Source organism: Leptinotarsa decemlineata, unplaced genomic scaffold (genome assembly GCF_025532065.1).
Source record: "Leptinotarsa decemlineata unplaced genomic scaffold, Ldec_3_MD MMD2_tig00003736_RagTag_RagTag, whole genome shotgun sequence".
In the NCBI taxonomy this organism is placed as follows: domain Eukaryota; kingdom Metazoa; phylum Arthropoda; class Insecta; order Coleoptera; family Chrysomelidae; genus Leptinotarsa; species Leptinotarsa decemlineata.
The window spans coordinates 2,747,802-3,036,159 of record NW_027412593.1 but is presented as its reverse complement, the minus strand read 5'-3'; the positions used below and the strand labels follow the sequence as shown (position 1 = coordinate 3,036,159).

The 288,358-nt window shown below is 35.2% G+C and overlaps 8 protein-coding genes across 11 annotated transcripts in view; 4 read left to right on the top strand and 4 right to left on the bottom strand.

The window, feature by feature from the left end:
- Nucleotides 1-43,154: 43,154 nt before the first annotated feature.
- Nucleotides 43,155-45,005, top strand: LOC141483566 (uncharacterized). Its single transcript, XM_074178282.1, is given in 3 exon segments — nt 43,155-43,605; nt 43,862-44,113; nt 44,116-45,005. Coding segments are annotated over 3 exon segments (1,026 nt in total). The 5' UTR covers nt 43,155-43,460; the 3' UTR covers nt 44,745-45,005.
- Nucleotides 45,006-73,538: 28,533 nt separating this feature from the next.
- LOC111507542 (activating signal cointegrator 1) lies at nt 73,539-93,624 on the bottom strand. The gene is made up of 9 exons (XM_023162868.2): nt 93,468-93,624; nt 93,143-93,411; nt 91,610-91,728; nt 91,494-91,555; nt 86,717-86,978; nt 85,047-85,261; nt 82,651-82,772; nt 78,148-78,342; nt 73,539-73,689 (listed from the first exon to the last, which is right to left on the bottom strand). Exons 1-9 carry the CDS (start codon nt 93,536-93,538, stop codon nt 73,622-73,624), a joined length of 1,383 nt encoding a protein of 460 aa, XP_023018636.2. The 5' UTR covers nt 93,539-93,624; the 3' UTR covers nt 73,539-73,621.
- Nucleotides 88,463-88,969, bottom strand: LOC111507543 (protein PET100 homolog, mitochondrial). Its single transcript, XM_023162869.2, has one exon. It carries the CDS (start codon nt 88,803-88,805, stop codon nt 88,575-88,577), a length of 231 nt encoding a protein of 76 aa, XP_023018637.2. The 5' UTR covers nt 88,806-88,969; the 3' UTR covers nt 88,463-88,574.
- A 5,739-nt stretch (nt 93,625-99,363) lies between the features above and the next one.
- On the top strand, nt 99,364-106,308 carry LOC141483565 (uncharacterized). Its single transcript, XM_074178281.1, has 2 exons — nt 99,364-99,498; nt 104,480-106,308. The coding sequence occupies exons 1-2, from the start codon at nt 99,473-99,475 to the stop codon at nt 106,032-106,034; spliced, it is 1,581 nt and encodes a 526-aa protein (XP_074034382.1). The 5' UTR covers nt 99,364-99,472; the 3' UTR covers nt 106,035-106,308.
- Nucleotides 106,309-111,158: 4,850 nt separating this feature from the next.
- Nucleotides 111,159-239,367, bottom strand: LOC111507967 (putative phosphatidate phosphatase). 2 transcript variants are annotated; one of them, XM_074178278.1, is made up of 6 exons: nt 239,059-239,367; nt 232,859-233,010; nt 140,892-141,199; nt 134,787-134,844; nt 127,045-127,221; nt 111,159-117,427 (listed from the first exon to the last, which is right to left on the bottom strand). In XM_074178278.1, exons 1-6 carry the CDS (start codon nt 239,168-239,170, stop codon nt 117,329-117,331), a joined length of 906 nt encoding a protein of 301 aa, XP_074034379.1. In that variant the 5' UTR covers nt 239,171-239,367; the 3' UTR covers nt 111,159-117,328. The 2 variants fall into 2 exon arrangements, with proteins under 2 accessions (XP_074034379.1, XP_074034380.1); XM_074178279.1 differs by lacking the exon at nt 239,059-239,367 and adding an exon at nt 238,907-239,048.
- On the top strand, nt 205,975-210,002 carry LOC141483564 (uncharacterized). The gene is made up of 2 exons (XM_074178280.1): nt 205,975-206,168; nt 206,809-210,002. Exon 2 carries the CDS (start codon nt 206,816-206,818, stop codon nt 207,413-207,415), a length of 600 nt encoding a protein of 199 aa, XP_074034381.1. The 5' UTR covers nt 205,975-206,168; nt 206,809-206,815; the 3' UTR covers nt 207,416-210,002.
- Nucleotides 239,368-264,399: 25,032 nt separating the features above from the next.
- LOC141483563 (uncharacterized) lies at nt 264,400-265,928 on the bottom strand. The gene is made up of 2 exons (XM_074178276.1): nt 265,123-265,928; nt 264,400-265,065 (listed from the first exon to the last, which is right to left on the bottom strand). Exons 1-2 carry the CDS (start codon nt 265,387-265,389, stop codon nt 264,418-264,420), a joined length of 915 nt encoding a protein of 304 aa, XP_074034377.1. The 5' UTR covers nt 265,390-265,928; the 3' UTR covers nt 264,400-264,417.
- Nucleotides 265,929-278,982: 13,054 nt separating this feature from the next.
- Nucleotides 278,983-288,358, top strand: part of LOC111510535 (uncharacterized) — a 15,666-nt gene continuing 6,290 nt past the window's right edge. Inside the window, exons 1-3 of one of the 3 annotated variants that reach the window (XM_023166455.2) lie at nt 278,983-279,126; nt 282,339-282,391; nt 285,329-285,850. In XM_023166455.2, the coding sequence (XP_023022223.2) occupies nt 282,355-282,391; nt 285,329-285,850 (559 nt within the window). In that variant the 5' untranslated portion in view covers nt 278,983-279,126; nt 282,339-282,354. Of the gene's footprint in view, nt 279,127-281,933; nt 282,089-282,338; nt 282,392-282,698; nt 283,516-285,328; nt 285,851-288,358 lie in introns of those variants that run through there. The other 2 variants (XM_023166454.2, XM_023166456.2) reach the window with 2 other exon arrangements.

Genomic DNA, 288,358 nt, shown 5'->3' with positions numbered 1-288,358 from the left:
TATATAAAAAAGTGCCATAAAACATTTTTTATTTATTGTAATACTTTCTAATATCAATCAATCAATAATTTTTATGGCACCTTTTTATATATAGCTGTTTGCATAATTTTTTTCTGTTTCAGAAAAAAAATATAACGTTTGTCAATGTTTGTTCATAACAAACTGTTAAACTAGTAAACAATTAAATAATAGATAAAAATTTTTTGACAAACTATTCAAAAGTGTAAATTATGGTTTTCAAAAGCAAAATTATTCCTCAAGTAATCATTTAAACAATCGAAATAATAAAAAATCGATTTTAAAAAATCAAAAATTGAAATAAGGAAGGAATTTTTTTTAACATAATTATCTCTAGACAACAGAATATCAAAAAAAAATTTTCAAAAATACTGAATTTCCCAATTTGTTTCAAACAATTTCATAAACAAATTACGTGAAAAATTCATATCCTATGTTAATAGCTGCCATTGTTCAATGTGAAAACAGACATAGTTGAATATCAATTGAAACAAAAATTTTCATCAGCAATTTTTAGATATTTCATTTTGCAATAGTTTAAAAAATTATAATTAGCAAATTAATAAATTTGTATGAACTTTTTTTCGCAGGATCGTATGAAGTATGTATATCAAAATTTATGGGCCAATTATTTATACCTTTTATCCCATTATTTATGCCAACGGAGATTGAAAAAAAATTTGTAAGTTAACAATTGAATAACTTTTTTCAAAATGGTGATAAAACGTTTTTTTCTACGATTCTTTCAAGTGTTAAGAAGATACTAGATTTTTTTCAATTTTTAAAATGACATTTTATGTTATGAAAAAATTATTTCTTTTGATAAACCCTCTTTAGCGGCAGCGTGCGCATGCCGTAACAGCCGCGCGGAATCCTATTTTCAACGTCAAATCAAAATTATAAATAATGGAGATAGAGTTTCGAGATTCGAGAATTTTTCTCGGAAATTTCAACGAACTCTCTTCAAAATTGCCTGAATATTGATATATTTGAGTTATTAACGAAAAACTAAGTACCCTTTTTTTTAATTTATTTTGTTAATAACAATTGCAATTTCTACCCTGCATCAAAATCCTTCAAAAACAATTCCGAATCGAATGAGCTATCGCTCATATTATGTAGACCTTTATTTCTATTTTTCATGTTTTTGGACTTGTTGGTTAGACTATTTCTCAACATTTTGATCGGCTGTTTTTGTACTGTGGTGTCAAGGGCGAGCGTCATCCTTCACATCTTCTTAACCTTCTGTGAGAATCTTGTACCACTTGTAAAAAGAAATTATAACTCAGAGCACAATCATAGTATGCCACTGTCAAAAATTTCAAGTATTTTTTATCACTTTTTCGATAGCAAAAAGTCGCCGAACACGCAAAACACTGTTTACGCCTGTTACCAACAAACTGAACATGCTAAGCAGCTGAAACTATCAACAAATGTTTGAGAAAAATTAAATATCGCTGATAGATGAATGTTTCCAAACCGAATATAATAATGTCAAAACAGAAATTCCACTTTCTATTTCGATAAATTTGTTGCGGGTTGAAATGGATACCAATATGTATTGGTTAAAGAGACTTGCTGAAATCGGTGTGAATGAGTTTTTATTGAGTTGTAACGGTCCTATTTGAATAACAGGTCACAAATGGTGGCCATTAATGGATTTACGTCACTCCCCTTCACGGTATCCTCCGGAGTTTCTCAAGACAGCCATTTGGGTCCTTTATTCTTCATTATATACACCAACGAAATCTCTAGTTGCTTCAATAAGCGTGAATTTTTACTATATGCCGATGACTTGAAAATCTATCACACAATAAAGGATTCATATGAGAGCGGAGAAATTCAGGAGGACTTGAAGCGTTTCAAAAAATTCTGTGATGATAATGATTTGTTTCTCAATCCACAAAAATACGTGTCAATATCATTATCCAGGAACAAAAATATAATCAGAAATGATTATCACTTTGAAAATCACGAACTGAAATCAGTTTCAGAAGTTAAAGACTTGGGAATAATTATGGAGTCGCAGTTGTCATTCAATTCACATATATAAAAAACCGTCAATAAATGTGATAAAACTGTCAAAATTTCAGAACGGTAAAACCTCTCCTCAATTTATATTATGTATATGTACATAGTAAGCTCTGCTTCGCATCGGTTGTTTGGAATCATCAGTACCACATAAACATATATCGTATTGAAAGAGTCCAAAAGAAATTTCTTCACTACATTAGTTACAAATTAAATTTTCCAATCACGAATAGCGATTACAATCCCATTATGCGCTAATACTTGCCACTGATGCAAATAGTCCTGAGGAACTCCAGGACAAACTCAACAAATTATCTGTAAAATTCACAAGCTGGTGTCGCAGGAATTCTTTAATTGTAAATTCGAAGAAAACTCTTTTGTTGCAGTTCCATTACAGAAACCAGAGGTAAATAAAAAATTTACAGGTCAAAGTCAATAATGATCTCATCAACTCATCAGAAAAACTAAATTTCTTGGCATATGCATAGATAGTGATATGTCATTTCAATCTAGCATTAATCAAGTGAATGATAAACTTAACAGCGCATACTATGCCCTAAGACAGTTAACTTCAATTTTTAATAAATCTCAGCTGTTAAATGTTTATTATGCCATATTCTATCCTCATATTTCCAACAATATAGCAGTGTGGGGATGTTCTTCTGATATAAACAGAATTTTTGTCTCCCAAAAAAAGTTATTCGTTTGATACTCAATCTTGCCTATAGAGATTCGTGCAAACAAATTTTTATTGAAAATAGAATCATGTGTTTACCTTGTATATATATTTATAAATGCGTTTGTTTGTTTATGAAGAAATATGACACGCACCTTCAAAACTCAGATTTTCATACCTATCCTACTAGACAAAAGAATAAAATCAGATTAAAAAAGCACTCGACTGCATTTTTCGAAAATTGCCCTTCCGATGCAGGGACAAAATTTTATAACAAACTTCCGGTTGAGGTACGGACGGAAGAAACCCCAGGTACCTATTTTCAAAGCAAAACTGAAAGAGTTTTTGATTTCCAGATGTTTCTACAGTGTCGTCGAATATGTGAACAGAAGTGATTGAAATGCTCATATGTGTATTGCTTATGTGTATTGTTTAAGCATTTTAAAAGTTTTAAAAGTTTGTTCAAAATTTTAAATAAAAAATTTCTATGTTTATTGTTTCGTCATATCTGTATTTTAAAGTTTATTTATCTATATTTCTCACTGACTTGTCCTATATCACATTGTGATGCTAAAAGAATTAATAAAGTTATTATTATTATTATTATTTTTTCACCGTAGTGTGCGCTGGTCAGGCCCTATCCCCCGAAGCCCCGATACATTCGGGAGGGCGTGCCTGCATAATCAACCAATGACCACTCCCCACACCGTGGGGTAAGTGATCATTGGGTCCGAGAATAATGTGCCCTGAGCAAACGCAGTGAGCCAAGAATGACAGCCTTCTACATCTGTGCGGCTAAGGTTTCTGCCTTAGTGCGGCAAGCCGGTATGATTTTAAGATTCGAAAGTAGAGAAGACATCATTCCACCAAGGACTCCAACAATCAGAACGACCATCTTGACAGAGTGATCTGGATAGAGTCTGCGGAATTCGAAGAAAAAATCTCGATATTTTATCCGTTTTTCCTTCTCTTTTCTGACGATATTCATCTCGCCAGGAGCTGAAAACTCCACGACAAATATCGTTTTGGTCTGGTGGTCGAGAAGGACTACATCAGGCTTATTAGCTTGTATGAGCCTGAGGGTGGGGAACGAATAGTTCCAATAAATTTGGCACTTCTCGTTTCCCACAACGGATTCAATATCCCCCGGAGCGTAGGGCAACACCGGTGTCTCGTCAATACCGTAAGAGTGCCGTAGATGGTAATATAGCACTCTTAGGGCTGCGTTATGTCGATGGATATAGGCCGAGACCGCATATGCTGGACATGCTGATAGCAAGTGCATTAGGGTCTCGGGCGCATCGCGGCAGGCCCTGCACATTGTGTCAGGAACCTCTATACCCATCACGCGACTGCGGTAGACTAAGATGTTGAAGACACCATCCTGGCAAGCCATGATGAACCCTTCAGTTTCCGACTTCAGCCCACTCGACCTGAGAAAAGCGAACGTCAGGCGCTTTGATAAGCCAAGGTCTTCAATATTATTGAAGAAGACCCCATGCATTGGCTTATCCCTGTGTCTCCGCAGAAGTAAGGTGATCTCTGCGGCTTTTATCTGAGCTTTTGCTGAACGGGTTCCAACTCGGTGACAGAGTTGTAGTCACCTCGTTCAGAGTCGAAAACTATACCGAGTTCATCAGCTGCTCGAGCAGCTGCCCTAAGGAGAAATGCTCCAATTCCTGCTCTCTCATGGTCACGGACCATGCAGAGAAGGGGATCCGAACTCCTGACGACTTTACAGGCTGTATTTAGCACCATTCTGTCATGTAGACACTCCAAACTCAAAAATCCACGACCTCCCTGTTGTCGGGGGAAGTACAACCGTGGAACGGACGATTTGGGATGCAAACTCCTATAGAGATGTATCATTTTTCGGGTCCTTACGTCGAGTTGATACAGCTCCTCCCGAGTCCACTTCACTACTCCAAACGAGTAGAGTAAGAGCTGCACATCCTCTCCGTAGTCCCCGCATCGTCCTCTTTTGTGATGAACCATTGCACATTTGTCTATCCCGAATTTCATACCGATAGCATGCGTGTACACTTCCACCACCCTCAAGGACTGATGGAGATCCTTCTCTCCAGAGGCATAAAGTTTAAGATCATCCATATAAAACACATGGGTGACCTTGTGCCTTCGGTTTCCGGGGGTGCCACTGTTATACCCTCGAGTATTTCTGAGCACAACGGATAATGGCAATAATGAGATGTAGAAGAGAAGGGGACTGAGGGAATCACCCTGAAATACACCCCTTCTGAAAGTGACCCACCCTGTTTGGACTCTTGCTTGACCAGATGTTATGGTGAAGCGAGTTCGCCAAAGTGGTATCAGTTGTTCAATGCATCTCACTATGTTGTCGGGTACCGCAAGGCATCTGAGCAAATGCAAGATGAGCTCATGCGAAATTGTATCAAATGCCTTACGGTAATCGATCCAGGCCATAGAGATGTTACGCTTATATTGTATCGAGTCCTGCGTTACACATCTATCGATGAGCAGGTTCTCTTTACATCCAGCGACTCCTCTCTTCGACCCTCTCTGCTCATATATCCGTTCGAACACTCGGTCAACTGCGGTGAGTATTCGTGTGTATAAGATGCTTGTAAACAACTTATAACACGAATTCAAGCATGTTATCGGTCTGTAATTCTTAGGAATCGACAAATCTCCGCTTTTGGGGATGAGAACGGTCCGCCCCTCGACAAACCAATCCGGAATCGGCTGCTCTCCGTCCAGCCATAAGTTGAAAACTCTGGCCAGATGGCGGTGGGTACTTGGTAGTTTTTTCCACCAATAAGTGTTCAGCCCATCTGGGCCTGGAGCAGCAAAGTTCTTGGAACCAACAAGGGCTCTTCGAACGTCATTCGGGGTTATCGGGTTGCGCAGTTCATTGAGCTCAGGCTGTCGAAGCTCTCTGTTGAAAGCTTTGAACTGCGCTAGGGCTGGAGTGTCTAAGTTGAGTGGCTGCGGGTGTTCATAGATATCCTTCCAGAAGGATTCCACCTGATCAGCAGTCGGCGGATTATCCACAACACGTGGAGGCTCTTGGAATAAGCGAGAAGGTTTCTCCCGGAACCTAAGATTTTCCGCGATACTTCTCGCTCGCCTCACTAGGGACTTCTTAGCAGCCACTAGCATTCGTATCCTATCAAGGCAATGCTGTTTGGTGGTCAACAGCACGCCTTGGCTTAGAGTGTGATGGATACGTCGTAAATTGGCGGCTATTCGCCGCACTGCGGGCGTGAAAGGCCTATTGGCCGCCCTGTAGTCCATCACACATTGGATACGAGACACGTGTTGTCTCGCCGACGTGATCTTAGCCTCCATTTTGTGTACACGCCGTTCAATCTTCCGAACCGCAAGGCCGGGATTTCGTCCTTCCGATTCGGAAAGCGATTGGACGACGTTATACACGGCGGTGTTGATTTGCCAGATGTTAGCCTCTTCTGTTAGAACACTATGAACCTCCGCATCCAAACAAGCCAGTTCTTGTGGCTTCAGGGGCCTAATTCTGTGGAGAGCCCTGCGTGTTCTGATTGTCGTCTCCATTGGTGGTATGGTGCGAGTCTCCTCTCCAGCCGTGCCAACGGGTGGTAGAACTGTCACTTCTACCACTTCGTTAGTAGACTGGGGAGGAGCTATATAGCCCTGCCGCCGAAGATAGGATACGTAATCCCTAAGATTTTGGGCGGAAAAGGCGGCATGCTCCGGATGTGTTTCACACCACAGAGCATGCAATCTCGCCATGTACCCTCTTCGCGCGGGCTCACTACTCTCGTAGCAATGCATAAGGCTATCTCTCAGCTCATGCGTCCACTCAAAGCGTCCGTTATCATCGGTAGGCAAATCATCGTTATGGGCCCCACCACCTTGCCTCTGAGCCCTCCGAGCGGGTCGATTGTGGGGGCCTTTTCCTTGATTGTTGGGAACCAAGTGTTGAGTCCACCGGGTGGTTAGCCCTGTGGACCCACGGCCGACACCGGAGGGAGAATAGAGTTCTCCTTCCCGGGTGCGCCTGGGCTGCCGGTGGGTTTTGCACCAGTTGCTCGGGTAAGTGGTGTCGCAACTCACTAAAGGCCAAGGGTGTTAGTGGCCATCCCTGCTTATTTATTATTATTATTATTATTATTATTATAATTATTATTATGTCTATGAAGGATAGAAGAACTGTTACGGATCTTATCATAATTTTCAGGTTGATGAAAGGATTAGTCCACTGTCCAGAGCTTTATTTCAAAATGTTCAGGGTAGAACGTTGAGGCGTACAGTTTTCTTTAAGTAAACTTGCACAAGGACAAATGCTGCTCAAAATTCACCACTTAAAACCTTCAACGAAATTTGCATTGATATTCAATATTTTGAAATCTCTTCAGACTATTTCAAACGCAAGATGAAAAAAAATTCATTGATAAGTTGTGATCATTTCTGTAGTCTCTGTCACTCTTATAAGAATTATGTTATTCTTCGATTGTCCAATGTAATTCACAAAAAATTAAAATTTACAATCTTTTTTCTCAAAGGCCACTTGAACTAAAATTATAAAGTGGGTTCTCTATTGGATTTGTTAGTCTGTTTGTAACCTCCATATTGGTAAATAAATAAATCATGTCGCTGGAAATGCAGAGGCTGCTTCTCACTGAACCAGAAAACTGTGCAAACCCCAGCAACTTTTTATGCTTCATAAAACTCAAATCAGACCTTCTTTGAATCACTATCCACATGTATAGAACTCCGCCCATAATCATACCGTGAAACTGCTGGATTCCATTCAGAAAAGAGCTACTCACCTGATTGGAAACACGAATATCACTGCGACCTTGACAGTCTGGAACATCGAAGAAAGTTTGAAGATTTGTTTATTTTCTATAGATAGTTTCGTTTCACGGGAGGTGTTCAAGTGACTTGGCACATTTTTTTCCACCAAGAGCGGTACATATCAGTAATACGCGACTGTGACTGCTTATCGTTTTGAGCTTCAACTCAGTACACCTCGATCATCATTGTTCATTTGAAAAACTGCATTTTCGTGAAATAAACTTCCTAAGAACGTTTTACCAAATCAATTTAATCTCCAGACTTGAGGATGTTCCTGTAGTGCTTGTGTTTTGTCCTTTAAAACAACGTAGCGCGCGAAATTTGAACATTCATCATAATTTTTTCAACATTTAGTTTCCATTTCATCCAAAACCCCAAAATGACAAATTAATTTACTACTTCACCACCGAAAGGATTCTTTCCCAAGATTGTAGTGGTATAAAAAGGTCAATATTCCTCACTTCATAACAAAACTGTTCAGTATTTGTACATGAAACAGTATGCAATTTTTCGTCAAATGAACTTTAAATCATTTTTAGATGACAATCTTCGATCGCTAATTCAATGGATTATAGTAATAATGGAAAACGAGTATCACTTCATCATGTTGAAATTTGCATTTTACATTCTTTCAATTAATCACGTCGCTTTTCTATCATACATTTTATGCGGACAAATTGGATATCATGAGTTTATTGCAATGCTACCTTCCCAGGTAATGATGTCTCAAGTAAGTATTCCGCATTCTTATATTGTAACAACAAAATATATATTTGTATTTAAAAACAACTTCAATCAAAATTGTACACAGGATTACATTTGATGTTGATAACAATGTAGATTCGTCGAAATTATGCCTCCAAGCCATCAGCCAGTCAAATACATGGTAAATGAAAGGAAAACGATGAAACAAATGTTCTAGAAAGAACGCAAAATATATAGGTAATCAGAATGCATACCACGGTATCATTTTTCAACAGAATATTTCACTATTGTAGGAAAAGAATGATACTGAAAACGATTATATTTTTCATATACATACATTAATACGTAATTATATTTGTAATATAAGGACTAGCTATGCACCTTTTACAAAACCCTTTTTATCTTATCATTTTTCCAAATTATTTTCAGACTTGCCCGAAAAAAATCAAGTTTCATACACTTTTGTAACAGAAAAACTTATTCAATTCTCCCCTAGAAGCCTGTTATATTGTTAGGTTAGGTCCAAAGTAGGTGGGTCTATTCGACCATCCACCGCAACCCGGCTCAATAGGCTCACACCTATTCACACTGGGCCAAGTAAACCCAGCTTCTTAACGAAGCCGATTAGTTCGTATGGTTAGTGGTCTTTCGGAACAGATGGTGAGAGTACGGCTCTGTCGAACTCTAAAGACCTGATTCGGTCCCCAGCGAAGCAGGTACAAAGTATATGCTCTGCTGTTTCATCGTTAGTGAGGTAGTCGGATAGCCAAGTTGCAAGATTCCCACCTTGATACCCACGACAAGCTTCTCATATAAGGGTTTTTGCACGTCAGCTACACCTGACGATGCCCTAGATTCAGCCGTGCAGTGCTTTTTCGCCTCTGGTTTTGGTGAATCATCACTTGGGCGCAAGCGTTTGCTGACTTGCTCATGGAGGGATTGTTCCCCTACCTTAGACAGATTCTGCGTACGCTGCTCAAAAATTTGGTGCAAGACGGTTTTATAAGGAACTCCGCTCTTGAAGAGATGACTCAGTCGTTTTCTGGCTGCACCACTAAACCTTTTTCAAAGTTTCAGTTATTGGATCAGGAGTTGTGGAGTTGAGAAGCTCCAGAACTGAATTTACAGGAAGGTCAGTTGGAGTCGTAAACTCGACATCCATCTCCTCTGCAGACTAGCTCCTGAATTAAATTTACAGGGAGGTCAGTTGGAGTCGTTAGCTCGACATCCATCTCCTCTATAGACTCAGCGTCAGAAAGAATTTTTATGTTTAGTCTGTCCATAAAAGTCTCACGAGTAGCTAGAAAAAGAAGGTCAATCACAGCAGAGCCCCTTATCACCGTGATAAGGCGATGCTACGACGAGAGGGCGCCCGGTATCTCGAAGGTTCCGTAGAGACTCAATGTTATTCATCCTCTCGGCACGGATACACCCACTTTAGGATTGACCATTGTTGGGATGCCTTCAGTTAGAGAATAACAGAACCCCAAGTGATTACGTCATTCCCATATCCAGCGGGGCTATGTGGAAGCAGGCATCCGATGGCCGGTTTGCTCAACCCCCACATCCCAAGCCAATTCACTCGCCAAAAACAGCATGCACAGTAGTTCAGGCAGTGAAAGATGAACAAGGACAGGCAACCCACGGTCAACGAAGTCTATTAACTAAAACCACAATTGTGTAAATGTTCCCAATTGTACCCATACTTCTATGCATAAAACGGACACAAAAAATGCATCGGGGTATAAAGTAGACCCATCTCGTCGGTGGAATGAACACATTGATTGCATAGTAACCAAACTACGTAAATTAATCTATACATTTTATCAGCCCAAGAATATAATAAACAGGGTAGTGATACTAATGGTGTATGATGCCTTGGCTAACTCCATAATGCGTTACTGTATAATAGTATGGGGTGGCACCTTGAACACATCCCTAGTTAATTTGGAAGTGATTCAAAATTCATTAATGATAATTATGATGAAAAAAGATCGGAGGTTTGTACTCAGTCATTATATAATGGAACTGGATTATTCGGAGTTCATTATGGACTGCTAATTCTTCAATTGAATTTGTAAAGCATGCTTTCAATACTGGTAACAATACAGTAAAGACCATGAATGTTCCACGATACAGACTCACGCGTAATCAAAAATGTATAACGCATTTTGAATTTAAACTGTACAACACTCTACCTGAATCATTGAAAAGCATGAGAAACAAACTCAAATTCAAAAGGGGGTATAAAAATTTGTTGCCATTAGTTATAATATGCTTCTACTGTTTGAAGGTGATTGAATGTTTCGTGATGAATTTCACTAGTTCGGACTTCCATTGTCTATTATATAAAATGATTTGAAATCCCTGAAACAAGTAAAAAAGAATAATTAAAAAAGAATATTTGAAAATAACACTTATATTAAGCAACAATAAACCTGAAATGCTTCTACTGATACTTGAATGAGAAATACCTAAACATTATTAGATATGCATTCCAGAGCGCTTCACTTCCTTCTTCATTCCATCTCTTCCATACTCCACACTGCAAAATTAGTACAGCAAGATCCAATCTTGATGGCGAACCACCCCTATACGCATAACCTCATTTTTAATATAACTCCCACTACAGCTCTTGCAAAACATACTAATGCTCTGTATAGAGACGTATCATTACTTGTCCTCTAATGCATAATTTATGTTGTTTCTGAAAGAATGGCATCGCCTGACAAAAAACCAGTCATCAAGAGTCAGGCACGTGAAATAATTTTTATAGTGTTCAATTATTTTCAAAATGTGAGTCGGATACGTTATCAAATGTGAAAAATAAAACATCTCTGGCTACAGGTAACATTAAATAAATTTTAAAAATTTCTATTTCAACACAAAAAATCTTTAATTTTGTATTAAATATTCAAGTATTCAAGTGTAAGTATTCAAGTAATTCAATAAGAACCATTGAAAGCGTGGTTGAAGAAGGGAAGCAATTAATTTCTGCAAATAACAGAGAAGTAAAATGTTCCACCCCCAAGGAAGAAACGGCCTAGAATAGCACCAGTAACTGATATTCCCGAGTATGGGTATTCAAATATCAAACGAATTATTTACGACTCTCTTAAGATGGAAGGGTACAGTGTTATGGTAAAATCGTTCCAACATAAAGTTAATGCTATTTTGGGAATTGTGGCTTCCGAAACGTATCTTCGTGGAATTTAAAAAAAAAATAAGTTTCATATGGATAAGGACTGAGAATAATAGAAAAATTGCAATAGAGAAAATTGATATTAAAGCCTTTGGGATCAAGTTAATTATTTTCGTAGCATACAGCGACCAAGTGTATTTCTTGTTGGAACATTCCTCCATAGTGGACATATATCTTCCAAAAGCTGGGCGGATGAATCAACCAAAGGATTATTTGAAAATATTGCGAAGGGACCAAGACTCATTATTGTCCATGCAGAAGGTGACATGGGCTTTATACCTAATTATTGGCTTATATTTAAATCAGACAGAACATCAGGGGATTATCATTCAGAAATTAATTCTGAAAATTATAGTGGCTACACGAAAAAAGTACCTATTATGTTCACCCCTAACATGCTCAAATCCGAATTATATGAGTTGATCAAGGTAAATAAAAAACATCATATCAAATACAAATTTGATGAGGTTCTGCTTCAAAATGGACATAATGTTTTGCGACTTTCACCTTACCATCCGAATTTAAATCCCATTGAGCTTATTGGAGCTACTGTCAAAACAACGTGTCCCAAGAGAATGTAAGTTTCGAATTATAAGATGTGAGGAAACTGGCGGAGCACGAGTTTGATAAAATCACTTCCTAGGGGTGGCAAAGCGTTGCCGACATGTAATAGATATATTGCGGAAATATTGGGAAAATGAAACATTTACAGACGTTCAAACAGAGGAAAATCTAGTGATTATAAATATAAATGATAATAGCAGCACAAGCAGCAGTAAAAATGAAGAAAATTTGTATTCAGCTAGTGACTGATTAAAGTTTATTTCTGAATAAGTGTATCATGTATATACCATTTTAATTAACTGTACTACTACCTATATTTAAAAAAATATCAAAAGAAGCCATTTGCTACCCTAATTGAAACTAATTATAGGTAGGACACTGGCCGGCAAGGAGCTTATCGTTATCCAATAGTAATTTATTTGGTAGAGTTTATACCTGCGCGATCGCTCGCCATCAGCCGTGACGTGTACTGTATGTCTGGTTATAGAGAATTAGCGTTACTATTTTGTTTTCTGGCTACAATACAAGCGTGCTGAGGTAGCCGTAACTTTCATTATTTCTCCTACGTGTATGTACCCTCTAGGATTGTGAAGTCTCTAAATTTCATCTATCTATCTTTTTCTTCTGTCATAGATGAATATGTATCTGTCTTATACCTGAATTTAAATAATTTACTTACTCACTAACCTATTTTCCTGTTCCTATTATCTTCCTTCTTGTTTCAAAATCCTTCAATTTTTCAACAACTTGCATAGACTTATTCTAACTACGTCTGCAATTTTTTTATCATTTACCTACCATCAAGAAGACTGTTGTCTACGCTAACGTGTTGTTTATATTTCCCTCTCGAAAACGAGACTTCGAATTCTGATTTAGAACTTTGTCCGGCCCTTGTCGGGTTTTGATTTACTTTTTCCAGTAACTTCACATATTCGCTGGTATCAAAATAGTCGAAAATATTCCAAATTTTTCCATAGGTGACATTTTGGCATATTGAATAAACAACAAACAAAATTTGTACTTCAAAAATAAACAAAAGGTTTTGTGTTTTTATCATTGAAGTATAAATTTATAACTGAAGATGTCTATAACTTTCAATAGTTATTTCGAAATCTTCTGTTAAATGAGTCCAGTTTGCAAAAATATATTTCTTAATTCATCATTTTCTTTGAGCTGATGAAAGTTATCCAAAATAATGGTATTTCAAGGCCATATTGAAGACACCATTCCAAAAATGTAAAACATATCAATTAATTCAGATGAAAGAAGAATATGGGCTCTCTTACTGCCGGAGTCACGATTAAAGGATACAAAATCCAGGCTGATGGATGGGCCTTGGTCAAATGGAACGTGTAGTGTAACTAATGTTTTATCTGCTACTGCGACATTTGTGGTACATGCGTTGAATGCGAAGATGAAGGTTATATCTCGAAGTTTAAGCAACGACTTTCTGTCGAGCTCAGTGTTCACTCACATTTATAATTTTGTAGGGTGGTAGGGGTGATTGTGGAGATGGCGGTGTGAATGGTGAGAGTGGGTTGGTCTGCACTCTTGGTGGATTGCTCTGATTGGTCCACGAAACGATTTCACATATTTTATTCATATTTTATCTTCTGTTTTCAGGTTTATTCTTCCGTTTTGGTCTTAGTCAATCTAAAATCGTCATATCTGGAAATAATGAAACAATTAGATATGCTTGTCATTAATAACCAGGAATGTAGCAGAACATTGAAGGATCGCATCAAGTACGAGAGTATTCTCAGGATATGGGTGAAAAATTTCAGTATCATCTCTATTACGTTCGACTGTAGTCTACTTGTATGGAAAGAAGCTGACAGTAAACATATATTTCTGTTACTAGTCGTGGAAAATTTAGGAAATTGGACTGTGCTCAAAGTTTTCCTTTCTGCATCATTATTTTATTTTTCCTTTTTGACCCTAGCCCTATTTTTCATGAGTACATATGGAACTTCTCATATATATTTCCAGTTGTTGATTCTCAAGGAGAACTTGGAAAAGATCAGCTGTAAATACTCACAAAATGAAAATTTTCAGTTGCACAACGTTCTGTTCCAGAAAACGATCAAGAAAAAAATGAGTAGTTGCTGGGCCCATTTTCTAGAGATAAAAAGGTCAGTATAACAGCTCCTTTTCATCTTCTGTACACTGAAATAAAACTATAGAATTATGTACTCTATACTTACATTTTGTGAATAAAAATACAAAGTGTTCATATTTCAACAGCAGTTCATTAACATCTATCAGACCTATTCTAATCAAATTGAACCAATTGATTCGAATATTATTTTCATGATTTTTCACATATGATAACGTTCAAGTTATAGCTTCGCTTAATTATTCTCTGCAGAGTTTTTTTGTAGAACTCTAGCTGTTTTTCGTTTTATTGGCCAAGAAGTTCATTGAATTTCTGGTATTTTTGATACTGTTGATACTGTTGTAATATCGAGTACAATTACACAGCATTCCAAAGGGAGATTCAACAACTGATGCCACTAAAACCAAGGTTGACATCTGTTTGATCACAATTTTCATGCAACATCATCACACGGTTGAATACCATTGACCTTTTTGGGAAGACGAATAGCGTTATAAAAACGGAGTTGTTGAGTCCTTCGAAAACAGTATCAGGGCTGATAAATGTTTTGTATATGATAATTGTATATTTGTGTATCGTTAAGTTAACTTCTTAACTCTCAGAACTAATTACCGGTGTCAAAATTTCCGTTCTTATTCGATAACGTATTGTCTCAAAAACAAATGAAGATTATCATTATTGTCATTATCATCATTATTCCGAAGTTTCAGCTGATCGGGTCCTGTCCCCAAAGCACCGATATAATCGGGTAGGTGAGCCAAAATCATCAACCAATGACTACTCCCCACACCGTGGGGCAAGTGATCATTGAATCCGTGAATCATGTGCGCTAAGTAGGCACAGTGAGCTGAAAATGACAGCCTTATACATTCGTTCGACCAAGGTTTAGTCTGAGAATAGTTTGCAAAAATGGAAGAGTAAATTCCTTTACGTCATTCGTTTTTCCTTCTCTTTTCGGGCGATAGTCGCCTCAACTAGAGCTGAAAACTCCATGACGACTATCGTCTTACCTTCCATAAAAGAAGCACTTTTTCCAATCACCAGAACTTCGAAACCCTTCTCGACGCGCATTTCACTAAACAAGTTGGCGTCTCCAGGGGATTCCAACTTGTTTAGTGAAACCTCTACAACGGATTCAGTATCCCCCGGAGCATAAGGTAACACTGGTGTCTCGTCAATGCTGCAGGAGTAGTGATAAAGCACTCTTAGGGTGGATGTCGGTGGATATACTTCATGGGCTGGAAAGTCACGGGCATAACATATAGATGGCGCTAGTCGTATTGCATTCACTGCATTTTCAGTTAGTACTAACCTTTAAAAGAAAGCTGTTGAAAGTTCATGATATTCTACTCATGAGTTTGTGAGTGATTGTGCTGAATGTAACACTACTTTTGTTATTTTCAAAACAATGGATCAACAACAATTTCGTGTTTTAATTTTACACTGCTTCTTGATGGGAAAAAATACCGTTCAAGCGAAGCAAGTGTTATAAGGATTCTGCTCCATGAAAAACAACCATTGAACGTTGTTTTGCTGACTTCAAAAGTGGTCGTAGATACACCGATGATGCAGAACGCAGTGGACGTCCAAATGAGGCAGTAACACCAAAAAACATAAAATAAATTTGTAAAATTGTTTTGAATGATTGACAAGTGAAGTTGCCTGAGTCAGCTGACATTGTAAAGATATCAAAAGGCCGTTGGCTTTATGTCGCATGAGTATTTCACCATGAGAAAGCTCTGTTCAAAGTGGGTGTCGCGCGAGCTGACTATTGAACAAAAACAAGAGCAATATTTGGCCATGTTTTAACATAACAAACCGAAATGTTTGCGTTGATATGTGACAATGGATGAAACATGGATCCATCGCTTCACTCCGGAATAAATGTGGAGAGCAACTGGTGAACCTTGTCCAAAGCGCTCGAAAGCACACCAATCGGCTGGAAAGGTTATGGCCTCGGTATTTTGGGATGTACGTGGTGTAATATTCATCGACTATCTTGAGAAGGGAAATATCATCAACAGTGAATATTATATAGCGTTATTAGGGCGTTTGAAGGCCGAAATTGCGAAAAAAACGACCCCATTTGAAGAAAAAGTGCTGCTTCATCAAAACAATGAATAGTGTCACGAATCAATGAAAACAATGGCAAAATTGTATGAAATGAGCTTCAAATTGCTCCCACATATACTATATTCGCCAGATCTGGCTACCAGAATTCAAAAAATGCTCACTGCTAAGGAATTTTGCTCGTATGAAGAGGTTATTGTTGAAACTGAGGCCTATTTTGGGGCAGAAGATGAATCGTTCTACAAAAGTGGCACTGAAATGTTAGAGTGAAGCTAAAATCATTGTATGACTCTTGATGGAGCTTACGTTGATAAATGAAACCAATTTTGGTAGAAAAAACGCGTTTTTTTTCTTGGGTCCTGGACTTTTCTGCCTAGGTTAGGCCCAGACATCAACGATGACTGTCCAAAAAATGAGGTAAATCTTCATTTATTTCAAAAAAGTATGTATTTATCAATCATTTCACATTGTGTCCTTCCAACTATTCCCTCTCAGATATAATACACTTGTGCCGACGTTTTTTTCCCATCCTTGAAGCATTTCCGATATACACTTTCTGGTATGTACTTGAGTTGTTCAAAAATCTGTTTGAAATCGGTTTAACTTCTGTTTTTCCACTAAGCAGTGTCACCCCCATACGAACGACAACTCTCAGAAGTTAAGAACTTGTGCGAGCTAAGGACTAACGAGGTCTTACCTTTCAACGTGTGATTCCTAACACGGCTCTCTCAGCAATTCGGTTTTCATCTCAATCGTCGCAAAATGCCCTCATTTTCATAGGTTTCCTCAATCTTGGGAACAGGAAAGAGTCGCAAGGCATTATCGTGATGAGAAAGCCATGACTTGGTTTTTCAACGGACGTTTTCTTCGTATTGCTTCGTATTGCTATGCATAACTTCAAAATAATACTCCGTTTCGACCGTAGTACCATGTGGCAAGACCTCCTGATGCAATACGCCACTGTGATCGAAAGAAACGGTGGACTTTGGTTTCGACGTCATAACCATATACCCATAATTAGTCACTATTTATAACTCTGAGCGATGCTTATGTGACGATTTTTTTTGGGAAAGCAATTTTGAAACTTACTTTGCTGCTACACGCTTCATGTTCAAAATTTCCTAAAACATTGCATGGCATAAGCCAACCGATCTGCCGATATTATCAGCAATTTCATTAATAGTGATTCCACGATTTTCTTCACAATTTTCTTCACTTTCTCAACATTTTCATCGGTCTTACGTGAAGAGCTTGTACCACTCATAAACATTTTTCTGATTCAGATGACAATCACCATATGCTACATTCGAGTGTTCATGAGGACCTAATTTCATTTTCTTCACAAAATTAGATGCAAATTCTCTTTTCGATAGCAAAAAATCGTCGAACACGCAAATCATTTTCAACTTTTGTGCATCTCACCAGCAAACTAAACATTCTAAACAGCTGAAACTGTGAAGATACGTTCGAGGTGAGTGTACCAACATAGGGAAATTTAAAAAATCGCTAATCGAATATATGTACCCCCACGAAATCTGAACATTCACCTTATTTTTTGAACAGTCCACGTATGCTGGGCACACCGACAGCAAATACACAACGAACTCAGCAGTTTCGTGACAGGCACTCATTTTGGTATCAGGGTGATGACTACGGTATGTAATGGTAAGGTTTTAAAAACACTATCCTTGCAGCCCATGACAAATCACTCAAATTTTGACTCGAGCCCACCTGACCTGGAGAAAGCAAAGGTCAGTTGCTTACATAAGCCTAAGTATTCAACAAAGAAGACTCTATGCACTCGTTTGTTCCCATTATGTCGAAGGGGTGGAGTGAACTCTGCGGATTTATACGGACCTTTTGCTGAAAGGGATCCAACTCGATGATAGAGTTGTGATCAACTCCTTCAGTATCGACATCCAAATCGTGTTCATCCGCAGTTCGGGCAGCTGTCTCAGAGAGAAATAATCCAATTTCCCTTCTCTCATGGTCGCGGATCATGCAGAGAAGAATATCAGAATTCCTGATGACTTCACATTCTGCCTTGTGGATACTCCAAACTCAAAAATCCACGTCTTCACTGTTCTCGGGGGAAGTACAACAGTGGAACGAACGATTTGGTATGCAAACTGCTATACAGATGCATCATTTTTTGAGTCTCAATTAATTCAACAGTATTTTGGTCCACGAGATGATATAGCAAACGAGTGAAGTGAGATCAAAAATGCAAGCATATACAAAAGAGCAAGTTTGTTAACTCCTGACAGTCCCGATGCACAGATCTGTTGAAGTTTGTGCTGGTACTTGCCGTGGAGAGGATTCCTCACTGCTGTTACTACTTGTTAGAGGTGTTTTTCCATCCTGAGGTATGTATACATCTTACCGGCATCCCGATGGTGATTATTATTATTGCTATTAGCATTTTGTTTGCATTTATATTTGTATAATTCGGTTCAATTATCTTCTGTTCATTTATGATTTTGTATTTCATATTTCCAATATTAAACCAAACCCTGCCAACCAAGAACAATTTGAGTTTATTTCACATAATTATACCGTATTTATTCAATAAAGTTGATGAGTTACGTGTATTTTCAGATGAATATAATAACGATATTTTATATTTATCGGAGCATTGGCTTACAGAAGAAAAACTGAAAAATGTAAGTTTATGTATTCACTTTCTAGCTGCTTACTTCTGCAGGAAAAATATCAAGCATGGTGGGGTTGCCTTCTATTGTGAAAATACCCTAAATCCACAAATTGTAAGCCTAAGTACTTATAATGTTGAACTCGACTCTGAATTATGTGTTGAATATATGGATTATTTGTTTCTACAGATCATGTACAGGGGACGTCAATGCCTTTTTGTCAAACCTGGATGCTCTCATTTATCGAAAAGCCACATAAAACTATTTTCATACTTCCAACTTCATATTTCCAACTTAAATGCTTGCTAAATTCCTTGGCTTTAAAATAACCATCAATAGCTCCAATCGAGTAACTGCTCAATCATCTACATGTAGAGATAATATAATATCGAACGTATCAGAAAATTCATATCACACTGATGTTCATGACCTCTGTCTCTCTGATCATAAAGAGCAGTTTGCAACCACCAATGGGCCTTCGGACATTTGCACAAAGAAAAATAACATATTTTGTGTTACCAAAAAAGGTCCAAATTTAAAAAATCACTCACTTGGGGTGAATTGGGATTATCTGAATACCAAACAGTTTCAGGTGAGTCGTTCTTCAGAAATATTTTTGTGGAATCCATCAAATTATCTTTTCCACTAAAGGAACGTATACCCACGAAAAATAACTTTAAATTAACATGGTTTAAAGATACACTTTAAGAAATGAGAATTAATGTCAAGGCTGCAAAAAACGCAGCAATTATGTCTCGAAATCCATACTCAATAGCGACATTCAGGGAACTGAAAAAAAATTATAAGCTCCAGTAACAAAAACGAAAAAAAAAGGAGAATGATCTGTATATTTTAAGTTCCAGTAATATTTCCAAAGCCTGCTGGACTATAATCAATAGCGAAAGGAAGCCCATAAATGTAAATAAACCAGTAGATATATCAGGACAATGCATGAATGAATTTTTCAGTGGTATAGCTAAAAATATTATTACAGCTCTTCCTGGTCTCTCAATAAATGACTTAAATAAATAAAAAAGCTTTCTTTCACCCTGCAATTTTTTTGTCTGGAGCCTGTCTGTCTTCAGGAAGTAGTTTATACGATAAAACCTCTCAAGAACAGTAGTTCTCGCGGCATATACGACTCAAATAGCTGGATGATAAAATCAGTGGCCGAAATAATTGCAATCCCACCAACACCATCAATCAACAATATTTTTTTAAAGGGAATTTTTCCAGATGTTTTTCAAACATCTATATTTAAAAAACGTTCTGAAGCTTCACCGGGTAATTACCGCCCAATTAGCATAATATCTATAATTGGGAAATAAATTGAGATAATTTTGAAAAACTGTTTTTATTCTTATTTTGAAAAACGTTTCTACTTCAACAATTCACAATATGGCTTTCGAAGAAATAGGTCTACTATTCACGCAGCTTACAATCTAATTTTCAACATAGTCGAAGGATTTGATCAGGGAAAGCACTCTTCTTTGACGCGATGCGACCTGACAAAGGCTTCTGACTGTGTATCGCAAACTATTTTAATTGAAAAAATGAGTTTCTGTGGTGTCCGGGGCGTAGCTCTCAAGCTCGTCAAGTCTTATCTCACAGACAGGTACCACAGAAATGAAACATGGCATCCCTCAAGGCTCCATTTCAGGTCCACTACTGTTTTTTATCTATAACAATGATTTATGCAGTATTATAAAATCAGCAATACAGTGTGTCTCACTTCTCATGGAAACACCCCCGTATCTGCCGTAATATTGGAGGTAGAACGATGAAACTCTCTTGACTGATGGAAATGCTCAAAATGCACCTACCACCTAAATGGGGTTGGCCACTGTCCGCAACTCGCAATGGAACACCCCATTTTTACGGTAAAACATATTAGAGGGCAAAATAGGCTCAAAATTCCTTCAGATTCGTGATCAGGACTACCAACTTACTACGATTACACTTTTTTCCTGAAAAATTTCAGTCCTGAAAAATCCAAATTTGTCTCACTTCTTATGGAAACACCCCCGTATTTTCCTTAATAATTGAAGTAGGTTTATTTTTTGGTTTTGACATCAAAACATGAACGAAATTGTTTAAGAGCAACTCGACTTTTGTTACCACATAAATAATTTATTTTTTATTTTGTTTTCAGGAAAGTTATTCCTTCTCAATAAGAGAGAAAATGGTAATTTTGTAAGAGGAACCGAAACATGTAATCAGTGAGGTTTTAGGATGGTTGATGTTAGTTCATATTCTCATTTTCCCATTATTTATAAAAAAACAAGGATATTTTGTGGCGAAAAATGTTATGTAGTTCAAAATTCTTTCGAAGTACTACTTTCAAAATCACATTTTCGATTAAAAAACAAAACAATCAATATCAAATTATTTAACTGTTGACAATTTTATATTTTCGTGCCTTCTATGAAACTTCCCTCCAATCGAACACATTTTTCTATGCGCCTTCTATTATTTCCTCCAACTCTTCTTAGTTCTCTAGGTGTGATTTCTCTACACGATTGTATAATTCTTGCACGGAGATCTTCCTTATTTGTTGGCCTATCCTTATAAACTTTATTTTACAAGACACATTCTGTGTCTCACATCCAAAGGTAGTTCTTCCAACACATCGGAAAATACATTTTCGAGAAAATCAACGGATAGTCGTCCTTTTAAATTTTGATAAAAAAAAATGGTCCGATAATATTTTCGTTCAGGATACCACACCACACATTAACTTTCTGAGATATTTGGTCTCTACAATTCACCACCCAATTTGGATTTTGTTCAGCCCTAAACCTCATGTTCTGGGAAGATACAACACCATTCGTGGTAAAGGTAGCCTCATTATTGTATAAGATATACTTCAAAAAATTTCTGTCATTGAGATAATTTCTCTGCATCCATAAACAATACTCCATAAGGCGGATTTCATCTCCTTCGTGCAAAGTATGTAAAAATTTGGGTTTGAACGCATGCATTTCATGTCTCTTCAAACACCTCCATATTTTACTGCGGCTCATATTGAGTTGAAGCGATAAGTTTCTCAAATTAATTCTAGGGTCAGCTTGATGAGCCGCCAATATCGTATCATCATCAATATGATGTTTAACAATTTTTCTGTTCTTTGTTACTTGGCCGGTGCTCACGAATAGATTATATATTTTATGTATACCTAGTTCCAGGGTATACAGCTACCTCTAGCGGGTGTCTTCTATTAAATTCAGCGGCCGCTTCACGATAAGACCTTGCCCCTTCACCAACAATTAAAACAATGTTGAACTTTGTCAATCAAAATGAGCTGATATCAGTTGAAATGTGAACTTGAGAAATATTAAAATATGAACAGGAACTCATGAACAGGGACTCACGAACAGAAAACAACTGGAACACAGGAACAATATCCAACACAAATACAGGAACAATAAACGGGAACAAAAACACGGCAGAAACAACAGAAACAACGGTGATTGAAAGAACAACAATACTAGAAACGACAAATGCAATGAAAACTGGTCTGGAGGTTAATACAACAAGATCTTTCAACAATATTGTCAGGTTGACAGTAAATATCAATGAGCAACTGTTTTCCATGGTGATTTCAGGTCACTGCATGATTCAATGAAACTGATGTAATTCAATCCCTTCAAATGATTTCAGACAACAATTCAGCAAGTAGGTAAAATAATCTAAATTCTACCTGTTCACCGAGTGCGGTTTTTTCTTTAAAAATTAACAGTTGTTTCGGTGTTGCAATGAGTATGAAGATTAATTTTGTTTCGGATGGTAAAATGTTTCCTCAATATTTTGATAAAGAATCCCGCACATTTCTTATGAGAAATCGCTTGCCTTGAATTTGGCCGAAATTTTGATATGTTGTAGTTCTTGATGTGCTGATTGAAAGTGTCCACAGCCAAAGCTCAGAATTGTACAGTTTTCGAGATGTGAACCTTTGAATATTGATTTTTTCCATTTTTTGCAGTTTTTGCTCATCAATCGAGAGCTCTCACTTCTGGTTGGGATAGAATCTGGATGTTCTCCAACCAGAATTAGTTTTACGAATAATCTTCTTCAGTTATAACAGATGCCGCCATCGATAATTTTTCATACACTGCTTCACACTATCTCGAAAATCTGAGAATGTGGTGCTGTGACATTTTCCTCAGATAGGCTCAAAATGGATGATAGCATCTCACAGCATTTGTTTCTTTCATACCTGAGAGTACTCTCCAGATAGAATGAAGGGGTTCAGGTATTGGAAGCGAACTATTTTGCGCCGTAATATGTTTTACCTAAAAATGGGTTGTTCCATCGCGAGTGGCGGACAGTGTATATCACTTTGGCCAACCCCATTCAGGTGGTAGGTGCATTTTGAGCATTTCCATCAGTCTTGAGAGTTTCATCGTTCCACCTCGAATTTTACGGAAGATACGGGGGTGTTTCCATAAGAAGTGAGATAAATTCGGATTTTTCAGGACTGAAATTTTTTCAGAAAAAAAGGTATTCGTAGTAAGTTGGTAGTCCTGATCACGAATCTGAAGGAATTTTGAGCCTATTTTGCCCCCTAATATGTTTTACCGTAAAAATGGGGTGTTCCATCGCGAGTGGCGGACAGTATATATCAATTTGGCCAACCCCATTCAGGGTGTAGGTGTATTTTGAGCAGTTCCATCAGTCCTGAGAGTTTCATCGTTCCACCTCGAATATTACGGAAGATACGGGAGTGTTTCCATAAGAAGTGAGACAAATTCGGATTTTTCAGGACTGAAATTTTTTCAGGAAAAAAGTGTATCCGTAGTAGATTGGTAGTCTTGATCACGAATCTGAAGGAATTTTGAGCCTATTTTGCCCCCTAGCATTTTGAGCATTTCCATCAGTTCTGAGAGTTTTATCGTTCCACCTCAAATATTACGGAAGATACGGGGGTATTTCCATAAGAAGTGAGATAAATTCGGATTTTTCAGGACTGACATTTTTCCAGGAAAAAAGTGTATTCGTAGTGAGTTGGTAGTCCTGATCACGAATCTGAAAGAATTTTGAGCCTATTTTGCCCCCTAATATGTTTTACCGTAAAAATGGGATGTTCCATCGCAGTGGCGGACAGTGTATATCACTTTGGCCAACCCCATTCAGATGGTAGGTGCATTTTGAGCATTACCATCAAACCTAAGAGTTTTATCATTCTACCTCGAATATTACGGAAGATACGGGGGTGTTTCCATGAGAAGTGAGACACACTGTATGTACCTTGTTTGCAGATGATACGACTATTATTTTCTAGCAAATACTTCACCAGCTTACAACTAATGACGCAAGAAACCAAAACATTAGTTTGGTTTGCTGCTAATAAGCTGACTGAATAAAATTAAAACTCAAAATTGAATTGTATCTCCCAATCAAAATATGCATCCATCAAAGAGTATAAATTTCTTAGGATTCATTATTGAGAATAGATTGAGCTGTCTTGTTTGTGCTGAGACGATTAAATAATGTGGTCAGCTTGATGAGACTCAAAAGAGCCTATTATGGAATATTTCACTCAGTTATGTCATATGGTATCCTGATTTGGGGAAATTCAGGTAACTCTATTAGTGTTTTTAGATGTCAGAAAAAGACCATGAGAATGATAGCAAAGCAGGTTACAAAGATCACTGTCGTCCTCTTTTTATTCAACTTGGAATTATGCCACTTTCAATATTATATATCTATAAAGTTCCAATAGAGCGTTAATAAATTTGAGAAACACTGTGAAACAATGAAACAAGTTCATTGAATCTGGCCAGACATAACCTAACAATTAGTAAGAGAAATTCACTAATTTCAAAAACTACACCTGACAATTTGATCTCCACAAACTTTATTTGAAAAATATATCACAAGTTTCGCTAAAACATTAGCTTTTTCAAGTGATCTACACTTCAAGTTGTCCTTAACATTAATATTCATATAAGTACTAACTAACCATAATTGAAACTATCTCCAAAAAATTACCTGAACTTAACGTACCGGTTCAATTATTTTTTACTGCAATTTGGTTGATGATATTAAGTTCTTTATCGAAATTATCTATTGAAAGAGGAACATTGACTAATCTATGAATCATGCTATTATAAGCTGCTACTTTGTGTTGATAAGGATGGGTAGAATCGTAATGTATAGTAATATGCGTATAGGACGGTTTGTAATAAATTGAAAAATCATGTTTTTTATTCATTCTACTAATTGTTAGGTCCAAGAAATTGATTGAGTTGTCTACTTCTATTTCAATAGTTATGTTTCCATGAATTTTGTTAATATCCCTATGAAAAGTATCCAATTACCTCTAAGTACCTGTAAAACATACCAAAACGTCATCCACATATCTATGCCAATACAAGAAAATTTTAATCAAAGGATGTTTGAATTTTGACTTCTCTAGATTATATATTAAAGATTATCCATCCATTGATTAAGAATTTCTTGTATTGGCATAGTTATGTGAATGACGTTTTGGTATGTTTTACAGGCACTGTTCGGACTAGTCAGTCCTACTGTGATTTTGTCTGATTTAAAGTCAAATAAACCAGGAATCAAACTTTAACTATTTTTAATCATCAACTTCAAAATTATATTAACAAGTCAATGTCATAACAAGATTTTTCTTTTTTTTATAAACATAAAAACAAGTGATAAATACTAATTGACTCAATTGAAATACATGGTGATTCTAACAGCAACAGGTACTAAGAGGCAATTAGATACTTTTCATAGGGATATTAACAAAATTCATGAAAACATAAGATTCACTATTGAAATAAAAGCAGACAACTCAATCAATTTCTTGGACATAACAATTAGTAGAATGAACAACAAACATAATTTTTCAATTCATCACAAACCGTCATATACGGTAATTACTATACATTACGATTCTACCCATTCTTATCAACACAAAGTAGCAGCTTATAATAGCATGATTCACAGATTAGTCAATGTTCCTCTTTCAATAGATAATTTCGATAAAGAACTTAATATCATCAGGCAAATTGCGGTAAACAATGGGTTTAAAGCCGAATTAATAAACAAAATACTGGCCTAGAAAGTCTACACAAAAGCGATTCGAGACGTTTTTCCCATTGATAAGGTAGAAAATCAAAATTATATCTGGAGCTTTAACGTATTTTGGACAACCAACGGAAAAGATGGCTTCGTTTTTGAGGAAACGAGATATTAAAATTGCATATAGAACAAGTAATACGTTGGGAAAGTTAGTTAAAAATAATAAAGACAAAACATCCAAATTTGAGAAATCAGGAGTATATAAATTAGTGTGTGGAACGTGCCCTAAAGTGTATATTGGTTAAACTGGCAGGACATTTAGGAATCGATTCCAGGAACATCATACGAGCTATGTAAATAACAAAACAAATCCAACATATTCAAATAATCTTCTAGAAGAAAGTCATATCTTCAACAAAGAGTTCGAAATTTTGCACATAGAAAATAGAGGTTTGAAATTGAATCATTTGGAAGCAATGGAAATTAATAAACATGAAAATTCTACTCCGCTTTATTAATTTTCATTGATAATATAATTGTCAAATAATAAGAGTTTTGCTTGTAGACTCATTATTGATTGAATAATAATGAATTCAAGACTTTGTTTGTAAAAGTCAATAGTCTGCAGATAAAAAGGAATACAGGCTTCCTTCGTTACGCCCATAATTTTCCTAAAAAATAAAAAATTATGAATATGATATTTCTTCAGAAAAAAATATCGGTTCTTCACGCAGCAACTTATCAGAGTGAGTTAGAGATAAAATGCAATGATAAATTTCATTAGTTCGGACTTCCATTGTCTAGACAATGAAAGTCCGAACTAATGAAATTCATCATGAAACATTGTCAATCACCTTCATGCAATAATAAACTTGCATATTCCGAGAGTTAAAAGTCGATTCGCAGATTCATATGTTGCTGACAGATAATTTATTTTTCAGGATGGCATCCCTAGTACAAAAAATGTCATTCTGGCCTTTATATACAGGATACATTCATGCCATAATATTTCTAGGAACGAACTTATATTTTTTCGTAAGCATATTCATCAACAGAAGTTGCTGCACTTTCCATGTTGAAAATAAATTTATCAAAAGTGTTTATGAATGCTGTACGCGTTTTAGAATTTGAGGCGCCAAAGTGATAAAAAGATGTTTTATCGGGTGTTGAGTTATGATACGACTATTGTGTCAAAATAATTATTTTTCAATTACAGGGTGTTCATCAAACATGCGAAAAGAATGTATGGACTATTCTTTGGACTATTCTGAAGATATTTTGTCGTTTGTTAATTTTTGATAGGGCGCTTTGTTTCGGAGATACGGGGCGAAAAAAAAATCGACAATAACAATTTTGGTAATTTTAAAATTATTAACGTTGCCAAAATAAAAGTATAGCGTACTACACTGGACCTATCAAGTTATAAAAATTCTAACAATGTCGTTGGTACCTATCAAAAATATTCCGATTACTACAAACGGCTGCAGACATTCAATTTACTAGGTGTAACGCAATCAGAAACAATCCTGGTGTTTTTGAAGAGTTCAGGAGTCGATTAGGAGATTGGATTCTTGCTTCTGAGCGGGGTGTAGTCATTTTCAACAGTTCTTGTAGATTGAGAAACATCACATGTATCTTCTAAACAAAGCGACCTATCAAAAATCATTAAAGGACAAAACATCCTTAGAATAGTCCAAGGAATAGTCCCGTGACTTTTTGCTGCATGTTTAATAAACACGCTGTATGAATAATGTCTTCTGAATGTTATTCAAACGCGTCTGATTCTAGAAAAATTTAAATATTTGACCCATTTCGAATAATTTTTTCAAGGGTTTGGCCACCAAAATAGATATTTAGTCATTTTTTGTTAGCAGGGATTTGATTTTTGGTTCAAGCGTAGACCTTCATGGTCCGCACTTTTTGCAATACCTGCGTATCCCGAGTGACAGCCACAAACCCAACCTACCGCGATCTCGCGAAGAGCAAATTTTTGATATTTTGCTTCGCTTTGGCGATACTGAAATGGGTTATACCGAATTTCGACCCAAAATTTTAAATTTGATTTATTTTTTTGGAATGTTCATATTACGATTTTCAATTAATGGTTCCGAATAAGCTACAGAAATAAAATAATCAAATAGTGAACGAATTCAGTCTTCTTTACTAGCCTGCCACCAATTTTGAGATTTTTTTAGTTCCCTGTTGAGTATGATTGGTTGGGAATTTGCCTAGCAGACAAGTGGCACAAGAATTCAACAGAAGACATTCGCAACCGAATCGTATTTGACATGGAACGGCAGCCTCCGTGAATTAACTTTTTACTAAAACCGGAAATGTATTGAAGAATCGTCCAGCTATTGACAATGAAGATGATAATGTCTTAGCTTCAATTCGTGCTAATTTCCAAATTAGTTTGCCTGAAAGGTCTGAGCAATTGAATTTGATTAGAGTAGAGAGAATAACAGAAGACATCTCGTTCGTCATATAATTGTAACTTTAAAACCAAACTGCAAAATACATACAAGAAGGTGACAAATATAAACGATTAGATTTGGAAGGCTTCAACATCTTGAGCGATCCCCAATATGGCTTTCGGAAACAAAGATCAACAGGCGACCTTCTATCTTATGTCACCCATATTTGGAATAACGCAATCGAGAAACATGAAGAATCAAGAGCTGCTGCGCTTGATATTTCTAAGGCCTTTGACCGTGTGTGGCATGAGGGTTTGCTGGCCAAACTTCGATGCTATGGCTTGTCGGATTTGTATGGGTCTTCAGCTTCCTGAAAGAAAGTTCCTTGCAAGTGGCCGTCGATGGATATCTCTCGAATGCTTTCACGATCAACGCTGGTGTTTCCCAGGGAACCTTTTTTTTATTATATATCAACGACTTATTGGAAAAAACCAAGGATACAATTTATTGCTTTGCTGACACACTTGCTGACACACTTGTCTCGTCATTCCATTTGGATTCCAGGACATCTGCTACGGAGGCACATCTTCACCGGCAGCAGGAGGCCATTGGGAGTTCGCATTGCCGAGCACAAGAAAAACACACAGCGAGGGGAACCCAGAAAATCATAAATAGCAAAGCGTGTTTGGACCCATCAACATAACATCGATTGGTCCCAAGCTGGGATCATACACAAAAAGAAACACTGGTTCAGAAGGAAATTCAAAGAAGCCGCATACATGTTGTCCAACAATGTATTCAGCCAAGCTAGCGTAGAGATGTACAACATATAGAAACCCATAATCAAGCGAAATATGGCCAACTTCCGCCAAACGTTCATCTCCCACTAAACCTTTGAAGCGGAAAGAGGAAGGAGAAGATAAGTGGAAGTACTCGAATGACCCATAAATAGTCATCTCTCGGAAGAGTTAGTCGAGTCATCACCAGAAGATGATTGTGGATGCCAACAATCGAAACGTCCTGAAGTAACTTGGCGTGAAATCTCTTAATTTTTTTGGTTTTTTATTTTTTGTTTAATTAATCTATTTTTTTACTTCATTTCATTCCATTGTTTTTTTTTGTTATATTCAGCTATTCCTGTAATTTGCATTGTTTTTTTTTCAAATCATTTTATATAATATTAGGCGATGGAAGTCTGAACTAATGAAATTCATCATGAAACATTATCAATCACCTTCAAATAATCGGTTTTTACATTAACTACAACCAATAATATAAACGAAACTTTTTTGTAAAAAAAGTACGGAAACTATTCAGGACACATATTTTAGAAGTCGGAAACAGAAAATCAAATAGAGAGATTGTTCTCCTCTGACTGGTTTTAGCGAAATTTGACAAAAAGGTGCGATTTTTTGCAAAAAAAAGTATATCAACCATTGAACTGGTTTCAACGAATGGTTGTGGTACCTTCAATCAGGGTAAAAAATTCCCTTATGCGATTAAATAATGAAAACGCAGATAACTTTTATCTTTTCCAACTACTTGTTGTGAATGAAGTGTTAGAAGTGAAGAAGACTGTGAAAATAATTTTACAGTATAAGAGAAAACTCAGTGGTTATAATTTTTGAGTTCACCTGGACTCAAATAAATATGTATAATACAATCCACCAAATTCAAATCACATCATTTTGGAATACAAATTGGAGAAACTTTGATTAAAATTCATCGACACTTTTGATGAATATTTTAGATTTTGAAACGTCACAAATAATGAAAAATATACATGATAAAAAATATACTTTGTTCAGTATTTGGAAATCAGTATCATCTCGCCTGATTGAATAACTGTGTTCTTTCTATAGAATGGTGACAATCGTTCAGAAAATCTTGGAATGATATTTGCTTCATTTACAATATTAGTATCTCTTGCATTGACGACAGAAAGTGGACAATTCATCAAAACTGAGGTAAGTTTTATTGATTTTTTATTTCTCATGAGTATTTTGATTATAAATTTCATACAGAGTCAGCAATCAAGTACAGAACCGGAGTGTTCATCTTTCATGAATTACTTTGTTATGCTTTTCACACCAGGGTGGTTTATCTCGATTTCCGGCAAAACTACAAGTCCAACGGAAAAAAGTTAAATGGCAAAATTGTAGGTAATAAAAAAGTCTACAACTATTGTATTTCTACATAACCTCAAAATGTATGGGAAAAATTCAAATAACCAAGTATTTGTTTTTTTTATTTTTATCTTAAAAAAATTCTACGAAATCTGGTGAAAACTCACCTTTTTATGTCTGAATACACTGTGATTTATTCGATTCAAAATATTAATTTTTTCACCCTATTTTGACTTGATATCAAAAAAGCACCCTAATTTTCAATCGAAAATTCTCGCGTCAAAATATCAGCTTTTTCCAAAAAGTTGGTGTGCTTTTTGTTCGTTAAAATCTCCACTTTCTGATGGTGTGAAAAAATATACATTACTATAGTAAATGTTTTCAGAAAATGCAAAAAATTGAAAAACACTTGAATTCGAAAGTTTTGTTTCAATCATTATATACAGTGTCATAAAAAAAAGTAATTGCTGCTGTGGTATGTGGCTTACCCATTCATCCAGAAATGGGCCTCACCGCTGAAGACGCAAAATTGTAGTCTATGAAAGGCCAAGTTCTTGTGAGTAACGCGAAATCGACTGCCTCGGATTCTCCTGCACACTCTCACAGACAGTGGCAATGTTTTTGGTAGATCTTGCATTTCCTTGACATACGGGTTGTTTTTCTATTGTTCACTGGACCAATGGACTTAAATTTATCCAACACATTGCGAATAGTCCTCTCGGTAGGACCATTATAGCGACCGTAAAATGGGCGATTGAACAATTTTATTATTTCTATGCTATACCCGTCCATTGTAATTTGGCAAAACAAACTGAATAAATAACTAATTTACCAGATGTAGGAATTGGCCGCGATGGTAGTACGCCCGACTCATTATCGGAAGGCCATGGTTTCGATTCCCGCCTCGACCAGATATTTTTCTGGAGAGAATTTATCTGGTTGTAGCTGGGATGATTCTGCAATCGGTAGTCCTAAGCTCGCACAAGTTTCTCAACTTCTGAGAGTTGTCGTTCGTATGGGGGCGACAGCTGATTAACGGAAAAACAGATTTTTTTAAAACAAGATGGCCGTTATCTATTGTCGAAGTTCGAAAGTCCCCGTTAGAAAAAAATCTGTTTGCATATAGGGAAGACCCTATATAATGTAGAGGTAATTTTTTGAGGGTGACGATTGAATGGTAGGCTATATTTGAAATAGAGCTATTGATGCACTTAGAGAATCTGAGATGACCGCTGCTTCTTTGAAACTTTGAGAATTCATGAGATAGAGTGCCTTCCGGGTATCATAAAGCTATTCTGTACTGTAACGACAGGAGAGATCATGAATGTTTGATGTATTCTGTAATTCAATGCCATGAACCAATTTCATTAAAGGCTTTTTTAAGTCATGTGAAAGAACAATTCGTTCAGGCCAGTCTGTCATCAACATGAAGTCGATGATTTCCGTTAATTGAAAATCGAGTAGTTGTTTTATGATAGGTGTCAGTGCATTAACAAACAGTGTAGGGGGTTGAGTCTGGCATTACGAATTGTTCTTTTAGATGATTTGATTTATAGCCAGTCTTCAAGTATGCCCACTGACTATATGTGAACATTTTTCTTTCCTTATACGATTGGGCAAATTACGGATATGTGGTTGGTTACCTTGTTCACAGGCAGATGGGGCGATGACAAACCTGTTTTTGTTGTCCGCTTCAGTTTAGTTCGAGGAATGATACTCTATAGAGAATTCGATTTTCAATTATCGGAAATCATCGACTTTATGTTGATGACAGACACTATCTTGCACTGACGAGTGGCCAAACAGCCGGAACCAGTCTGCAAGTGTGTTCCAATAATTGAAAATATATTGCGGCAGTTTTATCTCTAACAGCATATGCAGAGATAACTTCAGTGAAGAAACCTGCAATCCAACGCCCTTCGTGGTATTAGCTAGGGAAGTAGTTGTTTTCTGATAGGTGTCAGTCCCTTAACCTACAATGTAGGAAGTTGAGAGTGGCCTGAACAAATTGTTCTTTTAGATGATTTGATTTATAGCCAGTCTGCAAGTATATGCCTACTGACTATATGTGGAAAGAATTTTTTTTCTAAATACCTATCTTTTCACACATCAATTGTTCTATTCAATACAATCCAGAATATGATTTTGATAAAATCTCTCATATGGACTTTTGATTTAAATTTTTTCAGATCGTTTTTTTAAGCTGATGTAATTTTCAGCTGAACATCAATGAGCACTTTGGAACTGTCAGCATTTTCAGAGTGCCTTGAAGCCATTGATCTTGTTTGGACTGAAATAGTGAGCTTTGGCTTAAACTGTATTTTGAATCATGTTTTTTTTTGAGAGAAAATGAAAATTCGTACTTGACGAAAAGATATTATAAAACTGACTCGCTAAGCCGTATATACGAAAAGAGAGTTATCTTCTACTCCCCAAATTTGAGGAAAGAATTTTAGTTGATATGCATTTGATATATGATGGAATTGACCGATACTTGATGAAAATCCATAACTAACGTATTCAAGAAACAACAGTTTTACAAAAACGCAACACGTGTTTCGCCATACAATGACTTCTTCGGGCATGTCTTTATTTACTGTATTCTACATATTCAATGCTTTATATACCTAATTTTACAATTTGAAGTACATACATTCCAAGTACCTGTTTTTTACCTAAGTTTGTAATGAATAGAATTACCTGAGCTTATGTCCAATTTCCAGATCGTCATAGTTACGCTATCAATAAAGAGGGTCATAACTCCCTTGGGACATTATAGATTTTATAATTCCCTCTACCTTTCACAAGTAAAAATAAATAGAAATGAAAACTGAACCATATTTTATTTATTCACGTCATTACAAATAATAAATGTACAATTTTGAAATGTTCCCTGAAAATTACTTCCGCCACTGGAAACAATTTCTTCTTTTGTATGGCTGGAGCTTCTGTTCACTACAGTCGAGGTACCTGCCTCTTCTGATGACAAAGTAGACAACATACGCGCCGTTTTATTTCTCAATTCGATGCTATCCTCCAAATACCCCTCCGCCACCGTGGAACTTTTCCAACCTCCGTGTCTTTTTAAGTTAGTCATAGTTGCTCCTGCATTGGCTAGAGCAGAAGTGCGACGAAGGCAATGTCCCTTATAGGAAGATGAGTTTGGCAATCCTAAATACATTGCGATTTTGCTGGGGATTTTCCCAAACATGTTTTTTCCAATTGGCTGAGATGTACATTTATTTTGTCGGAAGCTCAAAAAAAATCGTTCAATACCTTTAGGATGCAAAGACATATAAAGTCTTAAGGCAAAGCGGAGAACTCTTTTTCATCCACAACTGTAAATTTCTTCGATACACCAGTTTTACTTTCCGGTACGTTCACTACCATAACGGAATCCCGGTCCTCTATATCCGATATCTTCATATTCAAAAGTTCCTGACTTCTGCATCCTCCAAAATAACCCATAATCAAAACAACCTATAACAAAAAAAAGGAAATAAATACACACAAAAAGGAAAATAAGAAAAAAATTACCTTATGCAATAAATGAATATCATTAGGAATCTGATAACATCTTTAGGAGATAAAACAGCAGACTTTTTCGGCTTATAACTCTTACTCTTCCGTTTCAAAAAAGCCTGTAGTTCATTGAACTTGGTGATATCTCGTTTCTCATGTATATTCACCATCGATTTTAGCATTGACCATTTAGTCCATAAAGAATTCGGACTATACGTTTCTGACTGAAACGAATAAACACAATTACTACCAAATCTACCGAAAAACATAGAAAATTCCTTACCAGTTCTTGAAAATATGCCAGAAATACAGTTTCAGTGACATCTTTTGGCATAACATTTTTCCGTGTCAGCCAGTCCAGATATATCTTGTATTCTTTTTGGTATACGGCTTCACTTTTCGATGGAATTAATGATTCTTTGCTTGTTCAGCTTTTTTCAAAATATCCTCCATTATATTTGGGGTAGAAAACACGTTTTCACCGCAAACACAGCTTGATAACAAAGTTCTGTTTATAAACAAGTAACATAGCAACAACCTAGCAACAAGAAAACTCTACTATAATCAACGGTACCTGATTCAAATATACCGGGAAGGTAATGAATTGGTACATTTTTCTGTTTCAAAAATGAACAAAATTTTATTGAAATCGGTCAGAAATAAAATTATCTATGTACCACGGGAATTAATGAGCCTTAATAACCTCAGGCAATTGCTGTCCCTCGGGCCAGAGGCCCTCGGGACGCAAACTTTGCCATCGGTAATTAAGGCCCTCCTAATTCCCTTGATACATAAATAACTATTAGTAAAAGGGAATTATTTAATGTTAGTTGATCATTCAGTGAATTACCCAAATTATTTGATCCACTGATTTCTAAACATTCTAGAAGATTGAGTTTCAAGATTTTCTCTTCTAAATGTAACACGTCATATTCATAACTGAAGTCATGTCCTTCTGCTAAAAGGTGGTTTGCAAATGTGAAAGTGGTCTTTCTGTTTACAAAACTACTTCTATAGTCTTTAATTCTTTGGGAAAATGTTCTCCCTATTTGACCAATAAACAGTTTTGGACAAGAGCCAGTTTTGGGCAAGAGACGATCTATCTGACACCGAAGTTTTGCCTTTTTTTTATTAAATAAATTTACTATCGTGTCGGATAGATTTACAAATCTGTCGAAAAACTTATGATTAGAATAGTTATCCAAACTTTGGGCCCGTTTTTTGGGCCGACACAAAGTTTTCACTGAATGAAACGAGATTGTTAGAAAAATGCCTCAGTCATTACATAAAACCATATAATAATTCTACAAGCATAGAATATTGAGGTATAGAAACGGAGCTGGCTCTGAGAGGAACTGGTAATTTTAATAAACATGTCAAGGCAAATCTTTTGAAATCAGAACCTGTTGTTCAAATTCAGTCTAACGGGGAAATTAAAGTTGCAAAATCAATCTAGCAAATAGCTTAGAATAATGAAGTGATTTTTACGAGAGCATATAGAAGTCGAATGGTTATTGTGTTACATAAAAATTACTACGTAGGGATAACTCTAAATTTCCTTGATTCAGGGAACTACGAGATTCTGAGGAATGGCCCTACAACTATGTACTAGAAAAAGGTAAAGGAAAACCTTGAGACAATAGAATTGGTTGTGAATGGACGGGATAAATGTAGAGCATTGATCATGAATCCACAACCACCCAAACTGTATTCTCTTATTAAATCACACAAAACCAATTTCCCAGTGGTGTCCTAAACATCTCAGAAATCCTTACAAAATGTGTTCAAACCTTTACCAATTTTGAGCCGATATTCAGTATAAATAATTCGAATCAAATAATGAATAATATGAAAAACGTAATTCGTCCTGATGAGGCAAAATTAATATATGATGTTCAAAATTTGTTTCCCAGTATTCCACCAATTGAAACAATTGGACTGGTTGAGCGTCTCTTAGACAAAAACCACGTAAATCAAAAAAAAAAAACAGGAGATTTTAGATTAACTTACTATTTGTGTATCTCAAAATTATTTCCAATTTGACGAAAAACATTATTCATGCAGTGAAGGTAATGATAAGGAACCCTTTGAGTCCTTTGCTAGCTGAAATTTTCAAATAGCATAAAGTACGAAATCCATAATAATCAGTTAACTAACAGTTTCTTGTACTGATTCAGATAGATAGATGATATATATCTTAGTATGTTTTACTGATACAGTAGGCAATTAGGCAAGTTCATTGAATGTCAGTTCAATCCACCCGTCAATAAAATTTACCACTGAAAGGAAGGTAAATGATTCAATAGATTACCTCGACTTATCTATTAGGAAAAATAACAATAAACATGATTTTGCAATTTTCCACAAATCATCTTACACGGATATTATCATACATAATTCCTCCACACACTGTTAAAAGCATAAAGTTTCTGCATTCAATAGTATGATTTAGAGACTATCGAATATTCCACTGTCTCGGAGTAATTTCCAGAGAGAGCTGAGTTTGATCAACCAAATCGCGGTCAACAACGGTTATAAGGTAGATATTATAGACTCCATTTTTTTCAAAAAATGACAAAAGCAAGCCATGAACCAGGTCTACCCAAATTCAAGATGCGATAACGTCAATTATAGGACATTGTCATATTTGGGTGAACTCACCAATAATATTCCCCTTTTTTTTTAAAGGAGAATGCGTAAACGTAGCTCAGAGAACGAATAATAGCCTGAGTAAATTCATTACCAACAATAAAGACAAAACATTTTCCCAAAGATTTAAAGCATAGAAGTAGTTTTCTAAATAGAAAAACCAATTCCACATTTGCAAACCACCTTTTAGCAGAAGGACATGACTTCAATCATGAATACGACATGATACATTTAGAAGAAGAAAGTTTGAAACTTAATCTTCTAGAATGTTCTAAAATCAATAAAGTCAAGAATTCGAGTTATTTACTGAATGGTCAATTATAATTGAATAATTCCCCGTTACTAAAAATTTTTTCAAATGTGGAAACTGGTACATAAGCTGTGATTTAATTCATTACAAACTCAGGTTCACATAAAACATTAAATAACCAAGGAAAACTTATGTACTTGAAATATAGGTACTTTAAATTATAAAATTGGGTATTTATATAATGGAATTATGTTGAATATAGTAACCGGAACGATTTTCTTAGACATCTCCTAGGCGTTCGTCAGAGTTTGGCACGACGGACTTCTGGCGAAAATGAGCAACTTTGGCTACACGAAACCAATGGTAAGATTATTCGAGTCTTTTCTAGCTGACAGGAGATGTCGCTACAGAGTAGGTCAAGAACTGTCAACGATGCGATTACTGGAAGCAGGGGTCCCACAAGGTGAAGTTCTTTTGCAACATCTCTTCTTGGTATACATAGCAGACCTTCCCAAGCCGGAGAACAACTTCAACAAGCTGGCGCTCTACGTGGATGACACAGCTCTGCTGACGAGATCAACAAGCCAAGCGCACGTCACCAGATACTTGCAGCAACAGGCAGATATATTAGAGGAATGGGCAACCTTTGGAAGATCAGCATAAACCCTGACAAGAGTCAGGCAATACTGTTCACCCGGAGGATGGTACACCCGGAAGGAAACGTCATCTTCAACGGACAAGAGATTCCAAGGACCAACGGAACTAGATATCTGGGAGTCAACCTAGTCAAAAGATTAACGTTCAGGTCTCACATACGATAGAGAATACGAATGGCGAGATCTGCCCGACAAAACCTATCACCAATAATAGGTCGAAGAAGCTGCTGATGATAAAGACCGTAATATCACCGATAATCCTGTATGCCTGCAGTGCCTGGAGCCAGTGTGCAGTCACATACAGAAGACAGATCCAGTCGTTAATGAACGCGTGCGTAAGGGCCGCCGTGAATGCTCCAAGATATGTACCGAATAAGTACATATTCCGGGATCTAGACCTAAACATACACTACGTAGACGCATATATGAGAAAACATGCAGAGCACGACAATCTATCAGCGCTAAGCGATCTACACAACGCCCTGAACAGAGATGACCCCAGATTCCGAGAAAGGAACAAACACAGGAGTCCTACAAGCAGAACCAGAGACCACTCCCGAGAGTCGTTGTCAGGCGGCTCCGGTAAGCAAGAAAATTTTTCTAACAGATAACTTACACTTACTTTCAGGCTCAATGAGAAGCACTCGACCGCGATCTCTTTTTAAAAACAATAGTCTCCGGTTAATTTTTGGCGACCCCATGCAAAAATTCAGTTAGGAAAGTCAAGATAAACAATACAATAGATCAGACAGAAAAAGCACCTAGAGGCTGACTTTCGACCGCAGTAGGTCAGATGTCAATCTTGCTGAAGTGTCCATCAGTAAGTTCAGTACAGCTCCGGAGAAGCGGGGGTGGATGGACGAGATGGGAAGTTCTGCACACATTAACCGTGTGGAGAAGGTTTCAACTCAGGGTACTCAACCCGGGAGGGGGCATGGAGGGGAGAATATAACAAGTAAAGACACGTCCGAAGAACCCACTGTATGGCGAAACACAGTTTGCGTTTTTGTAAAACTGTTTAGTGAAAATCTCACAATGAAGTGTTTTTGAATACTTTTGATATGCATAAGAAAATCAGTGAAAAATTGTATGTTCTAATGAAAGATTTTTCTTTTTAATATTATTTCCTGTATCCTCATTCTTCGACAAATAACGCTATTTCACAAATACACGATCTCTTTTACTTTTATAAATACAGACTGTTGTTTTCCTTCAAGTATTTCAATACCAGAATTGTGAATTCCATCATTATTATATTTTACAAATAAGGCACAAAGCGTCCTCTCAACTATTTTAACAATGCTTTTTTTGTTCATTCACTGTCTTCTCAAATATTTTCCAGGCTGAAAGTATATACGATCTGTTGAGTTGTACTCAGTGGTATCAATGGAATGCGGAAAACCGAAAATTTCTATTGATGTTTATGATTGCTACGAAAGATCCTCTGGCTATCAAGAGTTATTGCTTCGATCAAAGTCGTTATCTATACTTGAAGGTTGGTATAACTGATCATACGTTCAAAATATGGTGAGATTTGCGTATTATTCAATAAATTATCTTATGATGGGTGGATTGCCAGTAATGAGACGTACCTTTGGCTAGCACGTTCCTCCGATCTGTCTCCTATAGACTATTATGTATGAGGACATATTAAAAATGTTGTATATGCAGATTTCGCAACAAGAAATGTTTTACAGGCATTCAACGCCCTAGATGCCGATGAAATCAGTCGTGCTGTAAATAACAATTTGATGAAGAGAGTTGATAAATGCCTGGAAGTTAACGGAAATGTGTTCGAACATATAATAGTTTCTATAATTTGTGTGAAAAATACTGCAACATTTTTGAATCTCCTTTCTTTTATGAAACATTCATGAAGAACATTTTTAATTCATTTCCTGTTAATTTCATACGTTTCAGATATTCAAAGGACTCTATAGCGTAATAACATGTTTCAGTAGTATCAGAACCTGAAGAACGGATGCTGATTTTTTTCCATAATGTTGCTTGGGATTTTTTCAACTGTTGAAAAACTATGAAAGTTTCATATTTTTCTGTCCGAAACTTAATTCACTGATGATATATTCAATAAAATCTTCAACATTCAATTTGTTTCTATTCATCATCTTGAACGAAATGAAGTTGAGTGAATGAATTTTCTGTGAGAGAAAATCCTAATTTATTGTCATATTCGCAGTATTCTTATTCAGAAAATTATTATATAGAACATCCTTCAAATAGTACCAGGAAGATTGCACTCTAGCTGGAAGTCAGTCAAAAACCATGTGGACAGTTCTAAAAAGAAACCTCCTATACCCATATCACATACAGCGGGTCCAAGTTTAACTGCCTCGAATTTTCACCCAAGATTAATGTTTTGCAGGTGATTAATTCATAAGACGGCACACAATAATAATGTTTTGGGAAAGAAAGTTTTTGGCTTTCTACTACTCCATCTGATACAAAAAAAAGAGGATGAGAGAATCTTCCAAAGAAAGGAAGGAAGTAATCAATTTGAAACTCTATACATGAATGTGTAGATCATACAAAGAAGTAACTTTCAGTCACAAACTGAAAGAAAGTCCTCCTGAAACAGCTACTTTCATATAAACATTGAATTACACGAAAGAAAATAATTCTTTCGAAACAAATACTTCTATATGAACACTGAATTATACAGAAGATACTTTTCTCTACTCAGTTTGTATTCCAAACATTTTTTGTGGAATAAGGATCAGATATCATTCACATGAGTTCTACTTTGAATGAATGGTAATAAATTGTACTCACATAGAACACTGTCACCCTCACTGGTATACACCGATGTTTCGCCTTGAGGCACTTGTCCTAAGGCTCTTCAGTACCAAATTGGATAACATTATAGAAAATACACATACTTCATTCATGAATTACGATTTTGAATGTCACGGAATAAGCTTGATCTGCTTATGTCATCGATGACATCGTAATGACATTCATTCACCTATTTGATTTAATCCCAGCCAAGAGGAATCTTATTTGAATTGAAGGGGTTATATTTTTAGGAGTGATTAATTTTTTGGCAAAGAAAGTAGTAGAAAGCCAAAAACTTTCTTTCCCAAAAAATTAATCACTCCTAAAAATATAACCCCTTCAATTCACAATAATAATGTTTTACCAATTGTTTTATTTACAGACGAAGCAAATTTTTCACGAGATGCTATTATGAACTTTCACAGGATACTATTACGAACTCTCACAATGACCGTTTTTGGGCAGAAATTCATTTTCAGCTACAATTTTCGCTGAACATTTGTGTAGAAATGATTGGTGACTACCTAATTGGCCCATTTTTTCTACCAGCAAGATTAACAGGTAAATCCCACACGGTATTTTTGCGAGCTCATTTGCCCATTTTGTAAGAAGTCTCGGTTCTTGTAAGAGGCAACATGTGGTTTATGCACGACGGGGGTCTAGCTCATTTCAGTGTTCTTGCTCGTCAGCATCGCGATCCCACCTACCCTAATCGCTGGATTGGACGTGCTGGCCAGCTGGCAGAGTTGGGTAGTATCCGAATACTTTTGTATTCGGATACAGTATCCGGATACTTTATATGTATTCGAAAGCAGTATTCGGATATTTTTCAAATTTTGTATTCAGTATCCGTATCCGTGGCCAAATTTGTGAGTATCCGAATACCGGATACTTACAAATCTTCTACGGATACTAAATTATCTTGTCGCATTTTGTCGGACATCTTCGAAAACGGTGAAATACAATTTTAGCACTTTGCCACCTCGAAAAATGAGTTATTAGAGTGCCTCATATATAAAAAATGTACAGTAGACCACACTCGGGGCTTGTTTTCTTCCGTTTACGGGGTTGGGACACCCAAACTCAAAGTTCAGCATCCTCGAAAACGGGGTGAGGTGAGGCGCCTTACCTCACTAAAAGATGCCAAGTAACACTCAATCTCGTTGAATCAGAATCTATGTCGTATGTGCGTGGCCATTTCATAATTCCCATATCAATTATCCATTCCTTGTAAAGAACTCTGTATAATTGAAAATAAAATATTCATTTTAATTTTAGTTGTTTTTCAGTTTTCCAATATTACTGTATTTATGACTCAATTGCAATAGGTAATTTGTTCAATAATTACCTTAAAGTCTTCTATCTTTCTGCATTTTTTCAACAAAGAAATTTAATATTGCTATGTGTGAACTTGAACTACATATCGAACGATGAATGCGATGATTCATCCAACCCAGTTTACGGTCGGGATTCAGCATCTATCTAGCGTCTAGCAGCACGTTTTTCACAGGAAAAATCCTGCAAAATCTTGTCTGCTGCAAGGATCACGAACTTGTGGTACTTCCATTTAGATGATTGAGTTGTAATAGATGAGAGTCGTTTAGGTTGTTGCTGTGAGTTTTATAATTATTATCGTCTATCGTGCAATATATCTGTTCATAAACATTCTGTGTGTTAAGTTGTGTACATTACATTCGAATAAACCTACATTTTTCAAAGGTAAGTCAAGTACTTCGTTGGTTATCAAAATGTAGTCGAGAAACTCAAATTATTGAATAAATATTTGTTAAAACATTTTCTAAATTTTAGATGATGGCCATTTTTAGTTAAATTGGAAACTAATTAAAGTAATTTAATTTAATTGATATTGATAGATATAGGATAACTTTCATACTTAATTCGGTTTCACATTACAACAATCAATGTAAAAATTATGAAAGAGATACTAAATCTATTTTGTTGTACACATATAGTACGTAGTATGTCCCCCATAAGGAAATATGTCACTTCCTTTTTTTTGGACACACTGTTCTCACTGTCTAACTTTTTTCACTTCCAGATTGAACAATATGAGTATGGATCATACTCCGGATGATCCATTTGCTTCAAGTTCAGATGATCCTGAATATCACCTAGAAGAATTGTCAGATTCAGATTCTGGCCGAATTATACCTCCAAAATCTAAGGCTAATTCTCTTATGAATTTCTTAAAACCAAAAGAGAAAAATGAAAACCGTGTTCATGGTTTATCAGAAACTTCAACACCCACACTATTCGTTAAACAAATGGAAGAACAAGCTGACGATCCAGTGTTTGGCTATAGTTCCATACTGGATGGAAAATATTTTAAAGTACATGATGGTGAAAACATTACAGCTGATTGTCAACTGTGCCTTCCACAGAAAAAAACAATAAAAGAACTGAAAAATTCTTCTTCAAATTTTTTATAAACACTTAAAAAGAATCCATCCTAACAAAATTGAAGGCTGTAATAAATACAAAAGTTCAAAGAAATCTGGTAAAAGAAAGAGACTTACAAATGGAACTCAAGATTCCGAAAATCAAAAATCCAAAGAAGTTAAGTTGATTCAACCTTCCATTTTGGGAATGACCAAAGAGAGTGGCAAACCAATTCCAAGCCAATCTGTATTCGAAAACAGAATAAAAAATTTTGTTGTGAACACAATGAGTGCAATATATTTGATAGAACATCAAAGTTTCAAGAATATCTTTCAAGGATTAAACTTGAAAATACCAAGAAGAAAGACAATAATGAAACAAATCGTGGAGTCACATGAAGAAAATTTGCAATCAATTAAAAATAAAATTAGGAGTATTAATTATATGCAGCACAGCAGATATTTGGTCGAACGAAAAAAGAAGCTTCCTAGGAGTTACCATTCACTGGTTGGATGAAAACTTTGTTCGTGAATCAGCTGCAATGTTTCTTCGCTGGTCTTCCTCAATAATTACACACCCTGTAGTAGTCGTTAATCCACACCTATCGGTACATGTAAAAAGGAATAATCGAAATGAATCACCATCTCCGCTGTTGCCTCGATTTATCACTTCGTAATTTGTACCTATCGGAACAAGTTCGCTGCGGACCAAGTGCTATACGGAAATTTCCGCATAAGTGATTCAGCTAGTGTGTTGTGCGCGAAATGAAAACCAAACGACATGCAAATCCTAGTTCCTCTAATAGGAGACATAAGAAGAGAAAATATGATGAGCTATTGGAGGAAATTCGACGTTTAAAGGACAAATTTTCCTTAAGCAGTTCCGATGAATCGGATAATTCTTTATCGGGTGAGTACTAGAATAATTTGATTTCTTTCATGTCATCACTTCGAAGAGTTGTTGCTCTACCAACAAAGAACAACGAGATAAACTAAGGTTAGGTGGGATGTACCATGTTATATCGATCACCTTTAGATCGGTTCGAACTAGAAAACAAAACTAGCATAATCTTTCATTTTTGATCTCTCCATAGATCAGTACTGAATAACTATCGATCTCTCTATAGTTCGAAATTCTGTTGCGACAATGGAATTTTCCATTGCAGATGCTAGTGTGGAAGAACAGGCATACCCAACCGAAGAGGCGGACCGAACTGAAGAAGGGGCGGATGCCCTTTGTGAAGATAACATGGTTTCACAGGACATTTCGGACAATACCGGCATTCAGGATTTTTTCTCTTTTCTCGGGTCAAATCCGAAAGAAAATGAGAAGGAACGAGAATCGCTCCATGAGGAAATAAAAAAACGTTGGGATATTTTTTTGAAGGATGATCTATCAAAAGAACAAAGAGAGGAACTCGTGAAAAATATCCCATCTTTGGAAACTGCCCACTTCTAAAACCACCACAACTGAACCCAGAAATTCAATCATGCCTGGATAGCAAAGCTCTGAGACACGACCAATTTCTAGAAAATCTGCAACTACAAGCGGGACATGCTCTTTCGGCCTTAGGAGGACAACTGAACAAGATATTAGCAGAACAAAATAGAGACTCAATGAAAGAGACTCTGTCAATACTAGCAGATGTGGGCCAGTTAGTATGTAATATGCATAGTGCACTGTCTAAGAGCAGAAAATACCAGATTTTACTCTACCTCAACTACACCACACGTAAGGTTGTAGAAAATGCCGAAAGGGATGAATTTCTTGTTGGACGAAATTTTGTCGAAAACATGAAATCCAACAAGGCGGTGAAAAAAGTGGCAAAGGATCTTAGGATTACCAAACCACTGACGCGGCAGGAAACCCCGAGCTCTTCTAGGCAATCTTGGCAAACTACACAACGAAATCCACGACAACCGTTACGTCAACATCCTTTAAACTGCCAGCGCCCTCCTCTCATGACAAGGAAGAAGTGGATCGCCAACCAAGGGAAAACGTCGAGGAAACAAGAATATTACAAACCTCACCGCCACAGGAAATTTTGAGGGTAAGCTCATTGGCATGCCGTCTGAAATATTTTACACATAAATGGAAAACAATTACGGAAAATGAAACTATTCCGGATTGGACACGGGGTGTAAAAATTCCATTCAATTCGCAACCTTGTCAAAAGTCCCTTCCGAAGGTCTCTAAACCTTATTCACAAAACGAAGAATACGAAAGGGCTATAGCTGAGCTTGTAGAAAAAGGTGCTATATCACAATGTCAATCAGAAAGTGGCCAGTTTGTGTCTAATTATTTTTTGAATTTGAAACATAACGGAAAATATAGATTCATCCTGAATCTAAAACATCTTAACGAGTTTATAACTGCTCGTCATTTCAAGCTTGAGGACTACAGAACAGCAACAAAGCTTATAACAAAAGCTTGCTTTTTTGCTAAGATTGACATGAAGGATGCGTACTACCTGGTGCCAATACACCCTAATTACAAAAAAATACTTACGATTTAATTACAACAAAAAAATGTATCGGTTCAACTGTTTACCCTTTGGACTGAACGTAGCCCCTTTAATTTTTACTAAGCTCTTAAAACCAGTCGTACAAAGATTGAGGGAGAATGGTATTATTTCAGTTATATACCTAGACGACCTACTTATAATAAGTAAAAATGAATATACATGCTCAAAACATGTATATTTTACTGTCAATCTATTGTCTGAACTGGGTTTCATAATCAACCACGAAAAGAGTAACCTCATTCCTACTCAAAAAATCACTTTCTTGGGTTTTTTATACAATTCAATTGATATGACTTTGAGATTACCGGATGAAAAAAAATCAAAGATAGTTGAGTTGTTACAAAATTTGAAAGGGAATACCACCCGCTGTACGATCCGACAATTCTCTACAGTAATCGGTAAACTAGTAGCTGCATGCCCTACAGTAAAATATAGCTGGGTTCACATAAAAACATTAGAGCGAGCAAAATACGAAGCTCTTAAGGGGAAATCATTACGCCATCACAATAAACGCATGCGAATCCCCCCTTATATTGGGGACGACGTACAGTGGTGGTTGGACAACTTGGTAAAATATTATCAAGCGATGAAGTCTCCCACTAATTTCATATTTGAAATTTTTACAGATGCTTCCAAGACGGGGTGGGGGGCGTATGCTAATGGGTGCAAAACAAATGGATTTTGGTCGAAAATGGAACAAAAACTACATATAAATCAGTTAGAACTGCTCGCAGCCTTCTATGGACTGAAATCATTTGCAAAACATCTTGAAATTTGCGAAATTCTTCTGAGAATAAATAACAAGACCGCTATAGCTTGCATAAATAAGAAAGGGAGTGCACAATTTGCAAATTTGAATAATATTACCAGACAAATATGGTTATAATGCCAAAAAAAAACATTGAAATATTTGCTTCATACATCCCCACTAAAGAAAATACTTTTGCCGATGAAGAATCCAGATCTCAATCCATAGAAACGGAGTATGCCCTGAATGATGGAATATTCAGTTCCATTTGTTCAGTTTTCGGCACTCCAACAATAGATTTGTTTGCATCAAAAGCCAACAAAAATTGTAAGAGATATGTATCCTGGGGTCCAGATCCGGACTCAGAATACATAGACGCTTTTACTATTACTTGGAAGCACGAATTTTTTTATGCTTTCCCGCCATTCAGCTTAATTACTAAAGTTTTAGATAAAATTGTAAGAGACAAAGCAATGGGGATATTAGTGGTACCGAAGTGGCCCTCCCAACCGTGGTTTCCCCTGTTCAATAAACTTTTACTCTCTAAACGCTAACGTTATAGGGAATTTATCAGGCGAGTATGGTTAAAGAACGGCACACCCCGAAAAGCCATTCCGGTCATGATGGAATCAATAACAGATAGTACATTAAAACAGTATGGTAATGTTTACAGAAAGTGGTGGGAGTTTTCATCGAATCGTAGGGAAGATATTCTGGCTGCAAATTTAGAAAAAATAATCGATTATTTGTCAGAGCTACTTGATACTGCCGTGTCATACTCGACTATTAACATCCATAAATCCGCTTTAGTTTTGATCTTTCAGTTGAAATTGGAGGACGAAAAAATTTTAAAAAGATTTCTGAAAGGTGTATACAATAGAAAACCTCCTACACCAAAATACCAAACCACATGGAATCCAGAGCCAGTTTTGGATTATCTACGGACATTATTCTCTCTTGAAACATTATCGCTAGATCAACTCACAATCAAATTAACGATGCTTCTAGCTTTAACCACTGGACATAAAATTCAGACTCTATCAATGATTCAAATTGGAAATATACATGTATCGAATCATAAAATAGAAATAAAAATTTCTGAGAAAATCAAAACTTCGGGGAAGAATAAACCACAACCAATATTAGTTCTTCCTTTCTTTCAAGAATGTCCAGAATTGTGTGCTGCTTCAACTGTTCAATTTTACTTGAATAAAACAAAATCTGTACGTAACCAAAACGAAAAATACTTAATTTTGACTCATAAAATACCACATCATAGAGCTTCAGCTCAAACGATCAGTAGGTGGTTAAAATTGGTATTGGAAAGAAGCGGAGTGGATGTTAGTATTTTTTCAGGGTATAGCACAAGGCATGCATCCACATCAGCCGCCTTCAGGAATGGTATCAACATTGAAATTATTCGAAAGGCCGCTGGGTGGACGCAGGCCTCAGAAATTTTTTACAAGTTTTACAATAGGCCCATAAATCGCAACTCTGAGGAGTTTGCAAGAGGTGTATTGAATATTTAAAAAACAAAAAAAAATATTAGAAGATACAACCCACCCCACCCACAAACCAATTGTGATCTGAAGTGTACAAATAACGAAGTGATAAATCGAGGCAACAGCGGAGATGGGATTCATTTCGATTATTCCTTTTTACATGTACCGATAGGTGGGGATTAACGACTACTACAGGGTGTGTAATTATTTTCGGAAGACAAGCTCGAAAAATCTCGATTGATCTTCCTTACCAGGTAAGTCAATCAATCTTACTATTGCTTGTAGAAGGTGAGTAACTTTAAATATTTTTAGATCAGCCACCCAATAAGTTTTTTAGATGTAGTTAATTTAGTTATTAGGGTGGTTTTTTATGTTCCTATTATATTTCTCGGTCTCATTATTGGACAGTTTTTCTTCAATATTTGAGAATTAAATTAACTACAAAAAGATCTTCACAAAAAACCGTAAATTCGTTACGATAATGCTTATTTGAAGCGCTTCTCTAAAAATAATGAAATGATGACTTCATTCTGATGACATGACAATAAATTGAGTAAACAGTGTAAACACTAATAAAAAATTTAACTAATATTTTTGTTTTAGGTTTGAAGGAACTCACTCGTACAGAAACATAGCTGAAATGTTAGAAGATATAAATTTAAAATTTGGTTTAACAGAAAATAAACTGGTGGGAACAATAACAGACAACGGTAGTAACTTCGTTGAAGCTTTCAAAGTATTCGACGAAAAAAATGAGGATGAAGACGATGAAGAAATTGACAAAGAAGAAGATGAATTTCAAATTTCACATTTAGATATTAATGAAGTAAAAAACAACGAAGAGTCGGAAGACGATATAGAACTACCGAAACACTTGCCATGTGCCACACATACTCTGAATTTAATAGCCACCACTGATTATGAAAATACTGTTAGATCAATTCTAGCCATACGTACAAGAGAAAAGAATGCATTCAGTAAATCTGTGCACATTTACTGAATGCATTCCAGTTATGGAAAAATCCAATAAACCAAAAAGCAATGAAATTTTAATTAAAAATTTAGGGCATACACTGAGTTATCCAGGGGCAACCAGATGGAACTCCGTTTATGATGCAGTTGCGCAGATTTTGCAAGTAAAAGAGAAACTTCCAATTCAGCTACAAAGTTTATCCTTAGAACCTTTTAAGGAAACTGAACTATTTATTGTATCTGGAAGAATACTGCTTAGTCATGAAACCTTTGGCTTCAACGTTAGATTTGTTATGTGGTGAAGACCAATATATCTTTTGGATACTTGTTGCCCAGTCTAATTTCTTTAATTAACAAGTATGGAAAACTCATTGCCCAAACCCAAAATAAATTGAAATATGAAGGATAACATTTATCAAAAATGTGCATAAAAAGTTTAAATACTCGTTTTGATAAAATTTTAAATTTGGAATGGGAAGATCCAATTATAGCATAGCATTCTGCTTCCCAAATTTAAACTAAAGTTGTATAACATTGTGAAAAATCCCAAAAATTCTTTGGAAGATATTAAAAAATGTATAATAAATGTTGCAAAAAACAGATGGAATATGAATCTTACAACGAATCAGATGAAAGCGGGGATCAAAATATGGACGACTTTTTTGATTTCACGGATTCCCAAGATAACCAAGAAGTAGGCACTGTAGGCAGTAGTATTACTGTTAACGAACAGAGCACGAGGGTACCAGTGAAAGTAGCAATAAAACTACAAAAATTCAGCTGGAATTATTAAGATATCTGGAAGACAAAAGAACGAATTTACAAGTATTACGTGAATCCTCAATATTAAAAAAAGTGTCACTCAAGTATAATACATACTTACCTTCATTAGCACCAGTAGAAAGACTTTTCTCTTTTGCAACTATGATTGATACGTCAAAGAGAAAAAGTTTAAGTGATGAATACTTTGAGGTATCGGTACTGACGAAGGCAAATTCAAACTCAAAGGTACTATTATAGATATAAATGTCACATCTAGTGAACAATGTGTAAAAGCTAAAAATATTTTTTTTACTGAAATGTTCTTTGTTTACAAAATAAATATAAACGGTTTTTTGAGTTTCTTTTATTTTCTATCTTTTTTTAGCACTTTTTGTTTTTGATATTCATCCCTATTATTTTTACTTGTATACATCAAAACACTATTTTAACTAACTCTAAAAGTATCCGTGAAAGTTTTCAAAAAATTTATCCCATGACTTGTATCCGAATACATTTTTAGGTGAAAGTATCCGTATCCGGTATTCGGATCCCTTTTTCCTGTATCCGACCCAACTCTGCCAACTGGCAGTCCTGATATGAATTCACTAGATTTTTATTTATGGAGTCATATGAAGGCTCTTCTTTATAAAACTCCTGTACTAGATGTGAACGACTTGGGGAATCGAATAATTGACAATTGCAATGTCATATAAGGAATACTATGAGTATTTTTGAACGTGTCAGACAATCAATGACGAATCGATTGCAGTCGTGTATTTAATCGGAAAGTGGACATTTTGATCATTTACTTTAAGATCGAAATTATTTATTATTTACTTGTGGTTTTTATTTTATGTTGCCCATGGGTAGTTTAGTCTCGCCAACGAAGCTTGGTATGAAGAAAACACAAGCAACGAAAACTTTGTATTTTCAGTTGCTCAATCTCAAACAATAAAAAATTACAAAAAGGTCAGTGGCGCTATTTTTTTCTCAATATTGTTGGCTGTGGTGCCCACTGAGACGGCACTGGACCTAATATAATGTCAACCCAGTTCGGGCTAAATGAGCGCCTTATTACTTCAAATAACTGTAATAAATTTCAACCAAACCGGTGTAAGGATATTCATGATATTTTATAAATACCGTATTTTTTCAACTTCAACGCCCTGTATGTCAGAAACAAAGCAACTGCGGACATATGTTCATAGTGTTTTTTTAAACGACCTAACGAATCACCCTCTGAAGTTTCGTACCGTGGTTAGGAAACACCCTGTATACTACAGAGAGAGAAAAGCGATGATAACTTCCCTTGCAAAGATGCTATCTATAGGATCGACAGAAAACAACATAAACTACGGATATAAAATATATCCGAAGATCACCGAATGGGAATGAGCCTTTTTCCTAAGAATAGTATAGCAAACGTGTCACGAGAGGCAGCACTAGTAGTAGGGACGAACAATAAACTATTCACATGTAAAACAGTGTTATTTACGTAATATTAATTTATTATTTAAAAATATAAATCTGATATAAAAAACTATTTTGTGCTAGTATAATGCCAACAAAGCATCGGTGTTTTGTGAATTGTACGTCGGATAATCGATATCCGGAAAAAAACGTGTTTTTTATACCATTTATAAAACCTCATAATAATGAGGTTAGCTGTAAGAAATGGATACATGCTTCGAGGAGAGTGGATTTAACAGTGCAAAAAATAAATAAATATTCATAATGTGCTGTAAACATGAAATGAATAGTAAATTTTTCATAGTTGATTAAATTGATTGATTGAATTATATTCATTGTATTTAATTAAATTTATTTCATTACCATCTATATTTGATTCATATTTCACTCGGAAATAAGTCTGAAATTCATAATTATTTTAAATTTATTTTATTACAGTTTGAATCTACCGCTACACTTTTACTAGAGTCTGATGTATACTAACCTGCCTATTGATTTACTTTTTTTTCAGTTACTTTTAAATTATGGCATACAAGCCAACGTTTCAATTTTACAACATTGTTATCCTTTACAGTTGCAAATTTTAGTTTTACTCCAGGAACATTTTTTTCTGTTAAAAACATTCTTTTTTATTGTACTTTACCATATGTTTATATGAGGATTAGGCAGTGTTTGTCCCTATCGAACTACTAGCGCCGCTAGTGAGTGATTTTTCGTACTTCAGGAAAAAGGTTAATTGAAAAAAATGTTCGATTCAACTGGGAAAATCCATTTCAAAAATTTAAGCTCTCCCTCTGAAGGTATAATTACTTAATGTAATCAACCATCAAAGCGGAACAATTCACAGCAACTATGGGAAATATTCAGTTAATTAGGCAACATACTCGCTTGAATTATTTCAATCCGTATTATTTCTGACTCAAATTGGGGTGGAATGTTACTCACTTGGGAGGAGTTGTATTACCTTCGATAATAATTATCGTTTAATTATAAAACAATCCAGATTTGTATAGAATTCAGCGAGCTGATTTCTGATGTGAAGTAAATATGCAACAATTGAGTTTCGCTTCTGTTATTTATTGATTTATTTTGAAAACACAACGTTCAATGTGATATAAAAATGTGAAATCGAAAACATAATGATTTGACTTCATGTAAAAATGTCCACTTCCACATTTCAACATTTTTCACATACTTTACTGAAAATTCTTTCGAAGAATTTTTTTTCAAAGGGAAATTGCTAATGAATACAATAACTTTTTCTCAATTGTCGGATTGAACTTGGCAGCTGGCACAAAAAACAAAATATAACGTCAAATAAACTATTGCAACCCATCGTCAACAATCGATTTTTCTAATTGAAAGATAAAACACGATAAAAAAATCCTCAAATTAAAAATTAAAAGTGCTCCAGATGAAAACAATTTTACGGCCAAGATGCTCAAAAATACTATTATTGAAATAGCTGCTCCCCTATATATACAGTGTGGTCCACTAAGTCTGCAACAAATGGGAAACTTTTTTATTATCGATTTCTCAGAAAATTTTATTCCTGACAAAAGTTGGTGCATGTTCCAAAACTATACCAAGTGTACCTGAAATGGCTTTATGACAAACACCATACAGGATAGGCGAAAAAATATAAAGTTCGTTCAGGAGTAAAGTACCCTTATTTCAAAAAATATAGAAATATGTTGGAGAGAAAAGTTGCTTGGAATTGAAACTTTTGTTCAGATACGAAGTCATGGCATGCTATTCGATTTTTTCTTTTGGAAAACTTTGAATTACCCCCGTATGATACATATTTTTACTATTTTGATTTATTATGTATTTGAAGTAGCCACAATGACATCAGTTTGGAATATGTTTCATCAAATTGAAGTGTATTTGTAAAATTTACTTGGATTTGTATTTTTTTAGGTGACCGTCAACTTCATGTTTGTTGCAACGATATTTAACAGAACTCTAGAATAAAACAAATACTCTTTTCAACAAGGCAAATACTTTACTAACTCAATGTTCATATGAATAAACTGTCAATAAAAGTAAAAAATTTCTTTTATTCTGACCACAATGCCTCAATTAGAATAGATATTAAAAAACAATCCAAAATCTATCGCGGATAGTCATGAACAAAGAACACATACGCCCTAAAACAATACTGTAGTTTGATAGTGTGGCTTCTTAAAACTTGCCTGTAAAACGTTTTCATATCCCTAATTAAAAATGCCTCGCCCAGTATTATTAACGTAAACTGAAAAGGCAGACTTAGTTTCAATCTGTGGTGATGGTTATAAAACAATGCGCGAAGCTGCAAATATTTTCAACGAGCGGGATCCAGACAAACAAATTCGCTATTCAAGTGTAAGTAGAATTTTAAAGAATTTCAAACAAACCGGCTCACTAGAATATAACATAATACGAAACCTGTATGCACAGAAGAAAACCAGCTTGACGTACTTCAAGCAGTAGTAGAAAATCCTAGAAGGTCCACCCAAGAAATTAGTGATTATATCGGCATAAAAAAACCTCTGTGAAGAGTATTCTCAAGAAACATAAGTACCATGCTTACAAACCTACATTCATTTGTACATTTCAAGAAAGAGACTATGATTTGAGATATGCTTTTTCATAGAGTGAAATAGAAGAACAACGTATAAAGTAGTATAAAGCCAAAAACTTTCTTTCCCAAAAAATTAATCACTCCTAAAAATATAACCCCTCCAATTCAAACAAGAACAACGAGATTTTCATCGATGTATTCTGTTTGGAGATTAATCTACTTTAACATCAAATGGAGTTCTATCATCACAAAATTGCAGATGTTGGTCAGATGTTAACCCAAATTTCATTATTGACAACAAAAATTAATACTATCAGAAAACAAACGTTTGGTGTGGTATATTAAATGATAAATTACTAGATCCGTTTTTTTTTTCTCGAGAATTTGAATGGTGACAGGTACTTGAACTTTTTGGAAACTGAAATAGGAGAGTTTTTGGATGATATGGTATTAGAAGAACGGCAAAAGTTATGGTTCCAACATGACGGATGTCCTGCCCATTCTACTAGAAATGTTTGTCAGTGGCTGAATAGGACATTTCGTAATAAATGGTTAGGACGAAATACCGATCCTCGATGGCCTTCTCGTTTTCCAGACCTTACACCTCTAAATTATTTATTATGGGGATACTTAAAACAGAAAGTATACAGAGATCGCCCCTTTAATGATGTTGTTGAGCTTGAAACTTCACTACGAGTTCATTGCAGAAAAATTCCCGCTAATGTGTTGCGATCTACATTAAACGAATTTTATGAGCGAACAATTAGATGCATCGAAAGAGAAGGTGGACATACAGAGACGCTTCGATAATTTTTATGTTAGCACCTGTTGAGTTGTTAAGTTACCTACTGTATTTTTCTGTATTATCGCTTATTGGTTCTTTTTTGTTCATGGCTATCCGCGATAGATTTTGACAGTTTATTCATATGAACATTATGCTTAGTAGAGTATTTGCCTAGTTGAAGAGAGTATTTGTTTTATTCTAGAGTTCTGTTAAATATCGTTGCAACCAACAAACATGAAGTTGACGGTCACCTAAAAAAATACAAATCCAAGTAAATTTTACAAATACACTTTAATTTGATAATAAATACTCCAAATTGATTTGATTGTGGCTACTTCAAATACATATCAAATCAAAATAGTAAAAATATGTATCATACGGGGGTAATTCAAATTTTTCCAAAAGAAAAAAATCGAATAGCATGCCACAACTTCGTATCTGAACACATCTTTCAATTCTAAGCAACTTTTCTCTTCAACATATTTCTATATTTTTTAAAATAAGGGTACTTTACTCTTGAACGAACTTTATATTTTTTGGCCTATCCTGTATGGTGTTCGTCATAAAGCCATTTCAGGTACACTTGGTATAGGACATGCACCAACTTTTGTCAAGAATAAAATTTTCTGAAAAATCGATAATAAAAAAGTTTCCCATTTGTTGCAAACTTAGTGGATGGACCACACTGTATACGCTGTCTGTTAAAAAGATGAGGTGAATTTTCAGTTTTCTCAATTCCTCGAAGCAGTTCAGTTCCAGTCCTCGAAGCAGTTCAGTTGTTGATTTCCCAAAAAAAATTACGCCCACTTGTCCGGCACAGCACAGCACTGCGCTGTCCGTCGCCTGATGGCGACGGATAGTAGCATCGCCCACTTGTCCACCTTTAACCAGCATACTGAAGGTGCTGTTTGTTCTATTTCTTCTGACAAAGAAGTCGTCATTATAGTGAGTGCATTGTCGAATGTAGAAGAAAATAGTCACAAAAAAGAAGGATGTCGTCCATCCCATCAATCAAAAGAGGGCAAATCTAGAGAGTTTCATTATATTTTCAACGACCCGAAAAAAGACGAGGAGAAATTTTTCCCGTATTTCATAATGACTCCAGGCAAATTTTCAGAACTTCTGGATATTCTAGAGTCTGCCTTAACAAACAACTCAATTTTTCCTTGTCCATTTTCATAGGTACCATCTGACACTGTGCTGTCAACTGATGGAATATCAAAACAGAGAGACAGAAACTTCATCGGCACGTTTGGACAAGCTGATGCTGGCAAGCGCTGACCGGCGACGCGCTCACTTGGCCAGTCCGTCACAGCACGTACCGTTAAGCTTGTCGCTCACTTGTCCGGCGCTGTTCGTCGCCTGATGGCGACGGGTGGTAGCATCGCCCACTTGTCCAGCGACAACCAGCATACTGAAGGTGCTCTTTTTTCGATTTCAAGGGAAATAGTCACAAAAAAGAATGTCGGTCCATCCCATTTATTAAAAAAGGGCGAATCTGGAAGAGTTTCATCATCTTTTCAACGATTTGAAGGAAGACGAGGAGAAATTTTTCCAGTATTTCCGATCAGAGAGCTGGAATCCTATCTGACGGCGGATGGTCTTGGCTGTGCCATGCCGGGCTAGTGGGCGCCGGTCTATTCATTTTCATTATTCCAATACTATCCGTATTTTGACGGGTCCGTGCTGTGCTGTGCCGGACAAGTGGGCGATAAGCTTTATTTGCCGGACAGGATCGGAGAGCTGGAATGCTTCCCGGCAGCGGACGCTCTTGGCTGTGCCGTGCCGGGCTAGTGGTCAGTTGTCTATTAATTTTCATTGTTCCTATCCTATCCGTATTTTGACAAGACGGGCCGTGCTGTGCTGTGCCGGACAAATGGGAGATAAGCTTTGATTGCCGGACAGGATCGGAGAGCTGGACTCCTTTCCGGCAGCGGACGCTCTTGGCTGTGCCGTGCCGGGCTAGTGGTCGGTTGTCCATTCATTTCCATTGTTCCTATTCTATCCGTATTTTTGACGAGACGGGCCGTGCTGTGCCGGACCGTGCTGTGCTGTGCCGGACAAGTGGGCGATAAGCTTTATTTGCCCGACAGGATCGGAGAGCTGGACTCCTTTCCGGCAGCGGACGCTCTTGGCTGTGCCGAGCCGGGCTAGTGGCCAGTTGTCCATTAATTTTTATTGTTCCTATCCTATCCGTATTTTGACGAGACGGGCCGTGCTGTGCTGTGCCGGACGAGTGGGCGACAAGTTTAAGCAGGTGCATTATCGTGATGCAGGAGCCATAATTTTTTATCCACAATACCGGACGTTTTCTTTGTATTGTTTCCCGGTAATCGAAAAAAACAATGAAAAAACCTTGACATTTGATCTTACTTGGCGTGTTTTTTTTGTCTTGGCTCTCCTGGGCTCTTTCATTGGGACGATTGGACTTTGGTTTCGATGTCATGACCATATACTCTTGATTCGTCGCCACTTATGACCCTTTTAAATAAATCTGGATCTCATTCAACAATCCCTGAGCGATGGTCATGCGACGGTTTTTTGGTCAACAATTTTGAAACGAACTTCGCTGCCACACGATTCATGCCCAAAATTTTCAAAAAAATTACATGGCATTAACCAATCGATATGCCAATATCCTCAGAAACTTCTCCATAACAATTTACTTCGCTTTCGCAACATTTTTATCGGTTGTTGATGTGCTAGGGCGTCCACGGCAAGCGTCGTCATTCACATCTTCTCGACCTTCTGTGGAAAACTTGTATCACTTAACATTTTTCTGACTCAGAGTACAATCACCGTATGCCACTTTCAATATTTCAAGTGTTTTGTGCACTAAATTACATTCTTTACACAAAATTTTGATGCAAACTCTGTTTCATTTTTTTATAACAAAAACATCTAACGCTGAACATCTAACTTTTATGCCTCTCACCAATAAAATAAACATACTAAACAGCTGAAATTGTGAACATATGTTCGAGACGAGTGTACCAATATAAAAAATCGATAATAGAATATACGTAGCCCGCGAAATTTAACAGTCCACTACAGTTTTTCCACTACAGCTTTTCTGTTCGCAGACGACATCTCAGTTATTGTGTCAGAGAGGGATATTTATACTCTAAATGAAACATCCAGTTATATACATTTCAGAAACAGTACGGAAGCCCACTACATATCGATATAGACAATTCCGAAATGGATGAAATATTTTCCTCCAAATTTTAAGGGATTATGATAGATAAAGAGTTGCGTTGGACTGATCAGGGTAAAGCAGTAATGGATAAATTCACATCAGCTTGTTCTGTCATTAGATACCTCAGGGATCACATAAGTATTAACAATATTAAAATGTTTTATTTCGCTTATGTCCATTGGGTGATAGATTATAGCGTAATATATTGGTGTCATGCACCAATATCCAGGGATATATTCATCTATCAGAAAAAAATCATAAGAACTATGCTTAACCTGAAAAATGATAAGTATTTTGTAACTTAGGAATTATGACTGTTGACTGTGCCTACATATATAATATTGCAATATTCGCTGAAAAATACCTAAAAGAAATTTCCTGCAAATAATGAATACATTTGCAATATGGTAACACTATATAGAACAAGTATATTCGAGAAAGGTCGTGCTATAACTGTATAAAAATATATTATGCACTGCCTCCACATTTCAAAGAAGTCAATAACGTGGGTATCTTCAAACGAACTCTGAAGGCATATCTGATTGAAAATCCCCTATATTCACTTGACGAATATTACAATGTCTGTAAAGTGTAACGTATGAGTTATATATGCATACTTTTTTTATTTTTTGTAACAGCCACAAACGAACGTACTCTAAGTGATGATATATATTTTTACATTTCACTTGTAATTTTTATGTGATTTCAAGTATTTACTTATATATTCATATGTGTGTTTGTAAATTGAAATTTTGTATTTGACGTTGCTGATGTATCATTGGAAACCCATGGCAATAAAATATTATTATCATTATTATTACTTACAGTCGGAATCTCTGAACGTGTAGATAGTCAAACCATTTTACAAGAAAGGTATAAGTCTGAATGTCTTTTATTATCGAACAATTTCATTGATATCGAATCTGGGCAAGGTATACGGAATGACTGTCAAATCAGACTCCTGGATTATTTGAAAAATTTCAGAATATTTCCGGAGAACCAGTGCGGTTCCAGAGAAAATAAGACAACTGACGATGTCAGAGCTCACCTAACTAATAAAATCAGCAAATATACGCGGTCCGGCTATTAAATAACGAGATTGGTTACAAAAAAGGGTTTCATTATAAAAAATATTCTACATTCACATACTCCCCTTCAATATACTTCCCTCCCTTCGCCACACACCTTTCCATACGTTTTTTCCATTGATCAAAGCAGTGCTGGAAGTCTTCTTTGGTGAGAGCCTTTAGGAGCTCTGCCGTTTTTTGCTTTACCGCTTCCATCGACTCAAATCGGGTCCCTTGCAAAGCAGATTTTATCTTCGGAAAAAAAGTCGCACGGTGCCAAATCTGGCGAGTACGGCTCGTGTTCGAGCACTGGAGTGCGTTTATCGGCCAAATACCGCTTCACAGATAGCGCGTTATGGGCAATTGCGTTGTCCTGATGCAAAACTCCGGCCGTTTCTTACGAACTCGTTCTCGCAGTGTTGCCAAAACTGACAAATAGTAAGTCTGGTTTACAGTTGACCATCTGGAACCCATTCAGTCATCACAATACCGTTAATGTGAAAAAAAAATTATCAACATTGCCTTGAATTTTGATTTGGACATCCTTACACTCACTGAAGCGCTTACACCACTCAAAAACACGCGCATAAGATAGAGGATTGTCCCCATACGCCTCTGTAACAATTTATATCACTCAGTAGGAGTTTTTTTAAATTTAATTTAACGAGAAATTTGTTTTTCGTCACACATGATTTTCAGCATGTTTCAAACCGCTACCGCACAAATACTATAATAGTGGCCAAAGTCTGTTTTGGTAAGTTAATAGATTTCCAGATACCCAACACAATACTAATTTTTTCCCCACCCCTCTAAGGCACCCTCTAAGCGCGCAGTCTCGTTATTCAATAGCCGGACCTCGTATGGACAGTAACATTCCTACTTTATGCATTTTTGTCGATCTAAGGCATTTAGCATGATCAGTCATGCTATATTACTGTAAATGTTGGAATAAGAGGAACAGCTTCAGACTCTATGAACTCAAATATAGAGAACGGCAAATTAGAATATGCGGTATTCTCAGTGATATCAAAACCGTGGAGTATAATGTCCCTCACGGTACTATCCTGGGGCCAATACTTTCCAATATATATAATAAAGATCTATCCAAAATAGCTGTAAATGGAGAAATCGCTAGTTTTACTGACGACACGGCAATCCTGTTTTTAAATCTAAATGACTGGCAAACTTTGAAACAAACGACTGGCAAAATATTCTCATTTTTCAACAACCGTTTAAATTCAAAGAAGTGTATCTATCTGGTGAAATGTCGCTTCTGTTAGTGAACGTGTGTAGAACTTGTCGATTCCACGACATTCTCAGCAATTGGGCCTGTCTTACGGCTCATTGTGACGTATTTTTCATTTGGATTTGCACCTCCCTCCATCCATATAAATTCCAACTCACACAATAATTGAAGCCGGCTGACCACTCACAACGCCGTAGATATGCTAATTCGATGCTAGAGCAACACGTTTTCAATGCTGATTTTTCAAAAAAAAAATTCTTCAGCGATAAAGCTCATTTCTCACTCGGTGGTTACGTCAACAAGCAAAAGTGTCGCATATAGGGCTCGGAGAACCCAAAAGTGATTGTGAAAAGCCAGCGCATTCGAAAAAAGTGACTGTTTGGTGCGCATTATAATCTGGAGGTGTCATTGAGCCACATTTTTTCGAAAATGACGCTGGAAGAGCCGTTGCCGTCAATTCACAGCGCACGGCCGTATGATAATCGACTTTTTGACCTGCAATTGAAGAATCTGAACTTAGCGATTCTGGCTTTATGACATGAACGAACCTGTGCTATTATCATATATTCCACCAACAAGTGCAGTAGCTAACCATCATTTCAATTGTGTTTTTATTATCAAGTTCAAACTTGGTTAGGGCATAATTTGGAACCCCAGGAATGGGGTTGGACAATGCGTAACGAATTCCTGGAACCTTTCACGACACTTTAGCACCTGCTCCAGAGGAACTGCTCAACAAGATATTCTGCAACTGAAAGAGATGCTGTCATTTGCGATGTGGATGCAGGAAATCGAAATGTCAAATTCCGTTTCAATACCAACCACACACTAGTTTTGAATCACGATGAATACGTTTCAAATTATAATTGATGTGACGTCATCGTTTCAACGCCAGAATGAATGTATTTGAATCACAGACGAATACGCTTTGAATACATGAGCGTCAGAAAACGCCTTTCTTCTCTAATTATCATCACCAAAACGTCATTCAGTATCATGATTTCGTAAAACATCATACGAACAATCCGTATATAATTATATCTCAGGTTATTTCCTTTGCTGGGTTCATTTAATCGCTGGCACAAGTAATATGAGAATAATTTTCGCCAAAATGCTAAACACCTCTGGTAACGTGAACAGAAAACAAGGAACGCGACTCTTTGAAACGTTCCTAATCGACTTAAACGTCCATTAATCGTTTCAAAGCGCTTTGTTTCGCATTTTCGGCATAATTCCATCACCTAATTGAATTGAGAAGTTTCCAGAAATCTTCTGGCGTCTGCATTCCGCTAACTTCTTTTATGCTTTATTTTTTTCGTCGCCGTCGTCGAAGAAAGTGATCATAGGAAAGTTTTATTTTGCTCTGATTTCCAATTCTCTTTCTAGATCGAGTCTGTCTTAAGGTGATTATTATCAAATCCATTTACATTGAGATCATTAAATATGTTTTGTCTAACGCTGTGGAGTTACTATAGAATTCTACTTATTCATATCGACTGATTTTCAAAATCAGTGAATGGGCGAATACGGCCCTAGAAATCAACAAAGTACGAACAATCTAGTGATGTCTGCTGAAAAACAACTACTTCTCTGACTAATACTACGATAGACAATAAATTATTTATGTGCGACAGAACAGTGTACCGATATAATTATCGATAAAGTATAGGGGAGACCGGGGATGGTTGACTATAGGGGCAGGTAGACCCAAAAACGCGAGCTATGCAAACGTCTGGCGTTGATCAACTAGGTAAGAGTATCCGTTATCCCCTCAGGCTCAGTCACCGAGAATACAGTCTAGAATACAGCGTCGTTTGACAGTGAGCGTATTGTTGAAAAACAAGGCAGGCAAGTAACTATTTTTGTCGTAATTTCATTTGTTATAATGTCTATTTATTTTGTTGCCATTGCTTGTCAAACTGTTCAAAATGAAAGTGTGATTCCTGATCTTTATATGCTGCCTTATTATTTTTGATTAAGACAATAATTTGAGGTTATGTCACGTGGTGAAACATTGCAAGGTGGTTTAGGGTTGGTTGACTATTTTATAAAGGGGCTGGTTGACTACCTAGTCAACCTGCCCCATACAATATTGGATACGCTAAATATAAAATGGAATTAGTATAATATATTGTTTTTACCTAAAATTTTTTTTTGACCATGCGGGTGTATAAACGAAAATCAAATCGCGGGAGCATACCTATGTATTGGATAGAGCATGTCAACAAGTTGTCTTCGATGAGGAGAGTATTAATTCCACAGCAAAAGAATTTGCTATACCATATAATACACTTGAAAAAAATTTGAAAGCAATCCTGAACTTTCGAGATCTCAATTGACTTTGAAGAGCGTTGGCTACATGAAAAATAGACAAATATTCAGTGACGAGGAAGAGCTTGCCTTGGAAAATTACCTGAAGAGAGCTGCTGATATTTATTATGGGTTCACGCCTTATGAGTCACGAAAATTTGCATTTGAATTCACAAAACAAACAATAAATCTATCACTGCATTATGGAATAGAAAAAAAATTGCTGGTGAAGATTGGTTGGGGAATTTCCTTAAACGTAATTCAGCTCTCTCCTTACGATCTCCTCAAGCTACAAGTTTATCTCGAGCCACATCTTTCAACAAAAACAACGTTCAGTTGTTCTTTGACAACCTAAAAACTGTTTATCTACGTTTACATCTAAGCCCTGGTGATATTTGGAACGTTCCTAATAGAGTGATAGCTCGTCGTGGTATTAAAAACTTGGGAAAAATGACGTCTGCTGAGCAAGCTATGATAGTGACAGTCGCAGTTGCTATCTCGATACTCGGTAATATGTACCCTCCATTCTTTGTTTTCCCACGTGTCCACTACAAAGAACACTTTATAAGAAGTGGAACGATAGGTTCTGATGGCGATGCTAATCCTTCTAGATGGACGAAGAAAGATACTTTTCGAAAATTTGCGAAACACTTCCTAAAATACGTTAAACCTAGTAAGGAAAAGCCTATTCTGTAACTGCTGGACAACCATGACTCGCACTTGTCCATTGATGTACTCGAATATTTCAAGGAAAATGGGGTTACAGTTCTATCATTTCCTCCCCACTGCAGTCATAAGCTGCAGCCGTTAGACAGGACAGTGTATGGGCCACTAGAGAAATATTTCAACCAAGCAATCGACAATTGGTTAGCGAGTCACCCAGGAAAGCCTATAACAGTCTATGACATACCTGAGTTGGTGAAAACATCATTGCCACTGGCAGCTACAATTGATAATATCCAATCCGGATTCCGAGTAACTGGGATATCACCACTCAACGAAAATATATTTCCGGACTAAGAGTTTAGTGGATTATGTATGTGACTGACAGACCCGCACCGGATGTGCCTACTATTGCAGTACCTGCAGCATCAATTTCTGACAATGCTGCACAATCAACAGATCAACCAACACCACCACATGATAACGAAACTGCTCCTTATAGTTCAGCTACCCAGGATGTCATAGCATGAACTTCATATACTTCAATTGAGCCCCTTTCTATTTCAGAAGGCCTGAAAAAATCCAGTGACTGAAATAAGAGATATGGGCATGCCCAGAACTTCGTTCATTCTACCTGAAGATATTAGACCATTTCCATTTGAAAAATAAAAGAAATGTTAGAAAACGAAAAAGTATTATCTATACTGATACAAATCGGAAGGAATGAACTTTAAACGTTCAAACCAGTCTCGAATATACCTACACAGTAGGTTGAATAGACTGACGCCTATCAGAAAACAACTACTCCCCTGGCTAATATCCGACAGGCGTCAGTGCAGGAATCTTCACAGAAAATTTCCTTCATATGCAATTTGCAATACAACTGAAAAAGTTGACCTTCAATTCTGGAACGGGCACACTTGCAGACCGGTTTTAGGGCTCATTAGCCACTCATCAGTGGAAGATAGTGGCCACCATCGACCAATGATATTTCTTAATTGAAAATCGTAATTCTTTCAGAGTATTTCATTCCTCTTCATAAGTTGGAGCGAACAACAATATGTCACTCCATCTAGTGGACGAGGTACTAACCAATTGCATATCCGAAATTTGCCCGGTTCCTCTGAATTAGGAAGAAAAACTTTCTTATTAGTCAGTGGGCTATGCTTGAAGACTGGCGGTAAACAAATCTAAAAAAATGAACTTTAAACGTTCAAGCCAGTCTTGAATATACATACACAGTAGGTTGAATGGATTGACGCCTATCAGAAAACAACTACTCCCCTGGCGAATACCACGAAGGGCGTTGGATTATATCCGACAGATACACCCGAAAAATAAAATCCAATGCAAGTTGAAACAAAAAAACAATCTAATAAGACGCTAACCAAGAAAACTAAGAAACCAAAGAAAACTGATAAAAGCTTTAAAGGCACTGGCATAGGTAAGGGTAAAAGGAAAACGACTCTTCTAGTAGCAAATAGGAAAATTGACGAAGATGAAAGTGACGACGATGAAACATTTTGTATAGAGTGCACTGAATCCTATAGTTCGAATATTCCTGAAGAGGAATGGGTTCAGTGCATTGCGTGCAAGCTATGGGCCCATACAAACTGTGTCAATGGAAACATACTATTTTATGAATGTAGAAATTGCACCTCCGATTCAGAAAACTGATTTAATATCATTATAATTTGATTTGTAAATGACATTAAAGATTAGGTAGCGTCTAATGGTTGTTTCATTCCTATTTCTTCATAAAGTTGGTACTCATTACTACTTAGGTCAACTTAACCCTAGTATTTTCCCCATTCTATAAAATCGAGCTTGTACACTACATTGTAATTGGTAGCGAGCTAATTGTCATTTTGTTCCAAAGCTTAATGGTGTCACTATCAATGAAATTGCTCTTCAGAAAAATGAACACTAAAACAATGAAAATACAAACATTTGAACTGAAAATTAGTCAATCATCCCCGGTCTCCCCTACAGGTCGTTTCTTTTATCATGTGGTAACATTGCTATATTCTAAACCTAACAGATACGAAGACGATTAAATGGGAAGTAACTGTAATCGGGAACAATACAATGGTCGAAGAAAATTTAAGGGTCTCGCCCTTCTCGAGTTATACGGGAAAAACCAGAAATGCTGTTTTTCGTTTTTTTTTTCGAATGGAATTGTTGTTTCGGAGAATATCAAAAAAATGGAAAAAAAAATGTTATTGTATTCGAAGTAATAACAAATTTTCGATAAAACGTTTCGTATCAACATGGCACCATCAACTTTTTTTTAAATACGAACCTGTCTTTTTTATTACAGGTATTGTAATACATTCACAATTCAAGGGTGTATTACATTTGATATTTTTATAACGTTTCATTTGAAATAACTACCGTCATCAGTGACAACAATTTTAAATTATGGTTATGTCGTTACTTCGTCTGTGAATTGTTTCGATTTCGTCAAAATATAATTGAGACAACCCAATAAATTTGATAGGTAGGTACCCTAACACAATAAAACTTCGTACTTTTTCGTTTTGGAAATTTTTGTATTGCCGTTATCCTTCTTTCAAGGCTTATATCTCCCTAATCAATTATAATTCGCAATATTGTTATAATTCGTAATCCTGGAATAAGTAACGAAAATATCAGTTTTTGGTCAAAATTCTATTGTTGTATGATTTAGTATGATCAAATAGCATCTCAATTCATTTATCACCTCAAACGCGTAGGCTTTGTCATCTGTCATCTGGGTGTTATGCTATCAGAGTTATTAGAAATGACATCGGTTATCTTATTGCTAGAAAAGCCTACTTTGCTCTCCTGGAATCTCACATCAGATATGGGATAGCATTTTGGGGAGCCTGCTCGCAAGCGTTGTTCTCAATGATCTTTAAGCTACAAAAGAGAGCACTGAGATACTTATGCCATGTTAATCACCAAACTTCATGTAAACCCTTATTTACATCTCAGAGGATACTCACGTTAACATCAATTTTCGTGTTAGAATCAACTAGTTTAGTTCATAAGCATAAACTACATTTATTAAAATCTGACACTGCACGTAATACTAGGGCAAATGGCCAATATATACCTTTATCAGTCCCCAGAACCACCCAATACCAAAATTCAATTGTTTACAATGGTACGAAAATGTTCAACCATCTACCGAAGCAAATTAAAAATATTCATAGCACTCCGAAATTCAGAAGGGCTGTAAAAAAATTTTTAATAACAAGACCGTTTTATGATTTGAGGGAATTTTTTGAACAAAATTTTGAATAGTTGTGACAGCAGTACAAAATATGTCGTATCTATGTCTCTCACTAAATAGTTTTAAAGGTAGGTGTGTATGTATGACTATATATGTATGTACATATTAACTGTAATAAGAAATCAAACATTTTATAAAATTATTATATGTGTGTACATGGGTCTATGTATGTGTATATGTGTGTATATGTATATATGTCTGTGTGTGTGTATATGTGTGTATATATGTGTATGTGTATGTATATATGTATATATATGTATATGTGTATATATGTATATATATTATTTTAATGTTTTTATCATCTGACAATTCTTTCCTGTTTTGTATTTATAACCAATTAATATAGAATAATTTAGGGAAAACTGTTTTTATTTCTATTCTACTGTATTGTTGTGAAAATATTTTATAGAAACATGACTATATATATATACATTAAGTACATCCACTTTTAACATCCGACAATCCATATTGGTTTGCATAATTTTAATTTCATTTAATTATCATGACTTCCTGCTCATTTTGAGCAGTTAGGATTTATGTACTATTATATTTAGGAGCTTTGTCAATAAGAATTCTATTCTTCAGATAATAATGCATGCTTTGATTTGATTTGGTTTCTATGGCAGGAAAATGAAAGAGTTGTTGATGTCTTTTGAGAACTGTCAGATGTTTATGAATATATCAAAGATGTATTCAAATGATGAAAGGACTGATATGCTATTTAGTTATGCAAAATCAAATGGAAATCCTCTTTTGGCAAGGACTATGTATGTTGAGCAATACCCGAATCGTCGTATTCCGAACCTCCAAATGAGCCTCCAAATTTGAGGAGCTAGGGTGCATTTACCAGAAGAAAACAAAAAGTGTGAGGAATCAAATAAATGTTATGGGTAAGCAAACATTACCAAATAAAAATTTACACAGAGAAAACATATTTTTTTTAATTGAGAATTGCCAGTTACAAAAATTATGCTAATCAAGATTGTTCTTTACGAGAAATTGTCAAACGAAATGGGGATTTCTGTGAAATCCACCAAAACTATTTTGAAAAAGAACAAATATAAATGCTACGGTATGTGCAAAATTCATCATTTCTATGAAAGGGATTAAGGAAGAAGAGTACGATTTGCGAAGTGGTTTAAGACGTAGAAATAGGGAAGTTGAAAATATTTGTAAGAAGACAATATGGACGGACGAGTTAAAATTCACCAGTAATGGTTGGCTCCCCAAACTTAAACTCAAACAAAAAATGAGAGATGCGTGTATTAGTATTACACCTATTATGCTAGAAAATTGCCACATGAATTGTCTGGACCGACAACTTATGTACGTTCAACAAGAGTTCGTCAATTCGAGCATTTAATGTAGATTGCCATGTAGCTTTGATTTTCCGTATTGGTTTCATTTTTCCTAAAAGTTCATGATAAAATAAATTGTTTTTCTATTTGATTGTTGTCACTATTGATGGTAGTTAATTCAAATGAAACGCTATAAAAATATCAAATGTGATATACCCTTGGATTGTGAATTTATCGCTTTATCAATATCTGTAATTAAAAACACAGGTCCATATATAAAAAAAAGTTGATAGTGGCCACGTTGACACGAAACGTTATATCGAATATTTAGTATTACATCGTCATAGTAGATACTATACTTCGATTACAATAACATTTTCCTTTTCTTTTTTTTTTATATTCTTCGAAATAACAATTCCATTTCAAATAAACCAAAAACGGTATTTTTTGTTTTCCTCGTATAATTCGAGAAGGGCGAGAGTCCCCGTAAATTTGCTTCGACCATTGTACTGTTCCCGATGACCGTTATATTTTTCCCATTCAATTGTCTTCATATCTGTTACGGTTTAAAATATAGCAATGTTACCACTTGATAAAAAATCGACCTATATATACCGGTAAAATTATACCGGTACATTATAAAAAATAATTGAGCGTCGAAGTTCTGCCTCACCCACCATACTCCCCAGATTTCGCGCCAACAAACTACCATCTTTTCAAGAACTTCGGTAACTATCTCATCGATAGACCCATCGCCAATTAGGACCAGGCAAAAACAGCTTTCGTCGACTTCGTCGATTCTCGAGCACACAATTTTTATGCTGACGATATTAACGGGTTTGTGTTACGTTGGCAAATGTGCACTGATTCGACTTGCACTTATTTTTATTTAATTGAATGAGTATTCACTGAGATATTACAGTTTGAAGTAGACTCATAAAAACGGACTGAACTTTTGAAACAACCTAATCAATGGTTATAGGTACCTACTATTATAGTGATGGTATTGGATGAAGTTGACATGCAACTTTTTTTACTCATCTTACATCCACTCATACTCATTACTAATTACAATAAAGCAAATGACTTCGATAAATTAATACTCATGAAAACGCAAACTTCAAAACCCTTATGACGGAAACGTTTTCAGTTACTCCCTTCTGGAAAATTAGTCGTCCCTCACTATCTTTAATTAAAAGTTTGGTTTATTGCTTCTCTAATTGCCAATATTGTTCTTATTCTTTTATCAACAACTCATGGTTTGCTATCGAATTTCTAATTCAAAGACTGACTGCAGTCCACCACTGTTCTTTCTGGAATTCTCTAGTAAGTACGCGAACACGATCCAGGTTTTCCTAAAGTCGTCCCACTTTCAAAGTGCCAATGCGGTCGGATTCCTGCGAAACTTGTTTTTTTACGTACCAGTGGCGTATGCCAAGGTCGGGGGGCATAATAATATCACATCCACAAATGATTTTTTCTGGTAAACATTTCATTAGAGTCCATCTGACAAAGGATTCTGTTTTCCTAGCTATATACCACACGAACAGAACTCCTCCGACATCGAAACATGTACCTACAAGCCAAAGATCAACGAGGCTTTACCTTTTAACGTCCGATTCCTAGCACAGGTCGGATGGTACACAGTGAACTTTCCCACAATTTGAACACCAAAAATTCATTAACAGACAAGGAAACGAAACGTTGATTGAAATATTCAAAGTGACGGTTATAAGTGGAATTTCCTATGGATGATATCTGTACAGTACAGTACAGTATGAGCTCACTTATAATTTCCTCTAAGGGGTTATTGGAATTCAGCGGCGGCTCGTCAAAGGAGGCAAGATAGGCTTAGCCTCCCCATAAAATTTGAGGCTTTCATCGCAATAAATTAAAAGATATTGACAAATAATTATGATTTTTTTTCTGAAAATGTTTGGGTATCATTACTTTTCCATTAATTTTTGATATAAATACATAATATGTCCGAAAAAACACTATCACTCACTACCTAGTACATACTACACTGTATCCTGCATCAACAAACGTCAAACGCACCGCCCATGAACGAATAACGAATAAACCATCAACCCGAAATAATAAATGCCATACGTTGCAAGGGAGCCAAGCCTTCGACCGATTTAAAAAACACAAGCTCCGCGAGACCGAACCAACCAGCGACATACGTCCCGATTTGTAATTTTAGTTGCTGAAATTATAGCTTTAGAGGAGGCTAGCCTCCTGTTGGTCTCCGTTAGTGTATGACTGCGTTTATTTTTTATTTAATTATTCGGACGGGATGCCGTGACGGACCGGGACTAAAAAATATTTCGGTAAACCGTTTTAGTGTTTCTTGATAATATTAGTTATTTGTGTATAAAACAGGCAGTATTGTATTATAGCACTGCTTTTTGGTAATATTTTTTAATGTGTTTTCAAAGTGTTTTCTTTCAATTTCAAGGTGTTTTCAGGTTTTTACTTCTTGGTAGGTTTTTTTTTTCCATTTATTATGGATAAGTTGGACGAAATTAAAAAATCTGACAATATAGCCGATAGACTATAGAGGTTTCAAATATGTTTTAAATGATCACAAGTTTTGTTTCTTGTTAGAAACATACCGATGTTGTTTTTTCTATTTTTCAAAAAAAATCAATAGTTATTAATTACTCAAAACAACGATTAAATAATTCTACAGAAATTTTGATGAGTTTTAGGAATAACGATACATTTTTTAATATTATTTTCGAATCAATTGATTTAACTCTGGAACCGCCGGCGCCGAAAAAAAGAAAAACTAATTTAGACTTAACCGATTTAAGACAAAATTATAAACAGATTCATAATGAAATATTGGACACCTTTTCAATGCAAATCAAAGTTAGATTTGATAATTTATTTAAATGAAACTACTTTGATTTGTTGTTTGAAAAATTTTCGTCCTATACCAAAGATTTTACCCAAAAACTTTATAACGACTTAATAGCTCAGTATCCATTTTTCGATGTTATTCAACTGAAAAATTAATTAATCATAATGTACAGCGACCCTCAAATGTTTCAGAATTGCAAGTCTCTTTCAGATTTAATGAATTTTATGTTTGGAAATGAAAAATTAAAAATGATATATATTAAATAACTCAAAGACAACTCTTTTTCCTTGTTTTTTTTTTAATGGTCAGTTTTATACGTATAATTTTCGGCAATACACAATTTTTGTTTGCATTTATGCAAATATTACGTATTTTGCTTCAAATAGGTGCGGTACCCCAAAAAATTTTCTGTCTGTATATAGTCTTTATAACTTTAGCCTCCCCTGTTCTCCAATGCACGAGCCGTTACTGTTGGAATTGCATAAGGGTACCTGTGCTATCTTCAAGTAGATGGTGGTGAAGAGCCTTCGTTGAATTGTAGTCTAAGGATTTAGACAATGGTGGGGTGTGAATGAACTAACAGCAATAATTCAAGGGGCCGTCAGATGGCGCTATCGAATCCATTCTCTAAATCAACTAAAACCATTGTCTATAGACAATGCTAAAACTATGGGAACTTGACTTTTCAATAATATAACCTAGATGACGCTTACTTTGTGGTCCTACTACAGAAGTCTCAAAGGCAGAAAATAAAATAGGACATATCTGCAGTTATTGAATTGAATAGTCCACTTGAATCATTTGAAATGTGTAATATAAAAAGTATTTGTCGATATTCCAAGTCAATCTGTTGACTTGAAGCTAAAATGAGTCAGAGTAGAGTTAGAGGAGGCATTTTTATTTTCATTGTAGAGATACCCTCCAAATTTCTGGTAAAATAAATTCAGATCTTCAGAATATACAGGCCACTTTTTAGCTAATCCCATTATTACTATTTCGGAAATGCTAAGACTTACAAGGTCAGTCATTGGACAAAAGTTTCCTATATAGGGATGTAGGCTTTCACGGCTGGCGTCAATGTTTTGATTGGTTTCCGTGTTTTGCCGTGGTCTTCTTCAGTTATAACTGTCAACTTTTGACACGTCAAGAAGTGTACTTCGACCACGTCACTAAAAATGACTAGCAGTTGCAGTTGAAACGATTGGATATTAAGACCAAAAAAGACCACAGCAAAACCCGGAAGCCAATAAAAAAAGTTTCCTATTTTGGGGAACTAGAATAATCTCTTTTCAGATCAAGAATATTAGGGTTTTTTTTAAATATCCGCCAAAAACTATAATTATCGAATTTCGTTTTTTGACTCTACCGCCTCCATTTCGAATTATTCATATTCTATAACTTTATAAGCAGCAGTTGATTTGAATACAGGATTCTGAAGATTTTCAGCAAAAAAAATATTGTTTAAACTGAGACTCGAAAAAAAATCTGTCTGTTTAAAATCGGTTTTTCCGTTAATCAGCTGTCGCACCCCTACGAACGACAAACCTCAAAAGTCAAAAATTGTGCGAGCTAAGGATTAACGAGGTCTTACCTTTCAACGTGTGATTCGTAACCTAAAAACTCCTCATTTTGAAATAGGATAGAACGATGTTATAAATTCTGCAAAATTGACAATTATGAGATCTCCTGAAGTATTCGCTTTTGAAAGAGGGCGGAGACAGTTTTCTCCTAAATCTTACATTTACATCATGCACATCTATACAAAAAGTTATTTTTCGATGTGAATAGGAAGGAGTTGATGTGCTAATTACTTTGTGAAAAAGACATCCACAATGTAAAATTCTCCTATTTTCCATGTTCAGCTAACCAACTTTGTGCAATTTATGGGAAATTCTTCTGCGTCTTCCTGTTTAATTGGCTACATGTAGACATGAATTTTGCACTTTTCTTGTTTATATTGATTATTTATATTAGGTACCTAAACAGTGTCTGCTTAATTAATTTTGGACAACACTCAAACTTTATCAGAATGTAACTTTGAGTTTTGGCGGTAGAAAATGCCGCATTCCATATATTACACATATGGAGGAAAACCTGTTTGTAACAATTTATTGACATGTCTCTCAAATCTCATATTGAATTCCAACAATACACCTAAAACATTGACATCATCAATAATGTCTATGGTTTCATCACTAAGAACTATATTCATAATGTTAAGGTCATATCGGAGTTAATTTTTTTGAACCGAAAATTATTGATTCAGAAGAATTCATAATCAAGCAGTGATCAGAAGCATTCTTGATGAATATATCCAGTTCTCTATTAATTTCACTACAAGCATTATCAGTTTCTGAAGGGGGAAAAGAGAAAGAAATCTGAGTATCATCTTCGGTTACATTGTTGAAAACTTGTAATGAAATTGAAGATATTCGTACATACCGCAAACAGCAGTGGTCCAAGAATTGATCCTTGAGGAACTCCAGATTTTGAAAATAAATAATCAAATTGCGTTTCACAACATCCGGTAGGAGCCTTGAAAAGTTCAAAATGAGCAATAATAAATGGTAATTGAGAGTATGAATGGCTCAACTGATATCTAATAAAATGGGTTTAGTGCAAAGTCCTTGATTCGTTGCTCTAATGAGTCTAATGATATCATGGACGACAATGAGCAGAACAGTCGTACAGATGTAGCCTTATCAAAATCCTCATTGAATGAGAGGGAGCAAACTTAACTGAACTGAATCAAAATGTTAAATACTCTACCAGTTGATATTGCATAGGTCGTTCTAATATTTTGGATTCCACAAATCTTTATATTCTACAGGATTCAACTTCTTGGGAAGTATTTTTACCACTGCCCTACCCCATGACAATGGAAAAATGCCTTCAGAAATACAAGTATTCATGATGTGGGTAATATATTCGTGTATCTGTTTAAAAAATCAGTTTAAAAATTTGTTTTTCCGTTAACCAACTGTAGCACTCCTACCAACGATAACCCTCAGAAGTTGAAACTTGTGCGAGCTGAGGATTAACGAGGTCTTACCTTTTAACGTGTGATTCCTAAAACGGGTTGGACGATAGCAAGTGAAAATCGATCGTTAAGACTAAGGCTTGAACCACCGACCAACACGGCAGTCAATTCGAGTAAGTGAAAAAAGCACCCACGTCGAACCACCTGGCTACCGACCAACAATAGAGTCTTATGAGTTTGATATTCAGCTCATCCCAACCAGCTGCGTTAGTTTTAATATTCGCAACAAACAAGTCATTTATCTCCCTGGAAAAAAACAGGTACCGTCTGTGTTTTTACAGAAATTTAGTAGTTTCCGGTGGATCCGAGTACGGAATCAAATAAATCAGAAAATTGTAAATTTCATTGGGGTTCTTCAAACATTCCAGATTATCATTATTATTACTGAGATATTTTCGTCTGAAATATTCCTGTTCTAGATAAACAGAGGAGTCCCTCAAGCTGCTGGAGTTTCCAATGGCCTTGGTTTGATTATCAACAAGTCGGATGACACTAGGATTCTGGAGATGGAAAAAAGGCTACACAAGAATTCATCAAAATACATGAGATCTTTGGCACCTGCCGGCAGCAGTGATTTTATTCGAATTACATGTAAAATAAAATAATTCTTCTTGTCCTCAAACTCACACATTCACATTACATATTTAGCATGCTGGAGTGCCATTTTTGCACATTTGTGAATATCCTTGTCCAAAGAATCTGAAACATAAAGTTATCCTGTACATAAATATAGATATATACCAGCTGATCTGAATTGAGTTTGCACCAATGGTAACTTTGCTTTTATTGGAGATACAAAACTGGCAGCATGTTTTATGCTCATTGAGATTGAGATGCAAGAACGAAAAAATAATTGATAACACATTATTTGATCTTTTGAGTGATAGAAAGTGATATTTCGATTATAAAAGCAAGTAACAGAAGCATTCGTCTCTCGATGGTCCTATACAGTAGGATCGAGTACATGCCTAGTGATAAACAACTACTTCCCCGGTTATTACCACAATGGGCATTGAATTTTATCTAACAGAAATGTATGCATGGAACAACCAAAGTATGCTACATTATTGATGATTAGTATAAATTTACCTGCATGTTTTTTATTGCTCCTTCCTCATAGAAATATTCTATGTTTCATTTACTCTATTGTCAGAATTGTTCATTATGTTTTTGTAAAACATATTACTGCTACTCTGTTTGAAAAATGAGGTTAATTTTCATTTTACTCATAAAATATTTATTTATTCATCAATTTCTATTTTTCCCCTTCCAAGTAGTCTCCCTCCTTGTGCCAGTGTTTTTTCGAATTCTCGAAGCAGTTCTGATATGCACTATTTGATATGTCCCTGAGCTCCCTCAGCGATTAGATTTTTATCTCTTCAATCGTTGCAGAACGCCGTCCTTTCATGGGTCTCTTCAATCTTGGGAAGAGTAAAAAGTCTCCGGAGTCAAATCTGGAGAATACGATGGCTGAGGCATGATTATGGTGTTGTTTATGGCCAGAAAATTATAAACAAACAATGTCGAGTTAGCAGGTGCATTATCATGATGCAAAAGCCATCACAATCCGAACATTTCCTTCTTATTGGTTCCGGCAAGCGGCGCATAACTTCAAGATAATATTCCTTATTGACCGTACGACCAAGTGGCAGAAACTCCTGATGGACTACGCCACGGTTATCGTAAAAAGTGAGCAAAACCTTGGAATTTAAGTAAACTTGGCGTACTTTTTTGGTCTTGACTCTTCCATTGGGACGATTGGACTTTGGTTTCGAAGTCATATCCATATACGGATGGTTCGTTAAAAGTTATGACCTTTTAAACAAAATCTGGATTACCGTCTGACCGATGCTCATACGAGCTGCTCATACCGCGCTCATACCACGCTGGTATTTTTTCCCATTCCCCATCCTGAGGCTTAATGACCTGGAGTCAAGGCCGTCGCCATGGGGGGGATGGGGGGGATGGGGGGAGCCTCCCCCCTGCTTTTTCGACTTGGGAAATTTTGGGCCGTGAAGATAGAAAAAAATAATAGTAAAAAAATGAATGAAAATTAAAAAAATAAAAATGAGAGAAAAGAAAGGGAGTGGTAATAAGAAAAGGAAAAGAACCGGGAGAAGGTTGGGATTTCCCAACATGCATAACTTGGAGATTCCGTACTTTGAAATTCCCAAGTTAGAGAACAGTCCTGAACAGTCCACAAATTTTGAATTGAAATTTTACAAAATTCCCAAGTTTCGCTATTTTTTCGAAAGTTGGGAAATTTCGGACCGTGAAGGTAGAAAAAATAATAGTAGAAAACAATAAGCACAATATTATTCAAGTGTCGTTTCCTTTCATTTGTATTGAATATTCCTATACATGGTGGATATGGTGGAAGACCAAGGACCGTAATTTTCATAATAACCAAAATTCATTTTTGTTTGTGCATACCCTAACGGGCATAAGCATTCAGCCAATCTTTGGATACCCAAGTAAGAAAATTAATACATTATAGTAGTAACTTATCCCTCGCTTTCATTTTTTCGAAAGTTGGGAAATTTAGCTGGTGGGGTTGGGAAAATTTGGATTCCCTTCCCTGGTATTTCTTTTCGCTACGGCCCTGCCTGCAGTATACTCCACATCGTGAGCCTTCTTTGGTTTTTGAGCCATGTGTATATATGCATATTGCATTTGTAGCATCTGACTATGTATTCTATTTTATTTGTATTTTGTAGGGTTTATCAAACACAAACCTTGGTTCAATTGCATCACTGGCTGCCTGCAACAGAGGTTGCGCAGTAAGCGCTTCTCGCCGTAGGCTCAGCCTCAATTGACACATTCCTACTTCGAGGTTTACACCAGCCGTGCGCAATCATACCATGTCCAATAATGCAACCTCCTTAACGTACAGGTTCAGAGGGGTCAGACCAGTAATTGATTTCATTGCCGTGGTTGGTGTTGTTCTCATGGCTCCAGTGATGTTTAAACAAGGCAATCTCTGTATTTGAGACAATTTTTGGATGGCCGTTGTTTGTAGAACTTTCGGTCCCCATGCAATGGCTCCATATGTTAACATAGGTCTTATTAATGCAGTATAGATCCAGGTGACCACACGGGGTGAAAGACCCCATGCGCATTCCACTGTCCTCTGACATTGCTCATAAGCCAAACATGCTCTTTTTGCTCTACTCTGTAGGTGAGAGTTTCATGTTACCTTTCAGTCGAGGGTAGTAGCAAAGTATTTCACCTCTTCAGAGAAGTTTAGTTTGCTTTTGAAGATTTCCTGAGGTTTTAAGCACGATAAACTTCTTTTCCTGGTGAAAAGGTTCATCTCAGTCTTCTTGGGATTGATCGACAGTGAGTGTTCCTTACACCGAGTTTCTATTAATTTGAGGCCATCCTCCGCTCTATCACACAGTGTGTTCACAAATTTGCCGGTCTGCAAGATAACTATGTCGTCTGCGTATGCAATTGTGTAGAATCCATTATTGTTAACGTACACCGTATGCCACTAAACAGCTAAAACTGTGTACATAGCCCGCGAAATTTCAACATTCACCTTATTTTTTGAACATCCCACGTATATCTATTGCCTTTTGGATTAATTATCAATATATTTTTGTCACTATTACAGTGTTTTTACTCTTGAAGAAATATATTACGTGATTTTTCATACGAACCAAATATATAACTTTATTGAAACAATATAGATTCAACTCATCAGATACACAAATAAAATTCATATTTGCATATTAATATCAAATATATTGGTAAGGAGCATGTAGAAACATTTTCACACGTGTCACCAATTTTGGTGAAATTGGTGACACGTGTGAATCGTTGTATTTGTACCACGTGCCAGTAGTCTGCAGTATGCTGTATAATGCCCTCTGTAAGTAGTCACAGTGATTTAAAAGTGCATATAGATTATAACAACAAGTAGCCACATTTTCTGCTGCAAAACTCTCCATATCCAATCCTTCTAAAGGAAATTCGATCACAACATTCAATTTGCCTCTAATTCTTTCCGTTGAAGAGAATCTTTTGAAATGAATTACTGAAATATGGGAAAACTTGTAGATTGATAGGGACTAGGTGCATTTTCTCCTTTTCTTGCATTTCGAACACGTCGGTATTTCATTTCCATCCAAAGTTTCTTCTCTTGTGAACGAATCCAAGCATTGCCACAAACTCAATTGGTCAGTTCTTTGTGGTATAGAGAGAGAGACAAATTCCAGAAAGGATCGAAGGTTACTGATGAGTGTCCACAGTGTGTGCATTTCATCTTGGATTTCAATTGACCAACGAAATCATCTACAATCTTAGAGTTCTGCATCCTCAAATATGTAAGCCATCTTTTTTTTGCATTTTCACTGTCGCTGAATTTTTCGTCAATCTCCGTTAAGATTTGTTTAGGTTTCTCATCAATTATATTAATGTCTTCATGTAAACCTTCTAAAAGATAACAAAGGAACTCCTGGGCATCTTGATAGTCATTACCTATGAATCGAGGAGCAAAACTTTGAATCAGATTTTTTTAAGGAGACTGTATTTACTACTCTATCGAATGAATCTTCTGATCACAACTCCTTGATGACTTCTGCAAACGTTTTGATTAAAGCACCCTCCATAAAAAAATACTAGTATTGATATCTTTCATTAATTCCTTTTTCAGATATTCCATTAACCATCTTGTGTTTGATAAACATTGGATTATGCTGTTCATGAAACAGGTGTTACCGATATTTTTCAACCCATTTAGCCCAAGGGTTTTGACTGAAATATATTTCAAACGCAGTATAATTCAAGTATATCCTCATAAAATGGAAGTATATCATATTTTTGCCATTGTTCCAAATATATCCATATTTTTGGGAAAGAAAGGTTTTAGCTTTCTACTTCTCCATCTTTATACAAAAAAATATTGGAATCTTACAAAGAAAGGAATAAAGCAATTAATTTCAATTTGTAAAGAGCTAATTTTGAAGTTAATTGCTTTCTTCCTTTCTTTGGTAGATTCCCACATTTTTGTGTAAAGCTAGAGAAGTAGAAAGCCAATACCTATATTTACCAAAAATTAAACTCTCCTGATAATATGCCCCTTTCAATTCATCCAAATGTTGTTATAAACATTCACTGTTATAACGCGTTCACTTTACCATGAGTTTCACTTACATATTTTATGTTTTCCAACAATAGGATAGAATATTGGTAGTATTATAGGAGACGAACAAATCAAAACGTAGGGACTGTTACTTTCCCCATTGGGATACTTTTTCCTGTAAGCTTCTTGCTCCATACAGTCTTCAACAAAAACACAACCAAGAAGACAACTAGTTGGATAGTCTTTGGGAAACTTGAGGGATGTATCTGAAAAATAAAATGATAAACTAAAACCCAGTAATGCATTTATATGATAAATATACAGTAGAATCTCAATTATCCGAACTCCAACAGATCACTTTTAGGAAAAAAAAGTTTTTCAGGCGAAGTTAAGTTGTAAACAATATACTGAAATAATTAGGCAGACATTTTTGTTTTGTATGTATGTTCCGTTTCCATTGTACCTTGGTCCTCCTTCTGAAGTTTGCAGTAACAGATTGTTTTTAATACTGCCTAAGAGTCAGTTTATTTTTTCAAACACTTGAATCATTTTTGGGTGTTTTTTCTTCAAAATAATTATCCGGATATTTGATTCTCCTGGCTAAGGTTAGTTCCAATTAATTTGGATAATCCAACTTCTACTGTACATAAATTATTAAGTCGTGGTGAATATTCTCTATTTGTAAAAAAGTAACGAATGGTATTCTGTTGATTTTGTAACTCTTCTAGAATCCTTTATTTTGACTATATAGGATTGGTAGCTACGAGTACATAGGATTTGTTTATTATACTATGCTTGTTGACACAACTTTCATAACTTTTTATTTCAATAATCCTGAATCCATTTTCGTCTTTAAAAAACATTATTGGATGCACAAACATTTCATTTTCAAACAGAAAATACAAATGTGAAATAACTAATGTTTTTCCAGTTGTTTTGGAAGATTTAAATAGATTCATTCTGAAAATGCTATGTTTAGTATTAAGATGATTTCCAACAATATCCAACAAATCAACTGAATAAATTGATCGATATTATTCTTTTTATTTAAATAAATGAAATACATATATCATTAAAAATTGAACAATTTCTATCAATAATGAAAGAATAAAATAATTCATTAAAACCGAAAAAAAATATCAAATTCAATAAAAACTAAAAAGATAAATTCCGTAAGATTCCAGACGCTGAACTCTACGTAAAAGTAGCAACCTTATTTAGATAGCATCATATCGCTTTTCCTGTAGAACAGCAAATAAGGAACTCGCGTTCCCTGGGGTTTCAATACGTCTTCATTTTGCACGGTCTTGACCGAAGAATCGTCGTACCTAATCCAGCAATTGTAGCCAACGTGGAAGGCATCGGTCACGTAGTGTCCACTGTTGGCATTTTTGCCTTCATGGTAAACGACGGCGAATAGCTTGTATTGTCTCTCTGTTGGAGATTGTGTTTCCGACGATATCAAAGTCGAATCAAACTTCAAGTCGAATTCAAAATCAAAAGCCTTGATAATCTTCGTGCAACGGTAGTTGCTGTATTTGAAAAACTTCAGATGCAAAATAAGGATAACGGGAAGTTTGCAGAGCGTAATTTCCTCCCAAGCTTCGACCTTCTCGTTTGTTTTTGACGAAGTCACTCCCTCTAAAATGTTCTTGGAGACAAGTACCTTAAGCGCTTCTTTGACGGTCTTCACTTTCTCAATGTTGAGTGGCAGGGTGAGGAAAGGCTGGGTATTCTCAGTAATGTGGTCCACGTTGCGATGAATGCTCGACTTTAGCTGCCCCCCGAAGATGTCACTTATCGGTGTATTGCTGAAGTCGATCCTTCTGGTTGAATGTCTTTAATTTTGCGATTCTATTATGTTCCATAAATTATTTGAATCATTGCTCAAAGCAGAGTTGACGAGAGGTTTTTCATCTTTAATATAATATTTAACCAACTCATTTAGCTCAAACATTTCATCATTGAGTCCATTCAAAAGAAAACCTAGAAACTGTTCTACATCTTGTTGTCTACCATCGATCCAGTCAGTCCGCATGTTATGCAACATTTTATAAATCCACGTCGGACCGAATGGGATGCCAGTGTTGATTGAAACGTTTTGGTCATTCTTGGAATTTTTATTTACTCTCCCGTCTTTCGTCAAAAAGTAGGAAGGTAGGAGAACAAATTGTTCACCAACTATGTTATCCATGATAATAATTGAAGAATTTTCATGATAAATTTCATTCAGGACGTGTTCTGCTATACAGTAGCTTCATCTATTGGATGGTACATCAAACTATTCCACTTTTTTTATATAACAGTAGGAGATTAAAAAGCCAATTAGAATTCTGGTAAAACAGGTGGACTTTGAAAATACAATTACAATACAATATTACAACTAGGAAAAAAAAAATAGGAAAACAGGTTATTTAAAAATATGTTAATTATGGACATTTAATGAAAACAAGTTCATTAATGGTGAATGAATAACTTTTTGTTGGTCGTTCAAAAGAAAATCTGAATATTTGAGTTTATCAGTTTCCAGAGATTTCTGCGAGTTTTATTTTTGTCCTTTATTTTCCGTATGTAATATGTCCTAGCCCATGTTGAAATCGTGGTTGCTCTCTAAAAGGTGGCAAGCATAGATGGACTTAGTTTTCTTTAGTTTGAAACTTCTTTTATGTTCAAAGATTCTCTTTTTGAAATTTCTTAAAGGCTGTAACGGATCCATAGTTCATTTCGCTTAATTTAACGTCACCACGCCATCTCTTAACGAATTCCTGCCGCACAAAATGGTAGTAAGATACGTAGGGTACTGCTGAAATCTTTTTCCATTAGATTATAAGTTCATGGTTAGGCAGGAGGGAAATGGAGGGCGCAGCGCGTTTCACTTTTTTAACATTCGTTCTCGTTGTGAGGTTAGTTTTTGCATGTGTTGAAGAAAATGAGCCGTATTTTTTCGAGGAGTATGGTACGGAAATCTGAGAGTATCGAATGATAGAAGATTGCTTTGGTTTTTCAAAGAACTGTGCATTACACGGGATCTTGCACCAGCATATTTTATTTTAGGTATGTAATTGTGATTGAAAGTGTTACTTGCTTAGTGAATAATGTTTTTAGGCCATGTGGCTGTGAGAGATATCATAACTCATTGTAAAAAAATGTCCGTACTGAAATGCATATTTTATTTTAGATACTCAAAATTAGAAGCCATATAACTGTCATCCAGCATTACTTGTGAAATACAAATTGTCGCTAACTGGTGTTTCCAATTCCTTTTCTTGTCACCCTACCAACTGACGTACCCAAGCCCTGCATCCTAAGAGGCTCTTGTGCAAGGCCTTCCTTTATAAACATTCAGGCATAATCCACATGTTAGTTTTTGGACCCCAAATTTATTATCTTTGTCCCTTTTCGACGATGTTTCGCACTTGAAAGTAGTTGTTTCGAAAGAGGTTTTTTCCTGTTTGTTTCTGAAAGTTAAAACTTACATTTTTACCCGTGGGTTTTCCAATAATTGACTACTCTGAGCAATAATCAATCTCAACTTTAGTTCACTATTAATGTAACAAACACTTTAACTAAAACTTCAACTATTATTCAAATTTCTATCGCTTCAATATGTATCGCCTTAGAAGATCGATTCGCAGCGCACCGTCCGCGAAACTTGACTATCTCCACACGCTCATGGATAGCGTTCATATGCGGCAACGAATTATCCTGAAACCACTGGATAATTCCTCAAAAATTCATTGAAGCCCGTGGAATATTCGCCGGGATCCATCGGAGCCGTTGCGAAGACTAGAATAATTGAAGTTGCGCGCGGTCTTGATCAAGTGACAGGTGATTTATGGCTACCAGCGGCGGCCTGCGTTATTTTCTTAAGGGCATGATTTCCAACAATATATTTTTGTAGAATTTTCTTTTTGAAATGTATTGCTTCCTTCCTTTCCCACATTTTTCTGTATAAAGATGGAGAAGTAGAAAGCCAAAACCCCATTTCCCAAAAAAAAAGATAACAAATCATGGGTCTACAAACTGACGTATGGATCGTGACTACAGCTTTATGTAGAAACGACTTCAAGAAACTTCAAAACGAGAATCTCCGAACATCAAAGGAGTTTTTAACTATACATTCGTTGATTTCAATTTATTTGTTTTTAATGTACAATATATATTGTCATATTCTTGATTTTTCAACTCATTGAGTTGAACACAAGTGTTTATACTTTGCAAACTGTATTATTCATGTACTCAACAACTTTTCAATATTTATCATATTCATATGTACACTCATATTATTAAATATGAATTTGAATTCTTACAGGTGCATTTTATAGATTTTGTACTTCATTCTGTAAACACATATTATTCAAAAATGCTTTATTTCACCATAAACATGGGAAAGTTCATAAAAACCTTTTTTTTTTCAAATATAAAAAAAAATTATTGAGAGTGGAAAACAATATTCAATATGGACATGCATGATTGACTAAAAATTCAATATAGACGTGCATGATTGAATAAAAATTCAATATAGACGTGCATGATTGACTAAAAATGAGATAAGTAACAGCAATGTATTTCACCTTGATAATAGTCTTTGTAAAACGATTCCAAAGCATCAATTTCCTCATCTTCCGGTACTTTCGCTGCAGCAGCAATCCACAAGCGACCTCTATGATCTGTTGGCCAAGTTCTTCCTTCATGCCTATAAAATTAGGTAGAGATAATTAGTGATCCAACTCGGGGTGTGAAAATTGCTTAGATATTCGAAGCTTCATACTCACTACATTTGACAACTTACGTAGAAAGAAATCAGTTGATTCTTCATATCAAAAATTGTTTTTGCAAAAATACACCTATCAACACTGCCATCTATGAACGCATTGAATATATGTATGACTAAAGATATCGAGGATATGAATATAAATCTAAACTAATACTGAAAATAGAAAAAAAAATGTTTGTAATGGATGAACCCACAAAGTATTCAACTAATTTTAAATATTCTTTCACCCATAAAAAGCTGCTTTGTCAGCAAGTAACATAGGCTACAATTAATTTTCAAAAGAGATTGCTACAAATTTTTTTTTCTGATTAATAAATCAATGAACAAAATACTTCCTAAAAAAGTCTATGCAAAAGCGATTCGAGATATTTTTCCTATTGATAAGTTAGATAATCAAATTCAAAAGTATAGAGCTTCAACGTATTTTGGACAAACAACGGAAAAAGTGGCTTCATTTTTGAGGAAACGAGATATTAAAATTGCATATAGAACAAGTAATGTGTTGGGAAAGTTAGTTAAAAACTGAAAGACAAAACATCCAAGTTCGTGAAATCACGAGTATATACATTGAAGCGTGGAACGTGTCCTAAGGTATATATTGGTCAAACTGGCTGAACATTTAGGAATCGAATCCAGGAACATCATATGAGCTATGTGAATAAGAAAACAAGTTCAACATATTCAAATCATCTTTTAGAAGAAAATTATATATTTAACGAAGAGTTCGAAATTTTACACATAGAAAATAAAGGTTTGAAACTGAATTATTTGGAAGCAATGGAAATAAATAAACTTAAAAATTCAAACATTCTAATGAATGACCAACTGGATTTGAATAGATCATCATTATTGAACTTGTTTTCTTAAAAAACCCAGGAAGTATTATTTATGATGTAGAAGTGAGATAATATGCTTCAGGTAATCATAATTGAAGAGGTACCTCAGGTATATAAAAATTGTAGAACTTTAGGTTATTTGATGGAGGTAGTCCCAATTCTAGTTACCTGTGGTATATAAATATTAGCATAAGAAGCAACTTGCAGTATTCAAATCACTGTTGAAGAAGCTACTGTGTTAGCGAAACATGTGACATATTTTTCAAATAAAGTTTGTAGAGAATCGTAGTTTATGAGATTGCAAGAAAGATTACAATGACTTATCGCAAGGTAATTGGGTAACAAATCAATTACTTGGAGTATGCACAGGGAAGAGTCACTATTAATAAAACTGTAACCTTTGGAAATATGTGGTGTGCCACATGAGCAAAATCTTACTGAGAGAATCATTAATCGACTGTCATGATTGGGTTCACAAAATCTGATAATTGACGTAATGCTGACAAATGTATTCCTCATGGCTCATTTCGTGGCCCGTTTCATCACCTTGTTGGACTACAATTTACTGAATCATTTTATAGGAATATACAAATAATTTATTGTTCTTCAATACAGTTGAATAACCGATCAAAAAAAGTACTGCTTTTTCCAAAAAATTGTAAATCACAGCATCAACAATGGCCCTTCTTCAAACATGTTCAAAGCATACCACACTGAGAAATATCAGGACAGGTTTTGGTCTATACCTACCTCTCAACTGAAAAACTTGGGAAATTCATATGAACTCTGTCTTCTCATAACTCAGCAAAATTGCTTTCATGACCAGAAATCTGAATAGTTTAAAATACTCAGTATACTACATTTCTGAGGGTTTTCATGCTACCTTTACCAAGCGTTTCCATAAAAATAATAATAATAATAATGATCAATGTTCATCCTTCAACATCATGTAAAAATATTCTATTCAGAGAATCAAAAATAATATAATTTCTGTGTGCTCATAAATGCTAATGAGTGCTCATAAATGATAATGAGCATACATTTCTTACAATTTTTATATGACAGGAGTCTGCAACAGTGTGAAAAATTCACTTATTTGTGTCTCCACCTTGAAAGTTTGATTTTATGCAACTATGAATGTATTTAATTAGCATTCAAATGTTATTAATGTTTGTGTTTCATATATATTCAACTTTCCTCGCTATTATATAATTATACTATATTGTATTATATATTACATTATATTATAGTATATTATAATATATAAGTATTGTTTTTCATTAGTTTATAGCTATTCACTCGACACTCCAATAATTACCATTTCGTTAAAGTACTCAATACCGATTAAACAACTCACTTTTTCACTCCGGCTACCAAAAGACTAGCATAAGGCTGATGCATACTCAAACAAAGCCCGTGATCCATTGTAACCATAAGGTCCTCATCAAAGACATTTGTTCCGTAATTTATAATAGGCATTGCGGAATCTTCTTTTGATAAATCTTCTTCCACCCCTATGGGTTTCTTATGGCGCATCTGGATGAGTAAGTTCACTAAATCCTCGTTAACATTCTGAAATTGAAACTAACAGTAGTTTGTCTTTCCAATGAAAAGTCGTTACAGAAATAATAAACTTGAGATGTATAAATTCAAGTAAAAAATAAGAGTAACGTCATGTATACAACTATTTTATAGCTCATTTGTATATATTGGATGGATTAATTAAAACAAAACAAGACTGATTTGTCATAGTTGGTGCAACTTGAGGATATGAGGCTTTTGCTCATGTTGCGATAAAATATGTGGATCAATATCCTAAATACACAAGAGTATAATTAAAAACAATTACAGAATCGATTCATAATCCTTCCTTTTCCCAGTCAATGTTGCGAAATAAAAAGTTATCTCAATTATAGAAACATTTCAATTCCATTTTAGAGAGGAGTACAACAGTACGACGAAAAGAATCATTAGGACCAGAGCACTATTCTTTGGCAGTCAAAACAGCCGAGAGATCTATGAAATGTGTATTTAGTTGCTGATAGGAGCACTGCAAATTGAATTTTTCAATTTTCAACCCAAAATCTATTGGTTTGATATTAAAATTATAAAAATTTGAAATATTCCTTCTTAGTAATGCAAACATGCATGCATTGAAAGAATTAAGATCATTGCTGGGGACATAAAAATAAAAACCAATCAAATTGGACCCTTCTCGGAGCGTCATTAGCTATTGAATTAAAAATATAAAGTAGTGGACATCTTAACCATTCATAACAGCCCTTCAATATGTAAGGAGGGATGCCATTTATTCCCGCAGCTATTTTGGGTTTGTTTTTTGACAGCTTCATTATAGTCAGATTAAGTTATTGAATGTCTTTAGAAAGAGTCGTTTGTCATACTAGAATTATCAAAGTTTAGATTGTATGAGGCTTTGCTTCACAGTAAACAGATGAGAAAAAATTTCCAAACGATTCTACGGTAACCTCATCTGCCACCATTTCGCCATTATAAGTGAAGCTTCCCAAGCAAGTTTTATTCGTTCTTTTACTATTCACAATATACATTATTAGCGTAAACACAATTAAAACAATAACAAAGGTATTTAGCGACTTGCCAGTACTTTGCTCCACATAATTGTGACATTTTCGTAAAAATGGTCATTTGAGTGTTACGTAACGTTAAGAGTGAGGAAGGGGATGTACTGGAATACGTTACGACGCGCTACATGGGGGGAGGAAGGGTCCAAAATCTTCAAAAATTTCGTTACGTAATACTTGAACAACCCCATACAACGTAGGCCAATCAAGTCAAATAAGCAGGATTGGGAATACGCTTATCTTCATCTTTAGCTCTTCCATCCTTCTTATCATCAGTGCATGGTATGAACAATTCAAATTAGACACAATAAATATCTAAGGTAAGTGTATACTCTGTCATCAAGATGTTTTTATCAGATAGGTGACAAGTATGTACCCCATTCAAACTTTGTTTTAAATTGTCAACTACAAGAAACTAATGACTCACTGTATTTCTGTTCCGTTCATAAGTATACTGGGAGTTTTTCTGAATATTCTTATAAATTTCTTCCACTTTTTTCAAATGTTCCACAGAATCCTGGAGAAGCCTCTCTCTGATCTTAGCGTCCTCTTGGGTACTTTGAATGACCCTCCGGGTAGCAAAATCCAAAGCAATAACCATCTTTTTCTTGCTTTCCGTTCCACTTGTCTTCTTGGAATTTATTTTGAAGTAATCATTATCATCATCGAACACTTTGTTCTCCTTTGGTCTGGAATATATAATTATATATTTCAAATTAAATTTATGAGATAAGAAAACTAGATTTATTTAATGGAGATGAAAATTCGAAGAGAAACTCTATTCCAACTTGTAGCCAGGTGTTAGCACGCATTCATATGACTATCATTACTAGAAGAACTACTAGGAATACAGTTTCTATTATCTCAGGCTGAACAACAATTTCACAGAAAACTTTACTTACTGTAGCCCAAAAATTCTCAACTTGTTACCGACGGGTCAGAAATATAAATATCAACATAAAAATGCTAGAAATTTTATAAAAATACAATATTCAGGCATAATGAGTTCATATTTCAAATGCATGCAATGAATTTATTCAGAACATGAGGATTTCTTCAATTTTCATTCTTCTTTCTAACAGAAAATTTATTTTGAAAATGAGATGGAAAAAACCTCCCATATAACATAAGTTATGTATAAAAGTACAATGCATTTCAGTTAGAACGAGGAACCCAAATGAGTCATTTGATATTGAGGCTATAAAAAATTTGTGAAACCTGTTAGTTTTGGTTACCAGGGGGACACATTTCTGAAATCTAACCCTTGTCATCAACTCTATTCCCAAAAACCCTCATTACAAAAATTTTAGTCAAGTGAGTTGAATGTTCTTTCTAACTCTAACATCATAATGATATGTCAGAGGAAAACTAAATACTCTTTCAAGTATTTATTCAATTCCAAACTAGATCCACCACAACACCCAACTTCACGATTTGAAATGTTTGAGCTGAGCATTATTAGATAGACAGAAAGATAGAGTAATTCATTTCCAATGGACATAAACACTTTTTTGAACAGAAAAATATGCCATGACCTTAGCATGTTTTATTTGAAGTTTTGACACATGACTAGGAAAGGCGATCTTCGTAGGACATTTGTTCTATAGTTTCCACAATAAAAGGTTATGTGGTATCTTGAATTGAACTGGGGAATAGAAAAATCAATTCGAGAGAATATTATAGAGGAATGTCAAAAGTTTCATTATCTTTACAAAAACTACACCTCACGACTTGATCTTCACCAACTTTATTTGAAAAATATATCACAACTTGTTTCGCTAGCACAGTAGCTTTTTCAAGTGAGGTGAGGTGAAATTAGTATAGATCTTCATCAAGTAACGGCCGAATCAATCAGAAAAGATTCATTATCATTACCAATTTGTATTAGTTGTGATTGTGCTATATAAAGACTGAAATTTTAATAATTTTTTGTTTTTTCACTCATAAAATTATATATACAGCATACAATGATACATAATGACATAATGAAAATTCACTTGCACCTTTTTCCTGTTTCCAACGTAAAAACATAATTGACTTAAACCTACTGGTTTCATCATTCAGATTTGAATTTTCAATTCAGTATATCTCTGAAAACACTTTAGGCATTCCACTGTCAAACTCAAAAAACACTTCGCACATATATTACTCATAAGAAAGAATTCTTAATAAGAATTTTTCAACACATTTATTTTTCATTTCATACAACAGGTAATCAACACATGTAACATAATAATTAAACATATATACAAATTAGGTTCAACTAGACAATGAACTGGCCAAATTCACTCCCTTTCTAAGGACGCAACATATTCGTTACGTTGCTTTTCCTGTACTGCTCTTATAGCATTAAAGAATTTTTCTTTTTGAACCGGATCTTCAGGTGGGTACATTTCTCTCTTGGTATTCACAACCCATTCCTCAAAATATTGGGGCTGATTGAAGTAATGGAACAGAGCTACTGGAAAAGTTACATACAAAGCCATTTTGGCAATTTCTAATGTCCAATGTCCCATATTGATGTTTCAACTACGGCAAATCCTTTATTTCTCTATTTTACAAAAACAAATTCCAAAAACCCTCAATATTCATGTGAAACGAGAAAATAAGTTAGGTTATTTGTTATTTACCCCTGCGGAAAACACAATTTTGTTCGTGACTATAATCCCGGCGGTCCGGTATCAGTGACGAGTCGGTATTTTAATTCCACGATTTGAAAAAATTATTTCATAGGACTGATACGTCGTGACTCGAATATTATAGAACACAATTAACAAAACTTTTTTCATATTCAGAGGAGTTATTTGGTACACATTCCAGAATTATCCATAAAACATTAATTCGAAGAATCCGGCTTCAAAGGCCAGAAATCGTGTTTCAAGAGATGGTACATTTCAATTTACATCAAAATGATGTGATTATGGTGAGAACAGTGTCACCAAAGTATAAGGAATTCCTCACATTGTAAAGATTCAATACTCATGGGGAGTAATTTGTGATTCAAATGTTAGCATGAAGATATGAAATTCTACTTCAAAATCTGTATTCTGTTTCTACATTTTGAAAACTGTCATGTTTCTAACGTTTTATGAATTTATGAAATTTCCTTTTATTTCTGTGTTATCTATCAGGAATAAAAAAAACACTTATATTCTCCTTTTAAAAATGCCGAAAAATAATATTCTTCGAAAAAATTACCATGTGAAGATTTTATGAGGAATTTTATATGAAGGCTGGTAAAATATGAGGATATTTCTCTGGCCTGCTGGGGATTCTGAAAATTACGTATTGGCAACTCTGTCAAATGTCATTCACTAGAATCCTTCATGTTTCAACCAAAATTGAAAGAACGATTTGGTATAATTTTAATGATTACATCAAGAATATTTTGAAATGTTTTTCGATATTGTGTTAATAACACAATTACCTACTTCTAGCCTTTCAACTTCATGAAGTTCAACCAGGTGTTAAATAAATCCTTGTTATTTTCCCATTAACTAATAACTGGTTACAGTTAACTAGATCTTATTCTAAATTATTAGCTGCAAGTTTGCATTATTTATGAATCAATAAAAATATCTATTGAAAACACATTCTTATTTGAAAATTTGAGTCAATTGATATTATGAACATTTGTGTTTTTGTGCACAATTCTTTCAATCTATATCTATACTAATCTTATAAATGTGTGAGTTTGTGAGGATGGATAAAGATAAATGTATGTATGCATTGATGTATTTTTGTGGAGTTACATGCAGATAATGTACAATAAGTTTGTTAATCTTGAATAGTTCCAAATATAAGTCCGCCATAGCATATATCTACCTTTTATGTGGTGGCCACTATATGCAAAATACTGAGCCATGAATACAATCAAATTGGATACTTTTTTACCATGCACATTCAAGAATATGTGTCAGATTCTTATTGAAATTGATACAATTGTCGTTTCAAGTATTTGATATAGATAAACTTTTGTCTTTCACACTTAATAATTTGGACGAATCGATAAGATTAACTTGTCACAACGCAGTTAGCCATTACACGTTGCGTCTACTGTAAGGCGACGGGGGACGATGCGCGGGGGTAGAGCAATGAAGCGCCATCGCCGAGAACGCGGGCAGACGTCGTTGACGAATGTGTTAGTTTTGCGAATGTCTATGAGTAACTGATTCCATTCTCAAAGCTATTCATTACTTAGTGTAGTTTGCATATTTTTTTAGTTACTGTATTTTTGAAGTAAAAATATAAATTACAAGCTGTTGTAATATATACATTACAAATCTAAAGCAAATGAAATTTAAACGTTCAAGCCAGCCCACTAACTAATAAGAAAATATACATTACATTCATCCATCCTCACAAACTTTCCACATTTATATTAGTAGGAGTAGGATTAGTAGGATTACTAATGTATTTCATTCTGAACCTTTCAATCATTTTTTGTTGATGCTGTTCAATATTATATATGTGGGTGCCTATTGATTGACTGAAATTCTTATATTAACGAACAGACGAAGCTAATGAACCTAGAATCTTGAAATATGCAGGTAAGTTCTTTGTATAGCGTAAATAAGGATCAAGAAAGGGAATCAAGAATTTCCACCCCCAAGGGGTTAAATTAAGGGTTTAAAGATTGTATTGAATTTAGTCAGTTTTGAAGTTGGAAACATGCAGTTTTGGGTTAATAAACAAATATTGTAACTATTTGTTCAAAATGGTCTGTGACAAACCAAATTCTACACGGGCGAAACCGTCGGCAACAACTAGTTGAATCAATAATAGTCAAGTTCCTGCCTCTGACTGCTTATTTGTGAATCTTGTAATGAAGTCACTTGTGAACTAGATGTGCAATGGAATTCTGATGAGATTACAAGATTTAAATAGTTGTAACCATATGTTTATTTATCTAGAAAGCATATCTCACGTTTTCAATATTTTTTAAGAAATATAGTTTAACTGTGAGTGAGTATTACTGTATCTTCGGATGTAATGTATCTTCGAAATACTATATCTTCAAAGATAGGTTATTTTGAAATATTCGGAATATTTTCACATATAGACTTTTATATATTCAAGTCGAAAGTAAGGAAACACTTAAAAAGGTGTAAGTTTTTGGATCCACTGTTGTTTCATACCCCCGAGCTGTCAATAACGAATATGATTATTCTCAATGCTCACGTGGAAATGAACAAAATAATTACCTCATAATAGATTTTTGATTTCGACTATTAGCATCATACAGCTCATCTCCTCTTACAGAAATCTAAAAATTGCAAAACAGGTAACACTTTAGTCCAAATTTACAGTAATGTCTTACCATATTTCCACAAAACAAACAGGGACCAGGCCCTTCCTCCATACAATGAATCCTCCCACATACCAAACAGTTGTTCATAAATTCATGTTCCTGACCCAAACAGTCGCAAATGGATCTACCTGAAGATAAACTACTTCTGAAAACTTGATATTGAGGCGGTCAAAGAGTCTAGCAAATTATTTGTTTGATCAAGTTACAATACCAGGCGGAAATAAAATTATGGTAATAATGAAAACTAACAGTTATTAAGTCATCAAGCTAAACAAGTTGAGAAATAGTGAAGGTTTTACCTAACTCTATAAAAAAAATATTGATAAGTACTGGTTTGCATAAAGATTCTATTGAGAATTATGAAAAAACACCTAAATGAATCAATCAAGTTTGAATGACTTCAAAATTATCATATCTTTGTAAAAAAAAAATTGCAAGTTTCAATACCTCCAAAGTAGAACAACCCGTCAAAGAAACCAATTCAGATTGGAAATTTTTAACTACCCGATTTATGAAAAATCCCTAAATTATGCTACGGCAAACTTTTTCAACATGCTACATGATGACTTGAAGAATCAGCCAAACCTGTTCAGATTCGAAACAAAACTAAAATGTTATCTGTTATCTATGGCATTTTATAGTTTTCAGAATTCATTTCAGACTGTCAATGAACAGTGTACGGTGTACTACCTACTTTCAGTGTTGCTTGGTTTGAGAATGTTTTAAAGTGTTTTTATTGTTTCATTATTTTACAATTGTTCTATTTTTGACATATCAATCCAATGTAAATTGGTGTATGATCAATAAATGTCTATATATCTATCTATCACATAAGATCAACTTTGTAGGCACAGACAAGGATCTATTTGCTAAACCTCCTACCTCACACAATATCAATAATTGAACCTAAAAACGACTTCACCCTCAACGTATCAATAATACTGACGAAACTGACAAAATAATATTTTGTCATTGAAGTAAGTTTTAGAGTTGAAAATTGATTTTCAGTTGAGCTGGAATGTTCAAGATAATTTCATTTTGAGTAAAGTGTCTGAACACTATTCAGGTATTTAGAATATCCATTATCTCACCAATTAGCGACTACTTGCTTATATTTAGTCTACTTTCAACTATTATATTCTATGTTATGGTAAATGCTACAAGATACATGAGTGTCTAATCAGACATAAAACATTTATAAGAACAATATGTTACAAAAAAATCTATGGGCTCAATACGACAGTTATTTGCTAACTAGAAAATATCGACTAATTTATCTCTATGATTTCAATTTTCAATTGCTTTACACATACAGAGGCAATTATGTTTTAATTTCAGTTACTTTAAATGGAAAACCATATATTTTGAATGTTACCTGCAAGAAAGATTAAAAAAAAAAATTGGAACAACATGAAGATTCCACTTGAAACACTTATAAATTTATGCTAGTTTCAAGGCTAAATGAATCATTCAAATCTTACATTCCACTTGAATTGCAGGTGTGAAACATAATCGTATCATCGTAACTGAAATTCATCCTACCTTCCTTTTCCTTCTTCTTAGCCTGGTATGTATTAATATCTTTAAATTTGGGTTTTGTTTTCTTAGAACCTGATGTTGCCTGTTTACGGTTATTACTACTGGAAGCTGCATTTCTTGCAGAGTTGACCTCCTTATTGGAAGAGTTTCTTTTTCCAAATATAATGTTCCTAATACCTTCATAAGACGTTCTATGACCACTATTATTTTTATCTAAAATATTCTCCATGAATTCAGCATAGTCTTCCTCATGTTCTATACTTTTTATATAACTGAAAATGGTTTTTATCTGTGATTGGTAGGTATCATTATGACTATTTTCACTAACCTGACAATATCACTGGATACATCATTTCCCAGGATAACTTTCAGATGATTAACCAAAGAAGTATCAGACATAATGGACTGTTCTTCAAATCCACATTCAAAATATTGAAAATATTATTGTTGAAACTACTTATACTTCACTAAAATAAACATGTCATATGTCATGTCATATACTGTCAAAAGTGTCAAAGCGTTTATACCTGTGAATAATATTCCGGCACCGGCACCTCAAGGTTTTCACTTATCTATTTTACAAATAAATTCAACACTTCTCGGTTTGTTTTTGTATGTGGCATTATTTAGGACATTTACAAATACACAATCGTTAATAGAATAGTCTTAGAGATAAGTCAATGTGGGTGCTATTCCACGATATATTTCTTTGGGAATTTCGGATCATATGTCAACTATAGTATATTTCGTTGATGAACGAATTAATGAACCACTTTGAAGTGGCTGTTCCGTAGGCATACATAAATGAGTCTGTTGAAAAGACAAAATGTTGTATTCGTTTCAAACACTCCATTTTGTCATATGATTTGTTAAAACAAATCTAAAAAGACTTTTTACAGCTGAGTAACAAAAATCTAGCACACTCGCATTGATAAATGAAATATTTTTTTAATTAAACAACCAAATCATTTTCACTTTCGAATTCCGACTAAAATTTTTACCTAATACTTTCTAGGAAGCACTTTTCAATGTATCACATACCTGCATAGCTTACCTGATTGAATCAGACATACCTGAGACATTTTCAATATTTGCTGGAAAAGGGGGATGTAGTCATGATTCGATTCGATCTAATAGTACCTTGATGAGGTACTTTATTATCTGAATAATATCAATTAATGATGAAACCCTTGCATCTCAATTAGTGTTATTATAGTAAATCATACTTAGTTTATGAAATAAAGTGGCTACTTCAGTTTTCACTCCAATAAAAGGAATAAGCAAATGTGCTGTTTCTGTAAATAAAAATTATTATTTTTAATGTAGATGACGCTCTCATACACCAAAATGATTCGTATACCGTTGATACTCTGGTGGAAATGTGATTGCAAATGACGGGATGAGTTTCAACATCATCGATACGTATATAAATTCAAGAATGAGAGAGACACTGAAGCTGTGAAATGACCAACAAGAAAACTATTCCTTTTGATGATAAAAAAACAGTAGGTACACTGATTTTATTTTTAGAAAGAAATAACGGCCCTCGACAGAATATTATAAAAGTAGAATGGATAAAGCTACGAATAAATCAAAAGAAACTTGGTGTATCAATAATGAACGTACTGGCAAAAGACAAACAATTTTTAGACATTCCGTTTTCTCCTACTGAACTTAATGACTTCTATTGCTCTATTGCGGAGGACTTGATGAAAAATATAAAAGCAGCCAGTGACCCCTTAAACTATGTGAATATTCAAGTTATGAACACCTTTATATTATATGATATAAATATTACCGAACTGCATGAAACATTATTTTCCATTAAAAATAAAAACTCTACAGGCTCAGATGAATTCTCTATAAAAATCCTAGAAAATATTCAGATAAGAATACTCGATATATCAGTTGGTCTAATACATAATTCATTTAGAGAAGGAATCTTTCTAGTTTTTTTGAAAAAGTCGATTGTGTTAGCACTGCCAAAGGGAGAAGTCATCAATGGTCCATCAAGTTTTCGTCCAATTTCTCTAATCTCTGCAATGGCTAAATTGATAGAAAAATTAGTCAAAACAAAACTCCTTTGCTTTCTGAATGAAAACAAAATAATAAGTGATTGCCAGTTTGGTTTTCAAAAGCAAAAAAACACTTCCGATGCCCTATTTTCATTTCTTTACAATGTTTATTCCAATATAAATGACAAAGAACCAGTAGCTGCGGTCTTCTGTGATATAGCCAAAGCATTTGATTGCGTGAATCATAAAATTCTTTTACGGAAACTCAGTAGATACGGTATAACTGGAATTAGTCTTAAGTGGTTTGAGTCATACTTAGCAGATCGCACCCAGATGGTCAAAACCACTTCATACTCAAATGAAGGTAAAATTACTTGCGGCGTTCCACAGGATTCGGTACTGGGCCCACTTTTATTCTTAATTTACATTAATGACCTATCGTCTATAAACATCCAAGGAAAATTTACTTCATTTGCTGATGATACTTCAATTTTATGGCATGCTCCTAACAACCATAGGTTGTATAAAGTTATTGAGAATGACATCACGAAAGTGAAGGAATGGTTTGACTCAAATCTCTTGAGCTTGAATTTATCAAAAACAGATTCCAGCCGTACACCTAAATCAGTGGTCGCCAACTTCTTCAATGTGTTGAGCTACTTTGTTAATTTTGGAATAAACAGCGAGCTATCCACACGGAAGCCACGTAACGCAACGTACCTAAATGAAATAATTCACAGTTAATTTATCATTATATGTATTTATTTTACTATTTAACTGGTAATACATAATACATAGGTACTAACAATAAACTAATAACAAAACAACTAATATTACTAGTACGTACTTGTTCATAGCTACATTCCTACCTATCAAACGAAGGTGTTTGAAAAATAAACACAAACTTTCATCCAGCCACAACGGCATGTCACGTATGATTTAAAAATAGTTTTTAATAACAACAAAAAAGTAACGCACTATCATGAACATAAACATTGAAAAATAAAAAAGCACGTTCAATGAGAAGGCTGACACTCAGACTCATCGATAATTTTTTTAATGTTTGCAGTATAATTTGATGCAGCCATTCGAATAAAATTATCCAAATGTTCATCTGTAAGTCGATTGCGATATTTGTTCTTAATAAACTTCATTTTGGAAAAAGAAGATTCACACAAATAGGTTGAACTGAATAATGCCTTCACTTTCAAGGCAACACGGCATAGAACTGAATATTTGTCTTTACTTACAATAGGCCAGACACATTCAGTACTTGAGACTAACGATTTCAAGGCTAAATCATTTTGAAACTCAATGACTTCCATTTCTGTTGCAGCGATGTCTTCGCCAAAGTTATGCATAACACAATTTGCAAACTGTTGGATATCAATTTCCAAAACGGGTGAAACAACAAACTGCGCTACTAAAGCCATTTCATTGAAATCCTTAAAACGATTTTTGAAGTTATTCTTCAGGGTAGAAATTATTTCTACATGATACTTATTGTCATAGGGTTCTAATGGATTTTGAGATATTTTTTCTGAAAGAATAGGAAAATGCTTGGCATCGCTGGTAATTAGGTTTTGTTCCCAAAACTCCAGCTTTTTGATAAATGCTTTTATATCAGAAATAATTTCCGCTAGTTCTTTGTCTCTCCCCTGAAGCTGCAAATTAAGTTCGTTTAATTTCTCTGTAATGTCCACGAGAAAACCAAAATCTCTAAGCCAGATTGAATTTTCTAGTTCCGGAGTCGGTTCATCGCGGTGTTTGAAAAATTGAACTATGCCAGATAGGACATCATTAAAACGTTCTCTACTTAACCATCGGACTTCAGAGTGAAGGAGTAGGTCCCCGTATTGACAGTCAACTTCATCGGCCAAGGTTCTGAATAATCTTCTTTGTAACGCTTGAGCTCTAATCTTGTTCACAATTTTTACCACCAGTTTCATAACGTTGTTTAGTTTCAGGAAATTTCCACATAATGCTTGCTGATGGATAATGCAGTGGTAACAGAGAAATTGCGGAAAAGTTTCATCTTTACGACATAACGCCACCAGACCCTTATCACAACCCACCATAGCTGGAGCGCCATCGGTTGTCAAGCCTACCATTTCCGATATTGGAATTTTCTCGGAAGAAATAATATTTTTCAAATGAGAAAACAACTCATGTCCAGTAGTGTGTCCTTTCAGTGGAATGAACTTCAAAAGATCTTCTTCAATCGTAAAATCACTAAAAACCAGTGTCAACGACATCTGTTGATTCATCCAGTTGAAGTGAAAAATAAACACAGTTATCTAAGTCAGTTCTTAACTGTAAAAAAATATCATTGCTCATTACTTCTACACGTCTCATTACTGTATTAGCAGAAAGTTGCATAGATTTTATAGCTGAAACTATCTAGTCTTTATTTCTAAAGTTGGCAAATAACGAATCAGCAGCTTCTAATAACGCCTGTTTTATCATTTCCCCGTCTTCATAAGGTTTCTTTTTTTGTGCAATTATCTGGGACACACGGTACGATGCTTCAGTTGCAGCCTTATTTTTGTCGACTGTTCTTAAAAATATTGATTGTTGTCCAATTAACTGCTTTTTTAACTGTTTCAGTTTCTCCTTTCTGGCGGCAGAATGTAGTGGGAATGATTTTTCAAAATTAGAATGTACAGTTTTATGATGTCTCTCAATATTTCTTTTTTTATAAACGGACACCGAAGTATTACATAACAAACACACATTTTCATCTTAACTTCTGTAAAGAAGTATTGTTCTTCCCATTCCGAATGAAAGTGGTATGTCTTTACCTTCTTACAACTGCTTGCCATAATATTATTTTTGTTGTTCTCTACTAACCCAACCGCTGAACGTTGGTTACGCGTTCAGTTTTAAACTAAGCGCAATGTCGCCTCGCCGTGCGTATTTATTCCGTTCAAAGCAATCCAGAACGTTTTCGAACACTAACGCGCTGGTCCGACTGGTCGGTTCTAGCCGATTCTAGCTTGATGGCGTCAGCGGCAGATCGCTCACCGCAACGTTGCCGCTGTTTATGTTTAATATTATGACAATTAGATTTTTTTGTGAAAATTTCGGAAGCTTCTCTGATTTTTGCAGTTTGTATTTTTTAAATTAAAATCGTTGTGAGAGCTACCAGAATTGCCTCCGCAAGCTACCGTAGCTCGCGATCGACAGGTTGGCGACCACTGATCTAAATAATATTCAAATTGACAACGTACCAACTTCTAAATTCCTTGGCTAGTTTATTGACAGTAATTTAAAATTCAACAAACATGTATAGTCTGTCCATTCCCAATTGGAACGGCAATAAAAATAAGAGTACCGTCATAAACATTTCTTGCCTGTGGCCCCTAGTCGCCCAGATAGCTAGTGAACGTGCTATCAAATGTAGTTGAGGAATAAAGGCTCGGCTAGCTGTACTGGCTGAATACTAATTTTTTGTCCGTTTCACAATATTTCTTTATCAGTGCCGTGTGTTCGGGGGTTTAGGTGAGGTAGTAAGTGGTTTTGCAAACCGATTTTTGAAAACTTTTTCTAGAGATCAATTACCCTAACACCAAACTGATATTTTTGCACTCGACGCGCGTTTCGCTAACAAGATTAGCATCTTCAGGAGAAGCAAATTGATACTGAATCTAAAGACAAGGGTTAGCTGTTTATATACCTAAAGTTTTTTGGTCCGATGTGGACTTTGTTTGTTAAATGATGATTATCCTAATTGATTTTTCGGTAATTAACTAGTGGAACCACTACCATCATTTAACCATCATTTAACAAACAAAGTCCACATCGGACCAAAAAACTTCAGGTATATAAACAGCTAACCCTTGTCTTTAGATTCAGTATCAATTTGCTTCTCCTGAAGATGCTAATCTTGTTAGCGAAACGCGAGTTACAGTTCGATAACCTCTTACATCAGCAGGATATTGTTCGATGACCCGAAGACGACATCAATTATTTTGCTGATATCTGCAAAGTCGGCAATAATTTATGTATAAATAGGTTCAATTGATTTGTTATAGCCAGTACTTATATTTCATAGTTATTAGTTGTTACTCTGTTCAAATAAAAAGTTTTTAAAAACCCTTTTGTGTGAACGAGAAATATAATTGGCGCAGTCGGTAGGATAGTGGAAGAGTCCTTAGAAGATCCTCGTCGTTCTCAAACGTTTATCCACTATTCTCCCGAACCAAGTTCCACCGAGAAGCAAGTACTCCAGGAAGAATTCCGGCCGTAGACAAGAATACCTCTTCACTATCGTCCGTCAAGGAATATCTACATAGAAATAAGTTTTTGGTGACAGAATATGCAACGAGCCATCATCGTCATCCTGTAAGCATAAATGAACTCAACTTCATCAATTGCAAATACTATTTTACGTCCCCCTACCTTAGTTTTACCAAATTCACCTTCAAGTATCAATTCTCGCCCATCCATTATTCCTCAAACAATTGACCAACCTTTAAATCCCATCAACATGGCAAAACAATTCGACCTGAAGAATTTTTGGATTGTACCCGAATACGATGGAAGCCCAAATGAATTATACCAGTTCATCAACGTATCAACGATGATTCTGAACGAATATTGGAATACTGAAGACCCCGGTTGTTTTCAGAACCGTATATTGATACAAGGACTACTCAACAAGCTACGAGGCAGAGCCAAAGACGTCATCTCAGTTTATGGATGTAGTGACTGGAACAGCATCAAAGGAACTCTAATCCAAAACTTCGCCGACCAACGGAATGAAAATTCCTTAACAAGAGATTTGGTAAACCTGCGACAAGACCAGAACGAAACACCACAACGTTTCTACGAAAAAGTCATGGGACTTTTAAACACAATATCAAACTATATCGAATTACACACCGACGATGATACGATAAAGATCAGCAAGAAAAGCTTTTTCCAACAACAAGCTCTAACAACATTCCTAGCCGGACTACGAGAGCCCATGGGATCCACCATAAGAGCAATGAAACCAATAGACTTGGCAACGGCAATGCAGTACATCCAAGAAGAAAACAATATCCGTTATCTACAAAGGACGTTTGGACCCCCACAAGTCCCCAAGAAACCACTCCAGACCCAGCAAAAAACTGCAGATCACCAATATGCCCAACAATCAATACCACAGCGGATGTACCAACCCATGCAACACTTTCAACGACCCGGACAACAACAACCTCATCAGGCAATGGGACTCCATCCACAATTTCAACAACCGACCTTCAGACCACATTGGCAACCGAATACTCAACAGAAACAGATGTGGCCTTCAGTCCAACCACCACGTTTTGGACAGAATCAACCAAACAGGCAGAACGGACAAGAACCAACACCAATGAGCATCAGTACCAGAATACTTATGGAGCACCTACGAGGAGCATGAGAACCCAATCTCAGGCAAGACCAAATTTCAATCCAGCTCCCATGTTCAACATTGAGCAACATGACGAAGACTTTGTATATGAAGCGAACCCCTATTATATTGAAGAAACCTGCTCTTATCCCAATCAAGAACCAACTAAAGAATTCCAGGTTCAAGAAGACCAACAGGAACCAGATGTAAATTTTCCATTGGATCCAGGACAAAACCAAGAAACATAGTGGAACTGCATACATTCGACGATAAGAGAGAACTTCCTTATATAACCATTGCAAATCCTCCCCTCAAACTTCTCATTGACACCGGATCAACAAAATCCTTTCTCAATCCTGAATTAGCTTTCCAATATTACAAGGATTGCATCAAAAAAGATCCCTTCGTCGTCACTTCCATTTTCCAAAACTATTCTCAAGATTACAGTGCAGAAATTCCCATATTTCCTGAGTTTAACTCAAACGGCATTCTGAAATTCTACCTCTTCAAATTCCACAAAACTTTTGATGGCCTCATTGGACTCGACAACCTGAAATTTCTCAAAGCTGAACTGAATTTTCCTGAATCCTCCCTTTTAACCGAATACTCCTCTCTCCCAATCCAGTACTACGAAACCAATAAGACCCAGTTTTACTCTATTCAATTGGAGCCAGACAGCGTGACCCAAGTACGACTACCGGTGAAGGAGAAGAATGGAACTATCATGATACCAAGACAGAAACTGCAAGGCGCTTACATCCGTGAAGCTCTCCAAGATAAACTCCAAATCGTTCTAGCCGAACCAGTACGCAGCAGCCCAATAAATCTTCAAGAGCATCATATCTATTCTGCTGACATAATCCCATCAGGAAACAGAGACCCAATCAACAACATGGATGATCTCATCAGAACAGACCACCTGAATCCAGAAGAGGAGATGCATATCAGAAAATTATGCGGAAGATATGCTGATATTTTTCACCATCTAGATTCCTCACTCACGTTCACCAATCAGGTCAAACACCATATAAAAACCAGAGACGAAATCCCAGTCTACACAAAATCATACCGATATCCGTATGTACACAAGGAAGAAGTCAAGAAGCAAATAACTTCGTTATTGGACCAAGGAATCATCAGACCTAGCCAATCTCCCTGGTCCTCACCAATTTGGGTCGTTCCAAAAAAACTGGACGCCTCTGGAAAAGCAAAATGGCGTATCGTTGTGGATTTCCGCAAAGTCAACGAGAAGACAATCGACGACCGCTACCCTATTCCGAACATTTCTGACATCCTCGACAAACTAGGAAGGTGTCAATATTTCACTACCCTGGATTTGGCAAGCGGATTTCACCAAATAGAGATGGCAGAGGAGGACATCCCTAAGACCGCATTCAACGTCGAAAACGGACACTACGAGTACCTGCGTATGCCGTTTGGACTGAAAAATGCTCCAGCGACCTTTCAAAGGGTTATGGACAATGTCCTAAAGGGTCTACAAGGGACTATCTGCTTGGTTTATATGGATGACATAATCATCTTCTCTACATCTCTGCAGGAGCATATGGTCAACCTCACAAAAGTTTTCCAACGTTTACGAGAAACTGGTTTCAAAATACAAGTAGACAAGTGCGAATTCCTGAAAAAAGAAGTCAGCTTTCTAGGACACATCGTCACTCCAAATGGGATAAAACCAAACCCAGCAAAAGTCAAAGCAATCATGGATTATCCTGTACCTCGAACTGTCAAAGAAATCAGAGGATTCCTAGGACTTCTAGGGTACTACAGGAAGTTCATCAAGGACTTCGCCAAGACTACCAAACCGTTAACCTCCTGTCTCAAGAAAGATGCCCATATAGAGCATACGCCAGAATTCCTAAAATGTGTTCAAACCTGTAAAAACCTGCTTACCAATGAACCACTACTACAGTATCCGGACTTCACAAAGCCCTTTAATCTGACCACAGATGCCAGCAATTTCGCCATAGGAGCCGTTCTGTCCCAAGGACCCATAGGAAAAGACAAGCCTATGCATCCAGGACCCTGAACGAAACTGAAATGAAGTACTCCACCATCGAAAAGGAAATGCTAGCAATAGTTTGGGCCACCAAATATTTCCGACCGTATCTTTTCGGCAGAAAATTCAAAATTCTGTCAGATCACCGTCCTCTCCAGTGGCTCTTCTCCTTGAAGGATCCAAACTCAAAACTGGTCCGATGGCGCCTGAAGCTAGAAGAGTATGACTACGAAGTGGTCTACAAAAAAGGCACAAGCAATACCAACGCCGATGCGCTCTCCAGAATAGAGATACATACAAAGGAGCTCCATGAAGCAAACTACGACGACGACAAGGCATCTCTATTCAACCATCCTCCATCAGAAGTTCCTGAGTCTGCAGATGACATCATCAACGATCTGTTTAAAGATTGTTTTCATCACCATTTTCCTGAAGATAAGGACCCCATACCGCAAGAACAAGAAATTCAGAATGAACCCCCAACCGAAGGAGACAAGGAATGCGTGAACCTGAACCCGGAAATTACCCCAGACGAAGATACTAGTGGCATCACCAACCATACAGCCAGAGAAAGTCCAATATTAGAAATACCAATATCAGAGAAACCTCTCAATGTCTTCAATAACCAAGTCATCTTCAAACAAGTAAGCTATAACCCAGCAAGAACGGTGATAGAAGAAATATTCCCGAATAAAAGAAGATACCATGCTCAATTGGGAAACGACAATATGGACGAAAATGTTTTTAACTTTTTCAAAGAATATATCAGCCCGGGAAAGAAATACGCTTTGATGTTCGAAGATGAAGAACTCTACCCTAGCATGTGCAGAATCTTGAGAGAGACATTCAAGAATTCCTCTTTCGATCTCATAAAATGCAACCGCCTTTTGGAAGATGTCAGTTGCTCAGCTAGACAAAAAGAAATAATCAAGCAGCATCATGAAGGAAAAACAAACCATAGAGGAATCACCGAAACGGAAACTCGGATCAAAAGATTGTATTATTGGCCCAATATAAAAAAGGATATCGAAGAAGCTATCAACTTATGCGAAACTAGTCAAATCAACAAGTATGATCGAAGACCAGAGAAGCCAAAGTTCATGCTGACACCTACCCCAACGAAGCCTCTTGAAATAATACACATGGATACCTTTCAGGCTAGTGGACAAAAATTCCTGACGATTGTGGATGCATTTTCAAAATATGGCCAGGCATATCCAATAGAGGGATGTAATGCTATCAACACTCTCAATGCTCTCTTAGTATTCATCAACCATCATGGAATACCACATATGATCGTCACTGATAATGGAACGGAATTCAAAAATGGACTGATCCAAGAATTTGTTGACACACATAAAGTCAACATTCACTATACCACTCCAGAAAACCCTCAGTCAAACGGGATAGTCGAAAGATTCCATTCCACATTGATCGAGCACTTGAGAATATTGAGAGATACGCATAAGAAAAGAGACATCAAAGAACAGATGCTCTATGCCATCTTAGGATACAACAACTCTATCCATTCAGCAACAAGACAGAAACCTATGGATATTCTGAACGGACATCTCAATAGTCAAGACCCATTCGATATCGACATAAGACGAGCCTTGATTAACAACTACGTCCAACAACACAGGGAAAAAACGAAGGAAATATATAGGAAAATCAACGAAGATTTACAGAAACAGAAAACAAATATCATAGAGAAGAGAAACAAGAAAAGAGAAACTCCTATTACCTACAAACCCTGCACCAAGGTGTACACAAGAAAAACAGTGAAAAGAAACAAACTGCTACCACCCTTCCTCCCAAAATCCATCCAAAAAGACCAAACAGTAACTGTCGAGACAGAAAATGCAAACGTCCATAAGAAAAATATAAGACATTTGCCTAATAAGATAACTAAATTCTTCGTCCCTTTACAGTCTTCATCTGACGAGAGGACAGGAGATCGAAATCCAGAACCTCAAGACAAATCCAGGACTACTTCCCCTCAAGATGGGACAAGCAAAGATCAAGACTAGTACCCACGACTTCATCCACTACTACGATCTTCAACCCATCCACGAAGAGATATTCGCTATAGAATCCCAATATGATGCCGTCTCCACAGCAATTCGTAACGGACTAAGTGATCCTTATTTCTTCAACTTGCAAAATTTCGATCAAGGACTGAAGTACCAACTGAAAACTGCCAAGGAAAAGCTACAGACTCTTTATCCTCTCAGTAGATCCAAAAGAGGACTCATAGATGGCTTAGGAAGTGTGATCAAAGCAATTTCTGGAAACTTGGACCAAGAAGATGCAAGGAAATATGAGAATGCTATTGCCTCCCTAGAAAACAACCAAAGGAACATAATAAGTCATGTGAACCAACACATCAGTTTAAACACAAGAAGAATGAAAAGCTACAATGAAACCATCTCTCTATTAACACATAATCAAGATACCATCTCAATAGAAGTCAAGAGAATTGAAACCGATCTCAATAGACTCGTTTTTGACTTCAATCACTATCTGGAAACCAGAAACGTATTGGATCAAATCAACCTGATACTTCAAGTTATTTTACAAACACTGAATGACTTAGAAATGGCAGTATCCCTGGCAAGGATCAATACAGTCCATAACAGCGTCCTCAAAAGCGAAGATTTGAGTTGGATCGTAAGGACACTGCTCACCTACCACTCAGAAAACCAGTTACTCTATAACCAGGAAGACGACATTCATAAATACTACGACGTCACCAAAATAGACGCCTACTACACGGATCATAAAATCGTATTCATTCTTCATGTTCCCTTGATATTCCCTGATACATTCACCTACTTCCACTTATTTCCCATTCCTACACAAAATTCGACAATAATCATTCCACCAACTCCTTACCTAACAGTCAGTCCCTACCTCTACCAGTACCTAAATTTACCTTGTGAACGAATCGGCCTGGATTACCTTTGCGAAGAAAATTTCCTCCAAGATACTGGCAGATCCCCTGACTGTGTTACCCAGATGTTGGAAATAACAGATGAAGAAGCAAGATGTGAACACGTTCCAGTTTCGATGAATGCAACACTGATTCTGGAAATGTCAGAAGCCCATTACATAGGAATATTTCCACAGGCCACGAAGATATCTACACATTGTTCCAGTACGAAAGTTATGGTTCTGGAAGGAGTGCATCTGATAAAACTTCCACCAGGTTGTGAATTCAAAACCAACAACGAAGCCTTCATAAACTCCAAAAGTGTCATATCAGACGAACCCCTCACTTTACCAAATATCAAGACAGCTCACATCAATTCCTCGCTGAAATTCAAACCATTGAAATTAGACAAGATTCCCCTGGATAAACTACAACATCTGACCCTAGAAGAAGAGAGGTTACAACTCATCCCAGAAGAAACTAGACAATCTGATAATAGCCATTTCTGGATGACTCCGTTTACATTTCAATCACCATCTTCATTCTATACGTAATTTACAGATTGAAAAGGCAAACGAAGAAAGAACCATCCAATGATGATCCACCAGTTCCCGAACACGAAGCATCATCTTCAGTCTTGTTCGTCCCTTACAAGACTTCCCCAGGGGATGGAGAAGTTACAGTTCGATAACCTCTTACATCAGCAGGATATTGTTCGATGACCCGAAGACGACATCAATTATTTTGCTGATATCTGCAAAGTCGGCAATAATTTATGTATAAATAGGTTCAATTGATTTGTTATAGCCAGTACTTATATTTCATAGTTATTAGTTGTTACTCTGTTCAAATAAAAAGTTTTTAAAAACCCTTTTGTGTGAACGAGAAATATAATTCGCGCGTCGAGTGCAAAAATATCAGTTTGGTGTTAGGGTAATCGATCTCTAGAAAAAGTTTTCAACTTTTATACCAAAGGTTCCAATCTATTCGTTTAAACCGATTTTTGTGAAAATGTTAGTGTATTTGGGTACTTTCATCAATATGGCTTTCTGGAGACCTTTTGAAACAAATGATAACATTGCGTGTGAGGAATCTGTGTCAATCGACAGGGATACGGAATTTGAAAATAAGGACTTACATGTTCAAGTTCAGCGAGTAATTTTAAATATTCATGAACGTTTGAAGAAGGAAAACTGTCACACTTCACAGAATGCTATTGTGAATAGAATATGTGAGTTAACGAAACTATCTCGTTCGACAGTTCATCGAGTCATTAAAATAGGGGATGTCATTGACTATGCAATGAAACGAAAACCAAGGAATAAAAAAATCGCAAACGTTGATGGTGCTACAAAAGATGTGAATCGGCGAACAATTTATGGTATATACCATCTCCAACCTTGGAGATGATTTGGTATAAATTACTCAACTATCCCCATTACAATTACAAATCTTTAGAAACTCTACGAGGTGTCTTATTGTCTTGTGGTTTCAAATATAAAAAATTGAACAATCGGATGGTCATAATGGAATCGACACGCATTGTTCAACTCCGACAAGAATATTTGAGGCGAATGAAAAGCTACCGAGAATCCAGCAGACATATAATTTACCTCGACGAAACTTGGTTTGACACCCATGATGTTGTCAAATATGGCTGGGTAGACGAAACCAAGTATTGTGCTCTGAACACACTTTCTTCAAGGAGAAAACGTGTTATAATTTTGCATGCCGGGAATGAAAGTGGTTTCGTACCTAACGCATTGCTTCTGTCGGCCAAAAATATAAAAGATTCGTCTGCTGATTACGACGAAGATATGACTGTGGCTTTATTCGAAACCTGGTTCAGTGAGCAGCTTCTCCCAAATATTCCTCCAAACTCGGTTATTGTTATGGATAACGCTTCGTATCATTCTCGGTTATTGACAACAATACCAAACAATAACACAAAAAAAGCAGATACCCGAATAGATTCCAACGAAAAAGGTATTACTGGCGACCATAAAACAACGTAATTTCAAAAAAGAGTATATTATTGATTCGATGTGTGAAACACTTGGTCATATTCTCTTACGTTTGCCTCCATACTATAGTGTGTTCAATCCAATTGAAATGGTTTGGGCCACAATGAAAGAAAGCTTGCGGAAATGTTATCAGTCACACACTTTGAATGCTGTGGTGCTTGACAATATACGGCGAGTGGTTAATGAAGTAGGTAATAGTGGTGTGTGGAAGAACTGTGTGACCCACGTTATAAAAGAAGAGAACAAATATTATGTGCAAAGTTCCATAAATTCGATCGTTATTCAACCCGATGATGATTCCACCTCATCCGAATATAGCGAAGAAGAATTTTGATTTTTCTACCAATTTTGTTGGCTTCTATTATTTTGTAAATATATGATTGACGAGAATTCGGTGTGATTATTTGTGATTTCATTGTATTTTAGAGTTTTCGACTCGGAAATCAACTACCTTAAATTTCGAAGTTTTTTATAATTACCCATGGTGGAAAAATTCAGTTGAGATAACTTTTTCATGAGGTGATCAATTGCTATGATTGCAAGAATAAGTAACTGAAAAACTACCACTGAAAAATAATATGCCGACGCCCATGTCGAGGCGGAAATTCCTTCTCTGTGGTGTTCCAATTGGTATTGGAAATACTATGGATACTCTGAAATCGAAGCTCTCCTCTGGATGTTATGCAATACGAGTAACCGCATTTGAGCTCGGATCTGCAGAAGCTAGAATGGTTTATCATTCCATTTTTGAATCCCATCTTGGTTATGGTGTTATGGTATTTGCTTTTGGGGTGTGTGTTCTACCACATGCCTTCAATCAGTATTATTGATACAAAAACGTGCAATACGATGCATATGCAAAGCCAAGCTTATCGGCCTCTTTTTGCCTCTAACAGAATCAATCCTGACTGGTATCCTTATTTATATATGAGACAATCTGCCTTCTTTTCAAATATAAGGTATTGTTTAACAACTTGGATGCGCCAATGTATCAAACCAGGCAAAGATTCAGCTTTAAATTACCGCTGCCTTCTTCGACCCTAGTTAAAGATTCCATTATTTACAATGGTCTCAAAATGTTCAATCACCTTCCTCAAGCTATAAGAACCATAAATGACCTTAGAGCTCTCAAGAAAGAGTTGAAAGACTTGCTTTCTGTGAGACTTTATTATAGCTTAGCAGAATTCTACGATGATAATTTTAATTGAGAAGACTAATTGTAATATCTACGGTATTTTATTGATTTGATTCAATTTAGTGTAAATTGATTTATTTAATTTTATTGACCATGTTCTTATATCCTAAACGTTTGTTATTATTTACATGTCTCTTTTCAGTTCATGTTATCACTTACTTTTAGTGATTTTACTTTTGTGATTTCATGTATACGTTATTTATATTTCGCACAAGGCTTTGTCAATAAGAATTTATTCTTAAGTATATTTGAACATAGGGAAACTTGAAAAAAGACCAAAGTATCTATCTAATGATTGGCAAAAAATGATCTTGGAAAACTTCATAGGAACTGAATTTCAACTGTGAAAAACGAAACAAAAAATCGTTCTTGATCGAAAATGATAAATTATCTGAGGTGCATAAGAGATTTTCGACGACAGAATAGAATTATTTTTCAGCTCGCAAAACTTGGCAAAGCAAATGAGAGATTTGACAAAACACAAACATTACAAGTTCACGTATCATTTTTAGAGTCTACCGGACTGAAGTCGCCTTCTAGATAAGAAAAGCAACTGATTCTTACCCGCATTGCTATGATGTTGTATAAACTATTCTCTGTTCACGTTACTATCACAAAATCAAAACTGTTGTCTACCTCATTTGATATAATTTTCAACTTCCCAAGTTTTCATCAATACTTCTGATATTCATATAAAAAACGGACAATTTGGCAATTGTACTTAATATATTCATGATCATATTATTTGTCAGAATTTGGTGCATTTTTAAATATCTTGAGTAATTGCCAAATTTTTTTGTATGTTACAATTCTGATGAAAATTAAGAAAAAAGGTCAAATTAAGAGCAAAGTGTTGAACAGATAAGTGCAATTATTATTGATATCCTAATTCATTTGAAAATGTTTCTATTATTGAAGAACGTATATCTATATAACTGTTTTCATTCATTGATGATTCCAGGTAATTTTTTGGTTCGGCTTTTCTTGTTTTTTGTTACTCTTCCTTCAGCGGCAGTTTCGTTGTTGGGTGAATTTCAATTTGTTGCAGTTTTTATTATCATGTCTTTCATGCTTCTCGAATCATTTATTTGTCAGTTTCAATTTCGGAAAAGACGGGATTATCAAAATGTACTATCTTTCAAGCTGCATAGAAAATTGCCACTAGCGTCAGCGAAACATTAGGAAGAAATTCCAAAATAATCGACGGCCTTCGAACCCGAAAAACAGTGATGCTGAAAACATCGCCCGCGAAAGCCTTAACAATTTTGTACTTATGATGCACTGTTTGGAACTTTGGTGTAGTAATGAATATTACTGGAGTTTTTTCCTAACACCATTTTTTTTATATAGCTGAAAATTGTTTTATATACAGCTATAACAGTTAAACATATATTGTAAAATAATAGATAAGGCAAAATTGTAAAATTAATTCAGGTTGGTATACCTATATGGGTGGTACACCTGGATGGTTTACTTGTATGGGATATCTATACAGCATAAATAGCGTTAGCTTCGCGTTAGTTACTAGTTTAATCTTCCTCTTTGAAGATGATCACTTGGTGATCGAAACACATGTCGAGGTGTTAAAAATAACTATTTGGTGTTGGGAAAAAACTACAGGAATGTTCTCAACCATTTTGTCAGGTTGAGGCTTGTTCTTAAAATCAACAGAAAATATCTAATGAAATGATACAATCGATGGGATTGCGCTAACGTTTCAAAAGTACCTAATCATCAGTGAATTTAAAAACTCTTCTTAGATGTGGATTGTGATGACCCTAATAGAATATATTATTTTAGACTATGTACCTAAGCATTAATGTCAACTCCGATTAATTTGAATTACTCCTCTGAATCTCTACGTATCTAGAAATATCAACAGTATATTCATCGTCAAGACTGTCAGTTAGTGTGTAATTGTGCCAAAGAACTTCAACACAATAACTTCACTTATTCCTTTTTTACAAAAAAATAATAGCATTGGCACCATCTCGCGGCAACGTCAGAACTACTGTAGTTTGTCCACAAGAATATTCCAAAGGAAAGCGCATCCCAACACTAACATCTTAGTGCTTAGCAAACCATAAATAAGCAGGTCATGAAAAATAAATAAAAATTAGTTCGGGTCTGGATACTAAAGTATTATCCTGATATATGAAAATAGTAATCACTAACGTATCAAGGATGGACTTACTTGAATTTTGTATAGTGTTGATGATCAGTGAGTTTTGTTAGGAAATTTCATCAGTTTCATTCATTTTACTTTTAGATGGTTAGTGAAGAAACTATCTGTGTTGAAATTGTGTTAAGTAGATTTCAATTTCTGGACCATTCAATTTGAAGTACTTGATCCAAAATGAATGTTTTCTCTTTTTGGACGAAGCAAACTTTTTCATAGTTTAGTTCAGAAAAAGTTTCATTGGAAAAAAAATGCATTAGTGGAAAATGAAACAAGAAAGAATCTGAGAGGTATATATATTCAAAAATCTAAAAAATATTAATGACTACATTTACAAAAGGGATTCTTCAAGAAATCATCTTACATATTGAAAAACATCTACTATTTCAACCACACTTACAGTGACAAAGTCCAGATTAATATAGAATTCTTCTCTATGTAAATATAGTCTATAAGGGAAAACTGAAAAAAAATTTGTAACCTACATATATATCACAAGATTAAGAAGAAATCCAAGCTCATAGGTATTTAATACACACACACTTTGGAAAAATCAATTCCTATCAACACGGAACAACAACACATTACATTTTATTTAAAATACATGTTATGAAAATTTGTTGACCCTGTGTGCGAAAAGCTTGAAATCTACTAGACGAGAAAACATACATAAGTACGATATGAACCACAGCTATATTTAATAAATTATACTCCACTATTCAATATACAAGTAATACTATAATAGTGATGACTGAGTTACATTTTGCTGGAACATCGTAAAAAGCAAACATTTCTTTTTTGTGCATGTTATCATAACATATATTTCGATAACGTTTATTAAGTAAGTAGGTTTTTAAGGGACGGAAAAAGGCTGTCTTCAAAAATAATAGAGAAACAAAGTAAATTCCATATGAATTAATTAACAGGCTCTGAGATTTGAATAATAAGACATTCCTTTTTTATAAAATCAACAATTCTTACAATGTTCCAACATGAAAATAAGGTTTGAGAAACTTTTATTGCTGCCTATATATTATTGTACTAAACATTATAGCCGCCATACAAAAGAATGGATTACATACAGTTATTGTAAAACTAAACATACTTCAAACATTGAAATACATCAAATGAAAGCGATATCCAACCTATTGTGAATTGATTTTCAACATCAAGTTATTAATGTCTTGGTAGTATCATTATTATAATCATGAATCTTTGTCGATATGTGAAATATTTTGTAGAATAGTTTGTTTTTGCCATAAATATAACAATCTATTTCTTACTGGTTTTTGGGTATAAAACCTTCCCAGATTTGTTGATAAAGTCAAAATTGAAACTTTTCCAAATATGTTGTTTAGGTCTACATGTATAAGTTTAGGTCTACAATATTTGCTTTTTGGTAGAACTGAAAAATCATATTCTTCTGAAAATTTCGAAAAACTATCGAGTCAAATTGAATCTGCATTTTGCAAAAAAAATAATTGACACACATTAATTATTCTATCAGTTAATTTTCTCTACATCTGAAATGTTTCACATTTCAAAATAGATACCAAGATAAATCCCAACATTTGTTTCTTATCGTTATTGCTATAAAAGTGAATTACACTGACCTTTAGAAGTCAAGTAGTATATATCAAAATTTAGAGCCATTGGATTCAAGTAATTAGGTCCCGGATGCTGCAACAACGTATAGGCTTTTCTATATATTGACTACAATCCCCATTGAATGGAAATATACCGGAAAGATATGGAAAAGATAATAAAATGTAACTGGGTCGCCTGAATGTCCCCAGGTGTAAAAGCAAAGTAACGTTACAGATGAAAGATATATATGATTATATCTCCCATTGCATAAAAATGATGAAAACGTTGAAGGCTAGCCAGCTTTTATAGTTTTGAAGAAATCAAATCTGCAGGAACGATTTCTGGTAAATATTTGGATGATCATTTGACCAATTTTATCTAAGAAATGATATTTGTTATCAATCAAGTTATCAATAGGACACCTTATATTAAAAAATATTGAAAAATATTGAAAATCTGCAGTGTTATGAATAACACCTTTAATGTTTGACTGATAAAATTTGTGTGAATTTCTGTTCGCTGGTTACAATATTCATAATATTTGCAATGAATTAGGAATATATCAATATGAATTGATAACATGCACTGTACAACTGCAATTTTTATTAAAACAAAATTTTAGTTGGTAATAGGCCATTCATATGATGGGCAACTCCAAGAACGACGCAGAGAGTAAAAACAAAACAAAAACTGAAAAGGACCAACTTGCAATATTTATTTAGCCCTCAATATACTTTTTTACATATTACCCTTATCGCAAAATTTTATAATGAATGAGTATACTGAGTTTTCATTTCACTATGGACACAAAACAATTCCTCTCACTGAAAGCAATGTGTCATTCGCAATATGTTTGAGTTTAGAACTGTAGCGACATCGAAAAACACTTAAAAATATCTCGGAGTTTAAAGAGACCCCATGACTAATGGACGAGCATTAATCCCTACCCTCCACCTACCTCTAGTTAATTTAACATGACAGTCTTCTATTTTTCGGATACACTTTCATTTGTATCCATTCAAAACATTTTCTTTCCATTCAACAATATGTCAGCGCTCTGAACTTTAAACTTTTGTGATAAAAATGTTAATTTCCATTGCATAGTTCTTTTGAACGTCTTCAAAAACATCACGCTTTTGAAAATAATAAGAAGTCCATCCATTTTTTGAAGGTGGTTGACAATGTTATGTGGTGTATTTCATCAGTTCGGACTTCCATTGTCTAATATAATATAAATTGATTTGAAATCCCTGAAAAAAAAAGGTTAACCGAAAATAACAATTTTATTAAAACAAAAGACTGAAATCACAAAGAAATAACCAAACCAAAAAAATAAAATATTGAAATATTAATAAAAGCTGAAAATTAAAAAATATTATTAAGAAAAAAATGAAAAATTAAAATTAAAAGATTCCAAACCAAGTTACCCCCCAAGTTACCCAATTATCACCCGAAGCCGATTGTGGATATTAACAATCGAAACGTCGTGACGTAACATGGTTTGGAATATTTTAATTTTTATTTTTCATTTTTTGTTGATAATATTTTTTAATTTTTTCAATTTTCAGCTTTTATTAATATTTCAATTTTCTATTTTTTTTTTGTTGTTGCTTGTATGTTATTTCTTTGTAATTTCAGTCTTTTGTTTTAATAAAATTGTTATTTTCCGTTAATCTTTTTAATTATTTTTTCAGGGATTTCAAATCAATTTATATTATATTAGACAATAGAAGTCCGAACTCATGAAATAGTCCATTAATTACTCCAGCTGTCAAAACATTGTTTCTGTCAATATTTTTGTAACTCCGGAAATGATTTAGAGTACTTCAGAATGTAGGTACTGAATTGTGTTACAGAATTAGTCGTCAATAAGGAAAAGGAAAAGTGAATATAAACAAAAGTTGATGAGATAGTAGCACCAAGTTTCATTAATCTACTGGAATAATTATTACTTATTAGATGCCAATTCATCAAGAAACTGAAACGTTGATTTTGAGTAGAACTGTAATAATACAAAATGGACCGTGTTGGAGTGACAAAAATATTAACATTTTTGAAAAATGTCAAGAGTTCATTATCAAAAAAATATAACGTGTTCAAATGTTAGAGATGATAATGGAATCACACATAATGACTTAATTTCATTTTATTTTTTCTGTCGACTATTTCAAATCCCATACATCTCAGTCGAAATATCTCAAAATAGCCAGCAACGCAAACATTTTTACTGGAAATTTTTTTCGGAATTCTTTGGGGAGAGTCACTGGCAGTCTAAATTTAAGTTCCCTGGGAACCAGGCACGCTATCTTGAATTTAAGGGTGGACTTTTGTTTATTTGAATAACTCCTTTAGTTTCAATTCAACACAAAAAATAGGGATTACGAAAGTTGTTTTCAATTGAATTTTTTACAACTGAGTTCGCATCAATTTTTTCTAGGATCTATTATTTTTCGATTTATATCGGAAAAGATGGGGCAAATTTATTTTATTGAACAACTCGTTTATTTTCAATTTTACAAGAAAAATTGAGTTGAACAATGTTGCTTGAAATCAAGTTTCTTGCAATTTTAGTTCCAATCAATTTTTTCGAAGGATCGTTATTTTTCGATTTATTCACGACAAAAAAAGGGGTAAAATCTTATCATTGTATTATCACGTTTATTTTCAACTTCACGAGAAAAATTAAGATGAGAAAGTTGTATAAAAATAAATAGGATTGTTGATTTTCGATTTACATTCGAAATTGAAGGGGACAATTTTCGTTTATTGAATAGCTCTTTGAATCTACATTTGACACGAAAAATTGTTATTACTAGGGTTGTTTGGAATTTCCTATAATTAAAGTTCTCTTCAATTCATAATCACTGCACTAATTGCTGAAGTGGAGTTACTTATAGAATACATTCATAGAAATTTGCGAACACGTCGGTCCAATTCGAGAGCTGCTAGATAAAGACGACCTTGATTTGATAGTGACGAAAACCGCTCAGAACAAGTTACTCCCGACCCTTCCGAGCTTTCGGATGTATTCGTCAACAGTCGGAAAAATCCAACGACGAAAACTTGGCCGAACCATCAGCTGAACGTTGCAAACAGACATTTTGAAATTTCGATATACTTATTTTCAAAAGTCTACTAAAACAAAAAGAAAGTTCATTTTTTCAATTTAAAAAGCTATAGTGTTCGAGGAATTTACCCCCCTCTTTTCCTTTACATGCGTCCCAAAAATATGAACCTTAAAAAAATCGGAAGCATAATTTTTGCAAATTACATCATCAAATTTTCAAAGACAATCAACAAAAAACCAAAAATAATAGAAAACATCAATAATGAACGCGATAATAGAATTCTTGTGGTTCACCCCTACTTCTTCTTAGGTATAAATCGAAAAATAACGATCCTACGAAAAAAATGATAGGAACCAAAATTGTAGAAAATATATTTCAATTAACTTTGTTCATTACAGTTTTTCACGTGAAATAGAAAATAAACGAGCTGATCAATAAAAAAAACGCCCTCTCTTTCCGGATATAAATAGAAAAATATCAATTTTAAGAAAAAAATGATGGGAAAAAAAAATTGCATGAGATTTTATTCGTGTGAAATCGAAAATAAATGAGTTCATTTATAAAAAAAACCCACCCATAAATTCAAGATGGTGGATGACGCAACGGATCTGGTACCCCGGGCTTAAATTTAGACTGCTGGAGGGGAGGGGGGGGTCACAAAGGATCCCCAAAGGAAATTTGCCAGTAAGAATTTTTGTGTTTTCAAATCCTTTTTCGACTGGGCTAACATATTTTAAGCAAGCTGTCAAATGGTGTATCACAATTGAGGTTTGTCGTGAGAAGAAGGTGGGTTTGATTCTGTTACATTAATTCTATTCTCTCAATCAGCCAAACTATTTTAAGAGTTCTTTGATACTATATCCAGTCCCAAAGTTGAACCCGAATAGAAGCTTTAAAATTGTCCTCAGATATGGAGTGAATATTTGAAATGTAACAAAAAAAATTCTGAAAATCAATGAAAGACTGTCAATTTCGAAAAAACGATATTACGAATGTTAGTTTTCAGAGCTACTTCACGGGCACTTAGATTTGAAGTACGGAAATATCGTACCGTAGTTTTCGTTCACAAAAACCTATACGCCACTAAAACATCAAAGAAATCACAATTAGCATATAACGTAACATAAATATATTACTCTAAAGTTATTCCTTCGCCCCTATTTGATTCATAACGGTTCCGAATGCCATGAGTTTCAATTCACTGATTTCATTACCTACAAAAGGAAAATTTATTAGCAGTTCAAAACTTCTTCCAAATTACATCTACAAATTTTGTGTCTGTCAAAAATATCAAGACAACATAGCATTTTACAAATAACATTTTTGGCACTCACTTTATTTTATAATGAAAAAAGTATGGAAATAAATAGAAATACTAAAATATATGTGATGTTACTTGATATGAACTGGATCGACTACAAAAAACTAGGAAGAAGTAAATATTCTAATCCCACTTTATGTGTATAATGATAGAAGTATAATGAATAAATTATTATTTAATCAACAATCTCAATATTTTGAGCTGTTGAGACTTTATTGCTATTGAAATTGATGGCATTCGTAACCAAATTGTCAGTTTACTTCTACTGTCTTTGTTGGAAAGAATTCGGCGTAAATATCGTCATTCTCCACATTCCTCAATCAACTGCTGACAATGATTGTGATGTAGTTCAGATTTATCAGTTGGATTCTCTCAAATTGAGACAGTAGAAGTATAGAATACATCGAAAAACCATTGTCTACTACCTTTAAATACTCATTTGGAACATCGACCCGATGGGTTCTAGATATAAATTCATACATTATGAGTTATATTGTTTCCATTCTTATTAATAGGTACTGATTCTTCTAATTTGACTTCAGGTTGGCTGAATAATGTTGAGAAGTAGCGTGCCTGAAAGAAATGCATTGTGTAGTAGCATAGACATTGTTTGCAGAAATTCACAACATATGGAAAATAATTGAAAAGAACTGGCCGATACTTTATGAAAACCCATATTGGAACTGATTATTACAGTTTATTGTATGATTTTCACTATAAAGGGTTTTACAAAAACCGCGACACGTGTTTCTCTATACAATAGCTTCCTCAAGCGTAAACATTTCGTTGTGACATTAAATAAATGTACTGTATATACGCTTGAAGAAGATATTGTATAACGAAACAAGTGTCGCTGTTTTTGTTAAACCCTTTATAGTGAAAGTCATACAATAAACTGTATTAGTTTTAATATGAAAAATAGTCAAAAATAAGGACATTGATGGACACTTGAAGGAAATGAGAAAACTGAAAAACCATAGACAAAATAATATAGTTAGTTAACACTCAACACAAAATGGAAAGCCTCAATAATAATATAAATTCATTCAGGATAATTTATAATATATACATAGGAAATAACAAACAAACGAAATAAACTGGTAATAACCTTGAAAAGTGAAACTTTTGCCAAGGTAAGTCATAAAAAAGGATACATATTTATGAATACAGTCTCACATATATTCAAATACAAAGTATTTACTAGGGTAAATCAAAAAGTAAATATTTGTAATGAAGACAAAAAAACTAACAAATGAATAGATACATTTACAATATATGCTTAGATAACAATATATGAATTAAATAAAATAATTCAGAAATGTAGTGGATGATAATGATTTATTGAAATTCATTTCATACATATAATTTTTTTGAGATATCTTTTTCTTCACTCTATTTTTTAAAGAACATGTTAATTCATTTCTTGTATCATACTCATGATTATTATATTGGATGTTTGATTTATTTTTATACATATAAATAAAAAAATTATAAAAATATGATTAACATATAATTTTTTTACTAATTTTGGAAAAGATATTTAGTTGAAAAATCACATTTTTTTATTGTACATTATTTTTAGAAATATTAAATGCAAAAACTCGAAATTCCTCGATTGCATTCATCCAAAGATTTTTGACATAAAATGCGATCTATTTAGATTGACAACACTCCTGTAAAATTTTGATTTCATAATTTATTTCAACTAATTTTTTAAACAAGAAGAAATACAAATTGAAAATAATCATAATGTTTCTTTTATAAATTAGAGAACAAACCAACTGGAATAATTGGAAATTTATTTTATCGATGCTTTATTTATGTTTCATTAATAAATGGAAAATTTAATTTTTCCGATTTTTCTAGTGGAAGTGTTTTATCGAGTCTTCTATAAATAGCTCTATAAAAAATCCACGTTTGAATTTTTTGTGTGAACCTTCAACTCAAAAAAATTGTTGATCTACTAAAGCATAATTGGTTGGTCGGTCGGTAGCCGGTTGGTTCGACGTGGGTGCTTTGTTCACCCACCCAAATCGACCGCCGTATTGGTCGGTGGTTCAAGCCTTATGTTGAACGATCGATTTTCACTTGCTTTCGTCCAACTCGTGTTAGGAATCACACGTTAAAAGGTAAGACCTCGTTAGTCCTTAGCTCACATAAGTTTTGAATTCTGAGGGTTGCCGTTCGAAGGGGTGCGACAGCTGGTTAACAGAAAAACAGATTTCAAACAGATTTTTTCTTAAACAGATAATTGAGAGAAAAACCGAGATGATTTTTTGCCTGATTTCTATTGTTTATTCAACTATCCTACAAGTATTTGATTTTTTAATCTTTCACGTTCATATTTAATGGCTTAATTTTACATGTTTTCACAAGTATTTCCACCCTCAACTATGAATATTAGCGCTATTTATTTTCAGTAAATTTTCTGATCTTCAAGTTTCTTTTTTCAAGTTGTCAATATCTGCAATAGTTCTCGAGATAATTGTATAAAAACGAACACATTTCTTGAAAAGAACATACAACTCTCAAGTATTTAATAGCGCAAGTTGACTCAAATCGTAGAAAACTCCATGTAGAATCACGAATCGTATTACATAGCAATCATTACTTTAGATAAAGGCGAATTGAAATAATGTGAATAAACTCAGTTCTCCAGATGACAGAGTTCTTGAACAGTGAAGTTCGAGGTGTACTGAGATGAACCTCAAAAGGATGAGCAGCCACAGTTCGTCGCGTATATCTGATGTGTACCGCTTTTGGTGGAATCAAATGAGCCAAGTCACTTGAACACTTTCCGTGAAAGTATCTATAGAAGAAAGATAAATCTCCAACCTTTCTTCGATGTTCCAGTTTTCTGGTTCGGAAAAGTGAAGCAGCCTCTGAAGTCCAGCGACATGATTGTGCCAAGATATATTGGTGTCCATTTTAACCCCCAACAAACTTGTCGAAGCAGAAAGCGGAATTGTCTGACCTGACATTATCATATCCGGTTCGGAGACATTTATCTTCTTGGAGAAAACTGATGCCTGGGTTTTTGTGGCACTGAATTGAACCTGGTTACCCCAATTCGAAATCACTACTAGATACTCATTAATATATCTTGCTGCCGGTGAAGATGTGCCTCCGTAGCCGATGTTCTGGAATCCAAATAGAATGCGGAGAAAAATGTGCTGTCGTCAGCAAAACAATATATTGGATTCTTGTTTTTTTTCAATAAATCGTTGATATACAATAAAAAGAGGGTTGGAGACAATATGGATCCCTGGGGAACACCAGCGTTGAAGATGAAAGTATTCGAGAAATATATATCGACGGCCACTTGCAGGGAATGTTCTTTCAAGAATCTGGAGAGCCATACACATAAATGATCCTACAAGCCATAGCATCGAAGTTTGGCCAGCGAACCCTCATGTCACACACGGTCAAAAGCCTTAGAAATATCAAGGGCAAAAATGACGCTTGGGATCTAGCATCAACCATTTATGAAGGATTTCGTCAAAGACATTGTGTAACAATACCCAAGATTTAAATCAGCATGCTCCTTATCATCATTGAAAAATGGTACTTACCTCACTTTTCTGAAATAAATGCCAAAGAAATTTCAATTCTGATAAATGGCGAATGAGCCAGTTATAAACGTCTGAACAGATTTGAAAATATTGGGTTGTGTCAAAAGTTTTGTCCGTTTTAATGTCGAGTGTTTTTGTACCTCTATATCTCAATGAATGACAATTCTATTGTCTCGTCGTATATACTGATGGATACAAAATTTTGTACTCTATACATTAATGCTGACCCATCACAAACGGTGCCTGGGATGGCGGAAGAACTGAACGTCAGCTCCCATGCGGTATACAATGCTTTAAAACGTATTAGAAAGGTCAAAAACTGCGAAAAGTGTGTGCCCCACGATTTGAACGATCGGAAAAATCTGTCACGTTTCGATGTCTGTTTTTATTTATTTATTTTTATTTACTGCTTTGGCAACTCAACAGAACAAAAGTTCCAATTATAGAGTCGCTCAGAAATTACAAGATTCATCATTACATTCAAAGAGTTGAGCTTGATCAAACTAAAGATAATTATTTACAAATAGAAATAAAAATACAGTTACCCTACCTTACTTTTGTGAGGGGTAAGTGAAATAGGTCAACAGAGGAAAAAGTGGAATTGTATATTTGTTGCATACGTGATATTGGAGCGTTTAAGAAATAAATACTACTTGCTGGAGAAAACTTGAATAAATCACCATTGCGCATGGAATAAACATTTGCTTTGAACGATATATTTGCCAAACAATATTCTGAATCGATTTTATTGTTCAACAATTTACTAAGAAAAAGGACGTAGGCAATTTTCCGTCTGGTTTCTAGTTCGTCAATTTTATATATTTTCAGGCTAGAAGTATATGGAGGAAAACTTTGATTCAATCTGAATTTGAAGTTTAAGAAGCGTATGAACCTCTTTTGAACCTGTTCAATTCTATTTATATATTTTTGATAAAAAGGATTCCACACCACTGTTGCATACTCAAAATGGCTGCGAACAATGGAATTATATAAGATTATGCAGGTTTCGGGGTTTTTAAAATCTTTACAGTTTCTGACTAAGAAGCCAAGATTTTTCAGTGCTTTTTTAACTACATAGTCAATATAGTTTTCAAAAGACAATTTTTGATGAAGAATAATGCCTAGATCATTTATTTGTTGAACTTTCTTTAGAGGTGAACCGTCTATCTCGTAAATGTAATCAAGATTCCGCTTTTTTCGAGAAAACGTTATAGAAGAGCATTCATTAGGATTGAGATGTAACTTATTGGAATGACAATAATCAGATATACGAGCGATGTCTTGTTGGAGAAGTACTTGTTGTAATTTTGCTCTATCGGAGAATAAATTTTCAAATCATCGGCGTATAATAGATAATGACTATGTTGAAAGCACGATCCAATGTCATTAATGAAAATTGAGAACATCAGCGGTCCCAGGTGAGATCCCTGTGGGACACCGGAAGTTACTCGAAAAATTTCAGATATATTGTCATAAAGTTTCACAATACGATACCTATTACGTACTGCCTGCACACCGAAATTCTCCAACTTGATGAGCAAGGTAGTGTGATGGACCTTGTCAAAAGCCTTAGAAAAATCTGTGTACACGGCAACCACCTGAACGTTGTCCTCCATATATTCCAACGTTCCTTTTACTAACGGCAGGAGCCCAGTCACACAGGAGCGCTGACGATAAAACCCGTGTTGAAAATTTGTTTGGCGATTTTTTGCCATGAAATAAAGTTCGTCTGTTATTATTTCCTCGAGTAGTTTCCCAAATATACATAGAAGCGATATCCCTCTATAATTTTCAATCACACTCTGGTTTCCACTTTTATATACTGGAACCATATTGGCTAATTTACAATTTTTGGGAAATATTTCCGTTTTCAGTGAGTGATTGAAAATTATATAAAATGGCTGTTTTTTGCTTTTTTGGATCGGATAGTCACGTGTGATGAAGAGTGAATCCTCTACAACTGGAGACGTTCAGGACTGTGGTTAGACACCGATGAGCTAACCAGGCACTTTACAAAAGCGAAAACCTACCAAACCTACGAAAAAAAGAACACCCTCCGAAAATTAAATGAATTTGGCGTCGAAGTTATGCCTCACCCACCATATTTCCGGTCAAACACCACAGTAGAGAATTGTTGTGACGAAATGTACCGGAAATTTCGTTAGCAGCAGCCAGCACTGGTCAACAGAAGAGGTCCGATAACATGTACGAGTACGTTATTGGTCCAGAATTAAAAAATAAGAAATATTCAACCAATAACAATGTATGAAAACTGATTGACGAAGATAGTAATGAAAAAGAATAAGTTATGAAGGATAGAAAAGGTGAGGACGTCGCTGACAAACAAATGTAAAGAATAGATGTATAGGAAAAGTCTATTACAGTATCTGAAAGGGATTGGAGTCATAAGGAGATCCTGAAAAATTAACTGGTTATATTACAGTACTAAATTCATAATCAGCATGATCGGTGAAGGAATTCTATACAAAATTTGTTTTCCCAATAAATAAATACACAATTGAAAACTTTGAAGAAACTTCAAAATAATTCTCTGAGACTGATAACGGGAAGTTTCAGAACGAGTCCTGTAATATCACTCTGCTGTGAGACTGATTTCCCTCCACTTGAACTTCGAAGAACGAGACGAGATGTCTTGCAAACTATGCTGTGAAAATATACTATCAACCTTACCACCCGAATTATGATACCTTTTTTAATGACAAAATCCATGATTTATTCCTACAAAAACCAACGACAATCCGACCAACAGGTACACGCATAAGAGAGCAACGTATTATCCCAGATTCGAAAGTTTTCACGCTCGCTTTCCCAGAGTTCCCTCCATGGAAACTAGCTGATATACATTGCAATGTTTCGGGAAGTGAAATGAAAAAGTCATAATTGAACTCACAATAACACAAACTGAACTATTACAATAACATCAGTAAATTTCCGAACTACTGCAAAATATATACTGATGGATCAAAGACCGAGTATGGGGTGGGCTGTGCATTCCTTGTAGATGGACACCTCCATAGCTGGTCGATGCACTCAATGACCAGCGTATACACAGCAGAATTATACGATATATACCAATTTTCATTATTCTGCGAATTCGCACCAAACGAAACTCATTTTCTAATTTGTACCGACTCGCTGAGTTCCATAAAATCATTTCAAAATAAATTTACTCTTGACCCCCTTGTGAGGTTTATACTTGAAAAATGTAGTAGCACGTAGGGTTATGGATCATTTGGAATCAAATAGGCTGTTATGTATGTCTCAGCATGGTTTCAGGAAAAATAAATCTATAGAAACAGCTTCCTATCATCTTCTGAATTATATTTACACAGAGATTGATAAAAAAAATTATGTGATCTCACTATTTTTCGATCTATCAAAAGCGTTTGATACAGTATGCGCGGAATTTCTCATAAAAAACTGTCATTGTTCGGGTTTCCACGAAATATAATAAATTGGATACAATCCTATATGACAAACAGAGAAATGGTTGTGATCTGCAATGGAGTTACATCTGAGTCAAAGACGGTAAAACTCGGGGTCCCACACGGCTCTGTTCTAGGACCTCTACTGTTTCTTCTCTATGTTAATGATCTTCCTCAACATATAAAGGGAGGCTACGTCACAATGTTTGCTGATGATACAACGGTAACCATAGCAGGCAATAATGCTGAGCAACTCATCAGCAAATCTGAACATATTATTGATCAGTTCAGTACCTGGTGCCAAAGAAATAAGCTCATTCTAAATACTTCTAAATCGATCAGTGTTAACTTTCACTTCAGAAGAAATATTCCAATTGGCCGACACTCTAGTTATGACATTAAAACTTCTGAAGAAATGAAATTTTTAGGAACGTTCCTAGACGCCAATCTAAATTGGGAAAGGCAGGTGGACTATATATGTGCTAAGTTAAATAGAGCATATTATGCCATAAAACAGCTGAAATCCTGTTTGGATGAAACTGCCTTACTCAGCATATATTATGCCATGGCCTACCCTCATATAAGTCTTAATATTATGGCTTGGGGCAGAGCAAAGGATTTTTCCAGAGTTTTCATAGCACAAAAACGCCTCATAAGGCTAATCTTCAATATGGATTTCCGGGATAGCTGCCGGCCAGTCTTTATAGACAAAAAAATATTTTATAAATTATATGATAAGACTGCTTCAGATCACAGTCATAATACAAGAAACGGTGATCTTCTAAAAATCCCACAGCATCTCATGACAAGCTATAAAAAATCCCCTCAGTATAATGCCATTACGTGCTTCAATAAGCTGCCAAATGAAGTTAAAAAAATCACAAGTGACAAGGTATTCCATGATTATGTTAAAACTATGCTTTTAGAAAGAGGCTATTACAGTTACCAAGATTTTTTAATTGACAATCTCACAAACAATCAAATTCACAGTGGACGAAATTTTATTTAGATTAAATTATGTGAATGATGTAAAATGTTTAGTTAATTTGAGGGCATCTATGCTTACTTGTATATGTGTGTATACATGCATGTGTATTTATGTGTATATGTGTATATTTAGAGGTGATTCTGTGTTCAATCTCCAACTATTTTTATCTTTACTAGCCTGTAGTACAACTGACTTACCATATATACCGAAGTGTATCAAAAATGGTGAATAAATATTATTATTATTATTATTATTATTATTATTATTCATATTACGAAGGAAAGCGGTGGAACTGTCAGCTTCATGTGGGCGAGGAGGTGGATAAGGCAGCTAGAATGATTGCTAACTCCGTCGAACATGTAGATGTACCACTCTACTTAGAAGATCTGAAGAAATATAATAAAACCAAAGAAGAATCTGACTGGCAGACTTTTTGGAATGAAACTGACGCGAAACTGAAATGCTCAAAACCAAGTGTGAAAAAAGCGAATCTCACCATTGAAATTGACTAGAAAAGAACAAGTTGTTCTCACACGTCTGCGAATCGGCCATACAAAAATGACACACCTTCACTTGCTCCTAGGAGAACAACAACCTCTATATATTACATGCCTAACAGTACTAACAGTAGAACACATACTTGAAGAATGTCCAGAATATGAGGAAACCAGGAGACAACATGACATAACTTGGGCAATGAAACAAATTCTATGTGATGATAGACAGAGGTTGAGCAACCTGATGGCATTTTTGAAAGCCGTAAGTATAACACATGAAATTTGAAGAACAAATAACAAGTACGCGGCTAATAACCAGATGAATAATTTTGGTATTTCCCATTTGAAAAACACTAACTGTTGTCTTCATATTATTTGGTTGAGTTAGTTGAAACGTTTCAAAAATAAATGAACCAAACAGAATATTGTGACATGAATTTTTCATGAACTCACAAATGAAGAATCGAATAGAAAAACGACAAGGTTTCTTATTTCGTAAAAATTTTGATTTCAACAGCACCTTTTTGATACTTACATGAAGTAGCCACATAATACCCATGGCTCAAAGAGAAATGCTAGAGTATTCTGCAGTATTCGCTTTGGTAAACAAAGATTGCTGCGACTTGAGTCCGCGTTTCAAAGCTTCAAATTTTTCCTTCCGCAAACTTCCTGTATACTTGGAGTAACTTTGAAGATGTTACGATTCATAGTGTCGTTTAATGTTATAGTCTTTGAGAACAGCTATGGTTTCATTACAAATTAAACATAGCGCCTTATTACTGGACTCAATCACAAAATACTGAAAGTTCCATTTTTCTTGGAACGTTCTGCATTCACTGTCGATTTTTCGCTTCTTTTCCATACTAACAAATCACACATAAAAACAATAAGTCAAATCAAAATACTTTTATTGACGGGTGTTACTTCATTTCACAATAGACAGTGTCGCTTCCTTCGCCTTTCCTACGCAGACTAACTCGCAGTCGCGCCGCTAGCCTTTTTATATGCAATTATTACTGCCATCTCGAGGTGATCGGAATACACTAGCTAGAACCAGAACTTTCTCGATCCAACGCGGTAATTCCAAATATTTAATTACGCCTAACACCACCTAGCGGGTAGCTGAAAAAGATAGTACATAGTACCACTACTCGCCACTAGATGTCGTTAAGTGTAACAATATACAATAATTGAAATGCAAAAAAGCGTAAGTTTGCTTAGTTCACGCACTTTGCGACTATCCTAGTCTAGAAATATAGTTAAGAGCAGAAATTGGCCCTTGGAATAAACTGAAAAAATCATTATGGCCGAAGGCTTCAAAGTTTGGAGGCCCTGTTCTAGATGAACCTAACTTTTCGTTGTCTTATGATGCATTAAAATTTAGGTATAAACGATACTTATTCAGTCAACAATAGTTTGTTGCCAGTACCATTCGACTATGATTATGAAATCTTACTTATCAACCATGTGTGGAGAACAAAATATTTATTTAGATTTCGAAAATGTATATGTATTCATTGGCTTTTCAAGGGAACTATACCTACTATGGAAGAATTGGCTGCAGGTTCTTCTTTTGTTTACCTTCATTAGATGTTTTTGCTATTGAAAAATTACTCTGTATTACTTTATATATTGGTGAATGATAAATGCATTATTATTATTACTTTCGAAAAAAAGTCGAACTTACTGTTATTATAGCTACAAGAGCCCCTAGGCCCAGTCCACAGAGCACGTCACTCCAGTGATGTTTATAGTCAGAAACTCTGGTCATTGCTGTGAAAACTGCCCAAAGCACAGCCAGGAACTGAAGAGTATGCTTCAACAATTTTGAGGCATCCCATGTCATCCTCTTTTGCAAATATATCTGAAATTGAAAAAAAAACTTGTCACATTTTTGTTTCGCAGACTCAGATCGTAATTTTCAGAGGCCAATGGATGGAAAAGCACTTTTCCCAAATAATAAGTTTGTCGAGAGCGTCGAGAAGAGTGATTTTTTGGATTTATTCTACGCCGGAGATTCCAGTTTTACTCTTTATCAATGAAGAGGCTACATGAAGCTCACTTAGTGGTGTCTATTTGACAGTTTTAGACTTGGAGACAACTTTTCTAACTTCTTTGAATCCTTCATCCAAAATTCGTTAAATTCTTTCAAAAAGGGATATACCTTCACCTCCCAATCTTTAGCAATAAAAATAAATACTTTTTGCTTTTTTCTATTAGTAACTCATGACGATTGTTTGAATATCACAATGCATTCTGTGTCATATTTATTAAAAACTTGAAATTTATATACAGTACGATGCAAATGTATGGAATAAATTCGATATTCACAAAAGGAGCGTCTTTCGGAAGAAATTCAAAAACAGGTCAACTTTAATTTTTGACGGCCCATCTCATGATATTCATATGAAAGACGTTTCGTCACCAGTGTTGGCGTGATGACGTAATCGACAATTTTTCTGAATGCAAACAGGGGTCATGTGGCACCCCATTCAAAAGGTCCACTAGTCGTCTATTCAACGGTATAATGGTTTCAATATGTATTAATACAGGGTCAACCGAAATTATGTATTCAAAAGACTGGAATTACAAATAATGGTAATTCGTATGCACCGCCACTGAGAATAAAGTATCGTACTGTCTTCTATTGTTTTTGTTGATTAGAAAAGAGAAATGGTGATAAAAGTCCTACACTCTACTTGAGATTAGTCAATGTCATTGAAGTGAAGTATCATTGAAGCGGTTGACATTATTTCTAGAAAAATATTTAAATCACTTATAATCTGGCAATGAAAGTAACAGAAACCCAAAGAATCGAAATTTTAATTATGATTGGCTGTGGAGATAAAGTAAGGACTCAGGCAGAAGTTCGTGATTTATTCAATGCGAAATACCCCAACCGAGAACCCGTTTCTCAATCAACAATAAGTAAAATTGAGAAAAAGTTTCGAGAAACGGGCCATGTTAAAGATCTCCCTAAAAGTGGTAGAAAATCAATTTCAGAAGTCCAAAAACTTGATGTGGTACTTGCGTTCCAAGAAAACCCCCATACCAGCACGAGGCAAGTCGCACTGGATAATAATTTACACCAATCGACTGTTGTTAGAGTGTTGAAAAAAGAAAAGTGGCATTCGTATAAAGTTCAGCTGGTCCAAGAACTGTTAGAAGATGACTTTGACAGAAGAGTCGAATTTTGCGAAATCATGATGGAGCGCTCGCACAGAGATCGGAGTTTCATACAAAATATAATATTTTCAGATGAAGCTACTTTTATGCTCAACGGTCACGTAAACCGTCAGACTTATCGATACTGGGCAAGAGAAAATCCACATTGGATGGAGGAGCATAGCACACAATATCCACAAAAAGTGAATGTTTGGGCCGGAATTTTGAACAACCAGATAATAGGACCATACTTTTTTGAGGAAAGCGTAACTGGTGCTCGGTATCTACACTTTATTCAAGATTATCTGATGCCACAACTGAATCAGCTATTTCCAAATAGAAATGATTTGTGGTTCCAGCAGGATGGGGCGCCCCCATACTAGGCCGTTGATGTATGAACCTACCTGGATACTGTTTTCCGAGGAAAGTGGATAGGAAGAAGAGGGCCGATCGAATGGCCACCAAGGTCTCCGGATTTGACCCCGTTAGACTTTTTTTTATGGGGATACTTGAAGAGTAAAGTTTACCAAAATCGACCAAATGATTTAGAAGAGTTGAAGGAACGCATCAGAGCGGAGATTGCACAAATAACCCCCGAAGTTCTCGGAAACGTTAGAAATGAATTCAGTGCCCGGCTTTCACATTGCATCATAGCTGAAGGTCATCAATTTGAACATTTATTATAATTTTATTGTACTTCAATAAATAACATGTTTTGGTTCATCTTGTATAAATGAATATTGGCATGGTTATGCCGTTGAATAGATGATTAGTAGACCTTTTGAATGAGGTGCCACATGACCCCTGTTTGCATTTAAAAAAATTGTCGATTACGTCATCACGCCAACACCGGTGACGAAACGTCTTTCATATGAATATCATGAGATGGGCCGTCAAAAATTAAAGTTGACCTGTTTTTGGATTTCTTCCGAAAGACGCTCATTTTGTAAATATCGAATTTGTTCCATACATTTGCATCGTACTGTATGATAGAATTGGACGATACTTGAGAAAAATTTGTTGATAGTATTTGATAATACTTCTTTTGTGACTAGGAGCAAATGATTATTATACAATTGGGTTGGAAATTTTTTTCAAAATAATTTTCAGACGTCCTACGTAATCATTGGTATGATTGGTCGACTTAAAAACTATAGTTTCTGATGAGGAACAACAAAAAATAGGAATTTGGAATCCAAAGAAAACATTTTTCCCATATCAGTACAAAACATTGTCTCACCTATACTGATGTTGCCAACTTGTTAGCGAAACACGCGTCAAGGGACTGTGTTTTGTTCTGGTGGGTGAAAAGTGTTTTTTTCAGCTATAATATCCCAAGGACATTGATAACTAACGAAATAATTTTATCACAGTTTTCGAAAGCACGTTATTTGGTAACATCCCGACGCCGAAGGCGGAGGGATGTTACCTAAAATAACGTGCTTGAGGAAGTTGTGATAAAATTATGAGTTATTTATCAATGTTCGAGGGATATTCGGTGAGAAAATTTTTTGCAATTCGAACAAAATTATTTATTGAACACACAGTTATTAAAAGAACAATTCGTATAATGATATAACTCCATAAATATTTTCCAAGTGTATTTTTTACTATTGACAGTATTTTTTGGTGTATTTTCTTCAATGATTTTGTCAATTGCCGCATCATTTTGAACACCAAAGCGAGGAAGTGACATTTTCGAAATAAATTGAATTACTGAAATGTCAAACAACTTTATTGTGTTGGTTGCTTAGCAATGGCATGACATAAGTGATAACTACCCGTGAAAACTATCCATGGGTAGTTATCAGTGTAATGATGATTTCATTGGTTATTTCGACACACATGACTAGAAATAGACAAATTTGATAGGATAATTTTTTTGGCAAAAAAATTTCAGATTAATTTTACGTTAGAGGTTCCACTTCCAATACTCAATGTAAGTCATAGAAAAAAATACAGTATTCTTAATTTCTTGAATGATTTTGACGTTGACTTTTAACAAATGACATTTTTGGTTCGTTGAATATTACTCTGAGATTTTCCAATAATCAATTTTTTGAATCTCACAGTAAAATATTACATATGTTCGTTATTCATTTTTCGAAATATGATTTTCATAGTTTATTTCATTAGTTTGGACTTTCATTGTCTAATCATATATATAAAAATGGATATTTGTTGGTTGGTTGGTTGGTAAGTGATAAACTTCTACATCGCTCAACCGATCGTGATGAAACTTGACATGTATAGGTAATTTTTCATAGAGAAGGTTTTTAGGCTATACATTTTTCTGTAAATCACCACTAGATGGCGCTGTAAAACAATTTTTTTTTTAAAGCAATGTTCTATAACGCTGCGCACACCTAAGTTCGTTGATTCTGATTCTGTCAAAACATTGGAACAGCAGCGATACAGCAACATAGTACTAGTATGATATAAATTGATTTGAAATCCCTGAAAAAAATCTTAAAATAAAGAAAAGTTATGTTGAGTAAAAACAAATAAATTACAATGAAATAAAATAGAAACAACAATTAAAAAATAAAAAAATTGAACTATTAGCACGAGATAAAAAGTAAAAAATTATTAACAAGGAATGAAAATAAAAATAAAAAGATTTCAAGCCAAGTTACTTCACGACGTTTCGATTGTATTCACAATCGTGAATACACAATCGATTGTGGATACTAACAATCGAAACGTCGTGAAGTAACTTGGCTTGGAATCATAGTTGTTACAATCAGATTTTGTGAATTCTAAATTCTTTGTTAGTATTTAATGATTTTCTCAATAGAAATTATTTCTGTCATAAATTCATCAACAAAAAATTCTACTACCTGCAATTTCAACCTCACAGAGGATGTTCATGTTTCAAGAAGAACCATTTTCCGTAATAGTTGTACTACAACAGTCTCTCCCACCATTTTGTGTTAAAAAAATTGAAAAATTCATCCCTCATGAAGATATATGAATAGTTCAGAACGAAAAACGAATATTTTGGATAAGGCAGACTTTTTCGTCCAAAAATTTAAATTTTTCTTTCTTGCGAATACTGTGACATTGTATATTTCCTATTGATTGACTGGGAAAGTTTTGATCATATAATTTTTTAAATTTGTTGAACGTCAGAGCTTATTCAAGTGACACTTTACTAACACGTGTTTCGCTATACAATAACTTCATCAAGCTGGATTTCATTAGTTCAGACTTCCATCGTTTAATGATATAAAATGATTCGAAATCCCTGAAAGAATCAATAAAATTGGAATGAATAGCTGAAAAAAACAATTATGTTGAGCAAAAAAAACCTGAAATGAAATTACAATAAAATAAAATACAAGCAACAATTGAAAATTGAACAAGATAGTCATCTCTCGGAGGAATGAGTCCAGTATCACCTGAAGGCGATTGTGAATACTAACAATCGAAACTTCGTTAAGTAACTTGACTTGAAATATTTTAATTTCTATTCCTCTTTCATTTTTCAATTGTTGCTTGTATTTCATTTTATTGTAATTCCATTTCATGGTTTTTTGCTTTATATAATTGTTATTTTCAGCTATTCATTTCAATATTATTGATTCTTCCAGGGATTTCAAATAATTTTATCATATTAGACAATGGAAGTTCGAACTAATGGAATTCATCATGAAACATTGTGAACCACCGTCAAACAAACTTCATCAAGCGTTTATACCAAATTTGTGCATCAAATAATGACAATTTGAATCATTTCACATTCTACTTAATAAATGACTAATAATTTCACTTGAGTTTAGGCAAAAACTAATTGAAAATTCAAACTTCACGTGGTCATTTTTCAATGGACATTACACGTCCATTAAATGGACATGTAATGTTCATCACTACACCAAACAGTGCATCATAAGTGAAAACATAGACTTCACAATTTGAAAAGTTTATTGTAGGAAAAAAAGAATTGAATTCTTTCGCTCATCTGAATCTGATTTCGAGTGTGGAAATTGGTAATTAGTTTATTACATGTAAATTTGATGAGGTGGCGAGATTTTCTTTCATTTTCAATGAGTTTGTACCCAAAGTCAAGTAGAATTCAAGTCGTCAATCAGGTAGAATTCACAATAAACTGTTACTTTACTGCGTTATGGATTTTCATCAAGTATCGGCCGATGCCAATAGCCAGTTTCTATCTATTGCCGCATCTAGAAGATTATACAACATCAAGATGCAGGCACTATATTTAGCTTATTTTTACTAGTTCAGACATAAAACTGAAATGAATAGCTAAAAATAACAATTACATTAAGCAATAAACCGCGAAATGAAATTACCATGAAATAAAAATAAGCAATAAATTAAAAACAATCAAAAATGAAATAAAAATTGAGAAGATTTCATTTTTAATTGTTCAGCATTTTATTAGAAATAATGAAATTATAAAACAACAACAAAAATTAATTGGAACGCCCGGGGCGACTTCATTGATTCCAGTGGCGCATTTGCTTTCTTAGCTGCAGGTAAACCCGGAAAAACCTATAGCACCACATCATCTGAAGATCTTGATCTGCCAATGTCCCCTCTTTTATAAAACAAAATGTAGGATGTCTCCAGAGGCTTCAATAAATTCAATACATCGCCAGAACACTTAAGTGACACTACTATCGTCAAACTTAAACCAGCCCGTTTCGCCTATTAACCAAGGCGTAATAATGACCAGATTCAACGCCAGAACCACAGTGATTGAAGTAATCATCTATTTCGAATCTTCGTAAAAGTTTGGTGGTTTCGTCAGAGGTTGAGTCATGTTTGAAGATCATCAGTATTATTATTAGATTGACTGGTGCCTGAGCTATACTTGTTTTCTTATAACAGTCAGTTAGTTTGGGGTATGTTTGACAATACAGTCGATCATATCCTGTTAAAATTTCCATTTTCAGATGATATAACAATAAGCTTTGCATGGACTGGTTATTAGTTATATTGGGAAATGCTAGTTGAAGTTCCAGAAATTCACATACGTTTTTGCTACCTCTTGAACATTTTCCAGCAAAAGATTTACAAACACAAGACGAGATAAACTGTACGGAATCATTCAATCTTGAGCGGTCAGGAGTACTGATTCTGCTATTTTTTGCTCACGAAGAGTATTCAACAAGAACTCCAAGAATTCGGAACAATCCTCTTGTTGTCCTAACGAGTATCTAATGGACTTCAAAGACTCCAGGAAATCGATTGTTGGGAAATATGATACATTCTTAAGAAACTGCAGCTGCATGAACAGATGTTTAAGTTTGGTGAATAAGTAGGAAACATTCTCATTCATCGTTAAAATCTCGTTCTTGAAATTCTTTGTCATGAACAACACTTGTAAAATACTATTCATGTAGCAAGTGTTTCCTTAATTATCTCATCCAATTTTCTTATCAAGATTTTCAGGACAACTCTCTACTGATTCGTAAGAAAAAACATGTTTCACAGAATCTGCATAAGAACCATTTCTCAAACTGCAATTAATCCTTTCAAGTGATGAAGAGTTTCGTAGAGGGATCGGTTCGGCTCTTGCTGATGCTCGACTGATGAATATCCACATATCTTGGCTTGTTTCGAAGAGATTTTAGTCCTGAAATGAGGGCAATGCATGATCTCATCAAAAATTATGCGAAGGTGGAATAGTTCCAAGAACCGAAGCAGCATTACCACGTTGAATAGCAATACTAATTCTTTCTATCAAAAAAGAGATAGAATGGAAATCTTTCGTTACTTGGCCTATTTTCCTTTCAAGTTCATGAACGAATAACAGAGACTCCGGGCCATACATATCAGAAGTTTCAACCGCTACTGGATGGAACAGATAGTTGTTACGAAGATTTTGGTATTTTTTTCGTTTCAATTTTCCGCCAGACAATGATGCGGTTCTAGCAGACTTCGAACTTTCGGCTAGATGGGAAGCCGCGACCGTATCAACGCAAGTGAGGTCCCATACCATAGGTTTACGGTATTTCCATGGCATGAGAGACATACCATTTGGTCGTTTACCATCATCTGGACTGGTACCTAAGAGTTCCATAATTGCAGGAACATCGGCTGACACCATAGCTCTTTTCAACCCAGTTTTAAATGTTTGCTTGTTATTTCATTTTACGGTTTATTGCTTAATATAATTGCCAACCAACTAACCAACAAACATCCATTTTTATATATTAGATTAGACAATGGAGGTCCACTTTCAAACAAACTATATTTGGCTGATAACATAAATAAAAACTGTGAAAAAGTTCTTACCGCCAAGTACGTCATGCAGTACATGGAGAATGAAGAATGCCCAGAAGGAAAGGATAACCTGAAAAAAAAACAACTTTGATAATGGAACTGATGTCAAACGCATGTACGAGTAAGTACTTATACACTTTTTCAAATGTTTTTGTCCGTAAAACTTCAAGTAGTTGGTTTTTGGTATAGTAATCTACAAAATACAAATTGTTATCCATTAAAAAACTTTGCATTTCATCTTCTTTCCGCCGTATTGAGAATATATTTCCATTGTTAATTTTTCAGATAACCTGGAGATAAGATTGACTTTACTATTACTGTCATTTGGGTTGCCTATCTCTCCGGTCCTACGCTTTGATAGATTGAAAGTAGTTTTTTGGATAGTTGAGATTAAAAAAGATACGAGAAGTTTTCGTTTCGTGACCAGAATAGAGCAGACTAACAGTGAAAAACTTCTTACGTTATTTAATTATAATAATTGTTAGATTTATCATGGAATCAGTGCTGTGTGTAATTACACTCTTCACTCCTATTTTCATTCCCAAGCCAAATTTCTCGTTTACTTGGAGTGTAAAACCAGAGGATTTTGGAGAATTCGTCTGTATGAAAACAGGTGAGTGACAAAATCGTTACAGAACTGATTTTCCATACAGTCCATTTTATTCACACCACATCTTTCCTCAAATTTTTATTCGGTACTATGATGAGCTGTCGCTAAAGATAGGAAGCGTTGTTAAGAACTATTACACTATTCGCATCCAAATTGAAAAACCGATTAAAATATAAATTGTCCTTTTCAAAATGAAATATTAAAACAAAATTAGTTTTTACGACATTTCAACTACCTTCGCATCATACAGAAAATTGGAAAATTTATATTAATACCACCAGTCCGACGCCTATTAATACTATCTTCAACGCAATATGGCAAAATCCGTCGGCCGCCTCTTATGATGTTGTTTGTCGCAAGTCACCATTTTAATGGCTCGTTAGCGGCGTCCTCAAGGGGCATAGCAGGTAGAAATATCTCAGTGTCTTTGTGGATGAATTGCAGTGCCATTTGCTTGAGACGACTATGTTGCTTTCTTCGATGAACAATACCGAATATACTATAGTATTTCATCGTTTGTTCTTTTATTACCACAAACAATATGGCTCATTGTTAATTAATCTCCCAACTATTCATTATATAATTTGAATAGTTGGATTATAGAAGCTAAGTGTTTACAAATTAGACCACAATGGTACTACCGATAGATGAATAGAAAAAATGATTTCAAATCATGAGATAATTTTGTAGATCGTGTACGAAGTCAATTCGAATGGCATACAAACTAAATAGTTACCGAATGACATTTTGTAAAAAAAAATATGAAATGTGAAGTAATTAAGCAAAAGTTACAGATGATGTATCGATAAGTATAGTCGAAGTAAACGGTATGGTGCATACTTCAAATTGGCGGCAATCTCAATGGCGAAAAAAACCAATACATAAAAATGAACCGGATGCGAATTAGTCCACGTGGACTGCAAAATTAGCGGTCCGTATCGGATAGTTTTTACTAACCGAGTTTTATGATTGGCTGAAGAGTCATAAAATTAAATTTGAAGTCATGTTACGGTGACGAATAGAAATCGGCGAATGCGGGGATGGTTATCGCCGTCGTGTTCTGTTTAGGAACTGATCGCGATTTGAGTGTTAAAATTCGATATTGATGCAGTTATAACTACTCAAAATTTTTGTTATCTGTTAAAAATGTGGCGTCCTTGGACAAGTACTAATAGTAAGAACGAGTGTGATAACAACGCAGACTTTTTGCAGTGTAGTGATTCCAATAAAGATGGTAAACAATGCGAAAACGAGATACTAGTGAATAAGATTCGGATGCATTTGAATATTGAAACACAGAGAGTATGTTTCAATGTATATATATATATATATATATATATATATATATATATATATATATATACAAAGATATATATTTCATCGAGTGTGTATGATATAAATCAAAAACACTCGATGAAATATATATCTTTGTATTTATATCCTGGACCCGGAAGTCACGCAGGTAGCTATAGCTGCCTACGTGGTGATGTTAGATGATGCCTGGGAATGCTGGGTCTTCTAATTGAAACCACAAATGTGTGGTTAGCTCCTGTTGGTGACACCGTGCATATGTGATGTTTTTCATTTTTGGTAACCAGTTGTTCTCCATCTTTGCAATTGGCTGCACCGCGCTGTCCGCGGTTTGCCCCCATTTTTTGAGTGTTTTGTCCACGAATTTCCCCCTTTTGATATATATATATATATATATATATATATATATATATATATATATATATATATATATATATATATATATATATATAAAGAATCTACATCTCAAGTTTGGTTTCGAGGGAACAAGCAACATCAGATTTGACCGAAATTCCTTTCTCAACTGTACGTAAATAGTCAAAAACAAACCTAATGAACGCAAGACGCAATGTGATACGGGATTACCAAAACCTTTAGATGTTCATCTGAAAAATAATTGAAAAAACAATATACGACTGTTACAAAAGCAATGCAATTCCTACAACTGAAATCATAAGGAAGAAATTGAAAACTTCCGGACAGAACTTGAGCTGCTGTGGCAAAACTCTTCAGAATTGAATAAAGAAACTAGGATTCAGATTTAAAATAATAAACAAACGTCAAGCAGTTATGGAAAGCAGAATAATAGTGGAATTGCGTAACAAATACTCAGAACAAATAACTGAATATAGACAAGAACAACGACAAATTTTCTATTTGGACGAAACTTGGTATGACTGATGGTTCGAGAGTGTGTACGCCTAAAATGCCTGCAAACAAAGGATCGCGACTAATCATTGTGCATTGTCGAGGAAGTAAAGGATGGTTTCCGAATACATTGAAATTATGTAGAAAAAACTTGAGGAATGCAATGTTGACTATCATAAGAACACGGAAGGTGATATTTTCGAGGAATGGTTTGGGAAAACATTAATCCCAAATTTGGATGCAAACAGTTCTTGACAATGCTTCCTATCATTCGAGACAGCTCATCAAAGTACCGAATAAAAATTCGAGGAAAGATAAAATACAAAGTATTTTTTATTGATAACAATTTGTATTTTGAAGATTACTATACCAAAAACCATCTACTTGAAGTTTTACAGACAAAAACATTTGAAAAAGTGTTTGCCCTTGAGAATATCACTGAAAAGTATGGAACACACCATACTGAGACTTCCCCCTATTTTTGTGTTTTCAATCCCATCGAGTTGATCTGAGGAAAATTGAAACAAAGCATCAGGCGTGAAAATTATTTTCCAAAATTTGATAAGAAGGTAATAGAGCTAATTAAAAAAGAAGTATCTCAAATTACCGAAGAAGACTGGCGGAAAAGGATTAAAAAAGTAATTTTATTTGAAAAAGACTATATGGAGATTGGACACTTTCATATTAATGGTAGAAATAAATTCATTATTGATTTAAATGACGACAGTGAAACAGAGAATATGAAAGAGGAATTATCAGAAGCTTTCAAAGAAAGTTAGTGAATTGTTTTTGAAGCCAACAATTTTATATATACATGTGAGTAAGTAGTATCCAGAAGTATTTTCAATGCATCATGCACAGTTTGTGATGGGTAAGTCTCCACCAGGGTACTCAAATCCTCATCCTGGATTACTGTAGGTCGACCACTTCGGGGCTCATCTTCGAGGCTAAAATCTCCGAAACAAAATACCGCAAACCAACTTAGAACAGTGCATTCATTAAAACTATAATTGCCAAATGACTGGTAAATTCGGGTTGTTTTTGCTGCTCAATTTGTATTCGTAAAGAAAAAGATGCCGAAAATCGCTTGGCGTCGTATCATAAGCTGAAAAGTTTTCAAAGAATTGAAATTTGGAAAAAAGTGAACAGTATCAAGAATTGAGTACAAAATTGTCTATTGATCAGTATATAAATAGAATAAATATTTTTTAAGATATGGAGCGACAAAAACACATAAAATGGACAAAACTTTTAAAACAACCTAATAGTTATGCGTTTCTCTATCACAACATTTTCTATATCATAGAAGTTACCTCAATATAGGAAATAATGTTTTCCATATTCAAAAATGATATAGTGTCAACTTTTGTTTCTAACAAATTGACGCGTTTATTAATCAAAAAAAGTATTTGCTTTGAACTTAAATATACAGGGCGTTCCAATGAAAACTTGACCCCTGTAAGTCAGAAACGGACATGTTATCGAAAATTTCAAAGAACACGTGTGTTTTTAATTGTAGGGGGACTAATACTGATATGAAAATCATACCCGAAACTTCACCCTCCTGCGGTTAGCAACTACCCTCCTATTTCAATGGCATGGGGGATCGAGTTATACATCATTTGAAAGGTCATTTGTCCCTCTGTTACCTCTTTATTTTTTTTCAAAATTGTTTCATTCGTTATTGAGAAATTAAATGTTGAACGTTTTATTCAAGAAAAAACAGAAAATTCGCTGTCGTTTATTTTAATAAGGAAATCAACAACAAATAATATCAGTGGAAACAAAATCAATGGATAAATACAATAATACAGTCTACTATCGAAAGCGCTCCGTACATTATTCAAGATCCTGCTGGAATGTTATTTCATTTTCTACTGAATTGTCAACATTTTCTGAATTTTTGTGTAATTAAAGGATCTACACAGACTTGTAATAGATTTAAGTATGTATACCCATTGAGATCACTTTCAATGAAGAATGGTCAAACATGATTACCAAAAATGCCGGGCTTGACATTCAATTTTTGTGAATATGTTTCCATTACCAAATGAGGATTCACATCGCTCCAGTAACGACGATTATGTCTATTCACTTCACCATTCAACATGAAAGAACTTTCGTCTATTAAAACATGTAGTGTATAATAGGTTTGGTTATTGGTCGATTTCTCGCTGAACACCACAAAACTGAAGTCGATGATCAGGATCATCTTCGTTTAATTCCGGAACTAGCCTTATTTTGAAAGGATGGAATTTGTAGGCTTTCAAAACCCGAAAAACACTAGTAGCTGATACACCAGACGCTCAAGCTTCTTGTCTGATAGGTTGTCGATTATCCATTTGTACATGTCTTAAAACTGCAACTTCAACTCCGTCATTTCTGACAGGACGGGATACTTCATGTTTTCTGTTGTGAACAGAAGTTGAAGTTCGAAACTAATCCAATAAGAGTTTAACGTATTGATGGCTCACGTTGTGGTCTGGATGATTCGTATTATAAATTCTCGCAGCAGCTTTAGCACATTCATTATTTCGATAATAGGTGGCAACAATTTCTTCAGTAGAATAAACCATGTTGGAATACTGAACAAGGATGACTGAATAATAATTTGCGAAGAAGTGACAGTGGCCAACTGTCTACTTTTTGTTCTGCGACAACTAGATTTAACAAAAACTACCAGTGCAGGAAAAACTAACAGTGTCGTCCATTTCAAAACGTTTACTACTAACAGAATAAATTCTACAAATCTAGAAGACCTGTGATAGATAATCTTTAGGGAATGCCGGTTTCTGTCCCCGGACATCTTCAATAATGTAAGGAACTCTTTCGAAAGTAGACTGTATTAGTGTATGGAACTAGATGGAGGTTCTTTGAACACTTTATCTGTTGATTGTGTTGCCATTGATATTACTTTTGTTGGTTTCCTCAATAAAATGAGCGACAGCGAATTTTCTGTTTTAAATGAAACGTCCAACATTTTATTTCTCAATAACGACAACCAATCTCGAAAAAAATTACAGAAGTAATAGAGGGACAAAAGACCTTTCAAATGATGTATACATCGAACTGACCCCTTATGCCATTGAAAAAACTAAAAAATTTTCGATTACTCGTCCGTTTTTGACTCACAGGGGGAGAAAGTTTTCGTCGGAACGCCCTGTATACTGAACATCACATTGTCAATCTGAAGAGTCTGATTCAGATGAAAATGACAATTTACAAACGGAATCACCTATAAAACATAATAACAAGCTTTTTAGCTTGAAATACTATGACACAATGATGAAGACGAGATACATTATGATTACTATCGATTAAGGACTCACCTCATTTCCTTCATTATCCTTTTATTATTTTTGTACAATTCGTTCGTACAAGTGAAATTTTCGTAATATTTGTACAAGGCAAACGAACCATTACAAACGTCCGGCTGACAAACCGTGAAAAAATGTGGCCTCAGCCTGCCAATCGTGTATTTCATGATATCAGTTGTGAGCTGCGAACAAGCTGCTCCAAATGCAAATATGCCTATTATGCAGTAAACGCTGTATATGAAGTTTGGAATTTCTCTTCCAAATATGACTTTCCTTTGAGTATTGCTGGATCTATGCAGGAGGTATTCGGTGATTAACATCTGGAAAAAAAAGATATTTTTACTGGAATACTCAAACGAATAGTTCAAGGGGATGTAAGGAAATTGCCATCAACTGAAATAATACGGAAATATCATATTGCAGAACCAGAAATCCAAACTAAAACTCAATTACACCTGAATCGAAAGTAGAAGGTAGAATAACCGAAGAAACAATCTTCCACACCCCAAAACTGTTGAAACTTTTCCCGAGTTTCGTTTCAACAGTGTTAGCGTTCTAATTCAATTCAAATCATTTATTATCTTAAAATGACAAAAAAAGTGTAGGAAATAGTCATTTTACATAAAAGGACGAATCAAAATATATATACAAGAATGAACAAAAAAATATATACACAGGCAAATCACATTGTTGTATTTAACGCCTCGTCAAAACATCTTTTTAGCAGAAACGATTGCAATTTTTTGTTAAACAACAAAAGGCTGCATGTTGACTTCAACTTCTTTGGTATACAGTTGTAAATTCTATGTCCAACTACGACTCTTCAAGGCGAGGCCATTAGGTTCAGGGTGACCAGAGGCTACCCTCAAGGTGTCGTTCCCCTTCTGTGTCGTTCCTGATGGATCGACCACAGAAGGACCACAAAAGAAAAGTTATAAAAAAAAAAACTAATCAATAGAGTTTATTCAATGATTTTCCCTATAAGGGTTTTACAAAAACCCCGACACGTGTTTCGCTATACAATAGCTTCTTCAAGCTTGAAGGACAATGCCAAGCTTGAAGAAGCTATTGTATAGCGAAACACGTGTCGCCGTTTTTGTAAAACCTTTATAGTGAAAATCATAGAATAAACTCTATTGATTAGTTTTTTAAATATGGATTTTCATCAAGTATCGGCCAGTAACACAACTGTTGATGAACTGAAAGAAAAATGCAAGGCCTTCGAAAAATGAACCCAAGCTATAGAACCTTATTGTCTACTGACTGAATGAGGATAATAGTGGGAATAAATATAGTTTAAAAAACAAGCTTTTAAAAAACATCGAACTAAAAACTTAAAAATAGTTTTTATTAATAAGCTTAAAACAATAACGATCGAAAAATACTAGTATTATTCTGAAAAAAGCCTGAGCGCTAGATATACAGAAAATATGGCACAAAGCGGCCACGCTTCTGTCACAATAATACTAGTATTTTTCGATCGTAATTGTTTTAATTTTATTTAAAAAAATATTTTTAACTTTTTAGTTCGATGTTCTTTAAAAGCGTGTTTTTTATTTTTTTAAACTAAATTCATTTTTAACTTTTTAGTTCGATGTTCTTTAAAAGCGTATTTTTTAGTTTTTATAACTATATTTATTTTTTACCTTCAAGTTTCATATGTTACAAAAGCGAGTTTTTCAGTTTATTGAACTATATTTATTATTTTGATTTTCTTTTGAACAACTTATCAAGGAGGTTACATACAGCGCCATCTGCCCGCGAATAGATCAAGCGATAATGCCGATAATTCTGTCAATACAGATCCCGAGCTTGAGAGTTACAAACAAACATGCATACAAACAAACATACATACATATATACATACATACATACAGGTGTAGCTAATATAAAGCGTGTAAAAATACCTTGAGGGTCAAGAAATATTTCGCCAAAACCTAAATATCACTTGAGAGCATAAAGACACCAAAGAATTATATAGAATTGGGAAACCCAGCTTAGACAGAGTCAGACCCGCTCTAATAGAATTTATTTCTGGAAGAGTAAGATCAGAAGCCTTTAACAACGTAGGAAAATTAAAAAATACAAAGCTGGTCATTTCCCAAGATTATATACCTGAGGAGTATGCAATATAGAAGTATCTGGTGGTAAGACAGAGGGAACTCCCAGCTAAGGGATTCATTGTGAAAATCAGGGGCACGTCTTTGGTAGTTAATGACGTCATAAATACGTACGAAAAACTCGTATATGAAATGAAATACACTGATATCCAAGAGGAAAACAAAAAAAATGATAGAAGAGAATCGACTGGGACAGACATACCTACACAGCTAAAAAATTTGTTTGTCTGACACATAAAATCCAGTTTTAGGAAACCATTTTATTTGATGGTTTTTGAATAGAAAAAATTATTCCGGTATACTGGTTTCAAAAATGGTACATTTGTAACATTTATGCAGAATATTGTATGCACAAATCCGATTCTAATTGAGGTTAGAGAAAATTGAAAAGTTTGTTTGTATTGATGGATATGACATCTAACACAAACTGAATCATTCCATTCGTGCGAATCCTGTTATTAATGACGTCACTACGAGTCGGTTTTGAATAAACGCTTGAATACGATTAAACGCCAGAAAACACCTTGAGTTATCAAATAAGTCAAATCTGTTCCCACAGTAATAGTAGTTATGTATAAACTTTGTTGTGCATATATAAGCAGATTAGATACGTTCAATAAACATTTTTTCAATTTTTTAATAATGAGATGAATACTTTCAATAGTAAAATGTTTTGAATCGACGATTTTTTTTCAAATGAAAATTCTAAAATTGGTGGAATTTAGCCTACTAATGAATGTGAAGTAATAATGAATGAAACTGATGAAATATCGCAAATGTCACTAGACAACTGACATTTTCATTTAAATCGATACCCAAGACGGTTGGCATTATGTTAAATGACATTAGGCTAGTCATGAATGCAACTATGTCATACTTAATTAGCTACTGATGACATTATTTGATAAGAAGCATACCACGACATTCAGAAATTTGCCTTGAAAATAATATTTATAAGTATCACTTCCACTGTTCCACATACTATAATTGTAGCATATACTTTGAAAATCGTATTATGTTTATTGAACATTACAGAAAAAATGTAAAAAATGCAACTTTCGCATGACGGTGATATCATTCGAAGAAATTAAATAGACATTTTCATATTTTCTATACAGGGTGTCCCTGGACTTCCTCTTTTCCTCTCGGGAATGTATAGATGGGGTCAAAATATCACCATAGTTTAATATAACTTTTTTTCCTAAAAGTCTTCGTAACCAAGTTACGGGCCCTCGAAGTTACAAAATGAAAAATGTTTTTCTTTGATAACTTTTCAAGTGAATATTCAAAATCATCCAAATTTTGGTAATTGACTAAACAAATGAATTCCGTCGATGAGCTTTCATGCAGGAGTCAGTTGTTTTGCTACAAAGTCAGGAACGGACTACCCCCGATGGTCCACGCCCCAAAACTTTGAAATGACAGATATTTTTCAATATTTTTCAACAAAATAAGGTTACTTGGACAATTTTATGAATAAAAGTACTCGTGTGGAAAGTCGATCGGAGCAACGAGTCTTGATAAAAATGTAGTTCTACTCGACGACATCAAACCCGCTCGTCCACCATTATTTGAAATGAATAATTATCAAAGCAGAAATAATAATGATAACGTTAATTCAACAACATTTATAACAGGAATAATGCAAAGTATGCTAAAATGAAGTCGTAAACAAAAAGTACAGTACCTATATGGAAGTTTAAGTCACAATTGTGATAGCAGATATTTTTTCAAAAGAAATATCAAGTTCTGTAGATTCGTGGTGTTTTTAAACTAACAAGCTACTCTACTATGAAATATCGAATTCATTCCATATTTTGTATGTACATAATACGTGTGGAATAATCACGTTTCGTGTTGATCAGTTATCTGAATCTCATGAAACTCAACATTCGAATGTTTCAAATTCTTCTTCACAGCTAAACTGTTGTGAGTTTCACTGATAATTATTATTTTATGGGAGAAATTCTTTAACACGAATCTAAATTTAGCTGAAAAAACGCACATCGGAAAAAATATTTACTATACTAATAAAAAGCAAACGAATGAACTACAAAAACGGCTGCACATGATCAGGTGAAAAATATCCAGGGAATAATTATGTTCCATTTCTTTCACAGATGTTGACAAAAAAACCTTTCAGAAAGTTTTGATAAAAAATGAGACACTGGAATGCGATTTTGTTTTGTTGAGTGGTGCGTTGTCATATGACTATCATTGTATTGTCAATATTCTATAGGATATTTTGAATTTTTTTGATATGGCCGAACAGTTTACATTCAATGAATATGCAGATATGCATGTATTTTATGGACGAGCATTTTGTAATGCTGCAGAAGCTCGTCGTCTGTATTCCGAGCATTTTCCCAATCGAACGGTACCGTCAAGAGAAACATTCGAGCGTGTCGATCGCAGCTTGAGGGAGACAGGTATGTAATAATTGATAATTAATTTGAGCACGTTGTTTTATTTCGATATTATTGTAGGTACAGTTTTGCCAAAACGAGGTGGTGAGGGCGCTCCTAGGACTGTACGTACCGTTGTATTGGAGGAAAATATTTTGGAAGCCGTCGCTGATGATCCTTCAATGAGCATCAGAAATCTATCAGAACAGTTCCATACATCCAAGTCCACTATTCATAGAATAATTAGGGAACAACTGCTCCACTCATTTCACATCCAGAAGGTACATGCCATGACACCTCAAGATTTTCCAGCACGACTGGAATATGCCAATTGGTTCATGGATAGGCAAAGAGAGGATATGACTTTTATTAATCGAGTTTTATTCACTGATAAAGCAGGTTTCAGTAGAGATGGAGTTATCAACTTTCATAATCTCCATATATGGGCCGAAGAAAATACCCATGGGATATTGCAAACCAAACACCAACGGAAATTCAACGTGAATGTTTGGGCTAGTATCATAGGAAACCATCTTATAGGACCATTCGTTCTACAGGACCGATTGAATGGAGAACGTTATTTGGAGTTCATTCAGAACGATTTGAATGGACTTTTGGAACATGTTCCATTGCAAACCCGAAGAGATATGTGGTTTATGCATGATGGCGCTCCTCCTCATTTCAGTTTGATTGTGCGTGACCATCTGAACCATATTTTCCACAATAGATGGATTGGTAGAGGTGGGCCATATTCATGGCCATCGCGGTCTCCGGATTTAAATCCATTGGATTTCTTTCTGTGGGGGCATCTAAAAAGCCTTGTTCACGCTACACCTATTCACACAAGAGATTCATTGTTGAATAGAATAACATTACATTGTGAAGCCATACGAAACGACCCTGGAATGCTATTTCAAGTACAGAGAGGGTGTCTTCGCAGACTAAGAAAATGTATAGAGAGAGAAGGTGGTCATATCGAGCAGTTTCTGTAGCGGATTTTTCATTTCTGTTTGCTCTTGAGGCTCTTGAGTTTCGTTAGTTAAACGTGTTTGCATTATAAAAATTCGTTATGAACATTTTGCCTATCATTTCCATTTTCCTTAAAAACTAATATTTTCGAATAATGGTAGACATCTCAGGATAAATGTTGTTGAATTAACGTTATCATTATTATTTCTGCTTTGATAATTATTCATTTCAAATAATGGTGGACGAGCGGGTTTGATGTCGTCGAGTGAAACTACATTTTTATCAAGACTAGTTGCTCCGATCGACTTTCCACACGAGTACTTTTATTCATAAAATTGTCCAAGTAACCTTAATTTGTTGAAAAATATTGAAAAATATCTGTCATTTCAAAGTTTTGGGGTGTGGACCATCGGATGTAGTCCGTTCCTGACTTTGTAGCAAAACAACTGACTCCTGCATGAAAGCTCATCGAAGGAATTCATTTGTTTAGTCAATTACCAAAATTTGGATGATTTTGAATATTCACTTGAAAAGTTATCAAAGAAAAACATTTTTCATTTTGTAACTTCGAGGGCCCGTTACTTGGTTACGAAGACTTTTAGGAAAAAAAGTTATATTAAACTATGGTGATATTTTGACCCCATCTATACATTCCCGAGAGGAAAAGAGGAAGTCCAGGGACACCCTGTATAACATATACGAAACTGAGCAACTTATTGTATGAATATTGTTTTCTATCTTTTATTGTGATATAAAGTCGTTGAATTTTTGCAAGGATCGAAAGGATATAGGTTTTCACAGCCAAGGTAACGATTAGAAATTATGAGATTCGTGTTGAAAGGAACTACAGCAGACATCTTCAGTGGTAATAAAACATCGAAGTATCAGCGACAACTGACTCGTCGTTAATTGTTTTTCAAAGTTATCCAAAAATGTGCTGATGAGAAGTTGAAGAATACTGTTTTCAACCGAAACTTCACTAGAAATCCATAGAGACATTTTGGCCTGGTTGAACCTCACTTAACTAACACCTACAAAATACTCACATATACCCGAAAATCATCTAAAAATAATAAAAGGATACTATCTAAATAAAACAATAAAATTAGGGTATGGGCCTACAAGCTAACATCTGGATCGTACCCAAAAAGTTCATATAGGAAGAACGTCTAGAGATGTCAGAACGAGAATTACAGAACAAAATAAGGTTTGAACCAAAGAAGATCAATTCCATTTATGTTTGCCACCTTTTAGACAATAATCTCGAGTTCGACATGAACTACGATATAAAAAAAATAACAAAATGCCTGGAAATTTATAAACGAGTCAAATTCCCTATTGAACAATCGACAAGTTAATTACTCACCATTTTTTAACTCATTTTTGGAATATTCTAAAAAATAACCGCCATCAACCACCATTTCACTCCATCACAGATTTCAGATCACGGCACAATCTGAATGAGAAAAAGTGATTTCTGTATGGAACAATGTTCATAATTGTTGTTTCGGGTGGAGTTTTCTCCCAATTTCTATCCGAAAGAAATTTCTGTGCATGATATTCACATATTTGCAAATATTTTTATTGGTGCATTTTTGGAAAGTTCCTTACTGTCTATATATCAATGGAGAAGTGAAAAGTCAAAAGTTTATTCTTTTCAAAAACTAATCAATCATAAAAATATTTTCTTTATATCTTCTAGATTTCAGTTGAATGAAATTTCATAAAGATGAAAGATCGCTTATCAATTTACCATTCATAAATAGATAGAATCAAATCTGACTTTTTCTATAGAAATTCTGAAAAAAAAATCATATTGATACATGAAGATAGTAATTTTGTTTTCATAGATTAGCAATTTCTCATTGACGTTTTTAGTTAATAATGTTTTCATTTTTACTTCATACTTTCACTGAAGTATGTCAACTATATATTTCAACTACACAAAATATCGTGTTTATACGTTTGTTTATGTATTATCAATTATCTAGCACATATCAAACCATTCAACTATATTATTCGTTGGGAATATAGCTAATATCACTTTGTGAATGAAGGATTTCCACAAAAAACTTTATACAGAACCAACGCATTTCTCTTACGAAAATTCAAGGCCAAAACTTTCACGTTATACTTTACATGATAAATTCTGGAAGCTGCTTTGCCTTCAACTGATACACTGGCATTATCTTCTTAACAATGTATTATTTTCACTAAGGTACATACAAAGAGAATTATTTGTGAAATAACGAACATGAAATTTTATAGAAATCCCAATACAACATGTCATTTTGGCATTGTCTTTGTTTTTCTAGATTTTCGCAGAGCCACCTTGCGGTAATCGTCCACTCTAACATTTGTTTAAAAGAAGGCTACTCATTCCTCAACATTCCCGAACAAAAGCTAGTTCAGCAATAATTTATTGATTATAAGTAATTAGTATAGTCCCAATACCATCGAATATACTGAAATATTAACTTTCAACTTCGGAAGCTGGGAAAATTGCAAAATCAATCAAATCAAACAATTTCCTGTGAACATTCACAAATTATACGTTGTCCTGATAAGATAAACTATTCGTGTTTTCTTCTCCCAACCCAAAGACAACACAAAGAAGAAATAACGTCATACTTTAAATAAAAACAATTCGCGAAGGTATCTCAGAGTTATTTTTGATATTTGACTCAGATTTAATGGATGCTGATATATGAAATTCGCTATTAAAAGTCAAGGTTGAAGAGCAATAATTTCAGACGAAAAAGACGTTTCAATATAATCAACCGATTTATACAATAGTTCTGATTATTGACGTATTTGCACTAGAATGGAAATATTTATATAGGGTGCCTCAAAAAAGTATGGGAGCAGTGGAATAACTGAAAAGTTTCAGAAAAATGTCTAACTTCGATGGTCATATCAATGACAAGAAATTTCTTCAAACTGAAATCCATATTGTTCAGCATAGATTTGAATATTGTAAGAAAAATTTCTAGGCACTCCTCAAAAGCGCTCGCAGATAATTAATAGAATATATTATTATAAAGCTTCAAATCCTTTCTGTGAAATTCAATATTAAAATACTGGAAATGAAGGAAAATTAGTTGTATCATTCAAAAAAAATATATACATATATATACATACATATAAAAAATTATAAGAACAAGAATGCAAAATGGAGTTGAAAACAATTTGAAAAAGTTCTAGTTCAGCCCTATGTTATAAGTATAATATAATAAGTATAATTGTTCGCATGGAAATAATTTTTATTTTCGTTTTAAAAATGTTGAAGTATATATCTGTGGAAACGTTGGGTTATTCATTCTTGGTCAAAAGACCGTCTCTATTTTTGTCTCGGAATGAATATAGTTTCATAGTACGAAGTGATGGGTCGATCTCATTATAAAGCTTGAAGACATTGTAGGTAAAGCTTTTTCGGAACAGAGAAGTTTTGTAAGGTGGAAGCGAGATATGACCCCAATGACGTAAATTAAGGTTATGAATATCTGTCCTATATTTTATTTTATTGTAAAGATATGGGGGACACTGTTTATTGATTACTGCATGAGTTAAAATGAGAAAATGAAGTTTTCGACGATCTTGCATTTTTAACCATTTTGCGGATCTTAACTTGTGAGATATTGGATCATATTTGCGAATACCGTAGATCAATCTGAGACATGATTTCTGAATGTGTCCGGAGTGGCTTCGTTTCTGAGATACAGGTCGTTGAAGTTTAAAAAAAACAGTGTTTATAAAATATCATAAATATCCTTACACCGATTTGATTGAGGTTTGCTACAGTTATTTGAAATAATAAGGTGCTCATTTAGCCCTAACTAGATTGGAATTATTAGGCCCAGTGGCGTCTCAGTGGGTATCTCAAGAGAAAAAAAAGGAAAGCCACGGATTTTTTGTAGTTTTCTTTTTTTTTTTTTAGATTAAGCAACTGAAAATACAACTTTTTAGTCACTTATGTTTTCTTCATATCAAGCTTTGTTTTCGAAAAAACAAAACACTTTTACAAACTATTGATGAACAACATAAAATAAAAACCAAAAGTAGATAATAAACAATTTCCACCTTAAAGTAAATGAGCAAAATGTCCACCTTCTGATAAAATACACCACTGCAATCGATTTGTCATTGATTGTTTGACACGTTCAAAAATACCTGAAGTATTCCTTATGACACTGCAATTGTCAATTATTCGATTCCCCAAGTCATTCACTTTCATTCATCTAGTACAGGAATTTTATGAACAAGAGCCTTCGGATGTAGCAATAAATAGAAATCTAGAGGATTCATATCAGGGCTGATGATGTCGAGATGCTGACGTGCAAGAACACTAAAGCCCCGTCATTCAAATACCGGTACTTAATCTAACAAAATGGGTAAATGGTCTCGCATAAAAACCGTGTACGATTCACCTGTTAATCTTGCTGGCAAAAACATTGGGCCAATTAGGTAACCACCAATCATTTCTACCCAAACGTTGAGCGAAAATTGTTGCTGAAAATGACTTTCTCTAATAACATGAGGATTTTCGTCGGCCCAAAAATGGTCATTGTCAAAGTTCATAATAGCATTTCGTGAAAAATTTGCTTCCTCGGTAAATAAAATATTTTGTGAAATTATTTTGTGCCATCGTATAAATCAACCACCTGCAAAACATTAATCTTGGATGAAAACCCCGATGCAGTAGAGCTTGGACCCGGTGTATGTGATATGGGTATAGGAGTTTTTTTTAGAACTGCCCATACGATTTTTGGGCTGATTTTTAGCTGAAGTGCAATCTTCCTGGTACTATTTCAATGATCTTCTTCTATCGCATCAAGTATAGCTTCTTCTAGTTCAGGGGTTGTTACAGTTTCTGGTCTTTCACCACCTGCATTTTCATTTAAACTCCCAATTTCACATAATCTTGCATGTAGCGTTCCGAATGTTTTAGCACATGGACTCTGTTGAGATATCTGTCCTGGTAAATTCTGCTTCTACCGCATTAACATTTGCTGATCGATGAATAAAGTGCATGCCAGCCATGTCAGTGTTAGTAAAATTATTTATGATGGACTCACTGCTAATTGGTAACTCTGACTTTCACTGATATGACACCCCTATCACTGTCAGCTGGTCTCCAAAGCAGGTGTTCATGATATGTAAAGTGGCTTCAATTTTTATTCTCGAAAACGAAGTTAGATATAAAGAAAACTCAAGCAACGAAATAGTTGTATTTTCAGTGGATTAATCTAAAAAAATTCAATGAATAAACCACAACAAGTCAGTGGCGTATTTTTTCCAATATTTTTGGCTGTAGTGCCCATTAAAACTCCATTGGACCTAACAATTTCAATCTAGTTAGGGCTAAATGAGCGCTTTATTATTCAAATAACTGTAGCAAATTTCAACCGAATTGGTGTGAGGATATTTATGACATGGTTTTTTCAACTTCAACGTCCTGTATCTCAGAAACGAAGCCACTCCGGACATATGTTCACAAGAACTTTTTTCTTAAAACGACCTAACAAATCACCCTCTGAAGTTTCGTACCGTAGTCAGGAAACACCCTGTATTCTGTAATAAAAATTATTTCATTAAAGAATAGGTCCCAAATACTGAATATCTGTGGTGTCAGTTCAGCTTGAATCAAATATTGACTTGAGCAAAATATCCAGAACGTAAGATTCTGAAGAAATAAGAAATAAGTAATACATTTCTTCATAATAATTACCATCAAGTATAATAATGGCAATGAAAAATTCACTTTCTAACTTCGTAACGAGCTGGGGAAATTGCAAAATCAATCAAATCGAAACCAGAAATATTTACAAATTATTCGTGACCGTGGTAAATTATTCGTGTAATTTCTTTTCATATCCTCTCATTTGCATAGACACGTTTTACTTCACAGATGAGATGTTTAATGAAATAAAAAATGATTAACCCCATAAAGGAAAAGGAGTTCTCGCTCGAACACATTAACGATTGAATCATCAACTTCCTTTTTAGCGAAATTACAAGGGACAAAAACAAAATATATTATGTTCTACGCTATGTTGAAATTTCATGATGTTCTACTCATAAGTTTGTGAGTTATTGTTCTAAGAGTGACACTAATTTTGTTATTTTCAAAACAATGGATTGAAAACCATTTAATGTTTTAATTTTACACTGCTTCTTGATGGGAAACAATACCGTTGCAGCGAGACAATGGATTGGAAGGTGTTATTAGAACTTCGCTTCATCAGAAACAAACAAATTAAACATCTGTTTGCTGACTTCAAAAGTGGTCGTAGAGACACCTATAATGCAGAACGCAGTGGATGTTTAAATGAGGCAGTAACACCAGACAACATAAAAAAAATCCACAAAAACGTTTTGAATTATCGAAAAGTGGAGTTGTGTGAGTCAGCTGATATTGTAAATATATCAAAAGAAGGTGTTGGCTGAGTTTCGTTCCTGATGTGGTGGTGGACGGACGTGTTGACAGCGACCGTTCACAAAGAAGGTACGTGGACGCCATTGTTGGGGACGAAGCTCAGTTTGTGTTGTGAATGTCTGCCGTCATAGAACGTGCTATCATTAAATTCAAGTGAAACAGCACTCCCATTCACGCCGGTTGGAGGCCGGGGTGGACCGGATGTCCACGTGGGAGTGTTATAGTGGATTTATATAACTCCTGTCCCCATTCACGCCGGTTGGAGGCCGGGGTGGACCGGATGTCCACGTGGAGACAGGATTTTTAAAATTCAAGTGTTGATTATGTGTAAAATTTGGAAGTTTCTAAAAAAAAAATCTTCAAGTGTTTTTATAGAATAATAAAAAAGTTATAAAAAAAAGGGGTGGCAGCATTGCTGCGTGCAAGACAGCTGCGCCCCCTCGAATCGAGCTGGCTAAATGCGCCTAACGGAAGCAAAAGCCAAGAATTTTTAAGTGAAGTGAAGTGAAGGTGTTGGCTGTATTTTGCATAAGCATTTGAAAGCTCTGTTCAAAGTGGGTGCCGCGCGAGCACACTGTTGACCAAAAATAAGAACGTCTTGATGATTCTGAGCAGTTTTTGGCCATGTTTAAACATAACAAAGCGGATTATTTGTGTCGATATGTGACAAGGGACGAACATGGATCCATGGCTTCACACCGGAATCGAAACGATCCCCGTAAATTTTCTTCGAGCATTGTATTGTTTCCGATGACAGTTACCTTTTTTTTTATTTATTCGTCTTCGTATCTGTTACGGTTCAGAATGTAGCAATGTTACCACATGATAAAAGAAACGGCCTGTAAACGTTATTGGAGCGTCTGAACGTCAAAATTGTGGAAAAACGACCCCATTCGGAAATAAGAGAGTGCTGCTTCATCAAGACAATCCATAGTGTAACAAATTAATGAAAACGATGGCAAAATTTCATGAAATGGACAAATGCTCACGGGTAAGAAATTTTGTTTGAATGAAGAGTTTATCGCTGAAACTGAGGCCTATTTTGGTAAATCATTCTAGAAAAGTAGTATTGAAATGTTAGGTTGGCGGCGCTGAAATGATTGTCTGGCTGTAGATGGAAATTACGTTGATGGAAAAACGAGTTTTCTTTCTTGAACCCGGGACTTTTTAGTCCAGGTGATAAATAATATAACAATTTAAACGTTGATGTGACAAACCACGATAAATACTAACAGTATTCACCTGAACTTGGGATTATAAATTCCATTGTTATTTTTCAATTTCGGGGTCAATAAACATTTGTTCGTCTTCTAAGCTCTTTACGAAAAATAACTACATACAACTGAAATTCTAACTGTGGCGCCACATTGAAATCGATTAGTTACAGAGACGTCATTTTCGAAATACCGTTTCTCTGAAAGCTAATTTATTGGTTTTGGCAACTAGCCGAAGTTCCGTATAAATACCCTTACAATCATCATGTTCGCGCTGAATTACATGTAGAGAAAGGTCTAAAAGACTAATTAGCTATTTGCACCCAAGAATGCTGATGTGTGTCTCTTTGAATAACGATTGAATGTAAAGAAAACAAATACGGTAGAAGTGATTACTAATAGAAGTAGTTTAAATTGAACGTTTTCTTTTCGAGAAAACATCAATTTCTCACAATATCTGTTTTCAAATTAGTCCAACGTGTTATAGTAAATTTCATATCCTTCTAGGATTCCCTTGCACAATAACCACAACTTTAAAACACACATTGATGAACTATGCTAAACATTTTTCAAGAACCTACATATATGTTTCACGCCAACTCAACGAATTTCTGTATATGAAAACTCATGGTTCAATACAATTATTTTGAATGATGGTTTCATGCTCTGAGGAAACTACCAAAAAAATTACCATACTGCCACTGCCACCATACTCCCCAGACCTCATTCCAACCATCTTTTCAAACACTACGATAAGTTTCTCACCGGTAGAGCCTGCGCCAATCAGGATCAGGCAAAAACGTATGTAGTTACAACTACTTACTTCAGAAACATTTTATTTCGTTATTGATTTTCATTTCTGTACTATAAATTCTTGTTAGGAAACTAACTTTTCATAACTCTATTATCAAGCAGTCGTCCAAAATATCCATCTGCTTGGGTTTTTTATGTTAATTCTTTTTATTTTTATTATTACTTATCATTTTCGTATTTTTATCATCGCATATCATTGAAATGCTCTTTTCTCTAGAACTGAAAGTTTATTGCCGCAAAAAGGGGTATTTAGAACGGCAGGCACCACTTTTTCTTCCATTCCATTATAATTAAGGGAATGTTGAACCGGTTTTACAGAAGGAAATTATTTTCTAAATACCCAATAAATACTCTAGATACTGAAAATGACCTGCATGTTTACGTCATTTACCTATTAGTTGTTAAGTACATTTTGAACACTTTTAGCGATAACAATATCTTTCATGTTGTAAAATTGTCATGATGATATAAAAGTAATGTAATTAACTTTTAATTATTCCACATTCCACTTTTTTTCACGTCGATGCGTTTTCAATGTTCAGATTACAAATCATCTATTCTTCTATGATACAAGTCACGAAGTCACAATGTATCATCATGTGGTCTTATTCGTGGCTTACCAATTATTTTCCCTCTTTATAACTCCAAATATAAATACGAGAGAAAAAGTATGTTTACGTTTTGAGGTTTTTTTTATTATCATTGAAATTGTTAATATATAAAAAGAGACAGTAATACAAATTTTGAAATTATGAAACAACAAAAATTAATTGGCGCTCCTGGACGACTTGATTTATTCCAGTGGCGCATTTGCTTTTTCTGCTGCAGGAAAACCCGGAAAAACCTGAAGTATCACATCATCTGAAGATCTTGATGTGCCAATGTCCTCTAAACTTCCGTCATAGTTTTTTTTTTGTTTGTAAAAGAAAAAACCTTGATTCACTTTCTTATACAAATTTCAATATACATATACGCTATTCAATTAGTGGTTTTTGTTCAATTTTCAAACACATTCGATATGGGATATGATAGTCTGTTTTATACAAACCAGGGAAAATGCAGAAGCAGCAAGCAATTTGTATCACGAGAGGTATCCAGAGAGAAGACATCCTTTTAGAGATATTTTCGCAAGATTGCGACACAACCCAGTTGAAAAGGAAAGGCCAACATTATATGAGTTGGAAGAAATGTCGTTTTAGGAGCTATTGAAAATAATCCCAAAACTTCAACGCGAAATTTGAAAATATCAACAGGCCTATCAAAAACTTACGTTAGGACGATTTTGAAAAAAGACCAGGATATTTGGAACGCCACGCCGCATGGCTTTTTGTCAGTCGTTCCTAAAAAGTTGTATTCAAGTGTGTGACTTTTCGTTTGATTATATTTGGACAGAAGAAGCTTATGTGAGCAGTGCCGACATTCTCAACCCCTACAATTCTTGGGCATAACAAAATCCTCATTCTACATCAAATAAGATTTGGATGCAGTGTGTGGGCAGGTGTTTTCAGGGGTAGAATTATCGTCCCGTTCATTTATAATGGCACTCTCACATCTCAGAGGTATTTGGAAATTTTAAGGCAAAATACTGAACCTCTTGTTGATGAACCGCCACTAATGGAGCTCAGAGAAAAATACATTTTCAACAAGACGGGGCTTCTCCTCAAAACATTGCAATTGACACCAATTTTGTCGATGCAAATTTTGGTAATAATTGGATAGCCAACCAATGATCCAACCGTTGGCCGGCCAGGTCACCTGACCTAACGCCTATTAACTTTTACCTCTGTGGAAGGTTGAAAGATCTTATTTTCAAATTGCCGACCATGTCTAACCACGAATTGGAAGCGGCAGTGATGCAAAGTTTTGCATCACTCCTATTGAACCAATTAATTCGTCAAAAAACCTTCAGAAAACCTTTTCTGAAGAGATATATATTTCATTATTTGTTCTTTATTATTATGATTAATATTCTTGAAGTTTCATTTATTAGTAGTAAATATAGTATGAATTTTTATCAGTTTTATTGAAACTAGGCGTTTTATATACTGCTGTGAACAGTTTTTCCAATATTTGATAGCTAATACTAAACAATTGCTTTCTTTTTTATCGCCGCGTCGTCCAATGCCTACTTGATCAAAGTGTACGTTTCTACATGAAAAAACCTAGAAGCTCTGTGCGTCATAGATGACTCTATCGAAACATCAAGTGTGCTAAATTTTTGGAAATATGTGTCTCATTAAAAAAAAAGTAGGTTTTACACCTACTACGTAAAAAAGTGCTTTGGAAATGTTTGAATAGAAACAAGAAATTTTTGACAGGAAAAATGTCACACATTTTTTTTTGAAAATGCGCATTTTCGAAAAACGTGATGTAACTCAGAAACGATGATAGATATCGATATGCGGTTTTCACCATTTAGTTTGTTATAAAATTTGATCATTGGACACAGCTATCAGTTTTCATCTATCTAGTTTGGATACGGGAGTTTCCCTTTAAAAGTGTCCAATTTGGCCCACTCTGTACACTTGAAACCGCTTTCTTCTAAACTAAAACTGTCTTTCGTGATGGCTCAGACATTTGCTATGTTTATACTTTTTATTCTGTTTCCATACATATCCAGCATTTCTTTTTCGTGGACACATAATAGTTTTTGATTTCATTTCATTGATTTTATTGAAAAATTGAATATTATCGCAGAAACTCCAACAGGCAAAGATAATGCATTAGATGATAATTCAAGCGCGTAACCAATTGGAATTTTTTTTTCGATAATTAAACGGGGGTAAAGACAATGACACATCATTTAGCATATTTGTGTTGTGTTTTAAGTTTCATCGACTCCACTTAGGAACGTTGAATATATACTATTTACAAACAATTAATTTTCAAGACTTTGCTTTCCAGCATTTTCAAATGACGGTGTTTTGTCGTGTTAGGCAATAAATACTATTAAATACAATTAATTATTAACAACGACCCTATTAAACATCAACTTTAATTTAATGACGCTATTCATTTCCTAAAATATCATTCTCCTGAAATTCGATTTGTTGGTCTTGGCAGTTAGCCGAGAATTAGTATAAACACACTTAAGATCATCATGTTCATTGAATATTTGTTGGGACAGGTTCTGAAAGATCAACTAGTCAGTTCATTTTCCGGAAAGTATACGAGGTATGTTAAAAAACATGAGGTGAATAAAGTTAATGAGGCTACGTACATTCGATTAGCGATTTTTTTTATGTTGACACACTCGTCTCGAACATATGTTCCCAATTTCAGCTGGATCAAAGAATTTGCATCAAATTATGTATAAAAAATGGAATTGAGTGCTCAAAAACACTCGAAATGTTGACAGTGGCATACGGTGACAGTACTCTGAGAAAAATGTTCACAAGTCACGGAAAAAAAAGATTTTTTGAATGAAAGAAAATTCACTTCATTCAAAGAAATAAAAGTGTCATATATGCACGACAAAATATTTTGTTGATGCAAGTAAAAAGAATTCTTGACTCTCAACTATTTCTTCAAGCATATGTTCATTGTATCAAACAAATATTTGATTGAAACAATCACATCCATTAGTTATTTCAATTCGAAGAAGAATTGAATTCAAATAATATTTTGTCTAATTGATAGCGAGAATGATTTAGAGTAATTAGAATATTCTATTGAACGAACAAAATTTAAAGATGGGTGGAATAGTGGATCTGATTGAAATAATCAAATGTATTTTCTATTTGAGTAAAAGTTATGTTGAAGAAACATAATATATCTGCAGGATGATGGAGAACTTTGCTTGATTTGATAATGGGAAAATTTCCATTAAAGTAATGATTTTGTTGAACAAATAATAAATAGTAGTTGAACGAACAATGTTTATACCTCATTGTGAGTATCTTGCTGACAGAGTAAAGCATTTCGAAAGTTCAAAATGAGAATGAATAATGATGAACCAAATGAAATGAAGTTACAAATCAAAATCCTTCCCTCTTGTTTGAATTTGGTTATTGGATTCAATTAACCAAGTATTATACTAATCTGAGTACCAGCATCTCGTTGGTAGTAATGGAGTTTCAGATCAGTTCTACTGAAAATTTTTTGCCAAAAAAATTATCCTATCAAATTTGTCTATTTCTAGTCATGTGTGTCGAAATAACCAATGAAACCATCATTACACTGATAACTACCCATGGATAGTTTTCACGGGTAGTTATCACTTATGTCATGACATTGCTAAGCAACCAACACAATAAAGTTGTTTGACATTTCAGTAATTCAATTTATTTCGAAAATGTCACTTCCTCGCTTTGGTGTTCAAAATGATGCGGCAATTGACAAAATCATTGAAGAAAATACACCAAAAAATGCTGTCAATAGTAAAAAATATGCAGTAACCGAGGCAAATACAGCAAGATCAACGGAATATCATTATACGAATTGTTCTTTTAATAACTGTGTGTTCAATAAATCATTTTGTTCGAATTGCAAAAAATTTTCTCACCGAATATCCCTCGAACATTGATAAATAACTCATAATTTTATCACAACTTCCTCAAGCACGTTATTTTAGGTAACATCCCTCCGCCTTCGGCGTCGGGATGTTACCAAATAACGTGCTTTCGAAAACTGTGATAAAATTATTTCGTTAGTTATCAATGTCCTTGGGATATTATAGCTGAAAATTACTTTTCTCTAAAACTTCAATATATTTTTTAAGTTTGTAGATAAAAAGCATTACGTATAGTTTTAGTATATTGAGAAAAGTACTTTTCGGCAGAATCAGAAATACAGAGTCAGTGATTGAATTTACATGAATCTCCAATCAAAATAGATCAAATTATTGAATAATTTTGAGAATATATTATAGTTTATTCAACAACCCGATTTCTCAATACATGAAATACACTTTGTATCATTTTCTCAACTGGATTATTGATATACTTACGTATCACGATTTTTTAATCAGCTGCTGATGGGAGTCTTGCGGATAATATTTCATATTCAATACTGATTATGTAAAAGCCATGGAAAATTGTTCAACATGAGAATGAGCAAAATATAAATAAAAATCGAGAAATTTTAGTAACGAATTTATTCAAACAATTAATAAATTGTAATAGACTTCTACAAATATTTAAATAAAAATATAAATTTTTCACAAATGGTTGATCCTAATCTAAAACATTAACATATTTTATTATTTATTATTATTATTATTGGTGATATCTACTTAAAAACAATTAGAGTTGATTTCGAAACCTTTCACTGAAGTAATGTTCTAAAATGAAAGAGAACAGAGATTAGTGATTGTCTACATTTTCGCAATACTACTATTGAATCAATTTCTACTAACATAGCTTGGATATTATCTCATCGAAATATAAAAATATAATTTTTTTCTGTACAAATCCAATATAACAAACGGAGGAAAAAAAACAATGACGTACTTCATCACAGAAAAATTTGATTAGACAAAATTTACCTAGGTCTCCAATCACAACTTTCAGGCTTTCAAATCTATCAAGTCTGAGAATTCTAGCATTTAATCACTTAGGTACAGACCTGAATAATAATAAGTATCTATAGAAAATCCCAAAAATATATATTTATTTGAGAAAACTGAATATGTTTTTAATTGTAATGGTATACATATTTATCATTAAAGTTATGAATGAAAGACATACCTCTGTTATATTCGATTCTTAATTTATTCCATCAATTGCTTCCTTGATTGAATATTTTTCTGTTGCCAATTGGGAGAATCATTTCTTTCATTTTTTCATCAGTGAGCCTTTTAGTTATGTCTAAGGTTACATCATTTTCTGTTTGAAAAGTATGTGTTTTAAGTATATCAGTAGGAGATGAATAATATATGTATTTTTTTTACCTTTAAAAATGCCAATCAGGTCATTTACTCCCAAGTTATTAAGAAATCCCCCCATGTCTAAAAATAGAAGAGATTATATTGCATGTTTTGTTGGATGTCATCATTTCTGTAAATATGTTACAAATAACTTTTCTTTTTCGGTATTACTGATTTTAATAAAGTAATACAAGAGAAAACTGTGTTTTCTCTTGTATTACTGTGTTTGGCAACGGTAATCTATTTTTTTGCCTATTAAGGATAACTTCACCAAAGGAAAAAAATGCCAGGGTTTCAGTTTAATAATTATAGGGATTTTTATATTAACTTTCAATTCAGAAAAAGTTATTAATTGACAAATTTATAATTAACGTTAAAATTGGTATACAAATTTTTTGACTGCGGATTATTTTTTATTGATGTATCCCAACATTATATGAATTTTTTCATTCCTTAATATTTACATTTAATATGTTTGAATAATTTTTATTGTTTTTATGTCAGAGTGACGAAAGACGCGCGGAAGCCAGACTACCCGCTTTTGGCTCTATTTTCAGGGCTCTGTAAAAATTATAAATAATCGAGATACAGTTTCGGGAGTCAGGACTTTTTTACGCAAATTCATTGATCATTTCAAATCTTTTTTCAAATTTCCAAAATTTTGAAAATTTTCCTAGATATTAAGAAAAAACTAAAGGCCCATTTTTTTTTCACTTAATTGTTTATAACTTTTGTAATTTTTATCGGCGCGTTTTTGGACCATTCCTTAAACTTTCTAGGCGAAAATACGAATCGAATGACACCTTGGTCGTAATTTTTGGACAGGGCTGAAAAATGTTACAAAAAAAAGTACATGTGAACTAGACTACTAATCCTAATTCTGATTCTACTTGCCACGAGGTTACACTGTGATTTTCTGTTTGTTTTTGTGCTTTGTTATTGATAAATTTTATTATTTGTAAACTCTGTGTCCGTCTGATTAATAATTCACCTATCACCAGTTCCGACATCTAGAATATTATAAAAAATGTGAAAATCTAATAACATATAGGGTGTTTCATTTAAAATGAGAAAGTTGGTATTGACCATTGTTACATGACACACCTTGTATACACAGCTTTTGTTGAAAACAATGCACAACTGAAAATACCTATCACCGTGTTGTTTTGGAATAGCTATTTATTCATTACTGAATTTATATCGTTTGGCTGATACATATGTACAGTACGCCCATGAAAATTAGTACACAATATAAGCAGGTGGGTAGTGAGTACTCAGATTATAGGATATGGTCTAGCTAGAGAATGTCTACACATTTCACAGGCGATAATCATAAAGAAAACAAACCAGAAGCCAACACCTTGCTTTGTATATAATTATTTCGGTAAAATAAACAAGGATACCTATTCCAACACTTGGAAGTCATGTTTCTTCCTATTGTTTGGGTAATGTCAAAGAAGTATCTCTGCCATATATAACCCGGTTTTAAAACGAACACGAAGAATATCTTTGTGTCTTTTGAGATTTGAAACGTATATATGCATTCATATTCTAAAAGTTAGTTTTAGGATGGTTTGTTATATATACCTTATCAGAGAGTAGATTTTATTTTCCAAAATACACGTGTGGTTCAGACTCATGACATCAATTATTTCACTTTTTACTCACGAATAGTATAAAGAATCTGAAACAGAAGCGCCAATGTTCGTAGATATTTCCATTTGAAAAATTTATTTTTTCAAGGTCTCATATTTTGGTGACAAAAACTCACAAATAACTAGCCGTTTTTTACGATTGTACACAATGTACACAACTGCATAAATGGCATTTTGAAAAATTTTTGTTTTGATTTTGTTGACATCACAATATATGTCAGAAGAAAAGACGTTGGCCAAATTCATTGATCTGAAACATCTATAGCCGCACGTAAAATCGATTGTAGCCGTGGCGAGGCATATCGTGCTGACGGGTCGCCATGCGCAAGCGACTGTGCGATTATATTCCTATTGGTTCGGCGTTACGCTATCTCTCTCGCCACGCTGAGTTCGGATAACTATAACTTTATAACTTTAACTGAATAAATATTTTTTTCAAATAATTAAAAATGAAATATGTCTGACAGTAAATTTAGAATCAAGTTATCAGTAAGTCGGTTATAGTTTTATATTTTATGATTACAGTGTGAATTTATCTGTACATTGAGCCCGCGTATAGTCGATCTGTCTTACTCGTTTGAAAAATACATTTCATAAAGACTGACAAAATTGTATTTCAAAACCAGCTGATGGCGATGTAGCGCACAAATGTTTCTCTTATTTGTTATTAACAAGAACATCAAAATATCAAATAATTGATTGATTTTCCAATGATGGTGGAATTTATATTGAAACATTTATTATTGATATAAGATCTTCAGTGATATATTGCAATAACTAGCTAAGATTCTTCAGTTTACTAGTATAGTAAAGCTACATTAACACTCTCTCAAGTATATTTTCGTAACATATTTTTTAAATATTTCAGTTCCCAACCATCATCACAGGGGTCACAAAATATTATAAAAAAGTATACAGTGTATTTGATCGCTGCGTCCCAAAATTTTCGATAAAATCTAAACAATTATCCAGCCTACTTTGATGGTGCATTGATAAGGAAAATATGAATTGAAGCAAAATTTTTGTGTACATACAAAAGAAACGGCGACATTCACGTTTTTCACGAATTCAAACGTCTTCGGGCAGAAATCAAAAGATCCATTGGAATAGCTAATAAAAAATTCATTCAGAAAACTGAGAGCGAGATTATTCATAACCCCAATAAGTTTTGGTTATTCATTAACAAGTTAAAATGTACGAATGGAATCGGAGATAAAATGTTACATGATAAAGCTACTCGATAATCCCTCAGATATTCTTAATGGTTTTGCAGATTTCTTCGGTGGTTCTTATATAGTGTCAACATCAAGTTACCATGCCACATCTGGTGTATCACAAGGGTCAAACCTAGGACCCCTACTGTTCAATATGTTCATCAATGATATCGGAGCTGAGATTGATGTCAATTTCCCTTTATATGCAGATGACCTGAAACTCTATTACAATATAATATGTTCTAATGATTGCGAACATCTCGCCCTGAATTTAAATCGTGTTGCTACATGGAAGAATAATCTATCTTTTAACATATCCAAATGTTATGCAATGTCTTAACTCACTGAAAACGAATCTGACATTACACAACTACGTCATAAACAATCAAGTTTTGGAGCGTCCTGACACACTCGCTGATCTAGGTGTTACTTTTGATTTATTCCTCTCTTTCAATAAACATATTGACACTACTTTGACAGCGGCTCATCGCATGTATGGATTCTTAGTTAGAAATACAAAAAAAGACTTCGAAAAAGCTTCAACATTGAAATTACTTTATTTCACTTTTGTTCGATCTAGGCTGGAATATGCATCTGTTGTGTGGAGTCCCTCCTATCAGGTTCATATAAATCAACTAGAAGCCCTTCAGAGGCGCTTCCTAAAATATACGTCTTTTAAACTTGAAGGCACGTATCCTATTGTAGGAATACCCTATTATGAGTTGCTTGAAACTCACAATTTTTGTAGTCTCGAAGTAAGGCGTAAATATTATTCATTTCTTTTTTTAGTCAAAGTCATAAACAATGTCATTACCTGCTCTCAATTGTTACATATGTTGAATTTTTTGGTTTCTAGACGATCATCTAGGAATAGTGTCACCAGCTGGTTAACGGAAAGAGATTTTTTTTATCTCAACACTCAGCAAACAAATATAATGAAAAAATCACCAATTTATACAATGTGCGATACCCCTAATCAGAATTAGGACACGACTACAGATAGTCGTGTCTTAGATATATTCAACTGCCTGAATATAAAAATCAAAAGACATTTCTTAGTTTGAATTGAATTGATGGAGTAGTAGAAAGCCAAAAACTTTCTTTCCCAAACATTTCTTAGCTAACTGAAAGTTCTGTTTTAATTTTTTTTATATAGATTCACAAATTATATTATGTAAGTACATATTTGTAAATGCCACTATTTCTCGCTATTCGGTTCATCCTGTATGAAATAAATAAATAAGTAAAGTATGTAAATAAATAAATTATCGATGTTTCATACCTGCCAGGCGTCCCGTGACGAGTCACAATTTTTTTTAATGAACCGACAGTTTCATGATTCTGGAGAAAATACGACTGAATTTTAAATTAATTGTGATTCTGCAAAAATAACGAACAAAATCGTACATTCGAATCTCATAACTATAAACTTTTTTTAATTAAAATCACGTGACTGGAACGTGACAAGGGGGCCGAGGGGTGAGGAAGAGTCGCAAGAGGGCCTGAGCGGTGATGTGGAGTACTAAGGAAGCTGATAGGTTAGGTGGAGTACCAAGGGGGCCGAGGGGCGGAGTTACACGCTTAAATCGCTAAGATACTCGTTCCATCCTGCGTCGATGACGTTTTCCCCACTCCCGCTTGAGCCAGAATCCGCCTTGTTCATCTACTAGATTTGAATCTCCCGCTGTATGCGCGGTATCTGATTGGTCGACTAAATGACGGTAAAAGTGGAGAAGTGGAGGTGGTCTGAAGTGGGCTATGAAAGCTAAGGCTTAGTTCACACATAATGGACGTCTGACAGAGACGAGGCGCTGACCTTTGCCCATTCCGTGTGAAGTGGACCTGAGGTCCAAAAAACGCCAGAATGGACCTAAATTTGCACGTATTTTCCCATAAAGAATGAGCCAGAACTCTTGCAGCTATATTACTTTACTCTATGGGCATAATCTCTCGGAATTTAATTGTATTGTTGTTGTGATGAATTCATAAATTGTGTAGGTACCTACCATGTGATTTTTGAGAAAAAATCTTTGGCTTTCTACTTCTACATAATCAAACAGAAAGTGCAAAAAATTCCAAAGAAAAGAAAAAAGTAAATAACTAGAACGAAAACTCTTTATAAAGATATGTGGATCATGCACAGAAGTTTTTTTTAGAAATAAACTAGAAGAGAAAACTCTTTTGAAACAACTACTTCCACAACTTTTTCACGAAAATCAGTTAAACATAATACCAAATAGAAGATTAATATTGCAGATACCCATTCTTTTTCATTTATTCATCTGTTCTCAGGAGTGTAATTTGATTCACATCCACTAAACTTTGGAATTTTCTTTGAGTATCAGATTGAATACTCAATAATTCACCACCTAACACTTCAAATAATTGCGTGTTCTTCACTCAAAAATGAAACGTTTGATTAAACAATTCTTTTGAATGCCTTTCAAACTCATACATTATCAATAACAAAGGTGTAACATTATAAAAAATGTATTGATATTAACCAGACTTTCAAAACAGAGGATCCCGAACAGTGTTGCCGTTTCTCTTTTATCACGGCTAGTTACTGAAGCAGGCTGTAGTTCCGTTATTTCTCACCCTCGCTTATTATACACTTCTGAGGGTTGTTCGTCAATTGGCACCGCTTTAAGAAAAGAATAATTCTGCAAAATTTTTCGAAGGACTCCTAATAGATACACCCCTGAATCACTGTGCACAATGACTGGATGGAGAATGTAGCAGGTTATTTTTAAATAAATAAAGGTATGTAACAGGAAACAGAAAACCCTCAGGGACCCCTTCTTTTACGACCGACATAAATGCCGGTCTTCATTCGTGGTCGGGTCGTTTTCTCTTTGATTGTCTCGTCAACCGACTTTAGGGAGACAGGTGACAGCTGCACGAAAAGAACATAAGAATCATATTTGTTCAGGATGTCATAAAATTCACAAAAAATGAGATATAAATGAAATGGGATAATAACACACATAATATTGTCCTTATACAAAATTCATTTCATTGATACTTTAATGAAATTATTTGTTGGAAAACTCAGATGTTGAAAAATCTGACCATTTTAGTCTGACCATTATCAGATACTGTTTGAATTATTGTACTAAATCCACATAATTTAAGAGGATACATAAGGTAAATATTTGAGAGGAGATCCTAAAAAACACAGCCCGCTTGAAAACAATAATTTTTGTTTGACGTTGGATTCCGAAACCTGTTACAACTTCCGTCTGAAATTGAATCTTTGAATAAGTAAATTGAATAAGTAAAAAGGTGAATCACATTTTTTTCAGTTGGCATTCCAACTTTCGTTATGGAATTGAATCAGATATTATTCATAGGAACGTTACACAATATAATGTATGAAAGAGTTATATAAAATTTCACCTACATGGAAAACTATCATCCTCATGGTGGACTTCGAAGTTTCGGAATGAGACACTTGTCTAATTACCTCATCAGCACCTGTCTGGAAATTCCCAACCATAGCAATCTTGTTCAAATTTGGCTTCCTGCTTCTCCATCTTTATATAAAAAATTGTGAGAAACTTCCAAATTTCAAAATAAATTTTCTACGATGATGTGTAAATCATACATAGGAGTTTCTTTCAGGTACAAACTGGAAACAAAAAACCTTCCGAAACAACTACTTTAACATGAACATTCAAATAAACAATTTTTTGTATGAAGATGAAGAAGCAGAAAGCCAAAAAACTTTTTTAGTATCAATATTATAATAATCAACTCTTATCTCATTTGATTGTTTTGATGTATACAGTTTTTTAGAAGTAAGCGCTTTGTATATTGTCTAACAGTAGTCTCCAAACATTTACAGGATTTTTCATTATGCTAATCATTATCGTTTTCAAGATTATCTATCACACATGTTCATCAAACATACATTTTTGTAATTCACAAAATTTTCAAGGACTTACAATAACAATTTTGGTCTAGACAAACAACATTAAAAATCAAAGCGAAACTGCTGATTGTTTATTGTCTGATGGTAGATGCAGCAGACAAAATATACATTATCAAATTGGTTTATGGGTTATAGTCCGAAAGAATTATACAAAACTTCTTAGATGTAACTGTAAAATTGTTTGCAAACACCTTAGACATAAGAATTTGAATAGTCCTTGGAAGTTATTATGAGAGCAGTACAAGATTCGAGGATTGTATTTTACCCCATCGAGGGGAGATGTGACATGGTTGATGATAGGCGTGAAAAAATTAAGAAAAGCACAAATAGAAATGTAATATGCGACGAACTGAAAAACAAGTGAAACTGATCTCTGTAATTGAATTGAATTATCGTGACAAGTATAATAATGATAATAACAACTTTCAGTATGAAAATGAGTGACTGGAGTATCAACATAGGCTGTTTTTCAACTCAACCTGGGAATAGCATTAATTTTTGTATTGCCAAGGTCGGGGACGGACCAAAGACTAGACTGTTAAGTAAGTCGTCAGTCATTTTCAAAATTTTCAATTAGATCGAAACTCACAGAGTTGTTGATTATAATGTTTGGGTGCATTATACGAGGAACAGCGGATGAAGATGCAAGACTTGTGTTTCTGGATGACTAAAACTGAACTCAATTCTGGTTTGAAGGCCGTCGTAGTTTAAAACTGCATTTATTCATCTTGATGGACCCAGAAGTTCGATTAGGTGAGGTCGTAAGAGAGTGGGTCAAAATCGATCCTCCAACGCAACCCGCAAGAGTTTTTTGTGGCTCATAACTCACACTCGACCAAATAAATCCAGCTTCCTAATGAAGCCGATTAGTTTGTATGGTGAGTGGTCTTTTAGGTCACAGTACGGCCCTGCCGAACTCTAAAAACCTGATTCAGTCCCCAGCGAAGCAGGCACGAAGTATGTGCTCTGCTGTTTCATTATTTTCCAAACAGAGGCGACACACACTGTTCTCTGACAGTTCGAGTCTCTGCATATAATGATTCAGATGGCAGTGACTTAAGAGAAGGCCTGTTAGACAACGTAGTTCATCCTACTGTAGTCTAACAACTGTTTGGTATCAAGCTTCGAAGGGTGAATAAACGCCTTGGAGTAAGCCAATCATGGAAGATTCTGCCAGAAGTCCATAAATCTTCTTAACATCCAGGTGTTCAATGTTTCTTTGGCAAAGCCTGAAGCGTTGTCAATTCTGGTACAAAGAAGCTGCTTGCAGCACCCTCCCTTGCAAGGGAGTCAGCTGCCTCATTGCCTTCCAAGTCAGTATGGCAAGAAATCTAAACCAGAAACAATATGTAAAGTCTTCCTATCGAGAAAAGTCGTTTTTGGTAGTTTGCTACAAATTTAGACGTTGCTCGGTATGAACCAAGAGCTTCCAACGCCGCTTGACTGTTCGAGAATATTTTTATTGACTTGTGTATGGTTGGATTCTTCCAATCTTTCCGCACACAATTTCAATAGCGTAAATTTCCGCTTGAAATACAGTCGCATAGGTTCCTAGGCAGGTTGATATCTCTGTCCTAGGTCTGCGACTGAAAACACCTGTACCAAAATCTGAAGGTGTTTTCGATCCATCTGTGAACCAACAACTATTTGCTCTTAACGTTTCCTCCTCCCGGAGGATCCAGCCCTCTCCACTCTGGATCAGTACTTTATAAAGCAGTTCGTAGTTGACAGAGTTCTGTGACTTACAGTGTCGATCAGCAGTCTGTTGTACTCTGCATTAAATTGATTTGTGCAATTGGCAATGTGCACAAGTCTATATGAAGTCCATCCAGCTTCTCTCTCGAGAAAAATGTGGAGAGGAGGTAGATCTAGAAGGATCTCCATGGCCGCTGACGGTGTGGTACTGATGGCACCACTGATAGCCAGACAACCCCGACTCTGTCAGCCAGAGAGCTTCGCCTGAACCCTTTTCTGTAAAGCCTTCGGCCACCAAGCAATTACTCCATAAGTGATCATTTGTCTGACAGTCATCACATAAATCCAATGGATTGGTTTGCGACCTGAACCAGATGCCAAATTCTTATCACCTGCAGCTTTATAAAGATCGTCGGTAACTGGCAGAAGATCTGGGGTGGTACTATGCTGAGGTCTGAATCCTGATTGTACCGATGTTATGATATGACTTTCATTGACATACTTCTCTCAGTATCAATTACACTATTTTAAAGAGACAATGAAGAATTGTAATTGATCTCAGGTCAGAAAGGTCTCAGGTCTCAGCTGAGTTAAACTTAGCCAGAGGGATAACTAATCTATGCCTTCAAAATTTTGGAAATTGATGGCAGAAAGAAAAAAAAACAAATATGAAAAAGGACACTAAGTGAATATATGATATCCCAGAAGCATATTCATCCTAATAATAGGATTGAAAGATTATTTGTAGATTCCTCTTGAAGTCCTAATTCAACTGGAGCAAAATAAACGAACGTGAATAATTGATTCAATGACCCCTTCCAACCAATTCAAAACCAATGAGAGAAATCTGAATGCAACAGGTGAGGTTATCATCACGTTCAAAAATAAGCCGCTAGTAATTTAATGCTGAGGCCTTTATGGCACTAATAAATTACTGTTTGAAGTCAATTTGTCAGTGACGAATAATGATAAAATTAAGTACGCAAGTAACAAGAACCAGTCGCTTTGATTGCCCAATAAATAAATAAAGCATTCCAGATTTAGATCTCATTCCATTACGAAGACGGCTCTTGAGGAGTGTCTTCTATAAATCAACATTCTGCTGCATTGTAGAATAGTTTAGTTTGTACCGAGGATAAAACTTTTTGAACAATCGATATCGCTGTCAGTTTCACAAATAACATTATTACTCTTTTATTATTCTAGACGCGTTTCTCTACACCGTATCTTCATCGGTAGCGATAACTCTATATAGGCAATTCGGATTCCGAAACAATAGTAAAAATGAATTAGCAGTTTTGGTGGAATGATCTTCCACATTCTTTCTGGCTTTGATCTTTGATTCAGTTACGTATCAAAATCTTTTCAATAATATTTAGAATGCATGATATTCGTAGTGGTATAAAATAGTTCTCTTGCACTTTTAATGTACGTATTTCAGAGAAAACAGCATATTGAAGTTGGTTATGAAAGAGTATAAATCGCGGATTTGAATAGGGGTTCATCAAAGAACTATGTTTGCTATAAATAATTATAATAGTGTTTTTGGGAAAGAAAGGTTTTGGCTTTCTACTTCTCCATCTTGATACAAAAAAGAGGGAATTTTCCGAAGAAGAAAAAAATAACACCGGCCGCCGCTGGTCGTCGTCAATCGATTGTAACTCGGCTAGATGTCGCGTCGTGTCGAAAAACTTCCAGAGACTGTCCTATTGGCTTCCACGTAGATCAGGAAGTTTCAGTTGAAAGTTTGAACCGCAAAAAAACGTAACATTTGAGATCGGAAGTGGATTTTCTGTTTCATGGTGAAAACAAGGAGTGTCGATTACGACGGGATAAGGAAGCTTTAGAAAATGTTCGAGTAGTCTAATCAACAAGTTCAAAAACATGAAAAAAGAGATATCGAATGAGCTATCGCTCATATTTTTGGGACCTTTATTTCTATTTTTCATGTTTTTGAACTTATTGATTAGACTAGAGGTGTCGGGACTGGTGATAGGTGAATAATTATTAATCAGACGGATACAGCGTTTACAAAAAAAAATTAATAACAACACCAACAAATGAACAAACAGAAATTAGGATTAGTTCCCGGCCGAAATCCCTCAATAGACTGAATGTGTTTCCAGTTGAAAAATTATCTCTTACAATGGTTGGGGTCATGAATGTATTCAGGAAGTATTTCCCTTCTAGCAGTAGTTTTATAAAAACTTCAACATTCCATGTCTACTCTTCATGGTCAATTTATCGCAGACAATTTGAGGCCGCTGCAAAAAATGAGGAGAAAGCAACAGCTCTTTCACTGGCATTACGAGGAAAGGTCTCCGAAATTCTGCAAAATATTCCAGTGAATGAGCAGAAGGATTATGAAGCAGTCGTATCAACTTTGGAGCTAATACAGCAATGTAAATATGTTTATAGATATACAGACGAGTATTTAAACAGTATTCGAATCTGGTTAAGCAAACATCTCAAAAGGAAAACATATCATGGACAATCCAAATTAGGTCTGAAAGAGTATGATATACCAACAAGGGACCTGTACAAACTAATTCAGGAGATGAGATTGTTAGAATGGGCATCATGATGAGGGTGGAGACGACATAAGCCAATAGGAAAAAAATTCTCAGTATTCAAACAACTTATGTATTGTCTGAAAGCTATTTCCCGGGTTTCTTGGCCGTGGGCCGCAGGTTTTGATGCCTGACGTTTCGTCTACTACTGCGGCGATGTGGTAACGGTCGCAGTGCTCGCGTTGATGCTTTCCTTGTTCCGAACGCATTTACTACAATGCTCGTATTTGACTCTGGTTTTATATTATCATTAGTGGGCATGACTTGGTTTCATTTAGTTGGATTAGCTGACCTTGTTTGTGTTCCTTTAAGGACAGGTAGCCAGATTTTATTGATGTTCACTGTCTCTTCTTTTCTATTGAAATTGAAATGTGAGTGCCTTCTTTGTTGAGAGAATATAGAGACCCTCTACGACAACAGAAGACGTTCAGGACAGTGACTGGTCACCGACAAGCCACCCACGCACTTCCCAAAAGCGAAAACCCACCAAAAAAGACCATGATTATTGTATGGTGGTCAACGGCTGGTGTGATTCACTATAACTTTCTGCAACCGGGCGAAACTATGACAGCAGAGTCCTGTTGTGGGGAAATCAACGAAATCTATCGAAAGCGGGCACTGGTCAATAAAAGAGGTCCAATCCTGCTCCACGACAACGCCCGTTTCACAAATCACTCCCCAGATCTGTCGCCAACCAACAACCATATTTTGGAATACTTCGATAACTTTTTCAGCGGTGAAACTTTCACGAATCAGGACCAGGCAAAAACGGCTTTCGTCGACTTCATCGAATCCCGAGTAAGTACCCAATTTTTAAAATGACGAAATTAATCGACTTGTGTTACGTTGACAAAAGTGCACTGTTTCAAATGGCACTTGTTTCGATCAAACTGAATGAGTATATTACAGTTTGAAGTAGACTCATATAGACGGACAAAACTATTCAAATAACCTAATATATTTCAAGCACGTTATCAAAGCAAACAAATTTTAACTAATAAACGTTTTGCAAAATATGTAAAAAATGTAAATTCACTATTGAAACGAATAACTTCTGAATAACTTAGGACAATAACTGCAAAGTAGCCTGTCGCCTTTATACAGGGCGTTCCAATAAAACTTGACTCCACCTGTAAGTCAGAAACGGACGTATACTCGGAAATGTGAAAGAGCACGTTAATTTTCATTTCTAGGGGGACTAATTCTGATATGGAAATTATACCCGAAACTTCACTCTCCTGCGGTCAGCAACTACCCCTCTATTTTTTTCAATGGCATGGGGTGTCGAGTGATACATCAGTTGAAACGTCTTTTGTCCCTCTATTACTTCCGTGATTTTTTCGAAATTGGTTCATTTGTTATTGAGAAATATCAATGGCAACACAATCAGAATGACCTCCATCTAGTTCCATACAATAATACAGTCTACTTTCGAAAGTGTTCCTTACATTATTTAAGTAGGAAATCGGCATTCCTGGACAATTCTCTGTTTAACGTATTGATAGCTCACGTTATGGTCTGGGTGATTCGTATTACACATTCTCGCATAGGCTTTAGCACATTCATTATTTCGATAATAGGTTGCAACAATTTCTATTCTTTCTTCAGTAGAATAAACCATGTTGGAACACAGTGAACAAGGATGAATAATAATTCGTTAAGAAGTGACTATCTACTTCTTGTTCTGTGACAACTAGATTCGACAAAAACTACCAATGCAGAAAAACATAACAGTTTTGAAACGTTTACTACTTATTAAATAAATTATATAAATCTATAAGACCTGCGACAGAGAATTGTTCGGGAAAGCCGATTTCTGACTCCGGACATATTCAATAATGTAAGGAACGCTTTCGAAAGTAGACTGTATTATTGTATGGAACTAGATGGAGGTCATTTCGAACACTTTATCCGTTGAGTGTGTTGCCATTGATATTACTTTTGTTGATTTCCTCAATAAAATGAGCGACAGCAATAAAACGTTCAATATTTAATTTCTCAATAACGAATGGACCAATTTCTAAAAAAAATTACAGAAGTAATTGAGGGACAAAATACCTTTCGAATAATGTATTACTCGACCCCCATGCCATTGGTAGTTGATGACCGCAGGAGGGTGGAGTTTCGGGTTTGATTTCCATATGAGAATTAGTCCCCAAGAAATAAAAATTGACGTGTTTTTTGAAATTTTCGATTACACGTCCGTGTCTGACTTACAGGGGGTGTCAAGGTTTCATTGGAACGCCCTGTAGAATTTCAATCATTAAATTCAATCTTCTCAATCTTGATCGCCAAAATTTGTATGCATAATCTATAGTCAGTATGTATTGAAACCTATAGAGCCATTCTGTGTTTAGATCTCTATACCTCTACTTCGAAATTATTAACAACAATGTCAACTAGGTACATCGTCGTCAAATATACCATCACATGTACCTGTAACATTTAAAACGTATCATACATAGGTACATGTAATTTGTATTCGTTATCATTGAAAATTTATTGAAAAATATGGAACAGATACTGATTTTGCCTGCAAAAATTTGCTTTACGTAATTGTTTGGAACTTTCTTCTCCAAACAGTTGCAAACAGGTTTTGGTGTGTCGGAATTCCTCCCTTGACACAAATGAATTGAATCAAAGGTTCTGTTGGTTAAACATTTACTCGCGTGACTTATAACTAACAAAGCGCACTGGGACAATAAAAATATATCCATAATGAGTAATTCATAACACATATGTATGTTATATATTCCACCTACCATACAACATGTATATCACAATGATTTTTAGTCGAATGTTTTCTATTGTATCCAAAATATACCAGAAAATTCAACTTGGTTTCCAAGTGATTATTCTTTTCATCAATGACTCTAATGAAAAGATCTAGCCTCAATTAATACATCCAACTCGCTATACACTATAAATCTGCCGCTGGGAAATCAGACAATTACGAGAACATCGTTATAAATCTGTTTTGACAAGAGAACCTAAAAAAAACCTCTGATTCTGAAAATATTGCCTTATAAAAGAACCTTGAATAATGGATTAAGAAGTTGGGAGGTTGAAATATTTCAGCAGGTAGCGCTAGCCGATTAAAATTCCAGAAGATGCATTCAGATGTCTATCTTTCGAAGACATCTACTTTAATCACATCATTTACAGTAGTTGGTCTGAATATGAATGACGAATGTAGCGTTAGCTTTGAAAGAAAGAACCTTGGATGATGGATATCAGAGTAAACTAAGGACAAGAGGGTATGGAACACTACTTTGACGTAGATATTCAATTCTAAAGACTTCTACAGGGTGTAACAAAAAAGTAGGTCATAAATTGAACCACATATTCTGGGGTCGAAAATTACTCGAGTACATATAATAATAATTGTTTTTATTGTGTTAGGAGATCGACTCCGTGTTTCTACCCTTTGGTTGAGTTGCCTGCTACGCTAATGCAAATCAAAGGAAAAAAGTAGCTGATTCACGAGTACGAACTGATAACTTAGAAAAAAAAGGCTATGAGGCGACAAGTGGAATTGGAGAGGTGGTTGGACGGTCGATCAGGCAGAATACGTGTAATATTATTTGGTTGTGGTTGCGAGATATTTCCATCAAAACTATTATAGTAAATAGCTGATTCTCATTTTTATTATTACTCCAAGTCAGAAGTGGGATAGTGATCTACGTGAGAGAAGGTAGCAAAGCTGTTAACAGGCCGAAAACTTACAATGCCAAAAGAAAATAAAAACCGACGTATTTCCACATCATCATCCAGTGATTCTTGGTCGGAAGTAAGGAGGTTGAGAAAACAGTTATAAACAACTCAAAGAAAATTGAACAGAAAAACTGTGAGTAGAAACATTTATAGTAGTCTAAATATTGATGAATCGTTGTTGATTATTGAAGTGAAAAGTGTTAAAGAAGGAGGAATAAGGTGTGTAAAGGTGACCTAGTGAATAAATGCTTGTTTTTGAATAGTTTATTTGGTGAAAAAGAAGGCTGAAAAGTTGTCCTTTTCTGAACTTTGAAGGGCCGTTTTTTTCTTTTCCTTTTCAAAATACGTAAGTACGGTCAAACATTTTTTCAAAATCGCCGGGTGTCCACAAAACGAAAATTTACCCTGAGTTCTTTTGTCGAATGAACCATATTCTCGTAATCGTTGATGAAGTTGAGCAAATATTCTATGTGAAGAATGCTGCCGTTGAGGATACATTTCAGCATATCTTCTAGAAGCTTCTAACCCATTTCCCTGCGACAGACCGTAAACGTAATGCATATCAACCATTTCCTCATTTGTGTATGTCATTTTAATAATAAGTGAATTATTGAAGTTACAAATTGAGAACAGAACAACAACACACAATTAGTATTGATTCAATTTCGAAAATTCACAAACTGACTGCGTCATACCAATTTTTTGCTGCGAACTGGTTTATTTTGGGCAAAAAACCAAGGAGACATTTTTTGTTTAGAATGAAACAGGCTATCGGAAATGAATTTTTAAATGGTAAACAAATAATATGACAAAAAGTTACATTGGAAATAAATTTTAGGGGTTGCGTTTTCCACCCCTTACAACCATGGGGTAAACCAAATGAATTTCTGGCTAAGTTTTTTTGGTTGTACAAAACGTCAGGTTAATTTCACAAGCACTTTTTAGTGCTTGTGAAAAAAATTGATAAACAAATTTTATGTACCCCCTTTAAGGGGCTGTAAGGGGCTGATGTTCCAATGAAATTTCTTTATATGAAAGATCCTATCTTTTTTTCAATGAGGAATCACCTCTTCAAATGTTTTACACTTATTTAGTTACACCCTGTATAATTTTTTTATTTTTATGAGTAATATTTTCATGCAGAAAAGTTGTCTGATGTCCATGATTTGAGCTTCTTCATATAAGAGGTCACTACTATTGTCACGTATCTTGGCAAATATTAGTTTTAGAATCCATTTTTGAACCACATTCACCCCCCCCCATGCTAAAATTACGTATGTAAGATGTGAGTGTACTAGCGAGAAATAAATCATTTTTAATTGTCTAATGTCCATAAATTCTTTAAGATATCTAAATTTTGAAAGAAACCCTCATAATTTTTTGAGAAGTTGTTGTACCTATATGTAAATCCCACTTCATATGTCGATTAATCGTGACACCAAGGTATTTCACCAATGTTGCTGAAGGAATTTGTTTGTTAACGCCTACTTTAAGTGGACCTAAGTTCGGTAATCCGCTAATATTAAATGTAAATGGTAAGTACTAAGTTTTTTGGTGATTAACAGTTAATTTATTGAATTGGAACAGACTATTCATGTAAATAGTGAAAAGAAGTGGTCCCAGCACAGTGTCTTGAGGAACACTATAGGTCACAATGCTGAGAAGACTTAGGACACCATCAAGTTCAACACTCTGTTCGCGATCTGATAAATAACTGAACAGAAGGTTGTTTGTATTCCCACGGATTCCATAGTCATTCAGCTTTCGTAAAAGGGTTTTGTGATATACAGTGTCAAAAGCCCTGGAGAGGTCTAGAAATATTCCAAATTTATATAGAGCGTTATAAACAATTGTAGTAAGTTTATAAATGGCATCCTAGGTTGATCTGCCTTCTCTAAAACCGTAATGAAATTACGAAAATATGTTAAATTTCTTTAAAAACTTGGTCAGTATAATTTTTATTGATCGTTGAAAATTTTTAGAAATATTGGACATTGTGAATAATAATTCAATAGGACCAGTATCTATTAAAATAATCGGAATGAAACAAATTACTTACAGTTCTTACAGAATGATTCACCAGTTTAGGGGGTTTTAGGGGTTCAATACCCCTAAAATTTTAATGGGATGACCAGATTTCGTGGTTTCATGTGAATAAGATAAGAAAGCCATGGATTCATTTTCATAACAGAATGTTATACAGTTCATTAAATTTTGAAAAAAAAACGATTTTCATTTCGTATTTTCCAAAGGTTGTAACTTTTTTATGTGCACATTTGCATCAATGAAGTTATATCCAATCACGTTATTTTTGACCTCAGAATATGTGGTTTGATTTATGATATACCTTTTTGTTACCCCAATGTATGATGTTCCGTAATGATATTATCATTATCAGTTACATTCTGTCTTAAATTTTCAGATTTCAATCAGCTGTACTATTCATGAATCACCCTATATATTTCTGTTGGATGCACACCTCAAAATGTCTATAAGGTAATAGCCTCTCAAATATTATTTCATATTCACATCGGAACATTAGTCATGGCTCAAAATTCATTACAAAATCAGCAACCTACACCAATGTGTAATGTATTCCGTGTGCCCCCAAGCATTCCTAATGTATTATTTTTAGAATAAAGCGTGAAATGCTTGCAGTTTCCAACCCATCCACATGCCATAATAATTACCTTCTAAATATGTCCGCTCGCCGCAATTTTATTCATTTTTCTGATTTTAATCGCGATTTCATGATAATGTCTTACAGCTTCAAAGGAGTTAATGAAGACAATTTATTATCGATTTATCACACCGGTGTTCTTTTCACTGAAAAACGACAAGTGAATCTTTACTGGTATATACTAGCCGTGAAAGAACCTCTGGGAGAAAAAATAATCCATGTGTAATCCGATGTATATATATATATATATATATATATATATATATATATATATATATATATATATATATATATATATATATATATATACATCGGAAAAGTCTAGGGATATTTTTATAAAAATAAATGCATGAGGTCGTTTAATTTCGATTAAATTGGTACACTCGACCATCCTGTAGATTTCTATGGGTTGAACAAAGCCTGCAACAATGGTAACTAATCTTTTATCAAGTTTTTTACAAACTGTAGGTTTTCGGCTAAAATGAATAATCTGAAAGTGTCGAGTTTGTACATTCTATGCAGTTCTTGCTCAGCAATTAAACTGGAAATATTGTGCTTTAACATAGAACGCCATCACTTACCATTGGCTGAGATGAATAGAGCTGTAGGGCTTCTTTAAGGTGGCATGCGACAAAATGATGTAGCTCTTCGTTTGGGGGTCTCCCAAAGTGTTATCAGTCGATTGTGGCGGCGTTTCCGTGAAACTGGCAGTCCAGCCGAACAACATCCAGGGCGAGGACGCGCTACAACTGCAGTTCAAGACCGATTTTTGGTCTTAACCGTAAGAAGACAACCGACAATCACAACACCTGAGTTGGTTAACGTGTTGCAGCAGACGCACCAGGTAACCATTGGTCGTGATACTGTCAGAAATCGACTGCATGAAGCAGATCTCCACAACAGAAGGCCACTTAGATGTCCACCTTTGTCGAGAGGCAATCGCGGTAGAAGATTAGAGTGGTGTCAAGAACATCAAAACTGGGATGCAAATGATTGGGCCACAGTTTTGTTTACAGACGAATCCAGATTTGGATTTCATCCAGATTCTCGTCGAGTAAGACTGTGGAGACGACCTGGAAATAATAAACGTTTGAGACACGTCCAGGAAGTCCACACATACAGAGGTGGTACAGTAATGCTATGGGGCGGGATCATGATCGGCGGCAGAACCGATCTCGTTTTTCCAAATCGCTCCCTCACAGCTCGACAGTACCTCGAAACCATTCTTCTACCTACCGTCCGTCCGTTTGCTGGTGCTGTTGGTGAAAACTTCCACCTAATGCACGATAATGCTCGTCCACATGTCGCGCGTCTAGTGTCTGACTGGCTCACCAACGAAGGAGTTGATGTATTGCCATGGCCAGCACAATCACCGGACCTGAATCCCATCGAGCATGTGTGGGACATGCTTCAATGAAGAATTACTCCGCATATGGGGAACATTCACACAACGTTTCAATTGAGAGAGCTTTTAATCGCTGAATGGGCAAATGTACCTCAACAAGACATTGACAATCTCATTTTGTCGATGCACGATAGATGTAGGGCCGTAATAAACCAGCGTGGAGGCCATACTTTGTACTGATTCCAATTTTTTTTGTATTATGATTTTTTTTCGGGGTGCCATAGAAGAGCCATATTTTTTTTTAGTTTTGCTTATATGCGCACTCAGTATTTTTGACCATTTAATAAATCTTGTTGTAAGTTACATTCGTTTAATAATCACCCGTCAACTTTATATATATATATATATATATATATATATATATATATATATATATATATATTTAATTTACGATGCGTTTCGATACACGATACACACAGTGGGACTGTTATATCGAACTATTATACAATACACTGAGTGATACACTGAGTACTGTCAAAACTTCTTTGCAAATGCCAATATTCTACGTGTTCTTCCGTGGAAGTAATTTCGTATTGTTTAATAAAAAAATGTTAATAACAATTCATAAAACTTTAACCACAAAGTTGAAACACTTTCAAATGTTATTATAAATTTAAAATAATTTAAAAATCAAAACAGTTTTCAAAAAATATGTTTGAAATGTTTTTTCCGTTAACTAGCTATCGCACCCCTACAAACGACAGTTCTCAGAAGTCGAAACCTGTACGATCTAAGGACGATGAGGTCTTACCTTTCAACGTGTGATTCCTAACACGTTAGGAAATCAATTAAAATCAATCATTATCTCCATTGTAAGATGAAAAAAAGTTGGTATCAAATATTTCTTTTGAATTCTCAACGCCTCAAAAAAATATTTTTCCGTTAACCAGCTGTCGCCCCTCTACGAACGACAACTCTCAACAGCCGAAACTTGTGCGAACTAAGGACTAACGAGTTCTTATCTTTGAACGCGTGATTCTTAACACAGGTTGGACGATAGTAAGTGAAAATCGATCGTCCGGCCTTGCGGTTCGAACCACCGGTTCACACAGTGGTCGATTGAGTGACTGTAGCAAACCACCCACGTCAAACCATCAGGCTACCGTCCCACCAAAATGAAACACATGTTTTAATGAATGAAATAACTAAGTAGGTATTCTGAACATTGTTTTACCATTCATTTTAGTAAAATAGTAATTTACGTAACAAGTCCGGACGAGTAAAAGTCCTGGAAGTCTGCCAGTCCAAAAAATTGTTTTAGGATGTGTTGCGTACACTATTTTTTCGCCAATCATGCTCAATAACAAATCAATGAGACATATTTCTTTATTATCTTTCTTTGTACTCAGTAAAAAACTTCGTAAATTTAATTCTTACTAGTGATCCGCCCCGGCTCTGTACGGGTGCAATGCTGATACAAAATTTTATAAACCTTATTATATGAACGGGCCTTTTTCCCGGCGGCGGGCGCTCTAGTTATAATATTTGAAAATCCTTTCTTACTGCACATCTACAACATAAAACAAACCTACATGCAAAATTTGAAACTCCGAAAATATAGGGGTAAAAATTCAGCCTCTGAAAATACGTAGAAACAGTGATGAAAAGGTAATTATCATATGTGAATGCGCCCCTTTCATTCCCAGTGGAAGAGCCTCAGTTGGAATATTTGAAAATCCTTTGTGAAGTTGGAAGATCCTTTCTTAGTGCGCATCTTAGACCTGAGAAATACCTATATACCAAATTCAAGCTTCCTAGGACTTACCAATACGAAGAAAAGAGGTGTGAGTGATTGTTGAGTGAGTGGCTTTTGCAGTTATAAGTATAGATTTCTATTAAATAGTGAAGTTCAAACAGAAGATGGGTACTAACAGAAACATTTTTTTTTCACCGTAGTGTGCGCTGGTCAGGCCCTATCCTCCGAAGCCCCGATACATTCGGGAGGGCGCCAGCATTATCAACCAATAACCACTCCCCACACCGTAGGGTGATTGATCATTGGGTCCGAGAATCATGTGCCCTGAACAAGCGCAGTGAGCCAAGAATGACAGCCTTCTGCATCTGTGCAGCTAAGATTTCTGCCTTAGTGCGGCAAGCCGGTATGATTTTAAGATTCGAGAGTAGAGAGGACATCATTCCACCAAGGACTCCAATAATCAGAACAACCATCTTGACAGAGTGATCTGGATAGAGTCTGCGGAGTTCAAGGAGAAAATCTCGATATTTTATCCGTTTTTCCTTATCTTTTTTCACGATATTCGTCTCGCCAGGAGCTGAAAACTCCACGACAAATATCGTTTTGCTCTGGTGGTCGAGAAGGACTACATCAGGCTTATTAGCTTGTATGAGCCTGAGGGTGGGGAACGAATAGTTCCAATAAATTCGACACTTATCGTTCTCCACAACGGATTCAATATTCCCCGGAGCGTAGGGCAACACTGTTGTCTCGTCGATACCGTAAGAATGCCGTAGATGGTAATATAGCACTCTTAGGGCCGCGTTATGTCGATGAATATAGGCCGGGACCGCATATGCTGGACATGCTGATAGCAAGTGCAACAACAGAAACATTATTATTATTATCATTATTATTATTATTCTTGTTTAAATTGAAAGGGGGGTATTTTTAGTCTTATTCATATTGATATCTACTTAGAAATTGGAGCAGTTGCTATTACTGAAGTGATTCATTTCAAAAGGATTCACTATTTTATCTTAACACTTTTGTTCGTTTACCAAATTATCATCAGAGGAAACAGTCATAGGGCAAATATCTATAGACATGAAACATCAAATATATGCGTATTTCCTTGAAATAGTAATCAACTATAAGTGTAAACATGACCGACCTATTACACAAAATAATAATTGAAAAAGTACAGATATGAAGCTGAAATCACAAAATATGATTTCATCTCAACCTGAACCTAGAAATCATTTGATTTCAGCTTCTACTTCAGATATTCTCAACGACAGTTCACTCAAAATCTTTCTTACTTCTTTCGAATATTTGACACGGTAGGATACAAATCTTTCTATTCAAAATGACAGTTTGGAAAATAAATCATAACATTTGAACTGTTGACAGTGCCTTCAAAAAATAAATAAATTCAATAAACTTTTTTAAATGAATTCAACATTTTATCACATTCGTCTCTGACGCATTCACCTGCCAAAATAGTACATGAAAGCATCTTATGTAATATAGATACCGCAAACTGATATGAATTGCTCCACAGTAAATATTTGATTTAGGACCAGGATATTATATCACACATAACAATCCAAAGTATTTCCTAGATACTTATGATTACCACGAATCACAAAACAATGTCGCCAGTCCCAAAAATACGTTAACAGATATGTCGTACGACACGGTTCTCAAAATATCATTCGACACTCCACTTAATATAATTAATACATCAACACTCAGGATTTCGAAATAATTAATCCCTAAAAATTTGTCTTACTCGGCAATACAAGTTCAACAATTCGTCTACTTTCATTGCTAAGTGAAAATTAAGCCAAACCAGCTGGCCCAACATCATTCGAACTGACAAGAACTACAAATCAGTTGATCTATTTGTATCCATCATACATCTTGACCATAATGACCTACACAAAAATAAACACACAGTATACAAAGTGTAGTCCAAATCATCACATTTCTATCCTCTAAGTACCTAACCATGAAAGAAAGGACCTGCTTCAGATCTGGGAACACTATCCGTAGCAGCCTCACAAAAACAAGGCCACCAAACGCGGACTGCGATTCCAAGAATTGCATTTACCGGATACCCTGCGAGTGCGGAGAATCATACATCGGTGAAACTAAGAGGCCATTGAAAGTTCGCATTGCTGAGCACAAGAAACATACACAGCGAGGAGAAACCAGCAAATCCGGAATAGCAGAGCATGTTTGGACTCATTAACATAATATCAAATGGGCTCAAGCTGAAATCATCCACAAAGAGGAACACTGGTTTAGGAGAAAATTCAAAGAAGCTGCGTATATGTTGTCCAACAACGCTTTTAGTCAAGCTAGCATTTATATTTTTAAATGCGATATAACCGATCACTATTTAGTACTCGTGTCGATCAAAGTTAACACTGAAACTAATAATATTATTACATATGAATCGTATGAAGTTTTGAATCATAACAAATTTGAAAAATATTTGAAACGAGAAAACTGGGAAACAGTACTTCATTCAGATAATCCTTATATTGCCTATCAGGTATTTATTGATAAACTATCAAGGCATTTGGATAATTGTACAGAAATTAGGGTAAAGTCAAAGAAATTGCTTAAAATAAAACCATGGATTTATGGTGCACTGTTTGGAACCATTGGTGTAGTAATGAATATTATTGGAGTTTTTTCCCAACACCAAATCTTCATTTTTATCACCTCGACACGTGTTTCGATCACCAGGTGATCATCTTCAAAAAGAAAGATTAAACTTCCTCTTTCTTGGTGATCGAAACACGTGCCGAGGTGTTAAAAATAACGATTTGGTGTTGGGAAAAAACTACAGAAATATTCAAAACCATATATGACAGATGGTCTGCTTAAATCATTAACTCACAGGGACAAATTAAAACACAAATTAAAGAAGCATTCTACAATAAAAAATTAAACTGAATATAAACTGTACAGAAATTACTTAACTAATCTCCAACGCGTATCAAAAAATGAGTATTGTTCACATAAAGTTGTGGAAGCAAAATATGACATGAAAAAAATCTGGAGCATTATAAACGAACTAACTAACACCAAACTAGGAATAAAATTGGAACATGTTGATATTATAACTGACAATGAACTTAAAATTCTATCAGATACAGAGAAAGCCAACTATTTTAATAAGTTTTTTGTTGAAATTGAGGAATACATGGCCCGAAAAATCGAGAAACCCAAAACGACCATTGTTGAAAACCATGTAAACATCTGCAACTCATTATTTATTCAACCGATAACAACTAAAGAACTAATCACTGTTATAGCTGGACTCAAAAATAGCACATCTCCTGGACCTGATGGAATGTCTGTTCACATTATTAAGAAGTATCACACTTACTCTGCTATACCCCTCTGTCATATATTAAATTTAATCTTCGTAGTAGAAGAAATACCAGCCTCCTTCAAAGAATCAATTACAGTACCAATTTTTAAGTCTGGGGATAAAAAACTTGTAACTAATTATAGACCTATAACACTCATAAACAATTTTGAAAAAATGTATAGAAAAGTGTGGTGCATTTCTTAGAAAATAATAACTTTTTTTCTCAATGTCAATTTGGTTTCAGAGAAAACAGGTCCACTGAAAAAGCCATCTTTGAAGTAGTTAATTTAGTTAACAATTCTGTTCAAAATCAAGACAAAACTATCACTGTTTTTTTAGATTTAGCTAAGGCCTTTGACACGGTGGATCACAATATACTTCTTCAGCGTTTACATGATTCGGGTATAAGAGGAGTAGCGTTGAACATCTTTGAGGATTATTTGTCTGATAGGATTCAGATAGTTAAAATAAATGATTCAATTGGTGAACCTCTATTAATAACCAGGGGCGTACCTCAAGGAACGGTGCTTGGCCCTATCTTCTAATATACATAAATAATATTTTTTCAGTGAGGGACTTCGAAGGTAATATAATTTCTTTTGCGGATGATACAGCATTAACGTTTGTCGGGACCACATGGGAAGAAACTCACAGAAAGGCGGAGGTAGGTATAAATATAATTTTCCACTGGCTACGTAATAATTTATTGAGTGTTAACGACAAAAAAACTAAATTTATTGCATTCTCCTCAACAAAGAAGTATCAGCCCACTATTACAGAGAATAAAATCCATAAACTTACTTGCCAAAACGATAGACTCTCTTGCACTTGTCCCTTCATAGAAAAAACTGATACAATAAAATACTTAGGGGTCCTAGTGGATCAGTGCCTTCCTTGGAATGATCATATTGACTATACGGTGAAAAGATTACGTAAGCTCACTTACAAATTTTATCAAGTTAGAAATATAGTCAGTAGAAAAATGTTGCTTACTGTATATGATGCCCTGGCCGAGTCCATTTTACGGTATTGTCTAATAATATGGGGCGGAATATTCAAATCTTCTTCACGTAATTTAGAAATGATCCAAAACTCACTCATAAAAATTATGTCCAAAAAGAATAAATGCTATAATACTCAACCATTATATGAAGAGAGTGGAATATATAGTGTAAGAAAACTGTATACAACTTTCCGTTGTATATTATGGACAGCCCGTGTTACGAGTTCATTTGTTCAGAATATATATATAATACTCGTTTACACATTTCTCAGTTTGCAAAGGTTCCACGATGACGACTCACTCGCAATCAAAAATACATTGGACCAAAACTCTACAATTCTTTACCGCCGTCACCAAAATGTATCAGAAGTTATATTAAATTGAAAATAGAATTGAAAACATTTATCAATCACAACTACCACAGACTGGAAACAATGCTGGATAGTTGACTAATTCACCATACTGCAATCACTCAAAACAATGTCACAAGCTGTTGTTTCTGTATCTTCTTTCGTATTTGATGCTCTTGTTATGCTAAAAGACTGCTCATCATTTTGGTCGTTCTTCTAGGACTTTCCAGAACTAATTAGTAGGATCATCTTAGTTTGTAAATGTATTGTTTGTATTGGATTCGTGGCTGTAACACAAGCTTGGCTTAGATAGCCACGATCCTTCATAAATGTAATTGATAGTTCTGTAAAATAAGTTGTAATGGTTTATATTTTATATTAATCTGAATTGAATAAATTTTGATTGATTGAAAACGAACCTAGATACAAGATTTCAGCCTGCGAAAATATAGCGGTACGTAGAAACAGTAATGAAAAGGTAATTTTCATATGTAAATCCGCCCTATTTATCCCAATTGGAATATTTAAAAATTCTTTCAACTGCGCATCTACAACTAAAAAAGACACAACATACAAAATTCCAGTCTCTGAAAATATAGCGGTATGGAGAAACAATGATGAAAAATTATTTTCATATGTAACCGTTGTCCTTTTACCCCTATTTGGAATGTTGAAAGATCCTTTCTGAGTACGCATCCAAGACCTAAGAAGCACCTATATACCAAATATTAGCTTCCTAGGACTCACCAGTACGGAGAAACACATTTATAAGTTTAGAAACAATGCATACAAAAATAATAAAAAATAAAGAGCTATATTGCATGTAGCTTTAAGAACAATGTTTTTATATTGAAAAAACAAATGTTTTCAATGCTTCGTTGGTTTTTATTTTCCAACCTCTATGATTGTTTATGAATGGTGAATCATTTCGAATATCTCAAGAAATAGCTCCAAAATGATTTTAGGCACTAATTATTACGTTTACCCGTAGGTTTGTTAATTTCCAGATAAAACGTGGTGATATTTTTTTTGTTAAGTACGGTCGGTTTAGTTACCAACTCGAAACATTCAACAGTGCCGTGGATCAAAGATGTTATCACCAATAAAATGAAATATTTCTAATCAAAATAGGCGCCAAATGATTTGGCGCCCAATATATGGGCACTAAACAAAAAAAAAAACAATCACGATAAACAAAAACGTAAAGGTGATGCCACGGATTCTTACTTCCTGGTGTCGAAATCCCTAGCAAAACAGGTGGCGTTTCTAAATCAATTTATTATCTTAATCCAAACTCGATTGAATCGATGGTTGAATTCGCTTCCGAATAACCCAAAATGCACCAAACCTTCAATTCCGTATATACCGAGCCCAAGAGTTTTTGTCGCACAGAAAAGGAATTTATAAAGTGACTACTTTTATAGGGTGTTCGTAATACAGGAAATATATTCAATTCAATGAAATAATTAAAAACTTTAGGCCTATTTCTATGCTACCTACTCTTGCTAAAATCATAGAAAAACTTGTTAAACAAAGAATCATGATGTTTGTGAAAAAGCATAACATTATCAGTAGCAGTCAGTTTGGGTTTCAGAGTTTGAAAAACACGGAAGATGCTATGTTTCATCTACTGGAAAACGTGTATCTCAATTTAAATAATCGTGAAATAGCAGCGGCAGTTTTTTGCGATCTATCAAAAGCTTTCGTTTGCGTGGATCATGAAATTCTGCTGCAAAAACTAGAAGTGTATGGCTTTAGAGATATATTTTTCAAATGGTTCAGATCATTCAGAACGTACTCAGAAAGTCAAACTCCCGGACAACATATCCCATCTCCATTCAGTTACTTGTGGTGTTCCACAAGGATCGGTTTTAGGCCCAATTCTCTTCTTGTTATATATTAACCGCATTAATATAACCGCAGAAATAACCCAATTCGCTGATGACACTACATTATTTTGCCATTGCAAGAATGAAAGGGAACTGCATGATTTCATCAGTATGGATATTATAAAAATAAAAGACTGGTGTGATGCTAATCTCTTGTCATTTAATATCTCAAAAACTAGCATCATCACCCTCAAGTGCTCCATACTAGATATCTACCTGGGTACTCAATTAATAGAAAATAAAATGTCAGTAAAATTTCTGGGATGCTTTGCAGTCAGAGTATCAACAAATGAATTGGGCACTAATATGGCAAAAAATGTGTACTTCGCTCTCATCGATTCCCATCTGAGATACAATATCTGTTTTTGGGGAACGTGTTGCCAATACATGTTTGATGTGTAGAGTTGGATTCAGGGATTCCTGTCGACCTTTATTCAGAAAGCATAAACTCTTTACCTTACCTTCCATACTTATATTGGAAATGTTATGTCTGGTGCAAAAAAAATTTCATTTCACCACGACGAAATACCAGAAATAAGCTTAATATAAGTTTACCGATTCCAATATCATCAAAAATTGAGAGGTCTTTCATATATAATGGAAAAAAAAGTTTAACCATTTGCCAATTGAGATCAAAGACATAACATGTACCACTAAACTTAGAAAGTCTGTAAAAAAGCTTCTGATTTTGAAGGCTTTTTATTCTTTAGTCGAATTCTATTCAGACAGAAATTTAAATTATTATGTTTCAGTATCTACTGGTATTTAAACTATTTGACTTTTTTAACTTTTTGTTTAATGTTTACATTCAGCTCTGAACTGTATAGTTGAAAATGTTTATGGAGTTGATACTTACTGTTATTTTCTATGCATTCACATTTATATTTCTATGCTTTATAGTTTTTAAATTCTCATACTTACATTTATGTGTTGCATGAGAATATTCATTATTATTATTACTTATTTCAATATGTATCATATATATTATTACTTTCTGACTACTTTTTCACCCCGAAATGCTGAAATCACCAAATGTTCGAAAATTACTTTCAATTTGTATAACTTTATAACTTGCATATCTTTAAAATAATAACACTTTTGACAATAATATTTTATCTTCGACAATATCTTTCAAGTTGTGTATTTTATATTTCTTAGAATAGTAACACTTTGTCAATGAGATTTCATCTTCGACAATAGAGTACATTTTGATTTGATTTGATATAGTAAAACAATATTGAAAATTACACTACTGTTTTCATGTTACCCTTGAAACTTGAAAAAGTTGTTTATTGACAAAAGTATAATTAAGAGGAAATTTGTGATAGTTTGCCAGAAGTAATGTAATTTTTACATCAATTCCCACTGCAACATTTGACGTCCTGCAATAGAAAAACTGCAAGAGATTTCTTATGATATTACGTAGAATCAATTTCAAAACGTAGAAAGCTAGGAATCTTCCAATAATTGATGATGGTTACTAGGAATTAAGTAAAATATACACTCCTGATTGAGGCAGATTGGCACGTTTCAGCATAATCAGACCACCCAGTCTCAATACTCGGTGGTAATCACTACGAATAATAATAAAATCACAGAGAACACCGTATTCCGCATATAATTTCTGCCATCCGCCTCTCAGGCATATATTGTTAAAATCGACAAAAATCGAAATAATGAGAAAACGAGCCAAAGGTATCTCATTACTGGAATCAGGATACTCCCTATCAAGCTTCAATCTCGAATTAATATCCTCCGCTAAGTATATCACGATCCGACATTGACCACAAGTTACCTTTCATCAAACAATATCATAATAATTTATGATATCCACCAGGTATAGTCGAAGTAACCGGTATTGTGAATAGTTAAAGCTATCGGCGACCTCAAAGGCCAAAAAAACCAATACAAAGAAATGATGCCGCTGCGTTATAGTCAACGTGGACTGAAGAATTGGCGGTTCGTATTGGATAATTTTTACTAACCGAATTTTGCGATTGGCTGAAGAGTCATAAAATTAAATTTGAAGTCATATTCCGGTGACGAATAGAATGCGAGGATGTTTATACACTTCGTGTAGTCAATGTTCAGTTCAGGAACTGATCGCGATTTGAGTGTTGAAATTCGATATTGGGGCAGTTATAATTACTTAAAAATTTTGTTATCTGTTCAGAATGTAGCGTCCTTGGACAAGTACTATTAGTAATAACGAGTGTGATAACAACGCATACTTTTTCCTGTGTAGTGATTCGAATTACGATGGTGAACAATGCGAAAAAGAGATACCAGTGAATAACATTCGGATGAATTTGAATATTGAACCACAGAAAGTATGTTTCAATGTATATAAGAATCTACATCTCAAGTTTGGTTTCGAGGGAAACAAACTATTACAAGCAACATCAGATTTGACCGAAATTCCTTTCGCAACTGTACGTAATATAGTCAAAAACAAACCTTGAGAACGCAAGATGCGATGTGATACGGAATTACCAAAACCTTCAGATGTTCATCTAATAAAATCATTAAAAAAACAATAAACGACTGTTACAAAAGCAATGAGATTCCTACAACTGAAATCATAAGGAAGAAATGGAATACTTCTGGCCATAACGTGAGCTGCTGTGACAAAACTCTTCAGAATTAGTTAATTCTGTTAATTTCTGAAAAATAGTTTTTGATTTATTTCGTTAATTTTTTTTGTTATTTGATCTATTCTTATTCCATTGTTTTGTGATATGTACAGTCCATCATCAACGTATCTGACCTGATGGACTGTACATATCATAAAACAATGGAATAAGAATAGATCAAATAACAAAAAAAATTAACGAAATAAATCAAAAACTATTTTTCAGCATCGAGGAAGAGAACAACTCAAAACTTAACTACCTGGACATAACCATCGAATATAACCACAACAAAACACAATTTCAAATGGCAATATACAGGAAACCTACCCAAACAAGCTCCACCATACCCGCAAGTTCAAACCATCCACCATCACAAAAAATGGCTGCCTATAACGCATTCATATATAGAATGTTAAGGATACCACTCAGCAATGAAGCCCGAAACAAAAAACGGAAAATCATATACCAAATAGCGAACGAAAACGGATACACCCAAAAGAAAGTAGATAAATTAGAAAACAGAATCAAACAAAAAAATACAGAACAAGAATCAAGCCACCCCTACAGACAAAACAACACAACGATGGACAGCATTTACGTACGTAAGACACCAAACCCAAAACTAACAAACATCTTCAAGCCATTGAACATCAACATCACATACAAGCCAAACAGAAAATAACACAAAAAATAATCAGCTATGAAAAAGAAGAAGACAAAAACCAAAAAGGGATATACAGTATACAATGCTCGGACAGCAACAAATTCTATATCGGCCAAACCAAGAAAAAACTGATCCAAAGGTACGATGAGCACAAAAAGGCATACATAAACCCAATAGTATATACATCAAACCTCGCAACACACGCCATACAAAACAAACATAATTATACCCATTTCCCCCCACCAGAGAACATAAAACTCATGAAACAAGTCAATAAGGGAAACCGCATGGACATTTGGGAAAACTTAAACATCCATAAATTCAACATTCATAAATCACTTATCGAGGAACAAGTACAAATCAAAACACAACAAGACCTAACTTTAAATATATTAAACAAATCAAGACACACTCCTAAAAATAATAAACCTAGAGAAGATCCAACACAAATAGTAGTACCTGATGTAATCCAAATACAGGCAAGTTTACCTAAAGTACCTGAAGTACCTATATCGGACCGTATAACAGGATGACACGTTCAGATAGAGTAGGGCCTAGAGGATGACAGCACAAGCAGCTGGCGAAAGCGCTCGCAGATAATTGAATAGAAGTTATAGAGCTTCAAATCCTTTTTGTAACTTACATTGATAGTAATATATATATATATATATATATATATATATATATATATATATATATATATATATATATATATATATATATATATATATATATATATATAGTTAGTTAGCTCCCTAACTATATTATTAAAGGGGGACTGTTGGAAAGTAGGTTGCACTATATCGTTTACTTGAACTATACATTAAAGATCTTCATAAAGGAAATGTCTGCACAATGAAACGATATAATTATTAATATTAGGAAGATGATATCACTCAAATTTTGATGTTTTGATTGTGATTGCAACATTGTTGTCATTAGCGATGATATGAGTGGAAATTGACTAATAAAGCCTTGACGCTGTAGGACAATTTCAGCTCAAGCTACTTTGAAGTGCTATTGAACAATTATTCAACAATGAGGATGAATTAATCTACAGAAACTGAAATAGTGCGCCTATGAAATTATTAATACGCACCAGACATGACAATGGAGAACGATCAACGTAATAGGTTGAACATACAAGGTATCTTCAAAAAATGAGGTGAATGTTCAAATTTCGCGGGCTCCCTACATTCGATAAGCGATTTTTTTATGTTGGTACACTTGTTTCGATCATATGTTCACAGTTTCAACTGTTTAGCGTGTTCAAGGTTTCAGGTGTTTAACAAAATAGGAAGAGCGTGGATAACAGCAGATATTTTGAAAATGTCAGATGAAAAAAAATTAGGTATGCAATCAATTACGGATGAACCCTGGCAGTACTACACTAAAAGTGAGGAACAAAATCCTCAAGAATAACCTTAGTCGAAAAATCAGAAGGTCAAAATAAATATATGAATGAAATCATTTCCAAAAGTCCCAATAGACCAGGGCTGAAGCCTTCAAAAATGGTCAAAAGTGAAAAATAATAATAGATGAAACCCATTAGAAAAGGAGGGGAATATGATAAAAATAAAAGGAAAAATAAATTACGGGCGATCTGAGTTAGGGAAGTGGGAGCTTTTGTATTCACAATTTTTTCACATAACCTCAAAATTTATGTGAAAAATTCACCAAAGTTTTTGGTTTTTTAGTTTCTTTAAAAAAAAATTTACGAAATTTGTTGAAAACTTACCTTTTTATGTCCCAAATACACTGTAATTTTATTGATTTAAAATATTTATTTTTTCACCTTATTTTGACTTAATATCAAAGAAGCACCCTGATTTTCAATCGAAAATTCTCGAGTCAAAATATCAGCTATTTTCAAAAAGTCGGTGTGCTTTTTATTCGTTAAAATCTCTACTGCTGTAAAAAATATCCATCACTGTAGTAAATGCAAAAAATCGAAACAAACTAGAATTCGAAAATTTGTTATGATCATTATGTACAATTTCATAAAAAAATATGATTGCTGTATTTATCAAAGTCTTATTACATTCGTCATAGAAAATCTCATGAAATATAAATATACATGTAAATCGTACTATTGAATTTAAATACTTCATTGTGATTACGTTTTTAATTGAAATATTTTTAAAATCGTTAATTTTGTTATTTATAAATACGCATTCTAACGGCATAGTGCATGTCATCGACGGTAGATTTTTACTGCAGCTATTTCGAATAAAAGAGGTGAACGTAGTCGTAGAAAACCTCAGACAATATTCCAGAGTTTGACTATCAAAACCTTACAAAAATACTACTTTTGCAAGAAAAAAATGTATCTAACGAGAGAAACAAGGACAAAGTCATGAAAACTTCATTGAAAAGATTACAGTAAACAGGTAGAAGAAGATGCTGATGCTGACATAATTGAGACCTCGATAGAAATTGCCAGAGATACTAATGAAAATATCATTGTTGTGGGTCAAGATATTGATCTAACTAACGAATTGCATACATCAGATCGAACGTATTCAAAAATCACTTTATTGTGAGATTATCACTAAACCATTTTTCAAAAACGCAACACATTATTTCGCCATATAATGGCTTCTTCGGGTGTGTCTTTACTAACTATATTCTACATATTCAATGCTTAATATACCTAATTTCACAATTTAAAGGACCTACATTTCAAGTACCTGATTTTACCTAAGTTTGTAATGAACTGAATTACTTGAATTTATGTCCTAGTTTCCACATTTGAAAAAATATTTAGTAACGGGGAGTTACTCAATTCTAATTGAGATTGAGTTTCAAACTCTTCTCTTCTGAATGTAACAGGTCGTATATCGAAGTCATGTCCTTGTGCTAAAAGGTGGTTGGCAAATGTGGAATTGGTCTTTCTAATTACAAAACACTTTAATTCTTTGGGATAATGTTCTCCCTGTTTGGCCAATATACATTTTTGGGCAAGAGCCACGAGTCAGTTTATATACTCCTGATCTACTCAACATCCAAGTTTTGTCTTTATTGTTTTTTAATTAATTTACTTAGACTATTAATAAATCTGTTTGAAAATATCTGTTTTTTCGTTAACCAGCTGTCGCACCCCTACGAACGACAACCCCCAGAAGTCTGAACTTGGGCGAGCTAAGGATTAACGAGGTCTTACCTTTCAACGTGTGATTCCCTATTCGCTCTGTAAGCTACGTTTAGACACTTTTTCTTCAAAAACAGGCAATATTATTGGGGCAACAGTATTCCCAAAAATAAAACTATCAACGAAATCGGATGTTTGTTTATATTATCATTTCTGTTGGAGTGAAAAAATATTTATCTAGGAATTTTTATACAAGAATGAGTAGTACATCTTTAAGTGAAAAATCTAAAAGGTTCTAGCCTAAAAGATAAAAATACAGGCAGAGGAGAAAATATTTAACGAGAAGTATTCGAAATTACATAAAGTTGCCGAAAATAAATTTTGGTCAGGAGTGATATTCTAGATGAGCTATTAGGGAAAAACTTTTGGATGCATTTTTTATGGGACCCTTGAAAAAGGAGAGACATCCGTTTGAAATACTGGGAGTGGACAGTGTATGGAAAAATGAATGCCTGGTCTAAATTTATTCATTTTAGAGTTTGAACTGATTTAAACATTAATCATGAACAAAACTAGTTTTTGTTCGATAGAAACCATACTAATACTTTCCAATACTGAATTCTGGTTCGTACTAAAAAAGTGGGGATCTTCCAAAGAAAGAAAGGAAGCAATCGATTTTAAAAGGAGTCACTTTATACGAAAATGTGTAGATCATGAAAAGAAGTAACTTTCAGACACAAACTGGAAGAAAAAGTCCTCCTGAAGCTACTTTCATATAATATATTTATATTTATAATGGTTATTATATTTTACGTTTAAAAAACACAAAAAATTGGGAATAAAAGAAATGGTTTCTGATTTTATCATTTGTTGTAGTGCTATTTTGACTGTAAGTGAGAATTTGTTATTCCAGATATGCAAAAAAAGCAAGATATGAATAGATAGAAAACTAGACACTTTCCCTCGATAGCATGGTCACTCTTACCATCAAACAACTCTCAGATTTTTTATAACCGGTGATGATATTTTGTAGCTTCAATTATTGACATACTATAATAATAATGATAATAATAGTCTTCATTATTTTCAAAAAATATATCAAAATATATCAAAAACAAGATTGAGGAAATACTTACATCAACAGAAAATTTTTGAAAATAAAGGGCGAAGTTCAGTTCAGTTCCTAAATAAATTCAACAACTGAACTGTTCTTCCATACGTTCAAAAAATAAGGTGAATGTTGAAATCTTCGCAATCTAGTTACATTACATTGCCGAAGGCTTTACAGAAAACGACCCAGACTAAGCTCTCTGGCTTACAGAGACAGGCTTGTTTGGCCTTCAGTGATGCCATCAGTACCACACCGTCAGCGGCCATGGAGATCCTTCTAGATCTACCTTCTCTCCATATTTTTCTGGAGAGAGAGGCTAGATGGACTTGTGCACATTGCCAATTGCACAAATAGATTTAATGCAGAATGCAACAGACTGTTGGTTGACACTGGAAGTCATAGCATTCTGAAAATGAACTCTGACTTTATGCCTGTAACTGTCAACTACGAACTTACTTATAAAGTACTGTTACCGAGTAGAGAGGATTGGATCCTCCAGGAGAAGGAAATATTGAGAGAAGATAGTTATTGTTTCACAGATGGATCAAAAACACCTTCAGGTTCTGGTGCAGGTGTTTTCAGTCGCAGACCCAGCACAGAGATATCAACGCTATTGAATCATGTGCGGAGAGATTGGAAGAATCCAGCCTCATACACAAGTCAATAAAAATATTCTCGGTCAGTCAAGCGGTGTTGGAAGCACTTGGCTCCTACCGAGCAACGTCTAAATTGGTAGCAAATTGCCAAAAACTAGTCTCCTCGATAGGAAGACTCAACAGATTGTCTCTGGTCTGGATTCCTGGCCATACTGGCCTGGAAGACAGTGATTCTGCTGACTCCCTCGCAAAGGAGGGTTCTACAAGCAGCTTCATCGGACCAGAACCTATCATTGGCATCGCTTTATGCTTGAACATCTGTATGGCAAGAAGATTTAGGACTTCTGGTAGAATCTTCCAAGATTGACTCACTCCAAGGCGTTTATTCACCCTTCGAAGCTTGATACCAAACAGTTGGTAAGGATGAAGTACGATGTCTAACATATACTTTTTGGCTGCCCGATGGGGACCGAATCAGGTTTTTAGAGTTCGGCAGAGCCGTATTCTTACCATCTGACCTGAAAGACCACTCACCATACAACCTAATCTGCTCCGTTAAAAAGCTGGATTTATTTTGTCGATTGTTAAGAGGTGTGAGCCACAATAAACCCTTGCGGGTTGCGGTGGAGGGTCGAATAGACCCACTCACTTTGGACCTAACCTAACATAGCTTACATTAGATTGGTGTTTTTTAATGTTTTATGTTGGTACACTCGTCTCGAACATATATTCACAGCTATAGCTGTTTAGCATATTTAGTTTGTTGGTGAACGGCATGAAAGTTAGAGGAGTTTAGCGTGTTCGGCGATTTTCTGCTATCAAAAAAATTATTCAAATAGTTTGCATCATGTAATTGGGTGCTCAAAAAAATATTTGAAATGTTGACAGTGGCATATGGTGATTGTATCCTGAGTCAGAAAAATGTTTACAAGTGGCACAAGCTTTTCACAGAAGGTTGAGAAAATGTGAATCATAACGCTCGCCCTGAACGCCCTAACATATCAACAACTGCTCACGAATCATGGGTATATGGTTATGACATCAAAACCAAAGTCCAAAGAAGCAGCATTTTTGGTGAAATGAAATAAAGTCAAATGAAAATATTGGTGACTTTATAGGCCGCTTTTTCAATATTTTATGTTGTACAAACTATAATGATTTGCATATTTCTGTACTCAATTTATAAGTTCAAAAGTAGAAGGTTCTATTTGAAAATATTATTGGGATTTGTTGCTAAGGAGTGGGTATTACTAATAATGATACCATTACAGTTTTTGAATCATCTTTTTTCCTCCTGAAATAACTGAAATATTGGATGCGCTGTGAAATTTGAGACACGCTGTACATTCAAGAGACCGTGAAAAAAAACACTTATTTTTTCAGTGCCATTATTTTTAGGTTGATTTTCATTAGCAAATTTTATATCGCTCAATTTCATTGAGCATGCCTTACCAGTGAATTTTAAAATAATCAGTGTCATTTTTTTCGAGTTTGAAAGCCGTGGATTTTTGGATATTCTTCCTGACGTTTCGCTGGCGCGAGTGGCTAGCTTCTTCAGAGATTTAACCATCATGGCTTGCTGTCCCGATGACCAACTTTTAGGTTTCGTAAAGCATATTAAATATGATTACCTGACAAGGCATAAATTTTATGCCTTGTCAGGTAATCAGTTGTATTGGTACCTGTATTGGTACGTGTATTTGTACCTGTACTTGAACCTGGAACATTGACAATCTTGCTGCCTGTTGTCATTATGTTCGTTATTCTCGAATTCCTTAAAATAGATTCGATTTCGATTGAGGTGAACCGCTTCTTCATACTGAAGGAGACCACATAATTTTGTTTGAAAACACAGAACTAATTGCCCCCAACCAGGGATACCATAGCCGACTGGTTCGGAAGGCAATAGAGATCCACAAACGCACGGAGAATTTCAACAGAAAAGAAGAAGCGGTGAACGTCAATCGAATATAGAACCCCATTTCAAGGAATTCGAGAATAACGAACAGAATGACAACAGGCATTAAGATTGGTAATGTTCCAGGTTCAAGTACAGGTACAAGCACAGGTGCAAGTACAGGAAGAGATATAGGTACCAATACAACTGATTACCAGACAAAGCATAAATACGCTTTATGAAGCCTAAAAGTTAGTCATCGGAAGCCATGATGGTTAAACCTCTGAAGAAGCTAGCCACTCGCGCCAGTGAAACATCAGGAAGAAAATCCACGGCTTTCACACTCGAAAAACAATGACACTGAAAACCTCAGCCGCGAAAGTCTAAACCATTTTGTTAAAAATAATCATTATATTTCTTTCAAGTACGGCCCTGTTTCTTCGTGTTGGCTTTGGATTCAAAGAAGAGAATCACTGACTGCACTCAGCAATTACTTCTCGAGTGGATTTCCATTTCTTTTCATCGTTTTTTTATTTTACTCGACATCTTATCTGAGAAATAAAACGTACATATGCAAATGAAGGAGATATGAACAAATTTTCAATTCCACGGATCATTTACCAGGGTCACGGAGATAATTTGTATATGATCGCAGGAAATATGAACTTGATTGTTTCTGCAATTTCCTCAGGTGGCTGTGAAGTGGCAAATTTATGAGTATCGTTAAGCCTATTTCATGGATATGCCATTTATGCCGGCCGGTTTATAACTAGATATCAGGTAACATGAAAAATTAGTTCCGAATGGAATACACGTTCACACCTCCAATTCACATGTTAGATAGAACTGAAATTAGCGTTTAACACATACAGGGCGTTCCAACGAAAACTTGACTACCCCTGTTAGTCATAAGTGGACGTGTAAACGAAAATTTCAAAAAATAGGTCAATTTTTATTTCTTGGGGGACCCCCCTGCGGTCATCAACTACATCCCCTATTTTTTTCAATGGCATAGGAGGGTCGAGTAATACATCATTTGAAAGGTCTTTTGTCCCTCTATTACTCCTGTAATTTTTTTCGAAATTGGTTTGTTCCTTCATTTTAATGAAAAAATCAACAACAAACAATATTAGTGGAAACAAAATCAACGTATAAATTGTTCAAAATGACCTCCACCTAGTTCCATACAATAATACAGTCTACTCTCGAGAGCGTTCCATACATTATTCTCTATCGCAGGTCTTCTAGATTTGTAGGCTTAGTAGTGTACTGTAAGGAATTAAAGAATTAACTGTCTTGAACAAATTTATTTTTAACAATATTTCACTATCACAACTAATTTATATACAACACTTAGCAACTAACGCTTAATTTATCTTCACTGTTCGAATTCTTTGGTAACCGCTCGATTCGCTTTCTGAATATAGACTCCCTCTCTGAACGAGGAGCCGACCTTTTATATCGGTAACGATCGCTCTAGATTCCTCTAGTGGTTTCGGTACTCATCTATACTTTTCGCGGAGGTTCGCGGTGAGTCATGTGTTTGCTGGCTGAGATATCGGTCAGGGCCGGCTTCAGATTCGTTACAGCACACTTTCGACTTCAGGTGTTCCCACAGAAAGAAGTCCATCGGTGTGAGATCCGGTGATCTAGCTGGCCACTCCACGTTCGTCCAAAAACTGTCTCACCCGAATATCAAAATGTGGGGGTGCACCATCCTGCTGGAATGTTATTTCATTTTCTACTAAATTGTCATCTTTTTCTAAAATGTGTGTAACCATAAGATCTACACAGTATTGTGTAGATCCTATGGTGTGGGTTGGGGGTTTTACTCGAGCGTCATAGAGACATATTAGGTTGCAAAGCTTAGATGATAAATGTTATATAATATGTACCTTTTGATCGGTGGGGAAATCAGCTACAGATTTTTAAATATGTAAAAAAATACTGTTGCATGGACATACTCGAGCGCGTCAGATATTGATACGTATTTTTAATAATGTTCGCATGTTAATCTGATCGTTTGCATGATGCGGGTGGTTGTACGTAAGGGTTTAAAGTGAAAAAAAAATTAATCGAGCGCGTCAGATTTTCTAAGGGGTTGTTAAGTGCAACAAAAAAAAACTCTCATTCAATAATCTGATGATTTCGATCTGACGTAAACTCGCGGCCATCATTATAAGGTGCAAAAGAAAATCGCCATTTTGAAATACTCAAGCGCATCAGATTAAGATATATATGGTTCATCTTTATGTTCTAGACGTGCTGTCTCATAATCTGAAGATTATCTAGAGGGATTCGCCTAATCTGACAAAAAAAATATATTTCTTTTATTTATTTTTTATTGAAATTAATTAATTGAAAAGCTCAGGAAATAACATGCGAATAAATAAGTGTATGTTTTTTAAGTAGAAATACTTATATTTATAAGAAAATAATTTTTTTAAAATGCTCAAATTTTTTTATAAACAATTGATTAAATTAATCATCGTCTTCATCAGTCTCTGTGATCAGCTGTGATGGCGTTATGTTAACAGAATTCAGAATGGGGAAGGGGTGAGAATATATAGATAGAGAAAAAGTGGAAGAGAAATAGAAACTCGGAGAGGGAAATATAGGTATCACACAGCTGCACGCATTGAACTTTATCGACACATTTTTGTTATTTCGACTTGCGGAAATCGTCAGATTATATATTTTTCGTTATCCTTGAATTATTTCTTTCAAAATAAAAAAAAATTAGCTACGCTCGAGAATGTCGAAATGACGTTATATTTTTAAAACTTTGCTGCCCTCCCCTTTCTTTACGTCACTCTCAAATTGTCAGATTACTGGAATAAACACTTTTCAGCATGTAATTAACTCACCCTACCTTAATCTGACGCTCTCAAGAATCATTTTTTTTTACTAATCTGATCCTTTATCCTTCACGGGCGACCATATATATGGGGCTCATATTTGGTGGAGGTACTTAACCGGGTACAAGGTATCCCCCTGTATATTAATCTGCCGCGCTTTAGTACATCCCGAAATCTCCGCTTGGGCTCCCGTATTATAACACATTCATTATTTCGATAATAGGTTGCAACAATTTCTATTCTGCCTTCAGTACAATAAACCATGTTGGAACATAGTGAACAAGGATGACTGAATAATAATTCTGCAACAACAATATTCAACAAAAACTACCAAAGCAGAAAAAACTAACAGTATTGTCCATTTCAATAAGTTTACTACTAATTAAATAAATTGTTCGGGAATGCCAATTTCTGACTCCAGACATCTTCAATAATGTAAGTAACGCTTTCGAAAGTACACTGTATTATTGTATGGAACTAGGTGGATGCCCTTTTAAACACTTTATCCATTGATAGTGTTGCCATTGATATTACTTTTGTTGATTTCCTCAATAAAATGAGCGACAACGAATTTTCTATTTCTTCTTAAATGAAACGTTCAACATTCAATTTCTCAATATGGAATAAACCAATTTCGAAAAAAATCACAGAAGTAATAGAGAGACCAATGACCTTTCAAATGATGTATCACTCGACCCCCCATGCCATTGAAAAAAATAGAGGGGGTAGTTGCTGACCGCAGGAGAGTGAAGTTTCGGGTATGATTTCTGTCAGAATTAGTTCTCCTAGAAATAAAAATTGACGTGTCCTTCGAAGTTTTTGATTACACGTCCGTTTCTGACTTACAGGGGGGTCAAGTTGTCGTTGGAACGCCCTGTATAGACAATTCACTCACAAACAAAATTAAAATTGCCAAGACCATTCAAAATTTATTAGATGAAAATAATCAATGTGAAACGAAAACTTTACCTTCTTATTCTGACTTCGTCAGAAGGCATTTGAATATACCAAATATTTCAAACGAATTTGAATTCCTGCAATATTAACAATTGCTCGAATTTTCATATAAATATCAATATAAGTAATAATTGGAATGTCTCTGTTATTATTACCCATCCTCTATTCGAATTTCAATATTTAATACAAATAAGTATCAAAGTGTTCGAAATTTCGGTCTAGAAAGAAATGAAAGAGAGATGTGTCTCATTGATTTGTTATTCTACAAGATTGCTGAAAACATATTGTACGCAATACGTCCTAAAGCACGTCCTGGAATTTTTGTTAACTCTTGCAATAAACCAGTAATTTTCGGACTTGTAACGTAAATTACTATTGTGGTTTTGTGAAATGATAGTTCAAAATTTCACAATGAAGTATTGTTCTCGTATATTTTGGTGGATTGTTTCTGATGAGTGCTGGTGAAATTATTTTCTTGTTGGTTCATGAAACTCTGCTTTACAATTTTTCGATTCTTTATATTTTAATGAATTATTTTAAAACATAGTATCATCAAGAAAGTTTCTTCCATTCGATTTTAGTTCTTTACAAAATATTTTTTTAGAAAACTCATTTCGTGTTGTCAGTTATTTCAATTTTGGCAACAAAAATGATCTATCTTCAAATTTACTATTATCCCTATTTATTTCAATTTTAAAGCAAACAGTCGACTCTTAGTAGTGAAACAGATTGCAATTGTTCCTTATTCAACGATATAGTTTATTATTTAACCACTTATCCTTCAACTATTCGAAAACACTTCAACTTGAAGTTTCTATACAGAAGGCAATCTCACATATCTTATTTTGTAATAAAACTATCAATGGCGCCGGCTTTATCGCTGACCTTATGTCAAGGCAGAAGTGCCAACAAAAAAAATTATCCCAAAAATCCAAAAATACATGAAGTTTGTTTGAAATGAGGCAAGTTTTGACCTAAACACCATTCCAAAAACTTCAACGCTGTAAGCGGAGGTGTCATCTCATAATTTTTTGAAAGAAATAAGGGTCGGGTGACCTTTTGAACAGGACTTTCCACTGCTGCTTCGATTTTGAAAGTAGGTTTACCCATTCAGAAGATGACAAGTTTTGGAATGCTAAAAATACTTTTCGGAAAAAAATCAGATTTTATATGGAATCGTACAGTATAATCCAATTGTTAAAGATAAATTCACTTTATCCATCGATGCATATATTCCTTTTTCAATAAAACGACCTTCTAACGACAAACCTTGGTTCAACAAAATTTGTAGCAAGCTGTAGCCTCCGAAAATCTCGCATACCGTCAGTGGCGTAAAAAATCTCAGTGCCGAAAACCGAACTAGGTTTGTTAATGTTCGCAACAGCTGCAAACTTAGGATAAATGAAAGCAAGGAACTTCACAGTCAGAGAATTAGGAATAAACTGCTTGCCAATCGCAACGGGTCTAGATACTTCTAGTCGGTAGCTAAAGCTGTTAATCAAAACTTTACAGAATCCACAATTTCACGACTAACACAAGCGGATGGTTCAATTGCAACAACAGCCATAGAAATAGCGAATCTAATCTACTAGCTGAACAATTTCCGTCCCACTTCACAACCGCATTTCTGGGAAAGGCAACACCCACTATTCCCAAACTAGAATCCACAATGCCGGAAATTATTTTTCGACAGCGTCTAGTCAGGCGAATCACCATCGTACTTAAAAAGTGCGCAAATGAACTCATATCAGTATTTTGCAGACTTTTCAACCTGTTTTACAAGAAAGGGGTTTTTCCTTCTTGTTGGAGGATTGCTCGCGTTCAGCCTATTTCCAAAAAAGGCAAGAAAAAGCTTTCAAATAATCATATACCCAGTCGCTTTGCTATCAGTGATATCCAAAATTATGGAGAAAGTCGTAAACCACCATATCCTCAAATATTTGGAAGACTTCAACATCTTAAGCGATCATAAATATGGCTTTCGGAAACAAAGATCAACAGGCGACCTTCTATCGTATGTCACCCATATTTGGAATAACGCAATCGAGAAACAAGGAGAATCAAGAGCTGTTGCGCTTGATATTTCTAAGGCTTTTGACCGTGTGTGACATGAGGATTTGCTGGCCAAACTTCGATGCTAGAGCTTGTCGGAACATTTCTGTGTATGGCGCTTCAGCTTCCTGAAAGAACTTTTCCTGCAAGTGGCCGTCGATGGATATCTTTCGAATACTTTCACCATCAACGCTGGTGTTCCCCACAGATCCATATTGTCTGCAACCCTCTTTTTATTGTATATCAACAACTTATTGGAAAAAACCACTAATACCATATATTGCTTTGCTGTCGGCAGCACACTTGTCTCGTCATTCCATTTGGATTCCAGGACATCGGCTACGTAGGCACATCGTCACCGGCAGCAGGAGGTTGGATCTAGAAGCGAATTAGAATTGGGGTGAAAGTAACCAGGTTGAATTCAATGCCTCAAAAACCCAGGCATCGATTTTCTCCAAGAAGATAAATGTCTCCGAACCGAATATAATGATGTCAGGTCAGGCAATCACGCTTTCTGCTTCGATAAGTTTGTTGGGGGTTCAAATGGACACCAATATACCTTGGCACAATAATGTCGCTGGAATTGCAAAGGCTGCTTCTCGAAAGCTTGGAACACTGTTCCGAACCAGAAAACTGTACACACCTCAGCAACTTTTGATGCGTTATAAAGCACAGATCAGACCTTCTTTAAATTATTGCTCACATGTATGAAGCTCTGCACCCAGACAACCTGAAATTGGTGGATTCAATCCAGAAAAGAGCCATCCGCCTGATTGGAGAACATCACGAGCATCCTTGATAGCCTGGAACATCGAAGAAAGGTTGGAGATTTGTCTCCCTTATATAGATACTTTCACGGGAAGTGTTTTAAGTGACTTGGCACACGGAGGGTGACTGCTCATCGTTTTGAGATTCAAATCAGTACACCTCGAACTTCACTGTTTAAGAACTCTTTCATCTGGAGAACTGCATATATGTGGAATAAACTTCCTGAGAGCATTTTTCCAAATGGATTTAATCTCCAGCTACTTTCGTACAGGCACCGTTCTGAGAATGCTTCAAGGATTTTCCAGTAGTGCTTGTGTTTTGTCGTTAAAAAACCGATGAGCCTCCCAGGCACTTCCCAAAGACAAAAACCCACCAAAAACAGACCGTGGTTACTGTTTGGGTGGTGTGATTTACTGCAACTTTCTGCAACGGGGCCAAACGATCACAGCAGTCTTATTGAGAGAAAATCGACCAACTGTATCAAACATTGCGTCAGCAGCAGTCTGGTCAACAGAAGATGTTCGATCCTGCTTCCGAGCACCCAATTTTTACGGTGACGGAATTAAAAGGCTTCTGATACGTTTACAACGTTCACTAATTCAAATGGCGTTTATTTCGATCAAATTGAATAAGTATTCACTGAGATATCACAGTGTATAGTAGACTCAGAAAAACGGACAAAAATTTCGAAAAAACCTAATGACGTATTGTACATAATTGTTCATGCAAAAAATATATCGAGAAAGCAATATTATAATTGTGATAAAGATTAATTTATGACCTTTTTCAAAGATTATGTAGCTTAGAAGATAACAGGCACAGCCGCTGGGTGATAAAATTGGCATCTATTCAAATTTTATTTGTTGCGAAATATATGATTCGGGAAACGAAGTGAGTCAAACAGTATCACGCAAAAACTTTGGCAAATGACTCAAATGATTTAAAGATAAGTAGATCAAATAAAAATTTGTTACAGGAAAATATACAGGGTGTTCCTTAAACACATGCTAATATTTAAGGAGGTAATTCTTAGACCCATTTTAAGGAAAAAACGTCCTATGGACGTATGTCCTAAACGCCTTAACTTTTGAGATACAGGGTGGCAAAGTTTTCAAAAATAATCAGTTTTTTAATAATAACTGAGATAATTTTGTAGACATCTTTGGCATATTTGGTACATATGTTCCATGCCTCAAGGCGCATTTTCTGATGTACAATTTTCTTAATTTTCTCTGCCAGTGGCGTACGTACGAGTTTTGAAATGTATATTTTTGGCGAAAAAAATACTGCGCCACTGCTTTATTTTGAATTAAAAATTATTTTTGAAATCTCCATACATTTTTGAGCACATTTGATTTGCTGGGTTTTCTTTGTCCGACGCATGGTTTTCGCTCAAACAATTAAAAATCGCTTTACTTAAGGATAAATTCCTTAAAAATCTGATGCGGTATCGTGCATCGACTGTGTAGTATTCTGTTGTACTATTCCGTTGTAGTATTCTGTATCAATAAATGGATCGATGAGACATGAATGAATAACCCCTGATAAAGTAACCGAAGGGAACGGGGACTATTCAGTTGTGTCTAGGCGGTTGGTTAGTGAACACGAGTTTTATTAAATATTACAGTGGCGACGAGTGGAAAACAATTAGGATCATAAAAACTGTAAGGAATAATTGAATGAATTATTCACGTAGAAATGTAGAGAAATGAATTTCCCGAGTTCAGAATGTGGTGTAAACAATAAAAGATATGTATACAGAAACCAAATCTGAATTGAACTACTCACGGAAAAGTATAATAATAATAAATTAAATACTTTAAACACCGACTGAATGGGTAAATTAATTTCTACGTGACTAAGGGTCACATAACTGGACTGAATGCTAATAGTTTGAATCATAATGATTCCCAAATTTCTGACATGTGAACGACTTGAAATTCAAAGGCTGTATATCTGAGGGGTCACTGACCTGAGTGAAAACTCGAACAGACACAATGTCTGAGGGGTCACTGACCTGAGTAAAAACTCGAACAGACACAATGTCTGAGGGGTCACTGACCTGAGTGAAAACTCGAACAGACACGATGTCTGAGGGGTCACTGACCTGAGTGAAAACTCGAACAGACACAATGTCTGAGGGGTCACTGACCTGAGTGAAAACTCGAACAGACACAATGTCTGAGGGGTCACTGACCTGAGCGAAAACTCGAACAGACACGGTGTCTGAGGGGTCACTGACCTGAGTGAAAACTCGAACAGACACAATGTCTGAGGGTCACTGACCGGAATGAATTATTGCAGGTTAACCATGAATCCAACAACCACTTCAAGCTTGACCCAATTTGACGTCGAAGGTGACATCCGTTCAGTAGGTATTCGATGGGAGAAATGGAAAAGAGCCTTTCTTATCTACATTGAAGCTACTGGAATTGAGGACTCTTTGAAAAAGAGAGCTAACCTCCTACATCACGGTGGGTTTGGATTACAGGAGATATTCTATAACATACCAGGAGCAAACCTTACTGATCAAGAGAATGAAGCAAAGGCCTTCGAAATAGCCATTAGAAAACTGGATGAGTATTTTTCTCTCAAGCATAGTAAAGTATACGAGCGACACGTTTTTCGTCTTATGAAACAGGAAGAAGAAGGATTTGGAAAATTCCTTCTCAGGCTAAGGAACCAGGCAGGAAAATGCAAGTTTGGAAACGTCGAGGAGAACCTAATCGATCAAATCGTAGAAAAAGGTAGCTCAACCGAACTGCGAAAAAAAATATTAGCTGCAGGAGACGCCATCACTTTGGAAAAAGTCATCATCACTGGAGATAGTAAGTCGGGAATTGGGAGGATTTGGCGAAATCTCTCCAAGTTCTTCAGGCCACAGGAACCAGGTGAATTCTTTAACGTCTAGATTTAAGGGTAAAACCAAACAAATTTGTACTAGGTGTGGCCGTCATAATCATAGAGCAAGTGATCCAAAGTGTCCAGCGAGACGGCAAAAATGCAACAAATGCCATTTACCTGGACATTTTGCCCAATATTGTAAAACACGCGAGTTAGGCAATTTCAAAAGAAGTTCAGATAAAACAAAAGATAATTTCCCCAGAAATTTTCCAAAAAACCCTGGAAAGAATTCTGCTCAAGTGCGAAGGTACGGTCAACTTTATAGATGACATCCTCATTTTTGGAAGTGATGAACGGGAACACAATTCAAGGCTGAGAATTGCCCTGAACACCTTACGCGATAACAATGTTTTACTCAATAAGGCAAAATGCCTGTACGGAATGAAGAGTGTTCAATTTTTGGGCCACACATTATCATGTAACGGAATCAAACCACTTGATAGTTATGTGGGGGTTATAAAAACCTTTAGAGCACCAAAAACTCTGGAAGAAATTCAAAGTTTTTTAGGGCTCATTAATTACATAGGCAAGTGGATACCCAATCTAGCTACACTGACTGAACCATTTCGACATCTCCTGCGGCTGAAACTGGGGAAGAATGCCAACATCGAACCGTATTGGGAAAATCAGCAACAGAAGGCATTCCAAACAATAAAATTTGTATCAGTATACATCCCAGAGTCACTGGACTAGCATCGGCAATAACCTGCGTTCTATCGTTGGGATTATAGTATCCTAGTGATTGGATTCTGGACAATTTGACCCCGAGTAATAGGATATGGAAATAAAAGCTTGACTAACTCTGAAAGGAGGTACTGCCAAACAGAAAAAGAGGCATTAGCATTAGTTTGGGCCGTCGAGCACTTCAAGGCATATCTATACGGGAAAAAAGAATTTGAGTTAGTTACAGATCACAAACCCTTGGAGATAATATTTGGCCCTAAATCTAAACCAAACATTCGCATTGAAAGATGGATACTTCGTCTTCAGTCTTATAACTTCAAAATAGTGTACAAACCAGGAAAATCGAACATAGCCGATCCGCTATCGAGGCTATGTGTCACGACACCTGCGGAACCCTTTGACGAGGACAATATAAACGAGCTCATAGAATTGTCGCGACCTATCGCAATATCATTGAAAGACATCAGACACCATTCAGAGATAGACGAAGAATTCGCGAAAGTTAGAACAGGACTCTTCGAAAATCAATGGGATACATCAGTCAACATATATAAGATATTCCAACAAAAACTGTGCTATCATGACGGAATTTTATTGAGAGGAAACAAACTCGTGATACCAGCAAAGTTAAGGCATAATGTCCTTCTGGCAGCACATGAAGGTCATCCAGGAATCTCGGCCATGAAAGGTAGATTACGAACAAAAGTATGATGGCCCAAGATTGATAGCGAAGCAGAGGAAATGGTAAAAACTTGTAGAGGTTGTATTATGGTAGCGACACCTACGTTACCCAACCCCATGAGGCGGCGGGAGTTACCGTCTAGTCCATGGGTAGATATAGCTATCGATTATCTTGGACCGTTACCTAGTAAGGAGTACATACTAGTGGTCATTGATTACTACAGTCGCTATAAGGAGATTAAAATCACTAAAGATATAACTGCCAGGAAAACAGTAGATCTGCTTCAAGAGATTTTTCGAGAGTTGGCTACCCGTCATCAATCACCGCCGATAATGGAAAACAGTGTGCGAGTCAAGAGCTACGTAAATTTTGTCAACAGTATGAAATTACTATTTTTCATACTATACCTTACTGGCCTCAACAAAATGGCGAAGTTGAGAGGTAGAACAGAGATAACTTGAAAAGAATAAAAATAAGTCAGTCACTCAAACAAAATTGGAAGAATGCACTCCAGGATTATTTAGTGATGTACAACAGCACTCCCCACTCGGTAACAGGAAAAACTCCAATTGAACTTTTCTTCGGTAGACAATTTAGAGATAAAATTCCAAGTATTGTGGACTTTGAAAATAAAATAGACAACGAATTGAGGGACAGAGATAAAGTAGAAAAAGAAAAAGGGAAAGAATATAGCGACAAGAAAAGAAAAGCAAAAGATGATTGCTTTCAAGAAGGAGATAAGGTATATGTAAAAGAAATGCAGAAGGAAAATAAAACTTGCCCAAACTTCACACCCACTCTCCATTCTATTGTAAACAAAAAAGGTGCTGATGTTCACCTAAGAAACGATGAAACGGGACAGGAGGTAAGAAGGAATGTTATACACCTGAAAAAGGTCGACGGAGAATGGAAAATATTAACAGATGATAAAGAATCGAATCTCTGATCGTTATTTATTATTATACTTTATTTTCAGGTTATGTGGTTTATCACTATTGCTGTTAATTACTGACACTATTGATTTGAATTTGCATATATTTAATTATATCTATATTGGTATTGTGATAATTTGTTGTTGATTCAACATTTGAAATAAAAACAAGGAAGAGATGTAGTATTCTGTTGTACTATTCCGTTGTAGTATTCTGTATCAATAAATGGATCGATGAGACATGAATGAATAACCCCTGATAAAGTAACCGAAGGGAACGGGGACTATTCAGTTGTGTCTAGGCGGTTGGTTAGTGAACACGAGTTTTATTAAATATTACAGACTGAAAGCAAACTAAGAGATCAGATTTGTTGCAAAATGATTGAGGATCGAAAAGGTATTTGTTTGTTGTCAGATGCACTGTTCTCAATTAAAATTACGTCATAACGCAGCACCGCTTAATAATTTTTGATCACTCCACAATTTTTTTTTAAACTGAATAATAATTTAATTATTGACCTACATATTCTGCAAAAATTTGATTTCAATGTACCTAGACCAACCTCCTGAGTGATTAATCCTTTTTATCTGCCAACACCACCAACAAATATTCTGAAACGTTAACCTCTGCATAACATGTGTGATCCGCAAAAAGCCGAGTTCTTGTGAGCGACGCGAAATCGACTGCTTCGGATTCTCCTGCACACTCTCAGAGAGCGGCGATGTTTTAGGCATATCTTGCGTTTCGTCGACGTACGGGTGTTGGTCTATCGTTTACTGAACCAGTTGACTCAAATTTATCCACCTCATCGCGAATAGTTCTCTCGGTGGAACGATTATGGAAACCATAAAATGAGGGAGGCGCGCGGTACGTTGCCCGAACAGAACACCAATTTCGATTGAAAAAAAAATTATTTGCACCTGTTGTTGAATACCATATCCGTTCATGGTGGTTTGGCAAAGCAGACTGAATAGATGACAACTAAGACAAACAAGATGTCAAAGTTCGGAAGTCCCTACTGAGATTATAATGTCCCTATATGAGATTATAATGTCCCTATATGAGATTATTTTGAGAAATGTGCCCATAACTCGTGAGCCGCCAGCATGGAAAATTATTCGAGCGATTGATGGTCATTTCCCACGGAATACTATACGACCTGAATGACATTTGCAGATGTGCTTAAGAGGCCACGTTCCGGAAGTATACAAAGGGATCCACCCTTTTTTGAGAAAGAGAATGATACTCACCGATCAACACGCAACAGCTGGATGAGATGAGAAATAGCCATAAGAAAGTTCGATCTGAAGTTGATTCAAAGTTAGCTCAACATGAAGAGTCCCACGTGATGGGTACCAATCCACAAGCAAGATGAAGTTGTCAATAGTTACTGAGCTCATTGAAATTATCAATGCCTACGTCGTGGTATATCGCATTGCAAGAAGGAAAACCCAGAGAAGAGAACCGTAGAGCATTCAGTAATGTTAGCGAGAGTAAAGATGTGCTGCAAATGGTCTCAGCGTGAGTAAAGATGTGCTGAACATGGTCTTAGCGAGAGCAAAAATATGCTGGAGTCACGCTGGAAGAAACTTTACCACCAAAGACATCTGGCACGAGTTCCAGAGAGATACTACTACGTGAAGAAGCTAATGATGACCTTTACACTTGGTAGAAAGTTCGTGTATTCATGAATCCAGGAGCATGCTAGACAATGCCTACAGATTACCAGATAAAAAATGAAAGAAACACAGAATCGACTTCCGAAGATGAGATATTTTCACGGCCAGCAACTATTTTTTCTGTTGCTGTTTACATTAGGATCAATTGCAAAGAGCAAATTTTAGTCATCGGCAGCAATAACATGGAAAGTAAATCAGCAAAATAATTGTAGAGTGTTATTGATGTATGAATATTTTGAGTTCCATTTTCGAGTCTTTGGATAAAGTTGTCGAAATTTCAAAGGTACCACTGACTATAGAAGACGAAGTTGTAACAATGTGACTATTATTATGATGAATAGCAACTGCCATTAGAAGATAACCATATAAGTTCAATCAATCAACAAGCATTGCCTGTGATCTCAAAATTTTCTGGAAATGTGCAGTAAACTGCTCGCTCCCACTACCATCAATAGTGGGTCCTGAAAAGTACACTCTCAATATGCAATGAAAGGAAGATTTACGTGTGAGGCGTGCTGAAGTGTCTAAGAACTTCGAAGTTGTTGTCGTATCTCGTTAGTGGAGAAGACGGAGAGATAAGCCATGTTTTTAATTAGGATACTGAAAGCTGCCAGGCGAGCTCTTACCGTGCCCCGTAATTTCAAAATGACAGATTGTGACAGCGAGCGGAGATCTTTGTTGAGATAGAAAAAGTTTCGAAACAAACAACGGCTAATTCCGATTGTGGTGTCTTGAGGTAAATTATGCGAATACGTTCTTTTGTGGGATCGAATAATCGGATTAACTCGAACGAGAAACGGGTTCTGGTACGTTATCAGATATAGTTTGTCATCAAGAATATGATACGGGAAACTTGTTGCTCTCTGGGACCTAATTATCGAGTAGTGAAAACAAAAATCTCATCGAAAGTGACTTCACTCAACTTTTTTCAAGCACAAGAACTACAGAAAAATCATTAAGGCGCTTCAAAAGCGATGCCTGTGCGAAAGTAGTGAATTACGTTGGATTTGAATCGCTGGAGATTAAATTCATTTGGAAAAATGTTATCAGAAAGATTATTCCAAATAAAAGCAGTTCTCCAAATGAAAGTTGTTGAACAGTGAAGTTCGAGGTCTACTGAGTTGAACCCTAAAATGATGAGCAGCCATTTGCCGTGAAAGTATCCATAGAAGAGAAACAAATCTCCAACCTTTCTTCGATGTTCCAGACAATCAAAGTTGCTAGTGATGTTCGTGTCTCCAATCCGGCGAATGGCTTTTTTCTGGATAGAATTCAGCAGTCTCAGGGTATGCTTAGGGGCAGAGCTCCATACATGAGAACAATACTACACAGACGGTCTGATCTGAGCTTTATAAAGCACGAATAGTTGCTGAGGTGTGTATAGTTTTCTGGTTCGGAACAGTGCTCCAAGCTATCCGTAATTCTCTAAATGATTTAATGAATCATAATGATACAAGATAGAGATTGACAGTTTCATGACATCCTCCAACAAAATAAAAAATATTGTTACAAGAACATTTTGTCATTTAGTTAATGAAAAAATCGAGAGTATTGTTCAGAGTTTCATCGATGAATTTTCTAATTTTTACCGAAATCTCTGTTATTTACTAATAGCACGAAAACAAACAGCATAATAAAATGGCGGAGCCATAGTACCATTGGTATCTCTCAAAGTTTGAGTTGAAAAAATTGAAATTTACTTGAGAAAGTTTATAGATCGAGTAGTATTTTCGAAGATTGTTTTTCATGGCTGTCAGTTTTATTGCCGTCAAGACCTCAAAAATGTATCCATAAATTTCTATTTTCAACGAAATATTTTATTTAGCAAGAACACGAATCCAAAATGGACATTTATCTGTTGAAATTTGAAGGTGGAACACGGTATTCGTAAATGTTATTTTTTGAAATATAATATGCATCGATGTAAGAATAAAAAGAATATAAAGTCTCAAATTGAAACTCGAATTACATGAATTGAATGGGTTATATATTTTTTTTTGTTTAGGAGTGAATAATTTTTGGGAAAGAAAGTTGGAAGACTCCCTCAACCCTCTTTTTTTTTCTTTTTTTTTGTATCAAGGTGGAGTAGTAGAAAGCCAAAAACTTTCTTTCCCAAAAATTATTCACTCCTAAAAATATAACCCATTCAATTCAAATAAGATTCCTCTTGGCTGGGATTAAATCAAATAAGTGAATGAATGTCATTACGATGTCATCGATGACATAAGCAGATCAAGCTTATTCCGTGACATTAAAAAATCGTAATTCATGAATGAATTGTGTGTATTTTCTATAATGTTATCCAATTTGGTACTGAAGAGCCTTGAGGTGAAACATCGGTGTATACCAGTGAGGATGGCAGTGTTCTATGTAAGTGCAATTTATTACCATTCATTCAAAGTAGAACTCATGTGAATGATATCTGATTTTTATTCCACAACGAATGTTTGAAATACAAACTGAGTAGAGAAAAGTATCTTCTGTATAATTCAGTGTTCATATAGAAGTATTTGTTTCGAAAGAATTTTTTCTTTCATATAATTCAATGTTTATATGAAAGTAGCGGTTTCAGGAGGACTTTCTTTCAGTTTGTGTCTGAAAGTTACTTCTTTGCATGATCTACACATCCATGTAGAGTTACTTCCTTCCTTTCTTTGGAAGACTCCCTCATCCTTCTTCTTTTTTTTTGTATCAAGATGGAGTAGTAGAAAGCCAAAAACTTTCTTTCCCAAAAATAGAATTACATGTTGAAGACACAATATTCAAATATATGATTAGAGTACGTACATGACTAAACACGCATTTTTCAACAATAGGATTTCATTGTTGAAATTTATCGTACCTTAAAATGAGACCACATATCCGGCACCCGATCTACATGATGCAACTAGGTGCATCATCGGTACGTCGCGCATTCTTTTCGATTTCATCGAAATTCAGAATGACGTTTCCTTTCAAATAAAAATGTCTCATTATACGAATAACAGTGATGTGATGGCGATTGAAGTTGTTAGAATAATGCGTAACTAGGTCCTGAGTGTCACTTATGTTGAAAATGTTACAGACCGGATTAGAAGAATCTTAGAGAAACACGACGTGAATCCAATATTTAGGCCAACAAAAACTATCAGACAAAGTCTAGGATCAGTTTAGGACAGAGAACCTTTAACTGCTCCTGGGGTATACCGGATTCCTCAACTAGACTCAAATACTAGCATCGTATTCAATACGTTCGGAACAATGGGAACACCAAGTCAAGCACTGCGACCGTTACCACATCGCTTTTGATATTGTCTACCGCAGTAGAAGACGAAACATGAAAACCTGCAGACCACGGCCAAAAAACTCCGGAGAATGGCTCTCACACAGTTATATCCGGCCCTGAAAGTTACATGTATGTGGTTTATATGTAGTGAAGTATGTTTCGTTACATTTCGTTACAAACACAAGGCATTTATGATTCAACCCCAGACGGCGCTGTTTCGACCCGCCATATGTCTCATCAGAATGGCCGTAGGGTGATAGGCAGTTACAAACGATCCCCTTGGGGAAACAGGCGAAACCTCATTGTAATCAGCCTTCCTCTGGTAATGCGAGTCTCTGCCAGAGTGATCAACTCTTCCCCTGCTACTCGTGGGAACACAAATGAATGAAACAAACACAAAAACAGACACAGAAAAAACAAAACCCAATGCCGAGGCTGGACAGAAATACTCACCTCAATCTATGGCGGTGGCTGGGGATGAACAGAAATGTCCACCCCAATCTACCGCTTGGAATTAGGCTGGACATAGCAGATTACCTCGTGATATGATACAAAGGCTAAGGCGTAAGTGCATTTGCGGCGCTGAGGCCAAAAGGAGAAAGAGAGCGATAGAGGCAGGAGTGGCAGCAACTACAAGTGCACTTTCCTCCTCCTCTACTCCACCTCTAACAGCGAGGGCACTTCCTGTGGCAGGCGCCAAGAGATCCGCCTTGAATAAAGGCAAGGAATCGTCTGCCCCTGCAGGAAAGCGCCTTTACTTGAGCACCTCCACGAAGGGAATCCCAAGAAGGTTGAAGAAGCCGCGCAACGACAGTAATGTCGCTGCACCTTCCAAAACCTTCACGAGGGCCGCCGTGAGACAAAGTTGCCAAAGAGAGTGTGTGTTCGGCGAGTCTTGGCCTTCACCTACTTATATGAAGGAGATGTCTCCTAATGACCTGTCCACCTTCCTGAAAAGGATAGAATGGACGATGTCCTAGGAGGAAAACTCCTCGGGAGGATGTACAATGGGTCACATGTGGCCTAAGTGATGTGGGTCTATACTCACCCTCCCTACTCTACAGATACAGAGATAGAGATGTCTGATCAGTGGTGCAAGGCTAAACCTCAAATGCATTGCTGGACTCTGACTTGTCCTTTAAAGATAGGTGAGTAAACCTAACGCTGTTTGGTGTTGCCTTTCGGTGGAAGACAGGACGAATCTCGTTGGCGGTCGGTATCGAATCTTGGCTTTGCAACTGTCCGCTTTGGGGAGCCGCGTTTATATTTGATATTCAAGGATCGAGCTGTCGTCAATCCCATAGATGATGTCTTTGTGAGGAAAGATGTCGTCGACTTTTCTTATACATTTGTTTATAATGAAAATTTTCACTTATGATTGAGCTTTCAACGTGAAACTGAACGATTCGGGCCAAAATTCTATCCCTGAAATACGAATATGCATTTCATTTTCCATGAAAGTTAAATTAGTTTCTGCACAGTCAAATATTTGGAAATAACTGTCTTTCACATTTTCATACTGGTTCTCGTTTTATTTTGTAAGTTTGTAGAAAGTTCTATAGAACTTTATTTTTATCTAAGAAAAATATTACCCTCCGATTCACAGAACACCTGACTAGTCTCTTCTGAGTGCAAATAAAGTCTTGAAATATACAGCTTGTTGACTCAATAATCTGAAGGATATATTTATCAACCGAGATGGATGAACAGATACTAAAAATAAGACCGGATGTATCCAAAGATTTATTATAGATGGCAAATATGCACTAGAGTAACCCCAGTGCATGTATCAAATAACAAGACGTTTTAAAACAAGGTATTCAGCTTTAAATAAAAAAGGCATCAAAACGTTTTCGTACAGTGAATGAAAGTCAAGGGAATTCATTTATTGCATAATTCCAGAGTGTTACCATCAATATACTACTCTGTCCAAATATAAGGTGAATTTTCACATTTCGTAAAAAATATTTATGGTTGTTTAAAGGTGGTTGACAATGTTTCGTGATGCATTTCATCAGTTTGGACTTCCATTGTCTAATATGATATAAATTGATTTGAAATCCCTGAAATCATATACAAAAAATTTAAAAAGTAATAATTATATTGAGCAAAAAAAACTGAAATGACAATGAAATTACATACAAGCCACAATAAAAAATTGAACTATCAACACGAGCTGAAAATTATAAATTATTAACAAGGAAAGAAGGTGCAGAACTAGACACCTTTCTGAAGCACATCTACGACGTACGTCGACTTGCCATTCTTAGACGTATTTGTGAAGAGGACCGACACTAAATCGACAATATCTGTAGGTATATCGAAAACCCACTCACACGGAAAAGTATCTGAATCAGGAATTCAACCACCATCAATCGACTAATAGAGGAATCATCAAGACTCTAGTAGACCGTGCTTTCAAGCTCTGTAATATAAAGGAAGATCTCAAAAAGGAACTAGGCATCATCAAAGATGACCTTTGAAGCAATGCTTACTCCAAAGTGATGGTGGAACAGACTTTGGTTAGAAGATAGCAAGAGCCTCACAAGGAAAAGAAGCCGCCACAACCAGTACTTATACTTCCCTACATCGGCTTGTCGGAAAGGATAAGAAGAATTGGGTCCAAGTATAACATTAGAACCTGCTTCAGATCTGGGAACACTATCCGTAGCAGCCTCACGAAAACTAGGCCACCAAACGCGGCCTGCGATTCCAAGAATGGCATGTACCGGATACCCTGCGAGTGCTGAGAATCATACATCAGTGAAACTAAGAAGCCACTGAAAGTTCGCATTGCTGATCACAAGAAACACACAAAGCGACGAGAAACCAGCAAATCAGAAATAGCAGAACATGTTTGGACTCATCAACATAACATCAAGTGGTCTGAAGCTGAAAACATCCACAAATAGGAAAACTGAGGAGAAAATTCAAAGAAGCCGCATATATGTTGTCCAACAACGTATTTGGACAAGCTAACATAGAGACACGCAACATATGGAAACCTATAATACAGCGGAACACGATCAACTTCCGCCAAACGGTCAGCTCCTGCTAAAACCGATGAAGCGGTGAGAGGGAAGAGGGGATAGGTGAAAGCACTTGAATAACCTATAGTCAGATCTCGGAGGAATAAATAAACCAGTCATAACCCGAAGACGATTGTGGATACTAACAATCGAAACGTCGTGAAGTATCTTGACTTGGAAACTTTCAATTTTTGATCATCATTTCTTGTTGATAATTTTTAATTTTCAGGTCGTATTAATAGTTCAATTTTTGATTGTTGCTTGTATTTTGTTTCACTTTAATTTCTTTTTTTTGCTTAGTATAATTGTTATTTTTCAGCTAATCTTTTTAAATTTTTATAGATTCTTTCAAAGATTTTAAATCAACTTATATCATATTAGATAATGAAAATCCGATCTAATGAAATGCAAATATTCATGTATTCATCAATTTATATTTTGTCCCCTTCAAAGTTGTCCCCCTCAGATATAATACACTTGTGCCGACGTTTTTTCCAGCAATTCGGTTTCGATCTTCTCAATCGTCACAAAACACCCTCATTTCATGGGTTCTTCCAATCTAGAGAACATGAAAAATCGCAGTGGAGCAAATCTGGTGAATACGGTGGCTGAGGCATCAATACGGCGTTGTTATAGGCCAAAAAATTACGAATAAGCAATGACAAGTGAGCATGTGCATTATCGTGATGCAAAACCAATGAATTGTTTTCCCACAATACCGGACGTTTTTTTTGGTTTTCGCAAGCGTCGCATAATTTCAAGTTAATCCTCTTTATTGACCGTACGACACTGTGGCAAGAACTCCTGATGCACTACGCCACGATAATTGAAGAAAACAGTGAGCAAAACCTTCACATTTAATCGAATTCAGCGTGCTTTTTTGATTTTGGCTCTCCTGGGCTCTTCCATTAGGTTCGAAGGGTGAATGAACGTCTCGGAGTTAACTAATCCTGGAAGATTTTGTCAGAAGTTCATGAATCTTCTTGCCATCCAGGTGTTCAATGTTTGTTTCGCAAAGCTTAAAACTATATCAAAGCTTGAAACGTTAACTGTTTTTACAGACCTCCATCTTCCAATAGTCTATCATTCATACATAATATGGAACTATTTCTTGATTTTCTTTTTGAAAAAAAAATGTTCAAACCTCTTGTATCGTTTGTGGTGATTTTAATTTCAACTTCCATAAGAATTCCACTGATGGCAATGCAAGTTATCTGCGTAATTTATTTGCCTCTTACGGATTGAATCAAAGCATTTTCGATTACACAAAAATACAGGGCAATAGCATGTCTAGGTGGACAATATTTTTTCCTCTACATCCAATATCTCTAATTCCACAGTCAGTCACATAGATTTTTCGGATCATGCACTTCAATATATAGTTTTACCAATCACCTCTCCTACTGTAAAGATAACCAATTATTTTCTTAAAAGATCCTTCTGTGATCAAAACATTCACTTTTTGAATGCTTTATTGGCTCGTGAGGATTGGCTATCTATATACTCCAGCAACGGTAATGCTGATGAAAAATTCTCAATTTTTTATGACTCATTTCTCAGCCTATTCGATAAAGCCTTTCCTCAGGAATTACAGCAAACCAATACACATAAATAATTTAATAACAATAAACCTTGGATAACTAAGGAGATCGTTAATGAAGGAAAATTACTCAGAGATATTTTTTAAATCAGTAAAATCCAATCTGATGAAATCATTAACCAACAATATAAATTACTTTTGAAACAGCATCGACAAAAGATAGAAACTTTAAAAAAGTCTTACTTCGGCCACAAATTTCTTGAAGCCACAAATAAATCAAAGGTTGCCTGGACTATAATCAAACAGAATACCGCATGTGATAAAAAAAAACAATTCTTGCCAAAATATGTTATTGGTGAAAATGAATTATCTGTAAACGAGGGTGTTGATATCTCCCAAACATTCAGCGATTACTTCTTGAATTCTGTCCAAAAATTAGTCAACGAAACATCTCCTATTTTATAAATAACTGTGACATCAACTCCAACTCACTTTTTTTATATTCTCTGGATGAAACAGAACTACTCGAGTGAAGTTGATATCTTCTAAGACTTCCAGTGGCGTGGATGAAGTACCTTGCAACCTCTTGTTCAAGGTGGTTGAAAATTTGATCGAACCCCTCTTATATCTCATTAATATCTCCTTAGTCGAAGGTTATTCCCTACTCGAATCAAACATGTAATAATAGTGCCTATCCATGAGAAAAATGACACGCACTCGGTTTCCAATTACAGAGGAATTGCGTTACTATCTGCATTTTCCAAAATATTCGAGAAAACTTATCAAAGAAGACTACTCTTTTTTTGCAAGAAGTATAAAATCATCCCAGACTGTCAATATGGCTTTCAAATTGGCAAGTCCACTTAGGATGCCACGATGAATTTAGTTCATGAAGTCATTTATAATCTCGATAGAGGTGAAAAAACGATGAGTGTTCTATTCGACTTGTCTCGAGCTTTCGACACTGTTGATCACGATTTACTTTTGAGCAAGCTGTTTTGTCTAGGAATTCGTGGCTCATCTCTGGATTGGTTGAGATCTTATCTGGATTGCAGAAATTAGCTGCGTAAACGCAAGCGAAACATAAGTGGAACCACCTTATATTTTTGTCAAGTACTTTCTTGGTTTTTTCTCATTTTGTCTTCAATTGAGGACCGCCTGCCCGGTACTGACGATGCCCAATAGGCTGAAACAGCTGTCTACCGGTGGCTTTTAAATTGAAATCAATATGGGAATGATCAAAAAATAAATATCCATTCAATTTTTGATTTTCATGGAATTATTTTCCAGCAGCTTGACTGCATTAACCTTTCTAGATTTCATATCATTTCTAGAAACATGTGGATTCGTTTTCCGATGGCATTTCAGGTTAGCTTCCCAAATTTCTGCTACATATATATATATATATATATATATATATATATATATATATATATATATGTATTTATAATTATTTGTATTGTAAATTTCTATATTTTAGTTTGACTTTTTCCATGCTGTAGAGTCTCTGGAAATAAACTGATTTGATTTGATGTCAATGACAGGTTCTGGTCCAATAAAGCTGCTTGCAGCACCCTCTATTGCAAGAGAATCTGCAGCCTCATTGCCAGGCCAGTATGGCCAGAGAAAATCGCCTATCGAGAAGAGTCGTTTTAGGTAATTTGCTACCAATTAAGATGTTGCTCGGTAGGAGCCAAGATCGTCCAACGCCGCTTCACTGTCCGAGAATATTTTCATTGACTTGTATATGAGGTTGTATTCTGCCAATCTCTCCGCATAGATTTCCGCTTGAAATACAGTGGAATACTGTAAACTGAAAAAAACCTGCATCAGAACCTGAAGGTCCATGAAGTGAACAAAATTTGAGGTTTTCAGTTTAAAAATTATCTGGGTTTTTATGTAAGTTCAAAACTTGTAAAAATTAGTTAATTAACTAAAGTATATCCAATAAAATAATAACGGAAAAAATTTGTTTTCAATTGATTGTCTTTTATTCAAGTGTCTAGAAGGTATGTGATTTTTTTTCCTAATATATCTTTAATATTTTCCGAGATATTTGGAAAAAACCAAACCCCCCTTTTTTTACTGAATTATTTATAACTTCTGCAATATTTTCGAGCCCCTTTTGAAATTGTTCAAAAAGTTGCTAGAGGTTATTCCGAATCGAATGAGCTCTGGATCATAATTTTCGGTGCCCTTGGGCAGAAGTTCCAAAAAAACGATCTTGTGACCCAAGGAAAGTACTGATCAACTTATCAGTGAAATTTTTAAAGACTTGCATCATGTGAAACAGAAAGACGATCGATTTCCACCTAGAAATCATTCTTCGAGGACACTTTACGAAACCAATCTGTGAAATGTAAACTCATATAGAATATTCATGGAATCGATGAATAAATTAGACACCTATAAACACGAACAAACTGAGCTACCTACGACTAGCCATGCGACATCAATCTTAATTGAAAACCACTGTACCGTAGGAGAGATCTCACATTTCGCGTGACATTGATACATGACATAAAGGATACACAGTATAAGGTTACTCAATTTCATTGCTTATCTCTATAATATGTTGATTAATAAGCACAGTGTTGCGATTACTGTAATAATAAAATAATTACAGGACAGCTAATTAGACCATAGAAAAAATTTAAATTGATTCATTAATGTTTATAAGCAATATTTCACTGAATTTTATTCTTAGCGAATAAATAAACAATGGATGTAAGAATGAGTATATTGTTTGAACGAGTTGACATAACCTAATCCCCGGGTTCTTAACCTCAAGATTTTGTATTTCCAGAATGAGACGAGAAGTTTTTGAGCTGATAATCCATAAGGAGTTTGCAGCTTTCCTACTGGCGTAAGAATATATACAGTGTGTAAAAGCCAAATGGAATAAATTCATTAATTCGGTTACTGTACATATTTAAAAAAATCCCGAAACACGTCAAATGTAAATTATAATTTGACATTCGTCAACGTAGAAATGTCACCTCTACCTTCAACTTCCTTCGAATGACAGGTACAACAACCACTTTTTTAAATAGGAAGTATAGGTTTGTGATATATCGTTTGAAAGGTCTCGTCATTCTATATTCAAAAATGCCACAATTAAGATAAAATAAATTAAAATTTTGTGGTCACCGGAACTCGATAAAATATACTCAAAAACTAAAATATAATGCAAAAAGGTCAAAATGTTCACCGTGAACGTCTTGGCAACATCCTAATCTCAAATAAAACTCTCAAATAAATAAAACTTATTCAACATATCAGGTTTAACCGACCTAATTGCAAGCGTTATTCGTTCTTTTATGTCATTCAAATCTGAAGGTTTAGTTTTGTACACATTGCTCTTTACATATCCCCATAAAAAGAAATCTAATGATGAAAGATCAGGTGATCGCGCTAGCCATTCAATCGAGCCTCGTCTCCGTATCCAACGATTGGGGAATGTTGTATCGAGGTATTGCCAGACATTAACTTGGTAATGTGGTGGTGCTCTATCCTACTGAAATCATATTTTATTCACTGGAACTTGAGGGTATCCTAGATCAGGATATAAATTTGCTAAACTTAGAATGTCATCATTTTGAAGTAGTGCCAAATAATTATCACCATTCAAGTTGCCCTCAATGAAAAAGAAACCAGTGATATGGTTTCCTACAATCCCTGCCCAAACATTAACCTTTTGAGGGTGTTGCGTGTGCTTTTCTCTCATCCAGGGAAGATTTTCCGTTGACCAGCGGCAATTTTGCCGTTAAGAGTTCACTCATCAGAAAACATAACGTCTTCTAATTGGATGATATTGTAATCCAACATGTCCATCATTTGCTCACAAATTTGTGATCAATTTTGATTTTATGAATAGTAAGTGAGAGAAACTCAAAATCGAAGAACACATTTTTACTTCAATTGTAAAAACAGGTTTGTTTCAAATGAGTCTAAAGATCCCAATGGAAGGAAGATAAAACAATGCATGTTTGTGAAGAGAAGGTAAGATTATTCGTTTTCATTATTTTTTTTTCATTTCAGACACTTGATTGAAAAATTAATCACAATAATTTTCATGCATTACTGATGACAATCACAAATGAGAAAGGTTCAATTTTAATTTACTGATGAAGTTACCAGATATTCCGCCCTAGGTGAGACAGTTCCATTTTCTTTTACTGTCCCACTTTTTCCAATAATCATTCCGAATCCATTTTCAAATGTAAATTTTCCCGTTTTTTTCACGCACTTGCCTAAATATTTTCTATTTTTTCGAAATATCTTTTGGTATAATTTTTTTACTCAGCATCGACCTTTTTCAATTTTTTGGCAATCAATTTTTTACATACACAGTTTTCATGTCACGATTTTTGTTTAAAAAAATTTGAAAACCTAGTTTATTATAAGCACCATATTCTGATCCAAAAACAAGGCTCAACACGACATTTCAATTTAAAAAACAAATCATTCTTTTTCATTATATTGTTTTAATCATCGGAGATTTCAGTTATGAGAACATGGGACATGAGGAAAAAAATTTCTCTTAACTTATGTTTTGTCTGGGGCGCAAAAAGCTCTAGGGCCAGTCCTGAATATGAGTAACATTCGGAAAACTGCAAATTATCCAGTCATCTAGAAACGAGAGGATGTCTCTATCAAATTATCTAATTCACCTCAATGGAATATGATGCCAAAGACCTTGTCAGAATAATTGTTCAATTTACTGTTTACGAATTTATTCAAAAAATGTATCATCATAAAGCTGCTGAACATCCCAGAAACGAATCAATAGATAATAAATAAAAATAAGTTTTAATCTCAATATTTATTTAGGAAAATTTAATTGAAATTAGCTCGGAAGAATCCAGCGACAGTAAAATTGCGTGCAGCTGACGTTGTCGATTCATATTCAATTATCTGGGTATTGATTTTTGTAAAATAATGCCAGATCCTGAAGCTCTTTCTGCAAGCTTCCTTGACAATCACATATTTGAAGATATACGGCTCTCTAAAGTTCCTTCAGCGACGGATGTACCCTTCCATCCACCATGGACGCAAATAGTTTTTCCACAAAAGAATTATAGCATTTGATATGATGATGATGGTAGCTTGGCTAGCGAAACCCGCGTCGAGAGAAAATGTTACAGTTCCGCTGGGGGAAAGGTGTTTTCCTCAGATTCAAACTATTTATTTCATCTTCGACAATAGTGGTTGAATGAACTTGAATGAACAACTTCTCTGGACCGAACTTTGGACTTTTTTGAGTTTTTTTTGCTTCATAAGTGATAATTAGCGATTCTGATTTTTCAGTAAATTGTACCGTAAGAAACTAGGGTTGCGTTAGGTTAGGTCCAAAGCGAGTGGGTCTATTCGACCCTACACCGCAACCCGCAAGGATTTATTGTGGCTCACACCTCTTAACAATCGACAAAATAAACCCAGCTCCTTAACGAAGCCGATTAGTTTGTATGGTGAGTGCTCTTTCAGGTCAGATGGTAAAAGTACGGCTCTGCCGAACTCTAAAAACCTGATTCGGTCCCCAGCGGGGCAGGCACAAAGTACGTGCTCTGCTGTTTCATCATTTTCCCAACAGAGGCGATACACACTGTCTTCCAAGATAGTCTGAATCTCTGCATATGATGATTGAAATGACAGTGACCTGTAGAAAGGTCTGTTGGACTGTAGTCCAACAACTTTTTGGTATGAAGCTTCGAAGGGTGAATAAACGCCTTGGAGTGAGCCAATTCTGGAAGATTTTGCCAAATCTTTTTGCCATCCAGGTGTTCAATCTTTGTTTGGCAAAGCCTAAAGCGATGCCAATGACAGGTTCTGGTCCGATGAAGCTGCCTGCAGCACCCTCCTTTGCAAGGGAATCAGCAGCCTCATTGCCACCCGGCCAGTATTGCCAGGAATCCAGATCAGAGACAATCTGTTAAGTCTTCCTATCGAGGAGAGTCGTTTTTGGCAATTTTCTACCAATTTAGACGTTGCTCGGTAGGAGCCAAGAGCTTCCAACCCTGCTTGACTGTCCGATAATATTTTTATTGACTTGTGTATGAGGTTGGATTATTCCAATCTCTTCGCACACAATTAAATAGCGTAAATTTCCGATTGAAATACAGTCGCATAGTTTCCTAGGCAGGTTGATATCTCAATCCTGGGTCTGCGACTAAAAACACCTGCACCAGAACCGGAAGGTGTTTTTGATCCATCTGTGAAGCAACAACTATCTGCTCAATATTTCCTTCTCCCAAAGGATCTAGTCCTCTCTACTCGAGAATAGTACTTTATAAGGCAGTTCGTAGTTGACAGTTGGAGGCATAAAGTCAGAGGTCATTTCCAGAATGCTGCGACTTCCAGTGTCAACCAACAGTCTGTTGCACTCTGCATTAAATTGATTTGTGCGATTGGCAATGTGCACAAGTCTATATGCAGTCCATCTAGCCTCTCTCTCCGGAAAAATGTGGAGAGGAGGTAGATGCTGACGTAGATGCCCGCTGACGGTGTCGTACTGATGACACCACTAATGCCAGACCAGCCTGTCTCTGTAAGCCAAAGAGCTTTGCCTGGGCCGTTTTCTGTAAAGCCTTCGGCCACCAGGCAATTGCACCATAAGTGATCATTGGTCTGACATCGTTGAAAACGATGCACCACCACTTTACCAAGTTAATGTCCGGCAATACCTCGATACAACATTTCCCAATCGGTGGATAGGGAGGCGAGGATCGAATTAGATTTCTTTTCATGGAGATATGTAAAAAGCAATGTGTACAAAACTAAACCTTCAGATTTGAATGACTTAAAAGAACGAATAAAGCTTGCGATTAGGTCGGTCACGCCTGATATGTTAAATACTGTGAGAAGACAGTTTTATTTGAGATTAGGATGCTGCCAAGACTTTCACGGTGAACATTTTGAACATCTACTTCGTTAACATGCATAGTTCTTTTTAGTATTCTACATTTCATTACGTTTTTGATTACATTTCAGTTTTTGAGTTTATTTTATCGAATTTCGGTAACCACGTGATTTTAATTTATTTCATCTTAATTGTTGCAATAAACATGAAACCGATAACATTTTTGAATAGAGAATGAAGAGACCTTTCAAACGATACATCACAAACCTTTACTTCCCATTCAAAAAATTGGGGGTTGAACCTGTCATTCGAAGGGGGTTGAAGGTAAGGGTGGAATTTTTACAATGATGAATGTCAAATTATAATTTACATTTGACATGTTTCGGGATTTTTTCAAATATGTACAGTAACCGAAATAATGAATATATTCCATTTGGCTTTTATACACTGTATAGTTGTTACATTATAATGTTTATTTTTCATTAAAACATTTTTCTTCGTTCGAATCGTAACAGGAAAATATTCAAATTACTATGCGAATACTATAGTTATCGAAATAACCGCCAAAAAAAGTTTTTCCCTTGCAGTCTAATGTACGGTATGAAACGTTTGTATAGTGTATACATGTCATTGAATTCAACTGGGACCCTACAAACGGGTCCAACAACTGACCCACTGAAACTTATTACTCATATAGATAGTCACGCACCCCTTAACACGAAACACCCTACACGGGATTACAATCGGTTGATGTAATATTCACTTTCCGTGAGTATGAAACCTCATAAAATTGCCACCCACCACGCTGGTAGTAGGTTGTAGTCCACCATTCATCAGTTGGAAAACTGCAGTCGACTGCGTACCCTCCTAACCTGAATATCAGAAAATCAATAACGAACTGACTCGCAACCCGGGTCCAGGAATACACAATGGAATGGCCAACAATAGCTACTTTTCTGAAGGGTAAATATATAAATGCGTTTTCTTTTTTATTTGCTCAACGACATGCCAAAGTGACGATGCCTTTAATAGTGTGGTTCACAAGATCCTTTTTTTTGGAATTTCTGTCCAAGGGCACCGAAAATTATGATCCAGGGCTCATTAGATTCGGAATGACCTCTAGCAATTTTTTGAGAAATGTCAAGAGGGAAAAAATTGCAAAAGTGTAAAAAAACATTAAAAAATAGAGAAACATTTTTTGCACAAAAAGTGACACATGGTGTATTTGTTTTTTGGCAGTATTTAAAAAAATATATCGTAAAAAGTAATTGTTTAAAACAAATTATTTATTAAATAAAGAAGATATGAATCAAAAAAAGTTTTTGTTTTCAGAATATCAACAAGAAATAGAAATTATGATTTGAAAAAAATCGTTCCTTACTATTCATATTTAGTAGCAAAAAAATTGTTTATCGACAAATGCGTTTGTGAGCAATAGAAAATGTTTTGAGAACCGATTTTGTTTTTAAAAATCATAATAGTCATCAATGATAAAAATCCCCCCAAAAAATAAAGCTAAAAATTGTGAAAAATCATTTTTATTCAACTTTAAATATTAATACGAATAAATTTCAATATTAATTTTTTTTCATTGCTTTGGTTGAATTTTTCACTTTTAACGTCTTTGATTAATAACAACAAAGTGGAAAATCAAAATTATTCAACTTTTCCAACAGGAATCTTTTTTGAAGTCATTCAAGAAAAGCTCCAAGAAGTGAACCAACTTTGAGGTTTTTAGTTCAAAATTATCAGGTTTTTATGTAAATTTAAAACGTGTATAAATTAGTTAATTAACCAAAGTATATTTAATGAAATAATCACGGTAAAAATGTTTTTCCATGGATTTTCGTTTATTCAAGTGTCTAGGAGGCATGTGAATTTTTTTTCTTAATAATGATATTTAATGCGTTAAATAATTTTAATTGTTCAAATGTACGTGTCGGTCAGCGCGTGCGGGACTCGCATCGCCCGTTTTTATCGCTATTTTCGCCTCTAAATTTAAATTATACAGGGTATAACTGAATAAGTGTGAAACATTTAAGGAGGTAATTCCTCATCGAAAAAAAGATAGGATCTTTCATATAAAGAAACTTCATTGGAGCAGCCCTTGTTAAGATACAGCCCCATTAAGGGGGTACATAAAAGTTGTATAACAATTTTTTTCACAAGCACTGAAAAAGTTACAATATTGAAATTAACCTGACGTTTTGTACTACCAAAAAGATACTTAGCCAGTAATTTATTTGGTTTACCCCATGGTTTGTAAGGGGTGGAAAACGCAACCCCTAAAATTTATTTCCAATGTAACTTTTTGTCTTATAATTTGTTTACCATTTAAAAATTCATTTCCGATAGCCTGTTTCATTCTGGGTTTTTTGCCAAAAATAAACCAGTTCGCAGCAAAAAATTATTTTACGAACAGATACAGAGATACATCGTCATAAATGCGGACTGGATTTATCGTTTTTTTGTAGTTAGTACCTGCATTAAACGATTAAAGGGTAATAAACAAAACTAATTTATTAATAACAAAACACAAAACATGTAGAAATCATAGTAAATGTTCAATATGTCTGCTTTCAGACATTACGCATACGTCTGGAGGTCGGCGCATTGAACCACGTATTCGCTCAAATGTTCCTGGAGTCTCTCTGATTAGCCTGCACGCATCGATGATGCGGTTTCTCAAGTCCTATACATCGCGAACAGGAGTACGATAAACCACATAGTTCTGTAAATGGCCCCAAATAGAGAAATCGAGAGGATTGAGTTCCGGGGATCGAGCGGGCCAGTTCTGTGGTCCTGTTAGTTTCGACAATAGCGTGAGGGTTTTCATCAGCCCATATGTGGTAATTACGAAAATTAATAGTCTTGTCCCGAGAAAAACTACATTCGTCTGTGAATTCTATCGTCTTCAGAAAGACACAATTTCTTCTAATCATTTCCAGCATCCAATTGCAAAATTCAAGACGGACGGAAAACGGAAAGTCTCGCGGTAACAGTGCCTGTACTCGTTGCAGATGGTAAGGGTATAAGAGTTTTTCCTATAAAATTCGAAATACCGTCATATGATCAACATTTAGCTGGAAAGCAATCTTTCTAGTACTGGTAGTAGGTTGTTCTTCAATCAAATTAAGTACTGCTTCCTCAAGCTGTGGTGTTCGTACTTCTCGATGGCGACCACAATCATGCGTTCTTTTGTCGAATGAACCATATTCTCGTAATCGTCAATGAAGTCGAGCAAATATTCTATGTGAAGGATGCTGCAGTTGAGGATACATTTTAGGATATCTTCTAGAAGCTTTTAACCCATTCCCCTGCGACAGACCGTAAACGTAATGCATATCAGCCATTTCTTCATTTGTGTATGCCATTTTAATAACAAGTGAATTATTGAAGAAACAAATTAAGAACAGAACAACAACACACAATTAGTATTGATTCAATTTCGAAAAATCACAAACTGACAGCGTCATACCAATTTGATTGTTACTAGATAGATTAGTTTCGGATTTTCGCATTTATGACGATGTACCTCTGTAGTTGTTCGTAAAATAATTTTTTGCTGCGAACTGGTTTATTTTGGGCAAAAACCCCAAGAAACATTTTTTGTTTAGAATGAAACAGGCTATCGAAAATCAATTTTTAAATGGTAAACAAATAATAATACCAAAAGTTACATTGAAAATAAATTTTAGGGTTGCGTTTTCCACCCCTTACAACCATGGGGTAAACCAAATACATTTCTGGCCAAGTGTTTTTTTGGTAGTACAAAACGTTAGGTTAATTTCAATATTGTAACTTTTTTAGTGCTTGTGAAAAAAATTGTTATACAAATTTTATGTACCCACTTTACGGGGATGTATCTCAACAAGGGTTAGTCTAATGAAATTTCTTTATATGAAAGATCCTATCTTTTTTTCGGTGAGGAATCACCTCCTTAAATGTTTTACACTTATATAGTTACACCCTGTATATATTGGTGATAGAGTTCCGGGAGGTGCGACTTGTTTTTAGAAAATTTCCCATTCTTTTTTTCAAATTTCGGATATCTTTTCATTTTCAAACCTCCCTATTTTTTTCTGAATTGTTTATACCTTTTGCAATTTTTCCGAGCCCCGAATTTTTCAAAAAGTTGCTAGAGGTCATTTCCAATTGAATGAGCCGTGGATCATAATTTTCGGTGCCCTTGAACAGAAGTTCCAAAAAAAAGGATCTCATGACCCAGACTATAACTTCGACATCTACAAGATGCTAAAATAATTCAGTAAAGCTGTAGATAAAGATGATCAAGAGAAAGTGTATACCGCGAATTGAAATGCTAAACATTCACCTCTGCCACCACGGAAAATATTGTGCAACATTTGTGGAAGTTTTCTCACAAAGAAAATTCTTGTAGAAATTTCTTTGTGCAATAACAGAACTGAAATCAATCGAGAGGCCACCCACAGGCCGATTCGAGGTATTACTCGTCGTTAGAGCCGGACAGAATTGACCCAGATGGCACTGATGCTCTACCGCATATACGAAACGTTCGTCTGAGACAAAATCAGTAGAAGTAGTCACGACAATGAAGGAGTTACATATTTATGTAATGAACACAGTCCGAAACGGAGAAGAAGTATAACAAAAATCAGTGTTTGTTGAAGTTTTGATGCCGTTAATTTAAAATATCAATTCTCATGTAGCAATGGTGACATGGTTATGGTTAATGTTAACAATGTATGTATGCATGTTTGATCAAAAACGGGATCCATTCACAAATAGAGCTATTGATTAGAATAGAGTGATAGGGTAGCTGGCATGCTGTCTTTTCCACTGCGACCTTTGCAGATCTCTTGTACTGATTCTTGTTAATCAGAGCTCTTTATCTAACCTGACCTCTTCAATGAGACTCCAATGCATTTATATTGACTCCTTAATATAGGTTATAACCTGTGTTTTCCCATTCCGGCATTTCCCATTCCTTAGCCTTGCTAACGCTTCGCCTTCACACAAACCCCAGCAACTTTTGATGCTTTTTAAAGCTCAGTTCAGACCTTCTTTGGAGTATTGTTCACATGTATGGGGCTCCGACCCAAGCATACCCTGAAGATGCTGGATTCCATCCAGGAAAGGGCCATCGATTGGAGACATAGTCTGGAACATCGAAAAAAAGTTGGAGACTTGTCTCTCTTTTATAGATACTTTCACGGGAGGTGTTCAAGTGACTTGGCACATTTGATTCCCCCAGGAGCGGTACATATAAAAAATTCGCGACGGACTGTGGCTGCTCATCGTTTTGAGGTTCACCTCAGTACACCTCGGTATTCACTGTTTAAGAACTATTTCATTTGGGAACTGCGAGTTTTCCAGGAATTTGAGCTCCAGCGATTCAAATCCAACGTGAATCGCTACTTTAGTACTTGTGTTTTGTCTTGAAAAAACATAGCACATGAAATGCGGTTTCTTCTTCCTCCTGGCAGAACCTGCACAGACTCTCCATCAGTCCCATAATGCTCATATGCTCCATGAGCCGACAACACCCGTATGTAGACCTACCACCACTACCCTCACAACCTTGCGGTTATGGTTTAGCAGGTATTCCGTAAATTTGGGCAGGTTTCTTCATGAACTTTTTCGCCTGCTTCATTCCTGGAATCTTATTCCACCAATTTAGCGATTTGTCTAGCATCCACGAATTGGCAGATATCTTTATACCTGTCTTCGCTAGGTGAGAACCTAGCTCATTCAGTGCGAAGTCAGCTTCCTACAAGTCGCGAAAAGACTTGCTAGGAGCTAAGCACCTTTATTGCCACCTGGCTGTCTGAAAAATGGCAATAGTTTTTCTTTAACCTTATGCCTGAGCAATTATCGTCTTTGCTCAACCTCAATTAATACTGGCTTCTTCTTGGGTGTAATGTCATGGTCAAACAACAATGTTGCACGTTATCTGACGGTAGAGTGTAAAAGGACCACGATTTCAAACTAGAGAGTATGCATACATTTTCAATTACATATTGAATTGACGGTATATCTGGTCGATCTTGAGAAGGCATAATGGATTAGATGGTCACCTTATAATTAAAATGACAGATATTTAAAATAGCCTGATTCCCGTTAATGTTCTCACTAAAACCAAATACCACACTGGTTGGCTTCATCACTCATATATACCAAGTCTAACAACATTCAAACACAGTAGAATACCACCAGTAGGCTCTCTTACCACGTGATCCGCCCCAGTTGCCGGGGACCTTTAACCGCTCTTCGGATGAGATTCTCATCCAACGCGTTCAGTGCTGTAGTATCGAAGGATTCGCCGGTACCAGGGGTATCGGAATAATTATAATAAACGGTCGGAAATTGATATTATGTTTAGTTTATTCGCTGGTGTTATTATTGTTTTTAGTTTATGTTGATATTCGTCTGTAATATCCTCAAATTTCGTTTTCATATGAGCGCACGTCTACGGTGAAAGGACGAAATTAGCTCCGCACTTAATTTCGGGGTCACCGAGAACTTTATGAATTTATGAATAAAAGTAGTGGGAGTGGACTTCTGGTTGATTTTTACCATGGTGGTTCAAATTTCAACAATTAAGATAAATATGTTGGACATCGAAAAGTCATTGGTGAACTGCAGGTTGTCGCTCAAATTGACTACCGATAAGTTTTCTGAGTCGATATAAGTACGGAGTTTATTTAAAATAAAAAGAGATATTGTTACAATTTTAAATAATATGTTGTTCAATGGCGCAACTTCCTTTGAAGCAATCATTATTGGAAAGCAATTACTCACCACAACTCCGTTCAACCCCAAGCCTGATAGATACAATGACCAACTAGGAACAGTTGATTCTATGTATGGATGTCGTAGGCTCTCATCGTCGCAGAAGAATCCCCGTTTGTAAGGACTGCCCCACAGAAATAAGAACAGGATGGGCCAGCCCACTGAAAATTATTAAAACGATTCATTATTCACTATACTATTGAAAATTGGTAAGATTTTTTAGAGTAAATAATTTAAAGTAAATAATTGAAAATGATTAAAAAAATACTCATTTTATGACACTTTCTGAATATACAGCTATACTTCCCATATTCCCGAAACTATTAGATATTGAAAAACTGTATATGTATCTCATCGAAAACAGTTTCCCTTCTTAATCTTTGTAAATCAATTTTGTTACTAAAAACAGCAAGACATGTTATATCAAAGAAGCCATAATGTGGCTAAAATGCATCTTACTAACTACATCCCTTTACCATCTAGAGTCACTTCATATCTTTATTAAATAGGAAAGGGATCGATACTTCGATTGCAAAATGTTTTCACGTACCACATACGACTTTGTTCTCGATTTGTTTTTCATGGATACGTTATCGAAAAATAAGAATGAATGGAGATGGAAAATGATTAACATACAGAAACACATTTGATCTTCCTTATCCAACGTTCATTGCTGCCAATCAACCAGCATTTTTATATTTCGTGAACCTTCAATAGATTGAAGATTTGATTTCAGCGTTTGAAAAAGTGTTTATCGATATGAGTTAGGGTATTATAGGTGACCACTATACAGGCTGATTCACGGTGGATGGCACATTAGACGTTTCTGGTGAACCAGACAACGGATCACTTTGAAAATTTAATGGAGGGCATATTCGGACATTCTCTAGCCAACTAAAATATTTTCGACAATGCGGTGTTGCCGCTTCTATTAGAAAGCAGTAGCAACTTTGATTTTTCAAATGGAACACTCTGTATATAATATTATTTTTGGAATCTCCAACAATTGCCCGACAACTTTTCTTGATATTCCCCTATACCTATCTGTTACCGTTTTCGAAATAAAAATTAATTTCAATTTTTTTTTTCGAAAATCATGACTTCTAAAAATGCCGATATCTTTTAGTTAAGATGTACTATGATATCGAAATTTGGTTTGGAGTTAGGTGATACTTGGACACTTCCCACACGTCAGCCTAATCTCCGTTACTTCAATACAGGGTGGTAAAAAAATACAGTTTTTTCGTTTGCTTGAAAAAGTTGCTGAAATTTGATTATTTTAAATGGAACACCCTGTATATTATTGAAAATTCGGAAAGCTGCTGAAATTTGCTTTCTTTCTATGCATATCATACCTATACCTAACTAGTCAAGTTTCGGACTTATGAACATTTATTTGTGAAAATGTCCCTTCAGAATGGTATTTCCATTCGGTATTTGGTAAGCAGGCCATGATTACTATTTGACAGTAGCGTTGTGACATTCTCCTAATAATATCGACATTTTCGTCACTTCAGAAGTTGCAAATACCTTCAAAACGATGGAACAAAACTATTCAAACGAAGTTCTTATGAATTTGTTTATTATTTTTGGACAGTGTGACAAAATTGTCAGCAGAACATGTAGAAAGTTCAATGAAATGTATCCGAATCTACCACCAATGAACCTCAAGAAATTTATACGAATTCAGAACAATTTCAATATGTTTTGATTTTCGAAGAAAAAAATTGAAATTAATTTTTATTTCGAAAACGATAGCAGATAGGTATAGGGAAATATCAAGAAAAGTTGTCGGGAAATTGTTGGAGATTCCAAAAATAATATTATATACAGAGTGTTCCATTTGAAAAATCAAAGTTGCTACTGCTTTCTAATAGAAGCGGCAACACCGCATTGTCGAAAATATTTTAGTTGGCTAGAGAATGTCCGAATATGCCCTCCATTAAATTTTCAAAGTGATCCGTTGTCTGGTTCACCAGAAACGTCTAATGTGCCATCCACCGTGAATCAGCCTGTATAATACCCCTCCAGCCAATTCGTATTATAGGAAAGTCTGCGATCAAGAATTGGCCAATGGGATAACATAAGGACAAAACACAAGCATCACAGGAGGCACCGCTCTCAGAGCGGTGCCTGTGCGAAACTAGCGATTCACATCAGATTTGAATCGATGGGAATCAAATCCATTCCACATAAACGCAGTTCTCTAGAAGGGAGAGTTCTTATAAACTGTGGAGTTTGAGGTGTACTGAATTGAACATCAAAACGATAGCCAGCCACAGTCCGTCGCGTATTTTCTTGGTGGAATCAAATATGCCAAGTCACTTGAACACTTCCAGTGAGAATATCTATAGAAGAGAGACAAATCTCCAATCTATCTTCGATGTTCCAGGCTATCAAGATTGCACGTGATGTTCGCGTCTTCAATCAGGCGGATGGCTCTTTTCTGGATGGAATCCAACAACTTCATAGTATGTTTTGGGGCAGAGCTCCATACATGGGAACAATACTCCAAAGAAAGTCTGATCTGACCTCTATAAAGCATCAAAAGTTTCTAAGGTGTGTACAGTTTTCTGGTTCTTGCAGGAAACTGAAGAGCCATACACAGAAATGATCCGAAAATCCACAGCATCGAAATTTGGACAGCAAACCCTCATGCCATACACGGTCAAAGGCCTCAGACATATCAAGCGCAACAGCTCTTGACTCTCAATGTTTCCTGATTGCGTTATTATAAATATGGGTGACATACAATAAAAGGTCGCCTGCTGATCTTTGTTTCCGAAAGCCATAATGATGATTGCTCAAGACGTTGAAGCCTTTCAAATATTAAAGGATATGGTGGCATTGTTTTCCACTCAACCTCACCTCAACGCATGCACCTCACCTCAACACATGCACCTCACCTCAACACAATGACCGACAGCTGATTTCGAAATAGTCAAATTATTTCTATTATTGAATAACAGAAATCCTATTATTATAGCCTGATGATATCATACCTAAAAGACGAAAAAAACTGACACTTAGTGTGCAAGTAATATCAGTATATTTTAGAAAAAAGATATAGTGTTTTATACAAATTTGACAGTCGCTATTACATCTAATTCTTATCCATTGTGGAATGTCAACTTCCGGAAAAATTGATATTTGAAGTAATATATATTTCTAGCAATAAGAATATTCATTTAATACAAAATTGTTTTTCTGAATTTCAATTTCCATATTTACATTTTCAATATGTAATTTTTGAAGAAATCAGAGAGATGTATGATTTACTGGTTATTAAAGACTATTTCAAAGAGTATAGTTACTAATATTTGTCTATTCTTTGAGAGAGAGAGAAGTAATTTGTTTACTGTTGTTTTAGAACACACTGTTTCTGTGTAATAAGATAGTAATGTTTCATATACTAGGGGAAATCATTGGAACGAACCCTAAGCTAAAATGAAGTTTTGGAACGTACTCTGTAGGTTTAGGATTTTTATTAGACAGCTGCCAAAAGTAACAGAATTGTTTTTATTTTTTTAAAGGAGTAGAAAATGCGATAATTCACCAATTCACTAGCCCGGATTTTGTTCTCTTTAATCATAACTCCGGCAGGAAAGCCTATGTTTTTATACTAGTCCAGTCCACAAGTTGAAAATGGTAAAAAATAGAGAAAACCGTCGTTTATAAACAAATGACGCTAAAAATGGTTTGCTTGACTTACGGAATGTCTTTATTTAATACAAAAACGGGAATATGATGACAAATATAAAAAAAATTATAACAATATGAAGATTATTCATTTTTTGTTACTATAAAAAAATTATAATAAGCAAAATATTAAAAAAATTCAAATTTCCATAACGTGATCTTATTAAGTACGCTGTTTTTTTTTCAACGAGAAATTTATAGTATTCAGAATATACCCTAATTTTTATAAATTTTTAAACTAATCTTTAATACTTCAAAAAATATTTTTTGTAACGTACTCGCTTCAGATGCTGCGTCTGCATCCCAAAATTCACCCGCAGAGGCCTATTTTCGACTTTCGACGTTAAACTAAAATTATAAATAATAACGATAGAGTTTCGGGAGGTGCAGCTCTTTAAAAAAACTTTGAATTTCTTAATTCATCATAGTTTTTGAAATATTTGCAAAGACCTAAATATCTTTTATTTTACATCTCAATTCGTTTGAAACTTTTGCAATTTTTATGTGCTTGAAACGATTTTTTCTAGATTTCATTACGCACATATTTCTCCAGCTAGACTATAATGTTTTAATGAAGAAAAGAGAAAAGAAACTTTCTATGTTTTTTACCACTTTTATTTGTAACTAATGTTACTGCAGTTTCATCCTATACGGACATTTTCAAACTTATACAATAAACTACATTACATTCGCCATTATATACCACCCCAAATAAAAATAGAGGTACTTGACTTGATTGAGTACCTGAATTTACAGTGCACAATGCGGGTGTGCCAATTTAAAAACCGAGTAAACTAAATCGATTTGATCATTTAACAGGTTGCACCCGCAATGTTTATGCTTGTGAATTTTCAAGGATTTTGAATAATTGAGTTTGCAACCCTTCCTGACATAGTGCTAAAGAAAGTAGAGGTTACTGCTACGTTTGGGTTCAGTTGGAAGAGGAGCCCAAGAAATAGGATCTTGCCTCTAGAAGTTTAAGATCTTATACTTCATAAATGATAATTTATACACTCCCGATTTCACTGAAACTAATCTTTCGTTATATAGGTCAAACTGGAAGAACGCTCAAAGCCCGCATAGAGAAACGCAGAAATAGTTTCCAGAATGAAGAAATAAATTCCACATATGCCACTCATTTAATCACAGAGGGACATGAGTTCAACCATGAGTTCAAGCCCCTCCATTTCCAGAAGAGAGGGTTTAAACTTAACCTATAGGAGAGTATGAAAATAAACAAAATCAACAACTTCTTCAATAGTGATTCGATGATTATCCATAACGATTTTCTTCACTTTCTCAACGTTTTCATCGGTTGTTGATGTGCTGGGACGTCCAGGGCGGGCGTCGTCATTCACATCTTCTCGACCTTCTGTGAAAAGTTTGTACCACTTTTTTCTGGCTTCACATTTTTCTGGCTTAAAGTACAATCACAGTATGCCACTGTCAACATTTCAAATGTTTTAGAGCAGTTATTTCCATTTTTTACACAAAATTTTATGCAAATTCTTTGGGTCCATAGTTTTCGATTGCAGAAAATCGCTGAATTCGCAAACCACTTCTAACTTGTATACCTCTCACCAACAAACTAAGCATGCTAAAAAGCTGTAACTGTGAGCATATGTTCGAGACGGGTGTATCGACATGAGGGAATAAAAAAGCGCTTATCGAATGTACGTAGCCCGCCAAATTTGAAGACTCACAAGCGACTGTCAAATTTCGGAGAATTTCTGATGTACTATCGGGATTTCCGAGAAGATTTCTGAATTTAAGAGAAAATTCTGAGATTTCTCTTAAAACTGCGGTATTTCCGTCGAAAATTTGGGGATTGTGGTTAAATGCGAGACGAATTTGAACACTTACTCATTGCTGGAGTGGTCATCACCTTAGAATGTATTTAGACCCAGACCGGAAAGTGAGGTTATTTATTTTCATGTGTCTGTGTCTGAACCTATTCCGGTTTCATTTTTTCAATGTGTCAAAAATGTTTTAGGTGTGATCTATTATGCGTAAATAATCAAGAATTATATCTGAAGTGAAGAAGAAATAACAATTCGAACAATTTTCCAATAGGTAGGGTATTATTATTGCTATGTTGAGAAGTTTTGACACATCTTTTCTTAAAGTCTGGTAGATTAAATGTTTTTTCTAATGACTACCTACTTGATCTGTACCTAACTCGCAGCCACTTGACAGTTCATTATGTTAATTTTATTACACAACGAATACAAAGAATTTACTAATGCATGTTTGTAGGCTGGATACAGGCATGATGAGCCCAGAAGCCTCATAATGAATTCACAACAAATACACTATGAATTAAAAATTTTATAGTACTCATAAAATGCGGTTACTTACATAACATCCCATCGTAAACATAATGCCATAAATATTCATCGAACAATGAATCACGCAGATTCAAGTTCAGGTTCGCGTTTGTTTATTTTCAAAACGCGCCTCTTAAATTAGAAGTATTGACCCAGATGACATAACCTATAACACAGACTCACCACAATTGAGGAGAATAAAGTCGAGAATACACTTCTGCCACTTGATTTGAATTGTCTCATCTCGGTTCGGCATGTTTACCGAAGAGTAATTTCCTTTGTTAGCAAGGACCATTTGTCATTTTTCAAACTAGACACTCGTCAACGATCGAACGAGATATAAAAGATTTACCGCTGCGCTGTTCATTCATCAAATTCTCTCGCGATTTACTACGACTGTTCGCTGGCCCGTTCTCCACTCTACAACCTCGACAGCTCGATGCGCACTGATGTAAGCATGTATCGTCGTATCACTCTAATTTAATTGATACCAAACCGAAGCGCTCGGCGGATAGTACCGGAAAGCTTACCTGGATTTTCAACCAATCGAAGTGGACTACAAAGACATAGGCGCCGATTAGAGATGGTGCCCAGGGATGGACTATCTTGCGCAGGGACAGCAAACCCATTGGACGACTGTCTGGAGCGCCAATTTCTTGGGCTGGAAAAACTATGGGTAAATCGTTTTCATTATTGATATTTTGACTAATTTGTCCTTTGACATAAGAATTTTTTCAACGATTCCTGTCTTTATTGCCAGTGAAAAGAAGTTAGTCAATGTTGAAACTGATAAAAACTTAAATTTGGTCGAAAATAACATAAGCAAGACTAGCTACATGGTATATTACTGAACAAGGTCTGGGTCTATGGAACAAGTTCTAAGTAAAGTGAAGTGAAGGCCTGAGATGAAGAAAAACACCATGAAAATATAATACGAACTAATCACTTTGGTGTATTCTTTGAATTTGTTGAATTATTAGGCTGGTTTGTTTCCATGTCTGTAATTCATTATTTACAGTTGAGTTACTATTGTTGTAACATAAAGAAACAACTAACCGTTGTATACGCACTACTCTCAATGGACTGGAGAATAAATAGATTGCCCTTGTAACTCAAATTGAGAATATTGAGGAAATATGATTAAAAAAAATGTCAATAAATCAAAATCTAACATATCTAAAGCAAATGGAACTTCAAACGTTCAAGCCAGTCTCTATATACCTACACAGTAGGTTTAATGGACTGACGCCTATCAGAAAACAACTACTCCCCTGGCTAATACCACGAAGGGCGTTGGATTATATCAGACAGGCGTCAGTGCAGGAATCTTCACAGAAAATGTCCTGCATATGCAATTGGCAATACAACTGAAAGAGTCGACCTTCAATTATGGAACGGACACACTTGCAGACCGGTTTCGGGCTTATTAGCCACTCATCAGTGCAAGATAGTGACCATCATCGACCTAAAGTCAATGATATTCCACAATTGAAAATCGGAATTTTTTCAGAGTATTTCATTCCTCTTCTGAAGTTGGAGCGAACATCAAAAATGTCACTCCATCTAGTGGACGAGGTACTAACCAACTGCATATCCGTAATTTGCCCGATTCCTCTGAATAAGGAAGAAAAACTTTCTTATTAGTCAATGGGCTATGCTTGAAGTCTGGCAGTAAACAAATCTAAAGCAAATGGAACTTCAAACGTTCAAGCCAGTCTCTATATACCTACACAGTAGGTTTAATGGACTGACGCCTATCAGAAAACAACTACTCCCCTGGCTAATACCACGAAGGGCGTTGGATTATATCAGACAGGCGTCAGTGCAGGAATCTTCACAGAAAATGTCCTGCATATGCAATTGGCAATACAACTGAAAGAGTCGACCTTCAATTATGGAACGGGCACACTTGCAGACCGGTTTCGAGCTTATTAGCCACTCATCAGTGCAAGATAGTGACCATCATCGACCTAAAGTCAATGATATTCCACAATTGAAAATCGGAATTCTTTCAGAGTATTTCATTCCTCTTCCGAAGTTGGAGCGAACATCAAAAATGTCATTCACAGGACATATATCATTCACAGGATTTCTACACAATATACTGAATGAAACGTAAAAATTTCACTTACCTGCATGGAACTATGTCATCCTCACTGGTAGACATCGATATTTCACCAAAAGACACTTGCCTTAGGTCTCTTCAGTACCAATTTGGATAACATTATAAGAAAAAACACAAATAATTCATAAATTATGATTTTTTATGTCACGGAATAAGTTTGATCTACTTATGTCATCGTAATGACATTTATTCAAATAGGTGACGGAAAAAGGTTGACGGAATGATCGATCGTATTTGAAATATATTCACTGCGTTTAGCGTGACGTATAAGCAAATATATTGAAGAAAAGAGAATATATTATAACAATATTCAATTGAAGGTGTTAAACCTGTGTTTAACACCTGTGTTTTATACCCGAGTTTAATGACTAGGTCAACTAATTATCTCACAATAAAGTGTGAATGTGATAAAAATCTATGATAATGTATTTTGAAAAACAAGTATGGGCCAACTCTACCTTATATTTTAAAGTTAATAAATGTAACAGTCTATTTAATAAATATAGTAAAATATATTTAATAAATACAAAACAAAGACACCTTCACAAGAAACAGAACACACCACTCCTATGCAGATAAGGACGCTTGATAATGAAGAAACGAAATGACTAGTTATGGCATTTTGAGGACGCAAATATAATAGACCTGCGAAGTGTTGATCAGTTTACCGATGTTTCAAAGTATTTATCGAACTGGTTCACCTATTCGCTCGTACATCCTATCGATATGCAGAAGCTATCTTGTTACGGGGGGCAAATTTTATGGAATCATCTTACTTTTCAATTATTTACAATGGCGATGCATAGACAATCAAAAATGGCCCCGGTAAGAATTTAGTTCTAACATTTAACATTGTTGCCGTTAGCTCTCAATTCAATTTGTATATGAGTTACCTTCAATTGAAAATTGTTATACTATAGAAACTTTCTATGTTTTTCACCACTTTTTAACTAACGTTACTGCAGTTTCGTCCTATAAGGACATTTTCATTGATTACATTAGCCCTTATATAGCACTCCTGTAGGTAATAATAGAGGTACTTGGCTTGATTGAGTACCTGAATTTTGTTTACTAGTTACAATGCGGATACGCTAATTTGAAAACGGGTGAGTAAACTAAATCGATTTGATTATTTAACAGGTTGCACCCACCATGTTTATGCTTGTGAATTTCCGAGGATTCTAAATAATTGAGTTTGCAACCCTTCTTTGCATTGTGCTAAATTTCCGTATCGTTTAGATTCGAGAACAAAACCCGCAATAATCTCTGTTCTTTTTCCAAAGTATGTTGAGTTACCCATTTTCCAATTTCTGGTTGTTTGACCTGAGGGTATATTAATCTGTAAGTGAATTTACGGCTTTGTTTTCTGACTAACTTCTGGATAGTATCTGCGTTGAAACCTTCATTATGACCTCTCTGTGTAATTATTTTAATTTTCCTAGCTAGATTGTTAGCAGACAAAGGCAGGGAGAATGTTTTGTGCAATGTTGATGGTAATGTCTGTATAGCTAGGTTTTCTGAAAACATTGAACTAAGTGCGGTGGGTGTACACTCACCCTCCCTACTCTACAGATATCAGATACCTCTGGACCAATGTATGACCAATTTACGTGGTAACGGCTACATCCCGCAATTTAATAAATACTATTCTTCGTCTATGTTAAATCCTCGTAAAATATGTTCAACTGTCAATATGAAAAAAGCTCTTTTTGACTATTCGTCATTCCCAAATGCGGTTTAGAATCACATAAAATGGTTGAGATCGACACTTGAAACAATGATATTGTCGCGGCCCAAATGGCTCGCGAGTTGGAGGTTTACTCATATGGAGGTATTTATATAAAAATAATAATCATAGAGATAGTAAATAATGAAGTTTATTAAAATAAAGGTACAACATATCCTTCAACAATGTTACGCTTAATCAAAATTATATACTTCAACAAACCAATAATACAAATCAAAAAATAATACACTTTCCGAAGGTACATTTTCAGGGGTGATGGATGTGTTATCTTCAGAAGGTGGCCAACTAATGATCCATACTCAAACATTCTTGTTCCCGATTTTGGGTCGAAGTCTAATATTGCCAATCAGCATTATTGCATTATCGCTAATTGCCGAATATCATAACTTTCATTTAGGTAAATGAACTTTTACTAGATCTACCCATACAGTGCGGTGCACTGAGGCTATAAATTTGGAAAATTGAATATTTTCGGAAATTAATATGTTTGACAATTTGGCTTTTGACAATATTTTGTTAAGTAAACATATAATTCACATCTATTTTTTTAACTTACAAGGAAAAAGACTTTCTGATCCAATACGATAAACCGAAAGAAAACTTTACCGTGGTTCATAATGTCTTATAAGTATTGGATGGAATTATGCATCGGATATCTTTATTTTGTTATACTGAAATTCCATAATAGTAGGCACTGAATTTTCAGAAATATTATTACGTTAATAAAGGAGAAAGTAATACCTACAAATCATGAAATTATGAAACAACAAAAATTAATTGGCGCTGCGTTTATGATTTTATATATTTTATCATCATCTATTCAAATCATACACACATGATCATAAAACAACGGACAACGTGTTTCATTCATGAAAGAAAGCTCCTGAGAATCGAGTGCCTACTATTTTTGAACTATAGTATACAGAGTAATTCAAATTCGACCCATGCCAATGGGATCCCCTAAACTAGAGGAGATACGTCGAAGCCTTTATTGAGACAGAGTTGCGTTTTTTCTGTTTAACAAAATTCTGTTTTGAAACTTGTAAAACTCCGAGTATTTCAGAAAATATCCGGAAAAAATCTGAAAATTGGAATTTTCATTTTTATTTTTTTCTAGCGTTATTTGACAACATAGCTCAAAACCAAAAACAAATTTTCGTTAATACTTTTTTCCGCTACACGTTTTCATGTTCAGATTTACTATCCGACGTTTCGTCTTCTGGCAATCGTCATAATTTTTTTTCTATCATAGGTGCCATATTGTTTTTTATAAAGAAAAATAGTGATTATCATTCTGATTTCATTGATGTATAATTTGTTATGCTTTGCTCTTCTGAAACCACAGGTATTGAAAAGAAACAATTCCATCTGAGATGGTCATGACTCCATTAATAAACTCTAGTTGTCAAAACTCATCAAACATCATAAGTTTGTTCGAATACTTCAGTCGACATGTCCTCATTTCCAAATGAAGAAAAACGAGATATGTTAAAACTTTATTTTAAATTCAAAAAGAATAATACGAAAACAGCACACATCTATTTTGAATTATATCCGGAAAGAAAACAGCCGGATAGAACATTATTCGGAATTTTGAACAAACACTTGGCTGAGTATGTAACATAGATCAAAAATAAAATTGGGCCCAATTGTTTCAAAAATTTTGTCCGTTTGTATCCGCGTCAATGTATAGAGTACAAAATTCTGCACATAACATTAAAACGGATAAAACTTCTGAAACAACTTAATAACATATATGATTATTCTCTCATTATGTTAACATTTCTTTCAGAGTAATTTTATATCGTTATCTATCTGTGTCAAATGATTCGGCCAATTCTGTGTTTAATCACACTTTCAAAACAAGTTGGGCAATAATTTGAAAACTATTGAAAATGTATTACTACTTCAACAGCGAGGACGCAGAACAATGAAAACTATTTATAATTTCTACATTTATATCGAACCGACATTCCTCTCTATAAATTACTATATTGTTGATCGTTGAACCCTTCATCTCGCTTAGATGAATAATTAGTGATAACGGTAAATAAATCAATGATAAAGAAGTTCACCTTCTCGAATAGATCGCCTGTTATCGAACAAATTATGGAATTACGGAAATGACAATAACATCGAATTATTCGATGCGTGTAAGTGGTTTCTTTGATAAATTTGAAATGTCGGGTCGTTAACCAAAGGCCGGAACCAGAATTCGATATACGAATGATTTTAAGAAAATAAACACCGAGTGCAGTTGTGAAATTCTAACAACGCTTTCTTGAGAGAAGCGGAGGATGTACTATTGCGTTGATAGTGAAATAAGGATGGCTTGTCAATCCACGGTTGCTTTGGAATTCACTTTTGATGTGATCTATTCATTCATTCATCTTCGAAATCAATTTAAAAAGTCTGCTTTGAAGGAAAAGACACTCCTTGCCAGAATATTGAAATTTGTTTTTTTACCGAATTTCTCTGGATATTTTTCCAGAAATAGAAAGCCAATAGATTTTTTCCAAAAACTAATATCTCCCAAAGTAAACATTCGAATAAACAAAATGACTGTGACTGGGATTAAATAAATTCACAGTATTAATGCTTCACACAAACTCTCGTTATAATCAAATGAAATCACTTTATTAGTCCTGTAGAACTTAAAAAGTTATAGGATAGTTCAAAAAGCATTTTATACATACATAAAATAATACTTGAAGTAAAATTTACCAATCATACAAAATCTGAAAGATTGTCGTACGCATACAATGATGGACAAAACATATCAACTTCATTCAACTCCAGCTTCATTAACTTAATCTGATAGAGCAATAAAATTACGGACGATTGAGAAATTTATCTATGGTATAACCATGAAAATCTTCAGTAGTTTTCAATGATTCGGGCAGTTCGTTATAAAGTTTCAGCCCCAAGTAAGAAGGTGTGTTAGCGGTTATATTATATTTAACGGGATTTATGTGAAAATCATTACACTTACTTGTATTTACATTATGGTCATCATATTTCTACCTATTGGTGTGTATGATTCCAATTTTATTTTAGGTCTTTTGTTATTTTTTTTTTGTTTTTCATCATTTTCTTTTTTTTTTGTAAGGTGCAAGAGGAAGAATGAACTCTGTTCAATCTTGTATCCTATTGACAAATTTGTATTTTGTTTTTCTCCATATTGTATCATGTTATTTCAGCTGTCTATAAATTCATTTATTATTATTATTATATATATATATATATATATATATATATATATATATATATATATATATATATATATATATATATATATATATATATGTATGAGAAGAGATTTTTCCCAACACCTCAGGTGGATTCAGGAACAAACACAACAATTACTTACCCAAATTTGGCCTCACTTGCAGGATGTTCCTGTAAAAGACACAACTGATTTCAGAAAATGTAGAACAATTTTAATAATGAATTTAAAAATGTTGAAGTCAAAAATATATATAAATTAGCAAAAGAGAAAACTACTTAATTCTAAAAATGTCCTAAAGCTACACCGAACTATTTAAGTGTGAATATCCGAACGCACTCTTTGTCTGTAAAATGTCAGTTTATTATTCAAGGTCACTGTAATTCGTTTGCAAACTTCATTTTGATTGTCCTATTATATTCTTGGACAATTTCAGTGATATATGCATATATTTTGATGTGAAATGGAATCAGTAATTACCTTGTTTTCCTCCAACGTTGATGTGTAGTGTGATTTTTTTACACTTTGGAGCTGGAACTTGTGGATATTTCACTGGAAGTGGGCTTGACAGGTAGGCTTTCACTGAATTTACTTTTAATTAACAGTATATAATACAATTATGTTCAATTTTCAACTGTTCTTTTACAATTTTACAATTCGCGTGGCGTTCACCTTCGTCGCCTTGAGAAGAATCCATTTTGTTGACAAAAAAGTTGAAAATCTCTTACTTTCCCTAGTTACCACCTCTCAATTTTCATAACTACAAATTTTCAACTTCAATATCAGAAAATTCATCTATTCTACGATTTTTACATTGGTTCCTTAATTTAGATACATTTTCATTCAACAATTTTGTACAAAAATAATTAACCTCACTTATGTCAAAATATAAATATTTTTCAAAAGCATCACCACATGTCCGTTTCTAAGGAAATGGTTCACAACAATAATTCTTGAATTTTTCATCATTGCTAAATAATAACAATTAGTTTATTATGCCTTTTTCAATTTTTCATCACAGATATCAATTTTATTTCATCTGACATTTATTTATAACCTATATCCTTTATCTGTTTTTCGAATTCAATGAATGTTGATGCACAAATCTTGAAATTTGAATTTGTAAGTCACAAAAAAGATTTGAAGCTTTATAACTTCTATTTAATTGAATAGAGCGAGTAGAGCCTAGATGATGATAGTACGACCAGCTGTCGAAAGCGCTCGCAGATAATTAAATAGAAGTTATGAAGCTTCAAATCCTTTTTGTGACTTACATTACTATATATATATATATATATATATATATATATATATATATATATATATATATATATATATATGAAACCAACAAATAATGGGGCTAAGCAGCAAATGAAAGAGTACTCTTTAAAGTTTGTCCAAGCTTTCGGAAATTTAATAAATTGTTTCCATCATCAGGGATGCTACAATTTGAGGGTGTAAGTAATATTAATATATAATTATGAATGGTTAGACTTACAACTTTTTGAGGATGTTTCATACGATGGTTATGTAAAATATTGGACACAACATGATGGATGAACATTGATACAATACATTTATAAAACTGGTTAAAGGATATCTAATATTGGATAAAATATTTGTGAAAAACGTTACAGTTTAAAATTATTTTGAAGGAAGAATAATGTCACATGTCGAAATTTCACGAAACATTAATTTGGAAGGATTGACAGATAGTTGACATGACATATGTCAGTGGTTCTAGTGATAAAAGCTGTTACCAACTTTGACTTGTGAAGAATTATTTTTGGAAATTTCTACCTGTGCAGCTTTTTTAAAGTGAATGTAGGATAATAACATTTGGATTAAAGTATAAAGTACATTATTCTATTAATGCCAGATTGGGTGAATTCATTGAAACATTGTTATATGGATTTTTATCTAACGTCAAAAGATAGGAATATATCTCACTAAGATGATTAATATCTGTTTTTTTGTTGAAGCAATTTTTATTTTCAGCAATGAAGGCCATTTCAAGAAAGGACCTTTTTGTTAAATGTGTTTCACTAGCTAAGACCTTAGTGGCATCAAAATTCATATGGTGGTCAAACTTATTGACATGTTCAGCTAGAGCACATCTTTCAGGATGGTGTCTACAATCGCTTTTGTGAGAAGTTATTCTGGAACTTAAAGTTCTTGACGTTTGACCAACATAGATTCCATAGTAACATGGACTACTATATATTACATTTATTCGAGAAGTAATGAGGGGTTTATCTTTAACTCTGGTGTGTAAAGTTCTAATCGTGAGAACTGCTTTGGTGGCTATTTTAATATTAGGCAATTCATTGAAAATTCTAGAGAGTTTGGGGGTGATCTTCTTAATGAAGGGTAAAGTACTATAAAAAACTGGAGTTGGAGCAATATTAATTCCATTGTTTTCAATTATATTTGGGTTTGGTGGTAAGGTTATATTAATGTCTGATATGGATGAGGAATTGAACAAAATATTTTTTAACATACTTAAAGGATATGAATTATCCAGAAAAAGTTTAAGCAAAATATCAAGATTTTTTTTGTGAAATTGGATGTCAGAGATTTTCAACACTCTATTTTTCATTTGTTTCACTAGATTCACTTTCATCGAGTATTTGTGATATGACCAGTAGTTGATATATCTTCCTGAACTACAAGGTTCAAATGCCTTAGAAATATCAAGCGCAACAGCTCTGTATTTGAGTATGTCATATGCACCTTTCCGGAATATGCTCATTATTCTAACTCCCACCCCAGAGTATTTGTTTGTGAAGTTGATTCCGAAATTTGTCTGCAGATAGCGCATTGGTACACATCTACTAAAACCACTGCAGATAGAGCTTGACCAGTTAGAAATAATTTTGTTTGTTCGGTATATTCAGACGGTTCATTCCGTCTGAGATGTCCCTCCCGGTACTGACGAGGAGCGAGTATTCCGAAATCGGTCTGTCGGTGGTTATCTCGACCAAATAAGGCACAGGTGCGTGATTTTCCTGTGCCTGTTTTTCCGTGGGTATCTGCCACAATGAATTCACAGTGATAACTCACCTGATAGAAAACATATTTTCAAATTGAATTCGAAGGGAACAATGGACAGATTTTTCAAATCATTTGGGATTTTGTTATAGAGCCTGGTTATGTTATACGAGAAACTGACACGTTGTATATGCCGTGGTGGTATTTTTTCATAAAAATGAGGTAGCTTTTTGTCTGCATAATATTATGGAACAATGTGCAATTTTGAATAATTTGTCTATTGTAAATATTGAGCCAACTGATTTCTCTCAGCGGCCCGAATAGGTGACCTAGAATCAAACGCACACATAAGTTCTGAACCATTTGTAACCGATGAAAGGACGAGATTGCAGGACGATATATTAAGTTGGTGTAGTTGAGGTGTGAAAGATAATTTTACCTTTTTAATCTAGTATTTTGTTTTTGAATACTAGCTTTAAGTTGGCGAAGTTACGTCTTATGATGAGATTGATGTGGCTATTGAAATTGAGGAAAGAGTCTAATATGAAACCGAAATTTTTCGAGATTTCGGATACACCAAGGATATTTCCTCCGATATCGATATCCAAGGAGTTGTGGCATGGATTGCATACTTTTTCTCTACCAAACAACATCGCAATGGATTCAGAAGGGTTGATAGAGAGACATAATTTGGAAGATACGGTAACTATGTATTCGATATCTGAATACAGTCGAAAGTTTGCTAAAGGCAGAACTTTTTATGAAAATTAAATCTAAATCTGAAGATCATCTGCATATTGGTAATAGAAACTGAGCTTGATTCAGTTTTAGAACTCGTCTGTATGGATGATAAATGATAAAGGCAGAACTTTTTCTGAAAATTAAATCTAAATCTGATGATCATCTGCATATTGGTAATAGAAACTGAGCTTGATTCAGTTTTAGAACTCGTCTATATGGATGATAAATAGCACAGGTCCCAAATTAGAACCGTATACAGAAAATTAGATCAATTCTCTTCCACTGAAACGGCATGGATTCACTTTTTCAAATGAGCCTGAAGTAATCAGACATAATCCTCTGTGAAGTCTATATATTGTAGGATAGCAAGTAGAAGAGGGGGGGCTTGTAACAGAGGCAAGTAGTAACAAGCATTTTTGACCAACATAATAGAAGAATATTCGTTTGATTTTCAACCCAACCTACTATTTAATACGCAATAGGTTTGTTCTGGTTCTACAAAATTCAGATTCTAGGACTGACGTCCTAGAATCTGAATTACAGTACCTCACAGAGCCGGCTCTGATGAGGTACTTGTAATTATAATAAACATGTCGCGGCAAACATTTTGAAATCTGAACCGGTTGATCAAATTCAGTCTGATGGAGAAAGTAAAATTGCAAAATCAATTAAGCAAAAAGTTAAAGATAATGAAGTGATTTTTACGAGAGCAGATAAAGGTCGAACGGTTATTGCAATACATAAAAAGGACTACATAGGGAAAACTTTAGATTTCCTTAATTCAGGAAGCTACGAAATTCTGAGCAATGACCCTACAACTATGTACCAGAAAAAGGCTAAGGAAACTCTCAAAACAATAGAATAGGTTATGAATGGAAAGGATAAATGTAGAGCATTGATCATGAATCCACAACCACCAAAACTGTATTTCCTCATTAAATAACACAAAACCAATTTCCCTATTAGACCAGTGGTGTCGTTTGTAACGGCACCTACCGTAAAAATCTCAGAAATCTTAATCAAATTGATTCAAACCTATACCAATTTCAAGCCAGAATTCAGTATAAAGAACTCTTATCAATTAGTGGATAATATCAAGAACGTAATTCTTCTGGAAAACGCAAAATTAATATCGTTTGATGTCCAAAATTTATTTCCCAGTATTCCGCCAATTGAAACAATTGGACTAGTTTAGTGAATCTTAGACAAAAACCACGTGAATCCACTGATAAAACAGGAAATTGTAGATTTACTTACCATTTGTCTATCTCAAAATTATTTCCAGTTTGACGGAAAATTCAGTTCATGCAATGAAGGACTAATAATGGGGAACCCTTTGAGTCCCTTGCTGGCGGAAATTTTCATGGATAACATAGAGTATGAAATCCATAATAATCAGTTAGCTAACAGTTTTTTGTACTGGTACAGATACGTAGTAGATGATATCTTAGTATGTTTTACTGGTACCGATATGCAATTAGGCAAGTTCATTGAATATGTCAATTCCATCCACCCGTCAATAAAATTCACCACTGAGAGGGAGGTAAATAATTCAATAAATTACCTTGACTTAACCATTACGAAAAATAACAATAAACATGAATTTGCAATTTTCCACAAACCATCGTATACAGACATTATCATACATAATTCCTCCACACACCCTTATCAGCATAAAGTTGCTGCATTCAATAGTATGCGTCACAGATTATTGAATATTCCATTGTCTGATACGGAGTTTCAGAAAGACCTGAATGAAACAAATCGTGGTTAATAACGGTTATGAAGTAGATATTATAAACGCCATTCTTACCAAAAAACTTCAAAAGCAAGCCATGGACTTGGTCTACCCATATTCAAGATGCGACAACGTCAGTTATAGGACATTGGCATATTTGGGTGAACCAACCAGGAATATTGCTCGTTTTTTGAAGAAAAAAGGCGTAAACGTAGCTTACAGAACGAATAATAATCTAAGTAAATTTATTAAAAACAATATAGACAAAACTTCGTTATGGGATAGATCAGGAGTATATAAGCTTACTTGTGGCTCTTGTCCAAAACTGTATATTGGCCAAACTGGAAGAACATTTTCCTAAAGAATTCAAGAGCATAGAAGTAGTTTTGTAAATAGAAAGACCAATTCCACATTTGCAAACCACCTTTTAGCAGAAGGACATGAGTTCAATCATGAATACGATGTGTTACATTTAGAAGAGAATAGTTTGAAACTTAATCTTCTAGAATGTTCAGAAATCAATAGATTCAGGAATTCGGGTAATTAAATGAATGATCAATTAGAATACAATAACTCTCCGTAACTGAATATTTTTTCAAATGTGGAAAATGGAACATAAGCTCAGGTAATTAAATTCATTACAAACTTAGGTAAAAAATCAGGTACTTGAAATTCAGGTACTTCAAATTGTTGAATAAGGTATATATAGCATTTAATGTGTGGAATTAGTTATTAAGACACGCCCGAGGAAGCCATAGTATGACGAAACACGTGTTACGTTTTTGTGAAACTGTCTAGTGAAAATCACACAATAAAGTGTTTTTAGAATTCGTTAGTTATGGATTTTCATCAAGTATCGGCCGATTCCATCATATATGATTTGATGAAGACCGATTTCATATTTTATCTACGTCAATCAAAAGGCTGATTATTTAAGAAAATGAGATTTGGTTATTAGAAATGGCTGGGAGCCAAAAGTACTTTTTTAGTTCGAGAAAGAATTTTTTTTGTTGATTTTTCAATTTTCTTCTATTACATAAGGAATAAAACTCAAAAGTCTAACTTCGGTATAACGTGCCTAAGGTTTATAATGCTAAATTCTCTAAATTAATCAAAAGTCTGATTAGTGAAGTACCTAGTTAAGATTATAAATGGCCGTAAGCCTTAAATTTCTCAATAGAGACCACAAAATGATACAACTAGCCCCCCGCTCCCTTAGTAAAGTGTGTTTGATGGAGTGAAAGGCTTTCGTATAATCAAGCATCGCTAAAGCCGTCAACGGATTTTTGTCATTCGCCCGAAAGATGTCATTGGTAATATTCAAAAGGGCGGTGAAACAGCTGTGTTGGGATCTAAATCCCGAACGACACTTCGAGATAATACTATTAGAATGTAGGTGAGAATGAATCTGAGAAAATATTATTTTATTGAACTCTTTAGATAATGAGCAGAACTTGCTTATTGGATGAAGAGATTTGAAATCAGTTTGGATTGGATGTTTCAGGAGAAGGAATGATACAAAATTTTTTCCAGATTTAAAGGAATAATATAATAATTACTTTATTCACAACGGGAATACATGATTACTGATACAAAAATTGAATATATGGGATATAATCAGGAGAATCACAAGACAATTCAAAAGCAAGGCGGAGTCAATTTTTTCGACACCATAGGTTTTGGTAATCAATAGTCTTTTTTCAAGTCGACTTGAATATTATGTCATTACTTTTTATACCCTAATATTTTGAGGTGATTCTTCAAGATATGACTCCTATATTTTAATTTGTCTGCATATTGCAGAATATTCTCAAATATACCCTGCCATGGCCTTTCCTCGAAGTCTGTTCAAACCCACCCACCCCCCCGAACACCTGACGAACATGGCTCTTCCACTGATTCACTGGTCTAACAGAAGGGGTCAAATGTCGATATCGATCGGCAGTTTAAATTACTCACTGGAGACGGCTTGGATTTCTCCTAGATATTTTACATGACTCAGGATATCGTGACTTGTTCGCAAATAACATTAATTGCCACAGAATTGTAACAACATAATCCTGAAATATGATATTTCATAATTGTTTATTGAACATTTATTTTATTTCAGTAGAATTTATGATATTAAACACGGTCTGAAAATTCTCACAAAAAGAGCAGTTGTATACATCTAAGACACGACCAATTATCGAAGATGTCTATAACAAAATTTCATAAAGCACTTTTTATATTATGCGTAGTGAAAAATTATTTCATCAATTTGGTCAATCATTTTTGAAATTGTAACAAATTAATAAATTAACTGTATTTAACAAATTCATTTCCAACAATATTTCACTAGTCACAAACTAATTTATTTATTACAACACTTAGCAACTAATGCTTAATTCATTTCCACTATTTGAACTTCTTGTTTAGCCGTCGATTCAGTTTCTGAACTGCTCTGCTTATATCGGTAACGGTACTTTCTAGAATTCTGTAGTCGGTTCGGTACTCGAAAATTACCGGTGATTCCCGACTGTATTCTTCCACGGTGATGTCATGTATTTGTTCGGCTGGCGTATCGGTCAGGGGCGGCCTTAGATTCGTTACAATATCGACAAAGCATCATAATATCTGGGATTTTGGAACAGAAGGTCCATAACTATCAATCTTGCAAGAATTGAATAGAGCTTCAGCAACTTTTACTGCTGTTCTACAAAATTATTTGTATATGTCATGGATTTCAATTTATTCTTTTAACCAACTATATAACTTACACTAAAACCAGGGCCACCAAGCATTTCCAACTGATATTTACAGCTGTTTTTCCGATAAAAAAAGCCTTCGTTATTACCAGGGCTTCATGTTTCATTTCGGAATATTTTCCTTCAGGAGTTAAAGTCTTAAAGTTATAACAATTACATTGATATATAAAAAGTGGATCTACGAATGTTCATGATACGATTTATATCATCGTAATCATTGAGTTTATAAATGTTTATGATAGTATCTTCTAGCATTACCTTTTTTTATGAAAAGCATTCATACATATGTAGGGTTTTTCCTTCAATTATTTAGTTTAGAAACATTTCATTTCGTCATTGATTTTTATTTTTTGTATTATAAATTCTTGTTAGGAAATTAACTTTTCATAATTCTTTATCTGCTTGGGTTTTTGTGTTCATTCTTTTATTTTAACAGTCGCCACTTGTGATATTTCGAGAAGGTACTCATGGTTAAGGCTTTTATGTATTGAGACAAGGGCCCAAGTGGTCGACCCTTCTCGAATATATTTATGACATCGACAAAAATTGTCAGTGGTGATTTCTCAAGCGTTAATTTCGAACACATGTTTTAGCCGATGTATTCATTCGGTTCTGAGATTTTCGACCGGGAACTAGTCCCATTTCAAATTCTCATTCTCCTCGCCGCGAGGTTACACTATTTTTCTGTTTGTTCATTTTGTTGGTGTTGTTAATAAATTTTATTATTTATGTAAACGCTGGGTCCGATTGATTAATAATTCACCTACCACCTGTCCCGACACATAGGTCTCAATAAATCTTGAAATATTAATTTTAAGGAGTGAAACGTTACCAAATTAACGCGTAACATTTTCCAATGAACGTGAAGAATTTTGAGAATATACGAGAATGTTCGAATGTGGTACATAATACGAGGGCATCGACTTGCAGAAGAAGATAACAGTTCTGAGATTGGAGGTTTCCTTTTTATTTATATAATTGTTTAAACCATGCAAAACTCTCATTGATTTTGTTGATAACATGTGATTTACAAATATATTTCAGAATAAATTATAAGCTGCCCCCAGAACAACTTAGCCACAGGGTACTCCCAATTACTATTCTGGGGGTACGCTTTCTTGTCAAGAAGCCTTTGGCATCGACTGTAAGGATTATCCCTTCTTGCACGAAATTCTTGGAAGATTCGTTATCATCACTTGCAAGTGAATTTTTTCATGCAAATTTTCTCTCCAAATAATACTCAAATATACAAGGTTGGTTACACATTGAAAGGACTTGTTACTCAACAATATACAGATATATCTAGGTATTTGTGATGCACTGTTTGAAACCTTTGGTGCAGTAATGAATATAACTGGGGTTATTTTAACACTCCGACGCGTGTTTCGATCACCAAGAGGAAGTTTAATCTTTCTCTTGAAGATGATCACTTGGTGATCAAAACACGTGTCGAGGTGTTAACAATAACTGTTTGGTGTTGGGATAAATCTCCAATAATATTCATATCTAGGTATAACAAATAATTTTTTTTCAAGGATAAAACACAGGAAAATCCTTAAGGCGCTCTCAGAGCGGTGCCTGTGCGAAAGTAGCGATTCACATTGGATTTGAATCGCTGGAGATTAAATCCATTTTCAAAGAACATTTCTCTATAGAAATGTTCAATATTTTCTTCCTCTGTCCAGAAGTTTCCCACATTCTATATTTTGATGGAGAGTTAGAAAGGTAGAGCATAGCTCTACAGTGCTTTTCTTTAATTTTTCTTTCATTTTTTGATCGGGTCAACTCAGAAAATTGAAATTTGGGCCAATGAATTTAAATGCATGAATACTTTATTTTGAAGTAATATTGACAGATGAAACTTTCAAGATGACGACTGGGCGCCATTTGGGAAAAATTTAAATGGAAAGGGGATCTTATGATACATCTTTGTGAAGTTCCTGACAAATGCTTTACAACCCTAGAATATAATGTCAATATCTTCAACCACTACAAAATGGCGGAACTTTTAATAATTGCCTGAATACATTGACATTTAATTAGATTTGGGAAGCTGAATACACTTATTGAATGAATGGAAGAGGTTTTTGTATGAAAGTGTATAATTATAAAATTATTGCAAAGCGCTTTCGACTTTCGTCATCATCAGTGCTTACTGACTGAAAGTAAGTGATCTAATTGAAAAGAAAGTTTTGTGAAAATTGAAATTTGCAAAAATTTTAGAGGTTATGAAATTTGGAAAAGTGTTTATGATTACTTACTTGTCAGGCAACATGAAGTATCAAAATGAGTACATGACACATTTGTAATATTTGTAATATAAAACAAAATAGGCTGATAGTCAAGAAAATACATTTTTGGATTGATGCCATGTGGTTCAGTCAAAGTATTATATGAAAGAAGGGCAACTTGAGACAGGATGTGTCAAGGGTCATGTTAAAAATAATGGTACCAACTTGAGGAGTGATCCATTATGGATTTAAAATAATTATGTTGTGGAGAAGCCAATATAGAATAAAGTATATTAGTAATAATAGTATATTATGCAACGATCATGCAATGATGGTTATTAAGACACGAGCATTAACCGGGATACGAAACGAGCCGAAGGCGAGTTTTGTATGGTATATGCGAGTGTATTAATAACCATTACATGAGAGTTGCATACGCTATTTTTCCTGAACCCGATAAATAATGAAAAACTATAAATATTATATTTGTATTGAACACATTTACAGTAATTAACTCATATTTAAAAAAAAAAAACACAAACTGAATGGTATCATGGATATATGAAAACTATAAAGATTCTAATTATATTTATATTGAATATAACAACTGTAATTAATCTGATCTTTTAAAAATATTGGAGTCGATGGTATTCCTTCTACATCGCTGTTTTCAGACATTTTGATAATATAGGTAGGTAATATGAAAACTGATTTTGACAAATAAAGCAATTAGTTACTTAGGTTAGAATCTAGGACAAACAAAGGAACAGGATTCTTGATTGAAAAATTATGGGTTTCTATTGGTTGATAATCTGTATCGTTATGAAAAATCTGTATCATAATGGATATCATTATGAAACGGATTATGGTCATATAAGTGTATTGTTAGAGTACAGGTGTAGAAAAATTTGATTATTAAACAATTCATAATCCTTTTATGAAGGGGAAGGAAATATCTGTTTAAGTTTACCTTGAGTATTCAAACAATGATCATTATTGGAAAGTTCTTTGGAAATCTCCAGCTCTTCAAACAAGTCCAGTCTGAGAAAATTTTTATTATCTATTTTATGTAATATTTTGGAATTCCTGTTGGGAATAAAATTATTATTGTGAAATCTAATGTGGTGGCCAAAAGCAGATTTTTCAGGTTTTTTAAATGTTCATTATTTCGAGTAAAAAGAGGTCTATAGGTTCTACCAATGTAAGATGCAGAACAATCAAAGCAGTCAAGCTTATAGACTCCACTTCTGTGTAATTTGTTTATTTTGTCTTTGGAATTTACTGAAAAGTTGCTTGAGTTATTTTGAGATGTAAAAGAAATTTTTGTGCCAGGTATGGTATTTTCTATAAATTTGGAAATAACAGTACACATATTTTGATAAAATAAGGCAAAGAAAAATATTTCACAGAAGGTGAACTAACCAAGGTGGTAGAGTTGAAGGCCAATCTTCTATCTGACCTGTGTTTAAATGTACTAATTAATTTGTGAATAATAGATGTTTGATAGCCATTGTTAACAGCAATCTATTTTAATGTATTTAATTCTAAATTAAAATTGGAGGGTGAAAAGGAACGTTCAACAATCTGTTGACATAACAATTGAAGGAAGCCATTTTATGTTGCATAGGATGAAATGAATTGAAGGGGATGACATGATCAGTCTAGGTTGGTTTTCTGTAAATGGAAAAATCTAGTTTGTTGTTAATTTTTTTTATAGTAAGATCTGAAAAGTTTAATTTATTATCTTCTTCTATTTCAAAAGTATTGTTGATGGGTAACTTGTCAATACTCGTTGAGTATTGAATGATGAAATATACAGTGAAGTGTAGGTGCAACGGGAGGCTATTTCACGTTTCCCAGACCCTTTTAAACAACCTCGACGTGAATTACAACATTTTATTAAAATCATTCAAGTTCATTGCAGTAACGCGGTGTATTGTACACCTCCACAATTCTCATGAATAAATCTCGCCTGACTACCATGGAAGTTGAAATTCTATAGCTAGTTATCTTGAAACTGATGAAACTCGAAAACAAGACATGCCATTTATAACAACGGCCGATGCTACATTGTCTAACAGATTTACGGCTGAAGGGTATGTAAAACAGTACATAAGTTTTATCGTAAGAGATTGATGATCTTGCTTGAATAGTGGATGTATCGAAACTGGCCGCTTGGATTTGACCACCCTGCAATGCTAAAGTTTTCATAAAAATGATGGCAAAGGTAGAAGTAAGTATGACATGTAAGGAGAGGTGAGGAATTTTCAGAGCTTATGCTTATTTATCAGTATAAAATGGTAAAAAGTGATATTTCGTTGGGAACCTCTTTCAAATCTATCTCCAACCATTTTCTTTTTCGTGCTGGTGCTGGCTGATCGAAAACTGCAAATTTTTGTGGCCGAAGACAACCGTGGTTAGGCTATTTTCTTGATTTGTTGGTCGTGGTCTTCAAGTTTTTATGTCTGACGTTTCGTCCATGAGTGCGGTGAACCTTTTCAGAGACGATGCGGCAACAAACAAAGTGATCTGGTTGTCCTGAGAGCAAACACTAATTTGTTTCAAAAGTTTTGTCCGCTTCAATGTAATAGGTCCATATCTCAATAAATATTTATCACAGTGTGTCGTGGTATAGTATATACAGCTGTACTCTATCCATTGGTGCTGTTAATTCTTTAAAAAATTAAATTTTTTACCCTTTCTCCGCTTATTACTATATGATGTCGTTGGCCGATTTCTGGCCAATTTTTTCCTACGATTTCATATTGAACTAAAGCGCTGCCGAAACAGGCCGAAAATTAACCAGCCTAACTAGCAATTTCATATTTTATAATAGTTGTGAAAACGTTTCGGAGAAACAAATTATAAAACTGTCGATTTCTCCAAAAATGTTTTCAATATGTTGTATAAAACAGCTATAAATAGGAAATTGGCACCGTTTTATAAAACATTATAGTCTTTATTGATATTTTGTAACACCTTTTGCAAACACTACGAAACAGTTTTAGTTAACATTCAGGCAGTTACTATAAACATTTTTTAACACTCTGAATAATAAGTTTCGTAAAGAATCTTACAAAATGATTGAAATACAATTTTATAAAAGTTTTTTCAGTAATTCCAAGTAAGCGTTATAAAATATAATGCAGGCGCAAGAAATAATTTTGTATTGGACACTAGAAAAATATAATAGATATGTTAACAACTGAAAACTAACAAATAGAAAGGTTGGGGTCATTTTAATAATTTCACTTTTGTACATATAAAACTGTTAAAGACATTGTTTGTGCTTCAAAGATTGATATTTTAACTGCGAATGAAATTTTATTAACAAATATACAGGGTGTAACTGAATAAGTGTAAAACATTTAAGGAGGTGATTCCTCATCGAAAAAAAGATAGGATCTTTCATATAAAGAAATTTCATTGGAGTATCCCTTGTTAAGATACAGCCCCTTAAAGGGGGTACATAAAATTTGTATAACAATTTTTTTCACAAGCACTGAAATAGTTACGATATTGAAATTAACCTGACGTTTTGTACTACCAAAAAGACACTCAGCCAGTAAATTATTTGGTTTACCCCATGGTTGTAAGGGGTGGAAAACGCAACCCCTAAAATTTATTTCCAATGTAACTTTTTGTCCTATTATTTGTTTACCATTTAAAAATTTATTTCCGAAAGCCTGTTTCATTATGAACAAAAAATTCTTTTTGGGTTTTTTGCCCAAAACAAACCAGTTCGCAGCAAAAAATTATTTTACGAACAACTACAGAGATACATCGTCATAAATGCGAACTGGATTTATCGTTTTTTTGTAGTTAGTACCTGCATTAAACGATTAAAGGGTAATAAACAAAACTAATTTATTAATAACAAAACACAAAACATGTAGAAATCATAGTAAATGTTCAATATGTCTACCTCCAGACATTACGCATGCGTCTGGACGACGGCGTATTGAGCCACGTATTCGCTCAAATATTCCTGGAGTCTCTCTGATTACCCTGAACGCATGAATGATGCGATTTCTTAAGTCCTCTACATCGCGAACAGGAGTACGATAAACCAAATGCTGTAAATGGTCCCAAATAGAGAAATCGAGAGGATTGAGATCCGAGGATCAAGCAGGCCAGTTCTGTGGTCCTCCTCGACCTATCGACTGATTTGCATATGTTTCAGTTAAATGCTGACGTGCTACTTGACTAAAATGGGCGTGAGCCCCATCATGCATAAAAAACATATCCCTTCTGACGCCCAAAGGAACTTCCTCCAGCAGTACTGAATGCACTTCTCTTAAAAATTGAACGTATGCCTCACCATTTAATCGAGGAGTTAGAAAATGAGGTCCAATTAAATCATCCCCAATAACTCCGAGCCACACGTTAAGAGAAAACTGTTCTTGATGGTTAGTTTCGACAATAGCGTGGGTATTTTCATCAGCCCATATGTGGTTATTATGAAAATTAATAATCTTGTCCCGAGAAAAACTACATTCGGTTGTGAATTGTATCGTCTTCAGAAAGAAGAAAGCCAAAAACTTTCTTTTCCAAAAATTAATCACTCCTAAAAATATAACCCTTTCAATTCAAATAAGATTCCTCTTGGCTGGGATTAAATCAAATAGGTGAATGAATTACATTACGATGACATAAGCAGATCAAGCTTATTCCGTGACATTAAAAATCGTAATTCGTGAATGAACTGTGTGTATTTTCTATAATGTTATCCAATTTGGTACTGAAGAGCCTTGGGGCAAGTGTCTTAAGGCGAAACATCGGTGTATACCAGTGAGGGTGACAGTGTTCCATGTAAGTGCAATTTATTACCATTCATTCAAAGTAGAACTCATGTGAATAATATCTGATTTCTATTCCACAACGAATGTTTGAAATACAAAATGAGTAGAGAAAAGTATCTTCTGTATAATTCAGTGTTCATATAGAAGTATTTGTTTCGAAAGAATTTTTTCTTTCGTGTAATTCAATGTTTATATGAAAGTAGCTGTTTCAGGAGGACTTTCTTTCAGTTTGTGTCTGAAAGTTACTTCTTTGCATGATCTACACATCCATGTATGGAGTTACTTATTTTAAAATTGATTACTTCCTTCCTTTCCGTGGAAGATTCCCTCATCCTTGTTTTTTGTATCAAGATGGAGTAGTAGAAAGCCAAAAACTTTCTTTCCCAAAAATATAATCTTATAATATCTATGTACTTTTCATCTGTGAATATCAATATATGTGCAGTATTTCATATTTTCAACTCATCTAATGTCAGTTTTCCGAATTGCTATCATTTTAAAATGGCGTCGTTCTACAAAATAATATGGTATCAATAGAAAGAGTTTTAACGTATTTTTGCTTATGTATAACCCCTATAAAACTATTAAGAGACACTTACTTCTACAAGTGATGGTATTGCGGCAGAGTCGGACTACTTTTAAAGCTATAGATTTCTATAAAAATGAAGACTCGATTTCCCATGTATTGTTTGGATAAATATTATCTGTCGGAATCTTTTGGCTAAGAAGCTTCTTCCATCGATTATAAAGGCTGAATTTCGAAGTAGTTTTGAGCTATTGATTTGAGTGTATATAAACATGGTACTCCACTTAAATCGACGGATTTTAATCATTTATAATCCTGTTTTTAGCAAGAACAAATATGAAGCACTAGGTTACGAGTGTCTTCATCTGAAACGAACCAATTTTCTTCATTTTTTCCAATGACCAATATTACCTGACATTATTAGGTATACCTATAGTTATTGGGACGCCAGTCAAATCAAACTTGACAAATTATACTTCATTACACGACCTCTAAAATCAATGTCAGTTGGTTCTTCTTGAATGCTGCATTTTATTCTTAGCGACAGCAAATATATATTGGCGGAAGCAATTTGATTTTATAACAGTTATTATATTATTCTGGATTTGTAGTGAATATACCATACTATGAAATAGTTGGGAAATTATCCATAATAACCCTCAAGCACCAATCTGGATATTATCACAAGATGAAGCACTGAATGCATACATAACAATACGATTTTATGTTTAGATCATGCATAGAAGTTACACTTCCAGACACAAACTTTCCCACAAACTACTGTTATAGTCAAAGTAAACGATATTGTGCACACTTAAATTTGACAGCACTCTCAAAGGTCAAAAAACCAATACATGGCAATGAATCGACTGCGAACTAGTCAACGTGGACTATAGAATTGGCGGTTCGTATTGGTTAATTTTTACTAACCAAGTTTTATGATCGGCTGAAGAGTCATAAAACTAAATTTGAAGTAATGTTACGGTAACGAATAGAAATCGGGGAATACGGGAATGGTTATCGCCGTCGTGCCGTCAATGTTCAGTTCAGGAACTGAACGCGACTAGAGTGTTGAAATTCGATATCGGTGCAGTTATAATTACTTAAAATTTTTCTTATCTGTTTGAAATGTGGCATTCTTGGACAAATACTAATAGTAATAACGAGTGTGATAACAACGCAGACCTTTTCCAGTGTTGTGATTTCAATAGCGATGGTGAATAATGCGAAAAAGAGATACCAGTAAATAAGATTCGGATGGATTTGAATATTGAAACAAAGAGAGTATGTTTCAAGAATATAAGAATCTACATCTCAAGTTTGGTTTCGAGGAAAACAAACTATTACAAGCAACATCAGATTTGACCGAAATTCCTTTCTCAACTGTACGTAAAATAGTTAAAAACAAACATTATGAACGCAAGACGCGATGTTACAAAAGCAATGAGATTCCTATAGCTGAAATCATAAGGAAGAAATTGGATACGTATAATTTTTATAAAACATGTAAAATAATGATAATCGTGCATATAATTCGCTTCCAGATACATACTTTCCCATAAACTATTGTCATCTAAAAATATTCTCCTTTCAAATTATATAAAACATTTATATTAAAACGGATTTTATCCTGAAAAATAATGAATAATTCATTAATTCTAGGAAAAATCAACTCTGATATTGAAAATAAGACTTCTTTCTACGCCATTGTATTTTTTTTCAGTAGCTGGCGACTGGTTTCCAGGAGTGTTTATTATTTTATTGTCCGTGACTGAAACCACTCACCTTTTGAAGTAATTTCAAACGTACCGTATGCGCCGTAAATTTTAAACCTAAAGTTTGAATTGAGCAGGTCGTAAAATTTGCAGATATTGTTGGTAAAAGCTTTTACTGCCGTCTTCTTTCAGAAGCCAACCATTAATAATGAAAAAAGTTGACCTCTAACAAGGAGACCTTGTTAATTCGTAAATGCACAATCTGTTCAACATAACTCTCTCATTAGGAATCATAACTCAAAAGGTGAGTAATTGTTAGTCCTTAGTGTTATAAAATTCGTAAAACAATACCTACCCGGTAAAGAATACGTATCGAAAAGGATACAAATGGAATAAACTGTTTATAAAGACTCTGATAACTTTTCGGAAATGCGGAAAATCTCAAAAACTTTTCATCTGACAATTCGTATCTTAAAATCAGACAACACATTTCATTTATTACCATTAAACAAAATACAAAACGGCCAATACTGGGTGCTCCACACACAAAAGTTCATAAAGTCTCGATGATTTTCAATACAAGACTCAAAACTCGAATTTGAAAATATCAATTGGTCAATCTGTTGAGTGGATGAACTATTCTACCAGATCTTGTTTGGGTTTCTGTAGATTCAACTCTCCTATGAACTTTCTCTTCTCTCTCTCCTTCTTTTCAGTTACTTCTGAATTTAAGTTTCAAAACCTCTTCTTCTTGAATATCCAGCGAAAAAGGATGCAGAGTAGAGGATGCAAGTGAAAAGTCTTTTATTTCTGACCGGGATATTATAAGCTTATATCGTCATAGTTACGCTATCAATAAAGAGGGTCATAACTCCCTTGGGACATTATAGATTTTATAATTCCCTCTACCTTTCACAAGTAAAAATAAATAGAAATGAAAACTGAACCATATTTTATTTATTCACGTCATTACAAATAATAAATGTACAATTTTGAAATGTTCCCTGAAAATTACTTCCGCCACTGGAAACAATTTCTTCTTTTGTATGGCTGGAGCTTCTGTTCACTACAGTCGAGGTACCTGCCTCTTCTGATGACAAAGTAAACAACATACGCGCCGTTTTATTTCTCAATTCGATGCTATCCTCCAAATACCCCTCCGCCACCGTGGAACTTTTCCAACCTCCGTGTCTTTTTAAGTTAGTCATAGTTGCTCCTGCATTGGCTAGAGGAGTAGCAGAAGTGCGACGAAGGCAATGTCCCATATAGAAAGATGAGTTTGGCAATCCTAAATACATTGCGATTTTGCTGGGGATTTTCCCAAACATGTTTTTTCCAATTGGCTGAGATGTACATTTATTTTGTCGGAAGCTCAAAAAAAATCGTTCAATACCTTTAGGACGCAAAGACATATAAAGTCTTAATAAAGGCAAAGCGGAGAACTCTTTTTCATCCACAACTGTAAATTTCTTCGATACACCAGTTTTACTTTCCGGTACGTTCACTACCATAACGGAATCCCGGTCCTCTATATCCGATATCTTCATATTCAAAAGTTCCTGACTTCTGCATCCTCCAAAATAACCCATAATCAAAACAACCTATAACAAAAAAAAGGAAATAAATACACACAAAAAGGAAAATAAGAAAAAAATTACCTTATGCAATAAATGAATATCATTAGGAGCGTCCTTTAGGAATCTGATAACATCTTTAGGAGATAAAACAGCAGACTTTTTCGGCTTATAACTCTTACTCTTCCGGTTCAAAAAAGCCTGTAGTTCATTGAACTTGGTGATATCTCGTTTCTCATGTATAGTCACCATCGATTTTAGCATTGACCATTTAGTCCATAAAGAATTCGGACTATACGTTTCTGAGTGAAACGAATAAACACAATTACTACCAAATCTACCGAAAAACATAGAAAATTCCTTACCAGTTCTTGAAAATATGCCAGAAATACAGTTTCAGTGACATCTTTTGGCATAACATTTTTCCGTGTCAGCCAGTCCAGATATATCTTGTATTCTTTTTGGTATACGGCTTCACTTTTCGATGGAATTAATGATTCTCTTGCTTGTTCAGCTTTTTTCAAAATATCCTCCATTATATTTGGGGTAGAAAACACGTTTTCACCGCAAACACAGCTTGATAACAAAGTTCTGTTTATAAACAAGTAACATAGCAACAACCTAGCAACAAGAAAACTCTACTATAATCAACGGTACCTGATTCAAATATACCGGGAAGGTAATGAATTGGTACATTTTTCCGTTTCAAAAATGAACAAAATTTTATTTAAATCGGTCAGAAATAAAATTATCTATGTACCACGGGAATTAATGAGCCTTAATAACCTCAGGCAATTGCTGTCCCTCGGGCCAGAGGCCCTCGGGACGCAAACTTTGCCATCGGTAATTAAGGCCCTCCTAATTCCCTTGATACATAAATAACTAATATGCCTCTGCTATTTTTCTCAGAACTGAATTATTATACGATGCTAATTTACTGTTGGTTCAAGCTAAAAAGAGAATAGGACAAATAGATGGGGCCACCATTAGTGTTAGATTTTTGAATCCTGTTTTGGAATCTATAGTTGATGAAATGAACTTATAGATATTCTGTTGGACAGACTCAACTACCGTTTTTGCATGGATTCGTCGAGATTCGTCTTGGAGCCATTCGTCCGGAATAGAATTCAAGAAATCCGGAAATCTACTTCAAAATAAATCATTCTGGTGTCATGTACCTGGTCACATGAATGCAGCTGATCTTCTATCAAGAGGTTGTTTGTCAAATCAACTACATTATTGCTGAAGTGATGGGAGGTTCCAGCCTGGTTGAGCAACAGAAATGATTGGCCAGAGCCAATATCTTGAATATATCAACAGATTTTTTAATGTTCTATTGGTATTTTTCCAAATACCAAGAAAATCTGAGTATGATGGGCTGGATTTTGAGGTTTGCTTATAATAGTCGAAATCCAACTCGGAAAAGATCAGAACATCTTTCTGCCGAGAAATTAAATAACGCTGAAGTACATTTTTTGGCTTTCTACTACTCCATCTGATACAAAAAAAAAGGGGATGAGAGAATCTTCCAAAGAAAGGAAGGAAGTAATCAATTTGAAACTCTATACATGGATGTGTAGATCATGCAAAGAAGTAACTTTCAGATACAAATTGAAAGAAAGTCCTCGTGAAACAGCTACTTTCATATAAACATTGAATTACACGAAAGAAAATAATTCTTTCGAAACAAATACTTCTATATGAACACTGAATTATACAGAAGATTCTTTTCTCTACTCAGTTTGTATTTCAAACATTTGTTATGGAATAAGAATCAGATATCATTCACATGAGTTCTACTTTGAATGAATGGTAATAAATTGTACTCACATAGAACACTGTCACCCTCACTGGTATACACCGATGTTTCGCCTTAAGACACTTGACCTAAGGCTCTTCAGTACCAAATTGGATAACATTATAGAAAATACACACACTTCATTCATGAATTACGATTTTGAATGTCACGGAATAAGCTTGATCTGCTTATGTCATCGATGACATCGTAATGACATTCATTCACCTATTTGATTTAATCCCAGCCAAAAAGAGCCTTCGGGCAAGTGTCTTAAGGCGAAACATCGGTTTATACCAGTGAGGGTGACAGTGTTCTATGTGAGTACAATTTATTACCATTCATTCAAAGTAGAACTCATGTGAATGATATCTGATTCTTATTCCACAACAAATGTTTGAAATACAAACTGAGTAGAGAAAAGTATCTTCTGTATAATTCAGTGTTCATATAGAAGTATTTGTTTCGAAAGAATTATTTTCTTTCGTGTAATTCAATGTTTATATGAAAGTAGCTGTTTCACGAGGACTTTCTTTCAGTTTGTATCTGAAAGTTACTTCTTTGCATGATCTACACATCCATGTATAGAGTTTCAAATTGATTACTTCCTTCCTTTCTTTGGAAGATTCTCTCATCCCCTTTTTTTTTGTATCAGATGGAGTAGTAGAAAGCCAAAAACTTTCTTTCCCAAAAAATTAATCACTCCTAAAAATATAACCCCTTCAATACAAACTAAAATAACTGAACGTGATGATTCATATGATTTTCTTTATCCTATTTTACTAGCTTCAAGACTGAGACTGAGAAAATTATTCTTCATTTCCACCAACAAACCTGTCATGCTAGAGTACTAATTGTACTTTGTGAAATCAGAGAATATTTTTGGATTCCTAGCGGAAGAAGAGTTGTGAAAGAAAAGTACTAATGACGTGTAGAGAGGTAATGCTTCGACTACACCACTACCTATTGACGAGTGACAGATGCTGCTATTTTTGAAGTTGTCGGGATAGATTTAGCTGGTCCTCTTTTCTTGCGGTATAAAGAGGAAGTTTGGTTTGTTTTTTCGAATTCGCAGAGATCAATACATCGTTGTCAACAGAAATTTTCATACTCGCTCTGAGACGATTTGTAGTGCTTGAAAAAGTTTTACTTTGTTGTCGTTTCGAAAGTCTTTTCGAATGATCAGTATACAGGGCAGTATATTTAGAGATCGATACATCGTTGTCAACTGAATTATTCATATTCGCTCTGAGACGATTTGTAGTGCTTAGCAAAGTTTTGATTTTTTTTTCCTTTCGAAAGTATTTTCGAATGCTCAGTCTACATGGCAGTACATTTAGAGATCGATACATCGTAGTCAACTGAAATTTTCATACCCGCCTTAGACGATTTCTAGTACTTAGCAAAGTGTTGACTTTGTTGTCGTTTGGAATGTATTTTCGAATGCACAGTCTACAAGCCAGTACATTCAGAGGTCGATACATTGTTGTCAACTCCCGTGGGTTGGGCTACCTATCGGGCGCGTCCCCAGGTGGCGGATAGGGGAACGGCCAGGGGACTGGAGGCCCTGTCCGGGAAGCCAATGTGGCCTTACGGACGGGGTTGCCGGACTCCTGGTCAGTGGCAGAAATAAGTAGGGTGAGGGGAACTAAAACCCCTCAAAAGCCCTGCAAAACATGCCACCGCGGACCAGCCTACCCAAGCTAAGGTGTAAGGAATCGTGCCGACAGCTGAATGGCCGCAGGGTGATATGCGGTTACGAACGATCACCTAGAGGAACCGGGCGAAACCACATTGTAACTAGCCTTCCTCTAGTAATGCGGGACTCTGCCAGAGGTGACCAACCCTTCCCTTGCTACTCGTAGGAACATACATGAACACTAACGAAAGGAAAAGCAAAAAAACAACCAATCACGAGGCTGAACAGCAATGCTCACCTCAATCTAGGGCGGGGGCTGGGGATGAACAGAAATGTTCACCTCAAGCTACCGCTCTGAAAGAGGCTGGACATAGCAGACCACCTCGCGACGTAACGCAAAGGCCAAGGCGTAAGCGTATTAGCGCGCCGAGGCCAAGAGGAGAAAGAGAGCGAAAGAGGCAGGAGTGGCAGCAACTATGAGTGCTCCATCTCCACAAGGGCACCTCTTGCGAAGGGCGCCAAGAGCTCCGCCTTGAAAAAAGGCAAGGAACCGGCTGCCACTGCAGGAAAGCGCCCTCACGCGAGTACCTCCACGGAGGGAACCCCAAGAAGGTTGAAGAAGCTGCGCAGCGACAGTAATCTCGCTGCACCATCCAAAACCTTCGTGGAGGCCGCCTTGAGACACCTCAAGGTAGCCATCATAGATGAGACTAACCCGTACGGTAAGGTTACCACAGAACGAGAAAGTCTCATCAAAAAACAACTGTTGGAGGAGCTGGACAAGATATTCTTCTCCGCCTCCAGCAACAACAGCAAACCGCCCACGTTCAAGTCGTGGACATACTCCGGTGAAATCATCAGAGTGGTCTGCGATGACGACGCGACGCTAGAGTGGCTGAAGAAAGCCATAATGAATATCAAGCCATGGGAGGAGGCATCACTTGCGGTCGTCAGTGTGGATAAGCTCCCAAAGCTTACCAAAGCCTCACTCTGGATCCCGGAGGACGTCCACAAGACGACATCCGGTGAAAAGGAGAGGGTGCTGGGTCGGCTGAAGGCGCAGAACCCTGACCTGAAGGTAGTAAGATGATGCACTTTCCATCATGAGGTTGAGATGAACCCACAAGGACACCTCGTCGTCTTCGGGATCGGAGACGATGATATGGCTTACCTCACTGACTATTAGGGAAACAAAAAAAAACAGAGGGTACCTCTGAAGACCCTAGGTCCTTGGAAGTCGAGCCACCTAAAGTGGATATTGACCCCAAGGCCACCATGGGTCCCGAAAAGGAAGTCGATGACCTGACGGAGGAGGCACCCAAAAACAGCGAGACCACCTCCCCCCTAGCGGGGGAGCAGATGGACCTCTAAAGGTAACTTTGGATCCAACAACTGTCTCATGGGCAAGGACGTTGGAGCCCTGGATAATAAATACCAGTAGCCTAACTGGTCAAATTTTCAGCTTACTAAGCAACCAGCAACCTAGGACGGCTGTCTACGTTCCTAGGAAATACAGAGCGTTTCCGATGGCACAATTTAGCACCTCAGATCTCACTGCTGTCAAAGTTGAATGTCCAGTTGGGAAAGGCAAATATATGGCGTTGATAATCGCATCGGTGTACCTCCCTTCAGATACAGCCACCCTACCACCGACCAAAGAAATGGAGGTACTAGTGGATCACTGCCTCAACCAGAGAGTGGATCTCATATTGGGTTGCGACTCAAACTCTCACCACGTGAGCTGGGGCAGCAAGGATATCAACGCCCGAGGTAAGTCACTATATGAATATATGATACAGAAATATCTAACAATCTTGAACAGAGGCACGGAGCCAACATTTATAAATGCCCGTAGCCAAACTTTAATAGATATCACGCTCACGACAGCCAAAATATCAAACATATTCCAAGACTGGCAAGTCTCGGACCATATTTCTAAGTCAGACCACCGCTGGCTGACCTATACGGTAAGCCAGGATCTCAGGACCACTGTAAAATCCCGTGACCCGAAGAGGACGGATGTAGCTCTCTACAATCGACTCTTAAGAGGAGCTCTGCAGGAAACAGAGGTCCTGACTCCTGGCAACAATGAAGAACTGGAAAGGTACACCGTATCTATCCACAACAAAATAGGCATTGCCTATAAGGAATCCTGTCCGATGAGGATGGTTCAAACGCATGGCACAACCAACACATGGTGGTGCCCTGAATTGGAACACCTCAGGAAGACAGCGAGAACGATCTTTAACAAGACAAAACGTACAAGACTCGAAGAGGACTGGGTTATATATCAAGCCAACCTCAGAGAGTTCAAAAAAGTCTGCAGACGAAAGCAAAGAGAAGCCTGAAGAGCCTATTGTGAGGCAGTCGAAGACTTCCCACTAGCTTCTAGGCTACAGAAGGCACTCTCAAATGACCACCATAAGACTATCGGCATCCTGACGAGGGAAAATGGCGACAAAGCCGCCAACCTCCAGGAGAGTGCTGATATTCTTATGGAAACTCACTTCCCAGGTTCTGTCTTTCCTGGAACGGCGAACTGGACGGATGTACCAATAACACCCTCACAATATGACTGGCAATATGCTAGTACAGTAATTGATGAGGACAAAATAAGATGGGCTATATCGGGCTTTTCCCCCTTCAAGTCACCAGGACCTGACGGTATAAGACCGACTTCAGTGGGGACTGGACACTCTTATGCCGCACCTGGTTGGAATATTCAGGGCCTCTCTAGCTCTGAGGTATATTCCCAGTAAGTGGAGAGAAGTAAGAGTAGTATTTATAGAGGCTATGTGAGCGGTATATAAGAGATGAAGTACTTGTTTACAACCCACTTCATCCAAATCAGCATGCATATACTCCGGGAAGGTCTACTGATTCGGCCCTTCACCATGTGGTTGGCAGAATCGAGAGATCAATGGACAACAAAGAATCCACCCTGGGTATATTTATAGATATCAAGGGAGCGGTTGATAAAACAACGTTTCCAACAGTTACCAAACAACTACACTCCAGAAATGTACCCCTGGTAGTAGGACAATGGACACTCCAGTTGCTCTCTAGTAGAGCAGTAAGTATTAATGTAGAAGACATTACAGTGAAAGGACTTGTCATGAGGGGATGTCCACAGGGAGGGGTCTTGTCACACCTTCTCTGGAACGTAGTTCTGGATACCCTAATTAATCACCTTAACAAAAATGGATTCTACACAATTGCATACGCAGATGGCCAGTACGGCCAGGAAACCAGAACAAAGACAATCTGGCAAGTCTTCCTATCGAGGAGAGTCGTTTTTGGCAATGCGCTACCAATTTAGACGTTGCTCGGTAGGAGCCAAGAGCTTCCAACGCCACTTGACTGTCCGGAAATATTTTATTGAAGTTGGATTCTTTCAATCTCTCCGCACACAATTCAATAGTGTAAATTTCCGCTTGAAATACAGTCGCATAGGTTCCTAGGCAGGTTGATATCTCTGTCCTGGGTCTGCGACTGAAAAAACCCGCACCAGAACCGGAAGGTGTTTTTGATCCATCTCTTAACCAACAACTATATGCTCTTAATATTTTTTTCCCCGGAGGATCCAGTCCTCTCTACTCGGGACAGGTACTTTATAAGGCAGTTCGTAGTTGAAAGTTGGAGGCATAAAGTCAGAGGTCATTTACAGAAAACTGTGACTTCCAATGTCTTTCCAACAGTCTGTTGCTCTCCGCATTGAATTGATTTGTACAATTGGCAATGTGCACAAGTCTATATGCAGTCGATCTACCCTCTCTCTCCAGAAAAATGTGGACAGAAGGTAGATCTAGAAGGATCTCCATGGCCGCTGACGGTGTGGTACTGAGGCATCACTGATAATTGACCATTGGTCTGACAATTATCAACTCTTCAGGTAACCTGAAGCTTGAAATGCTTAACATTCTTTTGTCGACTTGTTTGTAGTAAGGGTCTTTTTTATTGCCTAAAAGTTTGTCTATGACCTTTTTGAAGGAAATCCACCCTTCTCTTCGAACATCCCTCATAGTTGTGACGAACTGTGGATCATCCATAAGCTGTCGAATATCTGGTCTAACGAAAACACCTTCCCCCAACTTTGCCTATTAAAAACCTGGAAACTTTGATATTAAATATTTGAAGCAACTTTCATCTCTTGAAAGTTAGTTTATAAATTGCTCCATCCATCTCAGCTTCATGTGAAGCAGTGGTAGAAGAACTTTATGAGGAGGCACCAAAGTGTCATGCAGAACATTCTTTTCACAAAGGTTAAGCTCCCTGATAGGCCAACGACGTTCTTTATTTAGAAAGTAATGATAGTTATGGTCTGTACACATTCAAAAACAACAATAAAAATAAAATTGTACCTATTCATTAATTACTTCAAGTTACTCCAAAAAAACCTTTTTTATAATTCAGTTTTGCATTTTGCAAATTACCCTGACGTTCTGAAATTGTTTTGAATAATTTTTCAGTTTTCAGAACACTCAAATACATAGCAATCAGTTGAAAACATCCAGATGCTTTTCTGTTGCAGACTTGAGAATAGAAAGCCATTTTAAATGATATACTTCCTACTCTCTATTGTCGTGCATTTCCAATTATTCTTATTATTTTCTGGAAGAAAGCTACTTATCAGAGATGGAGAGTTTTCAAATTGAAAAACCAAATATTTACAAAAATGGTCAAACACAATTCTGATGTTGTAGTATATTACTGTTAATGGATGAAATCACGTGAAAACAATTACTTTGAGCCTGTCTCTGGAGTCTCCGTTATCTAAAAAGCTTGCCACATGTAGCACTTCACTGGAGATGTTTTCATTCACATTTCAGTGTAATTACTGTTCTCACTGCATAATACAACTCTCGAAGTTATATTTTACGTCAATCTCAAGTGGCGATTACTTGATATTTAATGGAGTTTGTGAATGAGTGATTTTTTTCAATGATTCGCAAACTTTGTCGGGCAAAAGCATGCTCCAATTACTATGCAAGGTCTCTAATTATCTATTAATTCTCTAGTTTTTTATGTTCGTTTGATTTGGAGTGTCCAAGATTTATTGAGATATTTTCAATAACATATATCATATATTATACATGGTGATACTTCAAAGAGGAAAGTCTCTCGACCGGCAAATTTTCAACCATTACTTTTTGTGATGCTGGAAAGGAGTGTTTAGATTCCATTCAATACGTAACACTCGTGTAATACAACTTGCACTTCTAGAAAGAAACATCAGTTAGTAATCGATTCTGATGAATATACAATTTATAGTTTTGAAATGAGTAATATTATTGGAAAAAAGGATAATAAAAATATAGAATTTGTTGGGACGCCGCCACAAGTCAATAAAATATTCAACGTTTTGGAACTCATTATCTATTCAGTTACTGCGGAAACACAAGGATAAGCCAATGCATGGGGTCTTCTTCAATAACATTGGAGACCTTGGCTTATCACAGTGCCTGACTTTTGCTTTCCTCAGGTCGAGTGGGCTGAAGTCGAAAACTGAGGGGTTCATCATGGCTTGCCAGGATGGTGTCTTCAACACCTTATTGTACCGCATTCGCGTGATGGGTATAGAGGTTCCTGACACAAAGTGCAGGCCTGCCGCAAGGCGACCGAGACCCTCATGCACTTGCTATCAGCATGTCCAGCATATGCGGTCTGAGCCTATATCCAAAGACATAACGCGGCCCTTAGAGTGCTATATTAACATCTACGGCACTCTTACGGTATTGACGAGATACCGGTGTTGCCCTACGCTCCGGGGGATATTGAATCCGTTGTGGGGAACGAGAAGTGCCGAATTTATTGGAACTATTCGTTCCCCACCCTCAGGCTCATACAAGCTAATAAGCCTGATGTAGTCCTTCTCGATCAGAAGAGCAAAACGATATTTGTCATGGAGACGAGACGAGACGAATATCGTCAGAAAAGAGGAGGAAAACGGATAAAATATCGAGATTTTCTCTTCGAACTCCGCAGACTCTATACGGATCAGTCTGTTAAGATGGTTGTTCTGATTATTGGATTCCTTGGTAGAATGATGTCCTCTCTACTGTCGAATCATACCGGCTTGCCGCACTAAGGCAGAAATCTTAGCCGCACAGATGCAGAAGGCTGTTACGCCATGTGCGCACTGCCGCTAAAGAGAGTTTATCAAAAGAAATAATTTTTTTATAACATAAAATATCATTTTAAAAATTTGAAAAAATTTTAGTATCTTACCAATCTCTGTTGGCATAAATAATGGGATAAAAGGTATGAATAATTGGCCTATAAAGTTTAAACTTCGTGGAGCCCTTTTGATATATATACTTCATACGATCCTGCGATAAAAGTTCATAAAAATTTATTATTTGGTAATTATGATTTTTTATAACTATTGCAAAATGAAATATCTGAAAATTGTTGATAATTTTTTTTTAAATTGATATTCAGCTATGTCTGTTTTCACATTAAACAACGGCAGTTATTAACAAAGGATATGAATTTTTTACGTAATCTGTTTATTAAATTGTTTTAAACAAATAGAGAAATTCAATATTTTTGAAAACATTTTTTTGCTATTTCATTGTCTAAGGATAATTATAATTTTTGGAAAATTTTTTTTTCTTAATCCCCCTACACTGGAATATGTTTCTTCTAAGATTCACCTCAACTAAAAAAACTTCATTTTTTTAGAGTCAAGAATACTTATGCGAAAATGACTGTTTTTGTTCCTTAGTGACATTTCTGTAGCACAACAATTACGTTATATTCTAATGTTGAGAAATAAATATTAGTAATCAACACCACATCAAAACTATACATACATATATACAAAGCAAGTTGTATTTTTGAAACCAAGTAAAATTCAATTTCAGAATAAATTTATTATATAATAATTAAAATTTATAAAAACTCTATTGAGAGAAATGAAAGATATAATATAACCTATAAAAATACCTTTTATAAGAAATTACTTTATATACTCAAGAGTAGGTTTGAATGACTTGTCTACCTTCCATAAGCTGAATATCATTTTTTTATAGCACAGTACCCAATAGTATGCAAATATTCACGAAAAACATTGTTGAATTATGACAAATTGAGTGAAGAATAATAATTTTAACCCCTTTCTACGATACGCTCCATTACATACAAGACGCAAATCATACGCTACCTCGCGGGTTGAATGCGAAGGCAGATAAATATGAATGGCGACATCTATTAGCAGTGTTATACACTGTCAACCTACCCATCGACCTATAGATGTCTCACTGAAAGAATAATGCATGAAATATTCACAAAATACATTGTTTAATAATAGTAAATTGGGTAAATAACATTTTTAAACACTTAAACGACTTTTTACGATACACTGCACCGCAAGCAAGACGCAAGTTATACCCTGCCTCGCAGAATAAAAGCGACGGTAGAGAAATATACATGGCGACATCTATTAACGGTGTTATACACTGTCAACCTAGCTATCAAGCTATAGATGTCTCACTGAAAGAATTATGCACGAAATATTCACGAAAAACATTGTTGAATAATGATAAATTGAATAAAGAATATTTTTACCATTTTTACGATACGTTCCACCGCATGCAAGACGCAAATCATATGCTGCCTCGCGGGTTAAAAGCAACGGCAGAAAAATATACATGGCGACATCTATTAACCGTGTTATACACTGTCAACCCAGCTATCCACCTATAGATATAATTAAAGTTCATCATTTATTCGGTTTGACAAGTTTTTTCTCCACTATTATTTTTCGAAGAGAATGGTTTCGACTGAATCTTCAAGAAACTGGCAGAATAATCGAGGGAATCAATTTTTGTAGAAAATAGAAAGTGACATCTGGTGCACAAGATGAAATTGTGAGTGAGCACCAACTTTCTGAAGTGTGAAATTAGAGTTTTCCAGTCTCTTTAATTTTTGGCTTACAATTGCTTTTGAAAAATTGTCACTAAAAATTACCTTTCACTTGCAGGATTTGAATTTAACACATTTTGTTAGTGGTACGCTATTTAGAAATGATGCGGCTATCAACTAGTCCACGTGGACTGAAGAATGGGCGGTTCGTATTGGATAATTTTTACTAACCGAAGTTTTATGATTGGCTGAAGAGTCATAAAATTAAATTTGAAGTCATGTTACGGTGACGAATAGAATGTCGGGATGAGTATCGCCGTTGTGTCGTCAATGTTCAGTTCAGGAACTGATCGCGATTTGAGCGTTGAAATTCGATATTAGTGCAGTTATAATTATTTAAAATTTTTGTTATCTGTTTAAAATGTGGCGTACTTGGACAAGTAGTAATAGTAATAACGAGTGTGATAACAACGCAGACTTTTTCGTGTGTAGTAATTCCAATAGCGCTGGTGAACAATACGAAAAAGATATACCAGTGAATAAGATTCGGATGCATTTGAATATTGAAACACAGAGAGAATCTACATATCAAGTTTGGTTTCGAGGGAAACAAACTATTACAAGCAACATCAGATTTGACCGAAATTCCTTTCTCAACTGTAAGTAAAATAGTCAAAAACAAACCTTATGAACGCAAGAGGCGATGTGCTACGGGATAACCAAAACCTTTAGATGTTCATCTAATAAAATCATTTAAGAAAACAATATAGGACTGTTACAAAAGCAATGAGATTTCTACAACTGTAATCATAAGGAAGAAATTGAAAACTTCCGGCCAGAACGTGAGCTACTGTGGCAAAACTCTTCAGATTGGTCAAGCAGTTATGCAAAGCAGAAGAATAGTGGAATTATGTAACAAGTACTGAGAATAAATAACTGAATATAGACAAGAACAACGGCAAATTTTCTATTTGGACGAAACTTGGTATGACACTCACGACACAGTTACGAAAGGGTGGACTGATGGTTCGAGAATGTGTACGCCTAATATGCCTGCACACAAATGATCTCGACTAAACATTGTGCATTGCGGAGGAAGTAGAGGATGGGTTCCGAATTCTTTGGAATTATGTGTGAAAAACCTGAGAACTGCAATGTTGACTATCACAAGAACATGGAAGCTAATATTTTTGAGGAATGGTTTGGAAACACATTGATCCCAAATTTGGATGCGGATAGTGTAATAGTTCTTGACAACGCTTCCTGTCATTCGCGACAGCCCATCAAAGTACCTAATAAAAATTCCAGGAAAGATGAAATACAAATTTTTTTGTGGATAACAATTTGTATTTTGAAGATTACTATACCAAAAACCAAGTACGGAAAGTATTGCTGAAAAGTATGGACACACCATACTGACTATTTTTGTGTTTTAGTCTCATCGAGTTGATTTGGGAAAAATTGAAACAAAGTATCAGGCAAAAAAAACAATTTTCCAAAATTTGATAAGAAGGTAATAGAGCTACTTGAAGAAGAAGTGTCTAATATTACCGAAGAATACATAATAACGGATAAAACAGCATACCTGTGCTGTGTAAGGATATTTAATTTGGAAATTTTAATTTTGAAAGAAATCTTCAACATGAAAATGACAACCTTTTGACATTGAATAATATGAAATAATTTATGTAATGTAATGAATAAATTTTGCTGAGGTTGATGTCTTTTTTTTTGTTGATATTGTATTCTTTAATTTTAATTTCAGTCATTTCCAGAAATTGACTTTTATTTGAATCTTGTTCGAAAAGGAGAATTTTGGTGTTAGTAAAATCGAGTGAATGATCATTATCTAGAACGTGTTGTGTTAGAGCACAAGAATTTCGTTTTGAATTTTTACAATTACTTTTATGGAGAGCTATGCGGGTTTTTAACTGGTTTTTTGTTTGTCCTATATATATCTTATCTTAATTGTTGCAGGGAATTTCGTAAACTACATGTGACTTTTCAAATAACGGATCTTCATTTAAACTACATTCAAAATTGAATGGAACGTAGGTTGCACTATATCGTTTACCATACCTACACTTCTTTTCGTGGTTCCAATGTAGACCGACCCGCAACTATTCGGTATACAACGGGTGTAGCTAAAGGTTCTCTGGGGTCCTTAGCCGACCATATACTTCGTCTTATAGTTTTTATTTATCTACATATTGCTTTCACGTCAAGTTTCTCTAAGATTCGCCCAATGTGGTCTGTAACATGTTTAACATAATATATATATATATATATATATATATATATATATATATATATATATATATCGCGTCCTTTGTCGCATATCCCTATTTAATGGCGTCCTCAAGGGATATAGAGGGTAGACATATCCCAATGATTTTGTAAGTGAATTGCAGCGCTATTTGCTTGAGACGACTATGTTGCTTTCATTGATGTAGCGACATGTTTGCATTCTTGAAATTCTTTTACTCTCAGACAATACTGAACGAACTAAAATAATTTTTTCGTTACCATTGGACCACACTGTATGTTAGCTGGGCATGTTTTACCCCTTCTCCCAGTGGAATATCTGAAGAAATAAAAAACGTTTGGCAGATACTGTCTGGGAAATATCTCACAAAGAATATGCGGGGAATACCACTTTATTATGGTGAAGTGAGTCAATGCTTATGAATTGAGACTGATATTCAGTCTCGTTCTTGACGCGGACCCGCAAATGCGCGTAGAGTTAGGTTAGTGACCTTCAATCGCGATTGCTTGCTTGCTATTTAAAGTAAGTACGTTTATATGTTTGAGCTGCTTACCAAACCCACCAAGTTTGCTAGATGTTTATTCCTAAAATTTTAAGTTTTGTATGCATGTACAATATGTAAAATACATTACAGCACTTCTGGTGGTCTTGTCTTATTTGACATAAATAAAATAAGTAAAAACATATTTTATGTTAAACAGCTTTATTGAAAAAAAAGATAATAATGATGTAGACGATGTACTAAAAAGTAATTCGGTAGGTCGTTGGGCGTAGCATAACCTGAGTAAATATGTAAATAGTACGTAAATACTACTAGCTTTCAGTACATTATCTACATCATTATTATCTTTTTTTTTCAATAAAACTATTCAACTATAAAAACATTTTTTAACTTATTTTATCTTCGAAATTTCAGTTTCTAAATTTGTTACTAAATTATTCTGATTCTGCTTAGTTCACTTAGTACCTCAGTATCACAAGGTTCATTTCTCAACAATTTGTTGCAACCTAACTCCTCAATAAACGTTAACCACATAGTTCTCGAAACGTTTCAACCTTTTTTCCTAACTTGAGTGGTGTATCGCTAACGACGTTTCATTTTTAATATGTAATCCTCCATTTTGTAGCTGCGGCCATCTTGAATTTGCATCTCTTGCAAAGTGAACTGCTATTCTAGAAGTCAGGTCCTGTCATTTGATACCTATATTGAGGTAGTTGTGAAAAATATATAATCCGCCATAATGACTGTCGTCATTTTAAAACAATTATGAATTTATTTCCACCATTAATATGGAAGTGTCCGATCTCCATATAGTCTTTTTAGACTAAAATTACTTTTTTTAATTTTGTTCTGCCAATCTTCTTCGGTAATATCAAATACTTTTTCTTCAGTTAGCTTTATTACCGTCTTATCAAATTTCAGAAAATTATTTTTACGTCTGATGCTTTGTTTTAATTTTCCCCAAATCAACACAATGGAATTGAAAACATAAAAATAGGGGGAAAGTCTTAGTAAGGTGTGTCCATACTTTTCAGCAATACTCTCAAGGACATACACTTAAATGTTTTTGTCTGTGAAACTTCCCGTAGTTGGTTTTTGGTATAGTAATCTTCAATATACAAATTGTTATCAACTAAAAAACTTTGTATTTCATCTTTCCTCGAATTTTTATTCGGTACTTTAATGTGCTGTCGCGAATGATAGGAAGTATTGTCAAGAACTAATACACTATTCGCATCCAAATTTGGGATCAATGTGTTTTCAAACCGTTCCTCAAAAATATTAGCTTCCATGTTCTCATGATAGTCAACATTGCAGTCCTCACGTTTTTTTTTCAAATAATTCGAAAGCCATCTTTTACTTCCTCCATAATGCACAAGATTAGTCGTGATCCTTCCTTTGCAGACATGTTAAGCGTACTCATTCTCGAAACATCAGTCCACCCTTTCGTAACTGTGTCGAGAGTGTCATACCAAGTTATGTCCAAATAGAAAATTTGCCGTTGTTCTTGTCCATATTTAGTTATTTGTTCTAAGTTTTGTTACGCAATTTCACTATTCTTCTGCTAAATCCTAGTTTCCTTATCCAATTCTGAAGAGTTTTGTCACAGCAGCTCACGTTATGGCCGAAAGTATTGAAATTCTTCGTTATGATTTCATTTGTAGGAATTTCATTGTTTCTGTACGAGTAACAGTCATATTTTGGTTTTTTCAATGATTTTATTAGATGAACATCTAAAGGTTTTGGTAATCCTGTATCACATCGCGTCTTGCGTTCATAAGGTCTGTTTTTGACTATTTTACGTACAGTTGAGTAATGAATTTCTGTCAAATCTGATGTTGCTTGTAATAGTTTGTTTCCCTCAAAACCAAACTTGAGATGTAGATTCTTACATATATTGAAACATACTCTCTGTGTTTCAATATTCAAATGTATCCGAATTTCATTCATTGGTATCTCTTTTTCGCATTGTTCACCATTCCTATTGGAATCGCTACACTAGAAAAAGTCTGCGTTATCACACTCGTTATTACTATTAGTACTTGCCCAAGGAGGTCACATTTCAAACAGATAACAAAAATTTTAAGTAATTATAACTGCACCAATATCGATCAGTTCCTGAACAGAACACGACGGCGATAACCAAGGCCGCATTCCTCGATTTCTATTCGTCACCGTAACATGACTTCAAATTTAATTTTATGACTCTCCAGCCAATCATAAAACTGGGTTAGTAAAATTATCCAATACGTACCGCGAAGTCTACAGTCCATGTGGACTAGTTTGCTGCCGGTTCATTTCTATGTATTGGTTTTTTTGGCCTTTGAGAGTGCCGACAATTTTAAGAGTGCACAATATCGTTTACTTCGACTATACAAATGTGCCCTATTTCTCGTTTTTATGTGAATTACTGTGTTTTGACATGGATGACTTGATTTTGTTCGTGGATATAACTTTTTCCTGGAAATTTACTCTGTACTGGGACACAAATAATTCAGCAATCAATTTTGATTCGTCTGTTGTTGTAGTTGCTGTTATGTCACTAAGTTCATGTTAGGGATAGAATTTTGACTAAGGGCTTTTGTTAACCAATTTTGTCTAATTTCAATTTGCATTTGTTTTTGAACATATATGGTTTTTCATTTCTTTCTTACACTTACAAGAAAATTCAACAGGAGTGACTTCCATGCTAAATGACCGGAACTGAGTATTTGAACTTTGAACAATTTTCAACAAAATCTGTATTTCATTTGATTGATTAGATAAAGTAAGCGGAAAAACGAATACGTTAAACAATTTAGCCCGAAACCGTTATAAGATTATATTGTTATCTGATAAGAAGGCTGCATTAGAAACATCGGAACAATCAGAATACTGTTTAAGGGTCGTGAAAAATTATTCGTTCCAAGGCGTTGTTTGTTAATCAGCAACTGTTTCAGTTCAGATCCGGTAACATTCACATACAGTGAATATTAATTGAAGGTATGAACATTTTTTCAAGCTACTCCAGACAAAGGCAAAAATCAACGCGATCTGTTTCAATTCAGCGGTATACTACACGGTTCACAGTAAATTCATCAATTACTGGTTCATCAAACTATTCTGACAGCCTGACTTCTGGGGATTATTTTGTTCATTCATTCCTTTCTATTACCGGTGAAACTTTTAGTCCCTCTTATATATTTGGGAAATTTTTAAGATCTATTTCAATATTTCGATATTTTTATTTCAGATATCCTCGTTAGAAAATGGGAAAAAATAAACATGATCTGGAGGACACTTCTGGTGGGTATAATTAATCTTAGTACAGAATTTCAAGTTTCATAATAATGAATCACATGAATGCTCTTAGAAAATTTATTTTCTGTATTTTCAAGAGAGTGACTTGTTTATTATAGTAGCTAAGTCGTCAAATTTGCACAAGAAAGTGTTTGATACTCTGATGAAAATAGTTATCAAATATCAGTGAAAAATCCTTACTAAAAATTTGCATAGCGTCGGTAGTATACATGAGACATACGCAATGAAAATTGAAAAAGATATTACTCGTATATACGAGTACAAAAAATGCTACTCATAAGAAATGTTTTCAATTTCAAACTGAACCACAGGGTTTCGGACAGAAATTTTATTGTCATATCCTCTTCTTATATTTTCAGAAGACGATTGCCGCTTGCTTCAGAAAGGTTTTTGAATATTTGTAGAAAACAAATCAATTTATAGATTTGCCATCATAAAATCTAAATAATTCCGTTGGGAAGTTTTCAGTTTTACTCGCCAAAATTCTGAATCAAATGACCAAGTGAAATGTTCCATAAATTCATACTGAAAATGAAATGATCATAGGAAATCATAATGAAGAAAAGATAAATGAAACTTTCTATGTTTTTTACCACTTTAATTTGTAACTAACGTTACTGCAGTTTCGTCCTATAAGGACATTTTCAAACTTATACATTAAATTTTTCAATGTATAAATCCATTAATTTTGATTCAAACGATGTATTATCATAATGAACGACATAATACTTTCGGAAGAAATAAACAAGAAAGAAATTCGATAGTCCGTATTCAATACTGTTGATATTGAACTCAAACTGAGGATTATCAGTAATACTGAAGTCAAATTAGAAATAGTGTTGAATAGTGTAGAGTAAGTATTTTAATTCACATGATTTCATAGAGAAAGTTCAGGATGTGAGACGAAGAGATTTTAGTATCATTTGAGGTATTTCGTTGTACCTTCGCCAAAAACTATTGAATATTTGAGGGATATTCTTGGGATTGATAGACTCAGTGGAGAAGTAATCGAAGACTACATACGATAAACAAAAATCTGCTTGGAACAGAATTGCTACCAGTTCAACTGCCTTTACAGCCAGCATATTTTGGATACGAATAAATCGAAGGTAAAGGACTTTGTTTTGAATTATCAACAACCAGAAATGTGCCAAATCACTTGAACACCTCCCGTGAAAGTATCTTGTCTCCAATCAGTCGGATGGCTTTTTCTTGGATAGAATTCACCAGCTTCAGGGTATACCCAGGGGCGGAGCTCCATACATAAGAACAATACTCCAAAGAAGGTTTGATCTGAGCTTCATGAAGCATCAAAATTTGCTGAGGTGTGTACAGTTTTCTGGTTCAGAACACTCTTCTAAGCTTTGAGAAACAGTCTTTGCAATTCTAGCGACATGATTGTGCCAAGACATCATTCCTCATTCAAATATGCAACCTCCTGCTGCCGGTAACGGTGTCTTACGGCTCTCTCCATGATTTTTGAAATCACTAATCTATAGTTATTTGGAATATTTTTCTTCCCCTTTGTGGATAACGCCTTTCCCAGTGAATCGAATGTGGATTGGGACGCTAATTGTTCAGCTAGTAGATTTACTTTTTGTATGGCTGATCATCATTGAATCATCCGCTTGTAATTGTGGTGAAATTGTGGATTTTGTTAAGGTTACCTACCTATACCTACCGACCAGAAGGATCTAGATCCGTTGGGATTGGCAAGTTTATCCCTAATTCTCTAATTGTGAAGTTCTTAGCTTTCATTAATTCCAAATTTATAGCTCTTGCGAGCATTAACAAACCTAGTTCGGTTTTCGGCAGTGATATTTTTGCGCCACTACCGGTAGGCGATATTTTTGGAGGCGACAGCTTGCTCGTAATCTTTGTTGAACCAAGGTTTGTCGTTAGAAGTTCGATTCTTTGAAAACGAAATACATGCATCCATGGATGATAGAATAACTTCCATTGATGGATTATTGGAATTGAAACAAACATCTAACTAGGGGAAATTTCGGAAATGGTCTTGAAGATCCTCCCACTCAGCAGATCTGTAATGCCCAACTTTGCGCGGCTTAGATTGTTCCCCATTTACTGGTAGTTCACTCAACACTAAAATGAGTTTGTGGTAAGATCCCAATGAGAACCTAATGGAGACTGTGTACATTTCTGGATTCGTTGTTAGGTATAGATCCAGAAGACTAGCATATTCTCCATTATGGTCAGGAATCCTGGTAGTCTCATTTATAATCCGAGTCCGCTGCTTATTCCAGAAGCCTCAGCTTCGCGACTTTGTTCTTTGTTGATATCTGAAAACTTGAGCGAAATTGTGAATATTGAAGTCACAGAATATGTAAATTACGGTACTGGGATGATTGATTTGTGGAAAGTCAATGTTGTTTGCAAGCATAGGGAATAGTACCCTATATTGTGTATCGCTTGGTGGTCAGTAAACGCACCATATGAATTCAGTGAGGAGTTACCATTCTTGGATGTCTTAGTCATTCGAATTCTTTAGGAAGATATAATTCTCATACCTCACACCATTCTCCACAACACAAAATGGCAGGTCTGAACTTTCTTGTCCATAGGCTTGTTACCTCCCTCTCACATAGCTGAAAGCAACGGGTATTCTTCAAATATTGTAGATTTCGTATTTAGGAAACGTAAATTTGAAGAGAATCTTCGTAAATCTTCAACTTTTCAAAAATACACATTCAAAGTTTATTGTTTTTTCGTATGAACCGAGATACCGTATTTTTAAAAAGTTGAACATCAAAGTAACCTTTGAAACTTATTGCCCACTTCAAAAAATGTAAGTTACTCAAAAAAAGATGTTTATTTCATTTTTTCGAAATGTGATAACAGATTATAATACAAAATTGCTATTTGATTGAAAATATGATAAAATTTCATTGGTATTTTTTTCAGATGACGAGTTTGTTGTGGAAACTGACACAACCGTAGAAGAAGCTACAACCATTCAAAGACTGAAAGAATTTTCTTTCTATCTAGTAGAGAATATTGAACTGAACCTCAATTTGTTCCTCAAACTCTTAGAAGAAAGGGACGTCCCTGCCAAGCAAAATAGTCTCTATGTTACTGGACTGAGTCTAGCCCTAAAGGCAATACCAAAAATTGGAACTGGAGCCAGTGGCGCCCTTAGTAGTGGTGAAAAATGGATGCTCAACAAAATTGATAAGAAAAGTTCTAGAACCCTAGCCGAAATTGTATATTATTACAGTGACAACAAAGAAACGTTCAGGAAAATATTGATTGAATCTGCAGTTGATATTTTTTACAGCTTCGAAGATCAGTTCAGAAAGCTGAGTTGCAAAGGGGGAGAAAAACGAGCAATGCAAAAATTAGCAAAGGATGCCGTTGATAGAATATTCTATTATTTCTTGGAGACAGAACAGAAAAGAGATGTTACCAGGGATGAAGTTACAAAAGGTAATGAGTTTTGGATCTTTCTCATATCTGGTTTACTAGATTCATTTTATTTTGAAATTCGATCATATTTCTCAGAGCGGGGACTGTTCACACAGTCTGTTCCATTGTGAACAATTTTTTTAATGATTAAGATCTGGAGAAAGTATTCTATAAAAACACGAAAAATAATTTACCGTTTTCATAACAAAATCTTCATTGAACAAATTAGATATTAAAAGAAAGCTATTTCACTTCATTGCGAGCTAATTACTATTCGAAAAACATTCGCTTTCAGATTTTCTTGAAATTTCTCACATTTCTGGAAAGTTTGAAATTTTCTACAATAATAACATTAGGATGAGAAAAGTGAAATAAAAAATTGAAAAATACAATGTTTGATCCGTTAACATCTTTGTTACTAACACAATCGACTTCTCCGACTATCTTCATCACTGAGAAATGATGATTTTGTTCACTCTTTTTTGAAATGAATTTTTGAGGAGGCTGTGGAAAAAATGAGAGTTATTAATGACATTACAGTAATTTTTCTAGGGGAAACTGTTCTGTTAGTTTGAGCATTTATTATTCGATGATAAAAAAATGGATTTTACATTCGGAGACTTAGGTGATATGCATCTGTAATTAGCAAATAACTACTAATAACTTCCTCAACAGAAATATATTCACGAAGTTTTGACAACTATATATACTAATCTCTGACAAATCAATCAACAACCTCACACTCACATTGTTTTTTATATTTTATTTCTTCTTTTATTGCTTATGCTATAAACTTGTTTGTCTGGATTATAGGCAATCTTTGTTTATTTTGGTTCAATCTGATCAATATTCTCATCTGGACTGGGAACAAAAATGTCGTTTTTCATATCTTATTGGTATTTTTTAACTGTTCCATAAGTTGGGCGCATAAACATTCAATTCTGTCCACTCTCGCTGTAATCTCGACTGGTTGAGGCACTAGTTGATCACCCATCATTGTATAATAATTGATTCAGCAGAGTTATGAAGTCAAAGTCTTTCGGATTCGCAAACTCGGGATACCTCTTGATGATTTCTGCTTCCAATTTGATTTTCAAATCTGATATTGCTCCATTAGTGTCGATGTCGAAATGACGTAGGATTTTTGTAACTTGATCTTTGTTGAGTTGTTTAAGAAGTTCAACCATCTTTTGGTAGACAGTGTTAATGTTATTTTTCGGGGTCAGCAATTGTAGTTTGCAAATAACTACTAATAAATTCTTCAATAGAAATATATTTACGAAGTTTTGACAACTATCTATATTAATCTCAGACAAATCAATCAACAACCTCACACACATTGTTTTTTATATTTTGTTTCTTCTAAACAATTTATACTGGGTGCCAATGACTATGATGATGTGATCCCACACCTTAAGAATGTAAAATTAGGAACAAATGGAAGAATGTCACAAACAGTATACAACAAACGTTATCCTGGAAGAAATAATAAAATTGTTATTTGATAAGAACCGAAATTTCCAATTGGCATTGTAGGCACATGATTTTCAAATCGTTGTAACAACACATCATAAAAAATGCCTTTAAGTATATTTTTTATGGTGACATGGCACATGATATTGAACGAAAGTTTTTTTTGTGGAAGAAAATCAGTTTTTTATCGACTTTTTTTGGGTATTTTCACCTTCCACAAATTATCGGAAGCCAAAATCTGCCTCCGTTTTCAGAAATGAACAAAAATTCAAATATATATGCAGTTATTCCTTTGCTGATTATTTATTTCTCAACTTCTGCGAAACGTCAAGATAAATCGTGGAGGAGGGTTAAAATACGCAAAAAAAGGGCGATAAAAAAATTGCACTTGATATTGCATCAAATGTCTGAACTTATTTAATGTTTTGATAGTTTCAAAATTTGTTTTTGAATACCTTCTCTTTCATGAAGACCAATAATAAGTGAACGTGGTGGCCATTTAATATGGTTGGATTAGGTTAGGTCCAAAGTGAGTGGGTCTATTCAACCTTCCACCGCAATCCGCAAGGGTTTATTGTGGCCAATTAAACCCAGCTTCTTAACGAAGCCGATTAGTTTGTATGGTGAGTGGTTTTTCAGGTCAGATGGTAAGAGTACGGTACTGCCAAATTCTAAAAACCTGATTTGGTCTCCAGCGGGGCAGGCACAAAGTATGTGCTCTGCTGTTTTATAATTTTCTAAACAGAAGCGACACACACTGTCTTTCGACAGTCCGAGTCTCTGCATATGATAATTCAAACGACAGTGACCTGTGAGAAGGCCTGTTAAACATCGTAGTTTATCCCTACTATAGTCCAACAACTTTTTGGTATCAAGTTTTGAAGGGTGAATAAACGCCTTGGAGTGAGCCAATCCTGGAAGATTCTGCCAGAAGTCCATAAATCTTCTTGCCATCCAGGTGTTCAATATTTGTTTGGCGAAGCCTAAAGCAATGCCAATGACAGGTTCTAGTTTGACGAAGCTGCTTGCAGCACTCTCCTTTGCAAGGAAGTCAGC

Excerpts from the sequence above, each read along its gene's own strand:
- LOC111507967 (XM_074178278.1), bottom strand. The coding sequence starts at position 239,170 with ATGGTCCTTGCTAACAAAGGAAATTACTCTTCGGTAAACATGCCGAAC. Across the intron at positions 127,222-134,786 it reads ACTGCATGACGTACTTGGCG|ATATATTTGCAAAAGAGGAT; the intron begins GTAAGAACTTTT and ends TTTCAATTTCAG. Across the intron at positions 117,428-127,044 it reads CTCTTGTAGCTATAATAACA|GCACGCTACTTCTCAACATT; the intron begins GTAAGTTCGACT and ends CATTTCTTTCAG.
- LOC111507542 (XM_023162868.2), bottom strand. The coding sequence starts at position 93,538 with ATGTCTGATACTTCTTTGGTTAATCATCTGAAAGTTATCCTGGGAAAT. Across the intron at positions 86,979-91,493 it reads AATCAAAAATCTATTATGAG|ACCAAAGGAGAACAAAGTGT; the intron begins GTAATTATTTTG and ends TATATATTCCAG. Across the intron at positions 85,262-86,716 it reads ATGAACGGAACAGAAATACA|AATGTTAACGAGGATTTAGT; the intron begins GTGAGTCATTAG and ends TTTCAATTTCAG.
- LOC141483563 (XM_074178276.1), bottom strand. The coding sequence starts at position 265,389 with ATGTTTTTCGGTAGATTTGGTAGTAATTGTGTTTATTCGTTTCACTCA. Across the intron at positions 265,066-265,122 it reads ATATTCATTTATTGCATAAG|GTTGTTTTGATTATGGGTTA; the intron begins GTAATTTTTTTC and ends TTTTTGTTATAG.
- LOC141483565 (XM_074178281.1), top strand. The coding sequence starts at position 99,473 with ATGCAACGAGCCATCATCGTCATCCT. Across the intron at positions 99,499-104,479 it reads CGAGCCATCATCGTCATCCT|TCTTCATCTGACGAGAGGAC; the intron begins GTAAGCATAAAT and ends GTCCCTTTACAG.
- LOC111507543 (XM_023162869.2), bottom strand. The coding sequence starts at position 88,805 with ATGGGACATTGGACATTAGAAATTGCCAAAATGGCTTTGTATGTAACT.
- LOC141483564 (XM_074178280.1), top strand. The coding sequence starts at position 206,816 with ATGAATCCAACAACCACTTCAAGCTTGACCCAATTTGACGTCGAAGGT.